The following is a 288,358-nucleotide window of genomic DNA, read 5'->3' on the forward strand; positions in this document are numbered from 1 at the left end:
GGTCTCTGTGATGTCTGGCGGACATTGGCATCCCTGGTTGTGGCAGTGAACCACACACATGCCAGGATAGACCTCTTTCTTGTTCCGGCCCTTGACGCATCTCGGGTTGCGGGGGTGGAAATGCTCCCATATGGGGTCTCGGATCATGCACCGCTCATGCTACGACTAGATGATGTTGAAGTGGGTTGCCCCCCACTGTGGCGGCTTAATGCATGGTTCTCATAGGATGACGACTATGTGCATGCCCTAGGCGAACGCCTGTCAGAGTACTTCTCTGTTAACCTTGGTTCGGTGTCATCCCCGGGTATACTTTTGCCTGCCTGTAAGGCCTCCCTTCGGGGTCACGTAAAGCACCTTCTTCGTGTGAAGGAGCGGGCGCGTAGTCAAGCGGTGTCAGTGTTGGAAGCCCAAGCGGTGCGTCTGGAGGGCCGCCTTGGGGAGGCTGACATTAAAGTACTTATGAGGCAGCTCCTCCTCATTCGGTGGGAGATCAAGCACGCCACTCTTGAGACAGCGAAACATATGTGGTGAGCTTCTGTGGCCCGAGTTTATGGGTGGGGAGATAAAAATGGCAAGCTTCTGCACAGGTTGGCAACTGGTCCAATGGCGGGGAGGGTCGTCCCGGAGATCGTTACCGTGTCGGGGACAGTTTCCGGGTCGCCTTATGAGATTGCGAGAAGCTTCGCCTATAATGAGAGATTATATGAGGAGCGCCCTAGGCCGCTGGCAGAGAGAAATGACCCCCTATTATATGAGGTGTCCATCCCTAAGATTTTGGTGGCTGTCAGAAAAGACCTGGACAAACTGGTGAGTGTAGAAGTGGGAGCCGCCATTGCCGAGTTAGCGGCGGGTAAGACTCTGGGTCCGGATGGGTTTCCAGCCGAGCTCTATAATAAATTCCGAGATGTACTCCCCCACATCTGCTAGCCATGTTTGAGGAGGCAGAAAAGACTGGGGGATTTCCGCCAGAGATTGACCAGGCAACTATTGTATTAATCCCCAAGGCAAAGCCACCGTCGCGGAACTGCTCAGAGTATCGACCCATCTCACTCCTTAACACAGAGGTTAAAATATTTTCTACAATTCTCGCAGCCAGATTGCGGAAGGTGTTGCCCTCACTAATTCACTTGGACCAGTGCGGTTTCATGCCGAATAGGGGTACCAGGCATTGTATCAGACGGCTGCACTTGGCGCTGGCTAATCGGGCCCTCCTGACCTCCCCGCCGGCACTCCTCCTGGTAGACTTCGAGAAAGCGTTCGATATGGTAGATTGGTCCTATCTCCGGGGGGTGCTGGAAAGAGCAGGGTTTGGCCCACGATACCAGGCCCTGCTGAGGCTCCTCTACTCTAACCCTACAGCCCGAGTGCAGGTGAACTGGGTGGTGTCAGATTTGTTCCCCATCCGGAGGGGAACTCGTCAGGGTTGCCCTCTCTCTCTGCTTTTATTCCCTCCAGCGATGGAGTTGTTAACGAAGCGGGTTCGGGAGGACCCCTTGATTGATGGGTGGGCCTGTCCCACTGGGCGGGAGGATCGCATTGCGCTGTATGCGGATGCTGTACTGGTGTTCTTAGCTAACCCGGCCAGAAGCGGACCACGGGTATTGCAACTCTTAGGACTCTTTGCAGACGCGTCGGGTTTGGTTGTAAATCCCAGTAAGTCCCTTTTGGTCCTGCTGAGCCTGGCCAGAGATAGCTATGATTGGCAGCAGGGTATTCCTCTCTGCCGCAATAGCTTCCGGTATCTTGGGATACATGTGTCACTCTTACCTGAGTTGGCCTGGTCCCTCAATGTAACACCCTTGACTCAAAGAGTCAGGGAGGATCTTCAGCACTGGCGGTCGCTCCCCCTCAACATTTTGGGCCGAATTGCGCTGTATAAAATTACAGTGCTCCCTTGGCTCCTCTACGTGCTTCAAAATTTTCCGCACCATATTCCTAGGAAGTGGTTTAGCGAGATGGAGGCAATGGCGCAGAGATTCTTATGGCATGGTGCGCGCCTCCGCCTAGCGCTCCGTACCTGTCAAGGGGACGTTTATGAAGGGGGACTGGGAATGTCCAACCTCTACCTACTTCGCTATGCATTTATTGGTCATCCATTACTGGTTGGGAGGGGGATGGTCGGACCCGGCGTATCAGCTAGAACTCTTGACGATGGGCTTTTCAGGCTTGCTTGGGAGGTTGTACGGTGATCCCCTGCCGCATATTGTTCCGGAGGTGACTCGGTGGTGTTGGCGGGGTGGAGGACTGCGCAGCGGACAACTGGGTGGTGGCGCCGCCTTACCCAGCAGACACCATTTTGGCAGGGACGGTGGCTGGGGGAGGTCTCAGCCCTTCAGGGATTCAATAAATGGGACCTTATAGGCATCTCCCAGCTGGGTGACGTCTGGACCGGCTCCCACATGCGGTCATCTCAGGAGCTCCAGGAAAGCTTTGAACTGCATAAGTCCCAATTCCACAAGTTCCTGCAGCTTAGGCATGCATTGCAGGCGCACATTCAAGCAGGGACAGAACTCCCGGAATTCAACCCCGTAGAGGCCAAAGTTATGATGGGCGCACTAGGCGGGGGTGAGTGTCACGCATTTACCGCTCATTGGTCAGTAGCACCACCCAGGCACTTGACAAGCTCCGAGAGCAATGGGTGGGTCCGATAGATGAGGGAGACTGGAGGGAGGTGTTGATGGCCCCACAAAGCCTCCTGCCTTCGAGTGGTGCAGATATACTTTCTTCACACAGCATCCCTCACGCCCGACCAGATGTGTAAAGCAGGTCTGCGGCCCCAAGCGGACTGTCCACAGTGTGCAAGCCCCAACGCAGACTTTTTCCACATGTTATGGATCTGCCCCCAGATAACTAGTTATTGGAGGGAGGTTCTGAGAGAGATCTCAAAAGTTATACAGGGGGAAGTTGAAGTGGCTCCATTGCTGGCTTTCCTAGGGGTGCTCGATGGAGTGGGATCCAGCAGGGCGCAGCAAACATTTGTGGGGGTGGCCTGCTTGGTGGCTAAAAGACACATTGCAGCAAACTGGAAGGCCGAGGCCGCTCCCTTGATCACAAAATGGCATCTGGGAGTGGACTGGTGTGCACAGCAGGAGAAGATGGTCTGTGAAGTACGAGGGCGCCTGGACAAATACACAAAGGTGTGGGGGAGCTGGAATGGGGCAAGATGCCTGGGTTCATAGTAAGGGGATGTGGGCAATCTGACATATGGAGCAGTGGTTCCTGTTTGTGCATTAGAGTATCATGCGATGGATCAATATGGTGTACTACTTTACCTGTGCTGATTGTACCTGTGACCTGTCGGACTGTCAAGCTGTTTCACAGAAAACTAATACAAATGGTTTATCAAAAAAAAAAAGAATAACGCTACCATATTGTCACTACAGTCAATAGACTAATTTCTACCTAGGCTATGATAGAGCACAGTGTGTTAAGCTCTAATTCTGCCCTTCATGTTCCCCTGGGAAGACATCAACCCCCATACCTAAGCAAAGGCCTGAAGTCTGCAAAGCAGCTGTAGCGAAGCATTCGGCAATCAGCGTACAGTCGTGGTTCTCTGGCTGGAATCTCCCTCTAACATGTAAGGGACAGGGAAGTGTTTTTATATTAAAACAGCTGATGTTCTGAGAAAATGTCCCCACGTAAGGATGTGTATTTTCTATGAATGTCGGAGACTAAACTTATACCACGTTCAACGGCAATGTACCTTGCAGTAGCCTTGGAAGAAGCACAGAGTGAGCAAGTATGTCTTGTTTGAGAACAGAGTGCTGGCCTAGACAAAAACAGTTAGATAAACAGAAAATAAAACAAGACCGTAAAAGTGGCTATTGTAACAATAATAAAATAAAGCTGAATAAAACATATCTAGGTTAGAGTGCTTAGCAGTTTGGCCTAGTGTGTTAAAATAACGTGCATGGAGCTATAGCTAAAATGGCTACACAACAATACTACCGCTGCGTTCACTTCCCGCATATCCACATTCCATAAAGCGGGTGGACGCACGGACATTCCCAGAGTCGCTAGGAGAGGGGAGCACCTACAGCCTGTGGCATAGGTAAGTTACCCCTCTAGCAGGCCTTGCAGCCCTGAGGCAGGGTGCACTATACCACAGGTGAGGGTATATGTGCATGAGCACTATGCCCCTACAGTGTCTAAGACATTGTAAGTGCAGGGTAGCCATAAGAGTATATGGTCTGGGAGTTTGTCAAACACAAACTCCACAGTTCCATAATGGCTACACTGAAATCTGGGAAGTTTGGTATCAAACTTCTCAGCACAATAAATGCACACTGATGCCAGTGTACAATTTATTGTAACATGCACCCAGAGGGCAACTTAGGGATGCCCCTGAATACCAATCCGACTTGGACGTTATTTCACTCAGGCTGCAGTGGCAATCCTGTGTAAGAATTGTCTGAGCTCCCTATGGGTGGCAAAAGAAATGCTGCAACCAATAGGGATCTCCTGGAACCCCAATACCCTGAGTACCTAGGTACTATATACTAGGGAATTTTAAGGGTGTTCCAGTGTGCCAATCAGAATTTGTAAAAATGGTCACCAGCCTGCAGTGACAATTGTAAAAGCAGAGAGAGCATAAACACTGAGATTCTGGTTAGCAGAGTCTCAGTGATACAGTTAGGCACCACACAGGGAACACATATAGGCCACAAACTATGAGCACTGGGGTCCTGGGTAGCAGGGTCCCAGTGACACAGGCAAAAACAAACTGACACACAAGTAAAAATAGGGCTAACTAAGATGGTACTTTCCTACCCTTACCTCTAAGCGCAACCCTTGGACTCTGTGCACACTATTTATTACTTTGAAATAGTATATACAGTACAGAGCCAACTCCCTACAGTCCCTTAGTCTGTTGAGCTAATTTTGACAATAACAGGAACACAGCACATGAAAAACAGTAGGCTAACTCATTACAGGCAAGTCAGCCCTGTAGCAGAGAACATTTCCATTAAAAGGTGGAGAGTTTAACAACATCACTTCCTGTTTTAGACATGGGCTGTGAAGGCATGAAAAGTAATGAAAACGTTGACACTGATGATGAACCAGAACATGATTGTATTGCATTTACTGAGTTATGTACCAACCCAAGACCAGATAGTGAAGAAACGTCTTTAGAAATGGCTGATCTGTCATTATCTGCCATTATATGTGGATGATTATTGTTTGAGACCAATATGGAGCATTGAGAGATGCCTATGTAGCATATTCTATTTCTGAGATCCTGGAAACCTCTATTCTGTTGTCACAATTAGTAGCATTAACTAGAGTCTGCTGCCTATCACAAGATTTGAATGTGATTGTGACAGTCAATTCAGACAACGGATGGGTTTGTAGTGGTACATGACTTCGGTCAACTGTGGTCACAGAGGGGCTTTATGATATCTTCTGGAGCTCCTGTAAGGAATAGTGTCTAAATACTGGATGTATTGAAAGCAAGTGTGTGTCTGATCTGGGTTGGTAACAGCCAAAGGAAATTACAGTAGTCAAGTCTGTTGTCCATAGGGCTGGCAAAGCTCAAGTTACACATGGCAACAATTATGCTGATCAAATGGGAAAGTACTGTGATAATGAGACAGTGGTGCAGGGTTATGAAAATGATGCATCAAGAACAAGTACCATACAAAATGCAGAAAATGTAAATTGTTCCTTTATGAATTAAATTCAGATTTCTTTGAGTGAGCTGAAAGACCTGCAGGAGGAAACCTCAGGTGATTAGAAAAAGAAACAGGAGAGAGTTGTTCACAAGAAAAATTATCAAGGTCTGTATGTTAACGCTGAAGATAAATACATTCTTTCAGATATGATGTTGTACCCAATGTGTAAATACCTGCATAAGAAGAGACAGCATGACACGTTGTTTAGGAAATATTGGGAAAAAATACAAGATTCAGAAATGTATCGGAAGATATCGATGTCAGGTGTTTAGTTATGATTGCGAGGCCTGTGTCACCAGAGCATCAAAAAAAAAGTGACACTCCGGTTGCACGGGCCTCTCGTAATCGAGGCCCCTAGTTTTGCAAATAATTAGTACAGCATTCCAGGTAAATTAGAAGTTCCATTGTAGTGATCGACCGCAATCTTCAGGTGTTGTGGAGAGAGCTAATGGGACTCTCAAAAATAAATTTGCTAAAGTATGTACTTCAACTGCTTTCAGGTTTCTGACATACTTCCTCTTGTCTTGATGAGCATGAGAAGTACTCCTGACGGAAAGATTGGTTTATCACCCCATGAGGTGATGATGGAAAGAGCAATGAGGCATACATACATTCCTTCAGCTCCATAAGCTTCAGTCACTGATGACGTCATGCTAGATTGCTGCAAAGGTCTGGCTCTTATGGTGAAAGCTGTCTCTCATCAGGTGAATATGGCAACCAAAGTGACAAAAAAACATCGTCTGTCACAATCTGAATCCGGGAGACCGGATAATAATCCGGAAGCATGCCAGGAAGAACTGCCTGGAGGAGCGCTGGAGTGGACCCGATTGGACCTAATGTGATATTAACAACCAACACTGAAGTGGCAGCAGGCAGGTCGCTCCTCTCACCGCCACCCCACGCTTCTACTGGTTGCCCTGCTGATTGATACCTCCTTCTAGCCTTCTGATTGTCTCCTTGCCTCCGTTCTGGTATTTTTTCTGGTATTTTTCTATTTCGTTTCAATCCCAATTCCCCTGCCGCTGCGTCCCTGTGGCCCCGCCCCCCTCCCCCTTCTCTTCCTCGCCTTTCCTGCGCCGACCCCCACGACACCACACCCCCAGCCCTCCTATTCGCCCATCCTCCCTCCTCCCAGCTGACACCCCCCCCCCCCACCTCCCCTCTTATAGAAGCCGGGGCGTGGACGCGCCGAAGGTGAGCCAAAGGCAGGCCCATCTGCGCCCGTCCACGCCCGGACCGCGCCCAGCGCCACTCCCCCTGGCCCACAAGGCCCCCACACCTCCCCCCGCCACTACACTTTCAGCGACCTCCACACCTTCAATCCTGGATGCCCCTGCAGCACCTGCTTCCTGTCCTCCCCAAAGAACACTAAAGGACCTTTCTCCTCTCAAGCCTGCAGCTCCACCTGCACCCTAAAGCACCACAACAGACCTGCTGATAACCACCTCAGCTGCCTCCTACTCAACACCCGTTCCATCCACAAACATGCAGTTGAACTCTGGGCCCTACTAAGCTCGACCTCGCTGGACGTCGCCTTCTTAACCGAAACCTGGACGCACGCAGCCTCTGAACCCGACGTAGTCATAGCCATCCCTGAAGGCTACAAAATCACCAGAAGAGACCGCACCAACAAGCCAGGAGGAGGTATCGCCATAGTCCTCAAAATCACCATCAGAGTCTCGACCAGCACCCATGACACCCTCGACCTCGCTGAGCACCTCCACTTCAAAATCTACATCAACGCCAACACCACCCTCAAAGGAACTCTGATCTACAGACCCCTTGGCCCCCGCTCTCATTTCTGCAGAGCCATCGCCGACATCGTCAGCACCAACGCCCTCGACACCGCAGAATATATCCTCCTCCGCGATCTGAACTTTCACCTAGAAAACAACAACGACGCCAACACCTCCAACCAAATGGACAACCTGGCCTCAGACAACTCGTAAGCTCACCCACCCACTCCGCAGGCCACACACTCGACCCCGTCTTCCCAGCCAGCAACCACATCTATATCAGCCACACCACCGAACTCAGCTGGACAGACCACTGATGCATCCACTTCTCCTACCAGAAGCCTGTCACCCACCACCACCGCATACAACCCCCGACGCAACTGGAGTAAAATATCACAGATCAACTGACTGCCACTCTCGTCCAGGACCCACCCCCGAGACAACGGACCCCAGCACAGCCGCCACCAACCTGAACCGATGGATAGAGGACTGCGCCAACACTCTCGCACCGCTCCAAAAAAAACCAAACACCCTCCACAAACCAAGGCCAGATGGCTCACCCCAGACCTACAGGAATCCAAACGGCTATGTCGCAGACTGGAAAAAAGCTGGCACCGCGAACCTACCAACTACAACTACATCGCATTCAAGGATGCCATACGCAAACATCACCAACTGATCCGCACTACCAAAAGGACCCACTTCAAAAACCGCATTGACAACAGCGCTCACAACAGTAAAGAGCTCTTCGGCATCATCAAAGAGCTCTCTGATCCCAAGACTTGCTCCAACGAACCCCCGCCATCACAGGAGTTCAACAACTCCCTCGCAACCCACTTCAGTCGAAAGATAGAAGAAATCCACAACAGCTTCAACCCCCAGACCCACCAGCTGACTGCAAACACCCACAAACTCAATCCCCCAAGCGACATCCACCTCCTCCACAACTGGACCACCATCCACAAAGAAGACAGCGCCAACGCCATGGCCTCCATTCACTCCGGATCACCATCGGACCTCTGCCCTCACCATATCTTCAATAATGCAAATATCATCATCGCTTCCCACCTCTGCAACACCATCAACAGCTCCTTCAAGTCAGCCACCTTCTCAGAAAGCTGGAAACACGCAGAAGTCCACGCCCTGCTGAAAAAACCCAAGGCTGACCCAGACGCCCTGAAGAGCTACCGACCAATCTCCCTCCTCCCATTCCCAGCCAAAGTAATCGAGAAAATCGTGAACAGTCAACTATCCCGATTCCTGGAAGACAGCAAGGCTCTCGACACCTCCCAATCCGGATTCCGCAAACACCACAGCACTGAGACCGCACTCATCGCTGCCACAGACGACATCAGGACCATGCTCGACGAAGGGGAAACAGCAGCACTCATCCTCCTGGACCTCTCCACAGCCTTCGACACGGTCTGTCATCACACTCTCCGCACACGCCTCCATAACGCCGGAATCCGCGACAAAGCACTCAACTGGATCTTATCATTCCTTACAGGCAGAACCCAGAGAGTCCGCCTTCCACCATTCATATCATAAGCCTCCAGTATCATCTGCGGTGTCCCCCAAGGTTCATCTCTCAGTCCTGCGCTTTTCAACGTGTACATGGCCCCACTCGCCAACATCGCACGAACACACCACATCAAGATAATTTCCTACGCAGACGACACTCAGCTAATCCTCACCCTCACAAAAGACCCTACAGCTGCAAAAAACAACCTCCACAACGGACTCCAAGCCATCCCCAGCTGGATGGAAGCAAGCCGCCTCAAACTAAACACTGACAAGACAGAGATCCTCATCTTCGGAGCAAACCCCTCAGCATGCAACGACTCCTGGTGGCCCACCTCCCTAGGACCCGCACCACCTCCCACCACCCACGCACGCAACCTGGGATTCATCCTGGATTCCACACTCAGCATGACTCAGCAGGTCAACGCCATCGCCTCTTCTTGCTATAACACCCTCTGCATGCACCGGAAAATCTTCAAGTGGATTACCGTCGAAACCAGGAAAACTGTCACCCAATCCCTGGTCAGCAGCCGACTGGACTACGGAAACACCCTATATGCAGGTACAACAACCAAACTCCAAACAAAGCTGCAAGGAATCCAGAACGCATCCGCCCGACTCATTCTGGACGTCCCTCGTTGCCACCACATCACCCTCACCTCAGAGACTTACACTGGCTACCAATACCAAAGAGGATCACCTTCAAACTCCTCGTCCACGCACACAAGGCCCTCCACAACACAGGCCCAACCTACCTCAATGAAAGACTCACCTTCCACACCCCCACCCACAACCTTCACTCCGCCAGCCTCGCCCTCGCCTCAGTTCCCCGCATCCGCCGCACCACCGCTGGAGAAAGATCCTTCTCCCACCTGACCACCAAGACTTGGAACTCCCTACCGCTCCACCTTCGCCAGACTCAAGACCTCCTAACTTTCAGGAAACACCTAAAGACATGGCTATACGACCAGTACCTTCCCCCCCCCCCAGCGCCTTGAGACCCTAACAGGTGATTAGTGCGCTTTATAAATCTTATGCTTGATTGATTGATTGCAGTGTTGTGTGTTGGAATGCCTCACTGGATCCACACTGTCCACATGAAAAGAGTGACGCAGCAGAAGGAGTGGTGGAAACAACCATTGAATTAGCCACAAATCCACAAAGTCAAGCCCAAAGTAAAGTTCAAAACAATGTTCAAGTTTGCAGCGTGGGTGTATAAGGGGCTTGAGAATTTTGAAACTGGTAAAGAAAGAAATGGACTCATGAAGTCTCAGGTAAAATCCCTGATGAAAACCTGAAAAGCCTAATGTCCATTTTCAAAACAAGGATCAGAGTGAAGAGCTGTTACAGTGTAAAAGCTGAAAGAATAAATGTAGCAAGAAGTAGTAGTCTTTGATCCAAATAATGATAAATTGCAGTTTAAACTCACAGTTCCTCAACCCATCCCCCGACCCCCAGAGGAAGAAAGACATTTGCAGTAAATTGTGCAGATAAGTCTGATAAAAGCTCAACTACATGTTCTAGCTCAGTTTCAAGGTCCTCAGAGAGTGAAGAAACAACGATAAAGACTGTTGGTGAACACAGGTAATCTGAAGAAAACAGGCCACGGAAAGGAACCTGAAACGTTTAAGAGATTAGACTCTGAAACCATTGGAAGTGAATCACCTGTTGCCAAAAGGTGAATGAGAAGGAGAATTCCAAACAGAAAATATGCTTCACCTTAATGAGTATATCTAGCTGGTGTCACAAGAAGAAGAGTTAGAGTTAGAAAGTTACAATTCAGCAGATCAATGTTAATAAAAATTTGAGAGTGAATATGAGAATGGAAAAGAAACAGAAGTAGTACCACTATGAAATATTAAAGAGACTGTTGAGACAACCCCAGATCAAGAAATGGTGGTTGGACAAACTAAAAGACTTAAAATCATAGATTAAAATGAACTCTTGCAAAGAGTAACAAAGACGATTTAGAATTTTTGTTTTGATTATTGTTTTAAAGAAGAAGAATTTGTTATTGTTTTAAAGAAGTTTTTGTTGCTTTTGAATTTTTGAAGTCTCCCAATAATATTTTGTCTCAGACAAAAGAAGGAAAGAAGAAGAACAGCAAATAAAATTGTAGGGTTAATGATAACATGAACAATATTATTAATCTTGGTGGGGGCTGATAGTGTGTTTACTGACTCCGGTGGGATATGCTTCTGCAAATGTCAATAAATATGATACATTTTTCAGGGTGATTACACACAATAAGCATGAAAATAAATTTATTAAAAGGGATTTCATAGCTACTTGGAATAATGAAGAACACAGTTTCATTAGAGAATATAATAGAAGTGGAGTAAAGATTATGAGAAGTTGTGAAGGAAAGACAATAATGGAACACATAAGGGAAGAGGAAGAATTTAGATTGCCAAACTGGCATCCTAGATTAAGGCTGGAGTAAGAGCAAAAAGGTGAATTGTGTATGGTATGATCTGGTGCTTCAAAATGTGGTAAGGCTGAATATGTTGGAGAAAGTGTGTGGAGGAGGCTATGGAGAGGGTGGAAATGTGTGTTGGATGGAGTACCACTCCTGAAAGGAATTCATTATTGTAGGAAGTTGGCTCTGTATATACTATTTCAAAGTATGAAATAGTGTGCACAGAGTCCAAGGGTTCCCCTTAAAAGTAAGATAGTGGCAAAAGGAGATAATTCTAATGCTCTATGTTGTGGTAGTGTGGTCGAACAGTAGGGTTATCAGAGGGTAGTGTTAAGCATTTGTTGTACACACACAGGCAATAAATGAGGAACACACACTCAAAGACTGATTCCAGGCCAATAGGTTTTTATGTAGAAAAATATATTTTCTTAGGTTATTTTAAGAACCACAGGTTCAAGATTTACAAGTAATACTTCAAATGAAAGGTATTTCACTCAGGTATTCTAGGAACTTTGCATAATCACAATAGCATGTACAGTTTTGACAAAAATGGCAATAAGCTATTTTAAAAGTGGACACTGCAAAAATCAACAGTTCCTGGAGGAGGCAAGTAATTGTTAAGTTCACAGGTAAGTAAAACACTTACAGGGTTCAAAGTTGGGTCCAAGGTAGCCCACCATTGGGGGTTCAAGTCAACCCCAAAGTTACCACATCAGCAGCTCAGGGCCGGTCAGGTGCAGAGGTCAAAGTGGTGCCCAAAACACATAGGCTTCAATGGAAATAGGGGTGCCCCGGTTCCAGTCTGCCAGCAGGTAAGTACCCGCATCCTCGGAGGGCAGGCCAGGGGGGTTTTGTAGGGCACCGGGGGGGACACAAGCAGGCACAGAAAGTACACCCTCAGCGGCACAGGGGCGGCCGGGTGCAGAGTGCAAACAGGCGTCGGGTTTCTGATAGGAATCAATGGGGAGACCCGGGGGTCTCTTCAATGATGCAGGCAGGCACAGTGGGGGCTCCTCGGGGTAGCCACCACCTGGGCTAGGCAGAGGGTGGCCTGAGGGTCGCTCCTGCACTGGAGTTTGGTTCCTTCAGGTCCTGGGGGCTGCGGGTGCAGTGTGTTTTCCAGGCATCGGGTTACTTGAAGCAGGCAGTCGCGGTCAGGGGGAGCCTCTAGATTTCCTCTACAGGCGTCGCTGTGCGGGTTCAGGGGGGTCAACTCTGGCTTCTCATAGGCTCTCAGTCACCAGGGAGTCCTCCCTGTAGTGTTAGTTTTCCGCAGGTCGAGCCGGGGGCGTCGGGTGCAGAGTGGAAAGTCTCACGCTTCCGGCGGGAAACGTGTGGTCTTTAAAAGTTGCTTCTTTGTTGCAGAAAGTTGCAGTTTGTTCTCGAGAGCTTCTTGGTCCTTTTAGATGCAGGATAGTCCTCTGAGACTTCAGAGGTCGCTTGACCCTGTTGGATGCGTCGCTGTGGCAGTTTTCTTCGAAGTAGGGAGACAGGCCGGTGGGGCTGGGGCAAATCAGTTGTCATCTCCGTCTTCACTGCAGGGCTTCAGGTCAGCAGTCCTTCTTCTTCTTTAGGTTGCAGGAATCTGTCTTCCTCGGTTCTGGGAGCCCCTAAATACTGAATTTAGGGGTGTGTTTAGGTCTGGGAGGGCAGTAGCCACTGGTTACTGTCCTGGAGGGTGGCTACACCCTCTTTGTTTCTCCTCCCTGTGGGGAAGGGGGCACATCCCTAATCCTATTGGGGGGAATTCTCCTTCTACAAGATGGAGGATTTCTAAAAGTAAGAGTCACCTCAGCTCAGGACACCTTAGGGGCTGTCCAGACTGGGGGGTGACTCCTCCTTGTTTTCCTCATTATCTCCTCCAGCCTTGCCGCCAAAAGTGGGGGCAGTGGCCGGAGGGGCAGGTATCTCAACTAGCTGGGATGCCCTGTGGCGCTGTAACAAAGAGGGTGAGCCTTTGAGGCTCACCGCCAGGTGTTACAGTTCCTGCAGGGGGAGGTGAGAAGCACCTCCACCCAGTACAGGCTTTGGTCCTGGCCGCAGAGTGACAAAGGCACTCTCCCCATGTGGCCAGCAACATGTCTGGTGTGTGGCAGGCGGGCAGAAACTAGTCAGCCCACACTGGAAGTCGGGTATGTTTTCAGGGGACATCTCTAAGATGCCCTCTGGGTGTATTTTACAATAAATTGCACACTGGCATCAGTGTGCATTTATTGTGCTGAGACGTTTGATACCAAACTTCCCAGTTTTCAGTGTAGCCATTATGGTGCTGTGGAGTTCGTGTTTGACAGACTCCCAGCCCATATACTCTTATGGCTACCCTGCACTTACAATGTCTAAGGTTTTGCTTAGACACTGTAGGGGCATAGTGCTCATGCACATATGCCTTCACCTGTGGTATAGTGCACCCTGCCTTAGGGCTGTAAGGCCTGCTAGAGGGGTGACTTACCTATGCCACAGGCAGTGTGAGGTTGGCATGGCACTCTGAGGGGAGTGCCATGTTGACTTAGTCATTTTCTCCCCACCAGCATACACAAGCTGGCAAGCAGTGTGTAAGTGCTGAGTGAGGGGTCCCCAGGGTGGCATAAGACATGCTGCAGCCCTTAGAGACCTTCCCTGGCATCAGGGCCCTTGGTACCAGGAGTTCCAGTTACAAGGGACTTACCTGAGTGCCAGGGTTGTGCCAATTGTGGAGACAAAGGTACAGTTTAGGGAAAGAACACTGGTGCTGGGGCCTGGTTAGTAGGGTCCCAGCACACTTTCAAATCATAACTTGGCATCAGTAAAGGCAAAAAGTCAGGGGGTAACCATGCCAAGGAGGAATTTCCTTACAATTATGTTTGTTGAAAGACTGGTATTTTAATTTGCCACATAGACGGTGTGGCTTGGGGCAGCAAGATGGCGGTTACACTCTGTGCTCAGGACCCCTCCGTCATCCACCGCCATCGGCCAACGTTATTGCGGTAATTTGGCTCTCTGATACAGCTCAAAATCATCACGGCCCCTGGGGCCGAAGACAAGCTTGTTTTTGGCCTACGTGGCTGAAGAAAAGAGGCATGGACTGAGGCAGCCTCAGCCGCACTCAAGATGGCAGGCCACTAAGCATTGACTCTGCAGAGGCCCGGAAGCCGGCACAGCTGGTGTTTTCTGCATTGTGGGTGGAGTCTCACCTCATACAGGTTTCTGGTGGTGGGAGGGGGCTTGGAGTCTGTGGCCTCCATCTCTGCTGTGTGCCATAGTGTTGACTACACAGAGCAGGACACCTGGGGCTCCCGCCTAGGTAGGATGGTGCCCCATGCCGATTCTATGAGCTGGGAGCGGATTGCAGCAGAGATGCCACCTGTTGGCTTGGTGGGCCCTGCAGCAGCTCCGTGGTGTGGGGGGGAGCCCCAGGCTCAAGCCGGCAGCCCTGAGAGTGATTGGCTGTGACAGTGGGGGTGACCTGACGCCTCTGGGGAGATTGAGCAGCCCTTGGGCCTGATTGACAGGGACTGACAGCACTGGGACACCTCCCATAGTTTTTCTACTGCCTGAGAGGGACCCTCATGGGGAGGTGGAACCAGTCGGTTGAGCTGAGGGGTGCCTGATATTCCTGGTGGGGGACCTGTGGGACAGCTGTGCCCTGAGGAGTGGCCCCAGCCCTCTGACATTGCAGGCTCCTGGACACATTATTGGGTGTACGGCTAAGCGCTGGACTGGTTGGGGCCCCAGGCTTTGCCTTAGCTGTGGCTGCACCTCTCCTGGCTCCTGACTGCAATTTGTTTCCTGGGTGGCCCCTCCGGAGTGTCCGCGCTGCGACTTTCTGTGTGTTCTGCCCCTCCACCCCCCCCCCGGCCTCCACACTTCTGGCCAACGCGGTTGGATGCCTGGACCTACATTGCCTGCGATTGGTCGCTATGTGGCCGGCTGTGTCTAGTGCTGTTACGAGACCTGCAGCTGGATGATGTGCATTGTGGTTTCTGCTGGGGGTGCTGGGTACTGAGGACCGCTGGGTACTGAGGACCACTGGGTCTCATGCGTCCATCATACAACCCTAGATCCTGGCTTACATTGGTTTTATTTGCCACATAGTTGGTTTAGGTCTTGTTACTTGGCTTTAGTGTTTACTAGAGTTTACCATGTGACTGAAAAAATGGATAGTGAAATTGCCATGAGAAGAGTGAAACAAAGCTCTGGACAGGTAGTTTTATATATATTGGGTGCTATAATTCCTTCTGTGACTGTGGGAATGAATGATGTGAAAATTAGATGTCCATTTACTTTAGTGGATAAGCTTGCAGAAGATACAGTAGGATCATTGAATCAAGTACATTCAGAGGTAATAGCAGTTAGGTCTATGGTCATGCAGAATCATTTAGCATTAGATATCTTCCTGGCAAAAGAAGGTAGAGTTTTCAAGGGTATAAAGGCCAAGAGGTGCTGTATATATATCCTGGATTATAGTGAGGTTATCAACCCCTACATCACCAATACTACTAATATTTTGCCTTATATTCAATCTTTCGAAGAGCATGGCTTACTGAAAACTGTAGGTTCTGGTTCCTAGTTTAGTGGGTTACGAATAGGTTCTACTAAGGTTGGTGAATGGTTAAATAGTTTGGGTGTGAGCATAGTAAGACTAATACTAATACTACCACCTATAATAATTATAATGGTTTACACAATTGTCCTATTTCTTTTCCTAAAATGTCCTGTATACAACCATTTAAAGATGGCAGAGGAAAGTCCCAGAAAAAAAGCAAAAAGTGATGCTGATTGAATGATACCATGATTAATAATAAAACTATTATTGGGTTTTAGTGATTAGAAAATAAGCAGAGGGGAGAACTGCGGAAGCATTTTTAAAATCTCTATTTTTGTGCAATAGATAATAATGATTATGAATAGTTTTTATGTTGGATACAATACACAGATGGCGAGTTACTATGAATATTGTTTAACTGATTTACTAATATGAGGTATAGAAGTGTGATTAACATAAATTAGTTATGCCACGTTTATGTGAAAACCCCATTTTGGATTAAATGTCTGCTGATTCTATCATTCACTCCTGTATTCAGCCTGCCCCCCTTCACTCCCCATCATGTTCTCCTGTGCATCTTTTCTCTCTGGACTTGGCTCTCTCTGTGTGGTCACCCCAACCTTTTTGCCTTCACCCCTCCTATTTTTGCTGTAATTGATTTTGTTGGCCTTAGGACTCTGCACTTTACCATTGCTAACTAGTGCTAATGTGCTGGTGCTCTCTCCCCTAATCATTGTAGAATTGGCGTACACCCAATTGACATATTTAAATTATTTGTACATCCCTAGTAAAGTTGTACTATATGTGTTCAGGGACTGTATATTGAATGTTGCTAGTGGACCTACAGCACGTATTGTGCCACCCACGTACGTAACCCTTTAAACATGTCTCAAGCCTGCGATTGCAGCCTGTATGGGCATTTTAAACTGCCGTTTCATCCTGGCAAGTTAAGCTTCCTGCCAGGTCCAGATCTCCCTTTTTAAGTCACCCCTAGGATAGGCCCTACACAGTATAGAGGGCAGGATTCAAAGTATTTAAAAAGTAGGACATGCACCTTTAAGTTTTACATGCCCACGTAGTGAACAACTCCTAAATTCATTTTTCACTACTGTGAGGTCTCCGTCTTCCATAGGATAACTTTGGGTTACCTTTCAATTTGGAGCAGATAGGAGTGCCATGTTTAGAGTCTGAGAAATTGTTTCCTTTCTGGAAGGCTCAGTGCTCCCGATGCCGCCCTGATACTAATGCAGCCCAACAGGGGGAGGTGCGCTTGTGCTGATTTCTGTTTCTTATCAATGCATGCTGCGCAGCGCTGCCATTAGAGTTTACCTTTTAATCTTGTCATTTTGTGTTTCCTACAGGTGTCGAGCTGTCGGGGAGTCAAGTAAGAAGGTTCTGGTCTTTAGAAGAAACTCCTCGCAGTAAGTAGATGCTCTGAACTTAGACTCTTTGAGGGTCCGAAGAGGCTTGACTAGACTCAAGGGTGGAGCGGGTTTAAATAGTTTATGTCTTTGGTCTGTGATGAGTCATTTAGAATGTTCATGATTAGTGAATATGTTTATCATCTGGTGATGAGTCATTTAGTACCACGTGGCTGATTGTTTTTATCACCTTAGGATAAATCATTCAGGATGTGGTGACAGATGGTTTGTGTTTACTTCTTTATGATGAGTCATTTTGGAAGCTATTGGGGGAGTTCATTGTGCTGACTTGATTGGTTTGCACATGTTTCTTTCATGAGTCATCAGCATGCTGGGAAACTTATCTAGCAGGTGCACTTTAATCAGGAAACTATGAACGAACAAGTCCAGGCATAATTATGGTCTGGAAAACAAACTCCAAGAGACAGAGTTCAAACAGGGGTGCCATATGAGACTGTATACTGGTTATTACTGTGCACCATTAGCTTTCAGAAAAATGTTTAAGCATGAATCCTGACACTAACTAGGTACCTGTAGCCGGCCCATACTCGATCATGGTTAGCCTGAACTTGTTACTTTGTCCTGGTCTAGCGCGACCAGATAACCACAGATGGAGCAGTTTGCTTTTTGACCCTAGTTTCACTGAAATCTTTAAAATATCTCCAGCTCTACTGATTGGATTTTTGTTGTTTTGGTCTTAAATTATTTTTTCTTCACAATTACTTTATTTTTCTAAGTTGGTCTGTAATTTTGTGTTGTGTTACACTTTATTACTGTTTGAAATTCTGCATAAATACTTTACACATTGCTTTTAAGTTAAATCCTGATTGCTCTGTGCTAAGCTATCATAAGGCTGAGTGCAGTTTATTTTAGGGTTCGTTTGTGACGTCACCCTGACAAAGATTCTGGTTGCTGCTTGAGTAGGGTTTCACCCCCCTCAACTATTAACCCAAATTCTTACAATTTTTTTCTCACTGTTATGAATACTAAAGCTTACTACTGAAACTTCGAGTGTTCCTGATATGTTGAAAGATTCACGGTCCTGTAGTTTTGCTGGATAAACAAGTCCTATTCATTTGTGTGAACTGATAATTTTAAATGTTTCATATCTTCCAGCTACATATCCCTTACCAGAGAATATCCCCCAGATGTCAGCAGCATTTTTGAGCAGTACCACTGCGCACTGGTAGATGGTGCCATTTGGCTCCATGTCGTTTATGTCGTCCACAATGGAAATTACGTGCACGGTGGCTATATAGGCACCAACCTTTTTTGCTGTAGTCAGTTTTTTCCTTTCTGCATCAGCTACCACTAATGCGTGAAGAGCTACCTTCAATCGCTTTTTGGCTGTTTTTTTCTTGAGTTTTGTTGAACTTTTTTCAAGGGATTTCTCTCCTGGTGTGACAAGGATGTCCTCAATGAAACCTGCTGGTTTCAAACCATGTGGTGCCTGTCACAGGCAGATATCTGTGACAGACCCACACTTGGTTTGTCTGGTGCTTGGAGAGGGAACATGGATCCAAGACCTGCAAGGACTACTTCACCATGCATCCGAAGATGCTGAGTAAGCGTTGCCCCAAGCACCTCGCTGCCCAATGTTGGATGACTCAGTGACATTCAAGATCTCGGTCGCTCAGAAAAGTCCTGGGACTGTTGCTGGATCTACATCCAGGGTTTGTTGTCTCGTTTGAAGTCATTGAGTAAGTCCCACTGTGAGAAGAAATCCAAGAAGTCGAAGAGATATTTGACTTTGCTGCGCCCATCTAAACCCTCAAACGATTTGCAGGAGCGTTGGCATTCCAGGCCCCGCTTTTTGGCGGAGCCTGAGACAGGATCCACTCTGTGCATCCCTGACTTTCCTGGAGTGACCCCTGCCCTACTGAAAGAAATGTATGAGGCCATGCACCTCATATTTGGGCTGCGCGGCTCCTCTGGAGTGCCATTGGGCACTATGAGTTTGGAATGGGGCCCTACTGGATCCCAGCCAGCAATTTCACCCTCGACATCAGTTGGGGGCTCTTGGATCCAGGGTTGGATCCAGGGTGGTGCCGCCTACGAGGACCAGACCTTCCTTTGGCACCCTCTCCAGCACTAACACGCTCAGAGCTGCCAACACCGCCTGGCAGCACCATCCACGTTGTTATTCCTGACTCCGACATTGAGCTGGATGGGCGTCAGCTGACCCCGATTTAGACGCTGAGTGGGACCATGCCCTCCCAGTTACAGCGAGTGCCCTTTTATTTGACAGGCCAGGAGAGGGAGTCGAATGGGAGAGGTCTGAGGACCCTTTTGGATGGTATGAGGAACTGCCAAATGCCATTAGGTTAGACACCTCGATGAACACTGGCTTGGTCTCCCTCCCCTCTACTGTGGCTATGGAGGAGGGTGCCACATTCACTATGGTGGCTTATGAGGTGGCTGAGGTCTTGGACCTTTATTGCCCTCAATGGCAGTCAGACAAATGTCTTGACAGAGGTGCTTCAGCTGGGAATCATCGTATCTGAGCCCATACTCACCTTTACTGAAGCCCCTACCGATGATCTACTTGAGGCCTGGTTCACGTTCTGCACAGGGCCTTGTGTGCATATAACAGTTGCCCGCTGCCATCACCCGCTCCTGGGTCCCCAGTTTCCTTACCCAGCATCCCACCCTGGAGAGTTTGGTGGTCCAAGCCTCCACTTCTAAGGTCAATCCTAGTTAATTCCCTACTACTCTATCAGATAGGAAATCCAAGAGGCAGTGAATACCTTTGGGAAGAGGATGTTCTCTTCTGCCAGCCGTGCACTGTTCTTTGTGAAACCTGGGTGCCTCTTGGGCCAATACTTCCATACAGTCTGGGATTCGGTTGCGCAAGTGTTGCCTATGGCCTTGACGAGGCTCGAGCTGTACTCTCTCAAGCTATTGCTGACGGGAGTGATGTAGCAAAGTTCACCATTCAATGTGGACTGGACATGACAGACTTGCTGGTAGAGCTGTTCATCTCTTTGCCATGCCTGGCTAAGAACCACTGGCTTTTCAGGCGATGTCCAAGCATCGCTAATGGACATGCCCTTTCTATGGCTGTTGTCTTTTTGGATAGAAGGCAGAGTCAGCACTGGATCACTTTAAGGATAGTGGAGCTACTGCCAGATCCTTGGGCTTCTCCATGGCCCTTCGTCAGCCCCAGTCTGCCTTCGGCACCTTTTGTGGAAATGGAAGGGCAGCCTATAAACCTCATTTAGTTTGCCCTCCTACCATCAGAGGTATCTAGTGGGGGGCAGGATACACCATCACCTGCACTACTTAAGGTCGGTAACATCAGATGGTTGGGTTTTACAGGTTTTCCGAAGGGGCTATTCCATCCCCTGTGTGGCCACTACCTCTGCTTCTGCCACTCCCTTTCTACCACCAGACGGAGGACCACGTCTCCTTGCTTTGCCAAAAAGCATTGGCTCACTTGGGCAATGGAGCCATCAAGAGGGTGCTGGCATCAGAAGTAGGTCACGGTTGCTATTAACGCTATTTTCGGGTGACCAAAAAGGATGAAAGCCTTCATCTTATTGTAGACCTGCATCTTCTCAGTCTCGCCCTGAAAAAGGAAAAATTCAAAGTGCTCACACTCACTCAAGCCCTGTCTGCCCTGGACCTGTGAGACTAGATGGTAGCGTTGGTCTTGCAAGGTGCATACTTACACATTCCCATCCTGCCTGTCCACAGACGCTACCTGTGATTCACAGTGGGCCAAGAGCACTTTCAGTTTTCCATACTACCCTCCAGCCTTACCAGCACCCATTGGGTGTTCAACAAGGTCACGGCAGTGGTTTCAGCGAAGTTTCCAGTCTTCCCCTACCTCAACGATTGGCTGTTGAAGGCACATTCGCCACAGATAGTCATCTCCCACCTCCAGACTACAGCAAACCACCTGCACTCATTGGAGTTCACTATCAAAGTGCCAAAGTCACACCTGGCTCCCTTTCAGATGTTCCCTTTTATTGGACCTGCTCTGGATACAATGTAATTTCAGCCTAACCTCCTGAGTGGCGAGTCAGGATATTCAGGCTATTATACCGATGTTTCAGCCTCTATCCTGGATTTCAGTAAGAATGACTCTGAGGCTGTTGGGCCTCATGGCTTCCTGCATCCTGCTTGTAACACAAACCTTTTGGCATATGCGGGCTGTGCAGTGGGACCAGTGGATACAGCATCAGGGGAATCTTTCCAATATGGTCCTGATCTCGGAGGAAGCTGCGAACGATCCGCAGTCGTGGTTGATGAACCACAATTGAGTCAATGGCAGACCTCTCTCTCTCCCTTTCCCAACCAGAGCTGGTTTTAGTGACCGATGCATCACTCCTGAACTGGGGCGGCCATCTGGGAGAGGTGGACTTTGGCCTCCAACCTGTTGTTACTTTGGGAGATACGCTTGACATTGAAAGCCTTTCTTCCTTTGATCAAGGAAAGGCTGGTGCCTGTGCTCATGGACAACACCACTGTCATTTGGTACTGCAACAAACAGGGCAGGGTGGAGTCTTGGACCCTTGGTCAAGAGGCTCTGCATCTGTGGACATGACTGCAAGCCCTGGGCATTTTCCCAGTGGTTCAACACATGGCAGGTTCTCTGAACGCCATAACGAACAAACCCAGCTGTTCATGAATGGCATCTCCATCCAGAGGTGGTGCAAGGTCTCTTTCAAGAGTGGGGAGATCCTTGGTTAGATCTGTTTGCTACTGCCGAGAACGTACAGGCCCAAGTCATTCTTGCAGCTTTAAATTGGGGATAGGAGAGTCTGTTATGCTGAGCTGTTGAGCATGGGCATCGATCCCCCTCATCAGGCTACCTCTTCAAGAGAATCATCTGTAGCACCAACAGTCACTACCTTGTACACCCTCCATGTTCATGTGTAGAGCATAAACGGCAACAGTTGACAGCGTTTGATCTTGCTCTTAAAGTCTTTGATGTTATTCTGCCAACCATGCATACCCTCCACAAAGTTTTGAGATTTTTATAATAAAACCTTTTAACTTTTCCCTGATTTAAAACTCTGATATTGATTGTTCCAGTTACTTATTCTGATACTGCTAGACTGATGCCGGGTACGGTGCCTGTTTGCACAATTATTATCCATGGGAGAAGACAATGAGGTAGAATTTCAAGAATGTAAATTTTTATGGGTGTTCAAAAATATTGGGGTATGGATTTTGTTCCCCAAAGAAAACAAGATTGAGAGTAGTAAGGGAAACTGATTTGGCCATTTCTCTGCAGAGATCACTTGACATTATAGACAGGCAGCTTTGCTGGCTGTTGATAGCAAGCATCCTAAAGTCAAAAATCTTGACTGGACCAACCACAGTCTGATGCACCACCGGACTTCAGTGTGATTTAGAGTTTGGCAGATGGGTTAATCTGTCACAAACATCGACTCCAAATGCATACTATCCAATAGAATTTGTAATAATGTAATAGGCTGTCCACCCCATTTATAGTAGAGTTACCTGTCCACCAAACTCTAAATCAGAGCCTTTGTTTTGAACATAACATTCTTTTTTCAAGAAACACAGATAGTGAAAATCAGGAATTATATGAACTTCTCTTGATCTTTATCTGCAAAACCTCTTCATGGCAGGAAGTGTGGCAGACCCTTGTGGATGGGGCAGATGGGGGCTGATAACTTTCACTTCCATTGATTTGATAAAAAGCATTAAACCCACTGAAATGCAGTGTCCAAAAAAGATAGACCTAATTGAGATAGTTGAACCCCTGAATCTTTGATACTCATCAACCTCCTTTCAACTTTCTTTAATGATGCAATTTTGATAAGACACTTGTGAATATTTGTTGTGATCTGCAAGAGATGTGCTACAAATTGTCCTAAAACAACACTAGTGATGGGGATTTAAATCTAAAAATCGATCTAGGAGAATTGATCTCATTTCCCCCGGTAGACTCTTATGTGATTCCTTTTGGGGGATAATGTACGTGGTAAAAATATCATTGATAGGATTGAGTCGAGAGCCATTTTATAAAAATGAAAAAACAGTTGCATTGAATGAATATTTTGTAAATGATAAACCAGTGGGCATTATATTAGCAATAAGTAAGGGTAGAAACCCAATTGATTATATATTCATACCAGTTGTGTCCTTTAAATTTTAGTGTACCTTTGACATTCTTCAGACATTGGAACGCAATGATCTCCTAGGTTTTATAAAGGGAAATGCTAAGGAAATTATTAAATAAGGAAGAACTGGAATATGCTGAGAGGCGAAGAACCTGTTATATTCAATCAACTATCAGCAAGTTCAGAGATATTTAAACTGAGTATAGATCGGACAGCATTTATGGAAAGCATGAGTCTAGCCTAATATTCTGACCTACAGAATAGAATATTAAAATGTTGTGTGTCTTTTAATTGCAGCAAAATAACATTGCAGAGCAATTTGCCTCCCTATGATTTAGACTACCAAGAGGGGTAGACATTAATTCAGAGGAACAAAGTTTTTCAGTTATCTGGAAAGGAGCTTCATTTGATGCTGTTTAAGAATCTGAAAGGAACTATACAAGACTGTTAAAGATAAAGTATTCTATTTCTAATTATTATGTTATGCTATGCTTATTTGTATAGCGCACTAATCACCCGGGAGGGTATCCAGGCGCCTTGCAGGTGGAAAGTCTGCTGTCCATTAGGAGAGAATTATTTAGTGAGCCAGGTCTTCAGCTTCTTGTGAAAATCTAGAAGTGATGGGGAGGCTTTGATGTGCAATGGGATCGTTCCAAGTCTTGGGGCAAAGGTATAAAAAAGCGTGGCCACTGGCAGTGGTCTTGCAGATGTGTGGCAAGTGTGGAAGTGAGAGTCCAGCTGAGTGGGGGTATCCGGGAGGTACGTGGAAATGTATTTGGTTGTTGAGGTAGGCTGGACCAATGTTGTGTAGGGCTTTGGATGTGTGAGTGAGCAGTTTGAACTGTGTGTTGTTTATAGGGAGCCAGTGGAGCTGTGTGAGATGTGGGGTGTTTGTGTTTGGAGATGTAAGTTGAGCACAAGCCTCACTGCTACGTTCTGGATGGTTTGGAGTCTAGTTAAGAGTTTTTTTGTGTTTCTTGTGTAGAGTGAGTTGCCGTAGTTCAACCTGCTGGGGACCATTTTTCTGGTGTTTTCTGGAAGCCATTTGAAAATCTTGTGTAACATTTTCAGGATGTGATTACGTTGATATGGGCTGACATGTCCAGCTTGATGTCCAGGAACCTTCACAGATTTCTGGCTTTGGTGGTGGGGCTCAGGGTGGGACCAAGGTGGGTAGGCCACCAGGTGGAGACCTAGGCCAATCTTTGTCTTTTGAAGAGTGCTGCTTCTGTTTTGTCTGTGTTTAGTTTGAGGGAGTTAGCCTTCACCCACGTGGCAACAGCAGTAATACACATGGCGAAGTTGGCTTTGGTGGTGGGGTTCTTGTCAAACAGGGAGAATAGAAGTTCTGTGTCATCCGCATAGGAGAGTATGTCGATGTTGTGAGATCTGATGAGGTCCGCTAGCAGGGTCATGTAGATGTTGCATGATGTTGGACTCAGGGAAATTCTTGGGGGGTTCTGCAGATTAAGGGGGTCATTCTGACCCTGGCGGCCGGTGGCCGCCAGGGCCACCGACCACGGGAGCACCGCCAACAGGCTGGCGGTGCTCCCACGAGCATTCTGACCGCGGCGGTTCAGCCGCGGTCAGAAGCGGCAAGTCGGCGGGCTCCCGCCGACTTACCGCTGCTCGGGGGAATCCTTCATGGCGGCGGAGCGCGCTCCGCCGCCATGAGGATTCTGACAGCCCCTACCGCCATCCTGTTCATGGCGGGAAACCCGCCATGAACAGGATGGCGGTAGGGGGTGCCGCGGGGCCCCTGGGGGCCCCTGCCGTGCCCATGCCAATGGCATGGGCACGGCAGGGGCCCCCGTAAGAGGGCCCCGCAAAGTATTTCAGTGTCTGCCTTGCAGACACTGAAATACGCGACGGGTGCAACTGCACCCGTCGCACCCCTGCAACTACGCCGGCTCAATTCTGAGCCGGCGTCCTCGTTGCAGGGGCATTTCCTCTGGGCCGGCGGGTGCTCTTTCGGAGAGCGCCCGCCGGCCCAGAGGAAATGTTTAAATGGCCGCTGCGGTCTTTTGACCGCGGTGCGGTCATTTCACGGCGGTACCTTGGCGGACGGCCTCCGCCGTCCGCCAAGGTTAAAATCACCCCCTAAGTTCTTTGGCTCAGAGTTGTAGGGAGGCTGATTGACTGTCCAGGCTCTCCCTGGGAGGAATGAGCCGATCTAGTTGAGGGCATGTCTTTGGATGCCAGTCTCATGTAGATTTTTGATCAGGGTGGGGTGGGAGACTGTGTCAAAGGCAGGCTGAGGTCTAAGATCATTCTGTGTCTGTGATTGTGATGAGGGCTTTCATAGTGCTGTGGTTGGGTCAAAAGCCCAGTGGTGTTTTGGAAATACCACGGGGTGGCTGAAAGAACTAGGAACCGAATCAGCAGCCACTGACAAAGGCAGAAATCTGAGGACCATTCTGGATGACAAGCTCAACATCACACCACAAATCAACAGAGTGAGGTTCGCCTGCTTCCATATTCTCTAGAGGCTCTGGAAAAACTTCAAGTAGCTACCACAAAACACTAGATGAACCACCCTACAAGCACTAATCACAAGCAGAATTGACTACTGCAACTCACTGCACCTGGTATCTCCAAATAGCTCTTGAACAGGGTACAGATGATCCAAAACGACCTTCCTTGCCACACTCACATTAGTTCAGGGAGCTTTTCTGGCTCCCCATCCACAAACACAGCCAGATCAAAGTCTTCAGGCACACCTACAAATCCCTACACAACATTGGATTTGCATACCTCAACAGCTGCATACACTTTCAGAAACTATCTAGACCCCTACGCTCCACCTCACTCTCACAAGCACACACCGCCATTTCCCCAAAAGCAAAACAGGTCACTCCTCCTATATCTCACGCCAAAACACTGAATGGCCACCTAAAATACATTTGAGCCTCCTTCTCACTACTTGAGTTCTGAAAGAAGCTGAAGACCTGGCTCTTCAAATAATTCTGCGAAAGCCTGATGCCCATACACCTGTTCAGTGCATGGATACCCTTTCGGGTGATTACAGCGCTCTGCAAAACATCTTGACATAACATAACATTAATAAACACCAAGTTTTACCTTTTGGTAGTTCGAAGATTATTTATGTCTGACAGATAAGTGCGTTGATGCTGGACATTGTGGATTGTTAATACAACACACAAAGAGATGCAGCCAGCCATGTGTCACTTTAGATCAACATCTAATCAGTAAAGCAAAAATCCTATAACTCAAGAAAATGTTTCTTTTTAGGGTGAAAGCTCTCATCCACCTTAAGGTGGCATGCTTCAACATCGGGCCCCTCCTCATACTAAGAATAGAAATTCAGTGGTGTGGTTTACAACTTCTGGTTCACATCCTAGGGAGACAACGGAAGGAGCTCTTTGAGGTGTTTTGTATGTAGTTAAGTGGTATCCTTTTGAGAGGTATGGGTGGTGTAAAATGTAACTACAGAGTTCAAAGTGAATGTAATAGAAAATTAACTTAAAACTGCCTTCTGGTGGACCAATAACTTAATTTGCGGTCCCCAGGTGGCAGATTCAAACTCAAGGAGAGTGAGACCTTCTACCAAACTAGCCCAACATGTTTCTGCCCTTCTCAGGATCCCACAAGTGGGTTGTGGGTAGTCATCAGGACAGTTAGGTAGTCACTCTGCCAAAAAGTGCAATAAGTGAACAAAAGGTTACTTATTGTCACTTTTATCTCACTTATTGGGGCCACAAATAAAGTTATTGGTCTGACTTGGTATAAAACACATCAAAGAGCTACTTCCATTGCTTCGCTTGGGTGTGAGCCAGACGTTGCAGCCCACACCTTTGAATTTCTATTGTTGGTTTGAAGAGGGGCCTAGTAATGAAGCATGTCACCTTAGGGTGGGTGAGGACTTTCATCCTAAAAAGTAAATGTTTCTTGGGTTAAAGGATTTTTGCTTGAGTCTTTAGATTTTGACCTCATGCTACACATGACCAACTGCATCTCTTTGGGTATTGTGCGTAGAATCCCTGGGGAATTGATACATCTCTTGGTAAAAATAAAATCCCCCTTACTCTCTTGTGTTGTGTATTGTGTATTGTTATCAATATTTCTCTATCTGTTTCAGTAGAACACTGTCCTTGATCACTCATTTACATAGGATGACCTTAAAAGTGAGTAGTTTTCTTGCTGGTGTCAAGACGTTTAAAGACCTTTACAAGACTTTGCTATAAGTACCTTGGTTAAAACTGTTAGAGGCAGGATCAAGCCGTTGGTTCCACATGATAACCCCTCTCCATAATAGATCCGGGTTAGATTTTTCAATATTGGAAGGGCAGATTTGGACGTTCTAAATCTAGTATGCGCCTGACTATTTGACATTTGGGTGTTTCTCGGGAAAATCCAGCAGTAAAGACATATTAGGTTTATACATGGTCTGGAACATCCCAGCGGCCGAAACGTTCAGACACATTTTATTTTGAACCATTGTCACAAGGAGTTGTCCAGTATAATATATTTTCGAGACTTAATGAAATAGCTACACTTTCCAGGGAGGTCTCGGTCCCCACCCGAAAGAGCCTGGGCGTTTGTTGACGTTGAACTGGTCTAAGGGGTAAAATGATTTTGCTACAAAGAAATAAATCTCTTTAACCCATAAAATGCTGGGACAGTGGGTAGGGATAAACTATCTCCAGGAATTCCCATGCCACAAACTACACAATGAATTGCCACATGTGCATAAACCTCGATTAGAAAGTGTGAAGCCTTTGCAAAAGCTATTAAACTAAAAAAAAAAATTGTATTTGTACCATAGGAGTAACATTTTGCACTTGCATATTTTTCTTGAAGGTCCATTAATAAATAGTGAAAGGTTTTTGAAAAACCTATATTTTAAAGTATGAGGCTCTTGATGCTGCTATTGCGTTATGGTGTAATCCACCCATCATATGCTATTTTGTGTTATAATACTGATTCGTCTGAATAGGTGTTTGTTTAATACCATGTTTAAAGGTTGCACTTTATGAAATGTAATAGTAATAATACTAATAATAATAATTAGATTGAAAATTACCACTATTGCCACAGCAGCTTGATGCTAGATTATGAACATATGAAAATATGACCATGCATCCCATTCCATACTGCTAACACACTAATTAATTGCCTAGTACTCAGTGAATTAGGCTTTTGCATCATTCCGCTGGTGGGCCTCTCTTAATAATATTTTACCCTATTAGAGTAAGGGCCTCATTCTAACATTGGTGGTAAATGCCGCCTACCGCCGCGACGACGGCTGCCAAAAGACCGTTGTCGCGGCTAACATCCGTCCGCCAGATTATGACCACAGCCAGATTCCCGCCACAAGAAGGGCAGAAATCCGTATGTGGCCATACTGGTGGATGGTATTAAGGTGGCATTGCTATGACCAGCAGCCCCACGCCAATAGACCGTCGCCAGCCGTATTATGACAAATAATACAGCCTGGCGGTGTTCTGCTGGCAGGTGCTGCTAGCGGTAGCAGCACCCTGTCCCGGTCCCTTCCGGAAGACCCCCTGGATGCAGGTAAGTTGGGCTTTCGATAGGGGAGGGCAGTGGGGGGTGTTGTGTGTGTGAGTGTGTGTGAATGCAACTGTGTGTGTAGTGTTGTTTGCGTGGGTGTATGCATGTGTGAGAATGCATGTAAGAATGGAAATGTGAATGCGTGTCAGTGTGAATGTGTTTACGGATGTGTGCGAAAATGTATGGATGCATGCATGGTACGTGTCTGCGAGTGTGTGAATTGGAGGGTGGGGGATCGGAAGGGGCAGGGAGCGTCGATGTAGAGGGGAGGTGGGGGCATCTGGGGAGTGTTTGGGTGGGTGGGTGAGCCTCCTACCAGTGACAGGGAAGGAATTCCCTGTCACTGGTAGGGCCTACCGCCATGCTTTTTGTGGCGTTACGAATGCCATGAAAACCATGGCGGTATGCAGGGTCAAAATGCTGCCGGCGGTACACTAGCAGCTGCCGGACTGGAGATTGTTATCTCCGGCCCAGTGGCTGCTACCTCCATGGTGGTCAGAGTGGTAAATTAGCAGGTTGGCTGCAGCCAACCCGCCAATGTCGTAATGTGGCGGTATGTACAGCCAGGCTGTTGGCGGTACTACCGCCACATTATCACCAACCGCTGGGGTCATAATGACCCCCTAAGTGCCTAATTATGCAACCAGGACCTGATTAAACGTACCCAGGCACCCACCCACCACACTCTTTCTTCATAGAGATGGGCAGTTCTCAGCTATACACAGTCTTTTGCCACTTGTTCAAAATGGTTCATAGTACTTCACACACTACCTCAAAGACATTGTGACCCTCTGCACGCACTCCAGAAATCCTGGTTTTGCACACAACTTCCTGGTTAAATACTGTGTGCGGTGTCTAGATTCCGGTCCTTACAACAGCTAGGCCCACATGACTTCAATGCCCTGCCGCCCCACTTCTTTGCCCGCCCCCACACTTGCTGAGTTTAAAACCATTCTCAAGACCAATCTCAAGAAATTGGAGGGCAGTACAGAAAAATGCAGTGTTTATAGTTTACCCAAAAAACTGCAATCCTCAGAGCCTATAATATACAATTAGCTTGAAAATATTTTTTATTGTGCACTGACCATGCATCACTTGATTATGAAATTTCAAATGAATAGAAATAGATTAAGAAGAAAAGGTGCATTTCTGAAATGTTTTCAAGAATCTGAATTGCAGATAATGCCAATGTTTTGAAGATGTTTTTTCAAAGAGTGTTGTAGTTGGACACTCATCTTTTACTAGGAAGCCTAATATTTTGCGAATGTCATTAAATAATAAATTACCTACTATCCTGTATTTCCACTCTCCTTCCAGTCAAAGCAGTACTCAACATGTCAGTGGGACTGTTGAATGAGTGACGGACGGTGCCAAAACTGCCACCATGTCTAGCATGATTGAGAACTTGAAATGGGTTCAGAAACCCTCGTGGGACAGCAAGTGTTTGTGCCCGGGGACAGCCAACAACCAGGGAAGTCTTTTGAGCCCCAGACATTATACCATAGAGATCTGTGGATCCCACGACTTTTTCTTGTTCACAAAACCCTGCAAACATCAACGTTCGGGTGAACGAAATACAGTTTCCAATTGTTTGTGGTAGAAAACTTGAATTCTAGCTGCAGCTGGTGGGTTATGGAACAAACAACAAAAACTATTTACCTCTGCAACCAGGAAAGTCTGGTGGACACTGTACAGTTGTAGTTGACAGGCTGCTAATTTTTAATGATTCCTACTGTCCAGCGATTTTACAACAAACGTTTACAGCTATTTAATTCCCGCTAGCAGTCTGCGATTAAAACATTGTCTTCCGAGGATGTGCTGTGAGCTTCCTATAGTTGCAAACAGACACTGTTTTATTTAAAGCAGATTTCTTTTTTTGTCATATTATAATTATAATTTTATTTTGTACTTCTGAAAGTTTACTATTACTAGGTTTTCCAAAAAGAGAAGCGAAAAATATATTTTAGCTTTCCAAGCCAAGTCCTTGAGGATGTATTCTTCTAGACTTTAAGAATGCAAAGTCAGATTTCACAGTGTTGCAGTTGCTCCTGGAGTTACTAACTGAACCGGTGCTAGGAGACTATGGCCACCATAAACAAAGCTCACTCAAGAATGACAAGTTTAGTGATATTATCTAGGTCATCTGATTTCCTGTCATTGTTGGCACAATCGCCTTTCGGTGCAATGCCTGGTGCTGTAATTAGTATGCTAATTGGACGTTTTGACACCTGAAAAGCCTACTTTCTTTTTGGTCACAAAATGCTGACCAGTATATAAAAGTAGATTGCCATTTAATGCTAAAAGTTACAGATGCAAATCTGCTCATTCATTTCTAGCCCCCCTCCCAATTCTATTAACTTGTTTTTCTAATTTCATTTTATTTCAGCTTTAGTTTCTTTGTGGAAACTTTGAGCATTCTGCAAAAATGACCCCTTCACTCTATGGATTTCATTTGTTCTACATTCTTTCTCACCGTTCCAGAGTCAACCACTAGATGCCATGATAACGCAAAGCATGGCAAATCTGTATTAAATACCGTATCATAATGTTTCTGATTAGGCGAGACACTCAATTCGAGCAAGTTTCGCAATCCGTGGCATGCAGGGGGGAACGAAAATGACCAATTCAAAAGGTATAATCCAGAGTACATAAAGTGCCAGGCTCAAAATACTCCCGGCTCGAAATGTTTTTAAATATATTGAAAATCTAAAGAGTTACAGCATACATGTCTTCTGCGTTGGCATCTGTCAACCATAGACAAAAATAAGTGCAAAGCCCTCAGCAGAAACCACAGCTGCTTTTGAGCACTTTGATATCTGAGAAAGAATTCCCCAGAGACAAACGGAGCAGGATCATAGCAGATCCCTACTGCAATACTGGGACCAAATGTTAAAATGTGAGAGAATGTCTACATTCAGAAGAAACAGAACATTTACAAAATAGATCATTGATAAAAATGTAGTGATCACCTTATGGGAGCAACATCAAGAGGGTCTCTGTCAGAAATATTGACCAACCACCCCTAGTTGTTCTCATTGGCGTTCACTAAAACGACGCTTCTATATGTATATGCACATAGGCAGAGGAGGGCCTTACGGAGCTTCTTCTCTTGGCCTCAGTTCTGACTCCTACTCCGGTCCCTGCCTATCCAGCGCCTGTGGTGTTGCCAGTGCCACAGTATACTCCACGCGCTTTACTGTGCTCGTACCTGGAGTGAGTAAGGTGTAGTTAAGGTCCCACTATGCTGAAAGAATATTCTCAATGCCATTAAAAAGAGTGGTGTCAGACATTTCAGCTATTTGAAACGTTATTGATGGCGCGTCCTGTCTGTACTCATATATGCTTTCAAAATGTACAACTATAAAATAAAAAAGATAAGACATCCACATGTTTCTCTGCTTATTGTTTGCACATTCATCTGGACCTAATCTTTTCGGGACACAATCTTTTATTCCATATACTCGCATTGCTATGTAGTTTGTTACCTATCAGTACTGGCTGGTATCTTTCAGACTAGAAGAAATGCATTTTTATTACTCCCTAGCATAAAAAGTTTCGAATTCTTATCATATAACAATTATGTCACACATATTCAAGTTGAAGGTGTATAAACCTTTGTTTACTATAAATTATTCCACAATTATACCCTCCTGTGCTCCCCTATTCATAGCAGGTATGTATGTGCTGGCGAAAAAAAGAAAGAGGACCGATCTACCCAGTGTAATCGTAAAAGATGCAATGGAGTACATGGCCTATCGACGGTCACCCCATTTTATCTATAGTGTATAGTTACTGTACCTTATTAAATATGTGATTTGGGTTGTTCAAAATGCCACTCGAAATTTTGTGGTGTACATTTTAATGGTACAGAATTGAAGCTATAGCAAACAGCAATACTAGAATCTGGGTATCCCTTTAAGAATTGTTCTATATAGTTTTCTGTATCTCGGTCACCAAATGCCCAGTCATGGCCTGCTTTAGGGCGATGGAACCGTGCGTCCAAACCTGGCTCTGTCCTCGGGGTCGCTGTGTATAGAAATAACTTATGGTTTAAAGAGTCTGCTGCACAGTTACCTGTGTGTTAAGCAGTTTTCAGGCAGCAATAACAATTTCAAGATAACTCTGGTGATTAATGTTCCTTCTGGAGAGGGAGTAGAGTGTTGTTTAGTGGCAGTTTGACTCCTCTTAAAGTAGGGCAGAGAGTTATTGTGCATGCTGCGAAGAACTGTACCAGGCAGATCACAGAACTGTATTTTATGTGGATAGGTCAGAGGGTTATTGCTTTTGCCCCGGAGATCCTTTTGTTACTTACAGTTTATAAGTTACAGTCCTAATATAGCACAGTGACTTACGAACTGTAATCAAAGAGCTGCATGTAAACTGCATGGTATAGGTTGTGTTTTCACCAGTCTTTCATTAAGTATTCATAATGTTGCAAAAAAAAGGATTTGTTTGGGTAGAAATACATTTTTATTAGTAAAGCCAACCCCAACGACTATGGCGCTTCTCCAGACCAAATACTCTTTAAAATATACTGCCTATTAGTATGGATGACGTAATTCCTACAACTTATAATCGTCATTGTTTTATGTAACATTTCCTATAATGTGTGTGTGATGTAAAGTGCTCTGACACCCTACACTGATATGAGTAGGCCTGTAAAACAAATGAAATGCATGTCACAGAAGTGTTTGGGATAGATCAGGGGCACTGTTAGAGGGTGGTAGTAAAGGATTTTGTGGATATGGTTATGGGGGGTGGGAGGGGCAAAAAAGTTTGTCACACCGGACAGCATCAGTGCTAAAGGTGGCGCTGTAATAGAATGGCTGTCCCTCGCTCAAAGTTGAGAGGCTTCATGAATATCACACCAGTAGTCAAAGAAAGTCAATAGCCTCATTAGAGGCTTCCAGCAGGTAGTGTGTATCAGGATTGTATTAATCTCAGTCACCCATCGTCGGCAGCATCTGCCCGACCCACAGATCCACCACAAGCTCAAAGACCCAAATTTAAGAAGGGCCTAGGGCCACCTAGCGCAATATTAGCGTCCTTTTTTTTACGCTAATGTGACATAAGGTTGGCAAAAATGCAACATCAAATTTGCCAAGTGGTGCAATGTACACATTACGCCACTTTGTAAACCCTTGCACCACATTGGAGGCCAAGAAAAATTGCGCAGTGGAATCTATGAGATTCCACGATGTCCTTTTAGTGTCATTTTTAACGCATGCTCTGAGCAGGCATTAAATTGAGGCACATCATTGTTTATAATGAATTAGCGCCAACATTTTTGGCGCTAATCCTGCAAAGTACCACAATAGCGTCAGAAATTATAATGCTATTGATCCTAACGTGCACCATGGTGCGCCATTTCATTAATACGGTGCACACATGGTGACGTTAGCGTGGGGTGCAAGATAAGTGGCGCTTCATATAACTTTTCTTAAATCTGGGCCAAAATACTTACAAACCATCCATTTAGCATTCACAGGCGTAGTTATCAGTTACACGGAGATCCCGGCTGTCTGATTTGGAGAAAACTTTCCCAAGAGGCTAAGGTGCTATGCATTTTTGTCGAAATGCTTCTAAGACTGGTCTTAAAATGTGCATGCTGTTATGATTTGAAACTTGTGCATAGCATACAATGCATATGTACGTTTGTAAAGCGTATTAAAAAAGGAACATTTACATCATATGGGCTTTGCTTAAAAAAAGAGGCAGAGGTGTTGGTTTGTTACAAAATATTAAAACAAAAAATGTACTTCCATTTCATTAGCCACCGTAAGCAGGTTGTACCAGGGACTGTTTACGGGTAACCAGAACCACTTCATTTATGTTTTCAGTAAGAGAGTGCTGGGGACGCACCCTGGGCCACCTCTCCAGGGTCGGACTGGCCTATAGTGAAATCAGGCAGTGCCCAATGGGCATGTCTAACAGCTCACTGTGTGTGCAGGTCATCTTTAGCACTACTGACCCAGTTTTATTGATAGTTTTATTGGCAGGTGGACTGGTTTTTACTGTTGATTTCCTTGGTATTACTACTTTTTTAACTATATGCTTCACTAATGTGGGTCACTTCTATTTTGGTGCCTGGACCTATGTTTTTTGTCCCAATCCGACCCTGACTCTCACCTACATGTACTGAATGTAAGGGCCCGGTTCTGTTGTGGATTACACAGTTATCATCTCCCAGTGTGACATCAAGTACCCATGCGACTTGTTTTCTTTGTAGGTACTTATTGCAATTCTCCGCTCTACACACATGTGGCCATCCACATAAGAGTTATCTGCTCTGTAATGCTACATTCCTACATGGACTACAGTCAAGTTCTGGGGCGGCACCTCATGGAGAACCAAAAGGAAATGCAGTAGATGATTAATTGTGTCCCAGGCTTCTCATCAGTGGTGTGTTCCACTATTGAGTTTGGATGAGGTGCCCACCCAATAACACTTGGTGGACATGTGGACTGTCCCGTTTCTTTGCCTGTCAAAGTCCGATATATTGTCTCTGGTGGTATATTTTACCTTGTGCCGGAAATGATTTAAGTATGTGTACAAATTGATGATTGTGAATATGTGTGTGTCTGTCTTTGCAGTAAAAACCTGTTTGGTGGAGTTATTAAAAATATGTCTACTCTACACTGTCACATTTATTGTGGCGTGAGTTAGCTTATGTCAAAATACTTCTGTTTACATTGATTGTGGTCAGGGTCCACATTTGTCAATGTCAGTTTCGCACTTTAAGTCAGTTTCATCACAACTAAATTTACAGGGCACACATATAGGTTGTATGCTCAGTAAGGCTCAATATATCCCTTAGTTACTTTCCACCACCCTAGGTGGAAGAAATGTTTTACATTTGGGGATTTTCTTCTTCCAAAATCATTTAACAGTTATGGTATATATCAATGAGTATGGTTCTCTTCAATGTGCATTTTGTATAGGTTCAGCATCCTTGCCTCGTCACATAGATCACTTTTGTGGTGTCTGTCCTTAAACACTCCCATTTTTAATATGCCTGTTAAGCAGTGCTTTAAATGGGAAAAAATAAGTGCAGGTACTCATTAACATATACTAGTAGTGTGGTGGGTAGGGCTAGGGGCGGGGCTAAGAGCAAGATATGGGCTACTTTGACTTATATACCATTTGCAGCACATGCCAAGGCCCATGAGAAATGTGTTTGAATAAACAAAACAAGTTAACTCGTTAAACGAAATGTAAGCGAAACACAACACTATTTATCTTACTGGCATACATATTTGCTGTCGTTTTGCACAATACTATATATTTTTGAACGTGCACACACAGAAAGAAACAAGCAGAGGCGCACTCCCAAAGCATTCCTCACAGTCCTCCTTAAAGTGCCCCGACCCCGATTCCCTCTCTTTCATTCGCTTTTCTCTCACACAAAGACACACACATACCAGCAGGCAAACACACATACATAAGCAGACCCTCGTTCAAGAGACTCAGGTGGGATCAAAGCCATTTTAAACTTTCCTCCCATGGCTTTCTTAGTTGTCACTGTCAGTGGGGCTGCCTCAATTCCTGTGTTTACATAAAAGCACACGAGTGTGTAAATGTGATTGACAGCACAGGGTCTGAATGGACCCTGTTCTGACAAACACAGCGTGATCGTAAATACCCAGACATTAGGCACATAATCCCCACTGAATAGCTCAGCGGGGTCAGTTTAGGGCGACAGAAGCACCTTTGCTGTCAGAGGAGGGTTCAACTCTGTGAGCCTAGTGCTCACCAGCACTAGCAGCTAATGAGCCTACCTTTCATGAGTACCGGTACTCTACTTGGCAGCAGAGAAGTGCCGGTACTCAGAGTGAAAAAAATAAGAAGTGCCAGTACTCAGTACCTGTGAGTACCGGCCCATTTAAAGCACTGCTGTTAAGTGATTTTGCGCTTGTAAGAATGGGATTTATTAGTTGAGATGGATGTTAATCCACCGCGAGCCAGGTCCAAGAGAAGGTTTCAGCATTTTAAACCTGAGCTCAACCCCTGATAGTCTTAATTAAAAAAATATGTGTAAGGCATTTAGAAGTGCCAAAACAGTTAAAACCTTGAAACACTGCACAATAAAAATCCCACTCCATTTTGTAATACATTGGCAAAGTCCATAGGTCTCACCCTTGGGCCCTATTGGCCTAGCCACTGGCTTATTGTGATGCTGAATGCCATGGGTACTCACAAACGTTTTTCCAGGAGCCAAATAATATCGCCTGTGGTGTGGCCAGGGGCTATATTGATGCCGAGGGGTCATGAAGAGCTAAATGTAAGGTAGGCCTAGGTGGAGCAAAGCATGTTCATGGTGTGGACTGTGAGTCATGGAGTTCTCCAGTATTGGATCTTTCATAGATTCACATGCTTTAATCATCCCCGTCGTCGAGGTGGGAGCCTGACGGTAAGTTTAAATACATAAAGCAGTAAGTCAGTAAGTTTAAAACCAGTAGGCCTCAGTAGGCCTTATAGGCTAATTTATAGTCTATCCACTTTGTTTTGTGAAAATACCCAAACTTCAGTGTCAACCAATCAGGATTCAGCCCCTCCCAAACACTCCCAACAGAGGCTGAATTCCCTCAGATTTTCTACCGCACGTTGTGTGAAGGGAGTCTCCCTGAGCTCTCCTCAGTTTACCTTATTTCTAACTGAAAATTGTTCCTCCCTGTCTCTGTCACCCCAGAAAGAGCCGGAAAAAGTCTCTTCAGGGAAAAAGCACCTGTCGACGACCACCCCATCGACGACGGTGTCGGCGGTGACATCTACGACAGTGTCGTCGACGTTCACAACGGCGGTCTCACCGATGATCATGACGTCGTCACCGTTATCTTCGATGACGATAATTACGGCAAAAATATTTAAAAAAGCTTCGTCGGCAAACGCATCGTCGACGCCGGAGGCTTCCTGGGTCCACCAATCGACCAGGGCACTCCCGTCTATGAAGCACCTCTCAATGAGGTTTAAGAAGACCACACCGCCGACGACGGCACCGTCGGCGACTAAGATGCCGACAGAGGATACGTAGACGAAAGAACGGTCGACGAAGAGACCGTCGACAAAGGAATCGCCGACAAAGGGTCCGCCAATGAAGGGCCTGTCGACGAAGACACCGTAGACGAGGGAACCGTCGACGAGAGAACCGTCCACAGCACTAGCAATGTATAGACCATTGACCCACCTGGGCACTCCACCGCACCAATCTTCAACTATTGTGCCTTATCCTCAGGACGATTCAACCAGATTCTTACCTCTTTCACTTATCACTGTGGGGGACAAAGCTTCCGATATTCTGCCAATGCATACCTCCCTCAAGGTATTGCCATACCCCCCACAACATCTCTTGGATGATGATGATGATGACACATACTCCCAAGACAAGGGAATGTTTGGGGCAGCGAGTAGCCCGTCTCAACTCCATGTCAAGTGCCAGGATTTTGATGACGAACAGCATTACCAGCCCAGTTATGCTTCAACATCCTACCCACAGGCAGAACAACAATCACCCCTCTTCATGCCTAGCACACTAGTGGCAGACCTACAGTCTATGCTTAATGACTACTATAGAAGGTTTCCACCGTCAACGCCTACCACACCACCCAGACCTGAAAACTACCAGACACCTCGTCAAACCCAGACTACCAGTCTTCCGGAAACACCGCAGGCTAGCATACCATTAACTAGCCAAACGCAAGAAGCTCATCCCTCGTCAGACGACGAAATAGAAGAGGGTGAGCTAAGAGATTCTGTGACCAGTGAATGGGATGATTATCTCGTCCCCACGCCATCTCCACCTCCAGCAGGTCCAGTGGATTCGCCTCCAGAAGACATAGGAGGTTTTCATAATCTGATAGAGAGAGCGGCAAAGCGTTTTGGCCTTTCTATTATCTCTCATGAAACAGAGTGCTTCCTTTACGACTTCAAAGAACCATCAAAGAGATCGGTTAGAGCGATACCGATAGTTGATTTCTTATGGCAGGAAGGCTTGAAGGCAATGAAGAATCCGGCCACAGTGCCTTCACAAATGCCACGGCTAGAGAAGAAGTATAAGGCCCCGGATGATTCTCCGGCCTGTTTAGTGTCACAGCCAAAACCTGATTCAGTAATATCACAGGCAGCGCAGCGACGTTCCAGAAACCCCTCCACGCCTATAGCATCTCCCCCAGACAAAGAGGGGAGGATATTAGACAACATTGGTAAAAAATTCTCCTCTGTAGCAGCGGTCACAGTTAAGGCAGCTAACTCCCTCGCCATCCTGGGAAGATATGATCGCCAAATGTGGGCAGACATGTCTGCTTTCTTGGATCTCTTGCCGGAGGATGTCAAGGTGGAAGCAAAAACGGTGTTGCAGGAGGGAGAACGGATTGCCGCAGAAATTATAGACAGCACACTAGACATTTCTTTAACTGGTTTCAGGCAAATTGGCTGGTGCAGCAGTCTTGCGCAGGCAAGGATGGCTAAAGGCTACATCATTTCGACCGGAGGTCCAGAGTCTCGTTCTCGACATGCCTTTTGATGGTGAGAGTTTGTTTGGGAAGCATGTCGACAACATGTTACAAGCCAACAAAACAGATACGGATACAGCAAAATCTCTAGGTACCCTACAATATGAAAAGCAACCTTTTCGTGGAGCAAGGGGAAGAGGAGGTTACTCCTTTCGAGGGGGCTACCAACAGTACAGACCCCAGTATCAGTCTTCCTCCACAGTATCACGACAACAGTACCACCAGCAACAGCAGCATTACAGGTTACCACCGGCCGCGGCCTATAAACATCCAATGAGAGGAAGAGGAGCTACCCGAGGAAGAGATACGGGCAGGAAACAATGACCCACCAGTCATTACAGCGTTCTTCCCCCCACCAATATCGAGGGTTGGAGGTCGCATCACTTCCTATTTCCTTCAATGGGCGGCTATAACATCGGACAGATGGGTGCTCGATATAGTGGCCAGAGGTCATACTCTGGAATTCACGCAAACACCACCAACTGTTCCTCCATCGGGCCCTCCGCCCCCAAGGATGAACCAACTCCTCAAGGAAGTAAAAGTGATGCTGGGCAAAGGAGCGATAGAACCAGTCCCTTTTTCTCAGAAGAACAGAGGATTCTATTCCCGCTTCTTTCTCGTAAAGAAACCCTCCGGGGACTGGCGCCCCATCCTGGACCTAAGAGCACTGAACAAGTTTCTAAAGAAACAGTCGTTCAGGATGGTAACACTTCAAGATGTCCTGCGTCTTTTAAATGCTGGAGATCTGATGGCATCCCTAGACATGCAGGATGCTTACTTTCATATTCCCATACACCGCAACCACTGCAAATTCTTGAGGCTCAGAGTGGGTGGTATGCACCTCCAATTTCGAGTTCTCCCATTCGGTCTCAAGTCGGCCCCCAGAATCTTCACAAAAATGTTGGCTCCGGTAGCAGCACATCTCCACCAGTCGGGTATGCAGGTTTTTCCTTATCTGGACGACTGGCTCATAAAGGCACTCTCAAAGCCACAAGTGATACGTCATATTTCGGATTGCCTTCAATTGTTAAACAGCCTGGGGTTTGTCGTCAACTACAAAAAGTCTCAGCTTCACCCCAGACAAGTATTAAACTTCTTAGGAGCAATACTAGACACGGTCCACAGCAAGGCGTACCCGTCTCACGAGAGGAAACAAAAACGAACGTCCTTAGCACGCAGACTCTCTACAAAAAAGTTTGTTTCAGTCCGCATCTACAAATCCTTGCTAGGGATGATCTCATTATGCATTCCACTAGTCCCAGATTGCAGGCTTCATATGTGACCCCTGCAAGAACAATTGGACATACATTGGACCCAGGTGAGCGGTTCGTTCGAAGACAAAATTTGCATAGCACCTCTAATGCAGAACACCATGAGGTGGTGGGCGATGCTAACCAATCTGTCAAACGGACTTACATTCCTTCATCAAACACCCAGTTACATAGTAACAACGGATGCCTCTCTCGAAGGATGGGGTGCACACTGCCAAGACCTGCAAATCAGCGGATCCTGGAATGCAAAAGAGGTTCAACTCCACATCAATTACCTAGAACTCAAGGCGATACACTTAGCTCTAAAAGCTTTCTTGCCAAAACTACAAAATTCAAGTGTCCTAATCAGAACGGACAACACAACCAGCATGTTTTATCTAAACAAGCAAGGGGGCGCGAGATCCCTACAACTCTCGCAACTAGCTCAGGAAATCTGGACATGGGCCATCAAGCACAACATTTCGCTCAGAGCGGAGCATGTGCCAGGACAAACCAATGTTCTGGCAGACACCCTGAGCAGGACAGTGTACCATATCACGAGTGGGAGCTAGACCAGAAACTTCTCAATCAACTCTTTCTCTTATGCGGCAAACCAAACCTCGATCTATTTGCCACACTTGAGAACAAGAAATGCCAGTATTACGCAAGTTGGCTTCCCCAGAAAGGTTCGTGGGGAAATGCGTTTTCTATGAGATGGTCTGGGGTCTATGCCTACGCTTTTCCTCCGATCCCGCTCATTCCGAGACTCATCAACAAGATAAAGACGGAGGGGTGTCGCCTCCTATTCATAGCTCCCAGGTGGCCCAGACAGGTCTGGTACACAGAGCTCCTAATGCTCTCCGAACAACCACATGTGCAACTCAGACAGAGTCCGACTCTCTTGACGATGCCCCAGGGACAAGTCAGGCATCCAGATCCGTCATCTCTTCACTTGTCGGCTTGGCTCCTGAATACAATGAGTATGTAAATCTGAACATTTCCTCGGAGTGTAGAGACATCTTAGCAAACGCTAGAGCTGACACTACCAACAAAACCTACAGACTTAAATGGAAACGTTTTTGTATATGGTGTGCAGCAGAAGGTATACATCCTTTTTCCGCTCCTCCAGAGCAGATACTTCCATATCTCTTGCTTTTGGCAAAGTCAGGACTTTCATACTCCTCCATTCGAGTACATCTGGCAGCAATCTCGAGATACCGTAGATCACCACACATGGTCTCATTATGCTCCACCAGAATTGTCAAACAATTCATGAAGGGCCTTTTTCGTGTTTTCCCACCAGTTCGAAAACCTCTGCCGTTATGGTCCCTGAATGTTGTATTAACGCAGCTCATGAAAGCTCCCTTTGAACCGATCCACAGAGCCGATCTAAAATTCGTCTCATGGAAAACAGCATTACTACTAGCTCTTACTTCAGCCAAAAGAGTCAGCGACATTCTGGCCTTCACTATTAAAGAGCCTTTCCTCCAATTTACAAATTCCGGTGTGATCCTAAGAACAAATCCTAAGTTCATCCCAAAAGTTCCCTCAACGTTTCATTTGAATGAACCAGTCATCTTAAAAACCTTTTTTCCAAACCCACAAACCGTAGCCGAGAAGACATTACATTCCCTGGATATAAAAAGGTGTCTAAAGTTTTACTTACGGAAAACACGAGTCATCCGCCAGTCTGACCAATTATTTGTTGCATTTGGCGGAACGAGAAAGGGACATGCCTTGTCCAAACAGACTATAGCCAGATGGATTGGCCTTGCAAACCAATTCTGTCATGCTAAAGCTGGTAAACCGCTCCACAGCAAGGTGAGAGCCCATTCTACAAGATCGGTAGCCACTTCAGCTGCACTCTTTGCTGCGGTGCCACTACATAGCATCTGCAGAGCGGGCACATGGTCCAGCCAGCATACGTTTACAAAACACTATTGTCTTGAAGAAACAAGTAACGTTGACACAGCAGTGGGACAGGCAGTACTGAGGCATCTATTTCGTTAAGCTGAGCCTCTTACACATCCCACCACCACACTCAAGGTATGTTCAATATTGTTTCTCAGTTTTGTTAATATCTAATTTTATATCACAGTGTGGTTTACTCTAATATTTTGCGTCAAGCTAGTCGTAATATCAATGCTTTTTCATATTGTGTTAACATGTTGTAGACCGCAAAACAACAACGACACATATTGTATCATCATTTTCTGCCATACAGTTTTTTCTATTATTGTTATATATATATACTAACGTGATTGAGATCACTTAGAGAATTACGATAAAATAACAGTAAAATTAATTCGCTAATTCTCAAACATTACTGCTCGTTATTCTGATTCAAGCATGGGAATCTATGAAAGATCCAATACTGGAGAAGAAAATTAGTTACTTACCTGTAACTGCAGTTCTCCAGTATTGGTATCTTTCATAGATTCACGTGCAACCCACCCTCCTCCCCTCAGAGGCTCCCCTAATATACAGATATTGAACTTCACACTTGTACTAGAAAATCGGAGGGAATTTAGCCTCTGTTGGGAGTGTTTGGGAGGGGCTGAATCCTGATTGGTTGACACTGAAGTTTGGGTCTTTTCACAAAACAAAGTGGATAGACTATAAAACAGCCTATAAGGCCTACTGAGGCCTACTGGTTTTAAACTTACTGACTTACTGCTTTATGTATTTAAACTTACCGTGAGGCTCCCACCTCGACGACAGGGATGATTCAAGCATGTGAATCTATGAAAGATACCAATACTGGAGAACTGCAGTTACAGGTAAGTAACTAGTTTTCTTATTTTGAGGGTTTCATTCTACAGTGCCCTCTAAGTAAAGCCCGCTTGTCTCTGGAAGAGACACAGATTTGACAATACTGTGTTAAGCTGTATTTTATTTGCTATCCTTCTACCTACCGCTCCCCTGGGTTGAGCCTTCTTTGCTTGCTATTGATACTGCGTGCTATCAGATCTTTCCATATAGCATAAGTTATTTGTGCTTTGTGTTAATGATTGAAGCATATCACCAGTTGAGTTTAACGCTACAGTTAAACGACGAAGATTTGAATTAAAATGTAACATTTTCTTTCATGACCGGGTTGTTGTTGGCCGAGACGCATCCTAACTTCTCTGCCCAATAAGGTGTCTATCCCCTTCTTTTGATTGTTTGAGGACCTCAAGATATGTTTTCATGCTGACAGTATTCTATGCATCTATACTCTAATCGACCTGCTTTACCTGTGCTTAGGGGTCAGGGAAGCAGGCTACCCATCTGGGCAGGGGAACTGACTGCAGATTTAGGCGAGGCAGGCCTCATGCAGACTGCCGAGAGGACAGGTATGTGAGCTTGCAGTCTGCATCTGTGTTGGGACACGTATACCTGCCTCTCTTGATGTGCTTGTCACCGACGGACAGAGTCTGTGCGCATGGCAAAGCAGATGTCACCCACCCAGGGCCACAACTCTGTGTCACCGGCATCTCTGGAAGCTGCTAGTTCTCACTGATTGAGAAAACCTTAAATGAATGAAAACTCAGGTGAGGCACAAAACGCACAGTGTTCTTCCATTTATTGCTCGAAGTTAGGCAAACGGACATGTCGAGACAAATCAGGAAATGCATAGATGGCAGGGTGGCGGTATATACGCTGACGTCATACATGAGGTGCCCAACAAAGGGAGCCAGGGATGGAGGCAAATCAAATCAATCAGTCTTCAAAATGTTTATATCCTTCTATAAGCTGCGCTTACTGTGATAGCGCAAAACATTATGATGGCATCCTTGGAAGACACATGGAAAGGCATCTAATATGTAAATAAATGGGGTGCGGGTGGTTGAGCACAATACAATGACGACAAGACGTTGTGAGCGTGAAGTGCATTCTTCAGCACTTCAGTGCCTTTGTCGGCGGCTCTCCAGCTCTGTGCATAGGACATAGGAGAAGAGGGCCTGGGTGGCTCAGATGAAGTCCTGCAAACAGGAAAGAGAAGAGTCGACCTCATAAGAGCAAGCTTTGACACAAGGATGAACTTATCACGGAAATCGATGACATGGAAATGAGAGATGAGAAATGATGAGACTCCCAGGTTGGTGATGGTGTAGTATTTACCTCTTCCTTTCGTCTTCATGGGAGGTGAAGCTTATTGGGGGACTGTGGACAGAAAAAGAAAAAAAAACAATATTTAGGAATCGCTCTTTATGCACCTCATCTGTTGACTTCTACTTTGCAAAAGAGTTTCTGATGACTTTTCTGGAATGGAGTGCCAAGAGATTTTGGGAATGGTTTTCCACTAGGGCACTCTCGCTGGTGCCACATCAATGCAATACCTGCGAAAAGAACAAGGGTATAGAATGGCATGGTATAGCTGGGTCGCTCAAGTGTTTACCTCTTATAGTCTTTCTTTTTAAAGTGATCGGTTTAAGTAAGGCTTCTTTTTCCAGTGACTGAAAGCCATGGTCACTTGGTGGTGTGCTATCAAAGACTTGAGATGAACTGAATCTATGTCCCATGCTGCAGGTGCCCGCTTACCCCAAGCTTTTTTCACATTATTGGACTCTTTGTTCCCTTTCTTGCCCTACTGCACAAATATTAAGGGCCTTATTTAGAGTTTGGGGGAGAGGGACATCGACAAAAAAGCAGAGGATGTCCTATCCTCCTTATATAGAGTGTTTCTGACATCAATCCACTCTTAAAACGGTGGACGGGACATGTGGGACTTTTTGGTGGCTATCTCTCACCCACCCAACATTAAGGAAAGCCCTAAGTAGCTACAAGGCCTGCAACCCTAACTGCCGGGTTACCTCTCAGAACGGGCACCTGACATTAGTATCCATGACTGATGAGGTTGGAATGCAGATTACACAACACCCCCACTGCATCCCATAAACGTCCTTCTCCAGAGCTACTCTGGTAAATATTGGCAGGGCTGTGGGAATAATTCTTACACTATTTCGATAGTCAGTGGTCTGTTGCTATCACACCCGCAGTTTCTTCTGTGCCAATAACGTCCATCTGCACTCAGTTCATAAAATGTGCACAATGTGATAGCATCACCCAGTTGCTGAGCATAGCTACCTGAAACTGGAATTACATGCATTCTGCCTGGAAACTCACACTTCAGACCCGTGATTTGGAGGCCAGGTTCAGAATAAGATACTTTGTGAGATACTAGCCGAAATTCGATGGACTCTGCAGACCTTCTACTGTCTACTGATATAATCATCAATGATCCCAAATAATGGCTGTTAGATCTAGTGTAGCAGAAGCCTACCTGATCTTAACTGGGTCCCTGACAGATGTGTGCATAACAATCACCCTGGAGCACTACCTTCTCAGTGCTGTGATTGGACACTAATGTTTGCAATCCAATACTAACACCCCCAATTTCATGCTTAGCACCAGTGAGCAAATCCTACCTCTCACTTCCAATTTGCAGTCCACTTCTGCCTCTCCCAGATCATTGATAGCCCTGCAGGTGTAGGTTCCTCCATCAAATGGGCTGGGCTTGCGGATATTCAAGGTTAGCACACCTTGGTTGTGTTTCATCAGGAACTTGGGGTCATCCCTGATCTCCATCTTGTTCTTCATCCAGACCACCTTGGGCTAAAAAAGGAACAAGTGGTTATGGACTGTATAATACATATAATGTACCCCATGACAGCAAACAGCATGTGCCAGCTCTCTCTGCCAGCTTTTTACAGCCTACCGTTCACCAACTGGTTGTTTCCTCTCTGTTAGCTGGACTTGACCAAGACTGTAACCACGTACAGGTCTAAGGCCTTCGTACACCCTGAGATCAATTTTCTGCCCAAACATCCACTTATTTGGCTTTGTGGGCCTAAAGTGACCTTTATACAGTTCAGTTTAACTGGAGATCAAAACAGACATTCGTCTTGCGTCAGATAAAAATAGTCACCTATGCGTGTGAGTTTAACTCTGGGGAACAAAAGTCAATTACGCTTTGGCCAATGGAGAACAAAATAGCACCCACGCTTTTTAACCTGGAGAACAAGATGATACACATGCTGTTGAATCTGAAGAACAAACAATCTTCTATGCGCATGAGTCTGAAGAACAAAACCTAGCTATATTATCCCACCTATTTTTGAAGAACTAACATTTGTTCAAGTTTGATTCCGGAGGATACAAAGTCAATCTGAATCTTAAATCCGGTTCTCATATGAAATGAAGGCTCCTCAAGGTTTTTTAGCTTAATTAGGGGGCATGAAGGGCCACATTGCCTTCCATTGACTGTCTTCCCATTTCTTTCTGTTGAGAAATACTCCCTTGTAGTAATCAGGTCAACCTCGCTATAGATACATGCCCGAACCTTGTGTGTTAATATCCTTCACCTTACTGAAAGAAACATATCTCTTCTAAATTGATACAATTAATACCTATAATTACCCACCTCCCTTCTTTTTCACACAGTCTAGGTAGATGTATAGAGAGGTCGAGAACTGGAACGTCCATGAAAGATGAAATGAGAACATTTCAGACATACAGAAGGAAAGAAAGTAATGGAAACTATCTGGGTGGAACATAAGAAGACTGTGGCAGAACACCTGAATGTCTAAACAACATGGAGAAATAAGGAAAATTATACTGAGACGAGATAGAGAATGAAACATAATGGGAAGATGAGACGATGGAATCAGGCAGGTAAGTCTTACCGAACAAGGGTAATGTTGAAAAAACATACATTTTCTTCTACTCTAATATCCTGAACTTCTCTTCCGTTTTGTTGTTAGTGAAAATTCTGTCCCTTTAAGATGTTTAGTATTGTAATCCATTTCAAGACCCATATTTTTAGAAGGTGTGGGAAGCTGAGACCGCACATCTGATTACGTTCTGGACGTTGTTTTTTTTGGTTGGTATTATTAATGATGCGCACAAAACTACCTCAGGTGACTACACTATGAGAAGTGCCGTATGACATACATTGAAATGGCGGTTAATCCCCTCTGGAGGGGGTGACACTGTAGGAAATGTTATCTAATGCTCAATTAAATGATCTTCAACCCTCCACCTCAAGGGGTGATGCTGTGAGGAAGCGCTGACTAACATACCTTCAAATAATCACTAACCTCCCACTGCAGGGATGATGCTTTGAGAAAGTGCTGTCTAATATACTTTGAAATTAATTGACCTTTAACCCTGTGATGTTATGCCTATTTGTACAATGCGCTTTTCACCCATAAGGATATGAAGGCACTTCTCAGATGGGTGGGCGGGGGTTCCCTGTGATTGTTCAGAAAAACAGATCTTCAGTTTCTTGCGGAACTCCAGAAGTGTGGAGGAGGCTCTGATGTGCTGGGGAGGTCGCTCCATGTTTTGCGGGCTATGTGTGAGAAGGTGCAACCTCCTGCTCTGTTCTTGTGTGTATGCAGGATGCATGTGTAATTTAGAGTCCAGCTGAGCAGAGGTGTCTGCATGGGTGGTGAAAGTGTATAGGGGAGCTATGGTAAATGGGGTCTATGTTGAAGTGCTTTGTATGTGCATGTAAGAAGTCTGAACTGAGTGCCTTTGTGTATAGGGAGCCAGTGGAGTTCCTTGAGGCTAGGAGTAATGTGAGTGTGGCGTGGAAGGTTAAAGACAAGACTAGTGGCGGAAAGACTTCGCTCTATCTCAGGGGATGATGCTGTGAGGAAGTGTAATCTGGTGTACCTTGAAATGATCTCCTACCCCCTGCTCATCACCTTACGAGAGTCAGAGGCCACTGATGTGGGGGTGGGAGGATCTATCTGAACTCAAATGTTCTTAACCCCACCACCTCAGGGGATTACAGTATCGGGAGGTTCTGGATTAACATACCTTTGGATGACCTCTCACTGCACAGTTAAGGGCAGTGGTGTATCCAGCAACAACAACGCGGTCCACCAAGGGTGTCAGGAACTTTGGCGGCATACTAAAGTCATGCTCCGTGAAATCTGCTGGTTTATAGACAAGACCTAGAGGGGAGAGTCGAACATGTATATGATGCATACATACAAATAATGATTACAGACCCATCATATTAATATGTGCAAATAATGTCACAGCTCTATCAAAGATTAAACATCATTGCAAGAATGCATCTGACATTACCCTGCTAACCATTATAAACACTGCACACACCATCTTAAATTCATAAACATTAACTATCCATGAAATATCATGATCCACTGTGGAGGAACTGGCACATATCTTTTCAATGGAAAAAAGAGGTCAGTCCTTGAGGAAAATTAATAGTCTGCCATTTCGTATCACCTCAAAGAAAGACGAGTTGCATAGCTGCTCCTACAGGCAAGGTTTAGAAATGTAAATATCTGAAAGCATAAGTATTCACGGTGGCTAATCAGGTGAAATTTTCTTTATACGTGTGTTTACTTGTGCAGAAGGCAACACACTGTTGTGAAAATGAGGTAGTGCTAATAATTTAAAATGTACAAGGTGGGATATTATGGATCCCCAGTTTCTTCTTCTGGAAATTTAGGAACCACTGTCTCTGGTAAATAAACATTCTAGGCCAAAGGACAGTTATTCAGGTTTCCATCATTGGATCCTTTATATGTTCACATGCTTAAATCATTCCTGGTCGTCAGGCTGAGAATATCTGGTGCATTCAAATAGCAGTGTAAAAAGGGCCATAGGCCTGAAACATTGTATATTTAGTAGCACATCCATCTAATTTGAAAGCACCCAAATTTCAGCCAATAAGGTGGAAGCCTAAGGTCTCCTACTCCCCCTAGAACACACCATAGCTCAGATTTGTAGTGCACCTCATAGGTGAGGAAGTCCCCTGACAGAGCTCTGCTTTGACCTTTCAGTGAACCTTATTTTGTTACTTTCTTAATCTGCCCTGGATTTGAACCAGCCTTATCTTCAGCACAGAAGTACTGTGAATTGTTTTTAAGAAAACTGCATACATTTCTGGGCCAGGGAGATCTTTTTTTCCTGGACAGCCAACTGTCACCATCTGTCACCATGGCTGAGGGAGGTAAGAAATCTATTTTCAAGGCTTGTTCATCCTGTTGTCTAAAAAAGATTTACATTAAAGACCCAAATTTATAGGGTACTTATTGCTTCAATCTGAAACATAAGGCATCTAAATGTGCCGTTTGTAGCAACCTTTCATTTAAAACTCTTACAAAGTGAAAAAGGAGATTGGCTTTATATCTGATGGCAAAAGAGAATAGTCTCTTTTTTAAAGGGCTGCCCCCTCTTTAGGGGAGGATTCCATTAAAAGTGCTCCTCCAAGCACCTCCACAAAGGCAGGGGAAAATACTTTTTTCAGTTTCCTGAGTTGGGCTTGTTCGGAACAGTGCTTGCAGCCCCGCTTTCTATCCTTAAACAAGGAAAAATACCTCTAAGGCTTCATCAGATTGCATTGAGGATCAACCTATAATAAGGAAGACAAAATCAACCTCGTTGATGACCTCTTTGTGTATGAGACCATCAACAACAAGACCTTCAGTGTCGAAGGAGCCCTGTAGGAAGTTGGCTCTGTATATACTATCTCAAAGTGAGAGTAACAAGGGCCCTGTGGCCAGGGAAGGTTTCTAAGGGCTGCAGCATGTATTATGCCACCCTTATGGAAAGAGCTACAAAGAAATGTAATCTTCCAATGAAGTCCACAGACCAACAAAGTTTCCTTTATTGCTTTAGGGAAAAACAAAGGAAGCCTCATAAAGCTATTCCAATTCTAGCTTTTATTTGGTTAAAAGGTCTCAAGTTAACGAAGGCTCCAACTACGGTTCCAGCAATGATTCATGCCTGGAGAAGAAATATGAACCTCCGGAGACCACTCCAGCTTGCCTTCGGACACCACACCAGAATACCAAGCTAAATTCATTTATTTCCTCAGCGGCTCAAATAAGATTTAAGGCTCCACTTTCACTGTCTTACAGAACCCCAGATAGAGATAGCATACGTATAGATAATTTAGGCAAAAAAATCTCATCTATGGCAGCAATAGCCATCAAATCAGCCAGTGCTTTGGCAATCTTAGTGTGTTATGATCGCATGATATTTCACCACTGTTTGAACTTATCCAGGAGGATGAGAGGGAGACAGCAAGAGCTAGTAAGGAGAACTCACTTCTTTCGTTATTGATGCAGCAATAGATACAGGTACAGCAATAGCTTGCAGGAAGAATAGTGTTAAGAATACTTTAGCCTACAGCCTTCCCTCCTGAGGTGCAATCAAAGATTGTGGACATGCCTTTCGATGGCCTTACTCTTTTTGGCAAGCATGTAGCTGATGCTCTTCAAGGTCTTAAAACAGATAGAGATACTGCCAGGGTTTTTGGCACCTACATTAGGGCAGATTTTTGATCTTCACATTTTCGAGCCTCAAAGATCACAGAGTTTTTTGGGGATGATTCAACTAATAGGAAAGTCAACAATTATATGATTGCCAAAGACAATCTGGATATGTCCAATGATACTCCTATAACCATGGTCAGAGGCAGCCTAATGGGAGATCATCAGGAAGAAAGAGAAGTGTGCCCTAATCATGCACCAGTGACAACCAGAAAAGAGCTTGATTCTCTTCCTTTCCCCCCTTTTCCATCTCTTCCACTGCAACTGAGGGACAGAATTTTCCTGTTTGCTCCTGCTTGGGAGGCTATAGGAAACAGACAGATGGGCAAGACAAATTGTTCTTTCAGGACATACATTGGAATGTGTTCAAAGACCCCCTGTGAACCCACCCAGGAAAGAGCATCATCTACACCTGAAGGAGCTTCAACAGGAAATCCTACTGTTCCTCAAGGGAGCTATAGAGAATATCCTCAATTCACAGAGAAACCAGGGGTTGTACTTAAGGTTTTCCTGATCAAAAAGCAAACAGGTCAGCGGAGACCAATTTGGGATCTTAGACAACTTAACAATTTCCTGAGGAAGCAATCTTTCAGGGTGCCTACCCTGCAAGACCTTCTCTTGATGCAGGGAGGGGATTTCATGATCTTCAAGATGCGTATTTTCACATACCCATTCATTGAAGACACAGAAAATATCTATGACACTTGATAGCGAGGCAGCATTATCAATTTAAGGTGCCAACTTCTGGGCTCAAAACAGCCCATTCAATTTTTACCAAACGCCTTGCTTAGTAGCTCTATTACTCAGAATGGAGTTCCCATACCTTGAAAATTGGGTCATCAATGCTCTGTCAAAGGAAGAGGTAAGAAGATCTGTGATGGCCTGGATCAATTGTTCAAGAACAGTTGATCCAGGCCATCACAGCCTGTTGAACAGGGAAAAATCTTCATTGAAGCCTTGAACAGAAATTCACTTCTTAGGTGCATTACTCGACATGCAACTGGGAAAGGATTTTCCATCTCAGAAAAGGGTGAAGAGGTTGCAAATTGTGGCAATAAACATCTTTACAAAACCATCAATAACTGTGAGACAAAACAAATCCCTACTGGGCCTGATGGCGTCATGCATAGGTCTTGCTTCTTTTTGCAGGCTCCACATGAGGCTCCACATGAGGCCTGTTCAGCAAGAACTAGACTTGCACTGGAAGCAATTTGAGGGATCTTGAGAGAAGATGATAAAAGCCACAAGGAGGCTCAAACAGGCATTGCTTTGGTGGATGCTTCTAGCAAATCTAAACATAGGACTGTCTTTCCTAATTGTGTCAAAAAGGATATTTACAACAGATGCATCCATGGATGGATCTGGAGCTCACTTGCCGGAGCTCTCAACCACGGGCCTATGGTCCATCATATCAATGTGTTGGAACTATGTGGTTTTTTACTAGGCCTGCAGGCATTTCTTCCCAGGCTAATAGGTCAGCCAGTCTTAGTCAGACCAGACACCACAACATCTATGTTCTATATAGCCAAACAAGGAGGAGCTCCATCCCGATCCTTCTCAGAAGAGGCTGAACAGCTCTAAAATTGGGTCATTTCTCACAAGATTGACATCTCTGTGGAACAATTGCCAGAACGATCAAGTCGATACACTTATTTGGCAGATGTCAGATTGTCACAAGTGAGAGCTAAAACAGAAGCAGATGGATTACATTTTCGATCAAAGAAGGTCACCCTACAATAGATCTGTTTGCCACTCCGAACAACAGGAAATCCCTGTGCTTCTCAAACAGGTTCTGGCATCCAGGAACAATTCGCATCACCCTTTCCAATCAGTTGGTCCAAGATATTTGCCTGCACCTTTCCTCCTTTTCTCCTGATCCCCACAGTACTGAGGAAGGTGAAGATAGATCATTACATTCTGATCCTCATTGCTCTGGCGTGGCCATGCCAATATTGGTACAGCGAACTGCTGCAGTTCTCAGCACATCCAGTCGTTCCTCTGAAAGTGCCTCCCAGGATTCTTTCCAGCCATTACAGAGAGATTCTCCATCACAATCCCAAGTCTCTGAACTTGACAGCATGGTACTTGACCACCTAGATTTTGGCCATTTGGATCTGTCTCAAGAATGTAGAAAAATGTTGGCTCATGCTCCAGTAACCACAAAACCTACAACGCCATGTGGAAGCATTGCTGTATATGGTAGAGGAATACTGATCATCATCCACTGAAAATTAAACCTCATCAAATCCTTTAGTATTTGTAGCACCTAATGAACAATGGGCTGAAATAATCTTCAGTCAGGGTCCATCTAGCTGCAATTTCGAGAATTGAGTGGTCAACATCACTCTGTTCTCTCAAAGAATCATAAAGCAGTTCATGAAAGTACTTTTTATAGCCTTTCCACCACTTCGACATTCACCACTTCCATGGGAACTTAATACTGTTCTCAGCCAGTTGATGCTACCTCCTTTCTAACCATACATAAGGCACATTTACAGTTTGTCTCATAGAAGACAGTACTAGCATTAACATCTTTGAGGAAAGTGGGAGAGATTCAAGTGTTTACCATCAAGGAAACTTTCCTTAGGTTTGCAAAGGACAAAATGATCTTGAGAACCAACCAGTTATACCTAAGGTTCCTACAGACTTTCATTTGAATGAACATGTCATTCTTCAATCTTTCTTCCCAAAATCCATCTGTGCCAGCAGAAAGATTGCTATATTCATTGGACCTGCATAGGTACTTCAGGTTCTACACAGACGAAAAAAAGGGCATAGGTACTTCACACCATTGTTTGTATGTTTTGGACAACCAAGACTAAGTCATCCCCTGTCAAAGCAGGGAGCAGCTCCTTGGCTCTCAGCCTATATTTCCTTCTGTTGTGCCAAGGCCAAGTGCCCACTCCAGGGAATAGTAAGTGTGTATTTACCCAGGAGCATAACATCAACTGCAGCACTCCATGCTTGGGTATCCTTTAGAGACATCTGCCGTGAGCTACCTGGAAGAGCCAGTACGTTTAGAAAGCACTATTGCCTAGACGTTTAGGCAGAAGCTGATGCAGCAGTGAGACAGGCGGTTCTGAGAAACCTGTTCCAAATAAAGGTGAGCCTGCTTATCGCTTTGGTTATATTGTATAATGTGCACTGCTTGCTAGTCTGAATGAAGCATGTGAATATATAAAAGTTCCAGTGTTGTAGAAGAAAATAGTTACTTACTTTTATCTTCAGTACTCCAACATTGATATATTTTGTATATTCACATGTGACCCCCATAATCCCCGGTCAGACACTCGTCTGATATTATTCTTACACTTGCGCTTTGAAATCTAAGCTATGGTGGCCTCTGGGGGAAGTAGGGGAGCTTAAACTTCCACCTCATTGACTGAAGTTTGGGTGCTTACAAATGCAGTGGACGTGCTACCTAAATGCACAATGTTTTTTCAGGCCTATGGCCATTTTACACTGTATACTGTGTGTTATATATTTTACATTGCATATTGCTATTTTAATGTACTGGGGATTCTTAGCCTAGTGACCGGGACTGATTAAAGCATGTAGATATGTAAAAGATATCAATGTAGGAGAACTAGAGTTATAAGTAAGTAACTAATTTCATACATTTAGAAGCCAGCATCATCTGTGAAGATGCAGATCACGTGTTATCTTTGTGCCGTGTGAAGGGTAGAGTATATCGTGACAGCCCTTCATGAAGGGAGACATTAGGACTCCGACTGATTGAGGGAGTAGATCAGTTAGAGAGCAGCTAGATCAGCTACAATCATTTTTCTGATCCAGTACATCAGCAGAGGATGGACGTCATCACCTCTCTGATGCAGCATTTATTTAAATCCTGGACACACAAAGCCAGTTCACTGTAAAATTTCTCTTTAACATTGTGGAGTAGGTAGTGACATATGACTTTGACCAGACACTAAACTATGGATTATATCCCCATCAGTTTCTAAGTTACTCAAAAGCAATTTGTCAGCCTTTTCTCCTTTTATGAATTTGAAATCTAAAACCTACTGTGTTGGTCTTTACTTAGTGTAATCTGATTTATATATATATATATATATATATATATATGTATATATATATATATATATATATATATATATATATATATTTCCTGTAAAACCACATTTGATGCAGTCTAGCAAGAGAAGAATTGGACAAAAGGTTGCAGTTCACATTATCATACTTGCTCGAGCATCACACATGATTGCAAGAATAAGTCTCCCATAATCAACACTGGACATGTCTGTAAAGGCTAGAGTTACACTCACAACGCTGCCCTAGTAAACACCAGGGGCCAGATGTAGCAACAAAAAAAATTTGCGAGTTGCAAAGTGCGAGTCAATGCGACTCGCAATTTGCAACTCGCAAATTGGTATGCAGTACGGTGTCTCAGACACCGACTGCAACTCGCTATGGGGTCGCAATGACCCACCTCATCAATATTCATGAGGTGGGTCGCAAATTGCGGCCCCATAGCGAGTATAGGCACTCGCAAACATGGAGGCCTGCTGTCGTCAGCAGACCTCCATGTTCGTGACTGCTTTAAATAAAGCAGTTTTTTTTTTTTTAAGTGTAGCCCGTTTTCCTTAAAGGAAAACGAGCTGCGCTTAAAAAAAAAAACGAAACCTTTAGTTTCGGTATTTTTTCAGGGCAGGGAGTGGTCCCTTGGACCACTCCCTGCCCTGAAAAAATATTTTGGGGTCCATTCACAAAGTGGAAGGGGTCCCATGGGGACCCCTTCCAAATTGCGAGTGGGTTACCATCCACTTGAAGTGGATGGTAACTGCGATACCATTTGCGACCGCGTACGCGGTCGCAAATGGTATTGCATACCACTCAGACTCGCAAATAGGAAGGGAACACCCCTTCCTATTTGCGATTCTGAAATGCATATTGCGAGTCGGTCCTGACTCGCAATATGCATTTCTGCATAGCAAAGAGGCATTTGCGCCTCGCAAACGGCGATTTTCGCCGTTTGCGAGGCGCAAATCCTTTGCTACATCTGGCCCCAGATGTGTTAGCAAAATCCATATCCCACACATGTTAATAAACCAATACACCTGTGCAAGCCACATGATAAATGCAGTCATAATCATTAGACATACACACACATATAGAATTTGTGCCACATTTGCTAATGCCATTGTTTTATACCAGATATAAAGGCATGCCGCATTTGCCATAAGCTTTTAAAGACATCACCCTTACTGTCCCCACCTGTTTTCTGGATGAAGGCAGTGTTCTTGGAAACGCCTGGGTTCTCGCTCAAGCCACACACGTTCTCGCTGTACACACGGAAGTAGTACTCGTTGCCCATGATGAGGTCTGAGATGGTACAGCGTGTCAAACGGTTGTGCTCGTACACTGTGAACCATTCCTGTAATGCAGGATGGCAGAAGAGACTAATCAGATGGAGATAGGCATTGATAGGCTGTGACAGCTGGCTTGTAATAAAATCAGGGCAAATCCTGATTGGCCAGTGCATCTAGCAGATTGATATGGCTGAGATGTAGTCCTGCTCCTTCTAGTTTCGTTCAAACGAATCAACTACTAGAAAATGTTCATAATTTACCATTAGAGGGCACATTTTGATGATGCACAGTGATGGGCATGGTAGCACATGATTTTAGAGATTGGTGAATAATGCCCAAAATAATCCATTCAGACATATCCACTCACAATGTCAGAAATATGCTACTCCGTGGGATCTCACCTAGATTTCTGGTAAGTACTCACCATGGTTTTCTTGTCTGCCTTCTGTATGGTGTATCCTGTGATCTCAGAATTGCCATTGTCTTTTGGGGGCTGCCATTCTACTAGGGCATTGAAGCCCCACACATCCTTCACTGTGACCACTTGGGCAGGGCCTGGCTTCTCTGAAAGGCAAGAACACAAAGCAAGATGAGACTAGCATTTTGGGGTGGGAGAACTCGGTGCCGAGCCAAGGTTAAAAGAGGGACTATCAAAGCAATAAAGGCAGAGATAGAGCTGTATATCCCACAGAAAACCTCACTCACCTGAAAAAGCCTATTTTTGAGAGGTTTGTGTGTGTAGTGCTGGAATCGTAAGGCCACTCTTAACTAGTTGACTGGTTAGAAACAGGGCAGGCTAGGTGGTGTATTCACCATTGATTGCTCTCTGTAAGTCTATGCTGTCCACAAAATATTTGAACCTATACCTACAACAATTTGTGACTTGATTCTAGGATGAAACTGCTAATAAGTAGCTGTTGGGAATGTTTCAATCCTTTCCAGAGAAAATGTGATACCAGATAAGATCTGAACCTTTACAGAAGGGTGACGAAAAGTACCAAATAGGTCTCCATGTTGTGCGTCTTCCATTTCATATTTGATACCCCGACTGAACATTAATGCTGAATGCCTGAGAAGAACCCCAATAGGTGAGCATGGATGATTCTTACATGGGCAGTGATGGCCTATGGCTCTGTTTTGAAGAGTGGACCTGCTCTAAGATTGCCAATTTTAATTATGCTGTAAAATAGTTTTGATTCGTTTGCAAATGTGGCTAGAGGTTATGTTGGCCTACTACTATTTCGTTCAAGATTAGCAGTGGGTGATGTTACTACTGGTCTGCAACTATATTTCCACCCGGTGCTCCACCCATTTAAAGTCCAAGTCCCAATTTTAGTGAGAGTACGACGCACAATATTGTAATTAAAAAAAATAAGTTTCACTTGTTAATTTATTGTGGTTCTGTTAACACGATTACTAGACAACCTATTCCATGTTCACCTATATAAAATGCATGCCATACAAATAATTTTCAGAGAACGTGTAACCTCAACATTAGTTAGATGCCCAAACATAGGTGTATACAGAATCATGTCAGTAAGTGTTTCACTTTGTAAGGATACCACTTTTTCTCAACTGTGAAAATATAAAAAATAAACATATTCCTTAGATAGCTTACATCAGAAAATGTTCCCATCAATGGTGTGTCTTTAAATGAAGTTGCTAGCTACTCTCACAGGTATCATTTAGTGAAAAAAATACCCCTCTCTCACTTCTGCACTCCCTCACTATTATTCCACGACAGCTGGAGTACGCAAAGTTTTACGGAGTGGTAAATTATTTGTTTAAATAGACTGTGTCATGCTTGATATGCAGATTCTGGAATAACAACTGTTGACCAATTTCATGTAACATGAAACACTACAAGTATCGATACACTACGTATATTTTATTAATTATCTCCTATAAGTTCTATGGCAGAATGAGTTCATATTTTAAATTAATGGGATACGACAGCCAGGCCCTTGGAGGGAATGCTGCAAACCACTTCTTGATTTTGGAGGTGGGCTACGGCAGGCATTCATCACGAGGCAAGCATTAGACCTCCTTACCTTCAGGAAACTTCTCAAGACCTGGCTGTTCGAGCAGTAGCAGCAGCTCCCCCCCGTCTTCTAGCCCTCCTCCTCAGCGCTTCAGGCCCGCTCGGGTGAGTAGTGCGCTTTACAAATTCCTAACTGACTGATTATCAGATCGTGTCCAATGTCAAACAATCATTGGCCTTTTTGACCTATTGACTTTGCCAATGATTTTTACCGATGTCCTGCAGCATCAGCAAAAAACAAAATGTATTTTGCCAATGTTGTACAGCATCAGCAAGAAAGAAAAAAAAAGAAAAAAACAACAGGTGCGAGGATACAGCTGCTGCTGGTGGGCGAGTCATTATCAAGGTGCGCACACGTGTGATAATGTATGCGCACACCTCAGCAATGACGCGGGCCATTTTTTTTTCTTATTGATACAAAATGTTGAATGACATTTGGATCAATAAATTGAAAATAATTACATTTTGGTTGCACAACAGCGCTTTTTACACTGTGAAAGGTCAGACTGCAACTGTCAGCTGCCTAGCCCTCCAAACAAAATAAACATTTAAAAAATGTTGCAGACTGCAAGGAGCAATGAAGGCGCTTCAGGATGGCCCCTGGGAAGGCCAAAGAATAAAAATATTTTTAAAAAGGCAGGGTGGGGAAGCAAAGGAGTATTTAGGGTGAAGAATAGGGAGCAAAATGGAGTGCACAGAGAAGGGGGCATTTGAGGGGGAAGCAGCACACGAGCGCTGAAAGAAAAAATATAAATAGTTCCTTGAATGTGAGCAGTGGAAGAATGCAAGTGATCCAGTCAAAAAAATGGTAAAGAGGCAATCATCCAGGATAGGGACAAACTCAAGAAGATGAAAACAAGACATCAAGTAGGAAGCAAGCAAATGAGAACGGCAATAAATGACAATAAAGATAACGAGTGTTAACCAATGGGCGGACTCTAAGCCCACTGTATGTTTTAAATATGGGCGACAATAGGATTTCTCATACAGACCGCTACAAGCTGTCTTGTAGGCAAGACATGTAAATGACCATTTCCCAAAGGATTTGCTTGCTTAATTTTTTATGAAAAGTCCTTCCTTGTAAGTTTAGGTCAATAAGGCACAGTTAATAAAATTCCAGTGTATGTGTACATTCAGTGACACAGGTAAAATAGGACAGCAAAAGTGACAGCTTTTTGGCTCTTCAGTCAGTCATATAATCTGAGTGGTTTGAGAACCTACTGCGAGGATTTGTGTCTGTCTACTTTCTGAAGTAATTAAAATGAATAGCATTCAGGTGAGTAGTAATACTTATTATTAAAGTGACATAATATAATTATGTGCCTAGGGCGTGCAATATATGTGAAAATGGCTCTATGAAGTATCACCTAAATCTGTGTGGTGAAGGCACGGTGTCATGATGGAATACTCCTGCATTCTAAATTCCACTGTGGATATTCACACCTCAGATGATTCTGCATGACAAAAAGCTGAGTAAGAAGTCATAATAGTGCAAAGAGCCAGTTAAGAGGTACCTTTAAGCTTATTTTGAAGGTGCATATTGTCTTTTTATTCTTATTTTCCCTTGCATTGTATTCCAAAAGTGCTCTTCCGCTTAATATTGATTTCCTATAACAAGGTACTACTAGTTTTTCTGTTGTGATGAGGTTCCCATGATCCTTGGAACAGGGTACCAATAGAACTCAGCTCGTTACCAATCACTCTTGTTCCTCGAAAGGCTTTACATGTCCAAATCTGAGACAATGTTATCTCCAGAGAGCAGTAGAGAGACGATCTAAGCAACGTTTTTGAGAAATGTTACAATAATAAGGCCTCCACTCAGTTAAAAACATTGTATTAGGCCCAGTAGTTTAACATAAGTGCAGCATCAGGTCCACTTGCTTTCATTTTCAGATCAGAATCCAGTATCATCACTCAGTAGTTTACTTTGGTTAATATCGAGATGCTTGTCCAGTCAATATTCAACATTTTGTGTTTTGTAGGAAGACAAGAGATAGCATTCTTGAGGATGGTATAATAATGTTGCTTTTTCACCTCTTCAGGGCCAGCCAGCTATTGTCAATTTTCCTATACACCTTCTTAAAGGTGTAAGAATAGGCTTCGCGGCCAGACAAAATTCCCCTTGGATGTCACTGATGTACATGTGACAAACCACTCCGCAAGGCATCAGAACGCTCGTAGGGTGCCTTATGTAGTCATTCGAAGGAAAGCAGTTCGTGATCATCCATGCAACACATGGTTCAAAGAGGTTCTCTAAGAAGGTGAGCTGTCTCCAGTACTGTCAAAGAGAAGGTTATGGTTCGTAGAATCGAATGTTGTTGAAAGGTCAAACATCAACAGAGATCCATCACTTTTATCGACCTTTTAGAATTTCTAATGGACAAAAAAAACTAAAAACTGGCAGTCTCCTAGCAAACCTGCTTCCTATATAAGTATGCTAGCAAACCTCCATTTAGAAGTGATTTAGCAGCACTATGGCAGTACCAGGATTAGCGCTAAACTGTATTAGTTTTCCGACTCCAAAGACGTTTTTGTCAACAGCGAACACGGTGATAGATTTAGAAGGTCTGAGCAATTGGCTTATCTAAGGAAGCACTTTGTAATATTTTAGGCGAGTATAGCTTGGTGATGCCACTGTTTCATTTTTCCCTCCAGAACATTCCAGCTGTACATTTCCCAGTGGAGGCTCTGATTCATTCCATTGTTTTCTGCAGGGGGGCATAGCCCATAACTCATTTTCTGGCTTGAAAGCCATGCCTGTTAACAGCCTGGACGTCTGCTTGCTGGCCTGGCTATTCCTGTTTGTTTTCCCTTTCTGCATGGATCGTCCCTCCCTTTTTATCCGTAAAAATACCTACAGACAGAGGAGTGCTGTGCAGACTGAGGCAGGAGAAGAGAAAGGGCACTGCACATACACTGGGGCTGGCCACGACACATGTGGCTCTGTGGCCAACATCCACTTGTCCAGACCGAGTCGGTCTGGTTTGTCTTCTTTTTATGGGTTGCCCACGAGTACTTCCACCTTTCAAGTTCTAGTCCTACCTCACTGTTTCACTACTTGCAGTGGAGCCATTTTTTTACCGGGACTTACTGTGGCACATTACCTGTACCATGATTTAACCATTTATTGTGTGCGCTGTGCCACAGTGAGTTCACCACATATCGGTCAGATATACTTAGAATGGATTTGGTAAAAGTGATTGCATATTGTGCACAGACTTGTACCAAATCCATTCTTTTATTGCAAACCAGCCTATGTACTAGTAGATTGGCTTCAAAAACCCAATTCATAGTGAATTGCAATAGGACCTACCTCATGAATGTCAATATTAATGAGGTAGATTACTAATTGAGACGCAGTATGAACCACAGCCATCACACGGATGGTAGCCTGCTGAGGTTAGCAGGCTCCTATGTCTGTGATTTCTTTTACATAATGAACTTTAAAAAAAGAAATGCAGCCTGTTTTCCTCAAAGGAAAAAGGGGTGTGTTTAAAAAAGAAAAGAAAATTGTAACTAACATTTATAAAAGTGAAACACTGCTTACTCCTAAAAATATGTTTTTTCAATATTCTCAGTAGGGAAGGAGTCCCATGGGGCCCCCTCCCAAATGTCAATGGCTTACCACTACATTTGTGTAGTCAGTACACATTAAAGTTTTGTGTCCGGATTTCAATTGCAAAACATCACAATTCCAAACGCTTTTTCGGAAGGAACCCCTAACCTTGCCCTTTCCAAGTACCGATTCAGTATTTGGTTGCATTTTGTGTTCTATGCATACCAAAAAGATTTTGGTGGTTGGAAATGGCTTGGATATGTGAATCGGATATTTTGTGGATCAAAAAAGCGTTGTAAATCTGGTCCCTAGCCTTGTGTGCCTCCGTTTTTAACAAGGGTCCTTTACCAATATCCAGGGCCTTTGGTCCCACATTTCCTTTATGCTCTATACAATTTCTTCTCCCTATACAGTTTGCACAGTGGGCAGCTCGATGGATCACATAGCCTCGCCCTGACTATATTTATACCCGGTGATGAAACTGAACCATCTGTTCAGGGTGGCTGTGCTCTTTGCCCCCAGCAGAATGTGAGGGATGGTTTATTTTAATCCCCCGTAATGCCAGGTTTAATGTGGAATTCACCCGCCCTGAATTGGTCATACAAGCTGCCTATCCTTTCTTGTCCGTCTCTTGGCGGCTGTCCCTACTTTAGTTACTGTTTTTTAATGATGTAACTCCCACTCCCACACGCTCCTGCTCTTTACACACTCTCTGCTCCCTCGCTGTGTCTCGTTTTAATCACAGAGCAGTATTACTCCTGCTCTTTACACACTCTCTGCTCCCTCGCTGTGTCTCGTTTTTATCACAGAGCAGTATTACTGTGTTTGATGATGAGCGTAAGATAAAGTTATGTAGGAACTCCCAGAAATTAAAACGTCATTTCCCCCGCGCACACCCCACCCTCAGACACTTTCCTAAGGTCTCGGGAAGGGGTACCTGAGCTCTAAGGTTGGTATCCTCTCTAAACCAGTGGTTAATTTATGTTTGTTGTTTCCGTTTCTGAGCACCGGCACTTATTTTTGAGGGCCGGGGTTTATTCTTCTGCCTCAAGCATTTGCTGCGAGCAAAATACACATATGGGACACACGGAGAAAGTAGAAAGCTGCAAGAGTGAGGTGAAGGGGCAGAGAGTGGCTTTTAATGGATTGAAGAGGCCCAAGATGGCTTCAGGATTACACCTCCTCAGTATTCTGTGCTTGCACATTTAATTGCAGCAGACGTGTGTTTAAGAGGATGGCTTTGAGCACCGGGCACATTTTTATTTACAAATTAAGCCCTGCTCTAAACCATGCTCTCTCTCTTACATTTCCACCTAAATGGATTATCATTAAAGGGGCCTCATCCATCTGGCCTGATGTCAGTCACTGCGGGAGAAAAATACATGAGGCAGCATGGCCAAAGGGAGGACTTGCTCACTCTGACATTAAGGATACCTGCTACACGAATGGTCTAAGTACAAGGGTGACCCATGTTTACCCACTCACTTCACTTCTGATAAGAAAATAATATTCCCAGCACTGATTTAAATCTCAATCATGCTTTTTAAATATGATAATCTATTAATACAAGCGAGCAATTAAGTAACATGCGATGAATGACTGTCAGATAATGGAACGACAATTCTCTAATGTTACTTCAATTTTAAGCAGCTCTAGCCAACTAGTTATAAATGTAGTTAAGCTGTAGCATATGCCAGAACTATTTTTTAACCTCCTTGGAGACTTAGGTATACATGCTTTAGTAGTAACAGAACCCTAGCTAGAGAATTTCTCTTGGACGGACTTATCATTGATGTGTTCACTGGGATTTACTATCTATAACATCCAGAGGCCGCCTCAGAGTTTGGGAAAAATCATGTAATTGTTTCACCAGGAACCCTTAAATATAGGATTACTTTCAAATATTGTCAATTTAAACTAATAGCCTCAAACAAAACATTTGTTTGCATTGCTCTGATTGATAGTCCCCAATAACCCCAAGTCGCGAACACGTGTAACAGATATTCCTCAAAGAATACATTTTGGGGCAGGTGTGAAATATCAAGTAGGATCTATTAACTTAAACAATTTTAAATTTCGGGTTTGACCTGTAAATATATACATAGGTACGTAGATTTACTTTACTTAACAACACATCTACGAACCTTGACAATATATAAATATATACATAATGTCACTGTACGTGGAGCTAGACTAAGAATAGCTAATCTATACTTATCTCCTCATGGTCCTAAATATTTTGGCTATGATACTGTGGTAAATCGATATTCCTAGCTAGATATTCCGGACTACAACCATACAATTGTTGGCCTCGCACATGTGAAGGTGGTATCAATATTTGGTCAGAAAATTGCTACCAAATATGATTCATTGCCATCACAGAGATGGTGGCCTGTTGGGGTGAGCAGACCATGTCAGTCATTGCTTTTAAATAAAGCAATCTGTTTTTTCTGAACGTCAAAGGAAAATGGGCTGCTCTTAAAAGAATGTAAACTTTGAACATTATTTTTAAGAATAGGCAGAGGTCCCAAGAACTACTGCCTATTCCTAAAATATGTGTTTTCGACCGTTCACAAGGACAACTCCTTTCAGTTTGCGAATAGGCTAACACTACCTTTCAGTCAGCAAAATACTAATGTTTTGTGACTAGATTTTGATTACAAAACATTAATACATGCCATAAGTATTCAGTATTTGCAAGGTGTGTCCTAAACATGCCTCTTCCAAATACTGATTCGGTATGGTTTCCTAAACTACTCAGTTGCCTGTTACTGAATCACTGAATCGGTATAGTACATAACCAAAAAAAGATTTACAGTTTGCAAACGCTGCCATTTACCAACTCGCAGGGATTGTGACCAGTGAATGCATTTGTAGATCTGCCCCTACTCTTTTAACGCCTCCCTAATCCTGCCCAGGAACTTGTCTTCGAGACAGTTCTCCAGTTACGTCATTCTGATAGTATGCGTTTTTAAGATGTCCTCGAAACCTGGGATGCTAGCTTTTTTGAGGCACCTTGCCATTTGTTTCTTAATTCTACTGTCGAAGTGTCTTTCGAAATACTTCATACATTGAGACTTAATGATTGCAGCAGGGATTCTTTGTTTGAGTGTCACTGATTACGCCCCCTTCCTCCCCCCTCCGAAACCCTAAACTGAAGTCTGTCCTGTGGTACAGTTGGTATTTTGGTCACAATCCTCATACCCTCGTAGCTGACCACACCATTGGGCGCATGAGTTGGACCCGAAAATGCATTTGTGTCAGTTGGGTGAGTCCTGTCCCTTGCTCACTTCTCACATCCAGTGCCCTAATCCAACGGAACCAGGTTGTGTCCAGAATGGAATACGGCCCCTGCCGAGGACAGACAAGCCCTGGCCAATACATCGTAAGACCCAAAACCACACTGTAAATGGGGAAATCTGAACCGAGATCCTCCACTGCAGGACTGTGGGATCCCGCAGTCAGCAGTGGGCAGGGTTAATTGACCTACCGCTGATTTGTCTCCACAGTAGTAGCTGTGTAATCACAACAGACACAACCCGGACCAACTATTTCAAACTCCTACTCATCATGTCCCACAACCCTGCACACTTAGCACCTTCTCCCTCACCACGGCCCCCCCTGCGCACCGCGCCAACCCTACAGGATTCTGATGAACCCCTCCTTTCAGATACCAGGCCAATGTTTTGACCCTAGCAGCAAATTCAAAAATAGGCCTCCTAATGGCTGCATTACAGAGGATTATGGGCTGAAGAAAAACCCACAGAGGAAATCTGTAGTTTCCCATCTAATAGAATTAACACAGGCTCATTTGGGTGAACTTTCCTATCCAAGGGCCTTGTGAATTAGCGCTGCTTAGCAGCTCAGCAGGTGCAGCCCGTGCAGGGAAATGCTTAGCTGAGACAGTGCGCCCCGCAGATTGCACACTTTGTTAATGGGATATATGCTCCTACGTTTACAAAGCTGTCACGGAAACGCCACCTTGCCCTCAGGACAAGCCAGACTAAAGACAGACAGATAGAGTATATAGGGGTGGGATTTAAATGTATGCACTAGCCCCTCCCTATACCTCCCCTCGCAGTCACTGGAATAAACTAAACAGATTTTTTTGTTTCTTAATGCCCTTTCCCAAAATCAGCCATGCCGTGAAGAGCAGTGACAATGATAGTAGGTAAGACTAAATATAAACCTAAAACTACACACCTACTAATACTTCCAGTCACTGGCGGCCCTCAACACTTTGAACAGGTGGAGCACCAAGGCTGGGATTTCCAGCACTTGAATTGAAATGAATTCAATTAAATTTACAGCACCTTGTTGGCTAGCATTCAAAATATTTTTGAAGAGGTTGCCTGCCACCGGTGTGCTTATAAATAGCATAGTTACTTAGGCTGTGGCTGAGCTGCTTTAAATAACAATGACCTACAAAAAATGTTTTTACTGGTGTCTTCCTGCCACAAGACTGACCCTGTTTCTCTTTTCTATCAACCTGTTTTGATGCCCGAATATTGCCCCATTAGGGACAGGAACTTCCTCAACACTACAGGCAGAGAGACACCATTAAAACATGTTTTGCTCACCCACACGCAATTTTAATATAGGTCTGAGAGTTTAAGAACCTGAAAACGTCAATGTTGATATAAGGGACATACACTTAACAAAATTTGGAGCCCAGACTCGAAGACTACAAAAAAGTGAACTGTAGTACTCTTGAATGTTTACACTGATAGATGTGGAACTCGCTGTTAAACCATACTATGCTAGTTAGGTGGGTTTCGTAATCCTGTATGAGTACATGAATATATGGTAATTCTGTTAGCTTTGGGCATACTAAGTCTGATCATGCCTGTCCCACGTAGGGGACACACTAAAGTATACAAAATGGTGATGGATGTAGCACTTAAAGTAATCTCGGTAACTGGTAAATACCATGCATATTGTAGTACTGAAACCAATTTATTCCTGGCTGATGAGCCTCAAGTAGGGTGAAACTGCTCCTAGGTTGCCTGTGTTCCGGTCCAGGGAGGACCTGTCCTGGCAGTTAGGGCTGAACAGTTCCCGTTGGAGCAGGGTCAAGACTGCTTTGCATATGACTGGGTCCAAACTGAGTTACATGGTGTGTTTAAGATGGACTGGGATGCAGCCCGAGTAATTATCAGTGTCTGAGATCAATTGAAGCATTCCAGCCATCACTTTTTATGTGTACTTTAATGAAAGAGGATCATGAGCTTCCAACAGTTTGTCAGACCTTTCACTAAAGCGCTACCCCCAGGACATGTACAAGTTGCAGTTGCCCTGGGGGTAGTGCATTATCTGGAATAAGGCACACTGACTGAACAGGTTGGCATACCCTTTTAAGGTCCGACGTGGACTAGACCAGGGCAGTACACCCTTTACATAATGTGTACACTGTCAGCATGGGCATTGTATTTGTTACTAGGATCATCACCTGATTGCCACAATTTGGGTGGAAGGTAGGGACTGTGGTGTGTGATACTCGACTCTCACCTTACCTTATGTGATCAACAGAAAAATATTTTTTGGGAATACTACCGAGAGAGGAGTGCTTGCTACACTCACGTTGGTTCCCTTGTGTACAACATTTGATTGTGAAGAAATGTGTGCTACTACTGAAAGCATTTTTTGCTTTGGGGAAAAGCTCATGCTCACTACAGCAGGATTGTGTTGGTTGTGATGGCCAGTCAATGATCAAGGCTACAGGCCTGGTTTGTTTATTATAAAAAGTTGACATAAAGGCAGTAGGCCTGACATATATATTGTGAAAATGGTCAAATCAGTAGGTATTTAAGGGTGCAACTTTGTATTAACTCTGTATTAAATCCAGAAGAGAGGTATTTTGCTTCTTGGAATCTCACATCTTAGTAGGCAAGGGTTTTGTTGTTGGTTACCCCTTCTCTTACAAACAATGGAGCTTTACGTTTTTCACTGTGATAGTCGTTGTTAGGCCCTCATAACAGAGACAATAGTTTGCTTTGCCAAATGTAATTCTGAATATATTTTTAATTTTATGACAGTATGCCTGATCGTTACCTTGAAGGATAAATGTTAAAAACTACAGACCTTAATGGTTCGCTGGCAAAACGTATGTCCAACACTGTAGGCCAAACCAATCGTATCGGAGAAGCCAATAAGCCTATAGACCTAGATCATTGTGAAAAGCATTTGCTAAAAGTCAGTACGCTTCTAATGATAAAGGCATTATCCCTGTATTTTGTTTAATGAAATCACACAGATTACCAAAGTAGGCAGTAGTTATGATGTTGTGAAAAACCCTAGAGTTAATAGATTTTCACTGTCCTACTCCTTGCTCTGCCTTTTTGAGAGGGGTGTATATTGTTTTTCTAACTGTCATTTTGTACACATTTGTAATGGTGTAACTTCATGCATGATGGTTGCCAGTTTATGCACATTTCAGTAGGCCTATGTTGGTTATGGTGTCAACCTAATGGTACAGGATATAGGCATTATTGGTTAGTTAAGAAACGCTGCGTAAGATTCCTTAGGTTTGATCTATTCACTATGAAAGTTAAAACAAAGCCAGTAGGACTCACGTATGGTGAAAGGCAGGTAGAAAGACAAAAGGCCTTTAATTATGGATTGTCTTTTCATTGAGTTAAATACTATAGACAGGTATTTGGTTACTAAAAATCTCAGAGATTACAATAGATGGCCAAGCCATTGGTTCTGGGAATCCCCTATGACAAGCGGTAGGGGTTAGATTTGCGGTCGGTATGCCTTTTTAGTAGGGTTTGTAGGTTGGGTTGCAAGCCATAATTTTGTACTTTATTGTAGTTTTATGACTTTATACCGATGATTGCTTTGTGGAAAAGCTTCTGCTCAGTACATTAGCCTGACGTGTGAAATGTGTACAGTGACACACCAGTGATAAAGGCTGATGCCTAATTGGTTCAATGTGAGAAGATATTTTAGATGGCATAGGTCTGTTTTGTTTAATATGAAATATTATGACAAATTAAATTGCACTGATTTATTTAATATGAAATGCAAATGTTATAGCCAATAGATCTTTAAAGGTTTTTTTTTATTGCACTGTGTTAAAGCTTGCAGACATGTATCTTGCTATTTGAAATCTCACTGATTATCTTTACAGACAAGGACTTTGGTGCTTCTGGCACCCTTTGACAAAATCTATAGCTAAAAAAATCTGCACTGTAAAATTCTTGCTTGAATCACTCCGAAATCCCTGAGATAATTAGCTGTCTGACAGGATCTTGTAATTAAACAAAAAAACAAAAAAATACAAACATACATATAGGGGCTTTGGTTCAGCCCTATTCTGCCATTGGTCTATAGGAGTGCTGTTTCCATCCATGACAGCATACAGAATAGGGCATTGTGTCAGCCCTCTTCAGCCATGGACTGTCTTATCATGTGAGAGATGGCATTTGTTTGACCATGTGAACATCTGTTTGAAAATGAGTGCACTTCAGAGCCAAATCTGGTTGGCCAGTCTTTTAGTTTTCCATTTTCTCCTTTTATAGTCCCCCATTAATTTCTTTCCTTTTTCGCTTTTATATTTTGATTTTTAGAGCATACTAGCTCCCCAGAAACAGACTGCTTGCTTGCCACTTATTGAAACTGTAGTGCACCATATTCCAATAACCCAATGCCTCCAAGCCAGAACACCATCATGGAACGGTATTGTCCATAGTGTATCATTGTTTTACCATTCCAAGAAGGCCAACACTTAGGTTCTGAATATGGTAGATATGCTGGAATTTTAAAACAATCATACACTAAGTACAATACCATTGCAAGACGGCCACCAATTGTTATGCTATATTTTATGTTGTTGAGTTTGTGTGTTGTTGCAGGTGTGTTAATGGGTGAATTTAAAATCTGAGTCGCATGGGTGCATGACTCTAAGGGTAAGTGACAGAGGGCATGTGTGATGACGTATTGAGTACTTAAACCCATGAAGATGCACTTTAATTTGGAAAACAATCTTGGCTGCATTGTCAATGCTTGTGTTTAGCTTAGAGTGTTTACTCCCATGCCACTAGTTCATAAAGCAGATTAATCCTTTGCAGGCCTTCCAAAACGAACATTTGTATGTGTGTCTGCGAGTGAAACATGATTTCTTAAGGATAAATATTATTTTGCAACCTTGCCAAAAATATTCTCAAAACATAATGCTCCCTTTTTATAAATAGGATTATGCAGACGAAAACGCACAATTTGACAATATGACTGAGAATGTGCCAGTCTTTGAAAGATGGAAAGAGGAGATGGTACGGAAGGTTACAGATCAAACTCACTCCCACCTGCACTACTGATGTACTGTCAGAATATATCTGGTATCTGCACTACGCTAGAAAGGAGACAGAGCCACGCACCACAAAGTCATCACATATGAAGTATCCTACTGGGAAATTAGGACATTTCTATATCTCTTATATTCTTTCTTTCTTATATTCTCTTTTTTGCCATAAAAGCAGATGACATACATTTTCAGAAATAAGCAAAATAGTGCCTAGAAGGCCCAGCGAAGCCATTTATTCTTTATTTCCTACAATTTTTATATTCAGTTGATGTAATCCAGACACCAGAGAGACCTAAAACGGCAAGGGAAAGAAACAGGAAAACAAAATGGTGGTTAGGCTGTACCTTTGTGACAGGAGAGCATCAGCTTTGAGGCCTAGTAGCTCGCTGGCTAAGGACTGTGGTTTCTTATGGTGACAACGCGGCCACCACAGGTCTCTAAGCCTGAGGAATTTTCCATTATGCTGCTTGCTAAATTTACTTCCACAAGCACCCCTCTAACACTTTATTATCAACCAATGAGGAGAAACAGCCCTTACAATGCAAGCATTGCAAAGCAATACCTATACCATGCACCATTAACCGCATAGTGCCTTTACCACGCAATGCCTTTACCATGCATGCTTTATCCACGCTTATGTCTTTACTACGCATACCTCTACCAGGGAAGGGAAGTATATTTAAGGTAAGGTATTTTTAGGGTTTAGTGGTGGGTAAGGATATAGGGTAGTAAGGGTGTTTTGGGAGTTTAGGGTTGGGTGGCGGTATAGGGTGGTAAGGGTATTTTTAAGGATTAGGGGTGGATATGAGTATAGGGTGATAAGGATATTTTTAGATTTTAGGGTTGGATAGAGTTATAGGGTGGTAAAGGTATTTTTAAGGGTTAGAGTTGGATAGGGGTATAGGGTGGAAGGGTATTTTTAGGGGTGCAAAAGGGTATAGAATGGTAAGGGTATTTTTAGGGTTTAGGGGTGAGTAAGGGTATAGTGTGCTAATGATGTTTTAATCTTAGGAGTGGGTAGGGTTCTACGGTGGTAAGAGTGTTTTAGGGTTGAGTGGGGGCATAGGGTGATAAGGGTATTTTTGGGGTTTAGGGACCGTAGGGGTATAGGGTGTTAAGTGCATTTTGGGGTTTAGGGGTGGGTAGTAGTATAGGATGGTAAGGGTGTTTTAGGGGTGGGTAAGGGTATAATGTGGTAAGGGTGTTTTAGGGTTTAGGGGTGGGTAGGTTTATACAGTGGTAAGGGTTTTTAGGGTTTAGGGGTGAGTGGGCGGTACTCCCCCAATTATTAAAAAAACGTAAATTTAACATAGTTTTCAAAGGGAGGGTTAAGGGATCTTCCTCCAATATTGAAATCTTATATTTCTAATAATGTAAAATTGCTGTATAAATATATATTTATTTATATATATATATATATATATATATATATATATATATATATATATATATATATATATAGCTGACGGAAATAAAATTAATTAATCAATGTGCACAGAAAGTGTCAGTCACTAAGCATTTGTGCAGGTACGACAACTGTCATCCATTGGCTCGAATTAATAACTGGGTACATAAGAGGTGGTTAACCTTTGAGAAGACTATTCCATTTGAGTTAACCATTCCCCCGTATGTCTTTCGGGCATTATGACCCTGAACGTCTTACCCACGATGCGGATATTAACAGTTGCCTTGTCCTCTATGCCCTCGACTTGGACAGAGAGCTCATACTTCCCGGAGTGGCTTCGTTCAGCGGACCTGATGAAGAGGATTGTGTCCACTTCGGAGGTTCTCACGCTGACCTGCTTAGAGTCCAGGGGCTTGCCATCTTTAGCCCATGTAACCTTCGGCCTCGGCTTTCCCTGCACGGGGGAGAGAAGTATTAACAAAGAACTCAAGAGTGTAAGTTTCATTCCAGCAATTATGTAGGTATCCTTTTCCCAGCAGTGCCTCCTGTGTGAGGGTGAAGCTACCAGCAGTGCCCTGTATTATAGGGCTGCAGTTGTACAATATAACTGTCCACCCAGTAGGACCTGTCAGCAGTCTAAAGGTTCAGTATAGAAATATTCTTCCAGCAGTGGGAGCTTCTTCTCCCTGCCAGTATCCAGTGCCACAGGACTCCAGAGTGCCCTCTGATTCCTCTTGTAGTTCAGGAGAGTGAAATCCTGAAGGATGAGTACCCTTGGCAGTCCAGTAGAACTATATATCAGTGCAAGCTTTGATCTCGCAGTGCAATTGCTCTAAAGTTTCCAGTTGACTCTATATCATTATGTGGATGGATTTTGGTGTACAGCCTTCCACACTCTGTAAGCTGCAATCTTGGTGCCCTTCATTTGTTCAAGATAAACTAACTGATCTGTAACTAGTGATTTGCAAACTTAAAGCCCAGGACTGGAACATTGCATATGTGATAATAAGAGGGCATCTGGTAATCTTATATTAAGTTCCAGAAACTGCATTGCACTGTAAGGCTGAATCTAGCAAAATTACCCTTCCCGTAGCAGTGCCCTGTTAGCACCACAGAACCCCAGTAGATCAAGCTACATTGTGGCAGTGACCAGCAATACCTAGTGGAATGTTCGATGACAGACAAGTGATGTGACCTTCTCTGTGCTTACCTGAAAGGGAATAACGAGATTCACTTGCTCCCCAACTTTTTTAATATATGTCTGCCGCAGCTGGCGGGGTAGGCGGATCTTTGGTTGTTCTGTAAAGGAAAAGGTATGGAGATGAAGGTACAGTTAGATTCCTTAATCGGGGGCTGTTTTATTACTTTGTGTCACAATTCTGCATATATTTAATCGTGCGTTGGACCTCCTATGATATATCCCCTCGGATGCTTGCAGTAGGGTGGGCACTGCCAGTAGTTAGTTGTGGGAATAAAGATATGCGACCCACTGACCCTCATGAGAAAAGATGTGCCAGGGACTGCATTTATGAAGGAATGTGGAATGTTGATGTTGTTCAACATGTTTTTGGACAAGGGCGACGTCTATCAGGCATAAAAGTGTGACAGAAAATCAACTTTAAATCCTGTTGGATGCTTTGTCTTTGAAGCTATCCACCTCTACAGAGCGGGAACTAGCCAGCAGTGACAGGGAGCAGGGGGTGCAGAAGATCAAGCATCAAACATCTAGCAGGAGCAATGGATGCACCATGAATACCCAGGAGGCATCAAATGTGGGAATGATTCAGGAAAGGGAACCACACATTTACTTACGCACAATCTCCCGGATGGTGACTGAATTGTTCAGAATTGTAGGCTCACTCTTCCCAGCAATGTTCACAGTGCGTACCCTAAATATAATCTTCTCGCCTGTTGGGAGGCCTTTAACTGTGTAGCCGCACCGTTCCACCAGTTCATTGTTGGCCACCACCCATTCCGTTGCTGTTGGGAGGAGGGTGAAAAATAGATATGGTGTCAACACTGAGATATGTTTGTAGAGCAAGAACTTTCATCAGCACTGTACATGGGAGGCTAGGGTGTGTGTGTTTTTTTAAGGATTGTATCTGACTCTTTTCCATCTGAGGTGGTTGTTTTATCCTTCTCATTGATTCTTTGTGGATAGAGAAGAGAACCTTGCTGGGTCCATCCAGTATGGTAAAGTCTAGATGGATTAGCTCAGTCTTTGTTCGCATGAGTCTTTTAAGGGAAGTGTGGCTTCAGGCAAGCCTCTATTTGTATCGTACCCACAGTGCTCTTCCTGGATGTTGTGGTTATCAATAAGCTTTATTTTTTGCATCATCTCAACCGCCAATGCTCCAAAATATGTTTTGCCACTTAAATCTTTTTGGGGGTATTTAGCAACCAACTGCCTCAGTTTCACTCAAACACAGTTACAAGGGTATTGGAATACAAGCGTAAGGAATGCCAGTAAATGTTTCATATCCACACTGGGAAAACTTCATCTCATACGTTATTTCTCATTAGTTTGTTACGAATTTTATCCTCTGAGCCCTGTCCACCCAGACATAACCTTCATCATATCTCTTATTTATCAAACTCATAGCGTAAATATCCTGTGAGCCCCAAGGACCTAACCACAGGTAGCTAAACAGATTATTGCTGTAAGCACTTATGATGACTGGGCTTTCTACAGTGTGCACATACCCTGCACTGGCTCATTACTATATTTCGATTGGAAATAAATCCACACTAATGTTGCTACATCAGAGGAGAGATAAATCACTTGATTCTCTTAGCCAGAAGGATGCTCAAAGGTTTTGTTCGAAAAGAATAATGGCATTTGTAACATAATTTTTCCCAGGTTTTGGGAGGGCCATTATTACTGCTTGCCTCATTGAGAAAAGTATTCAATTTCACTGTGCTGCCATATACACTTTGAACATACTTCAGTACCAGTATGCTTTATAAAAAACAAATGGAATCACATCATTCCCGGGTACTTTAGTTTTAAGTGAATCAACAGCAGGATGTACTGCAAGAGCTGCGATGAGTTAATTCCTAAGGGATTCATCTAATCTTAGTACCAACAACCCTTTAAAAAAGGCATAGACCTGTTCTGCTCCACATGAGTATCTTCAGAATACACATTTATGTATAGTCTTTGGGATAAAATTATGGTTTTAGATTGGTCATATTGCTCTAACCCCTTCTGGTGAACACCTCTGATGATAGGCTGTACTAACTAAAAGGCAGACATGCTCATGTACTTTCGGACTAACCAGCTGAAAAATTAATATCCAGAGGGTACCCTAAAAAGTTAGTCAAAGCGGCTGCTAAAAGAGCGTGGTTTACCCCAAGGGAAACACTTCTGACGCCTAAAAAACAAACGACACAGATTCCTTTAACGTGTGTTTTGATGTTTAGCCCGAAGGCTAATAAGGTCCGTGCAATTATAGAAAACAATTGGCGAATTATCAAAGATCTAAATATTGAGAAACCATTGTTCTCTTTTAAGAAAGCGTGTAGTCTAAAAGACCAGTGGGTGCAGGCTGCAGAGAAGAAAAAAACAGATAAGAAAGACCTAAGGACAATGTTGCGGCTTCCAACAATCCAGGGACATTTTAGATGTTGTAAATGTATTGCATGCCAATTCACACTAGATTCGAAAGAGGTAGTAATAAATGGAAGAAAGCATGTACAATACGATTTTTCAAATTGTAACACAAAAAATGTGATCTATTGTATCTTGTGCCCTTGTAACAGAGCATATATTGGTCAAACTTCACAAGCAGTGAAAAGCCGTATTCTCCAACATCGGTCGAGAATTAAATGTGCTATAAAAGGTGCACCGTTAGTTGACATTTTTTGGAATTTGATCATAAAGCAGACGATATTCAATGGACAGTGCTGGCTGTAGTACAGCCGAAAACAGATGGTCCTACAATGATGACAAGGCTTTTGAAATTGGAAGCAAGATTAATTGAGAAATTTCAAACAGCCAAAACGGGACTTAATGACTGTGATGAAGTTTGGTCCCTAATTAGTGGATGAAATCTCCCTTTGTGTTTGAGACCCTCATCTGAGTTGATGTGGTTCGATTATAGCATAAGAAGAAAACAACATTTGTAAGACATTTATTGGTGTATTTAATATTGAAAATCCGATTCAATTCCCCATGTACAAAGTGAAAATGAAAGAATGATTCAGAAAGTATTTCTAGGATTATTTTATAATTGAACGTAATATTGAACAACATAGGGAGTCTTTATATATGTGTGACCATATAATTCACTATCTTTAGCAGGTTTGCATTAATGAAGTTGTAGATTTAAGGCAATAAGGTGCGAGATTAAGGCTCTTGTATTACTAATAAGATTCGAGTACTTTTAAGATGGCCACCGAGATCAGGATTAGATCTGTACCTTGAGTCTTTAATTTCTTTAATAGGCTGACAGCTGTGATGAGTGTTATTTGAGGCCAGAGTAGCGTTGGCCATGCAAGTGTACTAGCTTCCGATAGACAATAGGAAACGCTCAACCTGTTTAGTTCCGGAGACACAGAGCAAATAAAGGAAAGGAAAGGGCACGGTGCTTCCAAGATGGCGCCCACGCCCATCCACAAGTTAAAAACAAACGTGGGCCAGCTCTAGCCCGATAAACAACTTAAAACGCTACTGCAAGCGAGTCGACGTTTGCGTGACTCATAAAAAAGTGAAAGTAGCTTCTGAAGGTTTTCCGGCAAAGCGAGGTCCGTGGACCTACACGGAGTGGAGACACAGTATAAGTAAGTGCATGAGCACCGTGTCTGGAGACCAATGTAGTTCTGCTAACGGGGGTATGGAGCCATTTGACTGACTTAAGAGGCTTTATATGTGCTTTACATGTTTTTTGCAGAAGATAACGTCTCAGCATATGTACGCCTATTCTTAGACTGAGTGGCTTGTATAAATAGGTAAGAGAATGATTATTAGATATAGCATCACTTTGGATGGTACTTGTGGTGTTCTATTATCAGTAATAAGTATGGTCTTTGTGCCGGTTCCTTTCTTTTTGTTGAGTAGAATTAATCAAGAATGAGTATAATAATTCATATGATTGGACACTCAACATAATGGAAAGAAAGGTATGACTCACAGCTGGAATGATCACATTGGCTGCATGACTAAGTTTGCATTCTTAATAAATCTAGACACCTGGTAGAGGTTTTGTGGTTGCGGTTGAAATGGGAAGTGACATAAACCAATGGTGGATAGAGTTACTAATGGGAGTTTGTGCTCCTGCCAAAGAGCAATATAGTGATTCTAGCAAAGGGACACTGGGATTTATTGGTTTAATTCTGCTACTGGTACTTGGCACATTTGGTGTTAGTATGGTGTAGATATTTATTGAAGTAGGATGATTTTAATTTGTTTGTTAAATTTTTGTAGTGGTGCCAGTGCCCCCTGACAGTCCTGACGAGGCCCTGAGTGATGAGGCCGAAACGCGTCGACATCTTTCTAGTGGGATCAAGGGTTTTGGAGTGATAATGAATTGATAAACAAAATTGGTTTAGCACTACATAATACCTTTCCAAAAAAACATTTAGGTACTGTACAGCTGGGTGCAAGACCCTTGGTCACCAGATGGTATTAGATCACATTGTTAACTGTGTTATAGCGACTATTATATAAAGCTTTGTAGATGGGCACATGCTTTCTTTGAGATTTTTGTAATTTGTGTGACCATTTTTGTGCAGTTTGTGATAAATGTTTGTTAAAAATATAAAATGTATATAGAATTGTATATATCTGTGTTATAATGATAGAATAAGAGACAGGTGGTTCTCTAATGAATCTGATGCTGTATTTTGCAAATAAATGGAATAAATAAGGGCAAATAATTTACCCCTTAAAACCAAGAGTCAATATTGGTTGTTTAAAATAATGATTGAACTTGCCTGCTAATTGTTGTGAGTATGTAACCAGCTTCTTAGGCATTGTAGTCACAGCCTCTGATTCATTCATGCAAACCACCTTGCCTCTGTGTCACTGACCATGCTAAGATGGAAGAGCATCCCATCAAATGATTTATTTCTGTTCGTCAAAACCACAGTAAATGAGTGTCATGTAAACTATAACAAGGTTTAAACCATTCTCATACAGTAGAGTGCCCACCAGCATCACTACCTTCCACTAGACTAGCTACGTTATTTAGAATGTCAGAAATCAAGCTCCGATTCTGTATTTAAAGCTTGAAGAACCTTGTTAGCATCACATATGCAACAGAAAAATGATCTGAGAAAACCCTCCCTCTGCATTCTCGATTCTGTACAAAGCACACGAACAGCAGGTTCTCAAGAAGCATGCCAATCACTGTTAACACTGTACACTTGTGAGTCCTACTTGTTTGCCAAATATCAATCATTTCCAAACTTCACATAATCTCCATAAGCATTTTGCATTCGACTGCCCTACTACCGAGGTCCCTAGTTTATCCTTAATGTGATACCCTAGAAAAACAATTCCCCACAGAAATTAAGCACTTCTTCTACTTGTGTGGTCCACACATTTGTGGGGAGTGTTCATTGTCTCAGTTGGGGATCGGGGAGAAGGGAGCACGGCTACTTGGCTAACTAGTCTTCTGTTATCCACTTGTGTAAAAGAGCTGCAACCGATATGTGCTGTCAATGGCCCCTTTGCCCTTGATGTGAGGTGTGGATCAGTGGCTAAGTGAGTGAGCTCAATCATTTCTCCACTGAAATCTTTTAGCTTCTGCCATATTAACATGGTGATACTTCAGTGAGCCCATGAAGTCCTTGATTTGAGTTTATAATTTTGATGCTATATCTTTAAATTCCATAATCTGTTGTTTAGATTCCAGTAGATTCCTCCTTTCATCATACCTCCACCGTACCTAGGTTAAGTATATTTAGATTGCCTATAAATGTGCCGCAGCTCTGCTGCACACATGGTTTTGGTAAGACAATATAAGCAATTCTAGAATAACTATTGTGGACCTAGACATAGAATGCATAGCAATTTAACCAGGCTCACCCTACAGTTGTTTTACTAGGGATGTGATCACCAGAGTTTTTACTGGGGCAACCTTTTTGGCAAATAGGTGTGTTTGGGAGCATATGGGATATCTAATAAGAATTAGTGAGGTACATTTGCTCTGCTTTCAAAAGCACAGGGGCTATATGTTCTGATTTCTCTATAAGTTACCTCACCTACCCTGCCCCATGGATCAATCAACATTTGCTAATACTGTTACTGTGTATGCTGCACGGTTTTTGAAATATAGGTAGGTTGGGTGAAAAGGAAACTCTGTCTTACTGATTTTCTGAATGGCCATCTCTCTATATAGTGAGAAGGGCATTTTATATCTGTGGCTCTAAATATTTTCCTGGACCTGATTAGTATAAGTACTTCGTGACTATGCGAGTAAATGCTTGTAGCCTTCTCTCTCTCTCTCCCCAAGCTCCCTCTCCCTGACTCCACTCCTATTATGGTTGTAACTTTGTGTACATAATGACTGATACTATGTACACTGAGCTGTGTCCTTTTGGTACTTCTATAGCGAACGTGTGCATCAACAACTCAATAAAGCATAATTAAAAAAAGAGAAAGAACACATACTCTCCCACACTGGGGCTGAATAGGTGGGAAAGATCACACAATTTAAATTCTAGTTGAATTTTCATGACAGCTATTCTATCATCCGTCACCTACCTGGAGTGTAATCTTTCTCGTACTTAGTATCTTCAAAGTCAGTTCGAATAGTCTTCATTGATGGCATTCACTATTGTGTATTTTTCATTTCGTTTAGTGTATGGTGTTTTACGTGCACTCATCATATGTTGTGTTGGTAGGTATTTATAATGATCTTTTCCATATTGTTAATCTTGGTACATAGTAAGCACATATCTTCTCTTGTTTATATATTGTTGATTCATCTCTTCTGTATAAAATACGCGATCCTCTATATTTTGATGTATAGGAGTTCGTGTTATTCTGCACCAAGCTGGACTTCTCTGATGCACTTGCTGATGATACATGTCTCCCAAAACAGTGTGATCTCTGGACTTCTTAGTACTTAGTTGGTATGGCTGTGAGCATTCTTCAACAAAGATTTAATTTTCTTCACATCTACTTACGACACCCACTCCAGACCCACAACCACAGTAAGAGAGTATAACATTCTGATTAGTTCAAAATTTCTAATTCTAGCTCTAACCACATGAGCTATTGAAACGCTTTATGTATTGTCCTAGACGCTGTTCGGTTACACTGTCTGCGGCTATTCCACTATCAAATGCCTTGTAGCCAACTCGCAGTGGGATAGTGCATCATCGTATCCTATGGTCTGCTGGGTGTGGTTCTTTGTAAGCTTCACAGAATCAAACATAAATTGATATGGGATGCATGAATATTTAAAGTGGATCCCATCATTTTCCCAAAGACAGTGCAATCTTTTTCCGGCGCCAAAGATGTGGTGAAATTCCCTTACCCCACAGCCAATGTAACCCTACCATTTTTTGCTGACTGATACTTTTCAAGACTTTTATAGGCATGCTCATGTACAAGGAATTGATGTCATATAAACTGGGGCTATGTTCAAATGGAGTGTCGCACAGTATTTCCACACTTTAAAATATAAAGCAAATATTTCAGATAGTTGCTGGAGTGTGTTTGTTCAAAAGCTTAATTTCGTACTATAGTCGTGAGTTCCTTGGCTGCTCAATTTTGGATTAATCAGTAGGGTGTGGCCAGCTAGTGGTAGAGGTGGACTCTCCCCAACAACAGCGACAGTTGTACCTACTTTTCCTAAAATAAAATCCTAATCTATTTCTCAGTTAAGGCTCTGGTAGTTTATGTAGTGTTATTGAATGAATACTACATCACGACGAGCGAACAGCCCCTCAGCTCACATGAACCAGCTTCCTCTCTCATCACTCACTGGCGGCATTTTTGCCTTTGATCCCGAAAAGCGCTCGACTGCCTTTTAGCTGAGTGCATGTGCTAAACCACGTAACCTCATACATTATTAATTAATAAATACAGACAGAATACAGCATGTTTAGGTCTGACTGTACTTTAAAAACAGAAATAAAAGCAAGTCTTATTTTTATTGGCTCCCCTGATGTCAGCAATACATGTTAGTCGATGCAACTGGGTGTGTAGATGCTTGGGGATATTGAAAAAAGAGGACATTTCTTAGCGTAGCTTGATTAGCTGCATGTATGCTTCTGATATAACGGCACAGCTTTCATATGAGTGTTTTGTTTTATTGTATAAGTTATCGCATAGTCATTCACTGGAGGAAGTGTACATTTTTTTCAGGTAAACACATATGGAAAATACTAGTTACATATTCATTTTTTGACAGAAAAAGTAAATGATGATATCAATCAATAAGAGGGTTAAAATCAAAATAAGGGCAATATAAATGGACATTTTAATAATATAGAGAGTGTAAAAGCAAGAGCACTAAATAACACGCATTGAGCCTACTTTGTTTTTGGCAAAATTAAATTAGCTGTGACATGGCTTTCTCAAAATGCCATTTAATTTAACTTGGTTCCAAGATTTTACATGCTTTTATAAGGTACATACACTACTAAATGACCCAAATGCACATCCGAAGAAAACTACATAGAATTTTTTCAGTGCCTTTTTTTGTGGAGCAGAATAATGAAAATATACTTTTGTAAGATTCTGGTCACACAGTAATAACCTGGTAGTTGAAAATGTAAAGTATAATGTCATAGAACACAGTGGCACTTCTATGGCTCCAGCTAAACCTCTAACAGAAAGATGCATAACATCCTGTCCCTCTCCTACCTTCTCTTTGGGTGATACTTACAATTTTCTAGGCAGTACTCTATCAGGTAGCCATCAATGCCGCCGGCTCCGATGCGGTCTGGAGGCCTCCACTTAAGTGTGCATGTGGTGTCAGTCACATCTTCAACGATCAAATGCTGAGGCTCACTGGTCGGAGCTGCAAGACAACATAGTATCAATGAGCAGTTCTCAAATCCCTCACTAAATGCCGTTATCATCATATCCCAATGCCTTAGAGGTTCTTTCTTCATTTTGGAAGATTACTATATCAGTGAGCTCCACTCACTCTACAACATGATAATCTCTTGCATCTCTTGCACTCACCAATGGGCATGAACGGCTTGGATATTTGGCCTTGCTGCGAGATACCAATAGAATTGACGGCAAAGATTCTAATCTCATACATGACCCCCTCAATCATCTTGGTCGACTCGTAGGTTGTTTCTGGATAAACTTCAAAGTTCATCTTCATCCACCGTTGGCTGCCTTTTTTCTTTCTCTCAATGAGGTAGCCTGTGGAGTGGGAGAGAGTGTATTGAGCCTATATCACCCATCATACAAGAGTACTTATAGCAGAAGGCAAGGACTATGGGCACAGAGCTGATTCAGTATACAGCATATTTTGTACTATAGCAAGATTTAGTACCGTGAGGTTTCTTACTATCCATGTTCTAGTAAGGCTTGTGATTGAAGATGACTCTGTTTGAAAACGACTCTGTTGTGGATAGTACAGGTGAAATGTTTTATCTCCCAGAGCTAGCTGAGACTATATGAGTGGCAGCATTTGGAAATAACTGTAGAACTTGAAAATATTTGGCAAGGGAGGAGAGATAGACAGAACTGATGTAATAGAGTCTTGACACGATTGAAGCATTGGTCACTAGAAAGTGGAGCTGAGAGCCCAGAAAAGGCAAAATATTTTTTAGGAATCTCAGGAAAATAAAACAGCAATTGACTACCTTATTGACATAATAGTCAAGAGAGATGGACTCACAAAAAAAAAATACCCAAATTTCTTACAATTACTGCTTGAGGGCACGTGCCCATTGCAACTGGTCAGGAAATGTTATTTAAGTGGTTAGTTCCTGGGGAAATATTAAAATCTCTCTTTTTAAGGGATTCAATTTAAAAAAAGTACATTCACAATCGAGTGACGGTAAGTAGTTTGTTCAGATTATCATGGTCAGACTGGGATGTGTGATTTTTTTTACTTCGTGAGACGGAAATTATGAACTGCATGTCATCAACGTGCTTATAAAAATGAGCCACATTCAGATGAAGTAAATTGCCAAGTGGGTGCATGTACTGATGTAATATCGTAATAAATGAGGGAATGTTGATCCTTCAGAAACCCCATAATTTGTTGCTCTTTGGTTGGATGAGAAAAGGGAAATTAACACTGCTTTAATTCTGCCGTCATGAAAGACTGAATCCATTTGAGAACTTGTCAAGTGAAACCCAATTTATTCAGAGGTTTACGGAGAATAGGGGGCTCAATGGTGCCAAACGCTTCCGATATCCAATCTGTGCAGGTCATCTAAGGCAGATAGCTGGTGGAAACCTGCTTGGAAAAAGTCAAACAATTTGCAGTATTCTGTGAATTTTAGGAGTTGTTGAAAAGCTTTTTTTTTCTAATAGTTTGCCTAGATAGGGTAGTCATGACATGGGACACAAGGTACTATGGGCCCTGTACTGAGAGAGGGGTTTTTAAGCAAAGATTTAACGTTTGCATTCTTCCAGACACTGAAACTACACATTGAGAGAACTATTGAAAAAGGCCAAAATGTTATCTCTTACATATTGGCAAAGGTGCTTCATATACTGAGTCTGGAACATATGAATACTGAGGGGCAATGGACATGTCTACGAAATGGTATCTAATGAAACTATTCTCTTGATACGTATGAAATTGGAAAGATGGGCCTCAGGAATTGTGGCGTAACAAACTCTAAGGCAGTTAAACGCAGGTGCAATGGTTTCTTTCATATAGGCATAATTAATGCTCATAAGTTTATACTCAAAATCAAAGATACATTCTCACAGGGTTTCAAAAAAGGGGTATGTCATAAAACCTCGAAGTGGGGTGCTGAAGTTGTGTCACAAATTAGAACAATTCTTTAGATATCTTTAGATTACACTTTGAGAGAAATGTGTTTTTGCTTCCCGAATTTTGCATTTGTATTCACAATTAGTTTAGTGTACTGCATTTTGGTTTCAGGCAAATATTGTGCTTTTTATTTGCTTTTCACTTGAAAGATGTTCGGTTTCATGGACTTAAGTTCAGGTGTTAACCACCTGTATGAGGATAATGAGTTCAAAGTTGTTTTCTTTTAGCTAAAAAAGAAACAGATCGTTTAATGAGCTCGTTCTTCTGAGACAAGTGAGATCTGGTTTACTCGTTGGTCACCGAAACTCATCTGGTACTCTATGTGCTAAGATATTTGATAATAAAAAAAAATGTATTCTGAATCAGAAGGATTAAATTGTGGATTCCTCTATTTTATTTCCTCCTAAAATATGAAGCAGGTCCTATGCAGAAAGTTCCTGACTTTCATCATAAAATCTTACTTAGTGCCAGGACACCCAGTTTGAGTAGTAGCACGCTTCACAGGTAACTGTCTTCTTCTAAAATCAGATTTGAACTCAGGAGTTAAAAACCCATTATCCTTTTAGGCTCTAAGGAATGCACTGTTGTGGAGATGGTAAAAGGGCCTAGGGCCACATCTACGAATCGGGTGTTTGCGACGTGCAAAATGCAATTTGGGATGTACAGACCCATTTTTGCGATTCAGTAATGTATTTACCGAATCGCAAAAAGGGTATGCGAGTCGCAATTAGGAAGGGGTGTTCCCTTCCTAATTACGAGTCGCAGTCCCATGTATGATTCTTTTGTGACCGCAAATGCGGTCGCAAAACAATTGCAGTTAGCACCAATTTCAAACTGGTGCTAACCCATTCGCAAACGGGAAGGGGTCCCCATGGGACCCCTTCCCCTTTGTGAATGGCAGCAAAAACATTTTTTCAGAGCAGGCATTGGTCCTAAGGTCCATTGCTTGCTCTGAAAAAATGAAAAGAAAACTTTTCATTTTTTGTTTTTGAAATGCATCTCGTTTTCCTTTAAGGAAAACGGACTGCATTTAAAAAAAAAACTGCTTTATTTAAAAGCAGTCACAGACATGGTGGTCTGCTGTCTTCAGCAGGCCACCCTCCCTGTGAGAGTGGCCATTCCCAATGGGGTCGCAAATTGCGACCTACCTCATGAATATTCACGAAGTAGGTCATTTGGGACCCCCTTGCGAATCGCAAACATTGTCATTGACACTGTTGTACATCAGGTTTTGCGACTCGCAAAAACCTGTATTTCGTACATGTGGCCCCTAGTGTCATGTAAGTGTTAAATTCGATTATTAGACTAGTCTTCACTCGTCAAACATACTCTTCGGTGGTGGTGCTACTTCTCCTCTCTTAAGAGGAACTTCTTCTTCGCAGCAGGGTGAGGGAGAAAGGATGAATGCATTAAAATCAGGTGTTAGACTTGGCAGTTTTTGTGGCACATTATTTTGGTTGTGAAGTTATTACCGAAAGAAGAGAATATCTGCTTTGCATCATTTGGTGAACATTCCCTGTTGTCAGAGGAATTTTCTCTTTGGTGTAGCGCATGTGGTTGTTTATGTACCGTAATCCGATGTTGGAAATTAGTTCAACTTGAAGGAACTTCCTTCTTGGCACATAGTTAAAAAAATAGGGTTTGAATATAGGATAAGCTGAAACAGAATCACGACCACACAAATTTGTAACTAAAATGATAGCTTTATTTTGTACGAAAACAATGGCCCCATAATTAACTGCATTGGGTCTCAGGGAAGGCCTGACTGTTACCCATTTTTAAAGATGTGCTAGATTAATCCTACCTTTTGGCTAATTTTTACTTATTAGTTATAAAGTACCATTCATTGTTATTTTACTTTTTACCATATTTTGTGTGGCCTCTTGAAGAAGGTTTACTCACAATCAATAGGTGTTTACAATGGGCACTTACCTGTTACAGCGTTTCCACCATCGTATAGAGGAGGATCCCAAACAACACTAGCCCAATCTTCACCAACACTCGTGATGCGCACAGAATCTGGAGGATCCGGAACGTCTGGAAGGGATAAAGGTACACTCAGTGATTGGTGTCTTTTCACTCTTTGGGACTTGCCTGTGCTCCCTGTGCCTTGGACTACTCCGTCTAAAGCCCTCTGCTAATTAATACAGAATATCCGAGTCAAATAGGAGTGTAAATGTATTTGTGCTTAGTGGCTACTCAAATGGGGGCCTGACAGCACTTAACTGTGCGACTAAATCACAAAACAAGTTAAATAACTACTCAAATATACCTTACATGCATCTCTAACCCTTAACGGTGTTCCCACAATGGTTTGGGAACTCTTCCCTGTTTAAAAAATGGCTTTTAGACTTGGCTTGCTTGCAACGGGTGATTCCTGATGGTCTACCATGAATTTACCATGATCGGAAGTAATCAGGCCCTAACCTTCAACAACCTCCAAAGTGGACCTTCTCATAATTCACTTTAAAGCTCACTATGCCGAGAAAGACTCATGCCTATGAACGTTGCCTTTGTGATGTCTCATCGTGTATGGAGAAGAAGCATGACCAAATAGTGTGTAGGAGAATATTGTTTCTGCGAATGGAATTAAGGATGGATAGACAAGGAAAGAGTTAAAACATCCGTTTTTGCAGAAACCTGCTATGAAGATCCCACAATGACATTCCTGTTTTGTTTGGAAGGAACATACACAGAATGTATTTCCAATATATGTCATCATGTCCAGTCCCAATCTACTCGCACAGGGCTAGTGCAAAGAGAAAGCTATGGGAATGTCATTCACATTGTGGAGTGAGATATGGTCGAAGCCTTAATATTGATGAATAGTTCTACCAAGTGCTGGTGCCTGGTCAGCAAGGCTACACGATGAATACAGTGTTCTTTTTTCTCTGGGTTCATAGCCAACAAAGGAAGGTACCGGAAGCTAGGCATAACCAGGCTGAGGTATCAGTAGGTTATTGTTACTACCCTGATAAAGCAGGGGACCAGGCTTTGTCATTTGCATGTAAGGTGAAGTATTCCAGAGGGGCTTGCATGAACATCAGGTAGGATTTCGCCTGACTGGAGCATGAGTATGCAGAAATTCCACTATAAAACGGCACATACTGAGGGTGAATTAGGATATTAGTGTGTGAGCTGGTGCATAGAATCACATGCCTACCTGCTGTGTGTCCTCACGTCATTTGATGTGCAATTCAATATGGATATCCCTGATGTATGCTGTTAAAACACCCTAACACGTGGAATTGTCTTTTAATTGTGTGCTTTCAGTTTATGACTGTATGGCATTTCTGTCATATTCGTGCTAGAATGAGGTATTGCAATCCTTGGGAGTGACTTAGGGCTGGACGGACATCAGAACCGTCAGCAGAAGCCCATCAAACTGTTTGTACCTTGACAGGAACCGCCATGACGGTCTTTCCTGTCCAGGTGCAGAGATCATCCCTGTGGCAGGGGTGATCTCTAAATTCTGGTGGATGATATGTCAAGGTGGCAGACTCCAAACTCTAGACCTGGCCCTTTGTCTATTTTAGTAATTTGATAACATTTATATTTTCTTCTTCCTTTATTACAAACTGTACACATGTCATGAAAGTGGGTGTGAGCTTCTGATTTCATGCATAGCCTTTTCTAACTGCACTGTACCAATATTAATTGAACATTTAGGCATCTGAGGCTGGTCACCATTGATTCAGCATACTCATGTCAGTGGTGTAACAAAGGCCCCCACAGCCCCTGCGGTGCTGGGATAGCCCATGAGCCTCAGAGGGGCCCCTTAGCACAATACACAGTGCACCGGTGGCAGGCCCCTGACTGGGTACAGGGGGTGGGGGCTGCCTACAGGTACTTTGCAGGGGGGGCACCCTTAAGTTTAGTTTCACCACTCATATCATCAGCAAGAAATGCCATTATTGAATTGGCCTCCTTTGAGTCTGACAGTGCTTAAATGGTGCTGCTCTATAGTTTAGCATTGCCTAGGTTCCCATTCTTATCCATTCTGTTCTTCTTACCAACAACCTTAATGATGAGTGTAGCCTTGTCTTCACCAACAGGGTTGGTCACAACAATGTTGTAGGTGCCCTCGTCTGCCCTGATGGCACCTTCGATGACAAAACTGCTCAGCTCCTTCCTAAGATCAACACGTACGCGGCCTTCAATGTCCGTGAATGGCTAGAATTGGTCAAGAAGAAACAGGGGACAGAGAAAGAAGAGATTGGCAGTGATACAGTTCACACGCACACACACACACACACACACACACGCACGCACCACACACCTCTGTGCTTTAGTTTTACACTTGCATATAAGGAATGAGATCAAAAGTGCTGATTTAAAATAAGTCACATGTCTGTTCATATTCAACACATACATGAGTGGAATATAAGTTCAATCGAAACTGTTGAATAAATATTTATGAGTAAATTAAATAAGTACTGAATATACGTCAAGGTAAATTGCACCTTTTTACTTAAAAAAATCAAACCAGAAGGTTTCTTGAAGATGCATAATTGGATTATGATATTTATTTTACAAGAGGTTACGCAATTATAAGGTAATAGAAAGTGATTAAAATCAATTAATGCAAGAGCGACAAGTTCTAAATCAATATCTCAATAGCTTCGTGCAAGTAGTAAATGTTGTTGAAACGCCACTTTAATTAACCAATCAACCAAGGGATTTAATGACTCTCTTCACCTTTTGTCACTTACCCAGGAAATGTGCCAGGTAGGAAAACTTCAGTGCCTCAACTTCCGAATGTACTGTACTTAGCACTACCTACCAGATAAGGACAGTGTGGATGCGATTTAAGAAATGTCACTAATTCTGGCATCTCTAGGGCAGTTTAGCAGCCTGCCTAGTATGCATTCTGTAAACTGTTCCCTATGGATGTCACTCAAAACCAGTAACTTACTTTGGTAATACAGTCCTTCACACCTAGTTAGATTCATGCATTACCTCTCCCAATCTGTGACCATCCTCAGACTTTTCAATTTGTAAGGTTTTTTCAAAATACTCAAAGTAAGGGCTATGTCGTTCAGAGCCATGGTGTGCAGGGGGTCACCAGTAGGCCTCTTTCTCAAAGAGGGAGACATTTAAATGCCTCTCTGTGCCCAAAAGTGGACTCCAGAGGCATCACAAAGGGTAGGAAGGAGGGCATCAATGGAAACAGAGGGTTCCTAAGTAGATAACTGAATGAATGATATGAGATTTGTAAAGCACAGGAAATACCCAAGGGACATCCTGGTACTAACGGTTTCAAGGCTGTCCGGCAGATTACTCATTTTACAACAACTAAGTGTTGATTTGTTTTTGAAGAGCATGTGTTTAAATATATAACTAATGCTTATTGGAAGATTGTTCTAGGCTCTTGCAGCTAGATATGAAAATATCCTGTCTCCCAATCTGCAGAGCCGTATTCTGTGTACTGAAATCTGGAAATGAGCAGCAGAGCTAAGAAAGTGAGAAGGGAGATTCCAGGAAAATGTTTGCCTCTAGTACATAGGCCTTCTTTTGTTCAAGGTTTGATAAGTGAAAGAAAGGGCCCTACATATAGAAGTTTTCCATATTGCAGACCAGCCATAGTTCTGCTGACCAACATCTGGGGGACTAAAACATGGAGTACTTGCCAAACATCGAGTTCTCAATTTTGTCTTCATTCAATTCAAAACAATTTCAGCGCATCCAGCTAGAGATTGTTTTCAGACATTAACAGAAGTTGCAAAATCTTTTGTGATAGAGACGATGATCTGTGTGTCATCAGCGTATGAGAAGATACTGAAACCAAAGGCCCCGACTAACTCTGCTAGTAGTGGGATGATGAAAAAAAACACAGATGTTCTCCACATTGTACAATATTGAGATTGAAAGGGAAGACAAATAATAGTTTGAATTCTGTGACTTAAAAAAAGACTGAAATCATTTCAGCCCCCTTTCCCAACGCCAAAGTTGATTAGGTGTGATAGGACCCTTTTATGATAGACAGTATCAAATGCTGCTGAAAGGGAAGGAGGACCAGGGCAGCTCTCTCACAAACTAGAACTCTGCCATTGACATTTATGTTCTAATCCATGTCCAAACAGTTTTGTCTGGTTAGTGAGATTCACTTCTTTCTTCAATGTTTCCCTTATGTTTAACTGCTATGTTGTTTTATGTCTGCCAATTTTTTGTTTTATCAACAGCAAATAGCTTAACTCTTATAAAGTATTAAACTACTCTGATCGAAGGGGTGAGGGTTATACATTTAATATAGCTGTTTTAGATAATTGTGTTCAGTCGAAAAAGATACAAGCTGCATTAATGATTCACTTCAGATTTCTTGTAAATGTTTACATGCCCAATTTTCTACTAAAGATTGGCATTGGAGCCCCTGCTAAGCTTGTTAAAAACAAATACAAGAAAACATTCCTTTCTTTCCTCTGTCGTGCCCTTTTATGAGCCCACCACCTTCACCTTAACCTTAAGAACATTAACTGAGTGAGTAAGTACAAGCTATGGGTTGTACCCCCTGAGCCTCATATATGAGTGCCAAATCTTCCCACAATAGCAATTAGGTATTGATGTAGCATGGACCTAGCCACACGTACAATGGAGGACATCACAATTAAAAGAGAAAACGTTAAATACAATAACAATATTATTGGTTAAATCATTTTTTTATCATGTTTAACATCTTGTGTAGAACACGCTAACCATAGGGCCCCTGTGAATGTAACTGTCGCCACAAAAACTGACATCAGACCATGTGCAGGATGGATTGAAAAAAGTCAGTGCTTTTCTGTGCAAGCAGTAATTGAAAGCAAACAACATATCAGTCTTAAATGACTTTCCTACATTCATGTCTGGTACATGTAACAAACTTGCACCATTAAATTCTCAATTAGCAGGTAGCAAACTAATAATTATCCACAATTTAAATGACTCTTATTATCCCTAGATGTTTCCTTCCTGTTCCTATGCCATTGTTGCAGAAAGAAGAAGAACCCAATTAATTTTCATTTAAAAAAATTCTAGATTTCCAACAGTCTATTGGCAAAAAACTTAAGAGTAATAGTTCCTGTATTGGTGTTTTAAGTGGAATTCTGGCCTCTAAGTTCAGCTTTAACGATGTAGAGATTTTATGAAGCTGAAAAATGGTTAGAATTGATAAATCTATGCTGTGATTACTGGACACTTAGCTAATGAAATGGCCTCAGAATAGCACAATGTGTTACAAAGTTAGGTGGTCATTCTTTATGTGCTGGAGAATTCACAGACCATGTAGAGGAATCAACAGTGACTCCCCCTTTAATTAAAAAGGCCTCATGGATCCTAATGCAGTACATTACACCATCACCCCATCGCAGGATTGCAAATTATTATAGAGAAAATAGCTGGTGTCCCACTTGAGGATTTCCTAGACACTCATCATAGGCCGGTTCGTCTATCAGGATTTGGACCATGCCATGGTGCTAAAACTGTGCCCGTGACTTTACTAAATGATGGGCTTGCAACGGTTGGTGATGGAAATATGGACTTGCTGATTTTGTTGGATCTTTGAGCTGTGTTTAATACTGTGGACTTCAACCTGATTCTCCCAGGTTTGGAATTTAAGGTCAACATGTCATCCGCAGCAGTCAAATCATTCAAATCCTTTCAGATTCCGCATCTTTCAGTCATCTCAAGTCTAAGTGGGGTTCTTTAGGATTCGCCTCTATCTCCAGTTCTCTTCAATGTATTTATGAAATCACTGTTTTCAATCATCCAGTTCCAAAGGGCTGCGATGTCACTCTTACAGTGAGAAACGAAGGCCCTGATGCAAAAGCCCTGATGATCATTTTGACATTTTAAAAAGAGGATTTGAGAATGTTGACTGCTGGATAACAGATAGCGTGCTTAAGATAAATGAAAAATGAAAATATTAATGATGATTTCTGACCACAGGATAAGGATGGCAAGTAATCTCCTACTGTATTCACAAACCTACCAACTTCTCCAAAAAAGCAAGGAATTTGTGTTCTCGAGACTGTCATGTGACATTTGAGACTCATTGTAACAGTGGTTCATTCAGCTCTCCTCTGCTTCAGGCAACTCAAGCAAACCTTACCATATTTGGACACAAAACACCACAACCCAGTTGTTTGCTCATTAATAAACTCAAAACTTGATTATGCAAATGCTATTTTGGTTAGATTAGCCGTAGAGCAGATTGGCCGGTTACTTTTTTCCAAAAGATGGCAGCCAGGTCTGAATAGGCAGATTCTGTAGCATCGTAGCCGGTCTTTAAATTCTCCACTGGCTACCTTTGGCTAAAAACACATTTTAACTAGCTAATATGGTATTCAAATGCCTTAGCGTTGTAGTGCCCCAGTTTACTAGGAAAAAAAGCTCTTGTGGAATCGACCCCACTGTTGTTAAGATCAGACAGTCGGATACTGATGAAGATCCCACTTACAAATCTATGCTTGAAAGTGATCATAGATTTGAGTTATCAGGATCAAAAATATGGAACTGTCGTCCACATGATATAAAAACCAAGACCACATTATTAGGTATGTGGAAAACAGTCAGAATATGTAATCTTTCGCAATGTTTTCTGAAAAGTCCAGTTTCTTTTCCTTTACTTTCACACTTTCTTTAACGAGCTATGACTTGTTAATCGATTAGTATTGAAATAAAATTAAGGCGCCTAGAGACAATGAATATTGTAGCACAAACCATTAAAAATGAATAAAGACTAAAGAAAAGAGAATAACAATTCTAGATTTCTAGGCAAATTCTAAAAAAAAAAGAGTTTTTAGGTCCTTTTGAAATCCCTTCAGATTTAGGTTGGCGATAATATATACTCACACTCTGCCTACCATGGCTAAACAGTAGGGTGCCCAGAAAGCACTTCAGAGCATCGCAGGAACATGAAGTGCTATGGAAATTCTACATATCAAACCATTCTTGCCCGGTTACTGTTTGCGTAAAGCCTCCTTTTATCAAACAGTGATTTAACACTCATCCTTCCAATCTTAATGGATTATGAAGTGATCTCCATATTGTTCACTTAAGGCCAATTACAGCACAAAAGGCTGTGTTTTAAATTCATATAAATAAAAGTGTAGCAGGCGGAGGCGGTTAGGTGAAGAGTGTATATGAAGAAGGTTTGAGGTAAGTGGGAGAAATTAGATCTGGCGAAGACTGCTCGATTTGTGTCTTTCTGTATTTACATAGATTTTGCCACTACATAACATGTCATCTGCTCCTGCTGTAAAACCAGGTGTTGTTAACCTACTCAAGAGTTCTCAATTTGTCTCCTCCAGTAGGATAAAAGGTTGAGTCTGCCATGTCAAGATTTATTCCCAACATTTGTGATCCACAGAAAGTGCAAAAAGTGAGAAGTTAACTTACTGAGCTGTCTTACCAAGTACCAAGTCTCTGTATTACTAAATAAACAGGTGTTTGTGGTGTCGTCTCCAGGAAAGGAGCGGAGAAGTAATAACTAGTGAGGTGTACTCCTAGCTGTCACTAAATAGCCAGCGACTTGAAGTTGAACTTAGGATGAAGGCGAAGGTAAGTGGCAAGAAGTGATCTTAGCGATTGATGCTCGCAAATAATATGGTCAAACTGGGGAGGTTATTAAATTGAGTATGGAGCCAGTAGTGTTAGACCAGAGATAAGTTCTATTTGTTAATGATGCAACTATAGTCTGTGATCAGCATTTAGGAATGGTGTTTGGTTAGAAGCCTTCATACTGAGAGAGGTCCTACCTATGAATGGCTGCACGGGAGCTTGTGGTAAAATCTCTGAGATTGGGGCATGGGCATCGGGCAATGAGTGGTTCATGTAGACCAGCTCCTGCCTAGATGCACACACACATAACACTTCAAGAGGATGGTTCCATCCTCTACCTCGAACTCCGTTACGCCTAGTCACAAGGAGACAGAATGAAACTGAAGAAACCAGTTAGTGAGGAGGGAGTACTTACCATGTCACCTTTAAACCAGGAAACAGTAGGTGCTGGCTCTCCAGAGATTGGCACATCCAGGCGCAGCTTGTTTCCGGCCACCACCACAATGGTGTTAGTGTGAGATGCACTCTGGCAATCCAGATGGATTTTAGGAGGTTCTTGAAGTAGAATAAAATAATTAAAAAAGCAAGATTTAGCACCCACATGTCAGAGAGGATGGGATTACAAATGTGTAATGATGTGACAGAATAAGGTTTGAGGCTTTACTTCTAACCAGTTAAGTGTTGGTAGCCAAAGGCAATTATACAGCTAGCTACAGCAACTAGGCTGTGAAACCAGGAGACCTTTTAGCTGCTCTATTCTTATCTAGATCTGCAGTTGATAACTTTGTGCCACCCTTGGCAAACAGGGCAACATCTTTCAAATGTCAATGCCAACTTTAGTATTTAGGTCTATCTAAAAACTAACAATTGATATTTTCATGAACTATTTCTGATTACACTGGCATTTTTTTTTAGTATTTCCCATAAACAAGGCTTCCCAGGTTTATGAAAGCGATGTCAGCAAGGCCCTGTTAACTGACATTCTCTGTCTAATTTCGTTAAACTACTTATCTCAAGATGCCTGAGTATTGATTATCAAACCATTTCTTGGTTGATGATAAATCGGTAATGGTGTTATCACTCACCATCCCTGTAGTGTAGGTATGGGAGTAAATACTGATGTGTTGGGAGAGCAATGATAATTCAGCCCATTTGACGGAGAGCAAGTTTGTTCTTTATGTTCACTATCACAATGGTCAGTTCATGGCCTACCTTGACAGTAGGCCAAGAATGGCCTGTCTTGGAAACTCAGTGTGAGCTGTTTCACCCCAAATGCCATGCCCATTCACAGTGCTATGTCTTTATTGAAATTCGAGTTCAGTACTGGTTTATGGTAGCACAATGAGGCAGGCCTTAAGTGCCAATGGTTTTGTTCATGGTCTGCTATTGACTCGCATAGCAGTACAACTTCTTACTGTCTCTGGCATTTCTTGACCCCAGAGTGTTAAAAACAACCTCTTGGTATTGGTCTTACCCAGTTATAGGTTCTAATCTTCTTTGTTGACCACTATCCTACAACTTTGCACATTCCCTGGGTCTTGTTTGCCACACCCCTTCTGGCTTCATCTATAAGTGCCTAGTGATTCCAGACAGATAGAATATGGGCCCTCTGATTTAGATTCTTTCAAAGGGAAACAGCTGTGTTCATTTCAGGAACCTATACTATCCAGACATTTCCTATGGAGGACCACTATGAAAAACTACCAAGAACCAAGACTTTTCTTGCTTCTCTGTTGAGGAGTATCATAACTGTTCTTAACTATTTAAAGAAGTGAGTTGATAGACATGAAGTGGAGTCTTTGTGATAGTCTGCTTCAATTTTCTCAAGCAACCCTCATTTGGACAGTGCACCGTCCTCCAAGTAACCATTGTCACCATTTGACAAGCGATTTCCTTTCTTGTTCATAATCAGATTACCCACTTGGAATCACCAGCAACGAGCACCAAACTCAAACTGGTTTACCTCTATTGACTACAACAGGATCACCCTCCCAGCACTCCTGTATCACCCTGCTAAAATAGTTCACTGCTGTGCATATTAAATCAATTACCATCATAGAATGTGCTCAGCCTCCTCCTAAAATGGTTTTATCCCGGTCTCCAATTTGGTCACAATCTCTGTACCACCCCATCAAGCTTCTAAAGTGAACCTTATGAAATCTTCTTAAACACATCTACATCATTCTCCAACAAATCATTACCCTCTTAAAATTATTTATTTTAATTGACTTCAATAGGATCCAGCTCCCTTTCTACAATGGTTGACCTTCTTCTACTCGAACGGATCGTGTTCCCAGCACATCTGTATCATTCTTCTAAAATGGTTTTTTGGAATGTTATTTTGGATGAAACTTGCACTGTAGAGTAATGATAACCAGAACCTCTCTATAGCATTGTAGGGCCATAAAATACATCTTATGTGTTATGTGCGTGTCATTTTACTCACGTTTCTTTCTTTGAGTCCCAATAGCTGGAACTTAATAGTCAGTTCAAACTAATGATACATTGAATTTTTTAACATTGCTCACTAGTATGATATCATTATCCTGCATTACAAGTTTTGAAACCACTACTGTTGGTTTGCACCATCTTCATCTCTATTGATCTCAAATATACCACCCTCCCAACCAACCAGCATTAACCTAACTAAATGTTTCAGCTACCTTGACTTCAATAGTATCACACTGCCAGCCACCTTACTTTGCTTTCTTTGGATAGTCAACTGGATGTGGGGTATGTTGCTTCTACCAGTGAAAGAAAAGCTCCCAGTTGTACTCTATTTCCTCAGGAATGATGACAGTAAAAACTGAGCCTACACGCAAGTGTTTTCCTATTCTACCCGGAATGACATTTTAAAGACAACTTTTACATGTTTAACTTAAAAATGAACAAAACTTTCTGAAACATACCTTGACGGGGGACGAAGTCAACTTTAATCTCTGCACAGAAGAAAAAGAAGATATAGGTGTGTTAACATCCCAGGCGAAAGCAGCAGGCACTGTTTTCATACCATAGAAACCACGCTTTGAAGCTCACCTAGGAAGTTGAGTTTTGCAGACAGGTAGAGCGCGAACCCATCAGGCACGAAAGTGTAGTCGGCCTCGTCCTCTGGCCGGACATCGTCAATCACCAGCTTGTGGATCCTGTGTGGGAGAAAACACGGTGTTATGGGCCCTGTGCTGTCTGCAGCTCTCGGAGTCTTTCTCATTGGCAGGCCTCCTGGTAGATGTGACAGGATGGTGAACTTCCAGCTGTGACACAGCTGCCGGCATCCGTTGTGACAATCCTGCTGGCTTCTAGCTGAAGCAGGGCCACCAGCTTCCAGCTGCGACACAACTGCCAACAGGTTAACTGTGACAAGGATCTCCGCCTGCATCTGTGCCTGGGCAGCCAGCCTGCACCTTTGAGAGGGTAGCCAGCCCAGTGGCGTAGCGTGGGTTGTCAGCACCCGGGGCAAGGCAAGTAATTTGCGCCCCCTAACCCGTGCATTTAGTCTCTTCCAAGATGTTGCGCCCGGTGCGGCCGGCCCCCCCTGCACCCCCCACGCTACGCCACTGAGCCAGCCTCCTGCTGTAACAGTGCTGCCGGCTCTCAGCTATGCCCTGCCTGCCAGCTCCCAGCTCAGCCTACACCTGTGACATGCCAGCTCTTAGCTATGCCCTTCCTGCCAGCTCCCAGGCCGGCCTGCACCTGTGAGAGGGTGGCCTGCTTCCTGCTGTAACAGTGCTGCCGGCTCTCAGCTCTACAGGGTCTGTCAGTTCCCAGCCATAAGAGGCCTGCAGCTTTCCCAAACAATGAATGTGCAGTATTTTAAGACAAGGTATGACAATGGTCGAGACTTCCTCGAGTTAGTTTTTGTGCAACAGTAACCCATCAGTGTGATTTTACTTCTAATAGTTCAAGTGCTGCAGCAACTAAGCAGTCCGAGCTTCCTTCAAGCAATTGATGTGCAATTGATGTGCCCTCACCAGTGAAACTTCCTCTCCGCTAAGTTGTTGAGACCCCAGCAGCGTAAGCTTCCCCCAAGCAGTTCATGTACTATGAGATCTTAACAGTGAGACTTTCTCCCAGCAATTAAGGTATTGAGACCGAAGCAGTGTAAGCTTCCCCCAAGCAGTTCATGCAGTATGAGCTTTTTTCTAGTCAGCAGTGACCAGCCAGACAGCGTGTATGGATAGATATTAACTGGAAATAATGCTTCTCGGGCCCAGCTCGTATGGTACTTTCTCCTACTACTGTTACAACACAGCCCTACTGGTCTTATTTGTTTGTACTCTTACAAAATAATAATTTCCTCCTGTGCCAGCTCCGGATGTGTATAAAATCTTTTAATGGTTGGGCCCCTAATACCTCTCTTATCAAAGGAGCTTCTAAGCTCTAACACCCTGACTGAATGAATGGATACCGAGCGTACCTTACCCCTGCTGGGGTCTGTCGCTGCTGGAAAAGGTAGGACGTAAGCTAATGCCCGAAGGCCATGGTAGGCTACATATTCAAATGTACAGCATTTCAAGTTGCCAAGTCTGACACGTAATACATATCTTCTCTTGAAGCAAGATATGTGGCAAGACCAGGGGTTTGGGACGTTTTTATTATGAGGGCAGAGTCTTGCATAGATGCTGATTAAACGCTTACCAATAGTATTCAGAGGTTCCAGTTATCTTACATCTCAATACTTGCGCAGTTAATCCATGCAAAGTGCTGTTTGACGCTCAGAGTGGATCTGCAATTTGATCAACATTTAACTTTAAAACTGTTTTACTTGTGAGTTTGAAACTGGATGAATGTAGGCTTAACTCTACGGGAGGTGTTGGATGAGGTGCATGAGGTTTGGAAATGTACTCGAAACATAATGCATCTCTATCAGTGTGGTTAAGTATGACACATTGAGGAATAGTGTGAAAATAGATGCTTTGTGTATGCGGATACTCAGCTGTTTATATGGCAATTATAAAACATGGCGAGATCGGTTTTAGTGATCACTGAAACTCAAGATGGTTGTCAATTTCCCCTCTGCTTGCCAGTAGAGAGGTTCATATCTTAGCCACTATAACTTAAATAGAGTTTTCACTGTACAAGGTTTGTTGACCGGAGGGAGAACCAGGTGTGAGGGTCAGTCTAGATATAAGTGACCTGCCTTAGTTTGGGGGGTAGGTACATATTCTTTGCTGAAGAAGGGTCTGTGGATGTCACAGTGAGTAGTGCAAATTGCTTTGAAGGTGATATGTCATCCATCAGGTATTTACTGCAGAGTCTCAGGCAAATGAAATGCTGCAGAACCATGAGTTCCTCGGCATGATGCACATTTAGAGAGATTTGTAACCTGGATTCCATTTTGTTTAAGCATAACTGAATATGTGCACAATTATTGTCAGTTATGTCTCTCTAAGTTAGACCTGTGTATCATCAACATAGGCCTTGCACCCAACTGGAAAATCTCTGAACATTTAAATTACAGCGACTAATTAAATGTTAACACCCTGTCAAGTGTCACTCATCAGGGATCAGGGACTAAGGCAGTGTTTCCCAAACTGTGGGTCACGACCCACCGGTGGGTCGCTAGCTGATTTTGGTGGGCCACGAAAGCCCCAGCAATAAATAAAGAAGCCTTTAAACCCTGGGCGTGATTCACAAAGCGCCTCTGCAGTGGTGGTGGAATGTCCGCAATGAGAACAGTGGGGAGATTCCGCCATGACTCCGCAGCGCCATGACTGCTGGAGCTGGAGGTGAATCGGACCCTCTGTATTTATCTTTCACATGTGGTGCTTCAACGGCAACGTCACAGGACAGGCAATATGTCTCGGAGAAATTGCTGCTTATGGGACGGATGTTCCCTTTTCTTTCTCCAACTGCAAAGTGAGAGGAGTTTTTAAAGTAAATTATATGACAGTCTTGCTGGATTATAGCAATGCCTGATGTATTTTGGAAACACACAATAACATTTAGAAACCTGTAGATGAACTGCATTCATTGAGCAAAAGCAAATGTGCTGGAAATATAGATTTTCATAGGAACAAAACAAATGAATAAACTTTATCTCATGATGCACAAATGATGAATTTGCACAGAATCCCGATTTCCACACATTATCATCTGTGCACTGTATAGTTTTATCAGTAAAACAGTGTGTCTGTGCAATGAAAGTGGCCACTTCAATATAAAATGTACTCTCTGTAAATTATAGTGTGCCACACATTAATTAGGTACAGTCAAAAAGCCCCCTTCCTCATGTCCATTAAACTTAGCTGGGTCACAAACGATTTTTGTTCGAAAACGTGTTGTGGTTCTAAAACGTTTGGGAACAACTGCACTACAGCATTCTGGGTACTTCCTCATATTACGGCAAGGTCACAGAATGTTCATGCATAACAGCTGATTAAGCCAACAGCAGCGGTCACAGTCTGTTACGCTTGGTCACCCTACTTGCTCCCATATGGGGCCAATGGGGAGACTGTTTAGGGCCCTGTGTTCGAGTAGTCCTATCTTCAAGTGTACTCAAAATTCAGATTCGACTGAAGCTTGGCTATCTGCCCCAGGCAGGCACTGTTATTGATGATGCTACCATGAAATCTGCCTGTCTCCTTCAGAGATCGGTGATGGTGCTCTGAGCGCTCTGATGCCAAAGGCCATAACCATGGCAGACGAAGCTAAGGGCCGTACATGACTAGCCCCCAAATGCAAAAGCTGATTCCATGCTGACTGCTTGCCACCTGAAGGGTTATGGGCCCCCAAACTACAGGGGTTGCAGGGTCCCACATTATGCCACTGCTTTCTTCACTAATATTGAGGCCACTAGTCTGCCCTTAAGCAAAGAGGAGACAACCACATCAGAAAAGACAGATTCATCTACTAGGTGATAATAACAGCAAAGAGTGGTGTGTTCTTTGAGAAACCATGCAGAAGCAGGGTCTTGTAACAAATCAGTTGGCTTAAGGTTAATATGTGTAATAGTTATGTCATTTATAGAGAAGGGTGATCAAGTATGAATCACAGAGTCATTCGAGGGAAAAGTAGTGTAAGGCACATTTGGGATGGCACTCAGCTTGCAATCTCACACCTCTCTTACCACTATGTTTATTTACCTGCCCTTGTGCGTCATGTGGATGCGCTTGCTGGGCCTGATCTCCACTCCATTCTTCAGCCACTTGCCAGTTACCTTCTCATCGGACACTTCACACTTGAAGACGGCTTGTTCAGTTGCCTTTACCGTCAGATCAGCAATGTCTTGGATAACTTCCAGTTGCTTCTCTGTTGGGGAGAATATGGCGAAAAGGAAATGAGAACGAAGGAAGCCTAATGATATATTTTATTTCCCTAATAGTTTTGGAGGTGCACAGCTCTTTTATTGGTGTCCTGTCCTTTACTTTTGTTTCTTTAACTACATTGTGGATCCGTCATACCTAGAGATTGGAAGAGAGTGATTATCAGCTTAACATACACATATTAATGTATGTGCCTTCTAAAAACAGTGGTATCAACAGTTCTGGAAGAATGTGTAAGCACATTCTAACCTCTTATGCAATGTGGATTGATGAAGAAAAATGAATTAGACCTGGACCTTGCCCACCAACTGTTGGACCTGGCCCTTTTACAGGGTCATTCCCCAGACTTTTTGCTTTTTGCCTCCTTATTTTCCTGACCTTTGTTGGCTGACGTTTTGACTCTGAGCACTTTTTCACTGCTAACCAGTGCTAAAGTGCATGTGCTCTCTCTTACAAATTTGGTATGATTGGATTATACCTAATTGGCATATTTAATTTACCTATAAGTCCCTTGTAAAGTGGTATCCTTATACCCAGGGCCTGTAAATTAAATGCTACTAGTGGGCCTGCAGCGCTGCTTGCGCCACCCACTGAAGTAGCCTGTCAAACCTATCTAAGGCCTGCTAGCGCAGAGCCTGTGTGTGCGGTTTCCTGCCACAGGGACCTGGCATCTAAATTTACTTGCCAGGCCCAGAACTCCCCTTTTACTACATGTAAGTCACCCCTCAGATACACCCTAGCTAGCCCTTTGGGCAGGGTGCCATGTATGTAGAAGGAAGGACATGTGCCATGTTGCGTGGCCTGTCCTGGTAGTGACAAACAGCCTAACTTGGTGTCTCACTGCTGTGAGTGCTGCCTCCTCATAGGATTGCATTGGAGATGCCCTGCCTTATGTGTAAGGGGTATTGTCTGATTTATGAGGGGTAGCGTAGGCATGTTTTGTATGGTTGTGATAGTGGTGAGAAATGCTGCTTACTGGTGTAGGTGTATTTTTTATTACTATCACAGAAATGCCACTTCTAGAAAGTGCGCATTTATCTGTGCTTATGACTTTGGTTTTTGCAGCTTGTCTCCAATAAACATCTGGGCAGACTGACAGTTGGGGCTTTGTGCATACTTCTCAGACAGCCTGAACACAGGGAGGGTGGAGGTGACACAGAGGTGCATCTACATATTGTAAAGCCTTCCTGGGCTGAGAGAAGGGAGAGGGGGGGCACACCTGCATTTGTAAAGATTGTGCCCTGGCCTCACACAATAGGGTCGTTCACCCCCCACTGATGTGTGGAGACTGTGCTGAAAGGAGAGAGGGGGCACTCCCAGAACCAGTTGTAACTGGCTGGAACCTCCTCTTCCTACCATTGTGAAACACTGCAAGAACGGACTATAAGTACAGAGGAATTTTCCCCACAATTTGAACACTCTTGGAACTTGAAACTGGACACACAACGCTGATGAATGGACTCACCAGGAAACCACCTTAGACTGCTGCTGCTGTGCTGACCTGTAACCTGCCTGGTCACTAGAAGGACTGTCACTCTCTGCAAACCTTGTGCTGGCCTGTAGCTGGGCCCACCAGCCTGTGCTTCCCTTGTCTCCTTGTTGCTCCCAGGGGCAGGGTGCTGTGGCCCCTCACCCCTGCTAAACCTTCTACAGACTTTGGCCTCTAGCGCTTTTCGAAGGGCGCTCTTCTTGTTGCTAGAAACAGATCACCGCCGCAGCCCGGGCTTCAGATAGGCCGTAGCGCCTTAAAAAGCGCTTTGTTTCTGTTCCCGGGATCACTGCCGCAACCCGGTCTTTGAGGAGAACCTTCGCGCCTTCTTAAGCACTTTGTTGTAGGGAAAAATTGCTGCCGCGACCCGGGTGCCACATCTGTGACTAGCGCGAGGACCACGCTGTTCGTTGTGCCCCCTGGGCACTTCCCGAGGCTAAGAAAGGAGCTGGGCCGCTCCTATTGTGCCCCCGGGTGACACGCGCTTTACGGAGCGCCCCCCGGGGCACATGATGGCACCAACTCTCTGAGCTGCCTCCCTCGTGGACGAGGGACGGCAGCAGAGCGGCTCGCGCACCAGACCAGGTGTGGCCGCTGCAGGAAGCAGACGAGGACCCTCAACAGAGGCCCCTGCTTCCTTTACCTCCTTTGGGCAGCCGTACCGCGGACATGGGCGACTGCCCCCTTGCACGCAGGACACGGGGAGAAATGGGAGTTCCCTTCTCCCTGGTCACTGCCCTAGGTGTGCGATCGACCCCCCTTTAATCTTTGTGGTGCTTTGGGCCCCCCACTTCGGAGAGGGCCATTAGAACCAGGGGGGCCCCACAAGGATCACGGGCCCCCGGAGGGGCCATTCTTTCTTTTGTTACGGTAGGGAGGGCGCAGATCACCCCTCTCTCCCAGGAGACCGGCGAGGCCCCCGTTTTCCACGCATAAGAGCACCGGGGGCCCCCATACTCCTCCTTCTAGGCACTGGAAGTGCCGCTCCTACCAGAAAACAGGTACTTTTAAGGGAATTTAGGCTCTAGAAGCCTAACACAGACTTACAGATGTTTGCTATTTCCTACCTGTTTACTGGTTATACATATATGTGCTAATGTTCCTTTTCTAGGCATGTCTAGCTGATATGTATTTATATGACTTGTGGTATATTCTCTAATGTTCCTTTTATGGGTATTTAGGAATTGTTCCTAACAAGTGCATATATCTTTTACTCTAATTCCTGACTACTGCTTATGTTGCAGAATCCTGAGTACTTACATGTTCTAATGTGACAACTGCAGTATTCTTGCAGAGTATTAGTAACTTGTGTAACCTTCTGACAACTGCTAAGGTAGCAGCGTATTACTTACGTGTAATGTTGGTCTAATTATGTTTTGTGCATTACAGATTATTTTTACATAGCTCAGTGTTGTGTTTACTTTGTGGTGTACATTTTGCGTCACGTGTGTTGTGTGTTGTGTAGACGCTTTACACATTGCCTCCAGGTTAAGCCTGACTGCTCGTGCCAAGCTACCAAGGGGGTGAGCAGGGGTTATCTTGGATGGGTAACTCCCTAGCCCTGTCTAGAGTGGGTAGGTTCTGCCTGGCTGAGGTGCATACCCTAGCCAACCAGAAACCCCATTTCTAACAACAAGAGTAATGTAAATCCATGTATACACGAGGGACAGGAAGAGTCATTGGCTAGGTGTATGTTGATTGAGAGTACTTTTAGTCATTTAAACCAACGTGTTATGTCAGATTTCGTTTTTTTTTATTAATCAATTACTTCTAAATTACTGCACACGGAAATTAGTTGTCAGCTATGTTTCCCTTCTTCTTGCCAAAGATAAGTGCAGTGTTGATGAACCAACTGTACTGCTTGAGCCTTTCTTCTTCTCTTGTCTAATCACATTGATGTTTGGTCCCTGGTTTGTGCAACAGAATTGTGCATCTTGCCACCAAGAACTGGGCGAAGATGCCCAAAGGGCATTTTTCGACAAAGGGGCTTTTACCTATATGTATGTATTGATCCAAAACTGCACCGTTATGAGGAGCCACCTGGTCAGATGCTGGAGCTTTTCTAGTTATACACTCAATGCCTCAGTGAAATGAATAATACTGAGGTCAGCGTTCTCTGGAGTATGGAAAATCTGAGCAAGTGCAAAGAGCTACATAGTTGACCAAGGCACGTACTGTAAGTGATGCCATGGTAGGCAGAAAAAATTGTGTGAGTATCTGTGTGTATGTCCATCTATACCGTGTAAAAATAAGAGACCCCAGGATTTTTGTCTCAGGAAATGGATTGCTCACCACAGGATGCCAAGAAAATGAAATACAGCTGAGTGACGGAGAGTAGCAAAAAACTGAAAACAAAGTGAACATGAGGCGAGGATGAAAGGACAAAAAGAGATAGGCAAATGATGGGGCTTATATTATGACAGAGAAGCCAAGAAAGTTAGATGGATCAAAATTATTGGAGCTGCTTGTAGAGGAACACCTCACAAAACTACACATGGGTTGACATTATTGATATAAAAGTGGAAATGACACCAGTAACATATAAAACTCAAGCCTCACTACACTCTGCATGAGTTGACATTGATGCTATACCTTCCACAATCAGCTCCCCCTCACACTGGCCACCGTTGGTCATGACCTTGTACCGACCACTGTCTTCCTTTGTGGCCTCGTTGATGATCAGGATGTGTTTCTTCCCATCTTTCTTGAAGCGGTACTTGAAGGTCTCCTCGCGGGTCAGCTCCACCCCGTCTTTCATCCTGCGGGAGCGCAGCATGTAGCAGAGCGGGAAAAGGACAACAAGGGCAGAAAGTACAAGACATCATGAGGGAGTGATCCCACAAGTCCACTCTGAACATATTGGATACATGGTTTGTAATTCCCATGCGCCAGATACATAGGGCACTGGAGAAGGATTACTATAGTAAACTGCGCTCATTCACACATTTATCGTAATACCAAATATCCAGAGTTTTACTCTAGGAATACCACAGCATGCTTTACTAAACTACCCAACACAACACTAATGTAAAAATTGACTTTGTTTTGGAGGGTAACCACTATGAAAATCCTTACCCAACACATGCTGCTTCATAATACACCGTCATGGGTTGTGATGCATATATAAAAAAGCACTATCCTGGTAGAGCAACAGATAATTGATTCTCCCTCCCGAGTCAAGAATAAAATGCAAATTTCTTTGGCACACACCTATACGCATGAACACTAACAACATCTTCTGAGATCGTACTGTTTACTTTCAGTAAGTGCCACAAACCTTTTCAAAGCTTAACAAACTCTCCACTGGTGCACAAAACCAAACAATAGTCCCTCCACTTCCACTGATGCGTTCCTACAGTTGCATGACAGGGAGTCCATGGTGAGAAAGCGCTACAAGGTTGTGACAATGGGGGTTACTGCGATACAGATGTTAATAGTAGCAGAAATCTAGGATTACTACATAAACACTGCATTCTGTGGTGTCAACTCTACAGCATTATCATAAATATACTTTGCCAAGCCTAGAGCGTTGCAATAAAACTATTGCAACGCATTGCATCAAGTTCAAATCCACATCACTACCACATGAATGATGCAATGTATACTGCCTTCTGCAGCTTTACAGTGGAAAGGCTGCACTAACCTATGTTGAATCCAGGGTTGCTACTGCAGTATGCAATATCAACCCTACAGAGGAATACTGCTCTACTGCATCAAATCTACAAGGATGCTGTACTACGTAGTACACCATACCTGCATTAATAGGTGAATGCTGTAAGATGCTATGCAGTGCAACGTACTACTGGTTATGCCAAGCACGATGGCAAAAAGGACTAGAGCGGCACAACTAACCACATGACCTGTGTCCCTTCTTAAAGGTGTAGAGCGGCACAACTTACCACATGACCTGTACCCCCTCGTAAAGGCGTAGAGTGACACAACTTACCACATGACCTGTGCCTCCTCCCAAAGGCCTACAGTGGCACAACTTACCCCTTGACCGGTGCCCCCTCCTAGAGGTCTAGAGCGGCACAATTAACTGCATGACCTGTGCCCCCTCCTAAAGGCATAGAGTGACACAATTTCCCACATGACCTGTGCCCCCTCCTAAAAGTGTAGAGCAGCACACATTACCACATGACCTGTGCCCCCTACTAATGGTCTACAGTGGCACAACTTACCACATAACCTGTGCCCTCTCCTAAAGGTTTAGAGCGGTACAATTTATCCCATAACCTATGCCCCCTTCTAAAGGACTAGAGCTGCACAACTTACCACATGACCTGTGCTCCTTCCTCCGACACTACCACCTCCAACTCCACTTTGTCTCCTACAAACATCTGCTGGTCATCCAGGGGCCGTACAATTGTGACCGGGGGTTCTGTGCAGGAGAAATGAAAAGGGCAAGGTTAGAATGTGTATGCAAGCTCAACTTCCCATACAGCATGGATGACGTCATGACGTGGGACTCATGGTGTGAGAGTCATGAACTCTGCGTGGTTGTGTTTTCCTGTACGCGTATGAGCCCTGGTGTGACTAGGAGGGAATTATGGTATGAGAATATGAAAAAATTATGGTGTGAGAAACTTGTGAAAGAACTTGTGTGTGTTTGATAAGCTAAAATGTTATTATGAGGAAACCATGTTGTGTGTATCTGTGTGTGGTGGAGGAAGCAGTGTATGAATGTGATGCAGTTTTGATGTGGGAATGAGGAACTCAGAATATGAGTATGTGGGAGCCATGATGTGAGTATGATACATTCACAATTAATGACTGAGTAAGTCATGGTGTGAGTATGAGGAGGTCATGATAAGAGCATAAGCAAGTCATGCTGTAAGTATGAGGAGTATCATGGTATTTAATGACGTTACTGTGAGAATAAGGAGCTGAGGATGTGTGTATGTGGCAGCCACAATGCAAGTACGATACATTCATTATTACAGTATGAGTAAATCATGGTGTGAGTATAGGGATGCCAAGGTGGGATGAGGAAGTGAAGCTACGATTCAGGAGATCAGAATATGAGAGCGAGCTGGTCATGTTTTGAGTAAGAGGAAGTCTCCTTTGCCTTTGAGGAGGTCACACTGTGAATATGAGGTTGTGAGTATAAGGCAGTCACAATTTGAGCATAAGTAGGCATTGTGTGAAGGTTGAGGAAAATATAACGTGGGTGGAGGAGTGAAGAAGTCAGTCACGTTGGAATCTGATAAAATCACACTGAGAGTATGAGAACATTAGGATGCAAGTATCATGAAGTCACAGTGTCTGTAAGAGGAAGTAGCAAAGCAAGTACGTAGCAGTGATACTGTGTGGCTGAGGAAGCCGGTATGTATATGACGCTTCTGCCCGTCAGTAGAGCTGGAGTAAAATCAATCGTATATAGGGTGTGACTCTAAAAGGCTAGTGGGACTGGAGCAGAGGCAAACACACGTCAAAAGTGTGCCATGCAAGTAGGATGGGGGTAAGAATCAGTCATACGAAAGGCTGGTGCTTCCAAATGGGGGGTGGGTCCAGGGAAGAACTATTTGCAAGGCTTTTGAATTTCCCAGGTGTCAGCCTGGATACAGAAAAAATTTAATGAGCAGCACCCCTGCGCACCAGCAGGTGGCGTCAATTGGCTCTGCATGGCAGGTGCGGTGTCCATGCCAGAAGTGATATCATGGTTACCTATATAGGCGCCATCTCGGCGTGCTGATGTCAGTTCTTTTCCTTCTGCCCCAGTGAGTGCTGATCAGGAGAAGAGCTACCCCTTTGTTGTTTTTTTACATGCTTTTTTGACATTTTGTCGACTTCGTTTTTGAGGAAATTTTCCTTGTGGTATGTTGAGGATGTCTTCAATGAAGACAGGGTTTAAACCGTGTGGTGCCTGTCATTGTGCCATATCAGTTTCAGACCCACACCTCGTGTGCCTGTGGTGTCTTGAGCGCAACCATGACTCCGAGTTGTGCTCGGACTGCCACGCCATGGCACTAAAGGCTTTGAGGGAGCAATCCCTAAAGCTGCTAGTGACCCAGCAGGCGATGCTGCATAGAACAACTTCTAAGATATTTTGGTCCCGATCAGAGGGAAGGTGGTGGGACCGCTCTAGGAGCCCCAGGTCCTCTTCTTGCCATTCCAAGTCATCAGATCATTCGTGAAAGAGGCATAAGAAGCACAAGAAGTCTACATCAACTTGCTGGAGCTCCCAGCGATCTGACTGGCATTGAAAGTCTTCCTACCCTTCATCAAGGAAAGGTTAGTGCAGGGTGTCACATTTAACACCACTGCCATGTGGTACTGCAACAAACAGGGTGGGGTGGGTTCATGGAACCTTTGTCAAGAGGCCCTGTGTCTCTGGACATGGCTGGATCAGCAGGGCATATCCCGGGTGTTTTAACACCTGGCAGGTTCTCTGAACGCCAGGGCAGAAAAACTCAGCCACTGATGCCTAGCGGATCACGAATGGTGTCTCCAACCGGAGGTGGCAAAAGGTCTCTTTCAGCAGTGGGGAGACACTTGGTTAAATCTGTTCGCCTCTGAAGAGGACGCGCAATATCAGCAGTTTTGCACGCTGGAGTTTCCAAGGTGGCTATGGCTCGGAGGCACTTTCAACTCTGGTGGAGCTCAGGTCTCCTGTACGCCTTTCCACCCATACCACTCATGATTAGAGTACTCAAAATGATCAGGAACGACTGGGCCCAAGTCATCCTTGTGGCTCCAGAGTGGGCACAGTGTCTGGTATCCCAAGCTTAAGCACTTGAGCATCAATCCTCTGATCAGGCTGCCACTTCGGGCTGATATTCTGTCGCTGCAGCAGGGGAGGGTCCCCCACCTGAGCCTGTCAACCCTCTGGCTTCTAGTGTGGGGATTCAGTGGCGACCGTTGACAGCTTTCGACCTTCTGCCTGAAGTCTGTAATGTCATTCTGACAGCCAGATGTCCCTCTACCAAGACAGTATATACCTGCCAATGGAAGACATGTGTATTGTATTGTACAGCTAAATCTACTGACCTGCTTACTACTTCTCTATCTGATTTCCTTTGTTTTATTGCTATCCTTGCCCAGAAGGGCTCTGCTTTGGTTACTTTGAATGGTTACCTTTAGGCTTGGTCTGCCCTTTTGTGTCTGCCTGACCAACCCTTCTTATTTAAGTCTCCTATTGTAAATATATTCTTCAGAGGTCTTGTACATATGTCCCCCCCTTTGTCCTTCTTTATGCCTCAGTTTGACCTTAATTTGGTTCTTACATTTTTAGTGTGTGCTCCTTTTGAGCCTGTATACAATTGTTCCCTCTGTCTGCTCACGCTCAAAACAGCACTTCTTGTGTGAGCGAGCTGCAGGCTTTGTCATCCATGCCTCCCTACTTGACTGTTTTTCCATACAAACTTTGCACCAGAGCGTCTTTCCTCCAGAAAGTGGTGACCCCATTTCATGTGGGACAATCTGTCACTTTGCCCACTTTGAATTCTCCTCCACATCCCTCCAAAAAAGAGGAGCAACTCTAATGTCTTGAACCAAAAAGAGCGTTGTCATTCTACCTTGACCACACAAAAGAGTTCCGGGTGGATGGCCAACTCTTCGTGGGGTATGTTGGTGCTAAGAAAGGTTGGGCAGTGCAGAAATTAACTATCTCCTGATTGGTCGTTCTCTGCATCAAAATCTACTATGCATTGGCCAAGAAGCAACCCCCTGAGAGCTTGTAGGCTAATTCCACCAGAGCCAAGGCTGCCACTACTGTGCTAGCTCCTGAAGTCCCAGTCCTGGACATCTGCCAGGCAGCAATGTAGACATCACTGCACAGGTTTACCAAACACTACTGCCTGGATAGTCAGGTCCTCGGGAACAGCATTTCTCCCATTCGGTCCTGTAGTACTTCCTAGTTTAGCTAATTTGTCTGTAGCCCACCACTGGGGACGGTCTTGCTTGTGTATCTATTCAAAGATAAGGAATCTGCAGTTAGACATCTCTATCAGATGAACAAGTTACTTACCTTTCGTAACGCCTTATCTGGTAGAGACAGTATTTAGCAGCAGATTCTTTACTGACCCACCCATCCTCCCCGCTCTGCGGATAGATTTCTAGGGTTTAAGTATACTCCCTTTCAGTGCCCTTGTTTGGACACACCAGTGTCAGTGCACTTCATGGCTCCATGCTCCTCGTGTGGAAAGTCGTGAAAAAGTAACTGACATCAGCGCACTAAGGTGACACTTATATAGGTGACCACAATGCCAGCACAGATGCCGTGGCGATGCTACGCAGAGCCTATCGATGCCACCTACTGGCACGCAGGGGTACTGCTCATGAAAAATCATCTGGATCCAGTATGGCGCCTGGGAAATTCAAAGGTAAGATATTGCCAAAACCACATAAGGCGTTACCAAAGGTAATGAGCTTGTTCATCAGTACTATTACGGAGTGACTCCTTTATACTGCAGATGAGGACCTGTGGATAACGTTCTCACCATGTTGCAGTGACTACAGCTGGAGGATTTGGTAGCCCGATTAACAAAGGAGTGTTGAAGTGGGAGGAGCTCAAACTGTTAATGATGTGGAAGAAGTGGCAAGGGATAATAAAGGATGCCATTGTGACCATGGGGGTGAAAATGAAGAGTGAAGGGTGGTCCACTAATACTCACTAGGGTTGGTAGAGAGGAGGGATGCAACAACAGAAGTTCAAAGATTTCATTGTAGGTTAGAGTGTTTAAAGTGCAATGTGTAACGCTCGTATGTTAATTTTGTTACAATGCTTATGTATAATGTGAAGCACATTACACTTAGTATTTCATTTTTCTTTATTTTTTTCTTAGGAGTTCTTGTTTTGAATTTAGACATTCTAAGTTGTTTTAAGAGGGTAGAAGTGTGGTATATCTCAATGGCTCCTGCAGCTTCTTCAACAAGACAGTAAGTTTGGAGCATACGAGGTTTGAATCGGCAATGCAATTGGCATTCGAAGGAGCAACCTAACTAGATGGATGTGTTTCTCACTGTAGCTGTACAATAAGGATAACATCAATACTAATACGAAGTGATTCCTTTATACAAGTGTCTCACTGAATACCTGTAACTAGAGACCAATCTATGTGAAAGGTCCCCTTATTTGCTACTGGCAGGGGCATAATAAAGGCCCCCCCCAGCCCCTGGAGTGCTGGGGGCGGGCTTTAGCTCCAGGGGCCCCCCCTCAACACAGTAAATTGAGCACGGGCGACAGGCCCCTGTCTGGGGCCAGGGAGAGAGGGCCCCCTCCAGGTACTTTGCCAGAAGTCCCCCTCAAGTTTAGTTACGCCACCGCTTACTGGATGTAATTGCTGGCATTGAGCAGCCGACCCGCTCCCTGTTTAGGTCGAGCATAGGCGTACTACTTCTTGTATACTTCTAAGTATTCTTCTTCTGTGGGCTTCCAGCTATTTCATTTGTTGGTGTCAGTGTCATTTAAAAATCCTTTCATGCTAGTGGTCAGTCATGCCTCTGTACCTCCTTGTTCTGAGTGGAAGCAAGGACCAACTGCTGTATAGTTACGGTTTGTTTGTTTTTCTGGTCTGTAGGGGACTTTGTTTTTACTTTGTTTCCTACTCCTGTCCGGGGAAGCTTCCCTTTTAGTTTTCAGAGCATTCTTCCTCTGAGTGTAGCTGTAAAGAAGGTTATAAATAAGGCTGTTTATCTTGGTCACATTTGGTCTTTGTGGGCTCTCTCCACCCTCTCTCAGCTGCCTAGCTCCCGCCCTTCCTTGGCTTGGATTTTCTTTACCAAGTATGCCTGACCATGTGCTGAGAGTAAGGGCGGAGGATCGCTTGTAATTACTTATAAACTGGGGACCCAACTCTACCAGGGCTCCGCAATCCTTGGAGACAGTGTCCACTTCTGATCTATACTAGGATCCAACTCGCAGCTCCATCAGTGCACCTCAGTTCACACACTCCAAGCCCTCAGCTGTGCCAGGAACCCCACGCATGCTGTCTACCGGAGCACCTCAGTTCTTGCAGTCAGTAGCAGAGTGTACTGACTGCAAGAACTGAGGTGCTCCAGTACTGAGACTTTGGGCGCAGCTCCATCAGTGCCCCTCAGTTCACACACTCCAAGCCCTCAGCCGTGCCAGTGCCAGGAACCCCATGCACACTGTCTTTCGGATCACCTCTGTTCTAGCAGTCAGTACACTCTGCCGCTCCAGTACTGGGACCTAGGGCACAGCTCCATCGGTGCACCTTAGTTCACACACTCTAAGCCCTCAGCAAGCCAGTTTCAGGAACCCCACACACACTGTCTACCACAGCACCTCAGTTCTTTCAGACAGAACACTCTGCTACTCCAGTACTGGGACCATCAGGCGCAGCTCCATCAGTGCACCTCAGTTCACACACTCACCCATGCCAGTGCCAGGAACCCCACACACACTGTCTGCCAGAGCACCTCAGTTCTTGCAGTCCGTACACTCTGTTGCTCCAGTACTGGGACCTCGGGTGCAGCTCCATCAGTGCACTGCAGTTCACACACTCCAAGCCCTCAGCCGTGCCATTGCCAGGAACCTCACACACGGTGACTGCCAGAGCACCTCAGTTCTTGCAGTCAGTACACTCTGCTGCTCCACTAGTGGGACCTCGGGCGCAGCTCCATCAGTGCACTTCTGTTCACCTTCCAGCCCTCAGCCGTGCCAGGAACCCCACACCCCGACTGCCAGAGCACCTCAGTTCTTGCAGCTAGTACACTCTGCTCCTCTAGTTCTGGAACCTCGGGCACAGCTCCATCGGTGCACCACATTTCACATAATCCAAGCCCTCAATGAGCCAGTTCCTGGAACCCCATACACGCTGTCTACCAGAGCACATTAGTTCTTGCAGTCAGTACACACTGCTGCTCCACTACTGGGACCTCGGGCACAGCTCACTCACTCCAAGCCCTCAGCCATGCCACTGCCAGGGACCCGCACACACTGTCTGCAAGAGCACCTCAGCTCTTGGAGTCTGTACACTCTGCTGCTTCAGTACTGGGACCTCAGGCGCAGCTTCGTCAGTGCACCGCAGTTCACACACTCCAAGCCCTCGGCCATGCCAGTGCCAGGAGCCCCATACACGCTGCCTGCCAGAGCACCTTTGTGCTTGCAGTAAGTACATTCTGCTGTTCCAGAACTGAGACCTTAGGTGCAGCTCCAACAGTGCATCTCAGTTCACACACTACAAACCCTCAGCCCTGCCAGTGCCAGGAACCCCACATGCTGTCTGCCAGAGCACCTCAGTTCTTGCAGTTAGTACACTATACTGCTCCAGTACTGGGACCTCGGGCACAGCAGCATCAGTGCACCACAGTTCACACACTCCAAGCCCTCAGCCGTGTCAGTCACAGGAACCCCTCACACGCTGTCTGCCAGAGCACCTCTGTTCTTGCATTCAGTACACTCTGCTGCTCTAGAACTGGGACCTCGAGCGCAGCTCCATCAGTGCAACTCAGTTCACAAACTCGAAGCCCTCTGCTGTGCCAGTGCCTGGAACCCCACACGCTGTCTGCCAGAGCACCTCAGTTCTGGCAGTCTGTACACTCTGCTCTCTATTACTGGGACCTTGGGTGCGGCTCCATCAGTGCACTTCAATTCACACACTCCAAGCCCCTCAGCCATGCTAAAACCCCACACATGCTGTCTGTCACAGCACCTCAGTTCTTGGAGTCAGTACACACTGCTGTTCTAGCACTGGGACCTCTGGCACAGCTCCATCAGTGCACCTCAGTTCACACACTCCAAGCCCCTCAGCGATTCAAGTGCCAGAACCCCACACAGGCTGTCTGCCAGAGCACCTCAGTTCTTACAGTGAGTACACTCTGCTCTCTAGTACTGGGACCTTGGGCGCAGCCCCATCAGTGCACTTCAATTCACACACTCCAAGCCCCTCAGACGTGCTAAAACCCCACACATGCTGTCTGTCACAGCACCTAAGTTTTTGCAGTCAGTACACATTGCTGTTCCATTACTGGAACCTTGGGCACAGCTCCATCAGTGCACCTCAGTTCACACACTCTAAGCCCCTCAGCTGTTCAAGTGCCAGAATCCCACACAGGCTGTCTGCCAGATCACCTCAGTTCTTACAGTCAGTACACTCTGATGTTCCATTATTGGGACCTCAGGTGCAGCTCCATCAGTGCACCTCAGTTCTACCCCAGCCAGGTCACTTCCTTTCCTATACTGGGACCCCGCTCACATACAGTTTCACTACAGCAGCTCAATTCTAATATTCAGTCCCACTGCCAAGCCAATACTGGACCCAAAAGAGCAAAACACAGCTTAGCCAGTGCACCTCAAGTCTAACATCCAACACCACTGTTGATGGGAACCACTACAGCTCCACCAGGATCCATCAGTTCTAACATTTAGTGTACATTTCTTCTCAGTACCGAGGCTCACACACACGCCCTTCAGGACTCCTCGCTCTGTGGTTCAGAGACAATGCCACTCACATACTGGGCCCCACTCGCAGCTTCTCCAGGGCACCTCCATGCTAACACTCGGCAACACTGGCACACAAATACTAGGTTCCACACATAGCTCCATTAACATACCTCACTTCTGACCTTGTGTGCCCGTTACTATTCCAGTTCTGCAGCCCACATACAACTCTGTCAGTGCACCCCCAACCCCAGCCTGCAGCACCCCATTATACCAATAGCAGGAATTACACAGCGATCCATTTCTCATTCCTCACTTGCTGTTTTTCTGTTATTCTAGCACTGGGCCAGGAAACAGCTCTGTTCATACCCCCAGTCCTGATCTGAAGTGCCCCAATATTGCTGTATTGGGGTTCACATACAACTCTGCTGATGCACTCCCTGCTGTTCTGCAGTGCCCCCTGTTGTTCCACACTCTGACTTCTGCTTGCGGACGTGGGGGAGACAATTACATCTATTCTTAGCTGCCATCTTCATTTGGGAGGGTCTGTTTCACCTATCTCACTCCGTTCTTTCCTTTACTCTATTTACTCTCAGTGTTTTCTTTCTCCCCCACTTTTCTCTTTCCAGGTCTCAAAATCCACACATTAACAGTTTCGCTCTTTCTTTCAAATGTTTATTTCTACTCTCTCCCTTTTTTTATTTCACTCTTCCTCTTGCTACCTCCTCCTTCAAACTCGCAAATACTTGGTTATTTCTTTCCTTGTTTCTTTCCTCTCTTTTTTCTTCATCAGGCGTTCATTCTTTCACTATTTTTTCTCTTTCCTTCATTCTTTCTTTGTCTTTTATTTGCTCTTTCCTTTGACTCAGTAAGCGTCCTTTCATTTATGTTTTTTTAGATCTTTCTTCCTTCATTTCTCTGATGTTTTTCTTATCTTTATCTGTCAAGTCACGTTTTACTTTAAATCCCTCTTTTTCTTGTCTGTATGTGGAAGCCACAAGTTACTTGTCGGGGCCCGAAGTGTCAAAGTGGTTTTCACATTCTGTGTCAGTACATACAAGCCCTGGTTCTTTTACTGCTTGTTTCTCTAACGCTCTCTCTTTTTTCTCTAATGTTAATTTTTCTCTTTCTTTTCACACTTATTTTATTATTTTTTCCTTTTCATTTTTTTTGCGACCCCTTCTCATTCTTCCTTTTGTCTTTGTATTCCTTTCGCTTCTTTTTTCTCTGTCCCATCTGCTTTCTCTCCTGAGGCCTAGTTATCAATGGAGTAACAGGTGCACCGGCACTGGGGCCCAGAGACCTATGGACCTCACTCACCTCTAATTACTGTTGTATTTTCCTACCTAAATTGAGGTCAACCATTTTCATTTCTTACTTCAGGGCCTATGACACCGTTACTACATCACTTGTCCTCTCCATCTTTACTCAAGATTCCCTCTTTCCTTTCACCCTCCAATCCATCCCAAATGATATTTTTGTCATGTTGTTTTGAGCATTACACTATAACGCCGAAAGTTTATTTCTGATATAGGTTTATATGATAATTGCATACTTTTTAAGATAGTGAAAGAAGGTAAATGAAAGTGCTTTAGTTAAATTCTGGGCCACTGGAATTATATGGCAGGAAAAGATGAAATTATGAGACAGGGTTGACCAATTTATGTGGCAAGAAAAGTCCAGTTATGAATTTACAATGCCAATAGCTCCAACTTAAGAAAATGCGAGATCTATTGCATTGCAAATGCTTGTTTACTGTTTTTTAAGTCAGGGGAATGGAGTGGTAGTCCCCTTCTTTTTCTTACACCTAACTTTATACTTTTTTCAAGGAAGGCTTTTTGCTATTTCATTTTGAGATATTGTTTCAGATTGAATTAACCTGTGATACCTTAATTTATTGAACAGGGTTTAGTCTTTAGGTCATTTCATTTCATTTGCAGGTAAAATGAAAAAATAAGGAGTCATTCAGTGGGTAAATTGCACAATGTGTAACTAGGAAACTTGGTTACAAATTCCAACTTCTCTAATTGTCAAATTTGTGTGATTCTATGCAAATCACTTTATTTCACTGTGTCTCAATGTGGTTGTCCAATCTGAGACTACCTTCAAGGAATTCACGTGAGCATGTGCGCTGTAAAATACTCACTTCACTCATGTTTGGTGGAATAGACAATAATGTTGCTCTATATACAACATCATTGACTATATGTACCGGGTACATGATGTGTTCACGTGGGAGTCTTGTCAGGGCTTTGAGTGTGGGGGAATGGTTATGTAAAACTATTAAGTTTAACAGATAAAATGCAGTAATGTAATCTAATTTACTAGTGAAACAAGTGTTTAAGAAATAACCTATTTCAAATCTGAAAGAGTCATAATGGTATATTTACATGATGTTTGCTTTATCAGTTACATGGAGAATGTTGTCATGGTGTGGCTAGTGCTTTAGTTCATAGGAACAAACCATACCCCTGGTTTGGCTATGGCTCCGCTCTCCCTACAAGTTGGCACGCCCATCTCTAGTTATGTCACATTGTCAGAGCTTATCACATATTAGAATGCCACCAGGCCAGTAAGGCCGGGGCAAAGTCAAGCATGTATCTGAATAGTATCTCAGCAAGTGTTTGTAGGGCCGAGGCAGTCAGTTAGTAAAGCAGTAAATGCAGTAAAGCTTAGGGAGAGTCGTATGTCAGACCAGTTCCTTTGCAAGTCTATCCGAGCTGGGCAAGAGGGAATTACTTGTTATGCTCCTTGAGGTTTCCAAACCAAACTCTTTAATTTCCATTGTGACATTTTCTCCGAACCTATGCCTCTCTCCTTCCTATACATGCATGGCCAGAGGCTGCTAGACTGTGGTACGGGCTGCCACGATCCTATGCTCATGTCCAGGTATTGGGGCTGCATATCTCTGTCCCTGAGGGAGCTGTGGAGTAATAGATGAAAATCCCATTCTTTACCCTTGACAAAGAGCTGCGTGATGCACTTGTCCTCGCCAATAATGCACTCGTACTCCGCGTCATCAGATAGGTTGGTCTTGTTGATGGTCAAGATCCGCTTCAGTCCCACATTTTCAAAGATGTACCTGGGAAGAAGGCAAGGGGACAGTAAGGTTCACCTGATTTTGAGAAATGCCGACGGCCGAGGTCAGGATTCTTCAAACTCAGAGATAGAAAAATACTGGTCGAATAAGTAAAACATGTAAATCTGCTTGTACATAAACAGCAAGTCTGTAGTCCAACCCTTAGCTGAAAGGGCACAGTTGAAGAGAGGTGAATCAGTTCTTCGATCCACTATGTTCTTCTGTCCTCTACCTGCCTTAGAGCCCTATTTATAGTTTAGGGGATGGGATACTCCATCAGAAAACGTGGCAGGTGGCCTGCACCATACCACAATTGCAGTATAGCCTATGGCACTTGTGATACATATTTTGAAAGGACGGGATTCCCACCTCATTTTGACAAAAGTATCCCATCTGCCAATCTCTGAATAAACCCTTAGTACCTTCAATCCGGGTCAACCAAACCCAGGCAGGAGCTGGGATTGCAAGCAGTTAAAACACATGCAACTAACAAATCCTGTACTCTTGAATATCTCTGTATGACATATATGATAATATTTGAACTTGGCCTAGAGGGAGCAATATGCCAAAGGCCAGATGTTGGAGCAAGAGTTGCATGTCCTTATCACTTTGGAGCTGATGGTGGATTCCAGGAATCCACTCTCTCCTTATTGCTCATTGCCACGTAATTATCACTTCCTGTTTTACGTTGCTAAGTGAGCTTTTAGAGTTGGTTCATAATATTTATTCTAGGGACAGTGTTCTTGTTATACTATGAACTGTATAAGGTTTTAATATGTTTGCGCAATATATAGGGTCCGACTCAATTCTCCTCTTAGTTTCCTTTGTGTGTCCAGGCCATTGACTAACTCCATGACTTGATTTGGTCCCTTGGTTGAATAAGCTTGAGAAGGGTCTGCCATTGTTGTGGTGCAGAGTGGAAATAACACTGCAGGTAATATGAGGCAAGAGAAGAAAAGTGCCAAGGTAATAATGGAGAAGGAAGTCCGGATAGCCATATTACCTCATCAACATCATCAGCAGCAGCACAGCTAAAGATATTCCATGGCATACCAGGCAGTATGCCTCACAAGAGAGAGATTTTTAGGAATGTCTGCAGCTGTCTATAAATGAAATAGTGTAACGTGACATGGCTAAATTCTCACAGGTCTCTCAGAGTGAAGACTAAACAGAAGAGGAAAATAGCTATGAAAAAGCCATCAGGCCTCTGGTACTTTCCTAGGAAAGGCTTAATAAAGATGCTTAACAAAACCAAACCAAGTCCCACAGATCTCACTTACTTGGCACTTGGACGGATCTCTGTCCCATTCTTAAACCACTTGATTTGCAGGTCTGGGTTGCTGACCTCCACGAACATTTTGATTTTTTGGCCCTTGTCCACCTGGTAACAGTCTTCAAGCTTCTTTACTAAAGCTGGAATCGGAATAACAGCGCACGTCAGTTAAGGAAAGAAGACTTGAGTACAGAAACAACGTACCTTTCAGATACTACTAGCATGTAGCTGGTAATATCCTGTGACTCACATAACATTCATCTAGCATCATTTTTTATGTACCAGAAACACCGCCGCATGTAGTGGACCTTCCTCTAATGCCACTCAATCAAAGGGGCAAGTGTTTTGACAGAAAATACATCGTTACTGGGATGGAGCAGCAGTGAATGTGCATAATGTGCGGCCCTATGATACGTTTTAATGTCAGGATGAAAAACATTGCACTCCTGTATGACGCAAGCAGGTTCCTGCAGTGCCCTGCGAGCATGTCTCTGCAGTGCACAGCTGGGGTGGTCATTCTGTCATTGTCACCGTGGGCTGCAAGCTACAGGCCTAAATTCAGAGCAGGATGGGCTGCAATGCCCCAACCAAGCCCCATTAGCGCCTTTCTACTCGTAGCCTTTTGCAGTGTGGGGCTGGTCTGAACATTTTTGCCAGGGAGGATTTTGATTTTCAGAACGATGTCGCTGCAGTTCCAGGAAAAGCTAAGATGTTTAGGCATAAAAGCTGTCAAGTTTATATACACTCTCTTGTGCTCCACTCTGTATGGCACTAGAAGATGAGATCTGTGTCCGACCAGTACTTTGCAATGTACAGCGTTTAATGGAAACAGTAAAACATGGAGGCATTTGTGATGACTGACACTTCAATTCCCAAATGACTATCATTTGAACTCACCCAAAGTGTGAGTGACTCTGCCACCCGAGCAATGGCTGGAGGGAGTGCACCCACTGCCTACTGCACATGTGCTGTATTGAGGGCGGATACAAAAGTTGAATGGTTCGTTCAGCAAGCAGCGGCTGAAAAGGTATTGCCACAAAGCCCCTTTCTATTTTGTATGCATTATGTATATATTATTTACAAATGACCTAACAAGACAGATACAGCTGTTCTTTATGCCAGAGCTCAAAATGATGCTACACAGGGAAATGAAATTTGACGACCAGAGAGACCAGAGATGAACTTATTTGTTCGATACTTCAAATGTATTCTGCATGATCTACGGTGTGATCAGCCCTACGGGAAACCAAGGAGGAAATTCTTTCAGGGACAAGAGTCCTCACTCACCAAGGTGACATGCTCCTGTCATAGGATTCTGCCCCACGCTAGGCTGGTGATGTCGGTGCCTAGTAGGCCCCTTAACGGGGCTCTTTAATTAGGTTCTTTCTACTGTCTATGTTAATGGTCTGTGCAATAGTGGGTGTAGTGTCAGAAGGAATAGAAAATTAAAATTGCCTATAGCTCCTCATAGGAGTTTAGACCTTTATTTATGGGAACTAAGGATATCTGGCAAAATAATTGATGCTGAAGTGTTCTATGATCCCTGTGCTTTGACGTTTCACGCTCTATTGCCTAATATGGTCAAGAGGCGTTTCTTCTGATCTTTTGGTTGAACCCTACTAAATACAATCAGTGGCAGAACCTATAGTGGTCTGATTATTCTGATGCATACATTACTATATGTGTCATACCAGATGAGTCCTTCCTACGTTTGGTGACTCAAGCGTTCCAAGCAATATAGCCCTTTATTTGAGACCCATCTGCCCCTTTTGGATAAGGATGACTCAGCACCCATGGACCTAAGTTTCCATTGTGCAATATGGTATGCCTACCGGTGTCCTACCCGTGCTCTCTGCTCTGCTAAGCGTTATATCGCTTGCTATTTGTGTATTTAGTGCTATACTCTTATCTATTAGTCGTCTCATTACCGACACTCTTTTTGATCTCCACTTTGGCCTTCTTGAGGCGCTTGAGCATGCCTCGGAGGTCAGTGACTCCATACTGGAAAGCAATTCTCTCATACTCGCTGGGCTTGGCACCCTTCAGCATCTCCCAGACGTCTGGTGGAATTCCCTCCATTCCTTCCTCTTCTTTCTTTTTCTCCTTTTCTTCTCTGGAGGGAGAACAAGTAACATGTCACTGCTGCACTCTTGACATGAGAATCTCTACTTCAGCAGCATCACACAAACTATGTCAGGGTTGTAAAATCAAATGATTTTTAATCTGCCTTTGCCAGAGGAACTCCTCCACACATTTATGATTTAAAACAAGGTACTTTACATACAAACACCTGTTCCTTTTCTGCAGTTTATGGTATGGCAGTCAATAAGTGACATTCTAAGAATGATGTCAAACTTTACGTCTGTGCAAATGTGTACGACCAGATGTAGAAATGTGCTGGATCTCCTCCATTTTACATGAAACATAGACTGCTTGTGTATTAAACAAACCCACAAACTCCACCCCTTGTATTGAATAGTGACCCCTTCATCCTGGAGAATTGAGGGACATCATACCTCTGAAAGGAACAAACAACCTGGTGAAACTCCTAGCTGCTTTATTAGATGAACAAGCAGTGTGTTCTAGCGGGATCAAACCTTCATCTTCCTCTCACCTGGGAGCAAACAAAGTTTGCACCACATCCAGAAATAATTGCCACTTGCTAAACAAAGAACCCAGAAATTGTTTTCCACATGGGGAAACCGGTCACTTTTCCTTCCTGGGGGAAGGAGCCACCCATTTCCACATGGAGAGACCATTGGCCTCCTCTTACTTGGAGAAACCAGTAAGATCTTACCACCTGAAAGACCACATGTCTCCTACAGAAACCAGTAGCCTCATCCCTCACTTAAAAAAGGGAATGCTTCCCATCCTGGATGAAGGTGTGTTCTGCTTTAGACAGAAAACCTGGTGCCTATGTCCATTTGGAGAAAGCAGCTAGGTCCTCCAACCATGATAAACTACTGACCTTTTCCATGTGGCAAAGCCAATGACCTCCAACCTACAAAAGCCTGTGATCAACGAAAGACAATGGTTGGTTGTACCTGAACATACTAGTGTCCTCCTGGCTTCTGGGCAACTGCAAACATTCATAGTTAAAGGCATAATTTCACTAATTTCCATGAAGAAAATCCAGTAAGAAAAATATGTGTCCACTACATGGTTATGAAAGTCAACAAACATCTTCTCCTACCACATGGACATGCTCCAATTAACGGCCCCTGCTAATATTAAAGCTATGCAGAGTGCTGATTGGATATCCCTTTTCACCAAAATAACCTTTCATCTGACTCACAACTTGACTGTCCATGACCATCTTCCTAATATTGCTTAGCTAGGTCTCTGTACCCATACATTATAAGTGCTGAAGAATATGTCAGAATTACCCTTGCTCTCTGCACTCAGTGTAATCAAGTCTGTACAATTATGTGGCTTACATTTTCTACCATTTCCATGGTATTCCCATGTTAAGTAGCTGTTGTACCAAGGTATGGATTACCAAGAGCAGAATACCATCCCCATGCACAAGTAATCTGATTATGGGTGAAGCAAGGACATTAATACACTACTTCTTACCTTTTCTTGAGTAAGGCACTAAAATCCAACTCTCCAGCATCTTCATCCTTTGCGCCCCCCCTAAAACATGGAGTAAAATTATATTACACAGGAAGATCTCTCTGCGAAGGCATCACTTCAAAGACATAACCTTTTCTTTCAGACTCATAGGGATTTCCTTCAGCTGTGTCCGTACTTCCTCCAGCTGCCTGCCAATTCTTTTATTGAGCACTCTTTGTTAATACTGCTATTCCCATCATATAGCTGCATTACTCCAGTGATCCGTCACCTTTCTCTAGCCTCATGTCTCCACTGCTATTTTCCTCCATTCTGACCTGTTTTCCTCCAAGTGTCACCATCGTCCTCGAGCTCAATCTGCTTTCCTCCATCTTCCTCTAGGCCTTCTTATTTTCCTCCATCTAGACCTGCCTTCCCCAGTCTGCTTCCATTTTCCTCCCACTAGCCCCCCATATATATTTAAACCCATTTACCTCCATCTTCCTGTGTTGTCCTCCAGCTGTCTCCACATTCCTGTTTTGAACACTCTTCTTTAATTAGTCTTATAGTTCTCCAACTAGACACACTTTCCTCATATTACCCATCTCCTCATCTCTCCCCTTTTGTTCCTTCTGCCTCCTTTTCATTTTAGCTAGCTCCACCTACTTCCTCTTCCCTGCTTCTTAATCTGTTACCCAGCTTTGTCCATTTGTCTTCTGCCTTCCTCCAGTGGTACACATCTTCTTCATCTGCCTTGCTTCCTTCATTTGTCTCCCTCTCTCCACTAGCTCTCCCCATTGTCCCCATCTATCCTCCAGTTTCCACCATCTATCCACTGCCTTCCTTCTCTCTTTCTCATTCCCATATTTGTCCATCATCCTTGTACCCCACCATCCCCCTTTTGTATCTGCCCATTATCTATCATAATTTTTCTTTTATTTATATCATTATTTTAGTTGGTAATGCTATATTGGTGTTATTATTACTCATATATTTGTGTAGTACACAATCTGCCATTAGGATGACATTGCAGACTTTTGCCACCTACCCATGACTACCTCTAGCTGGCTTTAATTTCCTCCATTTTGTCTTGTTTTCCTCCATCTGGATTCTATTTTCTTCTCCAGCTGCTCCCTAGTCTCAGACGGTGGTTTCTATCACTAGAAAACCTTTTTTTCTTAGTCTGTGCTTTTGTTCCAACGTCTACCATAAAAAGATGTGCAGACCTAGCAGTGGGTTTCATATAGCATACTTGAAAGAGCAGGCTGTCTGGAGAGGAAGTGGAAGTTTGCATGTTGCTTCAGAGCAGTGGTTACCACCCTGTGGTCCGGGGTCCTCAGGGGGTCCGTGACTGCTTAGAAAATTCAGTTATACTAACAGATTAGGTCTCGAGCTTTCAGTAATGACTCAGTGGGTTGGTCCCTAGATTCCAATAATGATTCAGTGGGGATCCCCAGGTTCCAGTATTGAGAAACAGGTGGGGGGGACCCACAGAAGTTAACATTTTGGGAACCACTGCTTTAGAGTACTCTGTACAAGCTGTGGGTGATATCTGCATGCATTCTTGGCCTGCCTTTTAGATGTAGATACCAAGGGTATTCTGAGCTATAGGAAAAACTGAGGCTTACAAGCTATCAAATTACGCTGGATTGTGCTTGAGAGCCATCAGCCAGATGTTACTCATCCTGCTATTGCCTTGCCGATTTCTCGGAGGGAACAGGCTGTCCTCTAGAATAAAAGACTAACCAGACGTTCATTTTCAATCTCAACTGAAAAATAAATTGTATAAAACATTTTTGAAAAACAATTGTTTAATGCATTTTATATATATATATATATATATATATATCCAGAAAAATGGTGTATTTAAATCGCACACCAAGGGCTGCACATCATTCAATACCAGCTGGTAAAATACTCAAAAAACCACTTATTCTCGATAGATTGATCGGCTGCTGTTTATTGAAAAAAGATTAGATTGCAGGTAAATCACACCAGCAAAAGTTGGTACAAAAAGCACAAAAAAACGGTCGACAATGTGCTCACCATTCAAAAGACACACACGCTGTCCCAACCAAATGTCTACGCGTTTCGGCCGAAGCCTTCAACAGGACATTGGCAGACATTTTACACTCAACTATTAAAACCATATAGTCCTTCTTTGATGTTCATTGCATAGCTCAAGAGAAGTGCAAATGGAGCGGCCATTTTGTAACGTCACAATTTCAACTTAAAAATGAGAAACTCCTAATCCTGTGCATGTTTTGAAATAAACTATGAACTAAGAATGTGACATTATATATTTCTCTCATATTATAATACATTATCACAAATATAGTCTGGTCACCTGTGAACACTAAAAAATTAATTAATTGTAATCACAGTCTACAATTCTTGAATAAAAAACAAATCCCATGTATGCTATTTTTTTCTCTTCTCTTTCTCAATTTTCCTTTTTCCTTTTTCCTTTTACTCTTAATGTCCACATATTGCCCACTTATACCTAATAATTTTAATTTTGATTTTGATTTCAATTATAAATTTAATTTGAAAAGCCTGATATATAAATGTAATTAATAATATGAATAAATATATAAATATATAAATATATGTACTGCAGTGGGCAGTGTTTTGATTTACAAATGCTTATCATATATTACCAAGCTGAATTATCATGTTGAGATATGCATCTATTTTTCGAGGCAATATAAGACTAACTATTTTGATGTGTAGCTAATTGGATCCTACTATTCACAAACCTAATTTTGTTTTTTTCCTTCTGTTGTTTTCAGTGTTGAAAAAGCAACCTAGTGTTGCGAAATGTGTTGGTGATTCTTGTGAGAATATCAGCATTTGTTGCTAATTATGCTACTTTGTACTACTGGGCTAAACAGACTTATTTTGTTCACATTTTTCTATGTGCTATAAATTCTTTATGATCTTATGGTCACTTGGTGCATCTTATGTTGAATATCTAAACATCTAATTAATTCTGTCCAAGTCTTCATTACTAAAATGTTTAAATAGTGTAGAATTAATACAATATTAAATACACTCAAATCTTGTGTTAAATAACCGGGTTAATGATGTTGGTGTCTCACAGTTGTTTTTGTATGTTATAACAGAGAGGTAGTTGTTATGTTAGAGCACACTCTGCACTGTACGATTTTGCTCTCATATTACCTCAACACTTTCCTCAGCAACAGATTGTTCAGACATTTGTTTAGGGCCAATACTTTGGCTGTAGGGAAGGGGCAAGGATTATGTAATTAGTATGCTTTCATCAGCCTTTCATAATGCCCCAGTTCCTGCCCTTCACATTCAGGATGCTTGGGATATTTGGGCACGACCACAAAAACCTTTACTTGCCAACTATGGGTGAGGAAAACATTGTGGGGAAAAGCATGTGGAATCCAGGAGAACCTACTCCAGAGGCACATCAGCGGAATGGATTGTATGACATTACAACACATGCATATACCATTCATTTTTTAACAAGGCATGACTTTACCACACATATGCCTTTACCATGCATGCCTTCACCATGCAGGTAAGTATGCATGCACAGTTTTCTCATCAATAATTTTACTGCAGATGTTACAGTAATATTATCAATGATGTCATAGAAGATGTCATGAGTGATGTAATATCTGGGGTAATTAGCAGTCCATTGCAAAGACGCGAATTATAGTTACCTTAAGACGCAAGTTATAGTTCCTTGAAATAACTCTAAATATAATAGCTGAATTTCTATGGTTTTGTGCATGTAAAATCTGAACCTAGGTATAACATCCCCATAACCTTTGTGTTTTTAGTCAATTTCTAAAGTTTTTTTATTCTGTTTCCTAACTACAAGGTCCCTGCTGCCCTTCTCCCAAGATTGCAGCTCCTGCCCCCCCTCCTTGCCATCCATTTTCCAAGTCCATGCCCTTGCTCCTGCATTACACTCGTGTGTGGCCGTTGTTCTGCCACTGCCCTTTTCGCCTGCCCTGAACAGTTAGTTTGCTGCCCCATCCCCTTCCTCCCTACCCTCTGTTGCCCTCCTTCCCCCTGCCTTCTGAACTCTGTGTTCATCCCCCGGCTCCATCCTTTTTGCCCACCATGTTCCATGGACCTCTCACTGTCCCTCCTATCTATTATGCGTGTTCTCTTGAGCTGCCACTGCCCCTCCCACCTGCCTAGCATGGTCATATGGCTGCCGTCTCTCTCTGCCACCTCCACCCTCCCTGTCTGAGTTTCATGCCCCTATCCCCTCCCTCCTGTCCTCCATGGTCCATATTACTGCCACTCCCTTCTGCCCTCCATGCTCTGTTGTGCTGTACCTGCTCCTCCTACCTGCCCTGCGTGGTCTATTGTGAAGCCCCTTCCCCTGCCCTCTCTTGTCTGTGCTTAGTCCCTACCCCTGCTTTCTGTCCTCCATGGTCCTTTGCACATGCCCCTGCCCCTTCCTTCTTGTCCACCATTGCTGTTGTGCTGCCACTAACCCTCCCACTTGCCATGCATGGTCTTCTGTGCTGCCACAGCCCCTCTCACGTGCCCTTTGTGGTCAGCTGGTGCCCCGACCCCTTCCCATCTTTCCTCCATTGTCTGTATGCATGCCATTATAGTCTCACTGTTGCCCTCCATGGTGTGTTGTGCTTCCAGTGCCCATCCCACCTGCGCCCCATGGTCAGCCTGCCGCCCTGCCCTGCCCCCTTCCCTCCGTTTTCCATGCGCAGGCCCTTATCCCCTCCCTCCTGCCTTGTCTAGTCCATTGTCCTGCTCCTGCCCTTCATAGTCCGTTATGCTGCAACTGTTCCTCCTGTCTGTCCGGTATGGCTAGCTTGCTTCCTTTGCATCTTTCCCCTCTGCTCTCTCTTGTCTATATGCATGGCCCTATCCCCTCCCTATTGCTTTCCATGGTCCAGTGTGCTGCACTGCTGGCCCGCTTGCCCTGTGTGGTGTATTGTGCTGCTGCTGCAACCCCTGATGCCTGCCATGTAAGGTCAGTTAGGTGCCCCTGCCCATCTCCCTCCTGCCCTCTGTTATCCGAGTCCATGTCCCTGCCCCATTCCTCCTTCCTTCCATGATCCAACGTACTATACTTGCCAACATTTTGAACTTGGTAAGAGGGAGATTTTTAAACAAAAATACCTGGGAAATTGTTTTTTTCCGTTGACGTACATTAGAAAAGAGATTTTAAGCTGAATGCAGATAAAATAAAGCCCTTTCAGGCTTAAATATAGTGGGAGTCTTGTGCCTGAATCGGGTCTGTTGGCATGTATGATTATAATGTGACTGCATCTTCCTTCTACCCTCAATGGTCTGTTATACTGCCACAGCCTTTCTTGCCTGTCCTGCATGGCTGGTTCGTTGCCCCTGCCCCCTTTCCCCTGCCCCCCATGCCCTGTTGTGCTGCCACTGTCCCTCCTGCCTGCCCAGCGTGGTAAGCTTGTTGCCTCTACACCCTCCTCCCTGCCCACAATTATCCAGGTATGAGCCCCTGACCTCTACTGCCCCACAGTATTCTAATGAACAACTAGATTGCTAACATTCTATATTTGTTACAAAAGTGTGGCACGTTTGACTTCATCTTGATGTAATCAAACATGTAATACCTAAAGCATGTCCATTAGAAATTATAAAAATCAGAGGGTCTTATCCTCCCCCCCCCCCCATTTTTCTTGGCCCCTGCTTGACGGAACATCCCGAAACTTCCCATGTACAACAAGATTCTCTGGAACATTTATTTTGTATGATTTTGTGACATTTCTTCAAATGGCACCAAAGATATAGGCAAGTCAAAAAATGCTTTTTCAATGGAAACCAGGTCCACCATTAGGTAATATATACATTATAGTTAGGAAATAGAATTTAAAAAACCATAGAAATTCACTTAAAAAGACAAAGGTTACAGGGACATATGGGTAGGATCTGAATTTACTCGTACAAAACCGTAGAAATTCAGCAGTTATAATTAGTTATTTCAAGTAACTATAACTCGCTCCCTAAGGTAACTATAACTCGTGCTCTCGCCATGCACAGTTTTTTCTTCATTAATCTGACTGCTAATTCTTCACTGATATTTTTAATGATGTATTCAAATTTTTCATGATTGCTGTAATATCTGGGGTAATTAGCAGTGCATGGCAAGGGCGTGAGTTATAGTCACCTTAGGGCGCAGCAGCTAACTCCCTATAGGCACCCAAACCTGCGCCGCAGGTGGCCATCAGCCATGCACAGCTAGGCCCTACAGCCAACCCACAATAACCACCCAAACCCCGCCCTGGCTGAATGGTCCGTCTTTCTGGAAGTGAGAATAGGTGTGAGAGGGTGTCTCTGGGTATGAGTGTGTCTGAGTGGTTTTGTGAGTGGATGTATGGCGGTCTGAGTGGGTCTATGAGTGGGTGCATCAGTGTCTGAGTGGGTGTGTGAGTGGGTGCATCAGTGTCAGATTGGGTCTGTTAGTGGGTGCGTTAGTCTGAGTGGGTGCTTTATTGTTTGAGTGGATCTGTGAGTGGGTGCGTAAGGGCCTGAGGGGGTGTGTGAGTGGATGCATGAATGCCTGTGTGGGGCTCTTAGGGGGTGTATGAGTAGCTCTGTCATTAGCTGCATGAGTGTCTGAGTGCTACTATGAATGAATGAATTAGTGTATGATTAAGTCTGTGTCTGTTTTTTTTCATTTGTCGCCGCTATTCGTGAATTGATTGCGAAGTTACACGCGGGCCATGCTGAGCATCGCAGTGTATTCGTGAATAATGTTCAGCGTGAAAAAAATGTTTATAAGGTCATAAATTTGATCCTCAAAGATACCTATATCATACCCCTGGGGGTCAGGGTACCTCCACCCTGACCCCTTATGCCACTTATCAATTATGTTCAGCCCCGGGGACCTTGTCCTGTAACATAAAATGGCCACAACTTTCTGGTCAGGTGGCGGCCGGCCAATCATAGCATTCCTAGTGGTGCATGCATTTGCGTATGCGCTGCGATCGCCATGAAAACGTTTCAATGAATCCGCGGCCCTAGATATACAAATTTATTTTCTCTTAAATATCTGAAAAACTACTGAATGGATTTACACCAAATAACCAAAAGCATAATATGTGGAACAAAATCTGGCTTTCTGCCAAATTTGGTGTAATTCCATCCAGCGGTTTGGGCTAAAGTCATGTTCAAAAATCCTTTGGGAATTAACATGGGAAACCCACATTTTTTTACCACCCTTTTTTCTCAGCCCCCGCTTGACGGATCACCCCAAAACTTCCCATGCATAACCAGAATCACCGGCACACTTTTTGGGGGAACATTTTGTGAAGATTTGGCAAACAGTGCAAAGATATATTCAAGTCAAGAAATGCTTTTTCTGTGGAAAAATGGTCCTAACTATAACCATCCCTCCAATATATATATATATATATATATATATATATATATATATATATATACATAAACATATATCTATATATATACACACACATATACTTACCTTAACTTTTCTTACTGTGCGTGGAAAAGGCACATGCATGGTAAAGATTTGCATTGTAAAGGCTGCGTGGTAAAGGCACTACGTGGTAACAACTGCGTTGTAACGGATGTTCCCTGTGGAAGATACTGTAGTGCAACTACTGTATTCCACTGCTGTCCTGCGAGGCTTAGGCAGGAAAAGTAAACTTGCCATCCCAAATCAATCGAAGTCTGAGTAATGGGTGGGATGAAAAAATGGGACGCCTGAAAGAGACCCTTCCAACAAGAGTAGAAATCACCGACCATCTAAGTACAGAGTAAAATCTGGCCCCTGCTCAGCATCTCTCTTTCTCGTACCAATCCTATATATCGGCTGAAGACCCCATGAATCCAGATATAAAAGCTAAAAGTAACTGCATCTTTAACCACCAGCATCACTAGATGCAGATTCCAAAGACGCGCCAATGGCTAGAGTGGTGTCAGTGTATGAAGATCTTCACTTACGTTCGTTTGAAAGCTTGGAGAATGTTGCCGGTGTCTGCTGCTGGTGCTGTGAAGAGGAGCAGAAAAAAAGAGGTGTTATCAGCGGTGGGAATTATCGGATCATTCTGCCTCAGAGTTACGCGGATTGGTGGTGGGTAAATTCTCAGCTTGGAGGTGATCAACGACAGCGAAGTCGAACTATGGCCTTCGATGGGGAACAAAGGGGTGCAGTGAGGAAACTTAACTAGACCAACACGAATATTCTCCTGAAGGCAGACCGTTTTCACGTGTCATCTTCTGCACATGCAGAAGATGAATTCGCCTAGGGCAGTTAGCTGTCCCATTCATACAAAAACAAAAAAGTCCCCCCCGCCCCGTGTTTTCTGTATGGACGTCAGAATGTGACAGACACATTGTACCAGTCTTTAAGTGATGTCAGAAAATGACTGTACTGATTATGGGCCGATTTAGAGTTTGAGGGACGGTTACTCTGTCAGAAACATGACGGATAATCAGTCTGCCTTATTAGATACAACGCACTTGTACAATGTCGGGCAGGAATCAGTCAGGTTTGTTATAGAGTAATCCATCTGCCAAACTCTAAATCCAGCCCTAAATCGAGTGCGCAATTATCACAACACATCAATCAGGGTCCCTAAGGACGTTACGGGTTTACCAGTATTTGAACTGGCTAATTTTCTACATTTGATAACCTTAAAATATTGTTAAATTGTTTACTGAATTTCAAAGGTGTTTCCTTAACTTTGCTTTGTAGAATGTTGATGAATTCTCATGGTAACAAGTATAAACATTAGTCATTGCAATTAATTATCACCAACTCCACCGTAACACATCTCAAAATCATGTGTTTGTGCATCAAAGATGACCATGGATGCTTTGGTGCCAGTGTTGATTGGAACTGCCAGACGTTAGCCTTCAGTTTTTACTCAACCCTAAGCTCTTTCAATGTATGTTTTTTCAGAAATGTCTGGTTTTACAGTGTCCACATCTGCTTCGCGCTGGTTCTACTGTCTCACAAGGCAGTAGTCAACATTAGGCTCCTGAGCTGCAGTTGCTCTGGGGCCCTCTGCTCTATTTCACTCTTCTCAGGGCTTACCTTCTACTTCGATATTGAAGGAGCAGCTGTCGCACTTGTCCTTTGATGTGACTTCACATCTGTATCCACCGGCATCTGCGAGCGTAGCTTTTCCAATCCTTAGCTCATATGTGTAAATCTGTAAGAAAAGGATCGCAGCAGTGTATGGTGATCAGTGAATGACTGAGTAAAACATTTAATTTGCGCACACTACTCCCACAGTTCTCTTGTAACCTTAACTGGATCATTGTGTAAGTCATCCTCCACGTGCATGCTGCTGAAGGCACTGACGCAGCCTGGGAAGAAGCTTGTCACCTCTACAATCTCTCTTATTGTCACCAAGAATTTATAGCAGAGCTTGTTGTGCGGGTGGGGCAATGGGAGGAGAAGGGAATTGTACGACTCGTCTAGCCTCAGTGATGGCCACCACTGTTGTGTGACAGGGTGTGGTAGAATCAGACACCTGGGATTGCACATGCACTTTAGACTCATTGATGTGAGTGACATTGTGCAGAAGTACTAGGAAAAGGGATCTATGTAGGAGCCCACTATATGCCGTAGCATATGAGTTCTGTAGACATGGATCTCATAATCACTCTAGTGTCTCTGTTCCTAACAACACTTGGCTGTAGATTATGGCACATGAGCTGTAGATCAAAACTCCACAGTACAGCTAGTATGAGAACACTGTTTAGGACATATTGCAGCATTATTAGGAAGTTATGATCTCACAGCTTCCCATGCCCAGGTTACCCACCACTAATTAATGTAATATAGGGTAATCTGTAGAGCTACAAGAGACTCAAATATTGGTGCTTCTCAAATCCAGGTGTTCTCATTAAGAGTTAGCTTTACACCATATTGTAAGATTATAAACATGGCATAGCTTACAAAAGTGGATCAGATCTAGTTACAGTAAAAGGGCCCCCTGCGCCTCACTCTGTGGCTAAATATTACTCCTCCAGTAGTAGCTTGGGGATTCATTTTCCTTGTTAGCATTTGGGTCCTTAGTTCTACACCATTGTAGCACATCAGTAAGGGCCAATTTCCAGTTATGCAATGTTTTGAAGATGCTAGAAACAGGTTCGTAGTCTCATCTTTCCAATCAAGAATTGGCTTCTGCACATGATGTGAAATACTATAGGACCGAGGTCTCACCCCTCCTGTAGTCTCTGTTCAACATCAAGATTTTGCTGTAGGAAGTGGTGCAGGAGTAGTACCAGAAACAGAAATCAAGCTTCCTTTCATAGCGTTGCCCACTGATTGCTTCCTGTGTTCTAAGCTGATGTTTCCCTGCAATTCTGGGGATTTTTGGTGCCCATGTTAATGGCTCAAAGCAGTTTCTCCAATTCATAGCCTGGTTTGACATATGTTATTAGACGTGCAACCGTAGACGGTCCTACCTGCATCTCAAGGTTTAAAACTATTAATTGAACATCAACTCCCTTTAAAGTACTGTGTTCAGTTTGGGTACTAGTAACTATATTTGTTGACTCCCTTTTTAAGTGCATGATTTTAGTATTAGTTTGCTTACTGCAGCAAAGCAGAAGTTAGTGAAAACTACTGGTATCCTTCAGTGCAGATTCAAAAACAAAACCTCAAAATTTCATTAATAAATTCTGCTGCTTAAAGAGAAGCCACTTTGCGGTGATCAGTTGGAAGGCAATAGAAGTAAGTTACATTATGTCAACAAAATCCTCCAAAAGCAGATGAAAGGAATTCTGAACCTTTCACACGGTCTTCTTTGGTTGTGCAAAATATTCATTATCCATTTCAGGAATTTCTAGGCTGTGTCTGTTCACAACCCTTGTACTTTATCCAGTACCTATCCCTCTAAGAGTGGATTCAGCGCATGTTGGCTTCTGCTGGGGTGGAGAAAGTTTCACTGCAAGACCCTGAAGCGCATGCTGTCCTGCCTCAAATATATCCTGCCTCACGTACACCATAGCAAGCTTTTTGACCACTATTTCACTAAACACAACGATCACGCACGTGCACTGGAGGTACTTTTTGACACAGATTAAGTAATAAAGAGCAACGTCACTGCTACTGATTGGGAAAAAATCTTTAAACCTGCTGGCCCCACTCAGGGCAGTATTCTCCCCAAAGACTCTCTGTCTCTCCAGGTGACCGGTTAAGGACTGTTGTAAACAAATACCCTAAGATGCTGTCCCCAGGAGCACCATGGGCTGACTCTCTCAAATCATTGAGACACAATAGTACTAGATAGAATGATTTATTACAGATGAAATGTTATGTACTATATTAATTTGTGTGTGTGTTTCGAATAAAATACTTATTTTTTCCGAAGAACAATCACTGGTTTGTGGTAGTTAACTTGTTGATGGCTGAGTCTCTAACCCTCCACACCACCTCCCTGAGTAACCTTGGACTGCTCAACTTCACTACCGGAGTGGTCAAGTACTAAAGGGATGTACTAATGAACGTGGTGCTCAGTTTTAAGTCCATTAGTGGAGTTAAGCTGTAGGATACCAGTGGTAAACAGCTATGATTGACAAAGCCTCAGCCATATAAACTCCGACTACCCAAGGGTACTCTGAAAACGTTTTTACAGCTGTGTTAGATATGTAGGTATAGGCGGGTCTACTGGAAATTTGTTGGCATGTTGCTGCCGAGGACTGGAGTAATGATAGTCAATCGACAGATAGGTGGCAAACTTGCAGGTCTCTTTGCCACAGCCCTGAGGAGCTTTTCTGCTAGTTGGGAAACTAACTCATCTCCCAGTAGGGCACCCTGTCTCTGATGGCTGTTTTTACAGAAGTGGATCCTTTTATAACTGGTAATAATGTTTTACTTCACATCTTTTCCCTCCTCATCAAGTCCCAGAAGAGTTGGGTACATGCACCACCACTGTCTCACCTTCTTTTCCTTATCGAAGCTCTCCTTGAACTGGAAGCGGAGGCCGCTCTTGCTTCCCAGCTCCAGCCACTTGCCCTTCAGCCATTTAATGGTGGGTTTAGCCGGCAGCTGGCTGGAATCCACTTGCGCTGTAACCAGGATATCCTTACCTGCAGAAAGGGGCAAGGCCACCAAAAAGACAATTCATATTTGGAGCAGCATTTGACAACAACAGACTTTCCCATTGCTGTAGCTGCTATTCTGGTGCACCCATTTCCCCACTGTGTAGGAGGCTGGCCTGGTTTGTAGTGGTACCAAGGGGTACTTACACTCTGCACCAGGTCCAGTTATCCCTTATTAGTGTAGAAGAGGTGTCTAGCAGCTTAGGCTGATAGAAAAGGTAGCTTAGCAGAGCAGCTTAGGCTGAACTAGGAGACGTGTGAAGCTCCTACTGTACCACTGGTGTCATATGCACAATATCATAAGAAAACACAATACACAGATATACTAAAAATAAAGGTACTTTATTTTTATGACAATATGCCAAAAGTATCTCAGTGAGTACCCTCAGTATGAGGATAGCAAATATACACAAGATATATGTACACAACACCAAAATTATGCAGGTATAGCAATAGAAAGCAATGCAAGCAATGTACAGTCACAATAGATTGCAATGAGAGCACATAGGTATAGGGGCAACACAAACCATATACTCCAAAAGTGGAATGCGAATAACGTATGGACCCCAAACCTATGTGACCTTGTAGAGGGTCGCTGGGACTGTAAGAAAACAGTGAGGGTTAGAAAAATAGCCCACCCCAAGACCCTGAAAAGTGGGTGCAAAGTGCACCTAAGTTCCCCAGAGAGCACAGAAGTCGTGATAGGGGAATTCTGCAAGGAAGACCAACACCAGCAATGCAACAACAATGGATTTCCAGACGAGAGTACCTGTGGAACAAGGGGACCAAGTCCAAGAGTCACACTCAAGTCGTGAGTGGGCAGATGCCCACGAAATGCCAGCTGAGGGTACAAAGCTGTGGATTCTGCAAGAACGAAGAGGACTAGGAACTTCCCCTTTGGAGGATGGATGTCCCACGCCGTGAAGAAGCTTGCAGAGGTGTTTCCGTGCAGAAAGACCGCAAACAAGCCTTGCTAGCTGCAAGGGTCGTGGTTAGGGTTTTTGGATGCTGCTGTGGCCCAGGAGGGACCAGGATGTCGCCAATTGCGTGAGGAGACAGAGGGGGCGCCCAGCAAGACAAGGAGCCCACTCAGAAGCAGGCAGCACCCGCAGAAGTGCCGGAACAGACACTAGAAAGAAGAGTGAACTGGAGCTCACCCGAAGTCACAAAGGAAGGTCCCACGACGCCAGAGGACAACTCAGGAGGTCGTGCACTGCAGGTTAGAGTGTCAGGGACCCAGGCTTGGCTGTGCACAAAGGAAATCCTGGAAGAGTGCACAGGAGCCGGACCAGCTGCAAATCACGCGGTACCCAGCAATGCAGTCTAGCGTGGGGAGGCAAGGACTTACCTCCACCAAACTTGGACTGAAGAGTCACTGGACTGTGGGAGTCACTTGGACAGAGTTGCTGAGTTCCAGGGACCACGCTCGTCGTGCTGAGAGGGGACCCAGAGGACCGGTGATGCAGTCTTTTGGTGCCTGCGGTTGCAGGGGGAAGATTCCGTCGACCCACAGGAGATTTCTTCGGAGCTTCTAGTGCAGAGGGGAGGCAGACTTCCCCCACAGCATGCACCACCAGGAAAACAGTCGAGAAGGCCGCAGGATCAGCGATACAAGGTTGCAGTAGTCGTCTTTGCTACTTTGTTGCAGTTTTGCAGGCATCCAGAGCAGTCAGCGGTCAATTCCCTGGCAGAAGGTGAAGAGAGAGATGCAGAGGAACTCTGATGAGCTCTTGCATTCGTTATCTAAAGAATTCCCCAAAGCAGAGACCCTAAATAGCCAGAAAAGGAGGTTTGGCTACTTAGGAAGGAGGATAGGCTAGCAACGCAGGTAAGAGCCTATCAGAAGGAGTCTCTGATGTCACCTGCTGGCCCTGGCCACTCAGAGCAGTCCAGTGTGCCAGCAGCACCTCTGTTTCCAAGATGGCAGAGGTCTGGAGCACACTGGAGGAGCTCTGGGCACCTCCCAGAGGAGGTGCAGGTCAGGGGAGTAGTCACTCCCCTTTCCTTTGTCCAGTTTCGCGCCAGAGCAGGGCTGGGGGATCCCTGAACTGGTGTAGACTGGCCTATGCAGAGATGGGCACCATCTGTGCCCATCAAAGCATTTCCAGAGGCTGGGGGAGGCTACTCCTCCCCAGCCCTGACACATTATTCCAAAGGGAGAGGGTGTAACACCATCTCTCTGAGGAAGTCCTTTGTTCTGCCTTCCTGGGCCAAGCCTGGCTGGACCCCAGGAGGGCAGAAACCTGTCTGAGGAGTTGGCAGCAGCAGCAGCTGCAGTGAAACCCCAGGAAAGGTAGTTTGGCAGTACCCAGGTCTGTGCTAGAGACTCTGGGGATCATGGAATTGTCTCCCCAATGCCAGAATGGCATTGGGGTGACAATTCCATGATCTTAGACATGTTACATGGCCATGTTCAGAGTTACCATTGTGACGCTATACATATGTCGTGACATATGTATAGTGCACGCGTGTAATGGTGTCCCCGCACTCACAAAGTCCGGGGAATTTGCCCTGAACAATGTGGGGGCACCTTTGCTAGTGCCAAGGTGCCCACACACTAAGTAACTTAGCACCCAACCTTTACCAGGTAAAGGTTAGACATATAGGTGACTTATAAGTTACTTAAGTGCAGTGGTAAATGGCTGTGAAATAACGTGGACGTTATTTCACTCAGGCTGCAGTGGCAGGCCTGTGTAAGAATTGCCAGAGCTCCCTATGGGTGGCAAAAGAATTGCTGCAGCCCATAGGGATCTCCTGGAACCCCAATACCCTGGGTACCTTAGTACCATATACTAGGGAATTATAAGGGTGTTCCAGTATGCCAATGTAAATTGGTGAAATTGGTCACTAGCCTGTTAGTGACAATTTGGAAAGAAATGAGAGAGCATAACCACTGAGGTTCTGGTCAACAGAGCCTCAGTGAGACAGTTAGTCATCACACAGGGAACACATACAGGGCACACTTATGAGCACTGGGGCCCTGGCTGGCAGGGTCCCAGTGACACATACAACTAAAACAACATATATGCAGTTAAATATGGGGGTAACATGCCAGGCAAGATGGTACTTTCCTACACACTGCCCTTGCATTCGACCACTCTAAACCTTTGCATGATTTCGGATAAAGGAAAGAGGCACAACTCTCCAGCAAAATAGCAAGCATGTGTGTATTATCTCCTTAGTGACAAGACAGAGGGACTTGTCTTTATCCTCTTGGTAAGACCAATGGCTGAATGTCCTGCCCCCTCTTTGTCAAGCCAGAGGAACTAGTCATATATCCAGAGTGACAAGCAGGAGGGGCATAACCTAATCCGGAAGTGGCAGGAATGTGCTTTATGTCCTCGGTGGAAGGCAAGGACAAGTCCTATTCCGGCAGTGACAAACAGGCGGGACAGTTGTAGTCCTCATCAGATCAGGTCTGATCATGTCTAATATGGCAGGTAAGACATGTCCTCACCCCTTAGTGGAAGGTTCATGTAATAACTCCTTGGTGGAAGGTCGTCTTATTTCAAAAGTAAAAGGCAGGAAGACATGTCAGGTGGGGCATATTCCATCTCTTCAGTGACAGCTATGGTGCTTGTCTCATCCTCTCGGTGACAATCATGTCATTTCCCCTCAGTAACTTGATAGGACGTGCCTTCTGCCTATGACAGGAAATGGGACATGGCACAGCCAATCATGAAAATGCAGAAGAGAAATGTTGTATCCGCTTAGTGACAAACAGGTGAGGCACGTTTTTATTTGAAGGGCAGGGCATAGCCCATTAGTGACATGCAGGAAGGATATATATTCCCTTAGTGACAGGACATGAAGGAAATCTTATTGTCCCTGTGAGAGACTAGAAGGACATGTTTTATTCCCTTTATAACAGATTGGAAAAAACATACAATATCTTCTTAGTGATACAGCCGAATGAGCATGTTGTATCTCTTTAGTCCCGTTCAGAGGACATTTCTTATCCTCTCAGTGCAAGATGGGAGTGATGCCTTAACCCATAAGTGACAGATGAGCGGATCATATGACATTTTATCAGTGAGAAGCAGGAGGGGCAATCCTATTCCCCTCAGTGAGAGGTCGGTATGGACATATTTAAATCTCTCAATAATAGGCAGAGTGGGTAAACCCACAGAGGAGTGACATGCTGCTAAAGGACCTGTGTATCGCCTCAGGTTCAAAGTAGGGGGTGTGCCTTCTCCTCTCAGTTAAAAGGACGGGTGGATGTCTTATTCTTCCAGTAATAGAGTAAAAGGACGTGTCCTATGTTACTGTTATAGTGCAGCATTCACCAGTTTCTTGGACTTTTGGTGATCTGGGTAAACCAGGGACCGTGTAAGTTGGCATGTTTTATCCTCTCAGTAGCCAAGGGTAGCAGCATGAGTTATCTCCTTACTGCACGGCAGGGGCGTGTCTCATCACCTCAGTAACAGTGTGGTGAGCCTGTCTGATCCCTTTAATGACAAGCTGTGTCTTTAGAAGCCAGTGGCCTCACCTTTCCGATTACTTGCTCTTGCGAAAATCTCTTTTATGGGGATTCGTCTGTTAGGGGCTCAGTTTTTTGATGGCTCAATCTTTATTGGTCTTACTCGGCTGAGATGGCGTACTCGTCAGGGAATTCATTCTTCAAAGTGCTTTTTTTAAAATAAGGTTCATTCTTCAGTTAGCGTACTCACCACAGAGCCCATTGGTGTAACCCCACTAATGAGGGTCCACTAGATGGATGTTTCATTACATAGATGCTGTCGAAATTACTACTTTCTGAATACCACTACATTAAATGAGGTAAGTACAACCACAAGTGTAGCACTGCAAATTAAAGTACGGGGGACTGTTAGGTTTGGGATTAGGGCAAGGGATAGTGCTAGTTTGGGGTTATGGAACAGGATTAGGGTAGAGGAAGGCATATCCTTAGAGTTAGGGTAAGAGATGGTGTTAGGGGTCAGTAAGGTTTGGATTACGTAGTTTTGGTAAGGCATAGGGCTAGCCTTAGGTTTAGAATTAGGTTTAGGATTAGCCATAAGAGTCTACTGTGGAACGGTACATAACCATTTCAATCTTGAGGAAATAATTTATTATTATTGAGTGGCTCGTTTGTGGCCTGCATAAATTGAGAGAGATCACTCTTCAGGGGCCTACTCTTCGAGCTTGGTTAACTGTTCAGCAAACTGTTTCCAATGCTTCTTGCACTCTTGCCTAAAAGCTTTTTGGATAAGTGCAGTATAGTATTCTTTTTTAAGGTATGAACACTCAGAATATTGTCCTTCAGGAGGAGATAAGATCAACTTTTTGTTCACTGTCTATTTGCGTACCCTTATATGAATTGCTGCAAGAGATCACTGTGAAGTTCTTTAGTCTAAGGCTTCTCTTCTTCAGTAAGGTTCCTTAACTAATCACTTACAGAATATTTCCATCCCTGCAATGTTTATAAAAGGTTCCTTCCTAATTTCTTCACTATTCGCAAGCCCTCTTTTCCAAAAGGAATCTTTCCTTCAGCACTGAAAACTGGCCTTTTTTCGTTGTTACGGAAATGCTGATCCCTGACAGCACTGTTCTTAGTAACTTTCATCCGACATCTGGCTTATCCTGCCAGCTAAATATGATTGAGAATGCTGTTGACATCCAATTGAGACCTTTTTAGAAGCTAACCAGCATACAAATCATTTTCTTCAATCCAAGTTCTCATGGACAATGGTGAAGCCTTTGGCACCATAGCTTCTCAATGGTAACAGTAGCGCTTTGGTGAATCTGCCTATGTGTGCCCTGTTTCATTTGCAAGTGGATCTGCAATCCACTGTACACCTGCCTGGGAGTGTCAGTAGCAGCCTGAATGTATTACTCCTGCTGTTAGAGCACTGCTTAGGCTCCTACTGCCAGTGTGGGCCAGATTTAAAGTCTGCATTCTGACTTACAATAAACCGGCCGGGATACACCAACCCATTTATCCAGCATCAAAGTGGACTATTTAGGCGGTCATTATGAACATGGCGGTGTGGCCCGCCATGCCGGCGGTGGCAGGTAAAACCGCCAGCCGGCATGGTGGGCCACACCGCCACATAATGAACCCCATGAGGGCCACCATCGGCAGCCCTCACTCACTGCCAGGCTGCCTCCGTCAGGCAGCCTGACGGCGGTCGGAAACATTATCTGACAAGGCAGCGGTGCTGCCCCTCGGATAATGTTTTCTTAGCCACCAGCCTTTCTCTGGCGGGTTTCCCCGCCAGGCAAAGGCTGGCGGAAGGGGTGCACCTGCACTGCCCATGCACTCGGCATGGGCAGTGCAGGGGCCCTGGTGCAGTGCCCCATCACGCAGGTCACTGCCCGATTTTTGGGCAGGGATCTGCGCGACGGGTGCAGCTGCACCCACCGCACAGAGGCATTGGCGGCGGCTCCATGTGGAGCCACCGTCAATGTCCCGGCCAGGCCTTCCTGTGGGCTGGCGGGTGGAAACAATGTTTCCGCCTGCCGGCCCACAGGAGTGTTCCTAATACTTCCGGCAGGGATCCGGGGACGCTGGCGGTCAGTGTTTTGACCGCCAGCATGAACACAGCGGTTTTTACTGCCGTGTTCATAATGAGGGCCTTAGTGCCAGTGGTTCACACATGGGAGCTTATTTAGAAACCACTTGAGACACTGGTATGTCACTTTTTGTGACGCACGGGCGGCGCATAGTGCAGACCCATATCTACAAGGCCACGCAAAGCCACTTTGCATGGCTTTTTATGAGCTGGTAGATATGGTGTAAGGCACTACAGTGCAAGTCACTGAGTTGTCTTATACTGCTTCAGGGAGGCGTACAATGGATGTTGCAGTGGGTGTTCCTACTCAAAACCCCTGAGTTTTGACGTTTTCCTAGATTTAAAAGAATTTGTAAACCTATAAACGTGTCAAAAACTTCACTTCTCTCCAGGGCAGGCGCAACAAGGTGAAATATCTTTATTTCCCCTTGTTTCCTCATTCCATGTGTGCTGCATTCTTCTCTGGGTTGTTTTTCTGCCGGAAGGTGTCCCTTCCTGCACAAAAACAATCCTGCTGATAACACAGACAGCCTTGCACCATGGTGCAAGGGTGCCTGCATTGGCGCTAGGCAGCAATTTGTGTTTCAGGACAGGGGGAAAGGACAGAAGTGCTCTGTATCGTGTAAATATGGTGCATTTCTGCCCTTTCTCTGCGCCACAGGGCTTGTAAATAAGCCCCTAGGTTCGAAGTCAAACCCTGGTACGAATGGACATCGCACCTGTTGAAAAGATCAGTACACCAAACTGTGCATTTTCCACTGCTGCCTCTGGGCTCTGCAATGCATTCCTACAGTCAGTAAAACGCACTTTTACCCATGTGCTCTATGCGGATCTTGAAGAGTTTCCTATTTCAGAAATATTTTGTCTAGTAGAACCTGTTCATGCTATTGATTATGTGACACTTTATGGGAAAGTTGACCTGAGATATGTGCTTTTTGTGTGGCATATTCCATTTGTTGTATTTTTACACTACATTCTGTAATATTTTGTTTGTGCAGTTGCACAGCAGCCAGTAGCCATTGTTTAGCCATGTTCGAGCTCTATTAAATTAAACAGAAATGGGGGCTTACACATGAAAGGGTACCATCTTCAGGAGACTCACTCTCAATGGAACTAAGGGCCAGATGCAGGAAACGTTTAGCGACTCGCAAACGGCAAAATTTGCCGTTTGCGACTCGCTAAACGCATTTCCCTATCCAGAAATGCATATTGCGAGTCGGGACCGACTCGCAATATGCATTTCAGAATCGCAAATAGGAAGGGGTGTTCCCTTCCTATTTGCGATTCTGAGTGGTATGCAATTCCATTTGCGACCGCATATGCGGTCGCAAATGGAGTCACAGTTACCATCCACTTCAAGTGGATGGTAACCCACTCGCAAATTGGAAGGGGTCCCCATGGGACCCCTTCCCCTTTCCGAATGGACCCACAAACATTTTTTCAGGGCAGGTAGTGGTCCAAGGGACCACTACCTGCCCTGAAAAAAACCGAAACAAAAGCTTTCGGATTTTTTTTTTAAGTGCAGCTCGTTTTCCTTTAAGGAAAACGGGCTACACTTCAAAAAAAAAATTTATTTATTTAAAAGCAGTCACGAACATGGAGGTCTGCTGACGACAGCAGGCCTCCATGTTTGCGAGTGCCTAGACTCGCTATGGGGCTGCAATTTGCGACCCACCTCATGAATATTAATGAGGTGGGTCATTGCGACCCCATAGCGAGTCGCAGACGGTGTCTGAGACACCGTACTGCATAGCAATTTGCGACTTGCAAATTGCGAGTCGCAGGGACTCGCAATTTGCAAGTCGCAATTTTTTTTTTTGCTACATCTGGCCCTAAATGTTTAGAGAGGCCACTCTTTAACATACTCTCTCTAGGGAGCTCACTCTTTTGGGTGCACATTATTCATGGAGTGTACACTTCATGAGTTCACTCTCTTAGAAGATATGCCAGCTGCTCACTCACCAGTTTCCACCATCAGATTCTCCGGCTTTTTTAAGAACAGACCAATCAGCTCCTGCTTCTCATCTGTGGGTACATCTGGAAGAAAAGAAAAGTTTGAGTAGGAGGTCAGGCTTTGGTTGTGCGACAGACATACATTTATATACCTAAATTAAGATAAACACGTCAGTACAGCACTTTACAGGTTGAACAAAGTGCCATGTGAAATCTGATTGTAAATTTATTGTGGTGATAAATCGACGATTGATTCATTTCTAAGGTCTTGTTTGCGTAGGGGATAGTCTCCCAACGGTGGATTTTCTCTCTCTCTCTGGATGGGCGTGGTCTTGCTCGGCAACTGAGATATTTATTCCAGGTTTTTCTTTCATCGATCTTTCATTTTTCTTAAATGTGTCAGTCATTGTGAGAGCCTTAGCCATGCCTTTCTTAGTTAGCCCAAATTCTGAGCTATCTGCTTTAATGGAGTCGCAACCTGCCACAGTGTTGGATTTCTTCTTTGGGAAAGTGCAGCTCTGTCTGGTAGAATGCCAGCAGATACTGCAGTCTATGATTGCTAATGGGTAGTTTCAGTTGTAGGAAGGATGTCCATACCTTGCTATACAAGGAGGTCACACATTTATTATTCTGCAGCTTAGAAGGTACGCTAGGCTTAAGAGCAGTCCTTTTTTGGACTTCTGGCAATAACGTTTTCTTCTCACACTTTTTCAGAGCAGAACAGTTTAGCAGACATGTTTGCAAACCTAGATCGCTGCAGAATTGTGTGCTCAGTAGACTAGGCTCACAGAATTCAGTATGCACTTTATTCAGCAGTAGGTGTGCCTACATTGTGTTGGGATGGTGTGTTGGGGCTCTGAAATTAAGGGGACTCTCCAAGTGAGGGTGTAATCGTGTCTTTCACAGTTCTCTGATGCTTGAAAGAGGTAGTATCCAGCAGGAATACAAAATAGTTGAGATTCTGATGTGTCCTTCTTAAACTTCCTCCACTGCGGATGTTGATGTTTCATTAAAAAGGCAGCAGGTCCAACCCTGAGTTTGAAGGACCTGGAAGTAGAACAAAAGACCAGACACTGTGTTTACAATGGTGAGTTTTTATTCTTTCTGTATTTGAAGTAGAAAACTGTCCAAATTCTGGTAAATATGAAAACGTTTAACTCGAACCTTGAGTTGGCTTTGAAGTACAGTAGCTACCAGTCTACTGAGTTTCACGACAGACCACACCTAGCGCCTCTGAAAGGCAAGTGGGACTAGGGAAGGGCATCAGCTGTGCTTTCAGCTCTGCTGTCCTGTGGAAGAATCTGCTTATTGTGATATATCCCAGGTTACCTGTGGCTGAGCCCGTCCCCACTCATTATGGACCCTCAGATATACTAGGTTCTGATTTTGTAAGCAAACATGTCAGTGTCTTCAAGGGGCTTTGGGTTTCCCAGTTCTTCTGACGCTTGTCATTACTGGAGTCAGTGTTGATTTATTGTCCATAGCAAATCTCAGGCTTCATGCCTGGGGGCCAGCTTGGGGGCTGTTCACTTAGTGGTTCTTTCGTATCTTTATTGTGCCTATAGGGGGCAGATGATTAACAGGTGGGTTAGGTTTTAAATGTTTCTCCAGTGATACATGGCGACATAGATAATGACTGAGGATGACCGAGGATGGGGCCTTCAACAACAATCTGTCTAATATTTTCACTCCCTTCTGTTGAGGCTCCAGCTTGTCTTTGATGCAACGCCGTTATTAAGGAGCGGTCCATCCATCCAGCAAACTCGGATGTTGTCTCAGGCATGAAGGTGAGTAGGTCATCAAGTCAGTGGAAAAAATGTAATAAAAAAATGTGGTCGCTGATTTGATGGTTGCTGGCACCAAATCTAGGGCAACCAATTAAATCATGTCGCTGCCAGGTGTGATCACATAAAACAGATATCGAAAAAAGGGACGACTCCGTGCTAGAGGTTGCCTGGAGTTGGTAAGCGCAGAGGTAATGGTAGCATGTCTTGGTGGTAGAAGTTCCCAGTTGCTTTAGAGGTTCAGCAGTTGCTTACTGAATTATTTACCTCTGTTTGCCTGTAGCTTTCATGATCTGTTTAGCTGAGTACTCCGTACAGTCCCCTGGTGATGGCACCAGTGCAGAGTTGAACAAGTTATTGAGGATTCCTGGTCCTCCTCTGTACACTTACCCTCAACTGCTCCATGTCCAGCTGGGGCGTCTGTGGAGCAAAGAACGAGAATGGATACAGGTGAATAACTGATAGATTCATAATCAGACACCTATGTCTATTTGCATCTATAGCCACTGCTGCTTGCTCCATAAGCGAAAGCTGCTTTCTGACTGTGGGATAGGTTCAGTGCCGTGACCAATACATCCCAAATCGCCCCTCGCATTTGCCAAGACGTGAAGCTGCATGCCTGCGACAGAAGAAACCTTGGCAGTAGTCTCTTCTGCAAAAATAGTCCCTCAAAGACAGGTAGAATTCATCAGTCTTCCAGACCCCATGTCTTTTGCACGTGTGGCCCCGTTCCCCTTTCAGCCCTGCAACCCCCTTCTACAGGCTTTTACAAACTCCCCAGTGACCACATGCAACAGCAAGCAGAGGTGTATGGGATGGCATGAAGCATTAGGGAGATGCGACAGAAGAATTCAGAGCATATGGAGAAACGAACAGCAGGCAGAATACATGAGCAAAGTCATAACAAAACACAAAACAATCCCTGCGTGGACACCAAGCAGTCAATCCTTGATCGAGGGAGCACTAGCCTTCCAAGTTGGTTTAATAGTTGTGTGAGCTGGCCAATGGTGGCACAGGGGGACAGCACATAATGTCATAATGGTTGCTCTCCAGGACCATTGGCTAATTTAAAGTTTAACCGAGCAAATCCTGCCTTTACTGGATAAATTGTGTTCATAGATCCAACTAGTGAAGCAGGCATTAGCAGAGCTTTTTTATATAGTAGGGGTTCCTCAGATGATGATTTTTCAGTGTGTTCTTTAGAGTTATTACACTCTAGTGTGGATAATTGTACTGAAAGAGGGTGATGGCTCATGCCTGAGCACACCTTTGACATGTAGAATGTAAAATCAACATGTGGTGTACAGTAAAAAGATAGAGGAATCCATACATCATATCTCTTTGGGAACTGGCATGAAGCACATGTTCGTAACATGTTCATTAGGTCCCTGTGGGTGTCGGGTGGATGCCAGGTAAAGGTATCGACCGAACAAATAGTGCTGGCTTGGGATGTAGCATGAAAGCTTCATATAAAGTTGCACTGTGACCTTGGAGGAAGTCTATGGGCCCGATTCAAAAGGTAAACTTAGACCAAAAGTCTAGGTTTAGACCAAAAGTCTACATTTAGACCTAAGTCTAACTTTACTGTGAGTAAAGTTAGGCTTTTGGTGTAAGTTTAAACTTTTGGTGTAAGTTTACACCAAAAGTCTAAACTTAGACCAAAAGTCTAAACTTAGACCAAAAGTCTACGAGTAAAGTTAGACTTTTGGTCTAAACTTGGATTTTTGGTCTAAGTTTACCTTTGTGAATCGGGCCCTACATCTTTAATCACTGGCACTGGAGTTGGGCATGATCAACTGACATATTATTGTATACTTTGAATCGCTAATGTAATGATGTAATAGGAAAATGTGAGAATCCAATAATAATTGAATGAGTTGCAACATTATTTCTTTATCTGCTCGTCAGTTAATCATGTACCTGACCACTAATTAGTCATTTGTCATAACTGCTTTCAAATCCATATTGATATTCACTATCAATTGCCCAGTGTAAGCATATTGGTTAGTTCGGTGTCAGGTCATTGGCTTGTTCAGTATCATCTCCATTGGCTGCCAAATGTCATCTCATTGGCTGCCAAATATCGAATGATTGGCTGCCCTGTGTCAGGTCAGTGGCTGCCAAGTACCAACTTATAGCCTGCCCAGTATCCGCTGTGCAGTATCAGTTCATTACTTGCCTAGTGTCAGCTCACTGGCTGCCCCATAACTGCTTATTGGCTGCCCAGTAAGTGCTTATTGGCTGCTCAGTAATAGCTCATTGGCTGACCAGTAAATGCTTATTGGATACTCAGTAATCGCTCATTGGTTACCCATTATCGGCCCACTGGTTGGAAGCTCTACCACATTATGGATCATTTAATGTGGTCCTGCTGAAATATCAACTCCAATCTGTAATTTTGGCAATTATATTTTCCCCGTTACTGTGGTAAACAGACACTGGCTGCCTGTATCTGCTTATTGACTGTCCAGTATCAGATGTCTGGTTGCTCCGAGAAGAAACATTGACTGCACAATGCCAACTCCTTGTAGCTCGTTAGCTATCAAGAAGCATCTGACTGAATGGACTGCATTTAGAATTCAGAGACTTTTTATTTGGCCAGAATTCAGGTCAGTGATGAAATCAGTATTAGTGCTTTAATTTACCCACTACCAGCCCTTGAATTAGGTCACTATCGGGTTTGTGGATATGCAGAATTAGCTCACTGTTTGTGCCAGTATTTACTATTTGATTGGGACAATATCGTCCCGAAAGGAAGAGATAGGTATCGACTCTCTACTTGGGCCCATATCATCCGAATGGTTGGGTCAGTATCCACATGTTGATTGGGCCTCAATTGGTGCTGAAAGTATTCCCATCATGCCACCCCTCATCTGCTGCTGGTAGGGGTTTCTTACTTTATCATCGAGCTGATGACTAGTGTTGGCAGTGCCAGCCTCTCCTTGCAGCTACGACTGGTAGAGTTTGTCCTAAACTGAAGTCTCTGATCATTACATGAGCGAATCAGTGAAAAAAAGTCACTTATTTTCTCCCCACCCACATGGGCTACTCCCTAATGCAGACTGGCTGTGCCCCAGCCCGCCGTATGTTTCAGAAGTGTGGTCTAAGCTGCTAGAAATCTTTCCAGTTTTGGCATAGATGTGCCCACTATGGGTGCCCCCGACTCTTCCAATTTTTATTGTATGCATGTCCAGTTTGGATGCCCGCGATTCCTTATGTATCTATGGTGGTAATGCAGTCAGCGAGGGAAGCCCAAGAGAGGGGGTGTATCTGGCACAGAGGATGACAGCAGGAGTCTAAATGAAGCAAAGACAGTGGCTGGCATGCAGCTGACATAACAGCAAAGGACAGAGAGACAAAGAATTGTGGCTACATGCCAAGCATCGGACACCAACCAGGCCTATTGAGCATCGATTTCTTCCAAAAATGTTAGTCATGCTTAAAAGAAGTTCATGCATCATAAACGCCAGGTCCGTGCACTGATGCCTTCCCCCAGTCACCTGATGCTGGTATGAGCTCACCATGTATGTGAAGTGACCTCCTGATACAGCTGTATAAATATCTGCTGTGTACTGACCCCCTCACACTTGTATACATTACTCTTCCCCTGTGTAAGGACCCCCCATTAACCATGGTACTGTCCCCGGCGCTATGCACTGCTCCCCTTCCCAACCACCAGTGGGATAATTCCCTACTCTCTGTGCAGTGACCCCCTGACACTAATGTAAAACCCTTCTACGCCACTGACCCCTGACACCGGTACAGTCCCCGGTCCTATACGGTGAGCTACCCCCCTCTACTCACCCAATGTTGGTGGAAGTCCTTTACTCAGAGCACTGACACCCTAACACTAGTATAAAATAATCTCTTGTGCACTAGCTGACCCCCTAACACTGGTACAGACCCCAGCCCTATGCAGTGACCCACCCCCACACCACCTGACACTGATGGAGGTCCCCTGCTGTGAGCAATGACCCACCCAACACTAATGTAACCTCCTTCCATGTGCACTGCCCCCCTGACACTGGCACAGTCCCACCCTCATGCAGCGAACCCCACCCCCCCCCCCCCCCCCCGCAGGAGCACTACCACCACCGGGTGCTAGTTTCACTCTCCTACTCTGTGCAGTGATCCCCTAACACTGAAATAATCTTCTCCCTGGCTCAGTAATTTCCTTGCACTTCTGCAGCCCTCGGCGCAATGCAGTGACCCCATCCCCAACCAATTGTTATTTGTATGAGCCGCCCCCCACCATCTCAGTTCAGTGACCCCCTTCTCTGTGCAGTGATACCCTGACACTGATACAGCTCCCATCCCCCTGCAGTCATCTACCCGACACCGATATAAACGCCAAACCTATATTAGAGACCTGGCGACATTATAAACCCTAGTTCTGGTCACTGACGCCCAGAACTGAAATAACCTGCGTGTGGGTGCAGCGACATCTACACTGGATTTAACCCTTCCCCTGGGCAAGGCCCCCTCGCACATGCATACACCAAAGCACTGTAGAGTCTCCTGCTGACACTGGGATTAGCCACAACCTTTTACTGTGGGCCCAACCCCTGACATTCATAAAACAGCCGCCATAAGCAGTGCCCTGCAGAACGCTGTCTTTAGAGCAGCTCTGTGGGGTTTACCGCCTTACACTCGCATTCAAGGGCGTAGCTTGGTCAGTAAAATTGGTGGGTGTGGTTTGGGATTTTCCGACAATCATGCTGGCATATAATGTTTAAATACATTATATGACAAGCTGGGTGCATGAGAGGGGCCTACAGGGCAGTGGAAAGAGAGGGGAATGCGGATTGGCAGGAGTACAAAGAGAAAACACAATATTTTGTAAAATAGCTTGTATTTTTGAGAGGGAGTAAGTGTGTGTGCGTTTTTGGTTGTCTGTGGGCAACAATTCCTGGTGAAATCCGACAGACATCTCACCATATTCAACTGAAAGTACCTGTACCCAACTATTTATCAGAATATACGTTCATTAGGGGGATGTCAAACACCCCCATGAATATACTCCCCACCACTGCCATATACAGTGAGCAGTCCAGACAAGGGACTAAACACAAGCGTTGTACAATGACAGCCAATGAGACAGGGTGAGCCAGGATGGTATATATACCAGCCCTGTGCGGTGAGCTCGTGACATTTCTATAAACTCAAGACTGTGCACTGACCCCCACTTAATATAAACCCTAGCTCTGTGCACTGGCCCCCATTTAATATGAACCCTAGTTCTGTGCAGTGATGCTGTTATACACCCTAGCCCTGTGCAGTGAGCCCATGACATTTCTATTAACTCCAGCCTGTGCACTGATCCCCATGCAACATAAAACCTTGCTCAGTGCAGTGACGCTGTGTCACTGGTGTACACCCCAGCCCTGTGCAGTGAGACCATGACATTTCTATAAACTCCAGCCTGTCGAATGGTCCCCCAACTCATAACAACCATATTTCCGTACAGTGGCCCCATGGCACCGGTATATTTCCCAGCCAGATAGACTCATCCCTGACTGAAATACAGGGCCGGAGAGGAAACGAAAATTAGCTCAGGGAAAAATGTTCACACTAGCCCCACTCTACAAGAATAACTTTAGCAGAAGCAATAATCTCTTCAAAAAATAGTTTTCCAATAAATGGTTTTGTTTTCTTCACAGTTGTCCAACCTGACATTCGATCTTTGCCTAAGAATTCTTACTGCCTGTTGACATTCACTTCAAAAACTATTAATCTCGTTATGCTGTGGGATCATATAGATTACTCAAATTTAGGTGAATCTCTGTACATTTGGAGACAAATCAGGTCTCTTCTTGAGCAGAAAGTAGAACGAATATTTTTTAATCTTGCAAATAGCAACTGTCCAGTTGATAATGTGTGCTCACTTCGCCAAGTGACTACTGTCACTGTCATTCCCTGTACAACAATGGTAAGGACATGATTTAGAGTTTGGCGAATAGGTTGCTCCATCACAGATGTGAAGGATATCCCATCTGCTGGATTACCAGTCCATTTTTAATTATGCGACAGAGGAGGACAAAATTATGCGGCAGGGTAAACTGAATTATGCGGCAAATAAGCCACGTTATGCAAAATAATTCAGCACATTTTGTGATAGTATTATCTCATTATTTTGTACTTTTTACACCTGGTACCGTGTCTGAGAAAATAGTTCACCTTACTTAGTACCAATTTCACACCAAAATATGGCAATTAGGAAATCAAAGATGACCATTCAAACTTTGCAAAAAGTCTTCTGGTGCACAGGAACCTGCGTTGCCATATTTTTTGTAACTTTTGATCCATTTGAGCTAGAACATTTTTTTATTAAAATCTGCAGATTATGCAGCAGATGATGGATTTTGTGGCAAATATGGCAAATCCATAATTATGAAAAAATTGCAAAGAGCGGAGAATCGCATTATACCAGTGGCCTTGATTGTATGACACTTGCAATAGTGCAGACATGACAGTCGTCATGTTTGGGACTGAGTGCCCCTCCATCAAACTCTAAAGCAAGCCCTCAATTTTATTTTTTCTACTTTTCTTTAAAGGGTGAACACTCTGAGAAGTCAATAAATGCCTCAGGGTCTTATTTTTTAATTTAAAACTGAGTTGTTATTCTCGCTATGGAAACCAAGGTTGTCTAAATGTTTTAAATCATAGAAGACATTGCCAATATGGAACAAATGGTGGATATTAGTTTATGATGTCACTAATGAAGTACGTACCTACTATTCTTGTCATAGTAGTCCCAAATACTTTTTTTTATAATCCTTTGATTGGAAATTGGGATTTTATCGTTTCATCGCTGATTTTTGGACTGAACTGGATAAGAGCATCTCTAAATTAACAAACCGCACCTGGAAAATCTGAGCATGAACTGTCATATGTCTATGTAGATCTTATATGATGAGCATTGACTTGATATGTAAACTGGGCGTCCTTTCTTTGATGCACTATTTTACCCGTCTAAATTGGTCTCTTTTACCATGGAACTCAGCGTGAATGACTAAATTGCGGTTCAATTATAGGAGTGGGAATTTGAGGCCTGCCAAAAAGAATTCACTTATTATTATTTTTTAGAATTTTGAATTTTTTCCCTTTCTAACTCTGCATCTTTTCTTCATACATCATTAGTTTTGATGTTTAAATTTCATAAACACGGATTATGTTTTTGGTGAAATGTACTTTCAGAGATGCCATTTTGTGAGTGGGTTATTATGAATGTCTTGTACACTACCAATATGGTGTATTTTTAATAGAAAGGGGAAAGGTATTCCGAGTTCATGTTTAGCGAATACTAGTGATAGTAGAACACGGTTAGTGTTTGTAAATTATAAAGCATAGTTTTGTACATTCTCCAAATGAAGAGAACATTTCGGAAACGTGTAATCAATGAAGTACAGATGAGTTACTGGATTGTTTATGCAATATTATAGGGCTTTTAGCAAGGAATGCATATCAAAAGAAATATATAAAAGAAAGTTATGTGTTATAAGATTTATATAAAGATCAAAGTTAGGTTGAAGAGTTCTGAAGGAAATATTTTTTGTAACAGAGTTTTTGCAGTAGCTTTAAGTCCGCTGACCGTACATTTTGGAGTTTCCGGATATTACGAGTCTGCTGTCATTTCACTTGTTTACCCTCACGGTAGCTTCAATTTCAGTGAGGTGTAACCCCGGGCTGTGTTTTTTTTTGGTGCGACTCCCCATCAAAGTATTTAAAGATTTAAATTACAAATGAGACATGTATTTTAATATGGCAGGCATGCATTTTTAAAGAAAAGGAGGCTGTGAGTATTTTGTTTGTAAACCATGCTGCAATCAGCAAGCTCGTGCAGTGGCCCTCCTCCCACCAGATACCGATGTAAGCCGCAGCACTGTCCAGTGGCACTGTGCTTTGTATATACAGTGCCTTGTGGCACCAGTTTACATTCTGCAACACGGTATTGCAGTATATTCAAACTGGGCCCACCACAGTGACCTCACACAATGAGACACTCTCGCGAGACATGCACTGATTTCATGTAGCACTCTGCAGTCAGTGCAGATTTCCAGGGCACTGGTATGAGAAAATAGTGAACAATTTGGAGTCATAGCACACATTCATATGAAACACAACCACGAAACAGACACTGGTCACAAAACAGTGAACGGTCCGCCAGTCACTGACTCCTGGCGGGATAGGTGCACAGACAGGAACCTTTTCACAGTGACACACTGCTAAAAATGTACATTTATGGTTCAAACGACACCACACAAACTCATGACAAACAGCATAACTAGAGAACTCGAGTGCCGATGCTTCTTCGGTAAACTGTACTTTCTCGACCAGTATGGTTCACTTCATTTCCATCCAATTGAATGATGTCTGCTGATCTTCCCTATACATATAGCCACCACTTTCCCATTATGCTTCTCTCTTAAAGCCACAGCACAAACATTAAATTCCTTTAAAGACACAGTACAAACATTACATTTATTTTACAAAGAACAAGAAAAATGTAACAGGATACCGACAGGACTCCTTACAGGAATAGTAGAAAATATGTCTTTGTACTTTGAAAATAACTTTTAGCCTTCTGGTAAAATGTGGCAAAAGCTTATCTGCAGAGCATACTCCATCAGCATTTCTACCTTTAAGAAATATTTCTTAATATTCAGTCTCCTTCTAATCTCTCTGTCAAGAACTTGACCACAAATATGATAGGACTGGAGTGAGAAAAGTAATTTAAATACGTCCAAACATAAGCGGGATGTGAGTTTGACTAAATGTAGGAATTAAAACGTTAGAATCTTTGTAAAATCAAGACATGGAGTCTTAGCCTTCGTAAAATATACATTGCAGTCGATGAATAACTTAACTACTTAACGTTTGACATACTCAGCACAAGTGAAGATTTAGACTTTGTGACTGATCTCACATGTGTGTAGAAGTCACACTCTTCTTGTTAAGTTTTAAATGGCTAACATGGAACAAACTCATGGCAGACGTGCATGAAATAGGCTGGGGGGCAGTATACGTTTATGCAGAGGTTTGTGATTGCTTGTCTTATTTTTAAGATCAAAGCTTTCCCAGTGTGTCACGTTTCGCCCTACCACCTCGAGCAAGTAAACAGGGCAGAAGGGCCTCCTCAGAGTGCTTCCTGATCAGCCCACTGGTTGGCAAGTCCATGCAAATGGGCTTACTGATCAATGTGAGGTCAGCAGTAAAACGTCTTTCTGGACCAGCGCTAATCCTCTTTACTGGCCATTACTGGATCCTTGATAAAAGGGGACACTAATCCTCAACCATCCATGCTTCATTACAAGGACATAAAATATTAGCTTTCCACCCTAGAGGACAGCTGGAGAAAAATGGACATTGAATAACAAGTATGTTATTAGTGTTCAACATTGTGTACCACTCACCCTCCATGCTTATAAGTGTTAGTCGATAAATGTGTTTTTATCACTAACAGATTCTCTGACACTGATAATAATCCGTGCTATGTCAATGTGGAGTATTTCCTCTAACCTTGGCCAAATTTATCGCTCAGTCCAACCTGGATGCTTCAAGGGGGCTAGTTTTAAGTGATTTTCATGTTCTGGCTAGGACAGCCATTCATCCTGGTACAGCAACCTTAACTTTATATTATCTCACAAACATAAACAAAATGTTAGGGGCCCACCGCATAGACTGGTCCAGACTGTATATACTATTGTTTTCTGAAGAATTGGATCCAGAAGTCTATCCAGTTCCTGTTTTAATGTGGAAAGATAATTTTGAAAATAGGGGCATATTTATCAAAACGTCACGCAACGTAAGGCAGCACGCAAAGGTGCTGCGCTGCATTACATGAACGGGAGCTCCATATCTATTAAGATATGGAGCTCTTCAACTTCCTTCCTGTTCTGAGGCACTTGTGAACTATCATGCAAGGCTGCCTCTTAATAGGTAGGATTATTTTTGTGCAGTAATGTATACCTTCCTGTGCAAAAACAATCCAATGAGGAAATAGCAAGAAGGAATAAACATAATTCTCCTCGTTACACCTCTCTGTGGGAGCATATTGATTTCATACAATTCAAGCTTTAAAAACCTTAGTAAACCTGGAATTGCGTCAAACCAGTAGGTGGATGCATGGGCACGCCCATGCTCCACCTATGGAGCTCCTACCACTAAGAAATGCAACACAGTGCAATCTGCTGTGTTGCATTACATTTCTTTACAAAGCCATGCAGGGCCACGCCAACCAGTCCTTGATTGGCATTGCAAATCTTTATTAAGCCCTTGCATTGCCCTGGGTCACTTTGCACAACGCAAGGACAATGCAAGGGCTTAGTAAATCAAATCTGAGCCTTAGTTTTTACCTCCCTGCTGAAAAAACATTGATGCCAGATGTATGAAGCTGGCTATCAAAATATGGACAGATCATCGAATGAGAATGATACAGCCCATTTTACATTTTGTCTGATGGCACAGTTGTTAGTCTTCATTGTATACCGAGCCAAATCCCACCCTCAAGATGTTCACTGAATAGCTAACTTGTGCCGTGGACAAATGCCACCCCACAAGATGAAACTAGTGGTCAATAGCTGATTTGCCAATAAGCTAGAGGATTGAAAAATATGTTCTGTGAAAAAGGAAAGGCATGCCTCCTATAGTGATGATGAAAAGCTCTGCTTTGTTGTGGCGCATAGAAAATAGAAGATGCTGATAAATGACCGACAGAGAAGCCCTTGCTGGAATTAAGTCATCTGAGCCACAAACTCCAGTAAAGATTATTTCTCTGTTTTCAATTAGCTTATCTGAGCAGAGACAGCCCTAAAGTCCGTAGGGGAACTTTGTGATAAGCTGTGTGATTTCATTAATTCCAAGATCGCCAGTATTCTCTCTGCTCTGCAGCACAGTCGGCATCGCTGACACGTCCACGACTTCTACTGTAAGAACTGCAAGCAGTGACTGCACCCCCTATCACAGCCACCATCAAGTGCTCACTGGTATGGGTCCAACCTCCTTGAAGGTTGCTTGAGTGTCTGCTCCTAAAAAAGCCTACTCAAGCCCCAAGGGTTTAGAAGAAGTCCTCCCAATTTCTATGTCTTGCCCTACCAGTCCAAACCATTTGAATTAACTGCGGCAACAAGCATTAAAATGTTACCTCAGCCTTCACCAGGCTCGTCTCTGACCAGTCCAAAGTATGAAATCAACAGCGCTGATCTATTCAGCTCTTCTCCCTGCAGCCTGGCCTCGGTAGTCCTTCGAGGTTTTGCCTCAAGCCCCCTTCTATTTGATGCTTACACAAGTCCCTTGACAAGCTTGTTTTTTTTTTATACGTGTTTTCTTTCTACACATAGGCAAGTGACATGCATATACAATGTGTATACATAAAATATACACATGAAAGTCTTGCCTTGAAGCACTTACCGCCTCGATGCAGTCACATACTTTGAAAAGTAATGATAATAAGAGTGATGAAGTCTTGATCAGTGCATACTATGCACTCTGGACATAAGCAACTCAGAGGCCAGCTGTGCAGAAGTTTGAAAATCTTGCAGCGGGGCTTACCTTTTCTTTCTGAATTTAGTATTGTAATGGGGTCTACTTGGGACAACCAATGCCATGTTACATCAGGTTAATTTTCTCCAGACTGTAGCGGGCATGCTGATCACCAAAGTCAATGCATTGATGGTACGTCCCTGTTACAGGCTCAACTGCGCTGGATGCCAGTGGACAAAAGAGTTCAATTTAAGCTCTTCAGTATGGTACACACAGTCGTTTGGTGCACAGGCCTTATCTTTTGACCACTAAGTTCTAAAAATATTGTCGTGCTGGAAACCATGGACCCTGTAGCATGGACTTCCTCTTGTCTTGTTCCTTCTGCAGAGTAACAACTGGAGGACCCATGTTTAGGGTGCAAGCCATTGATCTCTGGAGCTACCTACCCTTGCATATAGAAGGAAGCATGTTGTGACCTAACTGTCAGACCAAGTAGAAAAAATGTCTGTTTTATCTTCACTTGGCTCTTTGACATATGAAAGAAAGGTCTATGCAGTGTATTAATGGGTTTTATTCTTTTAGTGTCATGTAGTTGGGGCGCGATGGGCCATTTCTGTCACACTTTCTGTTTCCCTTGTAGGCTGCAGGCTAGCAGGCTGCTAGAAGAGCAGCGCAGGAGGCCATATGCCAACCATTTTAGTCATGGTCTCCTGTGACGTAGGGATGTTTGTGTACTTTTGCAGGGGCTGATTTTAGTTTCCAGTCTGGCCCTACATGTAGCTTTGCTATTGGTGCGCTAAATATATACTTGTGCTTTGCTCCTGAAGTACTGAAAATTATCTTTCGCCAACTGAAAAGGACTAGCATGCTTGCCATGACAAATTCTAGTGTGTCGAACAGCGGTTTTGTCACGTGACTGGTCTGCCGTGTGGGCACCAGCTATGCTTTATAATAATTTGTTGTCATTCCTTCAACAGGGAACGCATAACTTTAGTTTAAACCAAATGGACAGTCGCATGACGTCATGACTGACAAAAAAAGAAAGGATGCCTGAAGAGACAGAACTGTTAGTAACGCGCTGGGTCTGGTGACGAGTTCGCTGTCATTTTAAGATCAGTTTCTACCCTGAAAGTGACCAGAGGGACAAGGGCAGATCCTTCTTGCCCTCACTTGAGAGGATGGGAACACGCGTGCCCCCATATTTGATCAACTGTGAACCGCTGACTGAACATGAAGTATGAAGGGTCAGCTGCGGGTCTTCGCAGGGTGTACACGTTATCACGCAGCAAAGATGACGATGTCAGTGATAACAAAACGACAAGACGGTGAACAGATTATCGGACAGAAATTGTTCTTGTTTACCAAAACAACGAGTGGACACGATACACAAATGTGATACAAAAAAAGGACCCGAGTGGCGAGTTGCGCTCAGATGTGACTCTCCTGGTCTGCAGGTCTAAGGCCTTCTCCTCATCATATTTTCATGATCCGCGCTGCTGAAGTAAAGTGACCATATGTTCGAAATCCAAGGACTGGAGGATGTATGCTCACAACAACCAGAGTTACAGCCAGAAGGACAACGAAGAGTAGCTTCCGACCAGATAGGACTGGTGTATGTACATGCCGTTCCATAATTCCGCACTGGTGCAAATGGATAGACGTGACGTGAGGCACATTTACTTTCAAACAGTAACGAACGGCCACGAGACAAACGGAAAACAAACAGCATTACTGAGTGACAGAACGTTAAGTACCGAGGCATTGAGACTGGCTTACCTTATATTTACGAGCAGTGTTTTTCCATAACACCTCACTCTCAAAAGGACAGCACAAAATACTCATTCTCAGTTACACACAACAAAGGAAAGAAGCCAGGCTGCTACAAGCATGCAACATACAGCCTTTGTGGCCAATTTACTTTAAAAACAGGAATCCTGCTTCCTCATCATTCCTTTCTGTTAAATGTTCAACTGTTAACATTTCACTGACTTTTTAGTCAACTAAAAAAACAAACTCCTTACAAATACCTAGCTGGTGGCTTTGTGAGTGGTCTGAGACGCTTACACCAAACTTACAGCCCCACAGTCCTTTCTATTATTTGACCAAATACAAAAACATATTTTCACTCCCACTTAAAAAATAAGGAAGAAATTCATGAAAAACAAGCGAACTGCAGCCTGCTGGATGTGAACGGTACACTGAGAACATCATACTAAAAGTTCAAGATAATCACTAAACACGTCAAGTGAGCTTTGTGGTGTGACTCATACACGCCCAAACACTCACACACACACATACACATATATACACAAACATTCTGTTTCTCTCTCTCTTCCGCCCACCCCTTCTACATAGCTCCAAGCAGGTTGGGTCTTGCAGTCCTGTCTTTATAATGAGGCAAGTGACACTGCAAGTCTCGACATACTTGTTTTGTTGATGGAAGAAAAGCAGGACTGTATAAACGTCATCCTCGTGGCATATGGGCTCTCATTCCGTGAAGGTGACAGGTGTCCATTACCCAGAGGATTATGTCAGTTGTCTATCACATTGCCCCCATGGCTTGGGTGTGTGATGGTCTATCTAGTATGTATCGTTTGATCTGAGAGTGACAGCTAGTTGGCTTAAATTGGGCTACTCTATTTTAGAGCACCATGTTATCATATTTAATGCTTTAGTGGATGATGTTTGCATGGGTGTGGTGTGGTCACTCAGTGGTGTTTGGTTTTTTACTCCACAACGGTGGTAGTTGTCCATTGCTTTTGGATAGCATCATATTGCCATGTGTATATATGACTTTTGGAGCAGCTGTATGCCAGAACGTCGATAATCAAAATGTAATCTGGTATATGGATCGAGGCCTAAATATTGTTTACAGTAATCTCTCTCCATTGGGTGTAGATGCTCTATTATTAATTAAAGGGCAATGTGTTTGTAAATGATACTTAGGACAGTATTTAGGCTATGGTATTCTGGTACAATCCCTGTTTGTGATGTTTATCTGAGGGTATGAGCTGGTCTGTGGAACTTTTTCTTTGTAATCAGTGAGAAATTTAGAGTGTAAAACAAAAGGTTTTTGTTGGAAGCAGATTAACTAGAACAGAATTGTTTATTTGGAGGATTTCACACACTTCAGAAGGCCAATCTCCAAGCTCAAGGAAGCAATTGAAGATAGTACCTGGTAATATTTATGACATATCTCTGTATTGTAATACTGTGCTACCGCAGCTGATTGTACTCAGTGTATGCCATGGACTACACCTGTACTGCATCAATAACCCCTATATCATGGCTGCGTGTAACCAGAGCAGATCATGAGCTGCTATTTGTCCTCCTTAGGGGGTCCGTAGTAGAGTCATAGCATGGCAGCCCACAATCATGTCAAACCACGTGATATGCTATTTATTTTGTTGACAGAATATCAATAATTCGATTTTTTTTTAAACATAAATATCATGGCTTAAGTATCACTTATAAAATGATCACTCCTTTGCCAGTATATTTTCTGTTATCAACTCCAATGGAGTGATAGATTTGTTAATTATATTGAGAACACAATATACTGGTGCTTTATTATTTATTTATGTGAACACTGTCACTCTTCCTAAACCAATCCCACTTATTGCTCTTGAGAACATTTGATCTAACCTGATATGTGTGATATAATACTTTAAAGCACTGTAAACCCTCTCTCTTTCCAATAGCAGTTTGTATAATGCATGACTTTAATATAGCAAATCCCGGTGGGTGCTACCTCTGTCTCTCGCCAGTCTCTTGACTGGATCATTTAAAGTTTTGTAAATGTTCAAGTAACAATACCAGCTTGCATCATGGATGACTTTAATACAGTCTATCACTGCAGATCTTGCCATCTCTCATCAGTACCATCAAGTTTATACAGAGCTCATGTTCTGACTGCAAACCCGGCACAGAATGCTGGTAGGTGGGTAACCCAAGAAATCTTTATGGTGACTACAAGTTTACTCAAATCAACTGATTAAAAATGTAAGCTTTGCGCACTCTCTCACTCTGCTTCCCACCACTATACTCTTAAATGCTGCAACCCTACAAGGTTGCTCACCAGCAAATAAGAGGCACCCAGAAAAAAGCACTAGTAGATCCCATCTAAGAAAGCTCCAAGAGCTGCAGGGAGATCATGTCGATCATCAAGGATTTCACCTTGCTCTCAGCTACTGTCATTAACATCGCTGCCTCCCAGCAACTCTGCGACAACCTATCCAACTTCTTCCAGAACAAAATCCCAAACATCTATAGCAACTTTGCATAACAACCCAACCACAGAGAACTTGTTGCTAACTTACCGACCACCAACTAAGATGGCCACCTGACCGAATGGACAAACCTCAACAGTAAGAGATAGCGGCAGTCATGCAGACCAATTATTCAGGGGCCCCAACGGACCCATGCTCCCACCCAATCCATAACCTGGGAATATCACCAATCAACACCTCCCTGATTCACACCATCACATCCGCCACTTTCTCAGATGAATGGAAACTTGCAGAAATCAATGCCTCCTAATGAAGCCCACAGCCGACCCAAATGAACTGAGCATCTTCCGACCCATCTCCCTGCTTCCCTATCCTGCCAAAGTGATTGAGAAGGCCATAAAAAAGCAACTCGCAACCCACCTCGATCTTCGCCATCTGCTGGACAACACTCAATCAGGATTCAGAAAGAACCACCGCACCGAAACAGCACTGATTGCGGCCAGTGATGGCATTCAAATCAACCTGGACTGAGGAGAAACAGCGGCCCTCATCCTGCTCAACCTCTCTGCCCCCTTCAATACTGTCTCCCATAACATCCTCATCAAAAGACTCCATGAGATTGGCAAACAAGGATTCACTCTCAAATGGATCCGTTCCTTCCTCACAGGAAAAACCCAAAGGGTCATGCTGCCACCCTTCACATCAGAGACCAAGAAATTGATATGGGGAGTCCCACAGGGATTGTCCCTCAGCCCCACCGTTTTCAACATATACTTGACACTGCTCGATAACACCATCCGAACACAAGACATCACCATCATCTCCTACGCCAATGACACCCAACTCATCCTCTCCCTGACAGACAAACCAACCACGGCCAGAAGCAACTTCACCAGCTACATGTTATGGTAGCAGACTGTATGCGAATCAACTGCCTAGAGCTGAACTCTGCCAAGACAGAAATACTAGTCATCAGCAACAAGATCCCCCCATGTAACTCTACCAGGTGGTGGTCAGAGCTAGAACCAACACCCACAGCCATGGAACACGCAAGAAATCGAGGGATCATTGTGAATAACAGGCTCAATATGATGGCTCAAGTCAACGCAGTGTGCACGTCCTGCTTCCACATCCTAAGCATGCTTCAAAAAATCTTCAAATGGTTGCCTCAGAATGCCGGATGGACTGTCACACATCACTAGCAGGCTAGACTACAGCAAAACTCTCTACTCTGGAATCTCCAGACAACTCCTACATAGACTGCAGTCCATCCAGAGCACAGCTGCAATACTCATAATAGACCGCCCACACTGCACCCACATCATATCTCATCTCAGGAAGCTTCACTTGCTGCCCAGTCACAAGCGCAGCCAATTAAAACTTCTCACACACACATACAAAGCCCTAAATAACACATAACCAGAATACCTTCCATACTTTCACCAACCCACCAGAAACCGATGCTGTGCCTCACTGTCAGTCACATACATTCCTTGCATCCACAAAATCAACAACGGAGGTCGCTCATTCTCTTACATTGCACCCAAGATATGGAACAACCTCCCTCTACACATCAGAGCCTCCTCTTCACTTCTTGAGTTTGCAAGAAGCTGAGTACTTGCCTTTCATGCACCTCATCACAGACCTTCTACACTTCACAGGAGTCTCGTTCATTACTCCACCTCAGGCCTTCTACACTTCACTGGGAATCTCCCCATTCCCTGATATAGGCCTTCATGACTTGATTGTTGTCTCTCACATCACCCATTACAGTTCTTCCACACTGCGGGGTCTCATCTATTCTCCATCACATACGTACGCCCTATACTAGAATCCCTATCATTTTTTATCACAGGCCTTATATACCTCACTGGGTTGTCACCCATTCCCTGTGGTAAGCCTTATACACATCACTAAGTTCTCATCTATTCCTCATCATAGGTTTTGTACATTTCAATGGGGTCTCACTGTTACTCTCCACAGGCCTTACACTACACACTCAGGTCTCACGAACACAGACCTAATACACCTTACTGTGGTCTCACTTATCGCTAGCCACTGGCCTGTAGTATTTCCCCTTTATGTTACTGACTTCTACATCATGTTCTCATTTACAAAGTAGAAGTCTCACTCACTTCCATTTAAAGGCATCACATACTACAGCAGAACCTCACATTTCCCTCATAACCAACCTCATACCGTGCACTTGTTTGTCACTTACTATCCACCAATTTACTTATGAGCCTAAATGGAGTTTCACTCATTCCCATATCACATGCTTTAGACATTTTAGTATAGTTTCACTTACTGCCTATCAAATGAGTCTCACTCGTATCCAAACCACTGCCCTGAAACTCTGTAACATCTTCAAAACCCCACATGCAGCCACCTATATGGTGTGAATAGCAAGTCACCCCATTGCTGTAATAAACTTAACTATTATAAAATCCTGCAGGGCCGGGGAACAAATTCACTGTCCTGGTAGCCAGTGACCATAAATTCAGGACAAAGTGCTCTACCCTAGACGTTAGTGTCAGAGCTTCAAAGGAAAGGGCAGAAACCCAGCAACTAATGCACAGCTAAAGCTAACATGACCAAGCCTACCTGGAATACAGGTTTGGCAGGGTAACAGAGGGTCAGAGAACCCCGATCTTTGACCTTACCTTTCGCAGCAGGAGCAGCAGGCTCAGCATCTTTCTTATCTGCAAATAAAGAAGGAATACATGTTACAAGAGAGAGAGAGATGGTACACCTAAAAGATATACTGGCATTTACTGGATATTGCCACATAACCACATTTTGGTGCTAATTAAGAGTGCAAGGTAAACAAGAGTGACGGGGGAGATATTGTGCAGTCAAGTGTACAACTGTTCCCTCATGTTGGACACCACACTGCCAATTTGATGGGGGGATCCCTTGGTCATCAAACACATTCGCTTGTTAGGAGTAAGAGCCCTCACCAATAGTTGACATGCTTCATCATCGGGCATTGCTCCTCGTCAGGCCAGCAATGCAATGCCTGATGGGCCCTGCAAGAGGGCTCTTTGCAGGAGATCTTTTACTTGTAATTGCCAGAAAAAATGGGGTGAGGTCTGAGGAGGACTGGAACAGGTGTGATTAAAATTGACTATAGGTGCCAAACTGGTAAATTGTACTATGAAAAAATGAGATCTATGTCACAGTAAAAAACAACAAAGGAATGTACCTAATATAATGACCTGGTTTCCTTAGGAGAAATGTGTAGAAAATGTTCCCTTAGCTCAACATGTGTAAGAAAAGGAAAGAATGTCTGTGTGTGGACAATTGCCTACACTACTTGAGTTGTGGTCAACATGTTTTTCACCTTTTCATTCGATACGGATCTATTGGCGATTCGTCAGGACCTGAACTATAACTAGTCCTCATTAACAGAGTATGAATGCTCTACACCAGTAAGACTAGTTATAACTGATCAGCTTCTACCGGGTTATTGTCCCTCTAATGGTGATGACCAGCCTAAATGTAGGCACTCGTCCCTAGGGATAACACGGATGCTACTACCTCGGAACAATGATGCTTGTGCTCCTGGAAGCAGTAGTCCGTTCAACCTAGCCGTCATCCATGAACCCGAATGGTAGAAGTTGATAAGTTATAAATGGTCTCATTCATGTAGAGCACTTATACTCTCTTAGTGAGGACTGGGTTTACTTTAGGTTCTGATAAATCACCAATAGATCTGTAGAGACTAACGAGGCGAGAAACATGTTGGACATGACTTCTGTAGTGTAGGTAATTGTCCACATACAGACTTCCTTTCCTTTCCCCACATATTTTGAGTGAAGGGAACATTTTCTACACATTTCTCCTAAGGAAACCAGGTCATTGTATCTAGTATATTCCTTTGTTGTTTTTAACCTTGACATAAGTCCCATTTTTTCCATAGTAAAATGTACCACTTTGGCACCTAATCAATTTTAATCACGCCTGTTCCAGTTATCTTCATACCTCACCCCCTTTTTTGAGCAATGCCGAACAAAAGAGCTCCGGCAAAGAGCTCTCTTGCAGGGCCCATCAGGCACTGCAGTGCCTGCCTGACGAGAAGCAATGCCCAATGCCTGTAATAATTACTGTTATCTCCCACTACTGGGGGTCCAATAATCCAGCAGCAGGAAAATAATGGGCATTATGATTTTTGGAAAATGATATATTTTTATTTCCAATATTCCACCGAGGGACTTTGCCGCAGCAAGTGAAATCTCGGCGTGAAACACAGTGAAAGTGCAGTATTCTTGCAAAATGTATAATTCTGAAAGTACTGGAATTATTGGGTCAGCCATAAACATTCATACTGGCTAAGTCTAAGTTCAATGCCCTTAGGAGGCTGTTCCATCTTCCAAGATATACTCGTTGCTCACTACTTCGCTTGAAGTTTGGCCTGCATGGCCAAGATTTTGAAGTAAGGTTGCCTTCCTCAAGTATTACTTGGCCATACAAGAAGCCAAACACACTATTCAAGTGATTTTGATCGCTTCGGCCAAACCTTGGTCTCTATATCTTAGAAAGGCAGCTCTTGATTTAGATGTTAATTTGGATAAGATGACAACCCTCACTGGTCCTTATTACAGCATTAAAGCAATTTTGAGGAACAGGCCACATATATCTTAAGGAAAGTTGACTTAGCAACTGTACATTCCAACACTTACGCTGCCCCAATCATACAGGAAGAGAAAATGCAACCGTATTTAAAGTCAGCATTAACCAAGGAGACTAGGCACTGTATCCTTAGAGTGCCACTCATGGTCCTTTGAATTAACAAATTCCAACCAGAGTGGGCAGGAACATCAGAGAGCAGGCCCTGCAGATTTTGAAAGTGTAAAAGAGAGTATTATTCACCTACTGTGTTGCTGTGCGGAGATTTTAATTCCACACTTCACTTTACTAAAACTAGTGTTCAGGTTGAATAGGGTCTCCTCCTACAATGATGCCCTGGAATTTTGTATGACTACCACAGTTTCCATGTACTTGGCATGCTTTGGGAAATGTGTTAACACAATCTTGACCACCATCAGGCAGCGAAAGACTTGAATGCATTGGTTACTGACACTGTAGCAGAGTCAATATTCTAAAATCATAATTATTTACTTTTGTAATGAAGTAGTTCTGACTGTTTCTACTTTCTGACTGGTGTTCATATGTTCTTAACTGATTTTAATTTTCATGTTTAAGCGATTTATTGTGACTAATTGTGTCAATTTTAACTGACACAAATAAACGTATTCATTCATATGGAATGCTTGAGCCATTTTGAACTGGCCCTTGACCCTCGCGGCCTGTTGTGCGGAAACTGTCTGCTGCCAAAACTGTAGGACTGTACACCGAGAATACCAAACAGCATATAGCACTGAGTAAACGATAATACTACACGACTGAGAATACTGAGCACGTATAACACTGAGTAAATGATAGTAGTGTACCGCTGAGAATACTGAGCAAAACATAACACTGAGTAAATTATAGTACTGTACACCAAAAATACCAAGCAACGTATACACTGAGTAAATGGGAATACTGTACAACTGAGAATAGTGAGCAACGTATAACACTGAATAAGTGAGAGTACTTTACCACTGTGAATACTGAGCAAGGTCTAACAGTTAGTAAATGATAACACTATACCACTAACAATACCTGGCAACACATAAAATTGAATAAACAATAGTACCAATCGACTGAGAATACTGGGCAACATATAACACAGACTACCAGTGAGAATACTGATCAACATGTAACCCTGAGTAAACCACGGAGCTCTACCACTGGTAATACTGGGGTATTTATAATACTGAGTAAGTGATGGCACTAGACCACTGAGAAAACTGAGCAACACATAATGCTGAGTTTAAATATAGTACTGTACTGTCGATAATACTGAGCAACATATTATACAGTGTAAATTGTAGTACTGTACTACTGATAATACTATAATACTGAGTTAACTAGTACCATACTACTGATAATGCTCTGCAACATGTAATACTGAGTAAATGACGGTACTGTACCATAGAGAATATTCAGCAACTCATACTACTGAGTAAATGACAGCACTGAAAACTAATCTACTGAGCAATTTATAATACATGAGATTCTGTAATCCCTGTGTAAACGACGCTATCTGATTTATTTATAAACGGCAACTGGTGACACACCGTGTGTGTCGCTGGTTATAAAGAAAAGACACCAGAACTCAGCTATTATAAGGTATTACTTATAATACGAGTTCTGATGGCACATACCCTGCTGCGGGAGTCCACAGCCAAGGTGAAAGGCGCTTGTGGTTACGGAGCATAATTGAGACAGCTGTTTAAGTGAACAAAAACTGAAGGTTGCTTTTCTTCCACCTGTATTTTTAGCTTACAATGACAATCAGAGAGAACATGTTTATTTTTGCACTCCTTATATAGCTAGAGAATAGCCAGAATCTTTCAGCATGTTTCAACACATTCCGAGGTAGGGCAGGTTTTTAAAAAACACAGACTTATGTTGATCTGTTTCTAATTTCTATTTAAACGAACAACTAATACGTTTTTGATGTGTTTTTTTTAGCACTAGAGGTTTTATTTTTATTCTTCACATTTGCAAAAATGCTTGCTCTTTCATATGAAAGAGCTGTGCACCAAGGTTTTAAGTGATTTGTGGGAAAGGCGATAGTGTGACCATGTACTATATGGGCTAAATTACCCCCGGGGTACATGATAAGGATATTGCAAGTCACCTTGGAGCTCCACAACCTTATTAAGGGACTCAGCCTTCGGCCCTGCTTCTCTGTATGGTTATATCTTTATAATGTACAGCAGGGTGTTACTTAATCAATTAACCTTTATTAGTAGAGAGTCATTAATGAGATGCTCTGACCCTGAAGCCCAATATCCAGTAGTACTTTAGACATTCAGACATGCCTCTGGCATAATGTTAACATGTTATCTGATTATGGCAAACGCTGGAGAAATTGCATGATAATTGGAAAAACATGAAATATTGATTTGGGGCAAAAGAGCGCATTAAGTTTAGCACCTGCCACAGACTTATATAGATAACTTGCAGGTCAAATGAACCACTTCTAGTAACTAATATAGCTAAGACAGTTGTTATGACATCAGTAGACATTTGAGTATAGCCTGGAGGTCACAGGGATGAGTCTTGGCAGTGCACGTGTTCACACTGCCAATTTTCATTAAATGAGTATTATTGGCATGGGTATTAATAACATGCTAATATAATCTATTTGTGATGTGGATTATACGACTAGTCAGTTTAATCCTTTATTGTTATTACAAAAGGAGCATTCATGGTGACTGTTGAGAAATGTAATTTTGATCCGTTTGCATGTCATGAGGGTTAGTGCAAGTTTCTTCAATTGCTAAACCATTCTAGATGGGTAATCTTGGGTGTCGTCTACTCAAAGGCCTTCCAAAGATTTAAAGATGACGTACTTGTATGTCTTACTCTAGGAACTCCTAATATACAACAAGAAATGTATGTGCTTTCAGATATCTTTGACTTGGCATATGAACAACCCCTTTACAGTACGTCAGATGTAGAAGACAAGTGAGTAGTTTATTAGAACATCCAGTGTTTCCATCCACACCATAAAAACTCATTTTTTTCAGACAGGGGAGACTTGATGAGTGGAGGTATGAATTCCTCTTGAGTTATGGTTGGTTTGACAGAGAAGAACCACCAGAGATGGGTATGATCTGGGAGGGACGAGTGTGGGAATCCATCTGCCTTTCTTTTCTCTCTGTGTGAAAAAGGAAAGAGCAAATCCACTAACCCTAAGGACCTGGGTGTTGTAGTGTAAGCCAAATGGTGGGTCCTATCAAAGGCAGCTACTGTAAATGCAAAGTGTGGAATAAAATGTAAAGAAATGACAAGGTAAGCAATGAATGGGTGAATAAATAATATAATTTTCTACATAAAGTAATTTAAGAGCAGTGTTACATACTTATTTATAAAGTAATTTAAGAGCAGTGTTACATACTTATAAAAGAGAAAATCCTCCAAAAATGCCAGCTGGTAGACCCAAGAACTCAGAATAGCGAAACGAGACAGCAAATAGCTGGAGATGACATGGCGTGCCAGCAAGAACACTTCTGATAGAGCAGCCTTGAAGCCCTCCCTCAACCTCTACCACCACCTACTGAGGGCAACAAAGGAGCTGTGCGACAACCGCGCCCACTTCTTCCATGACAAGATTGCAACCATATATGGAAACTTTGAATCCCAACCCACACCTATAGACTTCCTCCACAGATACGCCACTACTGTAACTGACATGAACCAAATACTAACTACCTGGAACATCCTCTCCATCCAGGATATCACCTCCACCATGAAATCCATCCACTCGAGAGCTCCCACAGACCCATGCCTGCATCACATCTTCAACCTTAGAAACCAAAGTAGTGGCCAGGACCTCACCACCCTGCTTAAGATATCTGTCACCACTGCATCATTTCCCGACACTGCATCATTGGCCAAAGTCAGACCACTACTCAAAAAACCCTCTTCAGACCCCTGCAAGCCCAAAAACTACCAGCCAGTTCCCTGCTCCCATTCCCAGCAAAGGTACTGGAAAAGATCATCACCAAGCAACTCATGACATACTTGGAGCAGAACCAGCTACTCAACGCCTCCTAATCCGGCTTTCGCAGCAATCACAGCACCAAAACTGCCCTGATCACAGCCACGACAACATCCGAACCCTCCTTGACCAAGGGAAAACAGCAGCTTTGATCCTCCTCAACCTCTCAGCAGCCTGCGACACAGTATCCCACCACAATATGATAGAAAGACTCCAACACATGACATCCAAGGGGTCATGCTCAGATGGATCACCTTCTTCCTCACTAGAAGAACCCAGAAGATCCACTTCCCACCCTTCACCTCTGAACCTAGAGAGATCACCTTCTTCAAAGCATATATTATCCATCTGACCAACATCGTCAGATCCCATGGTCTAAACAATATTTCCTACACAGACGACACCCAACACATCCTCTCACTCACCAATGACACCACCACTAGAACCAACTTTCACAGATGTATGGCGAGCGTTGCTGACTGGATGAAGAACAACTGCCTGCAGCTGAACACAGGCAAGACAGAAGTGCTGATCTTTGGCAACAGCAGCAACACATGAAACAACTCTTAATGGCCATCAGACCTAGGACCTCACCCACTCCCTCTGACCACGCCAGAAACTTTGGAATCATCATTGACAACAAGCTCACCATGAACTCACAGATCAACGCAGTCTCCTCCGCCTGCTTCCTCACTTTGCGCATTCAACGTACCCATACACACGAGATGCACTGTGACACTGGCCCTCATCACCGGACTACTGCAATGTCCTCTATGTAGGAATCGCTGCACACCTCCTACAGAGACTTCATACCATACAGAACGCCACAGCCACACTCATCCTTGGTGTTCCCCAACTAACCCACATCACACCCCACCTCAGGCAACTCCACTGACTCCCAGTGCAGAAGAGATGCCTGTTAAAGCTGCTGACCACGCACACAAGGCACTACACAACCAAGCACCCGTGTACTTTAACCACTCCCTGAACTTCCACCAACCGTCCAGAAGACTATGCTATCAGTGGAGAAGCAGGTATGAGGGCCCACTGAACCTTGACTAATGTTGTATTAGTAATATATAGCCTGATGGCCAATTGTCCTTGCTTGCAGCCAGTGCTTGAAATGAAAAAATTAAAGTGCAGGTACTCTGTTCCAGCGTACCTGCTTGTTTCCGAGAAGTGCCGGTACTCTCCAATTAAAAGTATTACGTTTTTCTTGAGATGTGCCGGTACTCTCCCTCTCAAAATAAAAAAGTGGCGGTACTCAGTACCGGACAGTACCGGCCCATTTAAAGCACTGCTTGCAGCAGGGCCCATTGCACCCTTGCGACGCCACTGGTCCGGTCTTCCTAACCGGCCTCCCACCTCCCGAGCTCCCTCCCTGTCCTCCCTCTGTACCTGGATATCTCGACCATATTCTACACTGACCCCAGTCTCCTCCCCTCGCTTCCTTCTGTTCCCCAATTAATCTGCACTGCGCACCACCTACAATTCCCTGACTAAGAACCGAAGGGTCCTCGCTGCATCTTCCAGGGTCACCCTTCCCAGACTCGGAAGAACTTTGATCAGAAGCCAGACACATGGGCCTTCGCTCCGGCAATAAGAGTATAAATCAGGCCGCGCATGCTCCGTTCCTCTAAATATAGCCCCTTCCGCTATAACATAACGCTGAGCCATCAGATCCAGGGACATTGCGCCCCTCACAGCCCAATATCTGCCCCCATCCCTCCCGCTCCTCAATTCAAGACCCGGGGGTTCTCGGGTTCCAAGGTATTCATGCACAGTACACAGTGGGAGACCCTTCTCCCCCAGTGGCAACTCTACACTGGGGGGCACCTGCTGCTTGCGCGCGCCCTGCCAGTGCAGAGAGGGGTTGGAGTCGGGCATCGACGTGCCTGGATGCCTGGCATGCCTTCAGGGCCTGGGGCGGGCGGCCGCACACTCGCGGAGCAGCCGGCGTCGTCTTTAGCTTAAAACGGAAAACCGGCTACGGGTAGAAAGGTTTCCTGAAAAGCGGGGCCACATAATGACGTCAGGAAACCCTTGACCCCGATGACTGGGGCAGTGGATTGGGCGACAAGAGATGCGTTGGGCTGGCGTTTACAATTCAGTAGTTGACCCTTCGGCGGATGCAGGATGGTGCTGGTGGAGGGAAGTTGGACAGGAAACGACACAATACTACGACTGTGTTTTATTCAAATCCCAACACGGCCGTCTCGTGGCAAATAAAACATCTAATGAGTGCTGCAGAGAACCAATTCACTTTACGAAGAGTCCGCGCCTTGTAAATATGCTGATATGTTGGTGGTAGCAAATGACACAAATATATACCCCATTTTAGGTTTTTTTTATGGACCAAAAAACTGCACACCTCGTCCCTGGCCACATTGACGAGCTGTTCTGTGAAATGATGGAGGTAGAGACTACAACCGCTCTTCGTAGAGAGGTGACCGGGCCAGTGGAGCGTGAGAGTAAAGGGCAGTGCCTCTGAAGGCCTGTGGGGTTGGCGGGCCAGTCGCATATTTGGGAAACCCTTTCTGGCGTTCGGTCATAATTGGAAAGAGGACGAAGTGAGTTGATCAGTGCCATAACCCCTGGTTTTACTCCCCCCACCCCACACACACCCCATTCATTGCTGTCTCCCTCGCTCCCCATCCTCCTGCCCTTGTTTTCCATACATCTGTAATGGATAGGTGACTAAAAGTTTAGAAGAAGCCTACCACAAACAGTGTCCCAGATAGTGCTAAACATATATATACACCAGTAGTACAGAGAAATACCCTTCACCGTGGGTCCCCAAAGGGGCACCATAGTTGTCATCCTCAACACAAACTATATAAATAGGGTGACCAGATTTTGAGGAGCAAAAACCAGGACAGGTCAGATATAAAGGAAGGACTAAAGTGTTTTGTCTCAATTTTATATCTGTCCTGTTCCTTTTTTTGCATAGCCTTGCAAACCAAATGTGTGTCAGTACATGCATGTGTGTGTGTGACTGTGTTGCCTCACAGAAATAAGTAAATTAGTTCAATTATTTGAGACTCTGTAAGCGCCTGTGAAAGAAGAACATACCTTTTACGTATGCTTTGCTAGATGTTCGACCCCTTGTCCCAAAAACTGGGACAGTTATGTAAAATTAAGAAAAGTGTCGGGACAGTCCTTGGAAAAACTGGACTGTCTGGGGAAATCCGGGACGTCTGTCACCCTATATATAAAGATGTTTGCACATTGTAGGAAGCAGGCTCTCTATATAGTGTACTAAAATGCAGTACACTGTGCAGAGTCCAGTGGATCCCCAAAGATGTGCAGTGGCAGAAATAGATAGATCTAGAGCTCTATTTGGGGTAGTGTGGGCCAGCAGCTAGGCTTATCAAAGAGTTGTGTCAAGCATTTGTTGTACACACAGAGGCAATAAATGAGACACACACTCAAAGGATAAATCAGAGACCAAATTAGAAAAATAACAGTTGCTTTTATATAAACTTCGAACCAAAGAACTTTGTTGTAAGGTAAGCAGTTTCTAAATTAAAAATACTTTGCTGTTTCCTAAACCAACAGTGCAATTTTCAGAGTCTTCAATGTTAACTTATAGAAGGAAAACAAGAATGTAGTTTCTCAGCAAGTACATTACTTATAACTCCAGCCTTCAGGGTTTCAGACTAGCACTGGGCAAGATTCAGATTGGTACCAAGTGTGCAACCACAGCGGTAGGGGCGGCTGGGTGCCACGGTCGGAGTCGGTGCCCAATGTGGGGTGGAGGGGGACCGAAGACACACTGCTCCCAGGTAAGCACAGGCAGTGTCAGAGGTTGATCTCTGGGGATTGAGGCAAGCACCGGGGGGAGGACGGGACACAAAGCAGCACCAATCTTACACCCTCAACGGCATTGGGTCAGCCAGGTGCAGTGTGCTAACACAGCATTGGGTGCCCGATGCTATCCAATGGAGACGGGGTATCTGCTGCAGTGCTGTTTACAGGTGAGTAGAGCGGGGTCAGGGGTGGATCTCCTGGGGTTGAAGCAAGGACAAGGAGGGCCATAAGATAGCACCAAAGGTACACCCTCCTCAGCCCAGGGGCGGCCGGGTGCAGAGTGCCAACACAGCGGCAGGCTCCCAATGTTCGTCAATGCAGAAGATCACTTTCAGAAATGGGTTGCAGGCTCTGGCCAGAAGGCGAGAGAGGTGAACCCACAGTTGCCAAGGTAATTGAGATGACAGAGGTCATGACAACACCATCGGTTCAGCTCCCCAAGGCCCAGGGGCTCCAGGTGCAGGGTTGTGTTTTGGCATCAGAAACAGCTTACCAGGCAGGCCACAGTCAGGGGGAGTCCTCAGATTTAGGCTGCAGGCATCTCTGGGGAGTCCGGCAGAGGTCGGCCCACTGTGGACTCTGGGCCAGAAGCGCAGGGGAATTTTCACTGGATGCTTGGTCCTTCTGTGTGGAGTTAGTTGATGTATTATTTTCTTGGTGATGCTGAATTTGACCAAGCGTTTAGTTTGAAAGAGAGAGACCATATCGAGAAGTGGTGGTGTCTGTGAGAGCTATAGGTTTGAATTGACAGTATTTAAGTCTGAGCCATTGTAGTTCTAGCTATGTTCCACCTCCTGGCCCTGATTACCTCGATTTATGCCCGGTTTCTGTTCCTAAAGGGTGTGTGGATGATGAGGGAGTGAGTGAAAGAGAGTGATGGAGGGTTCTCACAGTCAGTAGAGACAGCAGGCATGCTATCAGTGTTAATGTGTCTTGCCAAGCTATATGATTTCAGGATCTTCAAGATATCAAACATTGTGCTGAAAACATGGATGTTGACATCAATGGACTGACCCATGACCTTTCCATTTTCATACAAAATGATGTGTAGCTCCCATTGTGGGTTATGATAGCTTGCAATGGTAAATTATTTCCTTTTCAGGGATTTTTGTTTTCTCTAAGATTAAGAAAAATAATAATTTATCGGTTAAGGAAGGTATGTTCTTCGTAAAAATTAAGTAAAATTTAAAAGATGACAGGGCTTGAATATGGAATTTGTAACTGAATAGGGTTTGCTGGTTGCCCGCCAGGGCTGGGTATTTTATAGTACTTGAGGGTAGTTCTGGACAGAACAGGGTGGGGAAGAGAGGGATCACGATTTCTTAAGCAGTCTTCCATAAGTCGGGTCATATATGAAATTATCTTTATTTTAGGTTTGATGGCCGTGGTAAGATTATGCACAACACATAGACTACTGAGAAACAACCTTATGGGACAGTAGCAATACTCAGCCGTGGGTATCACTCAGTACAGTGATAAAGTGCAGTAGTAAGTTGTCACACTAAGCATAAAATATATGTATCAATATGTCTTCATATTTGGTTGCCATCACATTGAAGTAGAACATCAACATGGGTCATAAACAAAAGAGCACAAATCACATTTGTGTGCAGAATCACCCTTGGTGCAACACCAGCAAAAGTGTTAAAACAGTTATAGGTGCAAAAACACAACCTTGTGCAAAACTGCCATTGGTTCAACATAAACAGGAGTGTACAGACACATTTAGTTGCACATTCACCCTTAGGACAAAGTCAGCAGGAATACAGTACATTAGGGGGCAAAAAACACTTTCTAGAGACAGAAAGTGTGGTAATAGGAAGTCAAGTTCGATATAAAATGTGTGCATCAGTATACCATCACATTTGGTTTGCATCACGTTATGGTGCAAAATATCCCTTGGTGGGACACCACAATGTAGATAGCTTTTAGGAGCATCGGTCTATTTAGGAGCAAAATCACTTTTATGCTCAAAATCGCGGGAGATGAAAAGTAAGCAGAATTCTGGTATCAAGCATAGCAGCACAATCACACGACGGTGAAAAAACGCCCTTAGTGTAATATCACAAGGAGTGCGGAGTCGCTTTTAATATAACACATTCCATTTAGGGGTAAAAAAAAAAAAAAACTTCAGGTGTAAAATTATAATTAGTACCACATCATCAGGGGTATGGAAACACAATGCGCCTCCAAAGGAGGGCATTCATGCTCGTGCATTGCAATGGTTGGCAGCCTGTAGCCACGCGAAGATGCCTAATATGTAAAGGTAAAACAGAAATGCTCTTCTGTCTTGATCCACAATTTGAATGACAGCAATGTCTGAATAAGGGCTGACCAAATAAGCCAGTGACTGAAGGAGGCTCTCCCAAAGCTTCATTCTTTGAATGCTGTGGTCTAAATAGCATAAGTTGTAACAGACAAGTGGTCTGCAGAGAGACTTAGAAGAGAGCCCATTCCACTGTGTTTGCAGATCCCATTGTGCGGACCTATTATTGCCTACCTCCCAGTCCTAAATTCTATAGTACATGATTCTTGCAATAGAAAGTGCAGCTGAAATGCTATCTTTTATGGTGCTAGAAAGGAAGAACTATGTAGAAAACTATGTGCTATGTAAAAAGAAAATCGCCAAATACATGTGATCGCCCCTTTATTCACGTAGGACAGTTAAGCATACTCAAAGCCGCACTGTCACTCATAGAGCCCTCTGCATTTTTTCTGCAGAAGCACGGCAACACGCCTGCTGCAAAATGCATAGCGCAGTCCTGATTTCTCACACACAACACCAAAACTTTTCCTCGCCGCTGTGTACAATCACACCCTTCCAATCTCCAACGTTTTCAGATTATACTCGTATTCATAGAAAGTGTTCACAGACTGCATCTGTCTCATACGCCTCTTCGCCTTAACTACATGCATAAGCACAACTACAAGCTTACCACAACGTAGTTGAAGCACACATATACACCTCAGGAACAGCACTCAGGGCCAGATGTATCAAGCCTTTTTGCATTCGCAAACGGTGCGAATCCCCGTTTGCAAATGCAAAAATGCCTTTCAGTGTGTATGAAAGGCATTCGCAACGCAAATTTAAGGAATCACTAAAATAGCGATTCCTTAAATTTGCGAGCCCGTTTAGAGAATCGCAAATTCCGATTCTCTAAATAAGAAATCACAAATAAGGAAACCTTATTTGTGATTTCTAAACCACATGAATCAAGCAATTCGTTAATGTGAATTTAGCATTAAGTAATCGCAATTACCACCAAGTAAAGCTTGGTGGTAACCATGTGCGTATTTTAAAAATGCATTAAAAATGCATTTTTTAAATTGACATTTAACGCACACATGCCCCTTTGGCATGTGTGCGCCTTACATGTCGGAAAAAACTTTTTGGGGTGCAGCAGAGGGGGCCTTAGGCCCCCAGCACCCTGGGGTTTTACATTTCCAAAATTGCGAATTCCAGTTAGGAATTTGCTATTTGGGAAATGCAAAAAAATCGCAAATATGGGCCTACAGGTCCATGGGTGCGAATTGGGTCTGTATCGCTATTTGCGGTTCAGTAATAGCATTTGCGATTTTTAAGAAATCGCTATTACCGTATCGCAAATATGATACATAGCATTTTGCAAATCAGAAATAGCGATTTCTTAAAATTCGCTATTACCGATCGCAAAAGGCTTTTTTGATACATCTGGCCCTAAAACCCTTCCTGCATAGGCCACTCTATTAGAACACCCCTATAAACAGGACTAATCCCTTCCTGCACAGGTGGCTCTATAAAAACACCCCTGCAAACCTCAAGAACAGTACTAAAACCCTTACTGCATAGGCACTCTGTAAACACAGATCTCTAAGCCTCAGGAACGGCACTAAAACTCTTACTGTATAGGGCACTCTATAAATGCATCCCTATAAACCTCAGGAACAGCACTAGAAGCCTTCCTGCATAGACCACTTTATAAACGGACCCCATATAAACTTAAGGAACAGCACTAAAACCCTTCCTGCGTAGGGCACTCTGTTAACAAATGTATGTAAACTGCACTAAAACACTTCTTGCATAGGCCACTCAATAAACGCACCCCTGTAAACCTCAGAAACAGCACTAAAACCCTTCCTGCGTAGGCCACTCTATTAACGCACCCCTATAAACAGCACTTACTCCTTCCTGCATAGGCCACTCTATAAACACATCCCTACAAACATCAGGAGCAGCACTAAAACTCTTCCTGCATAGGCCACTCTATAAATGCATCCCTATAAACCTCAGGAACAGCACTAACCCCTTCCTGCACAGGCCGCTCTATTAACGCACCCCTATAAACAGCACTAAAGTCATACCTGCATATGCCACTCTATAAACGCACACTAGAAAAGCGAGTCACAATAAACGAAAGTAAAGTCGTCTACCCGGAAGTGCTCTTGCGCCTTGTCATGGGCATGCGGTGCTATACATATTACAATACAATACCAACGCTGAATTTGCCCACATTGTACCCATGGCTGATGTGGAATGACTCCGGCCCAGCTCTACTGGCCTGTGCACCTCTCCAGCCCCCATTTGTACATTCCCTGGGGGTCAAGGTTCTTAAGTTTCTGGCATTTCCGTGTAATGACTCTCAGACTTTGATAAATCAGCTCCACATCATTAAATCTACTGCAGTCCAGCGTCATCTGCTAGATATGTCTGAAGACATCTCAGGTTGCTGTCTTTTTCGGGGCTCTTTCCTAGTAGGGGCACAGGGCGCAAGTGCCAGGCAATGTAGGATAATTTTAGCTGCCCGGCTAGTCTTGGGACGCACAGCAGTGACCTGTGTATAAACACACCCAGGGGCAAGGAGTAACCTTACCCCTTGAAAACTGATTACAGGGAGACCACAACTGCGCCCTCCCCTCGAAGAGATGGACTGTCTTGTAGGTAAATCAGGAGAAATGCGAATAGCTCATGGGCAAGGCCACTATGTGCATCTCACTGCCCCAGCGCTACTGCATTTAGAGACAGGCCCGCCACCACTTACTGTGCCCCAGCGCCTCTATCTGAGCTCTCAGAAGCGAGCATGACATATAAATGATTGTACTCCAGCCCTGCCAGCCTCTCAGCCATGCCCGACATAACGTTAGCAAACCCTTTATGATCATTCACATGCAAGCCTGACACATGAATAGTTCTACCACAGCCCTGCAAGTGGCAGGTACTTCACAAATTATGTTCCCACCTTACCAGCCTTTCAGAAGTGAGCCTGGCACGTGGCTGACTCTTGTCCCACCCTACTAGCCTTTTCAGAGGTGATCCTGATATGTTACTGATTCTACTCCCGCCTCAAGGACTTTCAGAGCTGAGTCTGACTGATCCAGGTCAACCCTTACCAGCCCTTCAGAGTTGTCTCAGATATCACTGGGTCTGCTCCCGCCCTCCTGGCTTTCAGAGATGAGCCTGGCATGAGACTGATTCTGGTCCAGCCTGAATGGCCCTTCAGAGTTCAGTCCTACGTGTAGTTGACTGCAGCAGCCCAACCGGCCTTCCACAGCTAAACCAGCTTTTAAATTGTTGTTACTGTGATTATTATTTTTTATTCTTAAACACACGGTCTTGTGTCTGACTAGCTCTCTTCCTTATACTAACGTATTAACAACGCCAGGAACTGTTCTGCTCCTTTTGTTGATTAAAGAGGCCTGGATGGAAATGCAGTAGGGTTCTGGATTCGATGGAGCCCATGAAGTTGCTCAACAGTTTTCGAAAACCTCCCCTTCCTGCAAAAAAAATAGACTTTTGTCCTACACCTTTCGGTACTGTGGGCGGGCACGTTGCTTTCCTCCCTGGAAATAATCCCATAATTCTTTGCTCCTGATGACATCACAACGGATACAGCTGAACTAAAGGGACAATCTTGGTGTGCTCACCTATCTTCCCCCTGACTAGATTGGACTCCAAACAGCCCTGAAGTGTCCAGTTCTCTGCTCGTACTGGATTACTAAAAAAAGTAGAACACCGGTACTGTATGTTCCATATTACCCTAAGTGTTCTACAACAAAATGTCCATGGTGCATCCATCATCAGACCCCAGTCTAACCATTAGTAAAACAAACAGAAAAAGTAAATAGGCCTTTTATCATAAAAGAAAGTACTTCTTCATTAATTGACGACTATGTATGCATGTACATGAACTGATGAATAAGTGAGTGCATGAATGGATGTATGACTTGGACTTGTTTGAACTATTTACAAAGCCCTGGGGCCTGGCTTACAATCAAGAGAGTAAGATACAAGTGTCATCTGTTCCTCTGTCTGACAGCTATTGTAACAAAACACCATCAGTAGCGTTACTTCTAAATTATTAGTAATGCATTGTGAAGAACTGCTGAACTAGCCCGAGCCACAGTCTCCACCAGACATACAGCCAGCTGACAAGGGCTTGCCAATCCACTGCAGCAGGCCAACCAAGGAAGAGATACCGCAAGACATCAAACATCTGAGAATTGGGAAGGCAGTAGGATCTGACACCATTCCTGCAGAGGCACTTAAGACAGGCATTGAAACACCAGTAAATATGCTCTACCCCATGTTTAGAAGGCTCTGGGAAGAGGGAAAGGTGACATCAGACCGGAAAGAGGGATATCTCAAAATCCCCAAAAAAGGTGACCTGAGAAACTGCGCAAACTACAGAGGGATAACTCTTATCAACCCCAGGCAAAGTGTCCAACAGAATCATCATGAACAAAATGAAGGAACAAGTAACGCTCAGTTGCGAGACCAGCAAGCTTGCCTCCTCGAAGATAGAACTGCACAGACCAGATTGCAACACTGCACATCATCACTGAGCAGTTGATGGATTGGAACTTCCCCCTCTATCTCAACTTCATTGACTATCAAAAGGCATTTAACAGTATGGGCAGGGATCTTTGCATTCTCCTGCACCACTATGGCGTGCCAGATAAACTTGTAAGAATCATCAGAAACTCCTCAAACAAAATGACCTGTAAGATACTCCATGAAGGATAACTCACAGAAGCCTTCCATGTGAGGACAGGAAGGTGCCAGGATTGTTTTCTTTCACCTTTTCCCCTCCTGCTGGCCAAAGACTGGATCATGAAGTGATCCACAGCCAGAAGAAGTAAAGGGATCTAATGGACACCTTGTACGCAGCTCGATGGCCTAGACTTTGCAGACAACCTGGCCCTACTCTACCATACCCATATGCAGATGCAAGAGAAGACCAACAAGGTGGCAACCGCATCAGCACAACCTGGACTTGAAGGCGAGCGTGGCTAACATGGCCAGCACAACTACAGTCACTCTTGCAGGCGATGCACTGGAAGAGTTTGAGGACTTCACCTACCTGGGCAATGTTGTAGACCACCACTGACAAAGTCCAGACCTTCATCAACACCTGTCTAAGGAAAATCCTCCATATCGCTGGCCAAAAACCATCAGCAACAGCGAACTATGGCAGCAGACTTTCCAACTCCTTGCTCATGAAGTAATCATGAAAAGACCCTGGGGCTGGATAGGTCACACCCTTTGCAAGCCTGCATCAAACACCCCCAGTCAAACCCTGACCTACAGCCCTCTAGGGAAACAAAAAGAGGAACACCAATAAACACCTGGTGCTGAGAAGTTGAGGCTGACTACAAGAAGATGAGTTACATCTAGAGGCAGACTGAAAGAAAAGCCCAGGACAGAGATGACTGGAGAGCCCTGGTTGATGGTCTGTAACCTAGGAGGGGTGGTAAGAATAAGTAAGGCAATGGATGTTTACAATATATTGAAATTGCCACCATGATGTAAGGGGTGGGTACCATCATGATGAAGATGCCCACAATATGCCATGAATTACCACTATTATTGCACGGACACATTATGTCAGTCATAGGTACCATTATACCATGGGTGTCCTTTGCACACAAAGAGTTACTGCCATTTTGCAAGAGTGCTTAGGATGGGAAGTATTGCACCATGAGTGTCCACAGTATGCTAAGAAATAACACAGTTATCCCAATATTTATCAATATGCAACTCCTGGCATTATGCAAGGTGGGGGTATTATTATGCCATGAGTGTTCACAGTATGCATATGCAAAGAATTCCCACCATTATGCCAGAGAATGCATTGATTAGGGGTGAGCACCATGATGGATGCCTATATTTAGCCAATGCTTACCACAATTATAACAAGAAGTATCACCTACTGTACACCATAGATTCCAGCTCCACTGCCACCACTGTCTATGCCACCTGTGCATTGGGGCCACCGGGAGCTGGGTTGGGGGTGTCCCTCCAGGGAGTTCCTTTCTTGTTCACTGAGGCCATGGTGAAGGGAGCACCATTGTTTCAGGGGTCATAAGGGTGACAAACCACTTAATGTCATTGATTACCACTGAGGTTGCCGGAGGGGGTTGTGTAGGCAATAAGGAAGCTCATCCTGCCCTTATCGCTCCAGCCCTTCAGTCCGCCTGCCTCTTTACTGGCACAATTTATGTAACACTCATCTTACTTTGGTTTTAATTTAACAAATTAGAAGATTTCAGTTTTGATCCTTATAATTATGCATATAAATAAGTTATAAACAGTGGGCCTGATTCACAAAGGTAAAATTAGACTAAAAGTCTAAGTTTAGACCAAAAGTCTAAAAAAGTAAAGTTAGACTTTTGGTCGAAGTTTAGACTTTTGGTTTTAGTTTAGACCAAATGCCTAAACTTACACCAAAAGTCTAACTTAACTCATAGGCAGCAGAGTTATTCGTCAGGTTACGGATGCTACAAAGAATGTAAATAGTGTGCATAACAGTCAACATGTAAAGCAGCAGTATCATGCAAGTAATCCACATAACTTGTAAAGCCTCATTGGCATGCACGTAATCCACATACCAGCCAACATGTAAAGCAACATTATCTTGCAAGTAATCCACAGATTTCCACAGCATGTCAAATAGTATTGCTGAGCCAGAAATTCAGATAGCCACAGCAGCATGACACACACCATCGTCTTCTATTAAATCACATAGCCCTCCTTGCATGTAACACACCATTGTCATGCAAATACTCTACAAAACCCTCATAGCATTAAAAAGAACTGTCAGCATGCAAGTAATCCCTACTTTGTCCACAATCCCATAAATTTACAAACTCTTCCCCTTTCACTTTGTCCCATATTTCCACCTTGGTTGCCCTGTGTCACTTTAATGTAATCGCAGCGTGGCGTAAGGTGCTATACAATTCACCAGCATAGAATAATACTGAAAAGAACGCAGAGCATTTCAAGCACCATCACTATAGAAGTAATCCACATAGCCCGCACAACATGTGATTCACCATTGCAGAAGAAGTAATTCATTTAGGTTCCATGTTACTCAGAGCATCATTGCCATTTAAGCAATAATTAAAGCCCTCACAGCTAGTAAAGCACCACTGCTGTGCAAGAAACCTAAATAGTCCCAAGCACGTAAAGCACCATTGCAATTCAACTAATTCGCACACTCCCTCTGCAGCCCCCCCACACCACCACCCACTGCAAAGCCACCTAGAAGTATCCACAAGAATGTACAGCGTGTTAAATAAATTACAGTTAATTTAACCTTACATAGCCCCCCGCCCACTCTAAAGCAAGTCAGACAGATTTCCTCCTGAGCACAGCGCATTATCACCATACAGTGAATTTATGTAGCCCATATCAAGTGATACATAAGTAAACTGTCAGTAATCCGTATAGTCCCCAGCATGCAACCGCCATTGACATGCAAATAATCCACATGGTCACATCATGTGAAACACCATCTCTATGACAGTAGTTCACATAGACCCCTGGGGTGTTACTCGCCAACAATGGGGTGCTATGCAAGATGTGGGCCCTCAGCTATGTTCCCTCAAAGCAGACGAGAACGAACGTTAACAAAGTCACTTTTAAGGCTTCAATGTGCTAATGCATATAAACACATTGTATGTGCATGTTCTAGCCCATTCTGAGATCATATGACAAGAGGGTAATCCATATGCCTTGAGGGAAGTAACAAAATATGTCCTTGCACTGCAGGAACCTGCAGGAACCAATATGTCCTGGTAGCATGCTACTGTATTGCGGATCCATTGTTGTGTTTTTATGTTAGATGCTATTTCTTAAGCGCAGCATATTTTTAGTTTCATGGTGCCAGAAGATTATCGTGAATTGCCGTGTAGCGTATGGGAGAAGCATATTTGCATTGTGCATGAAGACACGAGTGGTGCCCCAGTTCTGTTTTAGTTCACAGCATCTGTGCATGTAGCAGCTAGGAGAGTAGCGGGAGGTAGAACACAAGCACCTTACAATAATTGATTGAAGTGGATTATTCTGCAGGTCTCGACAGAGCACACCCAGGAGTGACAGAGGAGCAGCCTACAACACTGGACACAGAAAATCATGAGAGATGCTCCATATAATCCCACAGCACGCACTGTGTACAGCAGCCATGGTGGATGCTGTAGAGATGTACACCAGGCATGTACAAGAGAAATGCAGCAACAGTAGAGACCCTTTTGGGACTAGCCAGAAGAAAAAGAGGAGATATCCACAGGAGTGCAGGCGGTCAGAGGAAAAGCTCGAGGGTACACTCAGGAAAGAGGAGGTGACACTTTACTATTTCACACATTTATAGGCAGGGCCATTGGAATTCTATGATTTGCGGTCACAGTGGTTTCTGCACAAGTATGGATTTGTCATACGTGCCACATAATCCATCTTCTGCTGTATAATCTATAGATTTAAAAAATTCCAGCTCAAACTGATCAATAATTACTAAAAACATAGTGACACGTTGCCTTGAAGTGGAAGGTCCTGAGCAAAGGTTGAGTGGTCACTTTTCTATTGCTTATTTAAAAATGTAGGAGTCAAACTTAGTGGCGGCTGCCGCATAACTCAAGGGGCGGGGCAAGGGGAGTGGAGACGAGGTGAAAAAAAAACACACTTACCTCGTCTCCGTCCCTGCCGCCTCGCTCATTGCTCCTCTTATGGTGTCCCAGAGTTAACTGCTGGCACATCAGCACAGGCTCCCCAGCAATCGTGGTGCTGTTTTAATGCTAATTTAGTATGAAAGCAGTGCTAGGAATGGTCTGAGCAGCACGGGCTGCTGCTCAGACACAGCCCTGGGGTCTGTGCAATTTCTCCAGCCCGGCTTTTAAACACAACTGGGCTGGAGAAACCTTAGTGCGCATGTGTGTTTGGCCGGCCTCAGACGGTCAAACACACATGCGCAATTAGGTGCACTCTCCCCTCCTCCCACCTCTTGTGGCCTAGCCCCACCCCTCCTTGCACCGCTGACTGTGCCAGAAGCAGAAAAATAAAACAATAGTAGACGGTCCTTTGCCATAGCGAAGGAGCCGCACCTGCTTAAACTGGTACTGATGAGGTGAATCCTATGCCCAGACAGTGTTAATCAAGTATAAAAATGATAAAATAATGAAATAATACTATCACAAAGTGAGTCAAATCATGCCCCATAATTATTTTTTTCTTGCCGCATAATTTGTCAGCCCTGCTGCATAATTCTACTGACTCTGGTTATAGTTTTACTTTTCAAGATCCGGCAGGCAATTCTTTTTTGCAGTGTGATAGGTAGTTACACACTAATCAGCGCCACCTAGTGCTCACCTGCTCTACACCGCTCACTTCAGCTACCCCACTAAACTGCACAGTTCTACCAGTCACATAAGGAATTGCTGTAACACATCTCTCCCTGTTCCCAGTCAACCTTTGATATGTTATAATCATACAAGTGATCACTGTAACGCAATCCACATTGGCATATATTTATCTTTACTTTTCTGTCCCCTACATACACGCCTGCCTCCTCCCGATTTTGAAGACCTTTCAGCATCATCAACCCAGTGCTGCAGTCAGCATGGGAAATTAATTAAAAAACACTTTCAAAACACAAACACAACTCGTGAATTACAGAGTAAACCTTAACTGCTACCTTCCTACATCTCTCTCTCATAGTTTTTACTTGTGCATTTCTAAGCACTGCACCCTAAGACCAGGAGATGTTGTGTGCAGTGTAAGACGTTTTTAGGGCCCAGGAGCATAGGAGATGAGCTGTGCGGTGCAATGTATTTGTAAGGCCCTGAAACACAGGAGAGGTTATGTGCAGCATGTTTCTTTTGTAAAGCCCAGGAGCCCATGAGAAGTTATTTGCAGCATATTACTTTTGTAAGACTCAGGCGCACATGAGATATTCTCTGCAACGTGATGCTTCTGCCAGGGCCAGGAAAACATGAGATGTTCTGTTCAGTGTAATGCTTCAGCAAGTCCCATTAGCAGTGTTTAATTTGAGCCAGTGGTTTCCGGTGCTTAGCACCAGCTTTTAATTGTCAACACCGGCTCTTATATCAGTCAACCACTTGGTGGCACTTTTGTATATAACTTTTGAATATGCACAGCAACTGTTAGTTAAAAATGTATTATGCATTAAAAATGACAGCTACGTGCTACCTAATCCATTCTTACAGCTTTGGGTGGCATGGAATATCCTGAATTGTCACACTTGTAGAAGGCTGATGATTAGTTGTGTTGATACTTGCTATTGGCAGCACTGACAGGGGCAATAGATGATGCAAGCTGCATTCGCGTCCTGATGGGTGCCCGGGCACTTATTAATATATATATTTTTTTTTTCAAATTAATCACTAACCGGTAGCACAGGGAATGTTATGTACAGCGTGATACGTTTGTAAGGCCCAGGAGCACATGAGATATTCCGTGCAATTTAAGGCTTCTGCAAGGCCCAGGAGAATTTCTATGCATTGTGAAGCTTGATGCTTCTGCGAGGTCCAAGGGCATAGGAGTGTTATGTAAAAATGTGATGCATCTGTAAGGCTCGGGGGATTATCTGTGAAGTGTGATACATTTGTAAGGCCCAGGAGTTCAGGAGATGATCTGTTAAGTGGGATACATTTGAAAGGCCCACAGCTGAGGAGATGATCTGTGAAGTGTGAAACCTCTGCACTGCTCAGGAGCACAGGGGAAGACCTGTGCAGGGTGATATCAACTGAGGGGCCAGAAATGCAGGAGTGGCTCTGGCCCCTGTAGCACTTATGCAAGGCCTAGGAGCATGTACAATGTCCTGAGCAGTGGTGGAACTCCACTGACTCCCCTTACCAGCCCACACTGTCTTCCCAAGCAGCTGAATCATCTACAGCGCCCTTATTAACCGCACTCCCGCCTTTCGTCTGATAAGCTTACCATCTCTGGAGGCTGCCCCACAACTAGGACACCATCAAAGTGGAGGCACTGAAGGGTAAGAACCGAAAAAAGAGTGCAACAGGCCCTCTCCAGCTATGCACCTACGATCTATAACAACATTCCCGTATAAAACATACATCCATATTTATGAATGGCTAAAGAGTGAAAAGATGTCCTGTGCAGTGTGATATCTATGCAATGCTCATGGGCACCGAATATCAGGAAGAAATAACAATAACCTGTTTTTATATAGCACTTTTACTAAGCAATATAAAAAGGTACCGTTGGTATTCTTTTTAATGACAATTTCAACTTTGATGAGTAGGAACTGGCCTTGCCATGAATCAAACTTGTGACTTGTAGGTCCCAGCAAATCGTAGTGGCGAGCAGTTAACCCACCATGCCCTTTTCTGCGCATGCATGTATGCATTACTTTGCTTCAGGGGGCATTATTAGTTTGTATGGCAAAGCGCCAATGAGGCAGAGTTATAAGTGGTCTACTGCCTCAAGTAAAATCAACTTTTATCAACCCTAAAGATGTGTCTGCGGCCTTATGTGCTTTGCACAGTGTGATAGATGGACAGCAAATCCATGCCATGCGCAATTTGAAGTCTCTGCAGTATAAGGCTCCTGCTTCAGACTTAGCAGCTCCTCAGAGGGGGTCATCTGCCAAGGAATTATGAACCTCAGACCCAAGGCGCGAGGCAAAATCCTCCTCTGATGTCTCACATGCCGGAATTCCCAAGTGCAAGTCTGTGGGGTCAAGTCCAGAACCTTCTGAGACAGCCCACACTCAATACCTACTAAATCTTATTTTAGGCCTGTCATAAAAACTGGCCCATCAGTAACTTCGTGCTCATAGAGCATTCTGCGTGAACCCCTTCGACTGACTGCACCCACCTGTTATGTGGTATCACTAACACCTCATGACACCACCACAGAAAGGGCAAACTTTGCGTCTGTCAGTCTACGTGCCGCCGGGCCTGGGATCCTGGAGTCTCTACCTCTCCTCGGTCTTGTGATCATATGCATGAGCGCTAAACCCGGCCCACCCACCTGACCACATTGTGTGATCCCGAGCCAATTGCTTGATTCCTGCTCCCCAGCTGCCATTTTTTTGGCCAAAATTAAAAGCTCTTAAAATGTGCTGGATGTTGGTATTAAACTGCTAGAAATAAACTAAATGGTATTTACACATGTATGCGTTTTTGTGCGAAGGGTCGAAGAATCTGGAGAGATTTCCCAGTGCTTCGGTAAGGACTGCCAGCGGTCTGCCACATCTTAACATCTGACTGTGCCCCAGCCCTACCTCCCTTCAAATGCTTCAAGTCCGGATCCCGCTACTGCTGCTAGGCTATGAGCACAAAGGCCTGGGCAGATGATTCATGACCCGAAAGCGGCAATGCAATCGCATAACCCCTAGGGAAACACAAGAGTGCAGAAACCCTATTTTGACTTTAGTAGCAACCGCAAAATCTTTATGTGAACCTCCGTGAGAGACCTAACTGCCATGGTCAAAAGTGTGGTCCAGCGATGGAACCTGCAGCATCACTTCATGTGGTTCCTTGATGGGGAATTAGTGCTTCTCTAGGTGGAGGTGCGCATTGACACTGGATCCCTTGACGAGTGTCTCTTCGCATATTTGTATTTTTGGGGCAATAGTGTCACTCACTGCACGCACCCCCTCCCTCCCCACCCCTCTTCCCCCCACCCAAAAGCTTTCCATTTGCGTATGCAGCAGTGTTAACGAACAGTGGTCCCTTGATGGATCTGCTAATGTCGATGCACCTCCTACGGTATATGATGCAGTAATGTTAATGCCCCCTCTCCATTATAGGATGCCATAATGCCACTGTGCATCCCCCCTTATTATAGGATGAAATAATGTCAATACACATCATCCCTTAAAGGATGCAGTAATGCCATTCTTCATCCATCTCTAGATGGATGCGGTAATGCTCATCCTACCCTACGTGGCTGCAGTGTCAATGCACATCATTCCCTAGATGGGTGGGGTAATGATGCCAAAGCACATCCTTCCCTAGATGGATACAGTAGTGCCAATGCACGCCCTTCTCTTGATGCATGCAGTAATACCGATGCACATCCTTCCCTAGATGGATACAGTAGTGTCAGTGTACATCCTTCCCTAGATGAATACAGTTATGCCAGTGCACATCGTTCTTTTGATGGATAGTAGTGTCAAACACATCCTCCCTGTGTGGATGCAATAGTGTCAACTAGCAGTCCACCCTTGGTGTATAGGGCAGTGTCAATCCACGTCTTATTTTGTAGATGTAATAGTGTCATCTGTTCCTGGATGGATGCAGTAGGGTCCATGCATATCCTTCCCTTGGTGGATCAGAAGGATCAATGTGTGCTCCTTCCCTTAGTGGAGGCTGCAGGGCTAATGCATATTCCTTTCCTTGATGGATGCAGTAGTGTCACTGTTCTTGCTTTGCTTGGTGAGCAGAAGAGTGCTGCTGCGTGTGCTTCTTTTGGGGGATGCAATAGTGCTAGAGTATGTGATCCCTTCATGGGTGTAAGAGTGCTACTGCATGTGCTTCCCTTGGTGCACGGAAGAGCGCTGCTGCATGTCCTCTCAAGGTGGGCGCAAAGGTGCTGCTGCTTGTTCTCTCTTGGTGGGTACTTGAATGCTGCTGCATGTGCTTCACTTGGTGGGTGCAAAAGCGCTGCTGCATGTGCTCCCTTGGTGGGTGCAAGAATGCTGCTGTATGTGCTCTCTTGGTGGGTGAAAGAGTACTGCTGCATGTCCTCTTGTGGTGGGCACAAGCTTCTGCTGCTGCATGTGCTTCACTTGGGTGCAAGAGTGTTGCTGCATGTGCTCCCTTGATGGGTGCAAGAGTGCTGCAGCTTGTTCTTCGCTGGTGGGTGCAAGAGTGCTGCTGTATGTGCTCTTTTGGTGGGTGCTGCTGCATGTGCTCCCTTGGTGGGTGCAAGAGTGCTGCTGCATGTGCTCTCTTGGTAGGTGCAAGAGTGCTGCTGCATGTGCTCTCTTGGTGGGTGCAAGAGTGCTGCTGCATGTGCTCCCATGGTTGGTGCAAGAGCATTGCTGCATATGCTCTCTTGGTGGGTGCAAGAGTGCTGTGGCATGTGCTCCATTGGTGGATGCAAGTGCACTGCTCCATGTTCTCCATTGTTGGTTGCAAGAGTGCTGCTGCATGTGCTCTCTTGGTGGGTGGAAGAGCGCTGATGCTGCAGGAGTGTTGCTGCACGTGTTTCCTTGGTGGGCGTAGAAGTATCACAGAAGTATCACTGTAGGTACCTCCATGGTGAGTACAAGAGTGTTGCTGCATGTGCCTCCTTGGTGGGTGCAGGAGTGCCACTGCAATTACCTCCATGTTGGTGCAGGAGTATCTCTGATGTGCCTCCTTGGTGGGTGAAGGAAGGTAGCTGCATGTGCCTCCTTGGTGGGTCTGGGGTGTTGCTGCATACGTATCCTTAGTGTGTGCAGAGGTGTCTCTTCATGTGCCACATTGGTGGGTGCAGACGTGTTGCTGCGTGTGCCACCTTGGTGGGTGAAGGGTGCACTTGGCTCTTTTGTGGGTGCACAAGTGTGGCTGCAAGTGTGTCCTTGGTGGATGCAAGAGGGTGAGGGCGGGGCAGGAGCATTGATGCGCGTACCTCCTTGGTGGAGGGCAGGAGGGTTGCTGTGCGTGCCTCTTTGGTGGGAGTAGAAGTGTCGCAGAGCGTACCTTCTTGGTGGGGGTCGAGGGGTGCAGGAGTATTGATGCACGTACCTCCATGGTGCGGGGCAGAAGTAATGATGCACGTACCCTGTCGGTGGGTTCAGAGGTGTCGCTGCGCGTGCCTCCCTTAACGGTGCCGGAAGGTTGCTGCACGTGGCTTCATGGTGGGTGCAGAAGTGCCCCCTTGGCGGATACAAAATGGTTGTTGCACATGTTTCTGTGGTGGGAGTATGAGTGTTGCTGCACATACCTTCTTGGTGGGTGCAGGGGGTCTGCTGCACTCGAACCCTTTTTGTGGGTGCAGGAGTGTTGCTGCGCTTGCCTCCTGGTTGGAGGCAGTAATATTGCTACAGCTTTACTGCTGGCTGCCTGGTGCGTAGTTCTGCCAGTCTCTGACCTTTCACCTCCGCGGCGGCAGCTGGTTACCTGTTATGCTCAGTTTTTTTTACACTTTGAGCTTGGGTGAGAGGTTATGTCATTACCTCATCACGCTGTGCAGCAGCCGGGCCCGTGAGGATTCCCTCTGCTGCATCTTCTTTGTAGGGACTAAGGGCTGCTCCAGAGCTTGACTGACGGATATTCCGCCCGCTCTGCCAACTGCCTGACTCTGTGAGGGCGGCGGAGAGTTATCCGCGGCGTTCTGATACAGAGTGCCTGCACTTCTATTTTCCACTTCAAGCACTGCTTTCATGTCTGTCTTCTTTACATATTTCTCCTTGTCCACCTCTCCATTATGTTTTAATGTCTCTCTCTTTTTTCTGTCTAATGTCTCTCCTTTTCCGTACGTACACATACCCCATGCCGTCTCGTGCTTCTCTCCATATTTCCTCTCTTCCAGGTTCTCCATGTCTCTCCTTTCTCGTCACCTAGTTGCTAGTTCACTTGCTCTTCCGTCATTTTTCTGTCCCTCCCTTGCTCTCTGTCACTTCCCTCCTCGCAGGACTTCTGGGTCGTACCAGTTGATATGCTTGATCTTTCTCTGCGTCTTGCACTGTTCTGAGCGGCCTGGCTTCCCTGGCCCTCGGCTTTGGGGTACAGATGCTCCCCAACATGACCACAGTAGCCTGGTCCTTCTGCTTTGCATGATGACGTCGACGCAGTTCGAGACTATTTCTGAGGCGATGTTGTGGCCATTTCCTTCTGGGCTAGTGCGCTGCCTGCCTGGCTGTCTCAAGCCAGTCCCACCTCCAGCCATGAAATAAGATGAGACACTTCGGCACAGAGTTACAAAGATGCCAGGTAATGTGCAGGAGAGCCCAAAGTTGCTGCTTTGGACTGTGTGACAAGGAGAGAGCAGGATGGCACCACATCTAAACATATATAGCACTCTCCGCCTCTCTAATCAGGCAGGGGTGCACCAGGCGCACACTTTCTCACCAAAGTGTCTACTGTTCTTAGTAGATAGGGTTTTCTGTCAAAAACCATGAGTGGTTGCATGGGAATGCATATGTAACACCCCCCTGGATGGTATGCCCTCTGACACAATGTAACACAAAGGAGTGCAAGCCTTGCTACAAGTTTTTCGCTAGAACGTAAACACAACAAAAAACATTTTGCAAAGGTTTGTCACAAGAATGACACAAAAAGTGCAAAATGTTTGTTAATCTGTCCCTGTATTGGAAATGCTCATGCCGCCAGGAGGTTGGTCAGACATTATGTCATGTTGAGATATGATACGTCATTATGGATAGCAGACATTCACACATTAAGTGGCTTTTAGCACTTTGGTGCAGAGATTGTCTGCAGTTGTAGGCAAAGACATGTATTTCAGTTTTTGAAGAATAGGCATAGGTAGAAGACTTTACGTACTGAAAGAAGGCAAAGAAGCAAGTGGAGGATGAAAGGGTAAAAAGATCCAGGGATGCAGGTTAGGAAGGGAGCAGAAAACAGCATGCACAGAGATCACAAGAGCATTGCGTGCTTTCAACAAGTCTTGTTACAGTACAGGAATCAAAAGAAGACAGTAGAATCTAACCAGCCCCATATCCCCCCACCCCCTCCAGCAGCAACCGCTGCAACTCCTTTCTCAAGAAAAGGATAATAAACCATGTTTATTATCCTTTCCTTGAAAAAGAGGCGGGCATTGGGGTCAGGAGCAGTGAGTGGAGAGCACAGTTCACGCCCCTCAGAGCTCATGTGTGCTTGGCCGGCCAAACACACATGCACAATAAGCTGTCTCCAGCCCAGCAACTGTATTGCTGGACTGGCAAGAGCCTGCACAGACTCCCCCTCTACCTGGGAGCACCTTGACCCCCAGTCAATCCTGACGCTGCTCTGAGCAGTGTCAGGATTGGCACAGGGCAGGCTGGGAGCCTGTGCCTGCGGTGATGACGAGGGAGAAGAGCCTCGCAGTGCGACGGAGGAAGTAAATGATTTTTTTTTGTGTATATTTTATTAATCCCGCGTACTCCTCCCCTGCGCGCTGCACTGCCCTGTTACACCCGCGAGCCGTGACTGGTGGAAACATCTTAAACCAGCCCTTTACCTGGCTTCTTTCTTTCCCCCACCCCATCTACCTCTCTCTCCTGGTCCCCCTTTTCCGTGGCAGGCAGTGCTTAATTTGAGCTGGTGACTTCTGGTGCGTAGCACTGGCAATTATTTTGAGGGCGAGCTAAAGAGACATATCGGAAAGACGGAGAAAAACAAAAACGAAAAAGCGCCACAAAGGGAGAAAGCAGAAAGATGCAAGAGTGAGCTGAAGGGGCAGAGAGTGGCAGTAAATGGATTGAAGAGGCCAGAAATGGCTTCAGGATTTTACTGCCTCAGTACTCCGAGCTCGCACATTTAATTGCAGCAACCATGTGCTTCAGAACGTTTTTATTTACAATTTTAATTAACTCATTCGTTGTGCAGTGAAAGAGAGACAGCTCATTGGGTTGCTGTTGCTACAAGTGCACTACACACTCATTTACATAGGTAGTGAGAAGTACGAGCATCCATTCAGGACAAGACAAATGCATGCCCAGAGTCTCAGTGCGAGCCGTCGCCCTGTTTCCTTCTGCACACAGGTTCTTGCACGAGCGCTTTGGTGTTTTCTGCATCCAGAGGCAAAATGTACATCTTTGCACTGGTATATTTCTAAAGCACACATTCACCCAGAAGCATAATGTAAATCTTTCACCAGCGCGTTGGTGTATTCTGAATAGAAAGATTGAATGTGAGCCTTTGCACTAGTGCGCTCCTGTATTTTGACGTCTAGGGTTGAATGTGAACCTTATTTCAGAGCTCCAGTGTAGTCTGTACACTGAGGCGAGTATGAATCTTTGCCTTAGTGCATTAGTGGCTGGGTGTGAGTCCTTACACTGGTAAATTTTGCCCCGGGATGGTTCTTGTTTGTACACTAGTGTATTCTTCAGTCAGGGGCAGAACTCACAAGTGCCCCAGTTCCCGCTCAAGCCCTGAGGTAGAAGGCCCCACTAATGCAGGTGCAGCCCGCCAATTTTCTCAGATCCATACGTGAGGTGCTGCACCAGTCCAGATTTTTTCTTTGAATTCTGGGACTTGTAGTCTTGTTGATTCCGTTATAAAACAAGACTACAAGTCCTATAATTCAAAGGAAAATATCTGGACTGGAGCAGCCCATCACACGTGGACCTGGGAAACTTGGCAGCTATGCTGGTGTCATACTTCACCTGATTTTGAGTGCAGACTGCACCGGTGCACTAGAGCACGCTTGGGGCAGGTGTACAATATGCACACGTCTCTCGCTCCCTGGTGACACCCCTGCTGAATGTTCACCTTGGTCTTCTCACCGCAGTTTATACCAATCTCTCCGCCGGGTCTAACAGTATCCCACCAAGGCCGCTGCAGATCCGAAAAGGCCAGGCCGGGGCAGTCAGTGGAATGTAAGTGGGATAATATTATGCATATCAGGTGACTCTGTGTCAAAGTTCAGGGAGCTCTGCTAAGGTAAGGTGGTGGGGGAAGTGAAAGGGGGCCTTCTATCAAGAGCTTCTCCTTCTGACCTTTAAAAACTGGTGTAGTGTGGTAATACACATAAGGTCCCCCTCGCGAGCTTCGCGATCGAAGAAAACATTAGAAGATAGCTCAACTAAAGAGCACGCGATTGTGTGAAACACTAAACAAGCACTGGTAAAGTCAAGAGGTTTGGCTTTTGCAGAGTGCCTGCTCAGTGACACGCACCATACATCAGGGATGTACGCAGAGATCACACGTGCATGCAGATATTCAGTTAGAGAAACAGACCTACAGGCGCATATACAACCACACGTGAAAGCCAGCAAACCTACTTGCGACCGTGCTCGCAGGGCATCGGCTATACAAACAGTCACTAACGAACACAGAGAAACAGACACGAACATACCTATGAAACAAAGACTATATATATATATATATATATATATATATATATATATATACGCACACACACACACACAGAACCATACAGAACACTCAAAACATAGTAAGAAAACACACCATCATCCCTTATTCTTGTATATCTAAATCGCTTGGCATAAATGAATGCCTCGAGTGGTATTCATCAAGCCCACTCCAGAAATGCATGGGATGTTTTCATCAAAGCACGGAACCTCTTAGCTTAGCCATGCCTGCCACAGCCCACCCACCCCGCTCAAGATACAGGCTAGGGTAAAATGGGAATCTTCTTTTTAAGGGGGGGTATGTATGGTGGTAGTTCTGTGAATTATCAAAACAGTGACTGCATCCACCAGACAAAGAGTTCTAGAACTCACCTGCACTTTTGTGCAAACGGAAATGGTAAGGATATGAAAGTCTTGCATTTCTGCCAAGAAGTGCCCCTATCGTCCTAACAAACGTTCCACTCTTGTGCTAGAATGTGCCACTGTAGCCTCACTCTTGTGCTAGAAAGTGTTGCCATACTATCACTCTTGTGCTAGAAACTGCCACCATAGCCTCACTCTTGTGCTAGAAAATGTTACCATAGTATCACTCTTGTGCTAGAAAGTGCCACCATAGCCTCACTCTTGTGCTAGAAAGTGTTACTATAGGATCACTCTTGTGCTAGAAAGTCCACCATAGCCTCACTCTAGTGCTAGAAAGTGTTACCATAGGGTTACTCTTGTGCTAGAAATAGCCACCATAGTCTCACAGCTGTGCTAGAAAGTGTTACCATAGGATCACTCTTGTGCTAGAAACTGCCACCATAGTCTCACTCCTGTGCTAGAAAGTGTTACCATAGGATCACTCTTGTGCTAGAAACTGCCACCATAGTCTCACTCCTGTGCTAGAAAGTGTTACCATAGGATCACTCTTGTGCTAGAAACTGCCACCATAGTCTCACTCTCGTGCAAAAAAGTGCCACAATAGTCTCCCTCTCGTGCTAAAAAGTGCCACAATAGTCTCACTCTTGTGCTAAAAAGTGTCACATTAGTATCACTCTTATGCTCTAAAGTGCCACCACAGTCTCACTCTTGTACTAGAAATGCACCATAGTATCCCTCTTGTGATAGACAGTGCCACACTAATCTCACTCTTGTGCTAGAAAGTGCACCATAGTCTTCCTCTTGTGCTAGAAAGTGTCACCATAGCCTCAGTAAACGGTGCCACGCCTGTCCCAATGCACTTCTTACTGTGTGCTAAAAACATCTTCACTGCCCCATAAACTGGCCTGCAGTTTTATGTGAGATCATACCGAGCTCCTAAGCGTCTTCCAAGAACTGCTGGGACAGTTCCAATCAAAGTGTTAAATTACAAGTCTTACTCCTCTGCTGAGATGTGCTGCTCGAAAAAAAGCTGGCACTTGTGATCTCTAGTGCAAGTACTGGCACTTCTTCCTCTCGGTTCTCACAGGCTTTCCTTATTTTCATCACTGTTCTCACTTGAAACCTGCAGGCAACTTTCATGGTGAGTCACAGCAAAAATGTCCATATTCCGATCACCTGCAACCACCCCGGCCCACCACACACTGCATCTGTTATGTAGGTGTCACACGCAGTCACCCAAATTAATGGAGTTCATTTTATCGACCGCAGAAGAGTGAAAGTTTGGGTCGCCCCACCACGATTGATACCCTTCTCGCACATACATATGCAGCATGGGTACCCCTATTGTCTCCCTATATTATATAGCAGTTTCTCTTCACCTCTCCCAGAAAGCCGCTCGCCCCTAGCACCTGGACTGCAATCCCCCTTCACGTTCCATTGTTGTCCCCCTTAACCGAGAAGCCCTGGCAATGCGCCCAAACTCATCTTTCTACCGCTTTTGTGCGCTACGGCGGGGGGCCTCCAGCACTCTGAGGGAACACTCACACTCCATCGGAGTGCTGGACTCCAGAGACCAGGCTCCTCTCAGTTGGGTCCTTTCATCAAAAGCAAATCCTCAGCTTAAATACACCAAGCGCCTTGAGTTGTCTACGTTTGATTTACTTAACACTGAGCAACTCGTACTCTCTGACAGCGAGTTTGGTTCTTGTGGTACACAGTCCACCGCTGCTTTGGAGCCCCTAATTCCCAGCTCTCGCCCCTCAGCCGCCACTCCCTGCCCCATGCACAGTAGAGAGTCCTACCGACTTCCGTTGGCTCAGGCATGGTCGGGGATGATGCCCTCTCCCGGGTCCAGGCACACGCTCGCCACTCCAGGATCCCCCGGCCTCTTTAAAGACTTACCCATGTCCCCAGGGAGAGACTGACATAGGCCACCTGACCCGCCCCCACCCTCTCTCCAGGGCCCAATGCCAAATTCTTGAGCCGTGCCATACAGCTCCTTAAATCAGAGAAGAGAGGGGAGGGGATCGCCTCTTGGCATTAATAGAGTAGGAGCAGTTAGGGTCCAACTCCGAGGATTTCCTGCAGCCTTCTTCCATGTGTGAGGGAAAAGTGCGCCCTGGTACCCTCAGCCCCCTCCCACCCTCCCACCCCCCCAAAGAGGAGCCTCCCAGAGTATAGGACAGTAATATTAGCAAGATTTATTTAGCGCACAATACTTACACCAGCGTCTGTGTGCTTTACTAAGTCTGAAACAAAATGGCATTGTCTACTCCAGCCTCGCCGAACATTATTCAGTGGAACTCGCATCTGAGCACACTCATTCGACTCTGATCAACGAGGATCCCAGAACTGTAAAGGAAGCCCTGACTCCTAAAGCGCCTCGGGACCAAACAAACGATGGGGACCCACTGTGCAAATGCATTTAACAGAACATACCAGTGCACAGTGTCTGAGAATGATTGCTAGGTCGGTAAAGCCTGGCATTCCCATTTCCCTTTGAGCAACCAGGGACCTAAGTGGTCTCCAACGAAAAACGGTGCCCCCCCCCCCCCACACACACACACACACACTCCCCACAGCACCCCCCTCCCCCCACCAGTTAGCAAGTGCATACGACATTTACTGGCAGATTTGAGCTAATACATCAAACAATAAGCAGCTCTTGGCCGAATCAAATCTACGCACAGGCTACTTAGGTGCCACGTGAGCACCGCTGATGTGGTGCCACCTGTCTTCCCTGGCGCAACACAGATTGTTTTATGCTTTGTGTAAATGTAACACAAATGCCAACAAAGGCAGCACCGTGTTGCTAGTGCTGACAAGCCCGTGGCACAGCATTTCTGTCATAACTGAACAGACATGCGGTGGGGGCGTTCCCTCTACTCTTTCAGTTTGCTATCTGGTAAGCAATCACCATGCCTACAATGTGCTAATAAAGCTTTCTTTATTTTTAACATTACTAACCTCCCTTCTGGCGGCCCTAAACCTGCAACTGGCAAGTGTTACCATTACCATTTTATTAGGTCTCCATTTAGTAATCCTAGAGGCTTGGCATTCACACTGCACCTGTTAACGTGATTTTCTTGGAAACGACCAATTCAGCAGGGAATTTGATTTTGATTCATACACCTGGCGGCTATCCATCATTGGGGCTCGTTATCCACACGGAGTCTCTGTGAATCCTGTAATGAATGTAGCATGCTATACATAGTCCACTGGTGGGATCACTGAATTTATGCTGATTGCCTAGAACACTAATGTCAGCCTTGTTTGTGACCCACCTTGTAAAAAAGATGAGCTTTAGTGTCCTGAGAAAGGCCTCTCTAGAAGATAGTTCCTGAGATGGAACATTTGTCGTTCTCTGGACTTAGGCCACGGAACAGTTTCATTTTCTGAACTGCAAAGAAACACAGTCGGCTTTGCACTGGTGCTTTCAGCACCATTTTAAACCTTTCTTTGTTTTCTTCTGCTCAGGTACTGGAAGGAGCTCCATTTGATGAGCATGACTTCATTCATTAGCGCCTCGACGATGCATGCACCACCACATGTGCAAAGCAGACCCCAAAGACTCACATAGCAACTCCCATCACTTCTCCATAACCAGTGGTGATGTTCCCTCCTGGTTGGAGTAAAAAAACACCCAATGATGATACTATCAGTGTTAGACCCGGTTTCCTGGGCACCAGAGCACTCAGGGGCGATCCCACTCCAATCGCATCAACTGGAGTGTCCCCCACTGGTGTCCTGGGGCATCAGTACTAGTGGACCCAAAACTGGATAACCAAGTACACCTCTCCAGCACTTGACTCTCTCAGGTTAGTGAGGTAGAGCAATCTAAGGCTTACTCAAGGAGGTGAGGTGGATTTAGAGATTCAGAATATAGGGTACAATGTACTGCCAGCTAATAAGATCAATGTCCAGTCAATGCTTTATTTTTAAAAAGAAAAGTACTTTAGTACACATAAGAGAAATGTACTACACATAAAACTAGGATGACCAGTGTGAACCAGACATATCTACAACCCTCTGGGCCAGAGTTCTGACCCCAAACAGTATTATAGCACCTAGACACTAAGCACTATACAAACACAACATGTAGACACACAATTAGCATTGCATATTACAGATCATGTTGCACAGGGTTGGTCTCATTCCCTAGAGTCATGATACCAATCCTTGCATAGTAATGGTATGTTATGTTATGAACATTTGTATAGCGCATAGCTACCCAAAGGCCCCCCAGCGCTATTAGAAAATCCTCAAAAACACAACCTAAATAAACAGCACTAAAACAGCCAGGTTTTCAATAACTTCCGGAATGGAATTTCCTGACTGATTAGTCGTAAATTCAATGGTAGTGAGTTCCATAGTTTAGATCCAAGAAAGCTTAGCACTCTTCCTCCCCATCTAGTTTTATTCAAACGGGGAATGGATGCAAGGGCAGCAGAGAAGGATCTAATCTGTCTTGTAGAAAAGTAAAAAGAGGCGAAGGTTCTCAAAAGAGGTGGCAAAGCAAAACACAAACGCTGTGGGATAGCGTAACTGGATGGATGGAATGCGGAACCAATCAAACATTCACCCCCAGTCACAGATCTGGGTTTAATCCATCCATTATTTTGCTCACCATGGGTCTTGGGCTCAATTTCCTCTGACCTGATAATTCTCGCATCGGTGCCTAATCTAATTCATGGGTCCCACTCTGTAACTCTGGGCAATAGCTTGCTTAATCTCCACAACGGCCCCAACAGCGCTGGGATGCCTGGCTTCACCTTGGAGGTTGCCCAGGAGTGGGTACCTCACAGGGAAAAGCCAGGAGGGGTTCCACAGCGGTATGCGTACAGCGCCTTGAGACCCTAACGGGTGAGTAGTGCGCTATACAAGTATGAAGTTTACAGTTTACAGTTTTCACCATGCCACCCCAGTTTGAACCCAGCCATATGCAAATCAGTCTTGACCCTGTTCCTCATGGGAACAGTCCAGCCCGAACTGCCAGGCCAGGTTCTCCCTGGACCGGAAACAAGCATCCTGGGACCGGTTTCAGGGTTTCACCCCTCATCAGCCAGGCTGGGCCTTTGCCATGTAGGGCTCTATGAATATAGCACAAGGATTTGAATGTTATCCTTTGCTCTATAGGGAGCCAATGCAGAGAGGATAAATCGGCGGTGGCCGATTCATGGCTAGGTATTCTAAGGAGGAGACAGGCGGCAGCATTTTGCACCACCTGTAGTTTTTTCACCACGTATTTCAGTGCTCCAAGGACAGAGCATTCCCATAATCTAATCGTGAAATTATTAGGACCTGAAAAATGAGCCTCTTTGCAATAAACAGGAGTATTTTTAGAATTTTCCTGAGCAGTCTCAATAGAACGAAGCAAGGAGAGGATAATACTTTTGCCTGGTAGTCTATGGTTAGCCAGGGATCTAGCCATACTCCTAGACTCTTGATGTTAGCATTGGGTGGGGGTAGATCTCCCAATGGCCTGAGAGCGGGAGAGGCTAGGTTTGGATTGGCTTGAGCCCTCAAAAACATGACCTCCGTCTTCCCTCCATTCAGCTTCAGCTTGGAATCCAGCATCCACTTGGAAACGCCTGCAGACAGGGAATAAGTTGAGAATTGAGGGAGTTCTGATCAGTAGAGAAGGAGACCACCAGCTGAGTGTCATCGTCGTAGGATACAGGAGCGAGACGAAGGGTTCCACTATTTTTGCCAGAGGACCCATATATATGTTGAAAAGTGTAGGGCTCAAAGATGAGCCCTGTGGCACTCCCCAGTTGCTCTTAAAGCAGCTGGAATAGAAGGAATGGTCCAACACTTGGAATGTGCTTGCATCCAGAAATGATGAGAGCCAGCGTAGAGCATTTCCTGAAACTCCACTTTCCCCCATTCTTTGCAGTAGGACCCTGTGGTCATTCGTATCGAAAGCGGCACTCATCTAATAACACTATTGCTGTTACCAACCCCTGATCCATACGTTTCCTTGCTTCTTCAGTATCCAAAATCAATGCGGATTCTGTACTGTGTAACGATCTGAAACTCATCTGGGAGGGATGCAAGAGATTGTGTTCCTCCAGAAAGCTTGAAAGATGGATGTTGACATGTTTTTCCAGTTTCTTCGCAAGGATGGGGAGCATGGAGATAAGTCTGTAGTTATTGAGTGAGGCAGGGTCGAGGTTGGGCTTTTTAGGCAATGGCTTTACGATTGCATGTTTCTATTGTGGTGGGACAATGCCTACTGATAGTGACAAGTTTAGTAACTCTGTTAGTATTGGTACTATTGTAGAGGCCGCAAGTCCTAGAATTGACAGCGGACCCGGGTCCTGCGGGGAGCCAGACTTAAGTGTGGTCATTACTGACATGACTATTTCCGAGGTAAGAGGAGGAATCTGCGTAAACCTTACAGGGCCCTTGTAGCCATGGTCATCTGTAACTAGAGGGTACTTATCACTTGCCGGAAAGGCTGCGTGAATTTTCGACATCTTTTCTTGAAAAAATGAAGCTAAGTCGTTGCTGTGTTTTTGGGATCCCTCTACACCTTTAGTATGCGTTTGGGGAGTAGTAAAATCTTTTAGGATACAAAAGATTTCTTTTGATGAATTAGTGCTCTGTTCAATTTTCTCTGTATAGTAGGTGCTTTGTGCTTTTTTAATTTCAGCATCTTCTGATTGCCTTCCTATATTCCTGCTTGGAAGGGGTGTCGTATGATTTCCTCCATTTCCACTCAAGCTGCCTACATTCCCTTTTTATCAAGCTCAGGTACGTAGAGAACCAAGGGGCACTTTTTTTTCGTGACCCCCTTGGCCTAGATGTAAATGGAAGAACTACATCTAAGCTTTTACTAATCCAGTTAAATAATGTTAGTGACGTGGATATATTTCCATCCAGAATGGGAACGGATTTTTCCTAGGTTTCTGTCTATTCTTTAGTCCAGAGCCTCTGCCAACGCCTATAGGGTTGATTGACATTTTGGGAAGGTTTTTGCGTTCCTTGGCCCGGGAGAAGGACAGATATTAAAAAGTGGTCCGACCAAACCAGAGGGGTGTGGGGCAGAACCATTAAATTGGCTATGTTGCTGAAGACTAGGTCAATACTGTGACCTTTAGTATGGGTGGGGCCCTTGGTTTGTTGGGTAAGCTCTAAGGCTTCCAAGTCAGCGATCAATCTCTTAGCGGAGGCATTATCCTGATCCTCCGCATGGATATTAAAATCACCAAGGAGTGTAAAATTTGGCTTATTACATGTTAGGTCAGCCACGTGGTCTAATAATGCCTGAAGAAAACGCTGAGGTGTGCCAGGGGGGCGGTACAATAGAGCCCCGAGAAACTGTATTGGGGATTAAGAAGAAAAGAGAAGAACATGCTCTCGCAATCAGCCAGGTAGTGACCTGCACTGGATCCCTCACGATGATTGCAACCCTCCCCCCCCCAATTTCCCAGAACTTCTAACTTGCCTTAGAATTGAGTATTCTTTGGGAAGGGCCAGATTGATGTCAGGCATGGACCCCTCATGGAGCCATGTTTCCGTTAGGAACAGGGCTGTAGGTGTCAGTTCATTAAGTGAGAGATGAATGTCCAATTTATTTGTGGCTAATGATCTGCAGTTTGCCATGAGAAACACATTACCTAAAGGTTTCTCTGATATTCGTGGGTTCTGATAGTCTGACTGTGGGGGACTGAGGCCCCTTCTTAGCAGAGCTGTAATGTCTCCAACCTTAGATTCTTTATTGCTTTCTATACTGCTTTCCGGTCTAAGGGAACAGAGGAACTCAGCCTCATAAGTAATTCTACTTGTGACAAAAGGTCCAGGGTCACTGGCCCCTGGGACCGGTCGGGCCCAGACAGGTACAGACGTGCTTGCCTTTGGCGCGCCCGCTGCACGGCCGTGGCATAGCAGCCTTTATCTGATCTAATTGCCGGAGGATCGGACGGCTAGCCCGCTGACCTCCAAAGATGGCGGCAGAAGATGTGCTCCCAAAGGGGTTAGAAAATGGCCGCCGTCTCAATGTACCGAGACCGGCAGGCCGAATCCTTTCTTAGTGATGGCTAATCAGGGCCTCCTGGAGCACCCAGATTAATCCCCCGAGTATACTAGCCCCTTAATGACCTGGGATAAAATGTAAAAGTTCCCCCTATTACCACCTACAGCCTCTGAACATGGACAGAGGGTGGCGAAATAACAACAGCTTACTTCACAAGGTATTTAATAAAAGCAATTACGCAATTACACTCCTGAACCGTGACTTCTAAAATCAAGTTAAAACATAAGCTTAAAACATAAGCTTAAAACAAGCTTAAGAAAGTACACAGTCACCTGTGGCTGTGTCCTCGAGGAATCCCTTGAGGAATGGTGTAGTTTCAGCATATAATGTGAAGTCAAACGTTCCAGATCAGCCGCAGAACCCACCACCGAAAGAATAGAAATGCCCTCCCTTCCTTAGCAAGGACACCACTCTGGTGGCGTCAGGGGTCTGATCACAAGTGCCTGATGTTTTGGGACAGTTTACTGGAGTCACACTAGACCAGTAGCCACTGGCTAGCTGTAGGAGGGTATTAGATGGCCAGGGTGCGAGTAAACCCTGGTACCCCCATGTGTAACAAAGACAAATGTAGGGGGGCTGTACCACAGGACACTCTTCCCCAGCTACAGACTGTAACTGTAAGAATCCCAGGCTCCAACAGCACAGGGGTGGGGTCTGGGCAGAAGTGACTTCACCTTCAAAGACTTGGTGTGATCAAGCTTCCCCGTTGCCCTCTGTTGATGTGCTGCAAGCTTCCTTATCCTGAGCAGCTGTTTGCAATTTCCTTGTCTTCCAAGCTGATGCTGCTCCACTCGACCAGCCCCACAAACAGCTGGTCCATTGCATCTGCATTCAGGTTGCTGATTGATCCTTTTGCTCTTTCACAGCTTGCAAATTCCTTCACGGAAGAATCCATCAATCACAGAGAAAACTCTCAAGTTCATATGCAGTGAGCAAGCTTCCTTGCCTTTACATCACAGGCCCACAGCTAGCTTCTGTAGATGCTAGTTAGAATTGAAGACCAGTCTTGAACAACCACTGACCACTTAAGCCAGAGTTTTATCCCCTCTGATTGATAAGCTGATCCAATCAGAGGGTATACTACTTTTGAATCGTGGGTGCCCCTCCATCATGAGGTCTATCTGTGTCATGTTCACTGCGTGTATAAGACATGTATAGGATGAGTTACTGGGCTTCAGGACAGGCTCTTGGTATCAGCCCGGGCTATTCTTCGGAGAGGAATTATAATTAACTCCAGACCAGGAAGCACTTACCACCATCCCTCCTAGCAGAGTTAGGACATCTAAACACATATAAGAGCAAGTGTCTACCACAGCCCACCAAGCTTCTTCAAGGAATAGGGACGGGCACAGGGGAGCTGGAATATCAAGCAGAACAGCTCAGCTCACCCTAAACACAATGGATTACCTCACTATTCTCCCTTAGGAACATACTGGCTCTCAAACACACATACCAGGTAGACAAAGGCAACAGGACCACAGGCAAAGAAGACTTCACAGATCAGGAGGGTGGCTAGCAACCCCCCCCCACCAAAGGTAAAAGGATACAGGTATCCCTGACTATAGATTTACTACTGCTACCACTGTCAGTCTACAACCGCCTTGGCAGAGAGGGCAGTAGCCACTCTCTGTGAAATAGGGGTGCACTATGCATGTCGCCTTTGACCTCAGAGCTAAGCTCTAGGGTTTCAGTCCATGTAAACAGGGAGATCCTCAGTGGACTTACATGTTTGTCATGTTCATTGAGGTAGTGATCCAGAAACCATGCAGTAACTTTTAAGTGACTTGTCTATGATCACCATAAGGCAGGGAAAGCACGCTCTCCAGAGACATGCAGACTTACCGTCCCAACAATCAGCTACTAGTACACCAGAGGCACCAACATACCACTGGTAAAAACTAGCTGGTGAGTGTCACATGGTACGGGTCATGATTGTAGATGCTCAAGCTATGGCATATAGTTGAGAGTTGAATGCCTGAAGACTCCCACATTTATCTGCTTTCCCAAGGGGAGAATTGTTTTGGGGATATAGAGGACTCTGAAGAGGAGGGGCCCCTTTGGAATTGCACATAGTCCCTCAGAATTGTACAATAAGTGTCAAAAAGAAGATGAAAAATATGAGGAGGAATATGAGCAGCAGGATTACTACTCCTCACATGAACAACAACCATACCAAGAACAAATGGTTTGTTTGCTTGAATCTCTTATATCAGATCTACAAGTAATGCTCTCAGATTACAGAAAGCGTTTTCCAACAGAAGCACCTCCTGCACAACTAACAACTGCTCTTCCCACATCTCAGGCAGCTCCACCATCTACACCAGCACAGAGAACGGTATTTTTACCAACCTCAGTTAGACACACAACACGAACACCCCTTATACAGGACCCAGACACCTCAGATGAGGATAGGAAGGAAGGATTATTACAGGAAGATAATACAGACTGGGATGAATATCTGATACCAACACCGGATTCTCCATCACCTACCACGTGGACTCGCTATCTGATGACATCAGTGGTTTTCACAACCTGCTGGAAAGGGCAGCTAAGAGGTTTGCACTCCCCATGCCTGCCAAAGACGCAGACTGGTTCGTATATGATTTTAAGGAACACTTCCAGAAAAGTGAAAGATCCATGCCTGTCATAAATTCTGTCTGGGAGGAAAGCATGAAAGTTATGAAAACTCCAGTCTCTGTGACAGCAGTTCTTCCACGCTTTGATTAAAAAATAAAATAAAATACAAGGCTCCGGAGGGTGCCCCTGCTTGTCTGACTGGTCAGCCAAAACCCGAATCACTAGTCAAACAGCAGCCTAAAGAATATCTAAAAACCCATCCACACCAATCTTGACACCTCTGTACAAAGAAGAAAGGCACCTCAATAACATTGGGAAGAGTTTTTCCTCGATGTCATCATTATCGGTTGAAGCAGCAAATTCTCTAGCCGTCTTGTGAAGGTATAATAAATAGTTATGGGCTGACATCGCCACATACATAGATCAGCTCCCAGAAGAGGCTAAGGCAAAGGCAAAAATGATTCTGCATGAAGGAGAGCACACTTCTGCAGAGGTGATTGACTGCGCTATGGATATTGCTACAACTGCTGTCTGACTGCTGGCAGGATCTGCAGTACTCAGGAGACAGGGTTGGCTTAAAGCTACTTCCTTTAGACCTGAGGTACAAAATTAAATTCTGGATCTTCCTTTGACGGAGAGGCCCTTTTTGAAAAACATGTAGATGAGGCACTTCAGTTAATCAACACAGACATGGATACGACCAAATCATTGGAAAACCTACAGTTCAAGAAACTACTGTTTCGTGGAACCAGAGGAAAGGGGATTCCTTCATATAAAGGAGACTTCCAACAATACAGATATCACTCCTACACCTCTGAATCTCAACAGTTTCAATCCCGATATCCTCAAAGACCACCACCTCAAGTGATGCATAATAGATCCATGTCTTGAGGGTGATCAACACATCAAGCAAAGGAATCTGGTCATCACCAATGACATGGTACAGGCCCCAGCTACTCATCTCTCCCAACATTGTGGATTAGAGGAAGAATATTTAAATTCTTTGAAAAATGGCAAGAAATAACATCAGGCCCATGGGACCTCAATCTTGTTCAATTTGGACAATCACTAGAGTTCATTCAGTCCCTGCCATTGAACCCACAACTCATTTCAGTTCCCAGACATCTTCATCTACTCAAATTGGAAGTCCACACCATGTTACGAAAGGGAGCGATTGAAAGAGTCCCTATTATGCAGCAAGGAAAGGGATTCTACTGCTGTTTCTTTCTCATTTGCAAGAAGAAAAAGGAATGGCGGCCCATTCTTGATCTGAGGACCTCAACAAATATGTAAAGAAGATATTCTCCTACGACTAAACCATGGAGATTATATGGCAACCTAGACATGCAGGATGCATATTTTTACATCTCCATCCATCCTTCTCACAGAAGATTCCTGAGGTTTACAGTAGTCAGGAGCCACTTTGAGTTCAAAGTTCTTCCTTTCGGCCTGAAATCAGCACCAAGAATATTCACAAAATGCCTGGAACTGGAATCAGCTTTTCTACGGAAACAAAACCATCAAGTGTTCCCATATTTAGATGATTGGCTGATAAAAGCGGACTCCAACCAATCAGCAAGACAATCGACCAAAGCCTGAGTAGATTTCTTCAACAACCTCGGCCTCATTCTGAATTGGAACAAATCAAACCCACAGCCTACAACAATTACAACCTTTCTGGGTCAACCCTCTACACTATGAACAACAATGCTTCTCCAGTGATAGAAAGACCAGTCAAACTGGTGCCACTGGCAAAGGTGGTTCAGAAAAAAGTCACTTTCAGTATGCCTATACAAATCCCTCTTGCGAATGATGTCTGCTTGCATGCCTCTAGTTCCAAACTGTAGACTCCAAATGTGACCCCTTCAAGAACAGTTAGATCTCCAGTGGAAACAAATAATAGGCTCCTTCGACGACATTATCAAAGTAACCCCAACTATGATACGAGCTCTATCTTGGTGGAAACTACCAATACACCTTTCAGTTGGCCTTCCATTCCTCACCCAAGTATCTCCACTGATTATCACCACAGACGCTATCCTGGAGGGATGGGGAGCATACCTATAAGTCAGTGGCAAATGGCACAAACCACACAAGAGTTGTCACGTTAACCTGTTAGAGCTCAAAACATCTAGCCCTGCAAGCTTTTGTACCCCAGATCAAAAACTCAGCAATTCTCATAAGAATAGAAAACACAACAACGATGCACTGTATATGCAAACAGGGAGGTACGAGATCACTTCCACTCTCTCTCGAGTAGCAAAACATGTGGAAATGGTCCATCACAAATGGAGTGCAGCTAAGAGCAGGACATGTCCCTGGGAACCAAAACAAAATAGGGGACACTGTAAGCAGACTAAGATCCTCATGCCACTAATGGGAACTGAACCAGGACACAACCAATTGCATATTCTCGCAGTGGGGAAAACCCAACCTAGACCTCTTTGCAAATCCACAGAACACCAAATGCTGGTTCTTTGCAAGCTGACATCCCCAGTCAGGATCTTGGGGGAATACGTTTTTGATGGCATGGTACAGAATCTTTGCCTACGCCTTTCCACCTTTTCCCTTGATTCCCAGGTTGCTGACAAAGATGAAGTGGGAGCCTTGCAGAATAATTTTCATAGCCCTAAGGTGGCCTCGCCAACACTGGTTTACAGAGCTTCTCCTACTCTCAGAGAAACCTTGCATCCTGCTGACAGTGTCTTCTTATCTACTGACAATGAACAACGGTTAGGTCCTGTACCCGGAGCCCCACTCCCTCCACTTATCAGCTTAGCTCCTGAACACAATGAATTCGCCCATCTAAACATCACTCCTGAATGTAGAGAAATACTTTACAAGGCTAGACCGGACAGTACTAACAGTTCTTGCAAATGGAAGAGATTTTGCTTAGGGTGCCAAAGGGAAGGCAGACGTTCCTTATCTTCATCACCGGAACAGATTTTGCCATACCTTTTACATCTGGCATGGTCAGGGTTGGCTCACGCACCAATAAGAGTTCATCTAGAAGCTATATCCTGGTTCAGATGATCACCCAGGTCTTCTTCTTTATGATGTTCCTGACTAATTAAGCAGTTTCTCAAATACCTTTTTAGAATATTCCCTCCATTCAGACCCCTTCTCCAGCTTGACATCTTATCACAGTACTGTCACAGCTCATGAAACATCCTTTTAAGCCTATTCACAAAGCGAAATTAAAGTATCTCTCTTGGAAGGTTGCTGTTTTGGTGGCTCTGACAACAACTAGACCTGTCAGCTAAATCCAAGCTCTAACTATCCAGGAACCCTTTCTACAGTTTAGGAAAGATAGTGTAATTCTTGGCACTAATCCGAAGTTTAGTCCCTTCGAACTTCCACCTCAATAAACCTATTATCTTAAAGACTTTCTGTACAAACCCTTCAACACCGGCCGAAAAGGCTCTTCACTCTATGGACATTAGGCGATGCATCAAATTCTACAGGAACAGTACTAAGGCCCTCATTTCAGCCCTGGCGGTCGGTGACCGCCAGGGGAAATGTGGCGGTAGTACCGCCAACAGGCTGGCGGTACTAATCACCATATTTTGAACGTGGCGAAAGCACCACGGTCATACCGCAGGGACCGGCAGTATACCACCATGGCAGTCCCGGCGGACGTAATCTGCCAGGGCAGCGCTGCCCTGGGGATTTCAATTCCCATTACCGCCGGCCTGTCCATGGCAGTGAACACCACCATGGAAAGGCTGGCAGTAAGGGGACCATGGGGGCCCCTGCACTGCCCATGCACTTGGCAAGGGCAGTGTAGGGTCCCCCAGGCACAACCCCATCGCGCAATCCACTGCCCGAATTACGGGCAGTGGGTTGCACGACCAGTACTGCTGCACCCGCCGCACCGCCGCATTGCCGCCTGCTCCATTAGGAGCCGGCTGCAATTTTACAGCCCTGCTCACCGCTGGGCCGGCGGACGGAAACTCTGTTTCTGCCCGCCGCCCCAGCGGGGATGTCCAAATGCGTCCAGCGGGTTCCAGGCCGCATAGGCGACCGACTGGATGTTCAATATTGGTGGGCGGCCAATGTTAAAATGAGGCCCTAAGTCTTTCTGGAAGTCTAACCAACTATTCGTGTCACATAGTGCACCACAAATAGGTCAACCCTTTTCCAAACAAAACATAGCCAGATGGATAGCTGCTGCAATAAACTATTGTCACCAGGCAGCACGAAAGCTGCTACAAACTTGGGTGCATGCCCACTCCACAAGATCGGTATCAACATCCACAGTGCTGTTTGCCAGTGTACCAGTGCAGGACATTGGCAAAGCGGCTATCAGGAAGAGTACCAACACCTTTGCACAGCATTACTGTCTGGACTCTACCCCGAAGGGTGACATTACAGTGGGCCAAGCAGAGCTCAGACATCTTTTTCGGTAAAGGTAAGCCACCCTTTCTTCTTCCCACCGTCTTTCTTGCTAGTTGTTAATTGTTTAGAGTTATAATATATTGGCCCTCAATACAACCCTGGCGGTCGGTGTGAAAGTGGCGGTAATACCGCCAACAGGCCGGCGGTTAAAAAAATGGAATCACGACCATGGTGGAAACCGCCAACACAGATAGCCACTTTAACACTCTGACCGCCAGGGCGGTAGCAACAAATACCGCGTCCGTAACCGCCAACAGACAGGTGGAAGACAATGTACCACCCACACTATTACAATGCACCAATCCGCCAGCTTTTCTGGGGCGGTACCAACGCCATCAAAAGCACGGCGGAAACAGTACACAGGAGGGAAACCACTCACCTCTCGACAACCAACGAAGAACTAGGACGCCATGGAGCCCGAATTACCGATCCTGCCCATGTTGCTGTATCTATTAATACACCACGAAGTGGAAAGAACGGTGAGTACTGCACCTAGCACACAGAGGAGGGGAGGAGGGAAAAGAGAGTGACACACACGCAAAATGCAACACCCTCACCCACAACAACACACACATATCCAATAACATCACAGATACACCCCGTCACCCCCTGGAAGAACGCAAGGACCAAACAAAATGAGTTTAACTAGTGTAATATTCAAACAATCAGATAGACCAAGAGACCTGCCAATAATCCGTATAGACAAATATTTACAGCATGTACACAAGTCCGTACACTGTCCCATGAAATGTCCGTGGATCAGTGGTCCCAAAAAGCATGGGCAAAGCCCACACATGACACCTGCCCCAAAACGGAGAGAACACTGTAGGGGCATCAGGTAAAAATTAAAAAAACAGGCACCTCAGGGGAAAGGGGAGGGGGGCACCTCAGCCGGATGATGGTACAATGCCACTGCTCCTCGAGAGGGCACCATGCCCACTGCTTGGTCCTGGGGAGTGCAAAGCCACAGTCTCTCAAGTGGGTGGGTTGCCCACTGCTTGGTCCTGGGGAGTGCAAGGCCACAGTCTCTCAAGTCTCTCAAGTGGGTGGTTTGCCCACTGCTTGCTCCTGGGGAGTGCAAAGCCACAGTCTCTCAAGTGGGTGGTTTGCCCACTGCTTGGTCCTGGGGAGTGCAAGGCCACAGTCTCTCAAGTGGGTGGTTTGTCCACTGCTTGCTCCTGGGGAGTGCAAAACCACAGTCTCTCAAGTGGGTGGTTTGCCCACTGCTTGCTCCTGGGGAGTGCAAAGCCACAGTCTCCAAGTTTTGGAGGGGGCTTTGTGCCCAGAGTGCTTCATCCTGCCAAGGACTGGGTTAGTGGATGCCTTTCTCCACTGGTTCTGGAGGGTGCTTTGTGCCCAGTGATGCTGCACCTGGGGAGTGGCAGTTGACTTTGTCTCACCTGGGTGTCTCAGCCACGCGATGTACCTGAACAGGTAGCATGATACTCCATGGAGGCAGACCCAGACTCCATCCTGTGGTGACTTTGGCTGCCAATTGCTGGTTCGTGTCAGTGCTGGAGGTGGTGTCTCAAGTGGCGTATCCAGGGTCCAGGATGTCACCTGCAGACTCTGACGGCTGCACACTGGGGATGGGTCTGACGACTGACCCAGTAGAGAAAGGCATCCACTGACCCAGAGTGGCATCGGCTGTGCACGTGGCGGTGCTGATGGTGGTGGCTCCGGCGGAGATGCTGCCAGTGCTGGCCGTGGTGCAAGTGACTGTTGCAGTGAATGGAGACACCATATCGTCTCCGGCAGCCTCCGATGGCTGATCCTTGGGGAGGATGCTGCAGACTGACGTTGTGGCAGCGGCAGTGCAGGTGGTGGTGCAGGTGGCGGTCGGAGCGGCGGTGGTTACTGTGGTGCATTTGGCTGCCATCCCTGATGATAGGGTGGTCACCAGCCCCTCAACAGGAGACATCATGCCCAGAAGTGATGTGCCCTTTCACTTGTGGCCCTTCCCCGTCTTGACAATCGCTGCAGGGACCTTGGCACTGTCCACTCAGTGTTTGGGAGAGGCCTTGCTGGGTGGGTGGTGTGACTGTCCCCTGCTGGAAGCCGGACCCTTTTTGACCTTTGCAGGTGGTGGAATAGGGTGGTCCTTCTTTTCTGTTGGTGGCACACTGGCAGCTATGACGGTTGCCCCCTTAGACCGCACTGGAGTAGCAGGGACCACAGCGGATGCAGATTTTGTGACTGAGGTGCTGAGGTGCTGGGCTGGGATCTAGACATCCTGGCCCAGGGGAACGACGGGGGGGGGTGTAGGGAAGAGGTCAAAGTTAGCTAGAAAGTTTTTTTGACACATTGGGACGGGAAGATGGAGGGGGTGTGGGAGTGGAGGAAGAGGTAGTGGTTGTAGGAGGTGTACGTCTGCTGAGTTTGGGTGAAGGTGCATGGGTTGGAGGCTGTTGTGAGGTGGATGGCTGTTGAGTGGGTGTGTGCCTGTGTTTGTGTACTTTGGGAGGAGGGCTCACTGACACACTGGGAGAGGACACATGGGACGTGTGAATGGTAGTGGGGGTGGTGATTGCACGTGAGCGGTGTGTAGTGATGGGCGTGCTGGTGATGGAGGCAGTGGCTGATGATGTAGTGCATGCAGGTGTGAGTGGAGACGAGACTGGGAGGGAGGTGGAGGACGTGGAGGAGGGGGAGGCAGTGGATGTTGGTGTGTCTGCATGGGTATAGTTTTTGTGTGAGTGCCTGTGGGATGTGTGGTGCTTATGTTTGCCTGAGCCACTTTTGTGTGTTGGAATGTGTGCATGCTGATCTGATGGTGTGCTTGGGAGAGGCTGAGGTAGAGGGGATTGGGACTGGGTAGTGGAAGTTGGAGGGGGGAGGCTGGACACAGGGACAATGGCTGCCATCAATGCTGAGGCCAGAGCCTGAAATGTACTCTGTTGGGCCGCCACGCCAGAATGAATGCCCTCCAGGTATGCATTTGTTTGCTGCAAATGCCTCTCGTCTCCCTGGATGGCATTCAGAATGGTTGACTGCCCAACAGTGAGGGATCTCAGAAGGTCAATAGCCTCCTCACTGAGGGCAGCAGGGCTGACTGGGGCAGGGCCTGAGGTGCCTGGGGCGAAGGAGATGCCCACCCTCCTGGGTGAGAGGGCACGGGAAACACACTGAGGGGCTGCTGGGAGGGCGGTGCTGGTAGGGGGGTGGTGGCTGTACCTGTTGTTGGGGTGGGCACAGAGGTGCCCGCCACCACCAGGGAGCTTCCATCAGAGGAGGAGTCGCTGTCGCTGGTGTCTTCAGACTCTGTAGATTCACCCTCAAGGGCCATGTGGGATGCAGCTCCATCCGTGCACACCTGGAACCCACAGGAGCCTGCCTAGTTGTAGATGCCCACTAACACTATTGGGGTTGGAGTGCCTCAGAGCCTGCCCAACAAGGGACCTACCCTACCAAGTTCACCCTGGCCTAGGGGAACCCACAGCCCACATCCCCCACCCAGACACTTCGTGAAGCGCACATAGTCAGCTTAATGACACTGTACTCACCCCTTTTTGGCTGCTGTGATGGTCTCAAGCACCCATCCAACTCTGGATATGCCACCGCCAGAATCCGGAACATCAGGGGGCCCATGGTGCGATGGGCACCCCTTCCACATTGGGAGGCCAGCCCCAGCTGGGCCTCCGCCGTCTTCTTGCTCCAGCGGTGCAGGTCCTCCCATCTCTTGCGGCAGTGTGTGCTCCGTCTGTGATAGACCCCCAGGGTCCGCAATTCCTTGGCGATGGCGCGCCAAATACCCTTCTTCTGGTGGGCGCTGACCTAGAGGAAAGGTACAGGAGGAAAGGACATTACTCACCCGTCCGGACCGCCAAACTCATTGCCCACCAGTTCCCATCTATGCCCTGACGCACACACCCTCACCATCCTCACATGCAGGCCTCAGCCCCCCGTATCTTCCATCGACACCACTCAAAACAGGCATTTCCCACGCATCATGCTCACAGTGTACTCACCTGTTTGTCTGGAGGACCGTAGAGTAGCGTGTACTGGGGGAGGACCCCATCCACCAGTTTGTCCAACTCCTCCGCGGTGAAGGCAGGGGCCCTTTCCCCAGACACTGTAGCCATTGTCGCTTCCAGTCTCAGGTCACAGCAGCACTTGCAGTGTAGGTCCTCTCCTGTTGAAGGCCAGGTATCAAGTGAGTGAACAGATAGAAAATGGCGGTCACGTCCGCGGCGGTGTGCACCGTCACCATCAGCGTACATCGTCATTGGCTCCTGGAACCCATAGGGCCCAATGGTGACCCATGCTAAATTGCGCGGTGGTATTCGACTGCCTACCGTGACGCTGCACAACGCCAGCACAGTTACCTCATTTCCCCTTGTCCATCCTTACAGGTCAGGCAGCCGCCATTTCGGGGGCACATGGCATGCGTCACAGCACAATTTGGCAGATATATGGACAAACTACACCACACACAGATTTACTCACATTACTGAAAACACACTTGTGCAACCTATGTGGTACATGACCCTCTGCTCACCATTCTCCTCCATAGGGCACATCCACTGGGGCAGATGATGAGATGGCATTATCCTCCGGTGTACAGACCCCTAGTGGACCTGTCGACAATAGAAGACAGACACATCATTATCACCGACAGACTTGATCGTGCCACAATCCAAGACCTGTGTCCCCAATTGGAGCCAGACCTGATGTCAGCTATCCGCCATCCCACAGAAATACCCCCTATAGTGCAGGTCCTGTCAGTGCTCCATTTCCTGGCAAGTGGCTCCTTTCAAACTACAGTGGCCATGGCGTCTGGGATGTCTCAGCCAATGTTTTCTAACATGTTGACCAGAGTGTTGTCAGCCCTGCTGAAACACATGCGCAGCTACATCGTGTTCCCCAAGGTCGAGGATTTGCCCACAGTGAAAGCTGACTTTTATGCCCTGGGACATATCCCCAACATCATTGGTGCCATTGATGGTACACATATGGCATTTTTCCCCCCGCAGAAATGAACAAGTGTACAGAAATCGAAAAAGCTACCATTCTATCAATGTGCAGATGGTGTGTTTGGCGGACCAGTACATCTCTCATGTGAATGCCAAGTATCCTGGCTCTGTGCATGACGCTTACATTTTGAGGAATAGTAGTATCCCTTATGTGATGGGCCAACTCCAGAGGCACCAGGTGTGGCTAATAGGTGAGCCCAAGGTGCCCACACAGTATGTGTAGGTGTCTGGGTATGGGGTCGTCCCTAAGGGTTAGTGTGTGTCTAACAGATATCCCTCAACATTTGCAGGTGACTCTGGTTACCCCAACCTCTCATGGCTAATGACCCCAGTGAGGAATGCCAGGACAAGGGCAGAGGAACGCTACAATGAGGCACATGGGTGAACTAGGCATATTATTGAGGGGACGTTCGGCTCCCTGAAGGCCAGATTCCGGTGCCGCCATCTAACAGGTGGCTCCCTATACTACTCACCGAAGAAGGTATGCCAGATATTTGTGGCATGCTGCATGTTGCACTACCTGGCATTGTGACGCCAGGTGCCTTTTCTGCAGGAGGATGGGCTTGATGATGGTCTTCTGGCAGCGGTGGAGCCTGTGGACAGTGAGGAAGAGGAGGAAGAGGAGGCAGAGGAAGAAGAAATTGACAACCGAACAAACATCATCATGCAGTACTTCCAGTGACACACAGGTAAGAGACTGGCACTGCTCCTCTCATATCTGACTACTGTAGGACATTGTATAAGTCAGCCTCTTAACCTCTGTCTATGGACACTAACAGTTCACTTTGGCTTTCCATTTCACAGATCTGGGTACCTCATTCTGCCTTCTGCTATATTTACTGCCACCCAACAACTGTCATACATTGGTATGAGCAAATGAACATTTACATTGATATTTGTGGATGATGTTGTAATTACACATTTGTGAATGAACAGACTGACTCCAGATTGGTTTGTGATTCAAGGGTGTTTATTTATGGGCTAATGTGTAGAGGGGTATGTGGAAGGGGCTGGGATGATGGTGTAAGAAGGTCCATAGTAGAGTCCAGTCTCTTGGTATCACAGGTGCATTGTCCAAGGGGGCATAGGAAGTGGAGTAATGGCAGTTCAAGGTTGACAGGGTGACATAGTGGGACAGAAGGGTGACAATCAGGAGAGTCTTATTTCCTGGCGGGGGCCTTGGCAATGTTCTCTGTTTTCTGCCTGGATGGCGGGGACCGTTTGTGGGGTGGTTCTCCTTTTGCAGGGGGTGGGGTGCTGGTGGGCTGTTGTTCCTGTGGCGGGGCCTCCTGTCCACTAGCGCCGGCGGAGGTGGAAGGCTGTTCATCGTTTGGCTAGTGTCGGGGGCCCGGTGGTATGCCACTGCCTCCCTAATGGTGTTGGCCATGTCTGCCAGCACCCCTGCAATGGTGACCAGGGTGGTGTTAATGGACTTCAAGTCCTCCTTGATCCCCAGGTACTGTCCCTCCTGCAGCCGCTGGGTCTCTTGAAACTTGGCCAGTACCGTGGTCTCCTGGGAATGGTGGTATGCTTCCATGATGTTTGAGAGTGCCTCATGGAGAGTGGGTTCCCTTGGCCTGTCATCCCCCTGTCGCACAGCAGTCCTCCCAGCTTCCTCCTTGTCCTGTGCCTCCATCCCCTGAACCGTGTGCCCACTGCCACTGTCCCCAGGTCCCTGTATTTCTTGGGTTAGTGGGTTGGCCTGGGGTCCCTGTAGTGGTGGACACACTGCTGATTGACGGGTCCTGGGGACAGTGGCATGGGCCCACTGGGTGGATGCTGTACTGGTGTTTCCTGAGGGGGGAGGTTCTGTGGTGGCTTGGGACTGTGGCAGGGGAACCGACTGTCCAGAGGTCCCCGATGGGCCAGGCTGGTCATCTTGATCCAGGCGTGCAGAGCTGCTTTCATCATTGTGGGCCTCTTCTGTGGGGGGACTGGATATGGCTGGCACCTCCTGTCCGGTGACGTTGGGTAGGGGTCCTGTTGGGGTGTAAATGCATTCCATCTTGTGCAATGGGTGTGAGGTGATTGAGTAATGGTAGTGACGGTACCGTGGGGGTATGTGATAGCATGCAGGTAGGGTGGGGGGGGGGTAAAGTAGTAAAGATTTGACTTACCAGAGTCCAGTCCTCCTGCCACTCCTGCGAGGCCCTCAGAATGCATTATTGCCAAGACTTGCTCCTCCCATGTTGTTAGTTGTGGGGGAGGAGGTAGGGGTCCACCGCCAGTCCTCTGTACGGCTATCTGGTGGATACCACGGAACACACCTTCCCCCGTAGGTCGTTCCACCTCTTCCTGATGTCATCCCTTGTTCTTGGATGCTGTCCCACTGCATTGACCATGTCGACAATTCTCCGCCATAGCTCCATCTTCCTAGCAATGGAGGTCTGCTGCACCTGTGATCCGAATAGCTGTGGCTCCACCCGGATGATTTCCTCCACCATGACCCTGAGCTCCTCCTAAAAAAACCTGGGGTGTCTTTGAGGTGCTATGATGTGGTGTGAGTGACGTGTGAGGTGATGGTAGATGTGATGTGTTGGGGTGTGTTGTGCGTGGATGGTGTTGTGTGCCTGTGGATGCTGGTGTGGTCTTTGCTTTTCTCTCTCTCTGCTTCTTCAAAAATGTTTGTTGTAAGGGGTTATGGGTAATGTGGGTGTGTGTTTTATATTGGATTGAGTGTGTGGGTGTGGCTTGTATGTGTGTCAGGTGTGTGTATTTTGAATTGTCCAATGTGGTGGTGTAATGTAAGTGTGTGTGTATTTTGAGCGCGGTGTGTAGCGCCAATGGTTTACTGCGGTTGAATGACCGCCGCATTGATGTGTGCGTCATGACAGTGTGGGCGTATTCCTGTTGGTGTGACGGTGTGGGTTTTGCTATTGCCAGTTTATCACTGACCTTTGGTGTGGCGGACTTGTGTGGGTGTCTGTATAGTGGCAGAATTCTCAGTGTGGGTCATAATACCCGTTGCGGATTTCTGCTGCTGACACAGTATTTTGGCGCCCGTTGGCACGGCGGTCAGCGTGATTTACCACCAGGGTTGCAATGAGGGCCATTGTCTTCTATGTGCTGTATTTATATGACAATGTGTTGAGGTCTGTAACCACATTTTGTGGCTCAGGTGCTGACTTCGGTAGGGAAATGTACGTATTTTGCAGTAGAGCATTAATTTTAGAGTTATTGGTATCATTAGTATGCCTACACCCTATATAACAATGTGCCCTTATCACTGCTTTCTACTCTGATTCAAGCATTTGAATCTATGAAGGTTCCAATTCTGGAGTAAGAAAATAAGTTACTTACCTGTCACTGTAGTTCTTCAATATTGGAATCTTTCTTAGATTCACATGCGAACCACCCACCTCCCCTGGGAAGCTCACATTTACCTCTGTCAGTATCGTACTACTAATAAGCACTAGTGATTTAAAAATTTGATGTACTAGAGCTTCTCTTAGGAAGGTTCTACAGGGTGGTATCTCCTGAGATTGGTGACTCTTAAGTTTAGTCCTTTTTTAAATAATGACTCTGATATGTTACTAAACCGAAAGGCTTAAGGCCTCTACGTTTATGTCTATCTATGTCTATGTTGACATTATTTTTTATAAGGTACGAGGGACTCCCATCTCAATGACTGGGAATGATTCAAGCATATGAATCTAAGAAAGACTCCAATAGTGGAGAACTACAACTACAGGTAAGTAACTTATTTTCTTACTTGAAACACAGAACCCTACACCTTGCACCCAGTCCCCAACCCTCCATGTCTTGCTTCCTCCCTACACCTGTTCCCTTCTCAGACATGCCATCCTAGTCTGGGAACTCCTGCATGACCTTTCACCTGACCTGCTCTTCTTGTTCGAATCCTCCCTGACCCTGTTGTTGGCCCTTGACACCACCATGGCAATCCCCCTGAGTGCCCTGGATACAAGATCGCAAGACAAAACAGGACCTAAAAAACCAAAGGAGGCACTCCCCATCATTTTTAAAGAGAACATCCACTGCTCCACCACCTAAATTAACACCGGCAACAGCATGAAATATGCTGCCTCTCAAACTTTACATCACCGACAACTACACCCTTAGTGGCCATAAGTATATTGGGTGTACTGTATCGGCATGGCTAGTTAGCCCTACTGTGTAGTACATTTACAAATGCCATCTTGGGTCCAGTCAGGTACATTTACGCAACCATAAGCTCAACCCTGGGTAGCTGTGGCTGCAAGCCTTAAGGTTTAGAAAAGGAACAATGTGTTAAACATTTGACAATACCAAACAACAAGATAAGAAAGTCACATATGAAAGAAACAAGACCCCAGGTTAGAAAAATAGATTTGATTTTTAAGTATCTTTAAGAGACCTAAATCATCAAAATCCACCAGAGGGCTCCAGAGATATAGATTTTTGAAGGAATAAATAACTTTAGCATCAACCGCAAACAAGCATTGGTCAATAAAAACTTTAGAAACCTTTGAAACGTTTGGGAAAGTTAGTTTGGCAGCTCCGGCCCGGGTTAGGCAACCATGTTTGGCAGCACAGAGGACCAGAGGGCCAGAGACGATACTTTGGACAGTTACCTGACCCCCAGTAATTTTTAGAGCACGATCCAAACTTTACAGGATGACTGCATAGACAATAATGGAGTGGTCTTGATGCAGGCTCAAATAAGCTCAAGGAAGCTCCTGATATTGTGGGATGCATGGGGGTGAAGTCTGGTTGATTCCTCGATTCACAGGTGAGTACGGGTGACTCTGGCCACGAATTGTGGGATCCCACAAAGTCTACTTTGCATAGTTTCAAGGGCTGGCGATGCAGACCTTGGGCTTTTGCAACACAGTGGTCACGGGGCAAATCTTTGGTGAAGGCTGGTGTCCTTCATGAGTGACAAATCACAACCAGTACCTATGATTCCAGCAGACACAGGTGCATCTCTTGGCTATTTCCGAATTGTCCTTGGGGATGACCAGCATTCAGAAGCAGCAAGACTTCTCCGGTAACTACCAGAGATGCTGTTTGGGCTCCTTCAGCTTTAATATCCCCAGTGCAGTTCTAGGGGCCAGCCAACTGACCCTTGCAGTCTCTGCTTTGCAGTGGAGCCGGGGATTAGCATTTCCCCGAGCTAGCAGGGCCGGTGATCAGCATTTCCCCGAGCTAGGCATGCAGAACAGTGTCCAAACTCCACTAGCCCAAAGTGCAGCCGATGTAGTTCCTCTGGCATCACAGCCTCGCTTCCAGCGGGTGCAAAGTGGTCTCTTTCTTGTCCTCTTTCCAGGTCTAGCAAGTACTGACGGTCAACATGCCAGGGGTGCCATATTTATCCCAGGAAAGTGCCCTTAGGGGACCACACAGTCATTAGCCAATGGGCTATTAGGTCCCCTCCTACCTAGTGATGCAGTTCCTGTGATGTGTGGCATCTGGCTATCCCAGAATGCCGCATTCTTGCCCACTTCAGGATGGCACAACACTTTCTTTGTCATGAGGAGCAAGGTTGCCCACCCTAGAGGTGTGGCTACCTAGGGACAATACGCCCATGGTAGAACCGGCTTTGTGGCGAGTTTCCTGCCTCTGGCCCTGTCTCCATACAGTCTACAAGGACAAAAGGCATCCTGCTCAGGGGTTTGGGCCAGGCAGCCCATCAGAGGGGGCTTCCCTTTGAAGCACGCCTCTGGGCTAATCCCTTGAGTGGCAGTCCTGGCAGAGGAAGTGAAACCTCGATACTGCTGCACCGCCTTTGTCCTTGTGCCTGGGAGTCATTCACACGTCTCCCCAGGTAATCAGAAAGCTATCTTTATGTGTCTGCTTTTGTGAGGCCCCTGGATGAGCAGAGCACAGAGTTATCACTTTTGTAAAAGTGGACAACTCTTAACAGTGACATTAATTTTGACCTGAGCTTCAGATCGCATTTAATGTCACAATTAATTTGATACCTCACCTAACCTAGTTTTGTAGTCCCAGTCAAAAGTTAGCTGGGTGGGGATGTTACCCGGTAACTCAGTATTAACCAATGGGGATACCAATTTTACCCACAGCAAAACGACAATTTGAAAGTGTTGCTGCTGAGGCACATCAAAATTTATACGTCTCATTTAACAAAATATAGCTCACTGCCATAGGGCTCTCTAGGCCTTCCTTAAGGGAAACTTACATGTAATGTTAAGCGGCAGGGTGTCTTTGCTATTAGTTTAAATGGCAAAGTCGAACTGACAGTGAGGACACTGTCCTCCCAGTCTGCAGTGGCAGGGTGGGAGCCGTTTTGTATCTTGTCACAGGAAGGGTGGCACAAATAGTGCGCAGTGCTGAGTGGATACTCTGGCTTACATGCCCTGGGTACCCTGGGAATGATACACTAGGGACGTATATGTAAGCCAGGCCATGTCATGTACTTTGCCTAGGGTCAGAACACTGGCACTGAGGTCTGGTTAGCAGACCCCAGTGTACTCTCAGAGTTGAATAACCAGCAGCATCAGTCCAAACATCCAAACCACAGCAAAGGTCTCCCTCTGAATGGCACTCCAATGCTGTTCTCTGGGGAGACGTCGCCTACTAATAAAGGCAACAGGTTGATTCTGACCCTGGTCATTTAACTGTGACAGAACTGCCCCATTCCCATGTTCAGAAGCATCTGTATGGATAATAAGCTATTTGATGCAGTCAAGTGCCTTTAAGGTAGGTGCTGAGCACAGAGCTTCCTTAAGGGTGTTAAAGGCACTTTGTCAGGAGTCAGTCCACATGACCTTCCCTGACTGTTTTTTTAGGTTAGTTCTATTAATTGTGCCACAATGGTACCATAGCCCATTACGAATCTCCAGTAGTTTTCCAGTCAGGCCTAAGAAGGCTCTGACTTGGGTCTTTGTCTTTGGAGCTTCCCAGGCCAGAACTGTCTGGATCTTGGTTTGGAAAGGTTGTACCTGGCCTCAACCAACTTGGTGGCCCAGGTACACTACAGAACCCTGCCCTATCTGACCCATGCTTTCCTTGATAGTCAGCCCTGCCTGTTAAAGGGCTTGAAGCACTTCCTTAAGGTGGACCAGGTGATCCTCGCAGGTGCAACTGAGTACAGCAATATCATCAACATATGCTGCATTGAAACTTTCCAGGCCTGACAGAACTCTGGTCACCAACATCTGGAAGGTAGCAGGTGCATTTCTCAACCCAATAGGCATCTTTCTGAACTGGGAGTGACCTTCTGGGGTTGAAAAGGCAGACCTCACCTTAGCCCCTGGTGTGAGGGCAATTTGCCAATAACCTGAAGTCAGATCAAAGGTACTCAGATGTTTGAAGCACCTAACCTGTTTTTGAGCTCATCAGCTCTTGGTATGGGGTTCACATCAGTTTTTAGTGACTGCATTCACTCCTCTATTATCCACACAAATCTGCAGCTCAGGTTTTCCTCCTTTAGGATTAGCTTTGGGCACCAGAACTATTGGGCTGACCCAGAGAAATCCCCCCTAACTCTAGCCTTTTACCAACTTCTGCTTTTATGCTAACCTTGACTAGGTCTGACAGTCTGTAAATCTCATTTTTGAGAGGTAAAGGAAAACAATCCAGAGACCTATGTAATTTATTTAAGACAATCCTGCTGTAGCTGAGCTGTCAAGGTAGGAGAGAGTGCTACTTTTTCCACTGACCCATCAAGGACATTGGTGGACAGTAGTTCTGGGACTGGGGCACTTTCCTCTTCCTCACCACCATCTGTCATCATGAACATTGTCATATCTGCTCTGTCATGATGTAATTTGAGCTTGTTCCAGTGAAACACCCTATGATGGTTTCTTGGGGTATCCAAATCCACTACGTATGTGTAATCCCCCTTCATTTCAAAGATAGGGTAAGGCCCAGTCCATTTGTCTTGGAGTGCTCTGGGTGCTACAGGCTCAAACACCCAAACCAATTGCCCAGGCTGGTACTCAACCATGGCAGCCTTTTGATCATGTCAGGGCTTGACAAGCTCTTGGCTGGCCTCCAAGTTCTTGTTTGCCTTTTTCATGTACTCAACTATCCTGGAGCGGAAGCCTAGTACTTAATCTAGGGTGTCCTGTTTGGGCTCCTTGAGAGGTCTCTCCCAACCTGGCAGGGTGTCCAAAGAGCAGTTCAAATGGGCTGAAGATGGGCTGAAGCCTGCTCCTTTCTGAGGAACATCCCTGTAGGCTAACAGGAGGCATGGGAGAAGAACATCACATCTTCTCCTGAGTTTCTCTGGTAAATCCATGACATGCCTTTCTAGGTCTTGTGAAATCCCCTAACAAAACCATTGCCTTGTTGGTGATATGGGGTGGTGAACTTGTAAGTCACCCCACATTCATCCCACATTTCATTCAGATAAGCAGGCATAAAATTAGTGTCTTTATCTGAGATTACCTTTTTAGGGACTCCGGAGATATAGATTTTTAATGGAATAAATCACTTTAGCATCAACGACAAAAAAGCATTGGTCAACAACAACTTTAGAAACTTTTGAAAAGTTTGGAAAGTTAGTTCAGCAACTCTGAGTTGTCCTGATGCTTAAGGATGCAGGCTCAAAGATGTTCAAGTAGGCTCCTGATGCTGTGTGGTGCATGGGGGTGAAGTCCGGTTGAGTCCTCGGTCCACAGATGAGTGGGGCCAACTCTGACCATGGATTTCAAGATCCAACGAAGTCCTCTTTGCAGGGTTCCAAGGGCTGGTGATGCAGACATTGCACTTTTGCAACACAGCGGTCAGTCTTTGGTGGAGGCTGATGTCCTTCATGAGTGACGAATCCTGTCACAACTAACATCCACAAGTCCAGCAGACACGGGTGCATCTTTTGGCTATCTTTGAATTGTCCTTGGGGACAACCGGCATCCAGCAGCAGCAAAACTTCTGCATTTGCAATTCCCCAAGTTAGACGCACAGAACAAGGCCCAAGCTCTGCTACCCCATAATGCAGCAGGTGCATTTGCTCCGGCATCTTTTTGCACTTCCAGTAGCCGCATAGTGGTCTCCTTCTCATCCTCTGTCCAGGTCCAGCGAGTACTCAGGGTCAACATGCCAGGGGTGTCATATTTTTCCCAGGAAAGTGCACTGACGGGACCACGAAGTCACTAGCCTTTGGGCTACTGGGTCACCTCCTGTGTGTGACATCTGTTTATCCCAGAATTCCACATTCTTGCCGCCTTCAAGATAGCATGACCCTTCCTCGGTCGTGAGGAGCAGGCTAGCCCATCCTAGAGGTGTGGCTACCTGGGGACAACACACCCACTGTAGAACCATTTTTGGGGCAAGTTTCCTGCTTCTGGCCCTATCTCCATGCTGTCTACAAGGACAAAAGACATCCTGCTCAGGGGAGTTGGGCCAGGCAGCCCATCAAAGTGTCTTTCCCTTTGAAGCACACCTCTGGGCTAATTCCTTGAGAGCCCATCCTGGCAGAGGAGGTGACACTTCACTCGTACGGCACTGCCTTTGTCCTTGAGCTTGGGAGTCATTCACATGTCTCCCCAGGCGGTCAGAGAGCTGTGTGTATGTGTGTGCCTTTGTGAGGTCGCTGGACGAGCAGAGCACTGAGTGGTCACTTTTTTTAAAATAAAATCCCAAATAGATATGCATTGACATATGAAAGTCCATTCCATACATATAGGTGGCCATTACAACCCTGGCGGACGGTGTTAAAGCTGCGGAAATACCGCAAACAGGCTGGCGGACAAAAAAAGGGAATTATGACCCTGGCGGAAACCGCCAACAAAGACAGCCACTTTAACACACCGTCCGCCACGGCGGTGCAAACAAGCAGCGCGGCGGTCACCGCCAACAGACAGGCGGAAGACAATGTACCGCCCACAGTATTACAACCCGCCAATCCGCCACCTTTTCCGGGGCGGATTCACCGTGGATAAAAACACGGCGGAAACAGCTTTTGCTATGGGAAAACGCTCACCTGAACACATCCCACGAGGAACGAGGACTCCATGGAGCCAGAACTCCAAATACTCCCTGCCCTTGTGTTTCTGCTCCTCTACGACCAACAGCTACGTAGGCGCCGCAGACAACGGTGAGTACTGCACCTACGACATGGGAGAGGGAGGAGGCAAAAGTTAGGGGGACACCCACCAAACACCCCCACCCCCACCCTCGCATATTACAACATACACACCAATGCATTCACAAAATTCACAGTAACAACCCACAATCCCCCCGGAAGAATGAAAAGACAATGCGAAATTCGGTCAAACCTTGTAATGTGGCAATATACATGTCATAAAAAAATATACAGATAGATATTTGAAAATCAGTCATAATTATATACAATACGCGAAGTATTGCAGATATGTAAATAACAATGTCCGTGCACCAACAGTCCAAAAATGCATGGGCGAGGCCCACAAAGGATACCTGACCACAATCGGAGAGAACACTGCTGGGGCATCAGATAGAAGTACTACAGGCACCTCAGGGGGAAGGGAAGGGGGGGCACCTCAGCCGGATGACTGCAAAGCCAGATCCACGACGGGGCTCCATGCCCATTGATGTATCTTGGGGAGTGCAAAGCCACAGTCTCTCAAGTCTCTAAAGTGGGTGGCTTGCCCACTGTGCCATCCTGGGGAGTGCAAAGCCACAGTCTCTCAAGTCTCTACAGTGGGTGGGTTGCCCACTGTGCCATCCTGGGGAGTGCAAAGCCACAGTCTCTCAAGTAGATGCAGGTCTCTACTGGTACTGGGGGGGACTGGTGCCCAGACTGGATGAGTCTCCCCGTGAAAGTTCCTGTCCTGTCACTGTCCCAGCTGCACATGGGATAAGGATGCCTGATGTGGCGGGCCATTCATTCCTACCCGGTGCTTGCCCTGTTCAGCGGTGCTTTGACATGGCGGTTCCGGACTGTTCAGCGGTGCTTTGCCATGGCGGTCTTTGCCCTGTTCAGCTGTGCTTTGCCATGGCGGTCTTTTCCCTGTTCAGCGGTGCTTTGCCATGGCGGTCTTTGCCCTGTTCAGCGGTGCTTTGACATGGTGGTCTTTGCCCTGTTCAGCGGTGCTTTGCCATGGTGGTTTTTGCCCTGTTCAGCGGTGCTTTGACATGGCGGTTCCGGACTGTTCAGCTGTGCTTTGCCATGGTGGTCTTTGCCCTGTTCAGCGGTGCTTTGCCATGGCGGTCTTTGCCCTGTTCAGCGGTGCTTTGACATGGCGGTTCAGATACGGACAATGGTGTGTGGCATGACGTTCTCTACACTGGGCATTGGTGTGTGGCATGACGTTCCATCATTGCCCAGCGGGGCTGTGGCAGCCGGGGCCCTCCAGGGCACTGACTCCGGCGGTGGTCTCCTGACCAGTGACGATACTTGGGCCCTCCTGGGCTGTGACTCTGGCGGTGGTCTCCGGACCAGTGATGATACTTGTGCCCTCCTGGGCTGTGACTCTGGCGGTGGTCTCCGGACCAGTGACGATACTTGAGCCCTCCTGGGCTGTGACTCTGGCGGTGGTCTCCGGACCAGTGACGATACTTGAGCCCTCCTGGGCTGTGACTCTGGCGGTGGTCTCCGGACCAGTGACGATACTTGAGCCCTCCTGGGCTGTGACTCTGGCGGTGGTCTCCGGACCAGTGACGATACTTGTGTCCTCCTGGGCTGTGACTCTGGCGGTGGTCTCCGGACCAGTGACGATACTTGAGCCCTCCTGGGCTGTGACTCTGGCGGTGGTCTCCGGACCAGTGACGATACTTGTGTCCTCCTGGGCTGTGACTCTGGCGGTGGTCTCCGGACCAGTGACGATACTTGGGCCCTCCTGGGCTGTGACTCTGGCGGTGGTCTCCGGACCAGTGACGATACTTGGGCCCTCCTGGGCTGTGACTCTGGCGGTGGTCTCCGGACCAGTGACGATACTTGGGCCCTCCTGGGCTGTGACTCTGGCGGTGGTCTCCGGACCAGTGACGATACTTGGGCCCTCCTGGGCTGTGACTCTGGTGGTGGTCTCCGGACCAGTGACGATACTTGAGCCCTCCTGGGCTGTGACTCTGGCAGTGGTCTCCGGACCAGTGACGATACTTGAGCCTTCCTGGGCTGTGACTCTGGCGGTGGTCTCTGGACCAGTGACGATACTTGAGCCCTCCTGGGCTGTGACTCCGGCAGTGGTCTCTGGACCAGTGACGACGGTGCTGACGGTTGTGTGTCGACCGCCGGAAATGATGGCGTACTTCTCCTCCGTGACACTCACAACAGGCTGGGCAGACTTCCTCTGGCCCTTCCCCACCTTTGGTGGAGTCACAGCTGACTCTCCAATCCCCTTGGAACCCATGTCAGTTGTTTTCCCACCAGGAGTCTTAACACGGTCCCGTCGTCCACTCTCCAATTTTAGAGCCTTTACAGGGGGTGGGCTGCCAGTGCCTTGGCTCCGGGTCCTGCTGCCTGCCCTGGTGGCCGGTGCACTCCACAAACCTTGAACAGGCACCACTGGTACTGGAGGCTTTTTGGCTGAGGCGCTACGACGGGACTGATGAATTGGAGGGGGTGGGGTGGATGGGGTGGGGTGGGGGCAAAAAGGTCAACTTTACAGAGGGACAGTTTCTGACGAACACTGGGATGTGTAGCTGGAGGGGGTCTGGGAGTGGAGGAAGAGGAGGTGGTTGTAGGAGGTGTCACTTTAGGTGTTTTGGGTGCAGGTGCAGGTACTGGAGGCTGTCGTGAGGTGGATGGATGTTGGGTGAGGGATTGCCGGCGTTTGTGTACTTTGGGAGGGGGCGTCACAGACACACTGGGAGAGGACACAGGGGACGTGTAAATGGCAGTGGAGGTGGTGAGTTCAGGTGAGCGGCCTGTGGTGCTGGGTGTCCTTGTGCGATTCATGGTGCCTGTAGATGTGGTGCATGCAGGTGTGTGTGTAGACAAGACTGGGAGGGAGGAAGGAGAAGAGGAGGAGGGGGACACAGTGGAGGCAGTGGATGTTGCTGTGTCTGACCTTGGGTGAGGCTTGCGTGAGTGCCTGTGGTGTGTGTGGTGCCTATGTTTGCTTGAGCTACTTGTGTGTGTTGACTTGTGTGCATGCTGGTCTGTAGGTGTGCTTAGGATGGGCTGGGGTACAGGAGATTGGGTCTGGGTGGAGGAAGTTGGAGGGGGGAGGCTAGAGACAGGGACAATGGCTGCCATCAGTGCTGAGGCCAGAGATTGCAGGGTTCGCTGAAGGACAGCCTGACCAGAATGAATGCCCTCCAGGAATGCATTACTGTGTTGCAACTCTCGTTCTACACCCTGGATGGCATTCACAATGGTAGACTGCCCAACAGTGAGTGACTTGAGGAGGTCAATGGCCTCCTCACTGAGGGCAGCAGGGGTGACTGGGGCAGGGCCTGAGGTGCCTGGGGCGAAGGTGATGCCCACCCTCCTGGGTGAGCGGGCACGGGGCGAACGCTGAGGGGCTGCTGGGAGGGCGGTGCTGGTAGGGGAGGTGGCGGCTGTACCTGTAGAGCTGGGGGGCACAGATGGTGCCGCCACCACAAGGGAGCCCCCATCGGCGAACGAGTCCGTGTCGCTGCTTGGTGATCCGGTGTCCGACGTGAAGCTCCCCTCGCCCTCCGTCCCACTGGTGCATTCAGAGTCCGTGGTGTGGCCCTCCATGGCCATGTGGGATGCAGCTCCCTCGTGCTCCGGTGCCACTGTACCTCCACTTGTTGATGCTGATGTACAAAAGGACAGGGAGAGCAGAAAAAAGGGGGGAGACAGAAGAAAGAGAGTTTTAGTGCATGGATGACCGCTACCGTTGGCGGACAAGATAGGCGCAGCAGCCCCCTGCATTACGCCGTGCTCCTGCCCTCTGCAAATACAATTTCTGGTATATGGCCTACATGGCAATGGTGGACATCTGCGCACATGTATGCCACAGGGACAACTGTACCTCGACTTGGCACTCTGCTGAGGTGGGGTAGAGTGCCACATGGCCTACATTACGGAGGGGTCTTGCCTACCTAACTCGCCCGGGCCTAGGGACACCCACAGCCCACCTCCCCCACCCAGACACCTCCACTGCACGCAAAGTCAGCAGAATGTTGTTGTACTCACCCCCTTGTGTCTGCTGTGATGCCCTCATGCGCCCATCCAACTCCGGGTAAGCCACCGCCAGGATCCGGAACATCAGGGGGGTCATGGTGCGACGGGCACCCCTCCCACATTGGGAGGCCATCCCCAACTGAACCTCCGCCGTCTTCTTGCTGCAGCGGCGAATGTCCTCCCATCTCTTATGGCAGTGGGTGCCCCGTCTCTGGTAGGCCCCCAGGGTCCGGACCTCCTTGGCGATGGCACGCCAAATGTCCGTCTTCTGGTGGGCGCTGACCTACATGACATGCACAAGGGAAGAGGAACAGTCATTACCAACTGCACCGTCGTTGTGAGTGGCCCCCTCCCTACTCTGGCCATGTGGCCCATTCATTCCCATGCATTGTTGTGCTATGAACTCTGCCCCCTTCCCTCTTCCAACCAGCCCTCTCCACCCAGGCCTAGCCCATACAACGTGCTCCCTGTGTACTAACCTGTTTGTCTGGAGGACCATAGAGTAGTGTGTACTGGGGGAGGACCCCGTCTACCAGTTTCTCCAACTCCTGTGCAGTGAAGGCAGGGGCCCTTTCCCCAGACGCAGCAGCCATCGTCGCTTCCAGACCGAGGTCGCAGCAGCACTTGCAGTGTAGGTCCTCTCCTGTCGAAGGTCAGGTATCTAGTGATTGAACAGATAGAAAATGGCGGTGACGTCCGCGGCGGTGACCTCCGCGGCGGTGCGCATCATCACCGCCAGCGCATCTGTTCATTGGCTCCTGGGACCCATAGGGTCCAATGTTAACCAATGCAGCATTGCGCCGCGGTCTACGACCGCCTACCGCGACGGTGTGCAGCGCCAGCGCAGTTACCCCACAATCCCATTGTCCCAGTTTAGAGGTCAGGCAGCCGCCATTTCAGGGGCCCACATGGCTTCATTTACTACTGCGTCACACATAGCTAGGCCTACACTCAACACACATAAAGGAAGGGTTTTGTGAGTGGTGTAGTCTTGTGTGTAACTGTGGGTACATACCTGGAAGAATAATGACTGGTTCTTCGCTGTTGTCCTTCGTAGGCACCGTCAGCTGGGACATATGAGAAGATGGCGGAATCCTCCGGTGTACCGACCGCTGGTGGACCTGTTGACAATGGAAGAGAGACATGTCATCGTCACCTACCGGTTTGACCGTGCCACAATCCAGGAACTATGTACCCAGTTGGAGCCAGGCCTGATGTCACCAATCCGCCATCCCACTGGAATCCCCCCTGACGTGCAGGTGCTGTCAGTGCTCCATTTCCTTGCAAGTGGGTCTTTTCAGACAACTGTGGCCATGGCATCAGGGATTTCCCAGCCTATGTTTTCCAACGTGTTGTCCAGAGTGTTGTCTGCCCTGCTGAAACACGTAAGGAGATACATCATTTTCCCTCAGATGGAGGATTTGCCTACAGTGAAAGGTGCCTTATATGCCCTTGGACATATCCCCAACGTCATAGGTGCCATTGATGGGACCCCTGTAGCTTTCCCCCCCCCCCCCACAGGAGTGAACAGGTGTACAGGAACTGGAAGAGTTATCATTCAATGAATGTCCAGATGGTATGTTTGGCAGACCAGTACATCTCGCAGGTAAATGCTATGTTCCCTGCCTCAGTGCATGACGCCTACATCCTGCGGAATAGCAGCATCCCTGATATGATGGGTCAACTCCAGAGGCACCGTGTATGGCTATTGGGGGACTCTGGTTACCCCAAACTTTCCTGGCTACTGACCCCAGTGAGGAATCCCAGGACCAGGGCAGAGGAACGCTACAATGAGGTCCATGGGCGGCCTAGGAGGGTGATCGAACGCACCTTCGGCCTCCTGAAGGCCAGTTTCAGGTGCCTCCATATGACAGGTGGATCCCTATTCTACTCACTGAAGAAGGTGTGCGACATCATCATCGCCTGCTCCATGCTCCATAATTTGGCTTTGCAACGCCAGGTGCCTTTTCTGCAGGAGGATGATCCAGATGACGGTGTTGTAGCAGCTGTGGAGCCTGTGGAGCCTGTGGACAGTGATGAGGATGAAGCTGAGGAAGAAAACAATGACAACAGGGAGTCAGTCATACAGCAATATTTCCAGTGACACACAGGTGAGAAAATTTTCATTTTTAGCATTACAATAACTTTCACACATCTACCTCTATCCTGTTTCTCAAATTCAATCACTATTTGGTAACTGAGTTGTTCCTTTACATTACGGTTTCACAGGTGTGGTTACCAACGTATCATCTGCTTGCATCCTTCATGGACTTGTGATGTGTGACATAGGTATGTTAGCCTTACAATGGGAAACCCATTATGACACTGTCATTGATAATACATATTTACTAAATCAAAGACTGACTCCAGATTGTTTTGTGGTTCAAGGGTGTTTATTTAAGTGCTCAAAAATGGAGGGGGCTTGTAAAATGGTGAGGGGTGATGGTGGAGGAATGTCCATGGCAGAGTCCAATCTATTAGTCTCACAGGTGCACTGCCCATCTGGGCATAGGAAGTGGAGCTGGTGCAGTCCCAATCTGGACAGGGTAACAAAGTGGGACAGTGGGAGGACAATCAGGGTGGTCTCATTTCCTGACGGGGGTCTTGCCATCTTGCTCTGTCCCGTTCCTGGATCTCAGGGACCGCTTGCGTGGGTGTTGTCCGTCTGCAGGGGTGGTGGTCCTGTGGCGGGGCGTCCTGTCCACTAGCGCCGGCGGAGGTGGTGGGCAGTTCATCGTCCTGGCTAGTGTCAGGGGCCCCTTGGAGTGCCACGGTGTCCCTCAAGGTCTGCTGTATGTCCTTCAGCACCCCTACGATGGTGCCCAGGGCGGAGCTGATGGTCCTGAGCTCCTCCCTGAACCCCAAATACAGTTCGTCCTGCAGGCGCAGGGTCTCCTGCAACTTGTCCAGGACCGTTGCCATCATCTCCTGGGAGTGGTGGTATGCTCCCATGATGGAGGAGAGGGCCTCGTGGAGAGTGGGTTCCCTTGGCCTGTCCGCCCCCTGTCGCACAGCAGCCCTCCCAGTTCCCCTGTGTTCCTGGGCCTCCGTCCCCTGGACCGTGTGCCCATTACCACTGCCCCCAGGTCCCTGTTGTTGTTGGGGTGGCGGGTTATCCTGGGTTTCCTGTAGTGGTGGACACACCGCTGATTGACCTGTCCTGGGTAGGGAGGTTTGGGCCCGCTGGGTGGGTGCTGTGCTGGTGTTACCAGAGGGTGGAAGGTCGGTGTTGGGCTGTGCCTGTGCAAGGGGAACCGACTGTCCCGAGGCCCACTATGGTCCGGGCTGGTCATCAGGATCCAGTAGGGCAGAGCTGCTCTTGTCACTGTGGGCCTCTTCTGGGGGTGGAGTGGTGTTGTCTGGACCCTCTGGTGTGGTGACGGTCCTTCGTGTTCCTGCAGGGGCATAAGAGCATGATTATTGCATGGGTGTGTGTAATGGTGTGCAATGGGTGGGTGTTTGTGTACCCCAGTGCAAGCATTCCTGTGTGTGGGTTTGTGTGATGATGGTTGGGGGGGTGTTCTGGGTATGTGCAGTGAGCATGCTTTAGTGATGGGTGTCCATGCTTAGTTGTGTCATGCAGGGCTTAGTGTTGTGATGGGTGGTTTGTGTTATGGGTAGATTAGTGAGGATTTGGAGTGATAGGGGAGGTTGTGAGGGTGGGGGTGTGTGATAGCATGCAGGTAGGGTGGGGGATATGATAGTTAAGATTTGCCTTACCAGTGTCCCATCCTCCACCGACTCCTGCGAGGCCCTCAGGATGCATGATGGTCAAGACTTGCTCCTCCCATGTTGTTAGTTGTGGGGGAGGAGGTGGGGGTCTGCCGCCAGTCCGCTGTACGGCGATGTTGTGTCTGGAGACCGTTGAACGCACCTTCCCCCGTAGGTCGTTCCACCTCTTCCTGATGTCCTCCCTATTTCTTGGGTGCTGTCCCACGGCGTTCACCCTGTCCACTATTCTGCGCCATAACTCCATCTTCCTGGCTATTGATGTGTGCTGTACCTGTGAGCCAAATAGCTGTGGCTCTACCTGGACGATTTCCTCGACCATGACCCTGAGCTCCTCCTCGGAGAAGCGGGGGTGTCTTTGGCGTGACATGGGGTGGTGTGGGTGATGTGTGGGGTGGTGTATGTGGTGATGAGTGTGGTGAGTGTAGTGGTGTGTGGTGTTTTGTGCGTGGATGTTGTGTGGGTGATGGTGTTGTGTGCCTCTGTGTGATGGGGTTGTCTATTCTGTGCTCTATCTCTGGCCTTCGTTCGTGATTTTTTGGTCGTAGGGGTTTGTGGGTGATGTGGGTGTGTGTTTTATATTGTGTTGGGTGTGTGGGAGTGTTGTTTGTATGTGTATCAGGGTGTGTATTTTGAATTGTCCAATGTGGCGGTGTTTTGGAGATGTATGTGTATTTTGAGCGTGGCGGTGTGTACCGCCAATGGAATACCGCGGTTGAAAGACCGCCGCGTGGATTCGTGGGTCGTAATAGCATGGGCGTGTTTCTGTTGGCGTGGAGGTGGAGGATTTGTTTCCGCCAGTTTATCACTGACCTTTGGTGTGGCGGTGTTGTGTGGGTGTCTGAATTTCGGCGGATTCCAAGATGTGTGTCATAATAGCTGTGGTGGAATACCGCCGCCGCGGCGGTGTATTGGCGGTCTTCAGCACGGCGGTAAGCGCCTTTTACCGCCAATGTTGTAATGACCCCCATAGTATGTTATGACAAAATTCATTCAACCATAGCTGTCAAGTATTCAATCGATTATAATGGCAATGATATTGGATAATTAATTCTAAAAATAATTCATGGTGGTATATTAACTCCTATTTACATATTCGGCCACACTCTAAACAAATCCATATCCAGAATTATTCAGCAGCTATCCAGTCTTCATATCCATGTTTATTGGACAGCCAACTGATCAGAACTGACCAAACCCTTTTGACTCGTCTCCTGCCCTTTCTTCCCTTACAGTTGTACAATGATCTCTCTAAATTATATATATAGCCAGCAACTGGCCACATCACTGTTGAAATGTGGGGGCGCCAACACTTTTCCATACAGTTGCAATAAGGAGGCAAGCCAAGTCACAGAAATAAAAATGAAATAAACTTGGCCTAGATCACCACTGTGGCAGTGGTCATATCCAAAAGCATCTTGACAGGTGTGGTACAAATCTTTTCCCCAACAATCTTCTGCTAGAAGCACTCTATCCCTCCCTTAGACACCTGCAGTTTCTCACAAATATAAAACATATGCAGCAAATCCGCTGGTCTTTCCCAGCATCTAAGATACTTAGGGTGACATGTAGCAAACTTTTGCGAGTCGCAAATGGCCCGATTCGCAATTTGCGACCCCGCAAGATTGGAAATGGGATGCAAAAATCCCATTTCCGACTCGCAAAATGCGACGCGAGCCATTACCGACTCGCAAAATTTGCGACCCCATTTTGTGACCCCCAAATAGGAAGTCGTAATTTGCGAGTCGCAAACCATATGCAATAGCAACTCGCAAATTGCGACTAGTCGCAAAAAGCCCATTTTGCACTTCCAATTTACCACTAACTCAGAGCAGGTGGTAACCATTACCAAAGTATAAAAGGAGACCCAGAAGGCATCTGGGTTACTCAAGATGGAGGAGATATATGTGATAGCAGTGAGGAGGAGAGCCCACGCCGCCCAGCAGAGGAGGAGCCAGAGACAGGAGAAGATATACAGAACAAGGCAGACACTTTTCCAACAAACTGAGGAGGAGATTTATGATAAATATAGACTCAGCAGCGCAACTATACTAGATTTAATAGAATTACTCAAACCACAGCTACAACGCCAGACTGTGCGCGGCTGCGCCATCCCTACGCATGTGCAAGTGCTATGCTCACTGCACCTCTTGGCCTCGGGTAGCTATCAGGGGGTCATTGCTGTGGCAGGTGGGGTATCCCAAAGTTCACTCTCACGGTTCTTTAGGGCATTCCTAGACGCCTTACTCACACACTTGTCCAGTTATATATACCTACCCAGGAATGAGGCAGAAATCAACAGCACCAAGTTGGAATTCTACAGGATTGCCAACTTCCCCCATGTCATAGGGTGTGTAGACGGGACACATATACAAATATGCCCTCCTGCAAACCTGGAATATCTGTTCCGCAATAGGAAGTGTACCTACTCACTCAATATTCAGGTGGTATGTGACGCCCATTATGTCATCACTGACATGGTAGCTAAATTTCCAAGCAGTACTCATGACTCCTACATTTTTAGGCACAGTGGGATACACCAACGCCTAGAACGTGGGGAGTTTGGAGACGGATACCTCCTAGGTAGAGCTGATAACACCTTGCAGACATACACACAGGTCAATGTGGAAACCACCCATGCCCAGCTAACATTGTACTTTTTGTGCCAAACAGGTGACAGTGCATATGCACTACGACCATGGATACTAACTCCGTACCTAACACCCAGCAATGAGTCAGAGAGGCGATACAACAGTGCACATAAGAGGACCAGGAATATCATCGAACGTACCTTTGGACTGCTGAAAGCAAGGTTCAGATGCCTCCACCGAAGTGGAGCTGCCCTCCAGTATACCCCAATAACAGCTTTCAAAATCGTTGTCGCATGCGCTATACTGCACAACATTGCCACCAGACGTGGGCTACCTCTCACCCCTGAAGACCCAGATTCTGAAGATGAAGAGCAAGACCTACCACATCGCCATCATGGGGATAGGAGCATCGCAAATCAAGGCAGACTGTGACGGGAACACATTGCAAACCAATACTTTGGAAGGTACGTGCTAACTTTTACCATACTCACCAATGTAACACACAAAAAGTCCATGTGTTAAGTGGAAAGAACAAGTGATTTAATAAGTGCAAACACAAAAACTATTTACAATTGGAACAGTTCAGGAGCTTCAATAGTCCACCTGGCATGGGACACATTGACGTCATGTGCCCCAACCCCAGGACTGAGTGGAGCTCAAACCCTACGGCGGGCTCGGCCAGCATGGCTGGTACTAGGGGGGTCAGCAGTGCCCTGCCTTGTGCTTCCACTGCGAAGCACCCTGGTGTCACCGGCAGAGACACTGCTGACAGTGGAGCCCTCCTCACTATCCTGTGGCATGTCGCCTGTGTCCCTGGCCACCTGCTGTGCCTCCATTAGGTCTACAGCGTGGCTGAGACGGCCCAGTCCACGTGCCACGTCACTGGCAAAGTGGCCCATGTCCACCTGGAGGCTGACCGTGCGCCTAGACAGACCTGTTGTGTTCACGGCCAGCCTTACAATTGAGGATGACATCCTGTCTAGACGGTTCAGCAGCTGGCGGTCCCGACGCTGTGCACTCTCTGTCTGCGTTAGCAGTCCTGCCACTAGTTGGTGCATGGAGAGTGCAAGGTCGCCCATGTGTGAACTGATCAGTTGCAACTCTGAATGTACAAGCTGCATGCTGTTTCCATGATTGCACTCCATGCGCCGCAATGCCCCGGTAATCCTCCTGATTTCCTGTGTCTGCAGGCGCTGACCCCGTAGGAGTGCGGCCTCAGTATGTGAAATGGAGGCATTTACTCTGCCTGCCGCTGTGAGGATGGAGTTCCACGTTGCCTGCGACGCGGTGGAGGCCCTGTGACGTCTCCCGTGGCACTTTGGCTGGTACCTGGTGCAGGCTCACACACCACTACTGCAACAGGTGTTTCGTGAGGGGACATGGTGTCGGTGGTGCAGGTTGCAGTGGTGGCTAGTCCTGTTCCCTCGTGTGTCTGCTGGCTGACCAGTGGCCCCTGGCTGCTTGGGCTGGTGGGGGTGTCTTGTGGGAGACCTGTGGGACATAGGGAACACACTGTCAGTATCTACTATCTGTTATCAACTTCCTAATAAACTGTTGCCTATGAACTGCCTACTTGACTACATTGCCCATAATGCACCATTCTGGTGTTTGCTACTCTGAAATGGAACTATTTTGGTTGTGCATGCTCCTGTGTACAAGGTGGGTGGGGGTATGGCATTAATGAGGGTACATGCATGTCACATGGTACTCACCGGTTGATGGTCCTGGCTCAGATGTGTCCAGATCTCCCATCCTGCATACAGCCTCAGGCACAAGGGTCTCCTCTACCCTTTCCTCCAGGGGTGTGGGTGGTGGTACTGTTGATGGTCCCCCTCCTGTGCCTCTCATCTCTCGGAGCCGCTCTGCCACCCTCTCCTTGGTCCGGGAGCGCAGGTCGTACCACCTTTTCTTGAGTTCCTCAATACTCCGGTGGCAGACACCCAGGGAGTTTACTTTTTCCTGGATCTCCATCCACAGTCTCCTTTTCTCTGTCTCTGGCACGGTGAGGGCTGCCCTGCCAAACAACTGGTCATGGTGCTGACAACACTCCTCAGTCAACACCTCCAACTCTTTTTCTGCAAACTTCAGTTTCCTCTTCCTTGGGGTCTCTGCCATGGTTGCTGGAGCTCTGTGTGTTTGCAGTGCTGCAGTTGAAATGGGTGTGATCCTCCCTCCTCCCAGGTGTCTTTGTAAACTTCCTGGCTGTGATGTCATCATCATGTGCCAGGAAGTGTTTTCCAGAGTGTTCTGCAGCACCTGCATTCAATTTTCGGCACAGTCACAATTTGCGACACCCACTCGCAAATTGCGTGTCTGTTTTTTGCGCTGTCGCAAAAAGCGACCTCGCAAACAGCGGACTCGCTATCTGCGGTGCGACTCCATTTACGAGTCGCAAATTGTCCTCACGTTTTCTTCCTGCATTGCAGTTAGCGAGTCGGAAATTGCGAGTCGCAAAGAGTCGCAATTTGCGAGTCGCTAATTTTTCCCTACCTACATCTGGCCCTTAGACCCATATTTATAAATTTTTAGCGCCGCATTTGGCGCAAACTTCCAAAATACAATTGTATTTTGTAAGTTTGCGCCGCTTTTGTGTCAAAAAGCAGCGCAAATGCGGCGCTAAAAAAGTATAAATATGGGCCCTATCGTCCACCCTCTTACCCCAAACAAACATCTTGGCAGGCGTAGAGTACAACCTAGGCATTGTTTTGTAATGATGGGCTCTAAAATTAGAAGAGAGAAGGATTTTTCTCCCTATACTGATCGTTGTACATATATACACTGCCTCCTCACCTAGCTTTTGTGCCCAATACTCCTCCTGATAATTTATATAATCGGGAACTGTATTAATCAGTATAGCTTATAGTTGCCCTATACTGCATCCCGAACGTAGAATGACGTCTAAAAGAGGGACTCTTTCCAATGAGAAATTGGTCTGTCCAATATTCCCAATAAAATCTCTTATCTGGTGGTAGTTTAAAAAAGTCCTATCACCTATGCCATATTCTCTAACTCAGAAAATGCAGATAGCTGATCATTTAGATAGAGATAACCTAGTTTATTAAGGCCAGAAAGCTCCTATTGCTGACAGAAGGGGTTGTGTTATATTGTTGAAAAAAGCAGAGAACTCCAGGGGGGAGTATATCAAATAAACCATGTAATACCCATTAGTTTACAAACCTTCTGCCAGACCTCACTTTTTCTTTTAATAGCTTGGCTCTTTGTGGTGTAGAAGGCAACCATATGCCAACCTCCCAAGTGCTAGCTCAGGGATTCTCACATCCTCTTTTGATCCCACTGCGCTACACCTTTCTGCTGAATGCAAAACTGTCATTTGCTGTAGAAGGTGGGACCAATAAAAAAATAAGAAGTTGGGAGCAAATAAGAGCCCCGCTCTCGTGGAAGGTTTATGAATTTAGAGGCCAGCCAGATCTTTTTGTACTTCCACACAAAATAATGCATATTAAATGGAATTTCTGAAGCAAAAACTGATCCAGTTCAAGGGGAATGGTTTAAAATAGATACAACACCTTGGGAAGTACCAGCATTTTCAAAATGTTACATCTTCCTAACACGGATAAATGTAGGCTATTGGTACGCCTTCAGGTGGAGCTGATATTATTTATCAGAGGATCAAGGTTAATCTGATATAGTGATTTAACCTCTGATGTTATCTTAATACCAAGATATGTAGCAACATCCAGCCTATGGGTATCATCCAAATCAATATTGGCTGTACAGACAATTTGCATTTTGTCCTTGTTGAGTAGATACCAAGAGCTTCTCCCAAATTCCACGGCCAATCACTCAACCTCCGGCATAGCCGTTGGCAGATCTGAAGTAATTATTGCAATGTTGTATGCGTAAGCTAACACCTTAGTGTCAAACTGATTTATTTGCACTGGTTTGATAGTTTGGCTTTGAGTGAGTTGCTCAATAAATAGATCAATATAGAGGGCAATCAAGATTGGAGAGCAGGGACATCCCTGTTGGGTACCTCTGGTAATATCAGTCTTCTGAGGTTCTTGGTCCATAATTTGTAACCTGGCAGTTGGTGTATGATACAGCACACTTATTGCCTGAACTAGCCGTGGACCAAATCCTTTTAGCTTCAGCACTGACCATAAATAAGGCCATGATACTCAACTAAATGCTTTTTTCGCATCTATGAGAATCATAGCCATTCAAGCTCCTGTGACCTCCGCTATTGCAAATAGTGTAATAGCTCGTCTAATATTGATCCAAAGTACCTCTGAAGGATATGAACTCATGTTGCCACAGAGAGACCAAATGGGCTATGACCCCCCCCCCCAGCCGAGTTGCTAAGATCTTAGCTTATAGCATAGAGTTGGCATTAATCAGTGAAATTGGCCTGTATGAGCCAAGATTATCAGGGGGTTTATTCTTTTTTTTTTTTTTTTTTTTTAGAAAAATCACAACATTTGTGAATGGGGGAGAAACTCCTTTCCGCTGTACTCCTAAAAAGAGATTTAGCATAAACGGAGCTAACTCAGGGTATAATATTTTATAGAATTCAAGAGGAATTTTGTCAGGACCTGTTGCTTTCATCAAGCCAGAGTCTTTAACGCACTATAAACGTCTTCTGATGTAATATCTGCTTCTAGGTTCCTCCTGACTTCTTCATAGAGCACCCAATGTCCCCTATTCAGCTGGCTTACCACTAACGGAGAGGACATTTGTGAAGTGGCTTCCAAAGTTTTAACAATATCTGCTGGGTCTATGGAAGAGGTCCCATCAACTCTTTTGTTACAACCAATATTTTTGTACACTTCCTTTTTGCCTAGTGGGCAAGGCTAGATGTCTACCTGCAGTTTCAACAAATTCATAACATTCATTTTTTTGTGACATATTTTTCCGCCAACACCTTGACATATTGGCTATTGATCTTAGTCTTTACCACTGCAATTTGTGTGACATCTTGTCCCAAGATAATCCAATGAGAATGACTCTTTTCCAGTGCAGCCAGCTGACTATAAAATCCCTTGATCTCTGCTTCTAGATGCTTCTTCTGGCTGGCAACATAAGAAATAGTCTCAAACATCACACACCATCTTACGTGAGGCGCTGTAACGATTTACGTCAAGAGACCCAAACACCCAGTTCCTCATATATTTTCAATATGGCAAGAATTAAGCAGTAATTTCGTGTCAAATGACCATTTGACTGGGGGTCTAGATCCACCCAACACTCCTATTTTGAGAATAAGTGGATTATGATCTGAAAAAAGCATAGGAACTTTTTGTAGGGCACATGACTTCTTGGCCGCTAAACCGGCAGAGATCCATAAGTAATCTAACCAACAATACTTTCTATGTGGACAAGAAAAATAGGTAAAGCCCAGATCCGGATTCTTTCAATTATCCTGTATGTCCTCCAACCCATGATTATTGGCTAAAGAAGCCAGAGCTTTAAATACGAGAGAGAAGCAAGATGGCGGTCGGCTGATCTGGCTGTTGGGTAGCCCTCCGTCTAGTCTCCCGGAGGTCTGAGCACACTTGGATTTCAGCTCACAGGAGGTGCCTGAGTTAATGTGCTGACTGATGCCACAGTGGGGCTTCTCCAGGGACTGCACAGAAGCCTTCCGGGTACTGGTAACCACGCTTCATTTCAGCTCCAAAGGAAGCTACTTCGTGCTTAGGAGTGGTTGACTGTGGCAATTTTCAAAATGTACGGACATAGCCAGACCATTTCTGGTGCTCAGATGGCCAGTTTAATGGGACCTAAAACTGCAGGCTGTGGGTCTCCTAAGTGGCCTGCCTCAAGTATGGCTAAAAAAACTGCTGCGGCAGAGCTTTATGGAGCGTTGTGGGGGTGGGTCGGGCAAGCAGATATCATCCGCCTTCAGGAGCTAAACTAGAGGCATCAAAGAAGACGAGAAGGGGGGACCCTTCCCCCCTCTCTGTCCCTGTATCTGGCCCCTCAATACACACAGCCCTTCACCCTGGCAAACTATGGGGATTAAAGATTTGGCGGCAGACTCTGAGAAGGGAAAAACGCTTTCCTCGAGCCCCCTGGATGATACTAGCTAGCCGGCAGGTTTGACTTCAAATGAATATATATTTCAAGACCACAGCACTCAAAGAAATGTATATATACAGTAAGCGTATGTTGTCGAAGAATCTAATTTCAATAAATTTTATCTCCAAAGATTTATTTATCCAAAAATAATTCACTTAAATAGCAATTTCATAATTTAATTGTATAAGAAGAGAGTCCTCCTTGATGTGATTTGTGTTTTCATTCAATGAAGTCCAAAAAGTAATACTTCATAGTCAGGTTTTGTAGTAACAGCCACACATTATTGTTCTTTGCAATGGCAGCCAACACGTGTTTTGTCACACAGTGACTTTTTCAAGGCTGCAAAGAAATGAATATGTGTGCTTGTTGAAAAACACAGCTAGTGAATGCATACGGACATGATAAAGTCAGAAGAAACTACAACAACGGAACACAAAAGGTATCTCTCTTAACCATAACTCATTGAGAAAAAGTGCCAAATTGTGATTGTGCCAAAAGAAACCCCCTGTATTACCAAAGGAGTCATAATAGTACTGGAAGATATTACAAAGATGAGCATGCATCAATCTGCGTGTATGTGTTAAGAACACACCCGAAGAATGTGGGCAAAGACTATCCACTAGCTATATACTACAACTCCTCACACAAGGAATCTGAAGTTTTTAAAATTAGAGCTGGAGGTCAAGCTTGCCATATGGTCTAACCCGTTGATTGTTCGCAAGGATATGAACCCACATTTAGAGGTAGGGTGGCAAGAGAAAACCAAATACCAAGGCAGTGGTCGCTTTTCTAAAAGTGGCTATCCATTAATAGTGACAATAATTTTGACCTGGGAACTGTGTCACTTTTAATGTCACAATTAATTTGATACCTCACATGACCCAGTTTGGTACCCACACCAAAACGACAATTTGAATGAGTTGCTTTCTAAACATATTGAAATATATACATCACATTCAGAAAAATATAGCTCCCTGTCGTAGGGCAGACTTCCTTAGGGAAGAGTTACATATAATGTTAAGGTGCAGGGTGGCTTTGCCATTAGTTTAAATGGCAAAGTCAAACTGACTGTGAGGACAATGTCCTTCCAGTCTGCAGTGGCAGGGTGGAGCCATTTTGTGTCTTTTCACACGAAGGGTGGCACAAACAATGCTGCAGTCCTGATTGGACACTCTTCCTTAAATGCCTACCATACAGTAGGGACTTATATGTATGTCAGTCCTTTCCAATTTGGTGTATCCATTTGGTGTATCCAATTCAACATATACTTCGCATGGGGTCGGAACACTGGCACTGAGGTCTGGTTATCATGCCTCATTGCACTCCCAGAGTAGAAAAACAGCATCATCAGTCCACAAATGTTGGGGTGAACATGCAAAAAGAGGCAGTTCCTTACAGTGGCAAACTCACCTATTGACCTCCCAGACTAGTGCCAACTTTGGCAGCACAGTCACAGACTTTGTTACCCCCTGGTACTCAACTCCAGCCCCTTTGTTCTCCTTTGTAATCTGAGCTACCATCTGCTGGACTTCACCAACTCAACATGAACAACCTCCTGGAAGACCTTTCGACTATTGGACATACTCTGCTAGTAAAAGGCCCCACCCACATTACTGAACACTTAATAGACCCTATTTTCCACAGCTTCAATGGCATCACTCTGAACAAGCCCACACTGCTGACCTGTACTGACCATGCCCTTGTCCAGTTCAGCAAGTCCACCTCCAGCCACGGCAGAACTGCTCCCACTAAATCTGCACAACAAGACTGCATTACGATTCTAGAAGGAACCTAGTCCTTGGAGTTCCTAGACCACCTACTGGAACACCATAACAATGACCTCCCTTTCCCAATTTCCAGCTTCAATGATCTACTGCACAGACACCCTGGCACCAAGGCCACCAAGACCATGCCACAAGTTAGTTGGTATACTGGGAAGACTTTTCAGTAGAGGTGTGTGGGGATCTCCGCCCTGCTGGCAGAACTAACAGGGTTCGTGGAACTCCGTGCTGCGCTTGCAGCGTGGAGGTCATCCAAAAACTCCGCTAGCCCCACCAGTGGAGTGAAGCTCACCTGGTGCATGCTGCAGTCCAGTATGTGCTGCACAGCACAAGTGCAGACAGTCTGTGCTTGCGCTGTGCAGCCCATAACTGGGCTGCAGCGAGCACCAGAGCACAGAAGAAGGCAGACGCTGCAGGGAGAGACTCGTCTCCATCAGACGACGAGGAGAGGAGGACCCTCAGGAAGACCCAGGTAAGTATTCTTTTATCATTGTTTGTGCACACTGGTGCACAAACAAGAACTGAAATGGCAACTTGCACTGCCTACGGCCCTGGCCTGGATTCAGACCAGGCCCATAGGCAGCGAAAGAAAGCTGTTGTTTCAGGCCTCTTTTGCACCGTCCTGCCCCGTGTGTCAAGCACACGGGGCAGGCCGGTGCACAAGGCTACTGGAACGGCAACTTTCACTGCCTAAGGCCCTCCTGAATGTGCCTGATCTTGGAAGCACTAAGTAAGGTCGGGCCTAGCTGACCAGGCCTAACCCTGCTCAGCGCTTCCGAGATCGGGTGCGGTCAGGACTCCGCAGGTCACAGAACTCCACCGAATTCCGTGTAGTTGGACTCCATGAACTCTGCCCAGGCCTACTTTTCAAGAACCTCAACAATTGCCATTGCAAGCCACTCAAACCTAGGTGGAGGCAGAGCCAATCAGATACAGACAAGAGCAACTACAGTTTAGCCCTGAGATAATAACATTGTCAAATTAGGCCACTGAATGCACAGCTGTCACTGTTCGCATTAAGAACTACACCAACAGTGCCAAGGAAATCTTACCTATAGTGCTGGATTTATCCTCACCAGTAGCCAGCTCCACAAGCATTACACCCTCCAGGGACTTCTGCTGCCAGCCGTCCCTCTTTTTATGCCGCAAGATCAGCAACATCTATAACAATTTCGAGCCCCACATGGACCCATCCACCATCACATCCCTCTTGCCCATTGAGGCCAACCCACAGAAGCCTACCATGACCACTTGCCCCTCCATCAACACACAGGTAACCACAACAACCATGTTACATTACGGATCACCATCGAACCCCTGCCCTCACCACAACTTTTCCAAATTGCTGGACCCCTTCTGCTCAACCAATGATTCCATTCTCACAGTCACCTTCCCGGACACCTGGAAGAATGGCATGATACCCTCCCTCCTTAAGAAACCCACAGCAGACCCAAACACACTCGCCAACTACGACTTGATCTCCCTACTCCCTACCTGGTGAAAGTCATGGAGAAAATTATCAATAGATGACTAGCCACCCACTTCAGGGACTACCACCTTCTTGACATCACTCAGTTTGGATTCAGTTCGGCCACCATACTGAGACCTCCCTTATTGGTGCCACAGGTGACAGTTGACTGATCATGGACAGATGAGACACTGCAATCCTTGTCCTACTTGACCTATTCACCACCTACAACACAGTTTCCCACCACATTCTCATTTAAAGTCTCCACGAAGCTGGCATACAAGACCTGCGCTTTGCTGGATCTGCTTTTCGAACAGATTGCACCCAGTCAGTCTCCCTGGCTCCCTATTCCTTGACCACCAACAACCTCATTTTCAGATTACTCCAGCAATCATCTTTCAGCCCTCACTTTTTATTGCCTACATGACCCCACTCACAAACATCATCCAGTCCCACAAAATCAATGTCATCTTATATGCGGACCACACATAGCCTATCCACTTGCCCTCTGACAGAGTACCAAGCATCTGGAGCAACTTCACCTCTTACATGTCCAAAGTATTCAGATGTATGAAGACCAGTTCTAAAACTCACCACAGACAAAATGAAAGTAGTGCTCTTCGACAGAGACACCACCTCACTATGGAACTCCACCTTCAGACCTGGGACCCCCACCCTTCCTGGAAACCAAAACAAAGAACCTCAGAATAGGGGTGGACCACTGTCTCATTATACCCAGCCAAGTGAGCACAGTCACTGTCTCCAACTCTGACATCCTCAAAATGCTCAAGGAAATCTTCAAATGGCTGTCAACACTCACAGAACCTTTACCTAGGCCATCATCACTAGCAAGCTGGGCTACGGCAATGCACTCTATGTAAGAATCAACACTCAGCTGACCAAAAGTCTCTAGACCATACACAGCATGGCAGCCACACTCACACTAAGGCTTCCTCCCCACCCTCGCATCACTCCCCACCTCAGGGACCCTCCACTGCCTTCCCATCTACAAACATGCACTCTTTAGACTCCTCACACACTCTTACAGAACTATGCATACCATTGGCCCCACCTATCTCAACATCTGCATCAATGTCCATGCACCCACCAGATACATCCGCTAAGCCGGACTCCTGCTCACTCACATCACCCACATGTACAGAAATAAAGAAGACAGGCTTTCCTTGTCCAACTTTGCTCCCAAAGCCTAGCACAACCTTTAGAACTACTATCTGAATACTTGACTTCCACAACAACCTAAAGACCTGGTTTTTCAGCTATACACGGCCCACACACTCCACGGCCCACACACTCCCAGAGCAGCCTCTGTTACACAGTGCCAGGATACCCTCCCAGGTGATTTGAGTGTTTTACAAATAAACATAACATCTTGTCATGCCAAATCACATCACATCACCTCACAATGTCTCTTTCACATTCAGACAGCTTGTGCTGCCTGGCAAACATGGCCTATAAGAGCAGACATGCTTCAAAATATGTAGATACATTTTGCAAAATGAGCACAGGGTCCTGAAAAAGTGCATGGCCTGGGGTATAATGCCTTCTCTGTCCCCACCTCATGATGGCAATGGGCTCAGAAATAGTAATCTTGTCGCAGACTGTTGAGTCCAGTCTTTGCCTGTCAGCAGAAGGCCTTCTTCAGATTCCCAGGACAACCATGTGGTTGGGTGTGTTTGAGAACAGTTAGTACCATGAACAAAGCCTATTGATGAACCGCAAAAGAAGGCCTTCTTCAGATTCCTGGGACAACCTGGTGTTTGGAAGGGCTTGAGAGCAGTGAGTATCTTTGCAAGGCCTATTGATTAACCTCAGAAGAAGGCCTTCTTCAGATTCCTTTGACAGCCATGTGTTTGGGAGAGATTAAGAGCAGTGAGTACGTTTCAAAGACATATTGATGAACCCTAGAAGAATGCTTTCTTCAGATTCCTGGGAAAGCCATGTGTTTGGGAGAGTTTAAGAGCAGTGAGTACCTTTGAAATACATAATGATGAGCCCCAGAAGGTCTTCTGCAGATTCCTGGGACAACCCTGTGTTTGGGAGAGTTTGAGAGCACTAAGTACTACTGGAATGACAACCAATGAATCTCCAATTCCTAGAAAACCTTATCAGTCCTCATACATGACATAAATTAAAACTTAGTAATACTTTGAAAACAGTACAGTGTAATTCATATAACTCTATTAAATGCTCCGTTGTAAAGTCTCTCCAACCCAGATCGCAAATGTGCTATATTTACTGCCCCTTTTAGCAGTGCAGCACATGCTCCTGATCTAGCCTATCCGTTTATCACGGAAGCATGACTGATGGATGACTGTGCCCCAACGTTGCTCATTTTAATAGCCCCCAGATTAATGCATAAAATGTCTAATCAAGGTATAAAAATGGCATGTTTTTCAAGCATCTTCTGAAAATTAAAGGCAGTGTGCCCACTGAACACAGAAGGACTGGACTACTTAACATAGCTCGCATCAAATCCATGGGCATGCAAACATACTGTGCCCTTTTCTCCCAGGTCCAGAGTGATGGTTGTTGGAGTCATTAGAGAAAAGTTTATCTTTGAGTGGCTCTCTGACACATCCAGCCATTTCTGGGGCTGCTGAGCTGGACAAGATCCAGGAGGACGTAGTTGGTGAAATCACTTGTTCTTTCAAGGGGGAGTATATGAGATCAGGATTTCTCTTCGAATGATAAAGTTGATAAGGCTTTTTATAAGTTTATACTGTTTCCTCGAACACCATTTTTACGGTATCCTGAAACTTCTAGGACATTTTTTGTGGAAACAGATTTGAAGTCCCACTCTCTGGGTCACTTGACCTCCTTTGTCTCACTCAGCTTACTTGCTTGATTACTAGGTTGATGACAGAACCCGCTAGAATCCACAATGAGGCTGAAGGCACCACAGTTCCATTGCAAATCACTGTGACATTATCAATTGAGCTTATCTCCGAGCACTAGAAGGTTGTGTGGCATCTGCTATTGCTTTTAGTGTGTTTCCCTCTTTGGTGTTATATGTTTCCATGGCCTGGCTACTGGACATCACTGTCAACAAACCCTATAGTCAGAGAAATAGTCAGATTGACTCCTCTTCAACAGAGAATACGACTGCCAATACAATAAACATGAGAATATGGAATGTAGCCTTCTGTGTGAGAATCTTTTTAATCAGTTGGGCTTTCTGGGCCCATGGAGGCAGGTTGAGATAATTAAATACATTGGAGAGGATATTTAGGACACATGCCTGCCATCTAGATGTGATCTGGTTACTAGACTCAAGCATGCTAGCCCTTTCCTGAACAGATCACCACTAAAAAGCAATAAAAACTCCTGGCACTAAAAGAGGGGACAGGAGTCTCTGCAGAGAGTTTTAGAATAAGTTATGATGGAAATACAAAAACTAAGATTATTGGATTGCATGGCGCGGGATGATGGAGCTGGGGGTTGCTCACGTAAGTTACTCTTCATTGGCTTGAACAACTCCACTACTTCAGTGGCAGCTGCCACTAAAGGGGGGAGGGGGAAATATAACAAATTAATAAATACATGTAAAAAACACACCTGTTTCTTCCCTCCTTCCTCTTTCCGGCTGCACTGCACACAGACTCTCAGCCAATCACGACCCTGCTGTCAGCAGCGTCATGATTGGTGTGGGCACCCTGCTTCAGCGCTCACAGAGGTAGTAAAGGCCTGTGAACTTTCTCCACCCAGCTGTGAAATACAGCAGAGTGGAGAAATGCAAAGTGTGCATGTTTGTTTGACCGTCCGAACAAGGCCGGCCAAACAGACATGCGCACTTATTGTGCACGTTAGACTCCCCCTCCTGCCATCATCTAGCCCAGCCCAACCCTAACACGACTCCCAGGAAAAATAAAATGACAATAACCCTTCGTCATTATCGTTTTATTTTTCCTTCTCCTTCTGCTTGAAAGCAGCGGGCGACGCTCCTCCGCCTTAGTGGCAGAGCCGCCCCTGCACATCTTTCAATCACTTTCCTTGGCCAATGCAGGTAACACCAAGCAATAGAACAATAAATCCACCACTGATTCTGCTCTCTGTGACCTTATTCTCCAGAGGACATATGGGGTGGTTTGTTTGTCTAGTTGGGCTACATGACTCAAATATATTGATTAGCTTGGCCAATGCTGCGACCTATAAATCCTTTCTTTGGCCAATGTATGCAACAGCAGAGTCACAGGAACCGTAAATGTCTGTTCCTCTAACTACGTTCTAGATGAGCTTCCAGTGTGGTGGCCAGATGCAGTTGTTGGGTGACCCAGTTCGCTTACTCTCTGCTAATGTTAGTCTTGCCAACTCAGCGACTTACAAGACACTAGCCTTAGCTTCATTTATAACAAAGCATAACACAAGAGCAGTCAATGCACCAATTATTGCCCTGTTGTGGACCTTGCTGTATGGATGATGTTCGTAGCATTTGCACTACCCAGTTGGCTTACTTTTCATTACTCTGTTAGCTTGGTCACCATAGACACTTACTCCAATTTGGCTTCAATGCTTTGTAGAAACATATGACAAAAGAACGCAAGAAGAATAAATCCACACTTCTGTTCACTCTGTGTGCCCATGTACGGTTGAAGGTGCGTTGAGTTACCAGTTGGTATGCCCTACTTCAGCCTGGATAATGCAGAGATCTCCAAACACCTGCCTTGGCTAATGCATTTGCAGGAGATTATGGTTATTGAGCAATAAATCCGCTTGAGGGACCCTAGTGGAGTTCATTTTTTGTTGTAGAGAACAGATGAAGAAAAAGCTTCCACCTGCTGACTTTGCTAATGCAGTGACTTAGAAATGCTAACTACGCTAAAATACGAACACCAACTGGGGCCCTAGAATCAAAGAGCTGGGTCCCCAATGCCTACATGTGCCACCCTCCATCAATCCTGCAAAGCAAGGCAAGGCAATCCATAGAAATTAAAAACACCGGGCCACTGGTAGAAATTGACCACTTGAGGGTTGTGTTGCCGGGAAATGCTGCAGGATTAAGGTGGTGCGGTCCTGGGACTAGGTCACAGCAGTCCGTTCACTTTGCACCGGTCCGTGGGGTCTGCGTCCAGAGGTATCCTGACTATCCCCAGACTGGTGGCTCAGTGGACCAATGCTTCCACTGTAAGGGCCTGTGTTTGACCTCATGGGCACAGGTTCAAATCCTGGCAGGACTACTCAGCCTTTCATCCTTCTGAGGTTGATAAAATGAGTACCATTGAGTTGGGTCACAATAAACATCTATTATTCACCACCAAGATATACTTCTGGGTGAGTGCGTGCTATACAAATACACATTATGTTGTCCATGATGCTGAACAGGACTCGCGCTGGTGCTGACTTTAGCGCTTACTCAATGTTGCTGACAAAGGGATGCAAAATCTCAGCTGGGGCTGGGTTTCTGATGTCTGCTGCACGTTGTGCCCTGCACCTGTGGCGTCAAGTGCAGGGGTTAGTTACCGGGCTAGTAACCATTAAGTCTTGGAAGCAGTAAAAGTGCAGGATTCCTTTAAGAACTTCCCGGGGTCTGAGGGAGCAGCCTGCTACTTGGAGGCAGGCTGGAGTACAACTCCCAGAAGACATTGGACCACCTGGTTTTCGATGGTCCCATCGCGGGCCGGAAGGCCGGTGAAGATTCAGAATCTGTGGGTGCTTTTACCTGCAGTTTGCAGGGGACTAGTGCCACTAGCCCAAGGGAGACTGAAGGCACTACTGGCTTCCACAGGTGTCGCTCTGGTCAGGAGTTTCGAGTTTCAGCCAAGGACAAAGGTCGATCGGGCAGTTCCCACTCTGTTGCCTCAGGGACATGGTTCTCTCTTTTGCTTTGGAGCAATGGGCAGAGTCTGGTTGCCGGTGATGCAGAGCTTCTTTTAGTCCTCCTTTGAGGTTGGTCCTGGTGTCAGGGGTGTCCCTTAAATCCTAAATTTAGGGGAGTTAGGGGTGTGGAGACTCGTGGCTAATGGGCACTTAGCTCCTACAGCTAAACCGCCCCTGAGGTGACCTCATTCTGTGGGACAGGTCACAGTTAGCTCCCAGAACCCTCTATTCTGCCCCCCTAAGATGGCAGAAATCACAGTTTAGTGCACAATAAAGGTGTGATCTGCCTGCTGGGGGTGAGCACAGTCCTGCATACCTAATTTCCTGCCTGTCCACAAGCAATTGTGGCTGGGGGTGGAGGAGGGCTGTCTCCACACTGGGGCACAGCACAGAATGCTGTCAGGGGTGGTGAAGCTTTTAAAGCTCACCGCCCTGATGGCTGTATTCACTAGCCCGGCTGGGGGGTGGGAGGTGTGACCTCCTTTCTGCCTCAACCTTTGTTTCTGACCGCTGAGAATGCCCAGGCTGCCTGACAGGAGGTCAGAAACCTGTCATGGTGGCAGTAAACATGTGAAAAGGCACAGGCTGACCGAACAGAGGACAAAAAGGGGTGGCAAAGAGGTGGACAAACTCTAGGGTGCCACCTGAGTACTTGCCAGCCATCCCCGGACACCAGATTCATGTTGGGGGAGAGAAAGCACATTGTTGGACACCAAACTCCACATATCTAGGCAGTACCATAATGGAGCTAGCAACTCGGGTCTGCCCAGGCTTAAGTCCTATGTTATCCTATGTACCGGCCTCCACTTATAGTGTACCTTAATGGGTAGGATGATATAGAGGCATATAAGCTTGTGCTTATATGTCTGCACCTTAAATATAATGCACCCTGCCTCCTGGGCTGCAGAGGTCTTCCTTAGGGGTGTCTGACATATATTTAAGATAGTGCATGGTACTGTGCCACTCGTGGTGAGAGCACAGTTGAACTTGAGCGGTTTGTGGCACTGTGGCAGTCTGCAATGGCAGGCCTGCCATCAGTAGTTTACATGGGTCCCCTAGGGTGGCACGAATTTGTGCTGCACTCTTTTACCACCTATGTTCTGGGTACCTTGGGCACCATTTACTAGGGTTGTACAAGGGGGTAAAGTTTTGCCAATCAGGATTTCACCATGTCAACAGTAATTTTAGGAAAGAACACATACACTGGGGCCTGGTTAGCAGGCCCCAGTGCACTCTCAGCGTCGAAAAACCAACATCTAGGAGTCCAAATGGGCTCAGTTTCCTCACATGATTGTGCCAGCAAAGTAAGAAGGAGAGATTAGTGGGTGAGTGCCTTTTGCAACAATCTGTATGTAACCCGCAAGACTCTGTTTTGCCTCACAGCAGGGCAAACTCAGCCTGTTGCCCTTGGAGCAGGATATAAGAGTATCAGTGAGTTAAGTTATAAAAACACCTGTTATTTGGGCAACGTGTGACAGATGAATATGTTGGGCATGGCATATAAAAGTTCACTCTTAAATGTGAAAGTCAGATCTGGACATTCTGGCCCTTACTTGCATGGAATTGTAGGCGAGAGAACTGAATTAGAAAGTGAATAAAATAAATGGCAGCGAAACATCCACTGTAGTGTGTTTAGGAGAGTAAGTATCCCAGGTCAAGTATGCAGATGCAGATGGGCCAGACAGCTGAGTTCTGTGTACGTGATTCCAGGGGGCGTTTTACCCAGAGGAGCAGCATGTACAACTCAGCGAAGGTGCGAACAGCCTGTGTGGGCATGTCAGGGCACCCTTGGTAAACAAGTATTTGTGCTGCTGTCTGTGCACCGAGGCAACCTCCGGCCCGCCCCTCGGAGGGGCTTCTGTATGCACGGAAATCCATCCTATTTAGTGGATGGCAGAGTTATGGCAGCAGAGGATGGTGATGCAAGTCCTGCCTGGGAGCTGGCATTTGTCCTGTTTGCTTTCAGTAACTGCATTTGCTCTCCGGTCTGGCATGTCCCCAACACTCATCTCTTGTCCCCTTCTGTTGATAGCGAACTAATGAGAGATTACTGGCCGCTTAATTAGGAGAGAAATCCAGTGCCAGCGAAAGGTCTGACGACTGATTTTGCCCCAGCCCGGCCTTTCTTAGATATTTTTCAGTCATGAGGGATGTTAAGAATCTGTAGCTAGTGAAGCCTATGTGCCTTGCATGGGGACTTATTTATACATTTATTTCAGGTCTCCTATGCATTCATATAACTGATGGTGCTGTTTGTGGCACAGCAGGCAGAGGTTACGAAATGTTTGAACCATATCTATTGAACAGCAAGAGTTGAGGTATCTATTGATCTACCCAGGTGTGAGTGCAACATCGTTATTTCACTAAAATCAGCTTTACTACAAGACGACGGGTCAAAGTGCGATTTAATGTCTATGTCAGCGTTTGCTGCCATTATGCACCTAATTCATTTGCACTGCTCAACTCTGGCTCGGACAGATATGCCTGATCTCCTAAAGCAGATCTGCATTCCTGCAAAACCACACCCCTGAAGTCATAATGTTCCATTCCTCTTCAGGTCAACTATCAATCAAATGGGGTTAGTTTAGGGCCTGGCCATTTCAATGATGCTGTATAACGCCCGCTGACATCTTAGACTCCTACAGGATTCTATTTCCTGTGTATGCAGACACACTCAGTTCCACGTCAATCTTGAAGACATGCCTGTCTCTGAAGGCTGTCCACTGGCTCTCGGGAGACTATATAACACTGCAGCTTATGCACAGAACCTATTGAGGCAAAAGGCTTGGTCAGCTTCAAAAAGTGACAGGCCATTGTCCTCGAGCCAGGGATCCCACAACCTGCTTGGGCCCAGTGATCCAACAATATTAATTTAAGAGACTAAAGTATGGTGGAAGTTCCGTAGGGGTTCTTCGACTGAAACTTCAGTCTTCAACTCAGAACAGAGGCTCATTAGCTCCCACTCAGGAAACTCCTAAAAAACAGAACTTTTCAAGCAGGATTTCTGTTGTCTATCATCGTGCAGCAAGCATGTCAGATCTCCACTTCAACCTGCGCTCTCACTCCTCTACTTTCAGAACATTCTATTTATAGCGCTTCTTTCTGTCACACTGCTCTGAACTTGCCTAGCTGATATGCAGCACTTCACAAAACTTCAAATAAATAAATACACATTTGGATGCAGAATAATTGGCTTGGCCTAAACCGCGTAAAAGTGAAATCTTGCTTCTGTCCCCTCTCAGTCCTGCTCTTTTTGTTCTACCTTGGCCAGATGAACTGGGCACTCCCTGAAGCCCAGCGAAGAACCATACGTAGTGGGAGGGCCCTTTGACTGTGAGCTAACGTTCACCCTCAGAATAATGTGGTCTTCAAAACAGAATTCCACCACTTAAGTCTGCTAAAAGATGTCCTGTCGATGCTTCACCCCCCTCAGAAAGTCTTCTTAATGCTTGCTGTTGTCATGCTCTGTCTCGATTATTGCAACAGCCTATAAAGTGGTTTCCCCAACATGTTTCTCTCAGAACTCCCAAAACTCCCAAGTTATGCAGATGCTTGGTTGTTTGGGTTGAAACAAAACACCATATCACACAGACCCTGAAATCCCACCACTGGGAGCCAAGAGCAGCCTTACAAATACTTTAACTCCTACATATGGCGTTACATGGATGCTCCCCTATCTTTTGTGGTTTAGCCTCCAAGCAGAAATATCAGGTCTGCCAACCAAGGTAGCTGCTTTTTAGATGCAAGAGATACGGCGCTCAATCTTTCCAAGCCAAGTGATTACCTCTCTCTGGAATTCTTCCTCACAACTGAGACTGGAAAATGACTATCTGAAGTCTGAAAGATCATTAAAGACAAGCCTACTCTTAACCCAGACACTTAGACAACCATCCTTTTAGCAGTCCTTTTCAGTTTGATTCCTAATACTGCCTGGGCACAGGGCTAAGACTGGCCTAGCTTCCTCCGTCCAGCCTCTCCAGACGTGTACTCTCTTCAGGGCTTCATATTGTGTTGGGGATTTATTTGACAGCTCACATCCTCCAATACTCTTTCTCTGTCAGATTATTCTCTGGTTTTACGTGGCTTGGTTCCTGAAAATGTATCATATTGCGGCCCACCACTACTGTATGTGCCCATGCCGGCAAGACAACTAGAAGCACTTTTCAAAAACCCCAATCAAAATAGAAAAAAGTATGTTCTTTTTCGGTTGCGAGTTGGTGCGCTATACACATCCTAAATGCTTCTTATAAGCAGGGGAACTGGAATTATGTGGTTTAGTCGCCATTGTGTTTTCCACATAAATATGGATTTGCCACATAATCCATCACCTGCTTAATAATCCTCAGATTTTTATCAAAGAAAATTGATGTCTAGACGAACATATGAGTGTAATCAAACCTATTCCAATTACTCTTGATGTTTACAGTCCATTGACAGCCTTCAGTGCTGTCTTCTCGTTAGCCTTGGTATGTGGAGCCATAGACTCCTTTTTCAGTCATGGTCGATCTTCAGGTTACTCTCATTAATAAATTCATGACTGTGTGACCTGCCCAGGCCATCTCATGTTCTTTTTATTTATTTAGAGCGGGGGTTAACCTTTTAACTTCTGCGCACCCCAGTGAATCACAAGTGGAAGCCAAGGGCCCCAAGTCATTTCTACAATTTGAAGTCTACAAAAATACACGAGAAAGTACACACTGTATGAACTTAGCACATATATTTTACTCTGTAAATGTATGTTTAAATTTGAGGCCAACTGCACACCAGCATAGGACCCAGGTCGTATTCCGAAATCAACAGGTAATAATGGGAAATTAGAAATCTTGGCAGAACCAGTGGGACAGAAGTAGTAACTAGAATGACACTAGAATGTAAAATGGGTCCCTAAACCCAGTGAATAAATGTGAGTCCGCGAACTATAAGTTAAAAACCACTGATTTAGAGGATTTTGTAAAGTGTTACATGTTGCATTTTGGTTTAGGACAAAAATACAGCTTAATGAGAGGAAAAGGGCGAGCTAGGAGTCCCTTAGGATAGATAGGGTGAGTTATTGCGCCCTATACTCTCCCCTTGCAGCCCCTGTTCAGTGCAGAGTTCAGTTTTCAAAGTTTGGATTAGATTCAGGTCTCAGGTGAAGGTTAAGGGTGTTCCAAATGTCCTGACCCTTGTTAAAGGGGTCTGCGTTCATGTTCAACCTTTCGAAAGACTGTAATCTGCTCACAGGGGCAAAGAGTGAATGGAGGTTTCTATTAGGTCGTAATGTGGTGTCCGCTTCTGCAGCTCCCCTGGGCCTTTTCGTCTGTGCGTTGTATGGACAGTGCAGGGAAATGTCCAATGTGATCCGAGCTTTGTTGAGTCAGTGAAATACTGTAAGTGGCTTTGATATGCTCGTGCTTCTAGCGAAATTGTAATGCTCTTTGCACGAGCTTTAATGAACCTAGACTGCCTGCTGAGAGCTCTTTACTCACCCTGCAGTGCTAGCAACTTACTGCCAGAGAGACTCGAACCAGGTCGAATCATGCAACTGAGGAACCAGGAAAGATAGAATCCCCACCCGGTGTCTCCTTCCCAGCGGTGGAGGGACACCCTAGTCCTCAGAGTCCGTATAGCAGAGAGTACACAAATCAAGCGGAGTCACCAACTGGAGTAATAAAGAGAAGTTTATTACATGGATTATAGCTCGAGCTAATACAGAGTCCCAGGACAGTCAAGTGACTATCCTACGGAGGCTGCCCCTTCACTCTGGGGCACCCAACCTTATATACACACAAAACTGCTTAGTCAGAGGACAACTCCACCCCTAGCGTATTCAAGGTCCTCTGCGGCCTTCAGAATATTTCAGGGATACACGTGTGGTGGGAGAAGGTACAGATGCAGCTGGCAGGAGGTGGCAACGACCTGTACGAACCTGTTCTGGCAGTTACTGATTAAGCACAAACATTCTCGGAACTACGGTTAGAACAAGTAAATTACAGCGATAAGCATATTGCAGCCCAAAGCTGTGAACACAAGGTCAATCATCAAAGTTCAGAAGGTTTGTCGAGCACATGGCAACATAATAAAGATAAACAGATGCCTAGAAGCTATGGTGTATGATTAAGTTTATGTACATTTTCTCAATCCCTCCTTTTGCCATTGTGAGGCAAGTTTGAACATCATTCAGTGTCTATGTTAATGGACATAAGGTCTTTTATCTCCTGCTCAAGGGACAGCATAGCTGTGTGTTGAAGAGGGCGAACAGGCCAGGGGGCAAGGGATGCCATACAGCAACCGCACAAAGCAGGTAGGCACTGTACACAAAGACAACAGGTGAGGAATACAGCAGCAAGCACAAAAAGGAATATTAGTATCTTCCAGCCCCATTGGGAAATCAAACCCCAAAACCAGTTGGTCAAGGACCATGTTCCTTCGTCTTGGTGTATTGTGGAAGCTATCGTATGCAACCTTTGAATAGCTTTATACACTGAAGGGGCATTGTCTGGTATATAAACCCAGCAGCTTGATCCGATCAAAGTACAAACTCCACCACGGTCCGCCAAGATGATGTCAAGAACCATTCTGTTTTGAAGAGTAACAAGGCGGTCAGCAGCAAGCTCTACAGTGATGTTACTCAGAGCTCCTGCTGTTTCATTTATTGTTGCTTCCACGACTCGTGTGAGATGTCTGATATCCCTACTGTTCATCATAGGGCCCCAAAATGGAAGGACTCCTTTAAAGTAGTCCAATGCTTCTTCTGCTGAGGTATCTTTTGCAGATATTACCCCTCTCCGAGTCCTGTGGTGTTGAGGGCCAGCTGTGTAAGTTGGTGGTAGTAACCAAGCAATGTAACACGTGCCGGTCCAGGTGGGTACCAAGGAGGTGTAGGCATTATTACCACAAACAAAATATGAGTTTTGTGATGGTATCATGGTAGGCCAATTAGTTCCATTCAATATTACTGTAGCATTACAGTTACTGGCACCTACACTTCTATTACCACTTTTCTGAAAACAAAGTGGAGCCTTGACCTGTGTTACAAAATATCTTCGGCCAATCCGGGGTGTGGTATTAAAGGATAAAAAATATATGTCAGTAGACCTATTTCGTCGGTCAGCATATTCTGACTTTTCTTCCTTTGTTCCATAAACTCTTGTTCCAGTGGGCCAGCATAACCAGTATAGGTGGATGACCAATAGTCCGGAATTAGTAGCATCCATTGAGGTAGCCCAAATGGCTGATAGTTCATACCAGGCGCTGCAGGAGCCATCAAAAGAAAAAGGGAATTAAATATATGGCAACCTTCTTTGCACGGAACTCGGTAGCAAGCCACATATCCAACAATTTGTTCTATTTACAGCCAGCTGATGTTGATGTAACATAGATATGAAGGTATTGTTTTCATATTCCTTATGTCGTCCTTCCTCATGGGGTGGTAAGGAAACATGGCTGTGTTCTGAAGGCGGTGGCGTAGTTGGTGAGACCTCTGAATCAGAATCATGTATTACCCACCAAATGCAGGACAGAAGTACCAAAAATAGTTTGGTTATGGTGAGACAAGCGAAACGTGGGCCTAATAGTCTTTTTAAATTACTTATTTTCTTCTTTTTCCTCTTGTCTTCTTGTATAACACCCATTTCTCTTTATTGCTTGTCCCACTAGCAGTTCAGTCCGACCTAAGTGCTGCCCGTGACGGGTGGTTGCTTCACTGTGGGGTGATACCAGCAGTCCTATTGACACACTCTGGTCCGCCCCGACAGACAAAATCACAGCCCTGCAGCTATCGTCAGACTTAGTACAGGGGACAAGCAATCAGTTCATTGTTCATTTTCTTATTTTCGTGGGCGGAAATCGTATCTTGTGGACTGTGGTATGGTATGGTCAGGAAACAATTGTTCAGTGTGACCTAAATCTGAGGGAACCTCCTGCAGCACACTGCTGTTCTGTTTTTTATCACTCCGTGTAATGTTGCTGAAATGGTCCTCAGTCGTCGGGTGGTCACCACTTTTTATTTCATCAGAGGGTACGAGTAGGGGTACTTTCTTACAGTGGGATGCATGTATCCAATTCTTAGCTCCCTCGACTTTAACTGCTGTTCGAGTAGCAAGAAGGACCTGTTGCGGACCTTTCCATCGAGGTTCGAGACTCTTTTTTCGCTGGAAATTCTTTGTGAGAACCCAGTCGCCAGGTAGTATCTTGTGACCTGGATCAGTGGATACAGATGGGAGTGCTTCACGCACCTGTTGGTGAATAGAACGCAAAGAATTAGTGAGTTCATTTAAATAGTCCATCAAAACAGGATGTTCTAGTTCTGAGTACTTGTGAGGTCGAGGGACCCCCCAGACGTTTGCTGGCCTTCCCATCACTATCTCATGGGGTGACAACCCTGATCTAGAGTGAGGCGTCATCCTGACAGACATTAAAGCCAGGGGCAACGCGTCCGGCCACCGTATACCGCGTTCAGCGCATATCTTTGACATCTTCAATTTAAGTGTGCAATTATATTTTTCAACTAGTCCTGCTGCTGGGGGTGGTTAGCTGCATGAAACTTCTGGCGGAGGCCCAACCCTTCACACACCCTTTTCATCACCTGCCCTACAAAATGACTCCCATTATCTGACCAGACACACCTTGGGACCCCAAACCGTGGGAAGAACTCCTTCAGAAGTACCTTTGCGGTAGTAAGGGCAGTATTATCTTTAGTAGGGTAAGCTTCTACCCACTTACTAAACATACAGACCACAACTAGGACATATTTCAAGTTGTTACACCTTTCCATCTCAATATAATCCATTTGTAGTACTTCAAAGGGATACGTTGGTGGTGAAAAATGCCCAGCGGGGACTGAGGCACCCTTCCCTATGTTATGTTGTAAACAAATCATGCAGGATTGAACCAGTTGGTCAGCTACTCTTCTGATATTTTTATTAGACCAAACCGGATCAAGCAAATTACAGATGCTTTTCGCACTAACGTGTGCAGGACCATGGGCCATAGTCACTACTGGCAGAACGAATGCATCGGGTAACATCCATCTTTCCCTCTGTGACAGATCTGTCCAGCACAGCGTATTTTCATCTAACTTGGCCTTCCCTTCTTCCCATTCCTTTCTCTCCTGTTCAGTTGCCTCATCCTGTATCTTCCTGACACTCTCTACCGTGTTCCCAAATATTTCATGGGGACAAACCTTCTCTGTACTATCTACCACATACATGTGTCCTGTCTTTGCATACGCTGTATCTTTTGCTGTCTGATCGGCTAGGGTGTTGCCCCGTCCAGTTTCATCTGTCACCTTATTGTGTGCACTACACTTCATGATAGCCATTGTTTTGGGCAATGCCAGGGCAGAAAGTAAGTTAGTTATAAGGGTCTCATGTTAAATACGTGTCCCATGTGAGGTGAGGAATCCTCGTTCTGCCCACAAGCGACCAAAGTTGTGTACTACGCCAAATGCATACTGACTGTCCGTGTAAACATTCACATTAAGTCCTTTACTTGACTCACAGGCTCGTGTTAGAGCTATTAATTCTGCAGCCTGAGCAGAGTTATGTGGTATTCTAGCTGTTTCAACTACAGTGGTAGCTGTTGTAACTGCATAGGCTGCAGAGGTAGTGCCATCGGGTAGTTTGATGCATGAGCCATCTACGCATAATATGCCATCAGGGTCTTTCAGTGGAGTGTCCTATAAGTCCACTCTCCCTTTTGTTTCATCCTCCGTCCGGAGAATGCAGTCATGTATGTCATCATAAGAATCTTCTGTTTTTTCAGTAATTGGCAATAAAGTGGCAGGATTGAGCGTGTTGCACCTTTTTAATGTTATATGACTAGCTAAAAGTGTCAGTTCATAAGTAGTTAATCGTGCATTAGTAAGATGCTGTGTTTTTGTTTTGTTTAATAGTGCGTCAACAGTGTGTGGGACCAACAGGGTGAGGGGTGAATCCATGACTATCCCAGCCGACTGGCGCACTGCGACCGCTGCAGCGGCTACTGCCCGTAGACAGCTCGGGAGTGCACGGGCCACTGGAACCAGTAGGGCCGAAAAATAAGCACAGGGGCGTTGTTTGCCGCCATGGTCTTGGGTTAACACTGACAGTGAACATCCATTTCTCTCGCTCACATATAACTGAACATTTTTACGATAATCAGGCGTACCCAGTACAGGTGCTGTGCAGAGTGTATTTTTCAATTCATCAAAACCAAACTGAAAATCGTCATTCCATTCAATTGTTTCAGGACAATCTTTGTGGGTGAGATGCAAAAACGGTTTTATCAAAAGAGAATAATTAGGAATCCATTGACGACAGAAGGAGGTAATACCTATAAAGGCCCTAACCTCTCTCTGTGTCCTTGGAACCGGTATGTCTCGTATAGCTTGTATTCTCTCAGCCGTCAACGTACGTCCCTCCTTAGACAGGAGGTGTTCTAGGTATATAACCTCCTGTCTACAATATTGCAATTTGGAGAGGGAGACCTTATGGTGATGTTGTGCAAGATGTTTCAAGGATGCTATTAAAAGGTCATCCACATATTGAACCAGCGTCGAGGAGCAAGGAAAAACAAGGGTATCTAATTGACCTTTGAGGGCCTGGCTAAAAATGCCAGGTGATTCAGTATAGCCTTGTGGAGCGCGACAGAACCGGAAACTGCGACCACCCAGTGAAAACCCAAAGATGTGTCTGCTATCTGTATGAATGGGAATGCTAAAGAATGCATTCTTAAGATTGATAACAGAGAACCAAGTAGCGGAGGCAGGTATCATTGTTAATAATGTCGTAATGTCAGGAACAACAGGGAACTGGGGTATTACAATCTTATTGACCGCCCGTAAATCAATAACAAATCGGAGTCCTGGAGACGCAGTGCCATCAGATAATTTTTTATGAACAGGAAGAACAGGACTGTTACAATCATTACCACGCATTTCTTCAATGACACCCAAATCAGTCAACTGGGTCACAATATTTTTGAGTTGTTGTTCAATGTGTTGGGATAATTTGTATTGGGGAAGACAAGGTAATTTGGCATTGGCTTTCAAGCGTATGACATATGGTGGTATGTCCAGACATCCAACATCGTCCTTATGTGTGGCCCATAAAATGTCTGGCAAATCTCGAAGTTCGGGTGGAAGTGGTTTTGACAAAAATTGTGATGGGGAAATATTTGGACCTAAAGTGACATGAGCTCCATCCGGAGAGCAATAAATGGTGGCGTACAATTTCTTTAATAGGTCCAAACCCAATAAATTCTCACTACAGGCCGAAGTAAGAATGAGAGGGGAGCTAATGGTGTAAGGACCTATAGCAAAATGCAGCAGCTGGGAGACGGGGTTAGCCACCGGAACACCAGAAAAACCCATAGAGACGTTAATATTGCCAGACAGAGGGACCCCTTGGACCTCTTCCTGTTTAACAGAACTTTTGGTGGCCCCAGTATCTACCAAAAAATCATGTGAAGTACCGTCTAATTGTACCTCAATGTGAGGGACATTCTGCCTAACAGGAATAGAAACTGGTCCCACCCCCTCTGTCAAAGGCTGTCCTAGTCAAAGGAGGACCCCTGACCTTCATACGCATCATAGTCGTCATTAAAATATTGACGCTGGGATGAAGCATCAAAATAATTCGGGCAGGGGTACTGTGGGACCGTGAAGGGGCCTGCTGGCGGGGTCTGTCTGCAGGACCAGACCTACGGCGTGGTCTGTTGTCCTGTTGCGGTGGGGGCATGGGGCGGCCTGTGGAGTTGTCCTTATTGGGGCAGTCATTCTTCCAGTGGCCCTCCTGCTTGCAATAGGCGCACTGATTGTAGGAGAGGGAAGAACAGGGAGGGCGTTGGGACTGCCTTCTGTCATTGGGAGGTCCTTGTGACCTTGATCTGGACTGCTGTTGATGGGGCTGAGGGTAGGCCTGCTGAAATAGCACCTTCGTTTTCAACTCCTTTGTTTTTTTCTCGTTCTTTTCTTGTTCTTCTATCTCCCTGTTCTCATAATATTGGGCCATTGTCAGTATTCCAGTGGCAGTAGAGACTGGCCACGTACTTTCACACAATTTCAATTTTCCCTTTATGTCTGGTAATAAATTGTCCACGAATTTGTCAACAAAGAGTCTTATCCCCCATTCAGTAGTCATGTCTTGGCCGCTGTAATCAGAAAAGACACCCTAAAACCTTGTATGAAAGTCTGAAACACCCTCGTCCTTTTTCTGTTTACAGGAGGCCAATTTATCCCAATTTATCCTGTGTGGTGCAAGTATGGTCTTCATTAAATCCAAAATACGCAGTGGGAGAGCCAATATAAGTGGGTCTGATTTCGCTCCCCCAACCCTGTCCCTTTCTGCTGCTTGCAATTGGTCCCACGTGCCCCCTAGTTCAGCATGGTCGTGCCTCCGTACTTTTGAACATACTTCCTGCAGGACTACTGCTGCCATTAACATGTCAATATCGGACAACGTCATAGTACAGGATTCAAGAATTTGTTGCAGTTCTTTATAATATCCTGCAGGATTCTTACGGGGGTCAGGTAAGGCGGCTTTTAGGGTATATGTTTCAGATCTTTTCCATGGGGTGTGTACCCACATTTGTTGAAAATGCCCTGCGGTAATAACTTGGCCAGCGTTATCCATCACCGGCTCTCGCCAAACCGGCGGAACCTCTTTCATGGGAAACATGGATGCCCCTATAGAAGGGCTACATGTCCACAAGCGGTCCCTATATATGAGAAGAGTAACAACATAATCATGTAGACCAGAACCAAACGGCAGTCCAGTAGAGGTGCGTTTTCGGAGGTCCACCAGTCCCGCGGGAGCTGAGGAACCATCATCCTCATATTCTTGTATTATAATGTTGCACATAACGGCAGCTGCATGTAACTGAACTAAACTATCCCATTGTTTCATAGTGTGGACAATGTCCCTGACCCCATAGTCATTCCAATTAGTCATCCACCTCCGTGTCATTTCTTCAATGACATCTTCCTCTTGTGAATTAGAGAACAAGTGTCCGCGGAGGGTGCGCTTTCGCGGGGTCATGGGACGGGGGGTATGTGTGGTGTCTAAACAGGAGTCAGGGTTGGGCCAAACGGGGGCCAGTCGAGGGGTTTGTACAGTCGGGCGGGGTGTATCCTCTATAGGTCCGGTGACAGGAGGGGTGGTGGTGGGTGGCGGAGCACTCGCCTGAGATCCAACCCGGGGTGGCACAATAGGGTCACCTGGTGCAGGTTGAGGATGTAGTGTAGGATATATTGGTGGAGTATATAACGGGGGTTTATCTAACATATCGTTTAAAAGGGGGTCTTCCTCTTGTGGCTTATCCACTACTGTCCTTGAAGGGTAACACTTATCAGTTTGTAAGTGAAGCCATCGGTCATGTTCTAAAATTTTCTGTTGATGTTCAGCTACGTCAGAGTCATATACCTTTTCAGTCACCGTCCTGGTCTTATGTCTCTGTAATTCTTTCTCTGCCTTCCTACGTCTTTTGGTCTGCTTCTTTCTGCCAAGTCCGTAGTGAATCAAACATCCCTGGTCTACTTTTTGTCACAAACAAACGTTCCTGTAAATAGTCTAATTTATCTTTATCAAATGTCCCATGAATAGGCCATTGTAAATCAGAACTACCTTTGGTTCTTTTTCTCCATATATCAGACCAGATAATCGGACCTATGCCATATTTAACATATATATCATGATTCGGAGTCCCGGCCGGAGGAGCGGGGCATGTTTCCCCCAGGCGGAAGTCCGTACTGCAAAGACAACAACACAATTTCCTAAAACAACTGAACGCTGGCATTCTTCCAGTATTTAAAAAAAAAAAACAATTCTTACACCAGTGGTTTGAATACACCAAATGCGTGGCAAATATGCCCTTTGCTTCCTATATACTTAAATGACAACTGAGGTCAGTCTTACCACTGATGTCGATCTTTGCAAAGAGCGATAGAAACGGTACAATACTCACAGACCTATTTTTAGAGATGAATCTTTCAACTCCCGCCCTTACCTGACACTTCTGTTATAGTCCGACAGTTGGGGACTCCAGTAGTTCACGGAAAACAGAGACCCGAATTCAGACAGCGCCAGGAGAAGTCGAGCCGGCTGGAAGACACACAGTGGAGATCCGCAGGTCCACGACAGAGAAGGAAGCTCAGAATCTGGTGTGGGGCGTCTTCCTTGGAAGTCCAATCGTGAGTTCTCCGTCACCTGGTCGGTCCCCTGGATGCCTGACTCGGGTCCCTGTTCGGGCGCCAACTGAGGAACCAGGAAAGATAGAATCCCCACCCGGAGTCTCCTTCCCAGTGGTGGAGGGACACCCTAGTCCTCAGGGTCCGTATAGCAGAGACTACACAAATCAAGCGGAGTCACCAACTGGAGGAATAAAGAGAAGTTTATTACATGGATTATAGCTCGAGCTAAAACAGAGTCCCAGGACAGTCAAGTGACTATCCTACAGAGGCTGCCCCTTCACTCTGGGGCACCCAACCTTATATACACACAAAACTGCTTAGTCAGAGGACAACTCCACCCCTATCGTATTCAAGGTCCTCTGCGGCCTTCAGAATATTTCAGGGATACACGTGTGGTGGGAGAAGGTACAGATGCAGCTGGCAGGAGGTGGCAACGACCTGTACGAACCTGTTCTGGCAGTTACTGATTAAGCACAAACATTCTCTGAACTATGGTTAGAACAAGTAAATTACAGCGATAAGCAGATTGCAGCCCAAGGCTGTGAACACAAGGTCAATCATCAAAGTTCAGGAGGTTTGTCGAGCACATGGCAACATAATAAAGATAAACAGATGCCTAGCTGCTATGGTTTTTGATTAAGTTTATGTACATTTTCTCACAGCTTGTGAAAAGGAAAAAGAACCCAAGCAACATTTGCATTACAAGAATTACATTACATTTCATGGCATTAATGCAAGCATTCTGATTAACTTTGACCATTATGCTGGACTAGTTCACGAACACAGACTCCTACAGAGTAGCATGCGGTCTGTTTGCACAGCACTTCAGCACCATGTGAGCAGTGGTAAGCACCATAAAAATACAATTACTAAAATAATCTTGGAAGTTATTTTTTCATTTTGAAGTCAGAAACTATCTGATAGTCAACCCACTCACCCTCCAGCTACTGAGACAACTGACCTCCATCTTCAAAAACTAAAACCTTGACACCTCATGGAGAGGTCAGTACAAGCAGAATACAGACTGCCAATCTCCATGGCACTCCACTGCTCCTCTGCCATTCCTGCTGCAAAATAAGGGTGATTGACTGTTTCCCAAAATCTGGCACTACATGATAGAATATTGGCCTGCAGAAGTTGTTCCCATGCTTCTTTTCTAATCTAATTTCCCCAGTCAATTAATGCTAAATTATATTTTTCCTGATATAGAATAATCTCTGTATTACTTCTGGGAATTTTCTTCAGGGCTGACAGCAAGTTTAGGCCTCTGAACACGTATGATCAAACTATCTATTAGTGAGGTTCTTATTCTTGCTATAAAGCAGGCTAAATGCTTTGAGACGTGTTTGCAAACCCTTTTAAAGGTTTTTAATAATTCATCTGGATGGGAGATAGCCTCTAGATGAAAATGACTATCATGTCCAAATGTGGTAGTTAACTTAGCTAAAAAGGACTCTGCGACCAACATATTCTATTTCAGTCTACGTCCCTGGTCAGTGGACTTTACAACCTGAGTCACTGGCCTTTCTTTAGTCACTACTTCTCCCTTGTCTCTATTATGTGCAAAGATATAGTGGATTGTGGTCACTATTCTGGTTCCAGATAACCCTAATGTCGTTAACAAAATTAACTAGCTAGGCAGAGATAAAAATATAATCAACAATGGCGTTGTAACCTCTACCAGTAAATGCAGGGATGTCTTGTAGATCTCCTGTACCCTTGTTCAGATCAGCATATATCAAATTATCATCTGCCAAAATGACATGAAGGAAGTCTCCTTGCTTCCTATAATCCAAATGTTTTTGATCATCTAGATGACACTCATTACCGTTAGAAGGGGAGCTACAACAATGTATGTTAAAATCCCCTAATAGGACCACTATATATGGGGAATGTTGCTTATCAGCGTAGGCATCCAAAAGTTAAAATTGAAACTGCTCAGAAGCTTTTGTCTGGGAATTATGGATTATAAAAATTAGGAAATAAAATATATGGGGTCTTTTTCAAAGCAAATTTGAGCACTAACAAATAGTGCTACCCAGTATAAATTTGAGGCATTTTACAAATAATAGCTAAAGAAACAAGGTGACTAGCCCACCCCTGGCTGTACCACAGGAAGAAGGTAGCGGTGGACAGAAAAATGAAATGTACCTGACCACGTGGAGGGAATTGGTTGTATCCGATGTTTCCTGAAGCCCAACAACATGATGGTCTTTAATAAACCTGCACCATGTATCATCTGATTTCTTATTGCCTAGATAAGCTATGTTCCAAATCAAAAACTTGATGAGAACATTTGATTTATATATCATGGCAAGGGCTTGGTTTATCTTTAAGGTAGCATTCACTTCCTGCAAGGGCTGAAGGGTTCTCTTAGAGAAGGTCAATGAATCATTGCAATCAAGTGTACTAAGATGCTCTAAGCTGTTTGATAATTGGGCATCCATAACCATATCATTTTCACCTAACAGTCTGTATGTTTTCTCCTTAAGATCCCCAGTATTAAAGTTGGTACCTTGCGGATGAAAATAACCTAAGGGGACTACCTTGATCCCACATGGGGGAGAATTGATCTAAGGTACTTGCTGCATTAAATGAGCAGCAATATCAGGTAAATCAAAATTGATTACAACACAACCCTCTCCCAGGTTACACTAACACCATAATTTCTCTATTGCCCACCCACTCTCTTCTTCTGACCATGTTAATATGAGATTCCAAGTAGATCCCTTCTCCCACCTGCCTATTCAACAATGGACAACTTTGTTTTTAAGCTGGAGAGTAGTTGCCCTCATTCCTGGTCTCAGTAGTGGGACCCTAATAAGAATGGCCACCAAAGGGGTGGTGTTGGGGCGGGGGGTGGGGCGTTCCGTGCTCTAAAGGGAGATGTAATAAGAAAACTTCTATTCCTATCGGCAGTTCTCAGTGTAGCTTGTTGTAACAGGATAGAGGAATCTAAGTTGTGAGGAACCTTGTCCATTTCAGAGAGAGGATCCTTTTCATTTAGCATTTCTGCACATATCTACCATGTTGCAAACTCCTAGACTTTTCTATTGTATTTGTATGGCTAGGATGTTTTTTGGAGTGTCGATTCAGGGCCACATTGGTGTGATTGCCATGGAACATAGTTAAGAATTGAGAAAGAGAACATAAGTTATTGATCACTGATTTTGTTATCTCTACTGACGAGAGACCCAAGTTCTTAATAGATGGCTGTTCCTTGCCGCTTTCTATCCATAGGTTGGGCAGTAGTGGAGCTTGATGTCCGACCCGCACCACAGGGGCTGCAGGGGCCTTTGTTACGCCAGTGAGTTACACTAACACAATCGTTTCTCGAGTGCCCTGGGCGTAAACGGGCCCCATTTAATACATGATGTTTTAGGGCCTTGATACTGTAAGTCGAAATAGAAAAAAATCTCCTTTACAATAATTTACTGCACTTTTCGTCTTAAAAAATGTTTTTGTGTTTTTGTAATAAAGGTGTATACTTATATAGGAGGCATTCTCAGTGTGTATTAAACAACTAAAATATGAGCGAGGGTACACAAATGTCTACATTTCTGGATGTGGGCACTGAGGGAGCTTCCGTGCAGAACGTGGCCATCAATTGAGCCACTCGCCCCTTTGTTATGCAAGGAAGTTTCTCACACTAGTGTTCATTCACACTCACAGATACTATTTTCTCATCCGCATTACAGTCACATAACCCACAACTCTTCTAAAACTGTCATCTTCCTCCTGTGCTTCTCTCTAAGCGCCTCCCAGAAACAGTGCCATCTGATACATCAAACGTTCTTGCTCTTTTTTCTACATCATCTTCCTCCTCAGCCATGCATAGCCTGCAATCTGTTTGGCATCTTTGACCCCTCCATGCCAGTGCTTAATTTGTAAATAAAAACAGACCGATGCCCAAAGCTCTCCTCTGAAACACGGGGCTGCTGCAATTAAATGTGTGAGCACAGAATATTGAGGCATGGTTATCCTGAAGCCATCTCGGGCCTCTTCAATCCATTTACTGCCCCTTCTGCTCACTCTTGCAGCTTTCTGCTTTCTCCCTTTGTGAAGCTTTTTGTTTTTCTCTTCCTCCGCCTTTCCCATATGAGGCGTTTGTTTGCTCGCAGTAAATGCTTGAGGCAGTAAAATAAGTGTGGGCCCTCAAAAATAAGTGCTGGTGCCCCGCACCGGAAACTACCGGCTCAAATTAAGCACTGCTCCATGCTCATTTTTATTTTACAGATCCGACCATAGACACAGGCAAGGATTTTACTAATAGTACTTCTTCCGAGGGGACGCTAACCTTGAAAATGTTCCCCAAAGAGGACAGCCTTTTCATCAAAGTTCATTGCCTCAAGGTTTGTTTTAAACAGTAACATCGTAGGTAGCCCCTTACCTGTGACGCAGCTATTTTGGTCCGATCGCTTCATTCTTTACATTGCATCAGTAGCGCTCCTGTAGGTGCTGCCATCTGTAGTATTCACGCATTTAATATGAATATCAGAATGGCCGGTGCTCAGGGACAGCTCCTCCGTTAGGGCAGAGGAGCATCGCCCCCCCGCCAGCAGCTACAAAACCTTTACAAGAAAATGAAAATAAACTGTTTATTATCGTTTTATTGTAATGGGGCAGGGCCATGGGGTGACAGGCAGTGAAGGGGGAGTGCACAGCACCCCCCCTCAGTGCGCATGTATGTTCAGCCTGCCGTCTCTGGCTGGCCAAACACATATGCGCAGGTTGCTTTCTCCAGCCCGGCATTGTGTTGCGCTCCCAGCCAATCCTAACGCTGCTCTGAGCAGCGTCAGGATTGGGGCAAGGCAGGCTGGGAGCCTGTGCCTGCTTGCAGCAGAGGAGACAGAGGAGCGGAGCGACGCGGCTGCATGCAGGTAAGTATTTTTTTATTTATTTAATTAATTTAATGTTTATTTCCCCAACCTTCCCCCTACACGCCACACCATCTGCGCGCTGCGAGCCACGACTGCTAATGTTTGACCCATTACGGGCCATTTTATTTTACCCTCTCATCCTCCACGTCATAAGTCACACCACCGGATTCCCTTTTTAAGCATTTGCTTCAAAGCCAAAGTGCCATCCATAAAATGTTTATTGGATTTGCTATATAATTGTGCCTTGCCTAAAAGTGTCAAAATTTGAGCCTTCGTACACTACTTTTGTCACCTGCGCTATCACTTTTATTAAACTGTTTTCCAGCCCTTCCTGTGGAAATCTTATGCCCCAGGTAATCTTTACAGAACTAGAGCAAAATTAACCATGACTATTTAACATGTTTATCACCTTTTAACCAATCGTCAAACTTTTTCTTATGCCAGCAAGCTAACAAGATATCACAAAAAAAACTCAATTTCTGCTCCATAAGAAGACTAAATACAAACCTCAGGAAAACTACCACAACTGACCAAATGGTATCCTATAAAAAGTCCTCAACAACGTTGTGATTGACAGGGTAGCAAAACAGAGTGCCCACTCAACTCAGAACACAGCCTGGGCCTGGTGATGGGCAGAGCACAAATCCAGGAGACAACTCATCTTTATCATCCCTTCAATTTGGGGAAGGTTGTCAGTCAATTTCCACGCATCATTTGAGATCCCTCAGGACCGCCGCACATAACCCAATCTTACTGTGGAATTTACAAATCACCTCTATGAGGGCTAGCTCATTTACCTCAAGAGGTTCAATCACACCCACTACACAATACCTTTTTTACTCCTGTTGTGAACTACTAGGTGCCAGGCTTCTTCCAAGGTCCTGAATGTGTAGGAACAATTAGCAGCATGCTTGCTCTCATGGTCATACTTGGTCTAAGACCGAAAGTTGGGCCTCAAAACCTAGAATGACTCTCTGGTGGTGCTTGGTCAAGCAGTAAAAAAGGGAAACGTCATTAGAGGTGGTGTGACGGCTTAGACTGCAAACAGTTTCTACACACATATATGAATGTCTTCACTTCAATAAACACCATATAACGATAGCACAGAAAATATCAAAAATAATAATTGTAGTCACTGCTCTCTAGTTCTAAAATAAAACCTGTTTAATGATGTGGCTTGTTAGATTGTTTGTGTTACTGTTCTATATTCAAAATTGATGGAACCTGGCTCACAGGTCACAAAGGTCTACTGGTGGAGCAGAAGATGATGTTTAGCAAGTAAATTCACCACTCTTGAACAAACCCCTAGGTCCACTTCCAAGGGTCCAGGACTGGGGTGGCACCACTTGCCAGTACAGACTCACAAGCAGATGAGCCCAAGGGCTAGGACAGGAGGGTTCTAAGTCTTTTGTGTTCCTGAGACGTGGGCAAAAGGAGGCAAGCCAGCAAGCCCTTGGAGGTACTCTGTGGTCAAGTGATGCAAGCACAGTCCTTCTCACCCAGGCAGGGGAACAGCAGGAAGCAGGGCAGCTCAGGAAGGCAAGAGAGTTCAAAAAGCAGCAGTCCAACAGAGTTACAGTCCCTTCAGCACAGCAGTTCTTTTCCTGAGTAGGGTAGACCCAGGTCCACAAATGTACTGCCTTGGTAGTGTCAGGGGTCCATAGTTATACCCAGTTGTGCTTTTGTAGTCGCAGAGGTCATTGCCCTCCATGCCATGGCTCCAGATGCACTACAGGGAGGTATGCCGCTCTTTGTGTGGGGAAAGGCACAGCTCTTTCAGGTGTGTCAGCATCTCCCTCCCATCGCCCAGGAAGACCCATCAACCAGATGATGGGCCATCAGCAAGTGAATAGCCCATCAGGCACACCTAAGCTCCCTTTGTGTATGGCTGTCTAGAGGGAATGCACAAAGCACCCCAGCCCACCATGTATTGGAGACAGGCGGAAGGCACAGAATGGTTTAAGTAAGGAAAATGGCCACTTTCTAAAGGTGGCTTTTTTAGATTTACAACTTAAAATCCAGCTTCACCATAAGTTTTGATTTTAAATTGTGAGTCTAGTTGGAAATCACACTTATAAAATGTAATAAGATAATCCCAATGTAAACTTATGGGAGAGACAGGGCTTGCAGTAGTGAAAAACGAATTGGAGAGTTTTTCAAAACCAGGACATTTTAAGTTTAAAAGCACATGTCCTAACTTTTAAGTACAATGCACCCTGCCCTTTGGGTTGTGTATGGCCTACCTTAGGTGTGACCTATATGCCTAAAATTGGAAGATTTAGGTCTGGCAAGAGGTTTACCTTGCCAGGTTGAAATGGCAGTGTAAACTGCACACAGGCTCTGCAGTGGCAGGCCTAAACCATTGTTAGAGGGTTACTTATGTGGGCGGTGCAAAGAGTGCTGCAGGCCCTCTGCTAGAATTTAATTTACAGGCCCTGGGCACATGTAGTGCCTTTTGCTAGGAGCTTATAAGTAAATTAATTGTGGACACACCAATGTTACCATGTTTAAGGGTGAGGTCTTAGCGCTAGTTGGCAGTGGTAAAGTGCCCAGAGTCCGCACCCAGCAAAAACGAGATCAGAAAAATTGAGAAGTTAGGCAAAATGTTGGGGGAAGTCCACCCTAAGGCTGTCAGGTCTGACAGAAACAAACCAATAAATAGGTAAATTTGCAGGGAATAAACAGCAGGACGGGATATCTGGCACAAGGAGCTTGGACCTATGTCAATCATTGAGGTAGTTTACTTTCTCAATCAAATGCCATTGGCACACTTGTTTAAACTGCTGAGTCAATCACTGAATATGCCTGAAAAATTAGATTCTAGGCTCTATTCCAGAGCCAACACATGTAATTCTTCCTATTCAGTGTTAGGCTATAGCATATTCACTGACCAATCTGAAGAGCCCACCCATGAAGCACCACAGTTCCTGCTTGGGGACATATTTACTAGCCCCTTGCGTTTCCTTGCGCCATACTAGTGTCATTTTTTTATGCTAATGTGGCGTTAAGGAGGCAATTTCCCTGCACCATATTTATAAAGTGCATGTGTTGCGCCACTTTGTACATTTTGCGCCACATTATGCCTATGCAAGGCATAATGTATGCAAGGGTGTGTTCCAGCACTGGGAGACCCAAAAAAATGGCGCAATGAAATTTACAACATTCGACTACGTCATTTTTTCTCTCTTTTTTGCCTTAGAGCAGACGTTAAAATAATGCACTCATTATGTGCAGTGGGTCTCCCTGTGCTTTGCTGCACTAGCTTCAAAAATTTTAACTAGTGTAGCAAAGCGCCACAATAGCATAAAAAATGTTGCCACTATTGTGCTAATGACCGCCATGGTGTGCCGTATTGTAAATACAGTGCTACCATGGTGTCGTTAGGTGCCGGTAGGGGGCAGTAAGAAAAGTGGTGCATCATCTATAATGCTCCACTTTCTTGTATATATGCCCCTTGCTTTTTTATTCCTTATTTTTCTTTTCCAAAAACCTATCTCGGTCTCAAGAACACCCATGACCTTAAAAATATTTATTTGTATCTTATGGGATTACACTCTGAAGTTTTAAACTGCTTCACCTTCATCAGAGATACATTTTTTATGTTTCAGTGATCATAATAAACATGTCAGCGTTCTGGCCCGACTCCTAACCAGCCGCGTCTGCTGCAAACCTCAAGGGGAAGGATGGGCAGGGGTGTGGTCGGGAGGGACAGGGACATGGGGGCTGGGAGGGAATAAAAAATAATTAAAAAAATAACTTACCTCTTTCTGTCGCCGCCGCCGCCGCCACCACCTGCCGCCTCGATCCTCTTCTGCTGTCCCAGCATTCACTGCTGAGACACCATCACAGGCTCCCCAGCAATCCTTGCGCTGCTTATATGCTATACAGAGCATGTAAGCAGCGTCAGGATTGGTCTGTGCAGCAGTCACTGCCGCTCAGACACAAGCCTGGGGTCTGTGCAGTTCCCCCAGCCCACTTGTGTATGCAGCCAGGTTGGAGAAACCTAAGTGCGCATGTGTGTTTGGCTGGCCTCAGACGGCTGGCCAAACACACATGTGCTCTCTTCCCTCCTTCCATCTCCCGTGGCCCAGCCCCGCCCTGCCCCTCCCTGCAATGCTGTGCCAGAAGCAGAAAAATAAAATGATAGAAAGCTATTGTTTTATTTTTCTGCTTCTGCCACAGCCAGTGGGGTGACCCTGCTCTTAACCTACAATTACATCCTTTGAGGGCCTTGGACTCACACTGAACAGACGGATGCAATGTTCAGTTGTTTCACCAGACAACTAACACATCATTTGAGGCAGAATATTATTACAACAGAAGATAAGAGTATGTTGCTACTCACTGCCTGAATAGCTCATGCACTGTACACATTTTCCCAATGGTTGATGCATATGTTACTAATACATTGCACAAATTATGCAAATAAGGTCTTTGGTGTAGATCACAGGCAGCGAGTTTTTGATTCACCTTCAACACAGTCATGCACCCTGAGACTGGCTCCTCAGAGTATCTGGTCTTTCATACCTTTCAATTCATAATCAAAGGACAATCATGCACTTGTGGACAATAGTAGCAGGTATTTTTGCCCTCAGCTGCATGGATGATGCCTGCGCAACACTATCTTGGATGGCAAATGTTTCTAAAGCAGCACTGTGGGGAAGTACACCACTGTGTTCAAGAAGAGTTTCATTGCATGACCAGCAGTAGCTAAATACTTCTAATAACGAGACCTAGAACCAAAGCTAAGAATGTGACTTTATTCATGTCTATGTTGTGCAAAGTAGATTCTGACAGCACAGGGGCTGCATGATCCCCTCTTTCTCCACAGGGGGTGCCTTCCTACAACCCCTCTTCAGGTGAGCGAAGGAGTTGCTCTGCTTCTACAATACAGCCTGCTTTCACCCGGGAGTGACCCCACAAAGGTTTTTAACACCTCATTTTATTTGCTTGTTTTGGATGATGTAATTTCACTATTAATCTGGCATATATTGTCCATGCAGTTCAACCTTGTGTTTTTATCGTGGTGAGGTTTTGGTAGTGGTATAGGTTTCCTTTTAAATTTCTTGTGAGCTTTGCTTACTCATTCGGATTTATTTTGTACCTGGTTCCCGCTTTTTGATTCAGTCATCCAGTTTAGGGTTGGTGTGTCATGATATTCTAATGATACCCAAATATACATTAAGGATCAAAAGTCTCAGCCATTTTAGGGCTCACAGAGACTGCCTTTTAACCATCAAGGAACCAGTGTGCTCCTGCTGAAGAGCTCTAAAGCCGAAAATATATTTTTTTTAGCTTCAAATGATGGTCATTTCTACAAGATATTAGCCCTTCCATGTTCCTCCACTGTTAAAAGTTTGGGCATCATATTTGATATGACTCTATTTCTTTACATTAGAAGTATGGTTAAAAATACCTCTTCATCTGACCTCTCCCATTGGGAACTGTTTATGGGTCTGTCGGTGAACTCTTGAATTAGACTACTACACCGCGTTATATGCTGGTCTACCACCTAACTTGCAGTCAGTGCAAAATTCAATTGTAAGGCTGGTCTCTGAATTGAGGAAGAGATACCACATCTCTGCAGTCCATGGGAAAACCTGCACCCTAGTAAGATCTGGTGAAAAGCTTTCATTCCTGCTGAAGGTTAAGCTAACCTCTAAAGGAGGCAGTCAGTTCTCTGTTCTGAAAGCTAGAGCATCCTTTCTTGCCTAGGCCTCAACAGGCACACCGGACACAGGACTCCTTCAACACTAGTAGTCGTTATGTGAACTGCGCTAGAGTGGCACAAGCACGTTTATTTAACCCCCTCGGACCGTGCACGGCCCTCGGGATGAGTGCATGCAACATTGTATGGTAGCGCCCAGGTGGCTCGCTACACTGAGAACTGAGACCAGAAAACTCACTAGAACGCGTCAAAAGCACTTTCAAACCTATATTTTCGCAGCTTGTTCTATATCATCAAGTATCAGTTCAAGCTTAAACATAAAGGGGCATATTCATACTTGTTTTGCACCAAATTTGCATCATTTTGTTTAAACAAATTCGGTGCACAACTCACTCCATATTTATACTTTGGCGCTAGACCCGTCTAGTGCCAAATTTATGGAGTTAAAGTCATTTTTTGGATGTGGAAACCTACTTTGCGTCAATGAGATGCAAAGTAGGCGTTCCCTTGCCAAAAATGACTCTATTGCCTTAGCGCCATATTTATCCCCGTGCTAAAATCACACACGGGAGGGAGGAGGGGTCAAAAAATTGTGCAAAGCTTGCTTTGCACCATTTTTTAATGCCTGGGTCAGGGCAGGCGTGAGGGGACCTGTGTGCTTATTCCATGGTGGAACACCATGGAATAAGCCCACAGGGGCCCTCCCCAGGACCCAGGGACACCACCACCCACACCAGAGGGACAGAGGAGGATGGGGGACCCCATCCCATGTAAGTATAGGTAAGTACAGGTGAGTATTTTTTTTAAAGGCCATTGGGGGCCCTGCAATGGGCCCCTCTTCATGGCACTGGGTGCAATGGCCATGCCCAGGAGACCCTGGTCCCCTATGCTGGCCATTGGGGTGCTGGGCATGACTCCTGTCTTTTCTAAGACAGAAGTCATGTGGTATGGATGGTTTTGCGTCAGAAAATGACTCTAGGCAGGTTAGAGTCATTTTTTTACTCTAACCTGCCTAACGTCATTTTTCGGGGCAAAACCCCCTTCTTCCATACCGACAGCCCCACCCAACTAACGTCATTTTTTTTACGCTAGCCTACCCTTTGCACCGGCTTGCACCATTCCAGAAATATGGTGCCCAGTTGGTGCACAGAAATAGTGCAAGCTGGTGCTAAAATTTTTGGTGCAAAACTGCGTTAGTGCAGTTTTGCACCAAAAAGTATAAATCAGGGCCTAAGGCTCCTGGCACGTGCCAAGAGGTCCCAGGTTTTCTGCTGCTCCTCCACCCTAAAGGAGGAGCCGCCCCCGAAAGTAAGTCTAACGTATTACATCGAAAAAGTATAGTGGCTGGTGAAAAATATTCCTAATTTCATTGGGCAATTGTATTAATGTACAATCCAACGCCCTCGGACACTGAGCCTGCCACTGAGCGGCAGCCCGTGCTTTAAAATGAATAATACGGTCAAGCGCGCCGCATGCAGCAGTTACTGGTAGCTCTGGTAAAGGTGGACGACGAGTCCATTGCCTCATCCAGTCTGTCCCGAGTCAGACCAATGTCATGGCCTGTGTCCTCCCCTCCCCAATGTCGCCCACCCCAGCATAGTGGTGCGCAGTCAGAGGGGGAGCGTGTCATGTGCGCTGCAGTATTCTGAACAGGCCTCTCATGATGGTAAAGGAAGCGTCTAACTTAAACTTACATCAGAAAAAGAGTGACATGTAAAATGTTCCTAATTTCAATGGGTATAATAAATTTTGTGTACAATCGAATCCAGCGCCCTCAAGCCGCAGAGCCTGTCACTGAGCGGCAGTGCTCACTTTAAACTGAATAACATGCACACGTGGCACTCCACGTGCAGGAAGTGGGGGGTATCTGAGGGGCACATGTTGCCCATACTTTGTTGAATTTTAGACAGTTCCCCGAGTGCGTTGTGTAAAAAGATGACCATCCCAGAGGGAATTCTGCAAGTTGAATTCCTTCAGCTGACATGCCAGGCAGGGGGTCAATCTCCTGTGCAGACAGATAAACAACCCTTCTCGCCAAGGTCCCTCCTGTCTTGAAACAGAGAGATGTAAATGTGCGAACTGGTGAATATGCGAATCTAAAGGGTGTTGGGAAGCCAGAATTGGCTTTAATTGATGAAATCACTTAAAGCTTCTCACACATTTCGTTTTTTTTTAGAGGTATTGTAAGGGAGCTGCCAGCTAAGGTGTGAAGTGTATGCTTAAAAGCGAAATATAGAAAAGATTTGCACTATATACATTCTGGGTATTATAATCTATATTTCAAAAGCACAGTTGTATCTTAAGCCTTTTTCTGCATTTTGTAGAAGTTTCTCTAATATAGTGATTAATGCAAAATTTTAAACAATAAATTACATGTTCGCAGTGCTTTCTGTCACAGAGCAGACTGGCACCTTGTAGCACTAAACGTACACAAGTCACTATTCTACACTGCACCAATCAGGATTCAATTCTGTGGCTCTCTCTTACAGTGCATTAACTAATATAGGTTTCATAATGTCTGCATTTCTCACTGATTAACTTAACCTGCATTTAAATTTCATGTAAGCTGTGTTTTATTATATAAGTAATTACTTAAGGGTGAAAGACCTAAAAAAAAGTTACAGATTATTTTGCTTTTTTAGCCACACCATTGACCACTTCCCCCACTCTCTCGCCTCCATTGCTTGCTAGCAGCATCACAGTTCCCATACTATTTTTAATGCACTTCGACCACTTGTAGCTGGTACATGTGGACAGTGTGTCCATGTGATTACCTAGGCGCTCATTACCACTTTAACCGTCTAAGCAGAAGAACGCCGTACGTGCATGGTCCAAAAGACCGCCAATGTTGGCAGTCTCACAACCCTCATATTACGAGTCACAAACTGCAGACTGGCCAAAATCAGCCGTGGGCCTGACCGAGGGCGTGAGAGAGGCGCTCCCGCCGCCAGCACCACCATGCCAGCAACATCCCACCCTCCAAATTACAACCCACAAATCAGCACAGCAGTCTTTGCATGTCCGTAATCCATTGGCGGTCCAAACCGCAACTCCTCCAGAACACAACATCACATTGGACAGTACGAATACCCCACACCTGACGCAGATACACACACCACACACACTTGATCATTGCACTATAAAACACCCACCCACACATACCCACAACCCCTTGCATCCTGAATTTCTCACAGAGAAAGGGAAGAACGCACAAATAGAAGACACTGCACCTGGATACCATGGTCACCATCACACCTAACACGCAGCACACACTACACAACTGCACCCCTGCACACAACAAACACGTTGCCACTGCACACAACCACCACATACTACAAGCACACCGAACCACACAACTCCACCTCACCAAACAGCACACCCCTGCACATTACACACCCCTTCACTCACAACACATCCACCATGACATGACCGAAACACCTACGATTCACAGACGAGGAGTTGAGGGTCATGGAAGATGAAATCGTCAGAGTGGAGCCACCACTTTCTGATGGATACAACTACCTGTGGATTTCTCACCTTATGAATTCTCCCAGTGTGCCAGCATTCAATGGAAAATTTTCTTCCCAGCTCTCCCTGTCGATGAGGACGTCACAATTGCATGGATCTGCACACGACTCTGCCTGACACCGTGGCAATAAGAGGTCCTCGCTGGCGTGCTGACGTCAGTTCCCTTTTTTCCGTGCCTTCAATGCTAACAGTTTTCTCTTAGCTGTCAAGAAGCTACTGTTTCAAAGGTCTCTTATTGTACTCTGTTACTATGTCTCCTCCTAAAAAGTCAGGGTTTAAACCTTGTTGGGAGTGCAGGGGTCGTATGTCTGTCACGGACCTTCACGACGATTGCTTATGGTGTCTCAGTTCGGACCACGATGTAGGAGAGTGCATGTCCTGCCAAAGGATGAATCCGAAGGCGCTGAATGAAAGAGAGGCTAGACTCCTTTTAGCTAAGGCGAAGAAAGGACACAAAAGTTATTGGAGGTCTAAGACTAGAGACTTGTCATCCCATAAGTCTCATAAGAAGATGCGCAGACACGACTTCCGGCGTTGTTCTTCTCGAGGTCAATCTCGGTCTCCATCCAGATGGCGTTGTACGACGTGGGCGATTAGTCCCACTGTAACTCCCCAGCCTCAAAGTCCTCAGGCTTCGTCGATGCCATCGCTCATTGAGGTGGTTGAGTCACCAGCGGGTCCTCACTTTTCACCTGGGGCTCAAGAGTCGGTGCCACAGGTTCCGGATCCAGCCCAGGCACTGCATGAAGATCCAAGGTTTCCTGCCTTCCCGACTTCGGGAGCGGATCCGGCGGCATTTCTGAATGCCATGTTCATTATCTTTTATAAGGCTATGGCCCCTGCTGGTGCACCGGCTGGTCCCATGGGTCCTTTGGCATTCTCCTTGGGCTCTCTGGCTCCATGCAAGTCGGCTCCATTTGTGCCTTTTTATCAGGCTTAGGACGCCAGTTTGGCGCCGATGACATCGCCTCATAGGCCTCCGGCGCCTATGGAGTCAACTCTGGCACCGGATGGATCCCGGTCGGAATGGAGTACATCTCCTTCTTCTCCCGATCCGTACCCATCGCTTTTCAAACCGGCGGCGTCGACGTCGGCTAACTCCATGTCGCTGCCTAGGTTGAGAGGTCGCGGAGGAGAGCGTTGAGGCTTTTGGAAGAGCAAGAGTACCAGAGACAATTGATGGAGGAAGGAGAGATTGCTGAGCCTTTGGGAGAATTTCAGAGCCTAGACTAGCTAGTGGGCTAGACACTTCCCCTGAGTGGAATATTTCATCTCCAGGGAGTTTACGGAGGAGGCGGCTTCCTTCCACTCTGTTATCAAGAAAGCTACAGAATCTTTGGACCTTCCATTGCCAGCTGCTGAAGTTAAAACTAACATTTTGACTGAAGTCTTACATCCTTCTTCTACTTCAGCGGAGCCCTTGCTCCCATTCAATGATGCTCTTGTGGAGCCTGGAGAAAGCCTGTTACATCACCAGCTGTGTCCAGAACTGTTGCAAAAAGGTACAGGGTTGCTCCGGGAGATCCAGGATTTTTGTCACAACATCTGACTCCGGAGAGTTTGGTGGTCCAGGCTTCTTTTTCAGCTGGTTCTGCACCAGGCTCCTTTCCTGTTACTCCATCGGACAGGGAGTCCAAGAGGATGGAGCAGATGGCTAAGAAGACTTTTTCATCCTGCAGTATTGCCCTGAAGTCGGTTAATGTTACCTGTTTGTTGGGTAGATATATGCACGCCTTGATGGACACGGCTAGAACTGTTCTGCCTAACTTGCCGCATGATATGTGGGGACAGTTCCATGAGCTCCTGTTGGACACCCAAGCTGCAGCCAAACAGATCATCCAGTCTGGTCTGGATACTACAGACTCAGTGGCCAGGGCACTTCAGTTGCCACTAGGAGACATGCACAGCTGAGGTCTTCTGGTTTTTCATTGGATGTCCAGGCATCTTTATTAGACCTTCCTTTCGACAAAGAAAAGTTGATTGGGGCCAAAGCGGACTCTGCCTTAGAGCGCTTTAAATATAGTAGAACCACAACGAAGACTTTGGGACTGCAGGCTTCCACATCTACTCCTTTCAGGTCCTTTCGAGGTTTAGGGGGTTTGGCTGCAGAGCTGCTTATCGTGGGAGGCCTCAATCCACAACTCAACAGTCTGCCAACCTTTCATATAGGTCATTTAGAGGACAGGGAGGGTTAGAATGCGAGGAGCCACCCAGCAGAACCCTGCCTCATCTTCTTCCTCTGGGGGAGTGCAACAAGGAAAGCAGCCCTAGATTTTCCATCCATTTTAAGTCATGCTTCTCCCGTAGGGGGAAGGTTATTTCATTTTCTTCACAAGTGGGAGTTAGTCACATCAGACTCCTGGGTGTTGAATATTGTGGGGAAAGGGTATGCCCTTCCCTTTTGGGAGTTTCCCTCTCCCATCCCTCCCCATCCTTCGTTTTGTTCAGAGGATCATCTCCTGTTACTTCAACAGGATGTTCAGGTCCTTTTATCAAAAGGTGCAGTGGAGTTGGTCCCAGAGCAGGAAAGGGGTCAGGGATGCTATTCGAGATAGTTGCTGATTCCCAAGAAGGATGATCGATTGAGACCTATCCTGGATCTGAGGATTTTTAATTGGTTCCTCAAAGAGGAGAAATTCAAGATGCTGACTCTAACGCAGGTGCTTTTGGCATTGAACAATGAGGATTGGATGGTTTCGGTAGACTTGCAGGATGCTTACCTTCATATCCCCATTCTCAAGTCACAGAGGAAGTATCTCTGGTTTGGGTCGCAGTTGTTGGTCAGTCTGGGTTTTACGGTAAACGTGCCCAAGTCTCACCTGGAGCCCTCTCAACGCCTCCTGTTCATAGGGGCAGTACAGGATACAACATTGAATTGGGCCTATCCTCCGGCTCAGCAGATCCAGGACATTCAGGCGTTGATTCCAATGTTTGAAAAAGGAGCGGTTGTTCCAGTCCTCAAGGTCCTACGTCTGTTCAGTCTGTTTGCTTCTTGCATTCACTTGGTCACTCAGGCACGTTGGCATATGAGAGGCTCTGCGGCTCTGGTCCTGGACACAGGACCCTCAGATTTGCATAGTAGCAAACCATCTGGCTGCAGTTCTCAACGTACGTGTGGACGGTCTCAGTCTGCATTCTGCGGCCGACCACAAGTGGCGCTTCCATCCGGATCTGGTTCTTCACATCTTCAGGGTGTGGGGTTCTCCACAGATAGACCTGTTTGCCACTCAGGACAATGCGCAATGCCCGTCATTTTGCAGCCTCCAGTATCCAGTGCAAGGAGCGTTGGGGGACGCGTTTCAGATGTCCTGGTGTGGCCAGTTACTTTACGCGTTTCCCCCCATACCCTTGATTCCTCGGGTTCTGAAGAAGGTCGCCAAGATTGTGCTCAAGTCATTTTAATAGCTCTGGATTGTCCGAGAAGGGTGTGGTACATGGATCTTCTCCAACTCTGACTGTGCCCTCTGCTCCATCTCCCTCTCAGGGCAGATCTCCTCTCGCAGTCGAAGGGGCAGGTTCTACACCCCCACCTCCAGAGCCTGCACCTATGTGCCTGGAGATTGAATGGGGCAACCTGAGTTCTTTTTGTCTCCCGCCAGAAGTGGTGGATGTTATTTTATCAGGCAGGCGACACTCCACTAAGACTGTCTATGCTGGCGGATGGGTGAAATATGTGACTTGGTGTGGAGAGAAGCAAATTGATCCCTTGAAAGCCCATTTGTCTGATGTTGTGTTGTTTGCTTTTACGTTAGTACAGAAGGGTTGTGCAGTTGCAACTGTCAAGGGCTATTTGTCGACGCTGTCAGCCTTTCTTTGCCTTCTGGATCAACCTTCCCTGTTCAAATCACCTATACTTGTTAGGTTCTTGAAAGGCCTATCTAATAAATTTCCTCCCACTCCGTTTCTCATGCCTCAGTGGGATTTAAATCTAGTTTTATTTTTCTTAATGGGTTCCCTGTTTGAACCAATGCATTCTTGTTCTTTAACGTTGCTGGTCTTAAAGACAATTTTCCTTGTTGCTATTACGTCCGCTAGGAGTGTGAGTGAGCTTAAGGCTCTTAGGCCCATATTTATACTTTTTTAGCGCCGTATTAGCTCCGCTTTTTGACGCAAAAACGGCGCAAACTTACAAAATACAATTGTATTTTGTAAGTTTGCGCCATTTTTGTGTCAAAAAGTGGCGCAAATGCGGTGCTAAAAAAGTATAAATATGGGCCTTAGTGTCAAACCTCCCTTTACGTCATACTATTCTGACAGAGTGGTGCTGAGAACCAGGGAGGCTTTTCTTCCTAAGGCTGTCACTCCCTTCCATATGGGGCAGTCTATTACTCTTTCATCCTTCTATTCTCCTCCTCACCCTTCAAAAGAGCAAGAAAGACTCCATCACTTAGTCCAGAGAAGGACTCTCAATTTCTATGTTGATAGAACAAAGGACTTTCGTTTGGATGACCAACTCTTTATTGGATGTGTGGGCAAGATGAAAGGCAGAGCTGTCCATAAAAGAACCATATCCAGGTGGGTCATTCTTTGCATTAAGATATGTTATTCATTAGCAAAGAAGATTTCTCCTGAGGGTATTCTACAAGGGCTAAGTCTGCCACTTCAGCTTTGGCTAGAGGTGTTCCTGTAGTAGATATTTGTAAAGCATCAACTTGGGCTTCCCTCCATACTTTCGTGAAGCATTATTGCTTGGATTCGGAAGTCAGGAGGGACGGCCATTTTGCACATTCTGTGTTGCAGGATTTCTTGGTGTCACTAGTCAGGCACCCATCACCGAGTGCTGTACTGCTTTGGGACTCTATTTATAAGGTGAGGAATCCACAGGTAGTTGTATCCATCAGAATAACAAGTTACTTACCTTCTGTAACGCTTTTTCTGGTGGCTACACTAGCTACCTGTGGATTCCTCACATGGCCTTAGGGGGAAGGTCCAGTCCATGGCGGCAATACACCAGATAGCCATTAACAAGACTGACAGTGGACCCCCACCTCCTCCCCCAGAGTTAACATTGTGGGAGGAGAAGGTCTTGGCCATCTTGCACCCAGAGGGCCTGACTGGAATACCAGGAGGACTGGACTTTGGTAAGTCAACAAAACTCCCTGGGCACCATGTACTCCTGCACAACATGTACCCCCACCACCCTTACACCCCCTCACAGCACCCTTGCGTGCACCAATCCATCCTGAACCTAATACCCTCCCTTGCATGCCACACCTCCCACTACCACTAATCCCACACAGGCCCACCAAGTGCACGAATATCTACAACTGTAGCAAGTACTACAACTACCACAAGGCAACACTCTCACCCTTGTATAAGTGCCATTTCTACTCCACATTAGGACACCTGCACGTATAACCATGTTACCCCCTTCACCTACAGGATACTTAGACTGCTCACTAGTACATGGCAATGACAGCATTGATTACCACAACGTACTATACTACATGCAGACAACAGCACTATCCATCAGCACTTAAACATTGCCAGTGGTCAAGCAGCTGTCTGCCATCACTGGAAAGCATGTCAAGGCTATGATTGCAAACAACCATGTGAACAACAAGTACATTAAAAAAATTTAACACACTTCCTCTCCATCCACAGGTATCCTTACTACTGCCACCCAGCAGAGAATGCCAGAGACAGACAGTCAGCCCCTAGAAGTAGGCCCAATTGAGTACTACAGTTCTGGATGTCTGGAAGGGGACGCTTCACCTGGCCCATCCGGGATGACTAGTCAGTCCACCACCACCAGCCTCACCCTGCCCACATCTGAGTCCTCCCACCTCTGTGGCTACTACAGCACGGGAAACTCCTCCTCCCCAAACCTGTGTCCCAAGGACAGATCAATTCATAGTGTGCCCCACAGTACAGGGACCTGAGTCACCCCCTAACATCCAAGATGATAAAGGTCCTGGTGTCAGTGTGAGTGGGCACACTTTGCCAGGGTCACAGGCAAGGGGCCAAGGGGCAGTGGGAGGGCAACTGTGGATCAAGGGATGAGGCACCAACGGGACACGACTGGCCAGGAGGCCATCTCCAGAGTCCTGGGAGCATGCCAGCAATCCCAGGACAGGATGGGTCAAATACTGACAACCTTGCAGGGGAACTAAAGGCTGCAGAGGGAGTACCACCAGGAGGCCATGCAGCAGTGGCAGGCACACAATGCCACCATGGCCTCCATTTGTGGGGTGCTCATTGAACTTACCAGCATCCTGCTTGCGTCCTCCACACACCAGCAGGCCCCTACCAGTAGCCAATCAACACCTGTGCCATCTACATCTGCCACAGCTACTGCAATGGAGGCCCAACCAGCAGACACACAAGCTATGAGCACCCCTGCCGCTGAGGATTCCCCACGCAAACTATGTCATCCATCCAGGCATCCTTCAGGACCTGAGGCCACGGCCAAAAACACCACCAGGAAGTGATCTCTCTCCTGAACATTCTCCCTTGTGTGCCACTGAGATACCCAGTTGATTGTCCACTGCCAAACCTCTATTTCCCCTTGCCCCTTAGAGAATGGACCTGTGAAACCAACAGCTGGGCTACCTACTCTGGTGCTTTCAACACCCATGACCCCACTACTCAGCCAATGCACTTTGAATCACAATAAACACATTTAAGCACAGTAATGGCTTACGTATCATCGTTGTCACCAGTACCATTTACTGTGATGGATATAAATTGAAATGCACATATAGGAGTCAAAAAGTCTGACAGATGGACAGATGTGTTAGGAATGTCCAGCAGGTTGGTCATGACATCCTTCCTGTACTGTAATCCAATGCCAAGGGTGCCAACAGTTGTGTCAGAAAGCAGAGTGTAACCACATAACTGACCTGAAGATAAAAGATAGGGTAAAGCTTCAATGATGTCTCCCGTTGCCCATCTAGTACATATACAGGACATAATGCAATCCACAAGAATCATGTTGCAGTGGGGAGGTCACCACATATCTACAAGGTAGGTCTGTAGGTCACACACATGCAGAGTAAAAGAACCATTCCCCATAGCTAACATCACCAACAGAAAGCATGTCTTGCAATGTCTACAACAGGTAGGTACCAGACATCAGTTTTGGGAACAGTGTGGATGGGTACCTGGACTGTCATGGGATACAATTAGGCCACACCATACACATCCAAACTGCAGTCTTGAAACCATGCAACATGGGGAACCCTATGCTGAAGTCATGCCATGCCAACAGCAAGTACCACATGGCTTTGGCAGTATAGCAGTTACACCTCCACTGATGGTAAGTCAGTATCCCATCAAAATGCTTAACACAGACGGATGGATGTAGTGCACTCATATCACCTGATGCTAAACACAAGGAGGAACAATGTCAAAAGGCAGACAGGGTTAGAGGACCCATTAACTTTAGACCACACATACCTGGCATTCAGTGGAAGAATTGCAGAATCAACCCAGTCCTAGAGTCAGCTGCATCCTCCTCATCTTCCTCCTTGTCAGTTCCAGAGTCAACAGCCTGAGCCACTGGTCCAGCTGCCACCTCCCCACCCAACAGTGGAATGTGTCTTAGCAGGGCAAGATTGTGTAGCCTGCAACATGCTACAATGATTTGGCAGACTTTCTATGGTCTTTATGGTAGGGCAACATTAGACAAATGTAGGCATCTGAATCTTCCTTTCAATGTCCTCTTGATTACACACCTCGTATGGCTGTGAGCCTCATTGTAACTGTCCTCGCCATCTCTTGTAGGGTACCTAACTGGTGTCAGGAGCCAGGGCAGGTTGGGGTAGCTGGAGTCATCTGTGTGCACAAAGGTACAAATCATTAGGGAACTATGAGAGGCATAGAGCTGACTGTGAAGTGAAGTAGCACAGACGTTAGACATAGACAGTGGTACACTTACCAATGAGCAAGGCCCTCTCTCTCTGTAGTGGAGACATAATTTGTGGGACACTGCTGTTCCTCAAGATGTAAGAGTCATGACAGATTCAGGATACTTTGCTGTCACATGGGATATGTATTGGTCAGCAAGACACACCACCTGCACATTGATCTAATAGTGATTCTTCCTGTTCCTGTAGACTTGCTCATTGGCCCTGGGAGGAACTAAAGCAATTTGGGTGCCATCAAAGGCCCCTATTACATGTGGAGCATGTACAATGTCATAAAAGGAAAACTTCACAGTGTATAGATCAGCATGTTGCGGGAACCTGATGTAGCTGTGCAAGTGCTTCAGTGAGGCATCTAGTACATCCTGTAACACAAAACTGAACATCGGCTGTGACATTCCTGCAGCCAGTCCCATTGTCACCTGAAAACATCCTGAGGCGAGGCAATGCAGGACAGATAACACCTGTACTGTTGGTGGGATGACATGTGGATTACGTATGGTTGGCAGGAGATCCGGCTCCAACTGGGTACACGGTTCTCTGATGGTGTGACGGTTCAGATGATACGTCTGTATAATGTGTCTTTCTTCTGTGGTAGCAAGGTCAACTAGGGGCCGGTAGACTGGTGCATTTCTCAATCTCCCCATTGGATGGTATCTAGGCATAGGACGGAACACATTTCAGGACATCTGTTACACTGTTGTTACTGTCGTTACTAAAGTACAAAATAGAAGTGGAAAACATGACAAGTCATGTATGGTAATTGAAACCTGACACAGGGAACCAGTTATTCACAAACTACACAACTGGGACATCCTAGCTGTCAATTCCATTGCTATACTTGTCACAAAGGGTCTGTACAGAGATGGAAGTCATAGCAAACTTGTCCCTAAGTCGGATACAGTTTTCAAACATCCACACATTGTAAAGATTTTACATCAGAGATTTTGGCAGGTGGCACTCATTTCACTAGTGAGTTCACATGAGTTGACATCGTACATCAAGCAACTAGTGATTAATTTCATGCTATGAGGCACTAGGATGACATAGTTATCTTAAAAATATGTAAAATGGCATCCGCCTGTCCTGCATGCAGAGGACAGATGGAAGTGACCTCATTCCACTGGCGTTAGTCGTCATGGCGGAAGACAGTAGGAACCGCTGTGCAACTCCTCATTGGTTAACATTGATGTCTATGGGAAACTGGGGCCATAGATGATCACAGCCGGCAGTGACCGTCATGACCGCGGCGGCTGTGACCGCCATTTTCTATAGCCCAGCTCACTTGACTCCTGACACTCGAGCAAGCAAGACCTCCACTGCGTGAGCTGCTGTGTTCTGTATCTGGAAGCCATAATGGCACGGCCTGCAGGAGATAGGGCCCCAGCCTTCAACCCGGTGGAACTGGAGAAACTGGTGGAAGGGGTCCTACCCCTGTATGGACAGTTGTATGGTGCTCCAGATAAACAGGTCAATACAATGTGGGATACTTATCAGCTAGGGTGGTGTTTGACAGCGGTGTTTGATGATGTGAATATAGACATGGCATGATTGACTGTTGGGCTTTGTATGAACCATAATGGCGTATTGTGGACTCTGTATGAGAATGTGCTGTGTGTAGGCCACTGCTGTAGGTGTGCTGTAACTCTACATGAATATCTGTTTTTGTCTGTGGCTCCCATGCAGGTCAGTGCCTATCAGAAAAAGGGATTATGGAGAGCCATGGCCAAGCAAGTGTGGAACCTGCGGGTCCATAGCCGGCGGAACACTCACTGCTGAAAGCCGGAAGACTGCGGAGGCGCTGCTGGGGACATCCTCCCAACGAGGGAGGGGTGCCCGTTGGACCCTGACCCCCTAATGGCCCGCATAGTGGTGGTTGCCTACCCAGAGATAGATGGGCGCTTCAGGGCAGCACAGCAGCCACAAGGGGGTGAGTGCAGACTGTTTAATATCAGTTGTATGGGCTTTTATTGTGTCAGTCAGGTTACGTAGGTACTAATGAGGTGTGTGTGCATTAAATAAGATTATAGTCCTGGGTATTACTTCCACTGTTTAGAAGTGGTTGGGAGTTAGCTTTTAAACACTGTGCAAGCAGTAATATGTTGATGCTGTACCTCCTTGTCCTGTTAAGTTTAGACACACTCGTATGGTGAGTGATTTCAAAACCTTATTTCCCTATCCCTGAGTCTGCTTTATATAGCCACTGTCAACTAGTTAGGGCTGATATTGGGTAATTAGTCCTGTGAGTAGGGAACGTCTACTGTGAAATCATTGCATTCTCAATGGACTTCTGTACATCATGAGTCCTTTACCAACCTGTCCTATGTTTTGGGTGCAACGTGCCTTTCCACAACATTTGAAAAACAATGTGTCAAAAGTGTCATATTGGTAAGTATATGTGGGTAGTTGGTAGTTTATACCATTGTAGAACAACTGATGACAGACTGCAGCATGTCCAACCCAGTCATTTTGTTGGAATTAGGAGGTGTGGCAAGCTTGCATATTGGGTTATGAATTCATGACCAATGTTTGGGGGCAATGTTTTATAACCATTCCTTGCCACACCAGAGGAGGAGTAGATTACTTGTTGGTATGTGCACTACATGGGTAGCTATTGACCCTTTCCTCCCTTTCTTTCTCTTCCGCCCTCTCTCCCTGTCCTCTTCTGTCCTTGTGTGCATCAGCCTCATCGGGCAAAGGAGAAGGGGCG

General features: G+C 45.4%; 1 protein-coding gene across 3 annotated transcripts; it reads right to left on the reverse strand.

Annotated features, from left to right (window-relative positions):
* Positions 1-44,227: 44,227 nt before the first annotated feature.
* On the reverse strand, positions 44,228-196,059 carry MYBPC2 (myosin binding protein C2). Of its 3 annotated transcripts, XM_069200806.1 has the most exons (30): positions 195,957-196,059; positions 162,768-162,806; positions 144,785-144,814; positions 142,620-142,694; positions 133,985-134,133; positions 131,126-131,243; positions 130,030-130,075; positions 122,104-122,163; positions 120,456-120,640; positions 118,535-118,667; positions 117,133-117,257; positions 106,105-106,210; positions 104,422-104,588; positions 100,161-100,326; positions 96,115-96,221; positions 95,988-96,017; positions 93,494-93,633; positions 87,555-87,714; positions 85,474-85,578; positions 81,759-81,947; positions 81,457-81,591; positions 73,427-73,594; positions 72,825-72,913; positions 71,873-72,068; positions 56,732-56,871; positions 56,213-56,372; positions 48,489-48,625; positions 46,091-46,277; positions 44,784-44,825; positions 44,228-44,644 (listed from the first exon to the last, which is right to left on the reverse strand). In XM_069200806.1, exons 1-29 carry the CDS (start codon positions 195,976-195,978, stop codon positions 44,815-44,817), a joined length of 3,375 nt encoding a protein of 1,124 aa, XP_069056907.1. In that variant the 5' UTR covers positions 195,979-196,059; the 3' UTR covers positions 44,228-44,644; positions 44,784-44,814. The 3 variants fall into 3 exon arrangements, with proteins under 3 accessions (XP_069056907.1, XP_069056906.1, XP_069056908.1); XM_069200805.1 differs by having other exon boundaries at positions 44,228-44,825; XM_069200807.1 differs by lacking the exon at positions 144,785-144,814 and having other exon boundaries at positions 44,228-44,825.
* Positions 196,060-288,358: the final 92,299 nt, after the last annotated feature.

Source organism: Pleurodeles waltl, chromosome 7, assembly GCF_031143425.1.
Source record: "Pleurodeles waltl isolate 20211129_DDA chromosome 7, aPleWal1.hap1.20221129, whole genome shotgun sequence".
NCBI lineage: Eukaryota > Metazoa > Chordata > Amphibia > Caudata > Salamandridae > Pleurodeles > Pleurodeles waltl.

Bases quoted from the DNA above. Each gene is read 5' to 3' on its own strand.
- MYBPC2 (XM_069200806.1), bottom strand. From the start codon at position 195,978: ATGCCTGAGCCAACGGAAGTCG. The intron at 130,076-131,125 runs GTAAGCCCTGAG...TCCTCTTCACAG, and splicing joins CTTCAATATCGAAGTAGAAG to CACCAGCAGCAGACACCGGC. The intron at 87,715-93,493 runs GTAAGTACTCCC...GACCAATTCTAG, and splicing joins CCTGGTTTAAAGGTGACATG to CCATTCACGGACATTGAAGG.